The 249,582-nt window shown below is 41.8% G+C and overlaps 3 protein-coding genes across 3 annotated transcripts; all 3 read right to left on the reverse strand.

The window, feature by feature from the left end:
* Positions 1-1,436: 1,436 nt before the first annotated feature.
* On the reverse strand, positions 1,437-6,342 carry cplx4a (complexin 4a). The gene is made up of 3 exons (XM_060934962.1): positions 6,165-6,342; positions 4,117-4,204; positions 1,437-2,017 (listed from the first exon to the last, which is right to left on the reverse strand). The coding sequence occupies exons 1-3, from the start codon at positions 6,326-6,328 to the stop codon at positions 1,790-1,792; spliced, it is 480 nt and encodes a 159-aa protein (XP_060790945.1). The 5' UTR covers positions 6,329-6,342; the 3' UTR covers positions 1,437-1,789.
* Positions 6,343-8,232: 1,890 nt separating this feature from the next.
* Positions 8,233-23,668, reverse strand: lman1 (lectin, mannose-binding, 1). Its single transcript, XM_060935341.1, has 13 exons — positions 23,431-23,668; positions 17,274-17,428; positions 17,065-17,172; positions 16,773-16,834; positions 16,559-16,658; positions 16,179-16,302; positions 15,678-15,736; positions 15,319-15,451; positions 13,097-13,284; positions 12,949-13,019; positions 10,577-10,733; positions 9,860-9,981; positions 8,233-8,660 (listed from the first exon to the last, which is right to left on the reverse strand). The coding sequence occupies exons 1-13, from the start codon at positions 23,624-23,626 to the stop codon at positions 8,624-8,626; spliced, it is 1,512 nt and encodes a 503-aa protein (XP_060791324.1). The 5' UTR covers positions 23,627-23,668; the 3' UTR covers positions 8,233-8,623.
* An 18,149-nt stretch (positions 23,669-41,817) lies between these two features.
* On the reverse strand, positions 41,818-213,162 carry ccbe1 (collagen and calcium binding EGF domains 1). The gene is made up of 11 exons (XM_060935342.1): positions 212,974-213,162; positions 212,782-212,862; positions 95,514-95,566; positions 74,286-74,420; positions 73,120-73,257; positions 60,578-60,684; positions 57,835-57,943; positions 56,443-56,582; positions 47,907-47,942; positions 46,462-46,497; positions 41,818-42,222 (listed from the first exon to the last, which is right to left on the reverse strand). Exons 1-11 carry the CDS (start codon positions 213,078-213,080, stop codon positions 41,995-41,997), a joined length of 1,170 nt encoding a protein of 389 aa, XP_060791325.1. The 5' UTR covers positions 213,081-213,162; the 3' UTR covers positions 41,818-41,994.
* Between the last annotated feature and the right edge of the window lie 36,420 nt (positions 213,163-249,582).

Raw genomic sequence — 249,582 nt, forward strand, 5'->3', positions numbered from 1 at the left:
GTGATTCTGGTGCAGTTCACCGGAAGAGCTGAAACTTCCTCCTGAGGAGCGGAAACGCGGAATTATGGCGGAACGGAAGCGCAGAGCCGCAGCGCGCGGATTAAAGCGGATTAACGCTGTTCTCAGGACAAAACCGCTTTATTCTGATGGTGTGGGTTTCTTTATTCCAGCTCAGAATGGTCCATTAGACTCCTTCAGCTTAATTCCCAGTGTTTACTCTCAGTGAAAAGGAAACACACACACAGTGATGGAAGGAAAAGTGGAGGATTTGAGACAGTGACTTTTTTTTTTTTGACACTGATCCTCCTGAGACTCCCAGTCCTTCCTGAGGGACATCATCATCATCATCATCATCTACTTCTTCTTCTCCAACCCAGTCTGTCTTCACCAACATCTCTGAGTTTACTTGTTCCTATAGTTATGAGGTTATAGGGAGCAAATGCACTTTTAGCCTAAAGAACTCCTAATAAATGGTCTAGAGTTGGAACATTCCTCCAGACGATTTATTAGAACTTCTGTAGAGTAACTTTTTTTTCTGTCCTGCCATACATAAATTTTAAAAGAATACATCTCATCTCATCATCTCTAGCCGCTTTATGCACGGAATTAAAAAAAAATGCATGAGTATAAACTCAACTAAAAAAAAGTGGTTTCAAGATATAATTATTTTTAAAAATATCAATAACCTTACATCAGGCTACACCTCTGTAAAGACTCTCTTCTCTCCTCTTCCAGATTGGTTCGAGCTTCTTCTTTTTTTCCCCCAGGAAGGATATAGTAACTCATATAATCACTCTTTACAACCGTGGTGAGCAGAAAAGCATCTCGGCATGCAACAGCAGACAGAAGAACACACTGGGTTCCACTCCTGCAGCCAAGAACAGGGAGCTTAGAACCAACAACACGTTCCTCTTAAAGTGGCCTGTGAGTGTATGGTGTTATTTAATCACATATTATTCACATGAACTCACGTTTGTGTGTGTGTTTGAGTTGATGTGTACCGTTTCAGGCAATAACACTTTTTTTTTAATGTGGTCATATATAACTCCATAATAGTGTCTCTTCTCTGAACATACACATTTTATGTCTTTCTTTTTATTTATTACAAGATGTTTTCATTATGATGAATAAATCAAATTCATATTTTATTTGTCACGTACACAATCAGAGTACGACATGCAGTGAAATGCAATAATTCTTATTCATATATCATAATGCAGTATAACATACATCATATAAGCTTCAGAGAAACAGAGCACACTAATCCTCTTTTATAACGCAGATCGATATAAACAGAAACAGAAACACAACCAAACTCTTCTTTTTATACAGTGAATATAGAACAGTAGCTTCCAGTTTATTTCGTGTGTAATTACAATAAAAAAGAAACCAAAACACTGATATAACTTTGATTATTTTCAAGAAAACAGACCTCATGATACATTATAAGTGTTCATACTCTCTCATAAACACACAGAGGCAGGTACACTAACACACACACACACAGCCACGGTGAATCTAATGAATAAAGGAGTGAACTGACTCTGTAATAAATAACATTAATAATACAGTGGTTTCAAGTATAATAGATCAAGTATAAATGAATGAATTTAAGAAAAAAATCTTACTCTTTAAAAAAACCCACCTGAATCAACTCAAGTTCACTGATTCAACCAGGTGCTTTTACATCAAATAATTCCTCATGTTATTTAATAATCATGTCATGAATGTCATCTCTCTCTCTCTCTCTCTCTCTCTCTCTCTCACATGTTGAGCCTTGTCAGGACGGTTACATGACGCAGCACTTCTCCTCGGCCTTGCTCTTCATCTCGTTAAACGTGGCCGAGGCTTTCTCTTTGATCTGCTCCATGTCCATGTTCTGCAGGTTCTGCATTTGGCCCAGGATGGAGTCCTTCTCCTCCTCCTCCGTCGCGTCCTCGTCCACCATCTTCAGCAGCTCCTCGGGGACGTCTACATCGTCTCCGGCCATCTGGATCATGTTCTCGTCCTGCTCACTCTGACAACATGGAGGAGGTAAAGGGTCATTTAAGGTAAGATAAGACAAGGTCAGATAAGAAAGTTCCAGAATGTGACACAGCTATACGACGGAGTTATGGCAGAGATACGGCTCAGCTATTCATCGAGGTACAAAACGACGACCATGGTAGCGCTGATGTCGATATTAGCATGACAAGTTGAAGCTTTAGAAGCTGATCTGTTTGAGCAGAAAGTACAGATGAGGAGGTGAGAAAGCTGAACAGACTGAAACACTAAGGCCAAGTTTACATTAGACCGTATCTGTCTCGTTTTCTTCGTGGATGCACTGTCCATTTACATTAAACCGCCTGGAAACGCCGGGAAATGGGAATCCGCCAGGGTCCACGTATTCAATCCAGATCGTGTCTGATCCGGTGCTGTGTAAACATTGAGATACGCAGATACGCTGTGCTGAGCTCTAGCTGGCGTCGTCATTGGACAACGTCACTGTGACATCCACCTTCCTGATTCGCTGGCGTTGGTCATGTGACGCGACTGCTGAAAAACGGCGCGGACTTCCGCCTTGTATCACCTTTCATTAAAGAGTATAAAAGTATGAAAATACTGCAAATACTGATGCAAATACTGCCCATTGTGTAGTTATGATGGTCTTTAGGCTTGCCATCCTTCCACTTGCAAGTGGTAAGTGACGCGCATGCCCGACATGCACTGAGATCACACACACAGCGGCTCAGTCCCAAATCACAGCTGGTGCACTTCACTCGCGCGCTGTGTGAGCTGCGCAGGGCCGGAGTGCGCACCCTCCAGAGGGCACTCGCTGTTCAGGGCGGAGTGATTTGGAGCGCAGGATGCCTGCGGAGCCGAGCGTATCCGTGTATTGGTGTTGCTGTGTGCACGCAAATCGTGTATTGGTGTTGCTGTGTGCACGCTAATCGTTTTAAAAACGTTAATCTGATGATCCGCTGATACGGTCTAATGTAAACATGGGCTAAAGCGCCGCTGCAGCACTCTCTTGAGGTCGGGATCAAGCAAGAGCTTATGTTGTAATTGTCATTTCCAACCTCTGAGTAGGAAAAAAAAAAAAAAGAAGCTTCTTCTTCAACTTGGAATTTCTAAGTGGGACCTTGGGATGGTCTCCTGAACCCTGAGTTCAACAAATGACGTCAAATCAACATGAGAAATATACATCACTCATCACTGTTAGCTGGCTCGCTTTTGCTAACAAAAACACAACCATGGAGGCGTCCATGTTCGTCTCGCTAACTTACAGAACTCGAAATTTATTCTTGTTTTGTGGAACTGATGCCATAGTTTTGATCATTTGTTCATGTGCTGTTTCATAAAGTGTGTGAGAATCGTGTGTGTGTGGACTCGTATGTTGTATCTTTAAATCAGATCCCTGTATTTCCTGTAACAAGGCATTAGCTTTAAAGCAGCTAACCGCCAGTGAGGTGACGTTTACAGTAAATCTGTAATTAAAAATGAAGTTCGTACAGAGATGCCCTTTTTATTCAGATCGTGTGTAGTGTAATTCCTCCCCACATTGACCTCGGGAAAGGATTAGCGCTTTAAATACACGCTAAATCCGTATACAGGAAACAGCAAACAGGCCACGACGCACACCGTGGTCTTCTTTAACATGGATGATGTGATACGATCAGTGAAGGACGAGTAAAATATTTCAATTCAGTGCAATGTTTCGATTTTATAGAGTTCTCGATTTTGTTGAAACTGGACTGTGGAATGATTTTTCATAAAAACACAAAACAGCAAATGAAGAAACCACAAAAAACAACTTGGACAAAGAACAAAACAGGAAGAAAAGCGTCACAATTTTATGGTTGAATTTTTGCTTCTTACTATACACACACAGCTTTACTGTTACAGATAAAATAAAATTAAAAAACATTTTAATTGTTAGATAGAAACTATGGGGTGTCCCCCCCCCCAAAAAAAAGATATTCATCAGCTTTACAAGATGTTAATCAGTGTTTTGAATGGTTATGTAAATAACAATGACAGTGAATGAGTGGGCGTGGTAAGGTAGAGCTACAGGAACCAGGAAGTAGAGAGAAGATCATTGAAATCAAACCCAACAGCGTTCATGATGGTTCCTACCTTCGGCAGTCTGTATTTGTCACGAAGACAAACTCTGAGAGTTGCCCTCTCTGCCTTCCTGTGCAGGAAATCAGCATCTCTCTCCATCCTGAAGGTCACAAGAAGGTCACGACAGATCTGGAATCAGCATTAAGGCTGATTTACAGTGTGTGATAACTTTTACTAAAATGTCGTCTATGTTTATTGCGAGGGAATGAGATCAATACAGCGATAAAATCTATTTCCGTGTTGTGTGTGCTGTGTGACAGATTTTTGATAGATTCTTTTGAAATAGTTGGATGATGATCGAGACATCTCATCTCATCTCATCTCATCTCATTATCTGTAGCCGCTTTATCCTGTTCTACAGGGTCGCAGGCAAGCTGGAGCCTATCCCAGCTGACTACGGGCGAAAGGCGGGGTTCAGCCTGGACAAGTCGCCAGGTCATCACAGGGCTGACACATAGACACAGACAACCATTCACACTCACATTCACACCTACGCTCAATTTAGAGTCACCAGTTAACCTAACCTGCATGTCTTTGGACTGTGGGGGAAACCGGAGCACCCGGAGGAAACCCACGTGGACACGGGGAGAACATGCAAACTCCGCACAGAAAGGCCCTCGCCAGCCACGGGGCTTGAACCTAGCCTGGCTAACGCGACTTCAAAGCTCTCCGAGCATTGGTCTGGCCAAGATATTAAGCCCAACCGTTTCCCAGAGCCCGTGGTTGACCCGCCTCCCTGAAATGCCTCAGTTTGCTACTGGTTGAAGCCAGAAAAGGCTGTGACAAAGCTTAAACCAATCACATCACTCTTTCCTCTGATGTATGCAACGCGACGGGGCTAACTGGTAGATTAAACTCTTACCGAAGCCGGTCGGGAGCAAGGCGAAAAGGTCCTTCCTTTCAATAAATCCCTCCAGGGCTGCTTTTTGCTCCGTATTCAATGAGAACTTCCCGTTGAATGCTTTCAATACAGCATCTATGCGTAATACATGCGGAAGCGTGAATGAAGCGCTTCCGGCATAGATTCTGTAAACAATCTATGGCTTCCGGTCGCAGTTCTACTACGTCAGTGCCTTGAACACGCCTCTACCCAGGGCTGTTGGAGATGCTCAAAGTTGATTGGTTCCCGATATTTCGGGAGCTTGGAAGAGCTGTAGATAGCTTGCCTGGCCAGACAAGCTCGCAACAGGCCCTCGTGTTGCGTCACGCTTAGGATGGGCGGGCCCAGGCTAGCTCGAACCCGGACCTTCTTGCTGTGAGGCAACAGCGCTAACCACTACACCATCGTGCCACCATGATCGAGACATTTTAGACACAAATCATAGCAGCGATAAGAAAAAAAACAGAACTTTGTTTGTTGGCCATCTTTAGTCTCAAAGTGATAAAGGAGCGAAAATAGAGAACTGGTGTGGGAACGGCCGTTTACAGCTGCTATAATGTAACTGAGAACGGGAAGTTGTTTCATGGATGTTCCACAACATTAACTGTAACTATAAATGGATAAGTGTAATGTCATTTTTAAATAAATAAGCATTGTAGTTGTTAGTAAATCGCCGTTATACTTTATAAGAGACATTATAGCAGAATATTCAACTTTGGGCTGGAAACAGTGACTGCTTCATCACACCAGTGTGTCGTTATTTATTTTCCTGTAAGAGCATGGCACACGGTGTTTTATCGCTTACTAAACATCTGAACGGATGAAACCCGATGTCTGACTGATGGCCTCGGCTCAGGGGAGGATTAGAGAGGACAGGATTATGTCACAGTGTTTACAGGGTTTATTATATAATCGAACCGACAGCAAAAACATTCAGATCTGCGCTCAGAAAATAAAGTTTCACATCAAATGTTTTGTTTCATTTTATTCCATAGTGTAGCAAAACATGGGAGACGAGATTAACGAGGATTCGTTTGGCTGTAAATGATTTTGTGTGTGTTTCTCAGAGGCAGAGATGGAGGATAAAAGCTGAAAATGATCACAGTACCATTGGAGTTACAATCACAGATTATTGATGATGTATTGATATCTGTGGAACTAGTGCTGGATATTGACTTACTTCTCCTCCACCAGTTGTTTCTGATACTCCTCATATTCCTCCCGGGTCATCCCAGCTGCCGCCGCAGGGTCCTTTGGAGTTTCTGCATCGGATTTCTCCTCTCCTCCTCCGAGCCCCATCCCTTTCAGCGGGTTCCCCACCATGCTCTTAATGAGAAACGCCATTTTATTCTTTTGGTAGAAGATACTTCAAGCAGAGTTAGGAGCTTTGTTTAACACACCAGCTTCTGTCAAGGACAGTGGTGAGGAACGAGAGAGAGAGAGAGAGAGAGAGAGAGCAAGAGAGAGACTGTAATCTGGATTAAACTACTCGACTTTGGCAGATGGTTATGGGTTTTTTTCTCTTCCACAGTAATAAAGTACACAGATGTATCTGAACCCAACTATTAACCCTAAAATAAAAAACTCTAAATTTTGAGGTTTGGACTTTGTTTTTTGGAGCTTTTCTCTCAGGTTCATCACTTTGGATCTCACAAATAAAACTGCCTTCTAATCAGAGAACATCAAGAGGGCACATGATGGACAGTAGATCAGCTCCAGAACTCAAAGATCTTTCACCTGGATCCTAAAACATCTTTCTTCATCTTCCTTTTTTTCTTCCTTTCCTCTTTTATTTTTCCATTTTTCTTCTTCCTGTCCTCTTTGTCCTCTTATTTTTCTTCTATTCTTCTTCCTTTTTTCCATTTTCTTCCTTTCCTCTTTTTCTCCTATTCTTCATCCATTTTTCTTTTCATCTTCCTTTCTTCTTCTTTCGGCTGTTCCCGTTAGGTTTCTCCACAGCGGATAATGCCCCTCCATCTCCTCTGTATCTTCTTCCGTCCTACCAACCGTCCTCATGTCCTCCTTCACCACATCCATAAATCTTATCTTTGCTCTTCCTCTTTTCCTTCTACTTGCAACTCCATTGTTCTTTTCCCCAAGGAAGGAATGCAGTTTGAAACATTCTTTTCACCCGGATCCTCTCACACATACACCTCCAAGTTGCTGCCAATGCAATGATCACTTTATTTTCAGGACTGTAAATACACTTATTACAGTCTGTGCGAGATCTGCCTACACTGCAATTCCCCCACCTACTTTATCTTGTATTTTATTCATATTTTGATTGCTGCTGTTTTCCCTGAGAGCTACCAAATTAAGTTTTGTTGTATAACTACAATGACACTAAAGTCTTATCTAAAACATGGCAGAGAAATCAGGAGAACGCACATGTAACAGGAAACTGCACAATTTATATTCACACAAATCCTTGTAACACCACAGAGGGAGTCGTGCTACAGCGGGTTAGAACTCATCACCTCAACGCAAGCAGTTATATACTGAATCTCAGATATAAATATTGGCCATGGCACTGATCTGATTCTCAGTAAAAGTAAATAAATAATAGTGGATCAGATATCAGAAATCTAATTTTGTAATTGAAATGATTTGCATACAAAGTTTTTTTTTCTTGTTTTAGGATTGACTTTATTACATTTCCCCATTATATTTTATTATTTATATTTACAGCGCAAGTGTGAGTTTAACTGTGAATTGCTTCAGTTGGAAAAACATTTTAAAGCCAAGTATTTTCTAAAAGAACAGGTACCGATATGGACGGATACTCAAACTTCCAGTATTCCTATAAAATATAAAACCAGAAACACTTTGCTTGCACTTTTCTCTGAAACATCCTGGGAATGTCATGAGCTACAGGACTTTATCAAGTTAAATCCAACAAGTGGCAGGTTCCCCCCTGTAAAACTCTATATACGCACACACACACACTCATAGCTAGTATGATCTATAAGATCTAGTAATGTGCAGCTGCACTACTATCAGAGCTGCTGTTACAGAAAATTAATCAACACCTCCTGACCAATCAGAGTCCAGAATTCATCAGCGCTGTGATGTAATAGTATTGTTAGTGGGTTTAAATGGACAAGGACTGAAATTTGGGGAGGGGAAAAAAAAAGCTCATCAGTAAATTGCAAAAAATATTTTTGGTAAAAGATAAAGTGTAAGAAATGTATACGCTGTGCCGAGGTCACAGAGGACAGTGATAAATAAAAATAATGAGACCAGTCATGTGGGTTTGTGTTCAGTTTATGTAAATTACTCAGAAGAAAAAAGAAAAAAAAAATCTAGGCAGTTTGGCTACAAGGCTTCAGGAATAGACAGCATTTTCCCCTCTAAACAACTTCTCATATAAAAGAGCGTGTTTCTACAGTAGAACGATGTCTCAGAGGGACAGTGGTTGGTTTCCTGAAGTGATACAGACTGAAGTAGAAATTCATCACATTAACCAAATATATTAATACATGAAATTTAAGGGACGGACTTTAAACCAAAACAGGAACAAAAATCACTCTGTACAATTCAGATCAAATTAAAAAAAATACTTCAGGCTTTCAAGTAGAATAACTTAACGTCGTTTTCCAACAAAACTGGACGACTGTTCTGCATTCGGCAAAAAGTTCATCAAAAGAATTTCTTTGCCGCTGCTTCCTTTTGGTTTCTGTGCGAGAGAGAGAGAGAGAGAGAGAATGAATTCAGGCATTAAATTCAGACAAAGTGTATATTTACAAAAAACAATCAAACTGATCAGTTTGAACATTAAATATTTCATCTTTGTATTGTATTCAGCTGTTTGAGTGAAAAGGATTTGCACAAATAAGATTTTTAAATAAATAGATAAAAAAATAAATAGATAAATGCAACCCCACCTCAGAGTTGGAGCCAAGAAGGGGGTAATATTCCAAGTAAAAAAAAAAACCCCACCCTCCAAATTTCACAGATTACAGTTATACATTTACGAGAAAAACTCTGATCGTCTCAGATTATCAATTTATAAATTCACGGGGGGGGACCCTCAGAAAAACAGTTGGTTTTTTTTGTCCAGGGAAATGATGTGGTACTGTGACAAAAAAAAATAAACAAATAAAATAACCAACCCAATATCCCCCCTGAGTATTTTCTCATAAATTTGCATTTTTTTTTTAAATCTCAGAATTCCAAGTTTTATTCCCCCCTCGCAAGTTTATAATGACAAACCCTAGGCTTTTTTTCACCTTTATTGGATAGGACAGTGTAGAGACAGGAAATAAGCGGGAGAGAGAGACGGGGAGGGATCGGGAAATGACCTCGGGTCGGAATTGAACCCGGGTCCCCGGATTTATGGTATGGCGCCTTAGCCACCTGAGCTATGACGCCCCCCAAGCTCAGAAATTCTGATATTTTTCCTCGTTGAGCATTACTCCCTCTCTCAGGTCTATATATTTTTTTCTTAATCCAATCTAAAATGACTGAATCTGAACCAAAAACTTAAATAAATAAATCACAATGACGTCCCCTGGCGACTTGTCCAGGGTGAACCCCGCCTTTCGCCCGTAGTCAGCTGGGATAGGCTCCAGCTCGCCTGCGACCCTGTAGAACAGGATAAAGCAGCTACAGATAATGAGATGAGATGAGACAATGACGTCCATGAGGATGGAGAGTAAACAGTATGGATAACTACAACAGGCTGAAACGTCTTTAATACATTGATATGTTAAGGAAATAAATACATTTGGAGTTTAAGCTGTCTATCTTCAAAGAAAACATGGAACCTGAAATCAGTAAACGTGTACACTCCAGACTTGGGTCTGCGCTGTGGGGACAGATTTTACCACATTGCATCCATTTCTTTGTAAACGTCGTTTTGCTGATGAAACTCACTTGTACATGACGTATCCGAAAAACAGCAGCGTCTGAACAACGATGAAGATCACAAAGTGCACCGTGGAGAGACAGGGCGGGGGAGGGGGCGGCTCGGGACATTTCTGCTTCTCTGCTGGAGCCTGTAGAGGAAATGCAACTAAAATAAGTGACATCACATGGCATCTCTCTCTCTCTCTCTCACACACACTTTCTCTAGTGTAGGAGAGATTTATGATTCAGTAATGCAATAAACACACAAATGTTTGGCAAGTTACTGAAATCATCAGGGATGAAATTTCCATTAATGAGGTTCATGTTCAATAGAATTTGGAGTTTCAATCTCTAGTTTACATTTATAGTGCATCAAAATGCTTATTTTTTTAAAATTAATATTCAAACGTTTTGCATTTTCCCCTTTCCAATTAATATTACCATGTGTAAAAATAGAAAGTAAGCAATAACAAGGTTTTTTTTTTAATTATGATTAAAACTATAATAATGCTGCAGTTTTCCCTTAATGATCAGCTTGTGCGCATGTAAAATATGTACCCAAATATTATACATTATTTCTGTTTATATATTTTATTATACATTTTTGAACCCAAATCTCAGCACCACAGCTCTTTAAAACATTTTTCTCAAATCTAATACGAGCTTATGTTTATTATTCTACACTGATGTTTGTTATTGATCATTTTCACTGTGTGTATAAAACACTGTGCCCTGTGAGCTCACCCCGTTCCTCTGGATGATGTGCTCGATGCTCCTCTTGACGACGTGCAGATGCTCTTTGATGTCGTTAAAGTGTTGGACCGTCTCGTACATTCCCAAAGCGCCGGCGTTTCCCTGCTGCGCTGCACTTAGCTGCTGCAGCGACGCTGAAAAACTGTTTCTATTAAAAACACATGACAGAATATTAAAAATTTGTTTTTACTTTGTGCAGAAAGGACACACTCGCTTTCTCAGTGACGTCAGTGTCACAAAATACGGACAAACACCAAAACAACTCAAAATAAATATGTAGGCTCCTAAACCACTTTTTAATCATTTAACCTTTACATTTTTCATGATTTTAGTCCAAGCACTTCATTTCCTTGGGAGGGGGATTATGCTTTATACAGTTGATAAATCAAGACAAAAGGTATTACAGCACCTCTAGTGGCCAAATACTGCCACTGCAACAAAACACCCTTAAAACGCTGTGGAATGAAAATCTTCAAACGTAAATCAAATGCAAATATTACAGCATGTTTTCTCTGATCTGAGCCCCTAATCCTTCATTCCCTAAATCCACCTTTAAATTAATCCCCCCAAACCCATGTTCTCCTTCTTAAACATATTGCACACAATTACAGCAAAGAGAATTCGATATAGAGAGATGACGTGCTCTCATTTAGCATCGATTAGTTTCACTGAAAACATCATTCAAAACAGGAGAGAGAGAGAGCGGTGTATTTCAGATCAAGGCCTTCAGCGAGGTGCGAAGCGTAAAAAGTTTTCCTTAAGGAAAAAGTCGTCACTGATGAACTTCAGGAAATCACTGATTCTTATATTATCATCTGGCTGAATTCTGGATTCTGATTGGTCAGAACCCGTTGAATAATTTTTAAACAGGTTTATATCAATGCTTTCTACTTTTCTGTAGCAACAGCTTGTCCACAGGAACTTGCCCAGCAGACGCACATCATAAAAGACTTTATGTAGCATTTCTGGAAGGAGTCTCCAGTGTCAGCGCTCTGGAACAGTCAATGTAAAGCTGTAACTTTACGTTTACTATAAATCATCAGGACAGAAGTTTATGCTCCTTTGCAGTTTCTGTGCAAACCAAAACTAGCTGAGAACAGGAAATTACCATTTCATAGATTTATTTATTTTTTGGTGGGTGGGTGACGGCGGCTAATGTTAGACTCGATCCCCAAACTTCATCTAATCTACATTTGTTCTAATGACCCACATATGAAGCAAAATCCTTTTTGTTTCCATGGAGCGATTTTATTAGACGTAGACTCGAGTCAATAGATTCATTTGCTACTAGAAGCTTATCTTTATCTTTACAGATTATTTTGCTAATCTATACAACCCAAACAATGTGAAGTGGATTAACCCAAAAGAGCAAACCTCCACATTAGGTGCTTTCGGACCAGAGGAACTTCTTCAGAGTTCAATGCACTAATTCTTTGATTTATATTCTAGTCTTAGTATTAGCCGTGTTCTCAGATTAGATTAACAAAATCATGCTAACTATACTAGCTGCATACACTTGCCTTCCTTCCAGGCTTTATTTTTATTTGCAATTTTTCCATTATAACGTCAAGTTTTCCCTCTGTTTTGTGCGTCAAACCATAAACAGGAACTAAAGTTGCAAGTGGGGAAGTGAAGAAATGTTGGATCTCACTGAAATCCATTGAACCGTTTGGATTCGTCGTTTTGCGGCATCGTGGCTAACTTGCCTAGAAATGAGAATCTCAAATGTTAATGTCGCTGGAGCCATGGCTCCGTGTCATAGAGCCTAACGTGAACAAATCCTGCTCTTGCCGTATGAACTCATAACATACCGGCTATGGAAGAGAACAGTTCCTCCTCCTCATCATCATACGAGTGAAAGACAGTAGGTCAGAGTGTGAGGAGGAGACGAGCGCCGATACTGCAGCCGCCCAGCAGGGGGTCACTGGGGTTTATTATAGAGGGCAGGTGGGGGAGAGAGCAGTGTGTGTAGGAGGATTTCACTTGAAGTGATTAACGCCGGATCAGCTGTTGGGTTTAACGCAGCTTTACAGCGGCGGCGATGTCCTGGATTTCACTTCAAGATTGTTTTTATTTTCCTTCAGATGTTCATGTGATTATTTCATGTTTATTATAAACACTATTGCGTGTTGAGCAGCTTCACCTCTGACTGTTACACAGCGCCAACACTGGAGACTCCTTCCATAATCGTTCAACGTCTCCGTATTACACCCTCCACGTGTGATGTTCCGATTGTTTCTATGAAACTGTGTTCATGTCTTACACCAACTACGGCACTATTTATACTCCATGTGTGTCATGTTTAACCGTCCTGTTGTGTGTTGAATTGTGATGCTGGAGACAGGATGTGTCGTTAAACTCACCTGAACTCGTTAACAACGCGCAGGACTTCCTGCTGATTCGTGATTATCGTGTCCAACTCCTGACTCGGACCCTGAACAAACAGTAACACACGTGTGTGTGTGTGACACTACCACCACCACCACCATCTCCTCCATGTTATTCTCCTACCTGTCCCGACTGGGTGTGTCCCGAGCGTTTGGAGATCTCCTCAGTGATGACTGAGACATAGCGGCGCTGCTCGTCCAGGATCATGGCCAGCTGCCGGTTCAGTTGTTTAATTTCCAGGTGGATTCGGTTCTGACCCTCGAACACCTGACGGATCTCGCGGTCGCTCACGCTCTCGTACAGATCCTCCACTGAGGAAGAGAAGTCGTCAAATCATCACACAGAGGCAACGTTTAACACACAGTTAACAAACTGACAGCATTGCAAACATGATCTGATGAAGACTAACTAGTTAACCAGCATTAGTTAGCACTTCACTGCAGGAGTTAAGTCCATTAAAATCTACCCATAGGTGTTCTAACAAAAAGTGGAATGAAATCCGAAGCAGTGTTTTGTCGTCTCTTTGACTTTATTATGCTGTTGATCTTTAGTTTTGAATAAAAGCCTGGTTTGTTTGTGTTCTATTGGGACTTTAGATTAATTTACAGCTTTAATCTATGAATAAACCCAAAACCTAACATTCATTTATGACATACTGATGTTTTATATATATAAAAAAAAAACCTCATCCATTTCAAAAACTAACAATATGAATACAGATGAACCACAAGCTGAGATTTATTTTAAAATCTTTTTACTTCATAAAACGCAACACCAAGTTATGACCTTGTATGATCCGAAAATTAATTTTAAAAATCAAGAGAAGCTAGATTTGTGTCAACTAACTGTGTCTCCATCGATGTTTCACAAATTTCAAATGGATTTCTGAAAAATTAGCCAAAGAAAAGCAAACTAGGTAGATACTGTGACTAAAGTCACAGTAATTTGCGCTAGCTGTTCCAAACCGGGACATCTGGTCACCGTACCCTATAGATCCAGAACGGTAAGAGATAGAGAATGACGCTTAGTGAGGCAATTGCACCCTGCTACCCTAAACAAAATTTAAAAATAAAAAGATTTTTAAAGGGAGGGGGAGGGGATTGACAGAGTTAAAGTGACTTAAAAAATAAATAAATAAAATTAATAAAAAAAATTCCGGTTTTTCACGGATCATTCCAGTTCGGGGATCCAGATCAGCACCAAAAGTCATAGCAACATAATTCAGCCCAGAGGTATTCATGTGAAATTTCATGATGATTGGTTGAAAATTGAGGGAGAAATAGCATCATAACATAATAATAAGAAGTAGAAAGATCCTGAGTGAGAGTAACAATTTACGCCAGCACTGCTAGCACAAATTAATAAATCTGCGTTTTCTATCAACTACAGTTGTGTGCAAATCCTGAATAAAAACAAAACAGCAGCATAATAACAGAAAGATTAAACATTAATGATTTATCCTGGTCACAGTTTGATGACACTTTTGTTAACTAAGCTGGGAACAAAAAAGGTCTCATCTTCATCCAAACTGTGCACGAGTTCCTCTGAGGAAATGTTTTAGAGTTTAGATTATTGAGCTACAGCGCTGAAACACGCGACTCACATCTCTCACGTTATCATTTAACAGAGAGAGAGAGAGAGAGAGAGAGAGAAAGAAGTTTCCATCATTCTTTTTCACATCTTGTGGCTCATGTTTGTAAAAATCCCATGCGGCGTATTTTAGAGTGATTTCGAGGTCTGACGTTTTGTCAAGTCATACGGCATAACATTCAGAACATTTCCAGTTTCACTTTTCAAATTAAGGAAGACAGAAAAGACAGAACGGTGGACAGCTCCAACTGTCTTTACAGCATCGACAGAAATAAAATAAACATTTTGTTTTCTTCCTGTCAGCGTCATGGAAAAATAATTATAACGTTACGTTTATGAAATATCCTTATCATTTAGCAAAGTTAAAAATGAAGTTTTTGTAACGTCACTTTGCCCTCGTCATGGTGGACGTTTGTGTGTCTTGTCCTTACTGTAAAATTTAAACACTTTTGTAAAAACGGACGTTTATTCAGAAATACGGCAGATACAGAGGAGGGTTTAGGGTTAACTCGGATTTGTTGTTACTGTTAAATTAATTAAAGGGCAGCAGCTTTTAAAGACGTATTAAAAAAGAGAAAACAAAGCAAACGTACTGTGTGTGTGTTGACCTGATCTTTAAGAGTTGGTGCCACTATTGAAACTTATGTTCCTAATGTTTCTCTAATGTGTCCATCACGTCCTCAATGAGAAGCTTCTGTTGCAAAAGCAGGACATGTTGGAGTTGGGGTGTGTGTGTGTTGGTGTGTGTCCCTCACTGGGCTGCCCATGGACGTCAGGGTGCTCCTTCTGAAACTCTTCTTTCTTTTTGTCCAGCTCTTGTTGGAAATTCTGAAATTCCTCCTGGTACTTGTCCTGCTCCTCTTTGGGAATCTCTTGTTCAGGTGGAGGCTTCGCAAAAAAAGAAGAAACAAAACACACATTCAGAGTTCATGGGAGGCCTAGTGCACCACACACACATACACTCACACTCCTACTCCAATTACGGCCCACAAAAGAATGGAGTAATTGGTGAACACTTATGAAATAAGGACCGAGGGTTTTTTCTAACGTTGTTTAAGTGTGTGGACGAACACGGAGGAGTGTGTGGTGAAGAGAGAAAAAATTGAAAGCGTACCAGGTTTTGTCCGGGTTCAGTTAATCTGAACAGCAGGAATGACAAGACATCATGGTCATCTGGAACAAACACACACACACAAATGTCTAAACAAAATAATCAACGAATCAAATACAGCTGCAGCAGTGAAAAAACACACACAAGTAATATATATATAAAAAAAAAAAAGCTATGGAGTGAAAAAGATAGTAATAAAATAACTAAATATTTATACACAAAGTGCAAAAGGTCATTCATAAAACAGTAAATAAAAAAGGTGAATAGGAAGCAAAAATAAATGAACCGTAAAAAAAATTATGGTATTTTAATATGAAGCACAAAGAAAAACTTAACTTTAAAATAAAAAAAAAGAAGTACATAAGGGTAAAAATAAACCTACAAAGAAGATAACTACAGTCTGCAGTATGCTTTTAAAAATAAATTATAAAAATAGCGTGTGTGTATCTCTACAGAAACATTTAAATAAAAGTAGAGTGCAATTTCTGCTTTTCGTTCTCAGACCTGCGAGTCCTCCCGTAGCAGCAGAAATGCCAAAATATCCCATGGATGGAATGATCATATTTTCTACTTTGGTACAGAATTCGTAATCGTCCTTCTCCGGCGTGAATCCGTTATTGATCAAAACCTGGAAAAAAAAAAAAAAAAAACATTCCATGAGAACAGATAAATGTTTTCTGGTCAAAATACATGCTCAAATATTGTGTTTTCTCACTACAACCATTTATCAGCACTTATTTTAATATATATATATATATATATATAAAAAAGCCCTGAATAGACCACGCCCACAGGAAACATTTCAGCGTTCCTCGTGTAAGTACAGGATTAAATTTGACACCTGTAACCTGAGGTCATTTTAAACTGAAAATTTAACTCGTTACCGTTAACGTCTTCTTGTAGTAGACGATTTTGGCTCGGACAGGATACGGTTTATTCCTGAAATCTCGGAGGCAGGAGCCCAGGGCTTGGGTCGAACCATCGCTGTGTGAGAGAGAGAGAAATAAATAAGATTAATAAACAAACCCAGAAATTAAGAGCCAGAGATCTGTGCGAGTTTGTCTTTCTTTAGTCAAACGGTTTCTGGCGTTTACTTACTTCTGATGATCATAAACGAGTTTGCCGTTGTTTCCCACGACGAGGATGGTGGGATTATTTTTCTAAAATGGCAAAACAAAAAGGAAGGAATAAAATACCGTGTGTGTGGTACTGTTAAAGGAAAATAAATCAACAGGGATATGATTATGTTTAATATCACCACGGAACGTCGTATGAATGAATCAAAGTATCACTGATTCGTGTTAATGAATAGAGAGATGTTAAATTCATTAATAATATAATATTAATTTCTTCCATTTTACAAAAAACTAAAAATGGAGTCCAAACTGACCTTCCCATCGTTGTCAAAGGAGTCAAAGAAAATTCCCACGCCGTTCCACTGATCCGCAGCACCGTACACCGGACCCTCCAGACCCTGATCCTGTGTGTACCATATGGCCTATGCAACACACACAGACAGCTTTAGAACACACAACTCGAATCAAATCTGAATATTCCTGCCCTCAATGTATCTTTTTTTTTTATTTTTTATAAATGTACCAATCCATCAGCTCCAGTTCGCCCTCGTCCAGATATACGGAACGCCACCTCAGCCTCCCAGTGCTCGAAGTTCACCGGCGTTTTGGTCCAAACGGAGCCCCTCTGACTGCGCAGAGACGGCGTGATCCGGATCTGATCAGCACTTGGAATCGCATCTGGGGATAAGGAAGAAGTCAGGCCGAAATAAGTACAGAACACAGGTTCAGGAAAACCACCAGGATTCTGAGCTGCAAGGCCGTGCCATATCGTATCATCTGTGATATACCTCCCCATGTGACATGTTCATGTATGCACCACAACACAAGCACCTCACCCTCTCACACGCAGAACAAGAACAAACATGGCAGAAAGCGGAGTTCTTCCAAAACCGATATTATTCTATCCACACTCACTGGATATGAGCAATCATGCTCTGATTGGCTACTCTACTACTAGGATATCAGCTCATATACCGGGAGTAGAGAAAAACAAAATGGCGGAGCGTGTTGCTGAACCAATCGAGGATGAAATAAAAACCTGACTCAAAAACAAAACCCCCAAAAATACAAAGCAACAAAATATGGAATAAAAGTATTTGATGGTAAGAACGCATCATTTTTAAATTTTTCAAGAATTATCATCGCGGCGGCACGGCAGTGTAGTGGTTAGCGCTGTTGCCTCACAGCAAGAAGGTCCGGGTTCGAGCCCCGTGGCCGTGAGGGCCTTTGTGTGGAGTTTGCATGTTCTCCCCGTGTCTGCGTGGGTTTCCTCCGGGTGCTCCGGTTTCCCCCACAGTCCAAAGACATGCAGGTTACCGTAGGTTAACTGGTGACTCTAAATTGACCGTAGGTGTGAGTGTGAATGGTTGTCTGTGTCTATGGCTACGTTTACATTAGACCGTATCTGTCTCGTTTTCTTCGCGGATGCACTGTCCGTTTACATTAAACCGCCTGGAAACGCCGGGAAACGGGAATCCGCCAGCGTCCACGTATTCAACCCAGATCGTGTCAGCTCCGGTGCTGTGTAAACATTCAGAATACACGGATACGCAGTGCTGAGCTCTAGCTGGCGTCTCATTGGACAACGTCACTGTGACATCCACCTTCCTGATTCGCTGGCGTTGGTCATGTGACGCGACTGCTGAAAAACGGCGGGGACTTCCGTCTTGTATCACCTTTCATTAAAGAGTATAAAAGTATGAAAATACTGCAAATACTGATGCAAATACTGCCCATTGTGTAGTTATGATTGTCTTTAGGCTTGCCATCCTTCCACTTGCAAGTGGTAAGTGATATGCGCTGGGATCACACACACAGCGGCTCAGTCCCGAATCACTGCTTGTTCACTTCACTCGCGCGCTCTGTGAGCTGCGCAGGGCCGGAGTGCGCACCCTCCAGAGGGCACTCGCTGTTCAGGGCGGAGTGATTTGGAGCGCAGGATGCCTGCGGAGCCGAGCGTATCCGTGTATTGGTATTGCTGTGTGCACGCAAATCATGTATTGGCGTTGCTGTGTGCACACTAATCGTTTTAAAAACGTTAATCTGATGATCCGCTGATACGGTCTAATGTAAACATGGGCTATGTGTCAGCCCTGTGATGACCTGGCGACTTGTCCAGGGTGAACCCCGCCTTTCGCCCGTAGTCAGCTGGGATAGGCTCCAGCTCGCCTGCGACCCTGTAGAACAGGATAAAGCGGCTACAGATAATGAGATGATCATCGCATTTTTCAAATATTGCGCATGTCATTTTGCCGGTTTGTTTACATCCTAAGTGGAAATGATTTTGTTGGATGTTTTGTATAAAATTCTTATTTATCGAATTTGCAAAAAAAAACAACCAAACAAACAAAAAAAGCTCAGTTTCTCAAAATCAAGTGAATGTGAGTAGAAAAACAGTTATTCCACTCAGTCTCGTCATACATGGATTATAGATAACTCGGTGCTGCTATGTGCCCCGTCGGCTATCAGCTCATGTACGACTCGATTTTGTGGAATGACTTCAATATTTGGTCAGGATGAAGTTTACTTCTTTGGATGTTTGTTTTTGCACGGCTCACAAACATTATTCTGAATGGTACCATTTCACATCATTTATATCATTACTGCTAAACACACCATGAAATACTGTGATATAATCTCAAGTCTGTATTGCTCGTCCATAATCAGCTGTAAATTTAGACCTTGAGAAAATTCAGTAATTAAGTTGATTTACATTCTACTAATCACGTTCTTAGACAAAAAAAAATGCATAGTTTAATGCTTTCTGCCTCATGGGCTTCAGTACATCGACATACACGTGTGCGACATGGAACATAGTTTATCATCACTAACTTTGTTGGAGAACCAGGAAAATAAAATGCAAACACAATAATACTGGTATGTAAATTTAGACCTTGAGAAAATTCAGTAATTAAGTTGATTTACATTCTACTAATCACGTTCTTAGACAAAAAAAAATGTATTTTTTTTTGTCTAAGAACGTGATTAGTAGAATGTAAATCAACTTAATTACTGAATTTTCTCAAGGTCTAAATTTACACTCTCGATGAGAAGATTCCTTCTGGCCTCCGAATAATCCTCCCTCCATGTTTTTTCCTTTTTGCTTGTCTCCATATAAAATGAGTGAGTCACAGGACAGACAGCTGTCGTGTTTATTTTCAGGGCAGGATTTTGGGGATCAGTCGTGTTCAGTCGCAATCAATAATCATGTAGAGTGCGAGTGTGTGCACGCTTCATCTGTAAATGATTAGGCAGTGCTCACACACTACAGCACCAAACAAAGTCATGTAGTGCGAGTTGAGGCGAGTCGAGTCAGTGACTGAGATTTACACTCAGCTCTAGTGAGAATATGGGACATGTTGCAACAAAGACCTTTACCCCACAGGAGCACCGGCCCTCATTTTAACTCTTTACTCATCACAGCTCATTTGATACCATTGATCATTCCATTCTTCTGGATAGACTAGAAAATGTTGTGGGAGTTAAGGGAACGGCCCTCTCCTGGCTCAGCTCTTATTTAACTGATCGTTATCAGTATGTTGATGTAAATGGTGATTTTTCTAGACATACTGAGGTAAAGTTTGGTGTTCCACAAGGTTCTGTCTTGGGTCCACTGCTTTTTTTCTTTATATATGTTCCCTCTGGGTGATATTATTCGTAAACATTGTATTAGTTTCCACTGTTATGCTGATGACACACAGTTGTATGTTTCTGCAAAACCTGATGAGAGACACCAGCTTAATAGAATTGAGGAATGTGTGAAGGACATTAGACACTGGATGCTTATTAACTTCCTTCTGCTTAACTCTGACAAGACTGAAGTACTTGTACTCGGACCACATGCAGCTAGAAGTAAGTTTTCTGATTCCACAGTGACTCTGGATGGCCTTTCTGTTTCTTCACGTGCAGCAGTAAAAGACCTCGGAGTGATTATTGACCCCAGTCTTTCATTCGAAACTCACATTGATAACATCACCCGGATAGCTTTCTTTCATCTCAGAAATATTGCTAAGAAATTTAATGTCACTACATGATGCGGAAAAACTAGTTAATGCTTTCGTTCCCTCCAGGTTGGATTATTGTAATGCCTTACTGTCTGGATGTTCCAATAAGTGCATAAACAAGCTGCAGTTAGTTCAAAATGCAGTAGCAAGAGTCCTTACTAGAACTAGAAAATATGACCCCATCACCCGTCTTATCCACACTGCATTGGCTCCCAATCAGATTTCGTATTGATTATAAAATACTACTATTGACCTTTAAAGCACTGAATGGTCTCACACCGCAGTACCTGAGTGAACTTCTGCTCCACTATGACCCGCCACGCCTACTTAGATCAAAAGGTGCAGGCTATCTGCTGGTACCTCGTATAGTGAAGGCTACATCAGTGGGCGGAGCCTTTTCTTACAAAGCCCCACAGTTATGGAACAGCCTTCCAAGTAATGTTCGGGAATCAGACACAGTCTCAGTGTTTAAGTCTCAGCTGAAAACATATCTGTTTAGTCAAGCCTTGTGTTAATGGTGTTTATGAGGTAAAGGTGTAGATCTGGAGGGTCCTCAGACAGTGTTTTGGTAAACTGGGATGTATGGATGCTGTCAGTCCCCACTCGCTTGCTCACTCGAGTTTGTTGACGGTGTAGTGGCTGCTGCTTTATGTCCCGGGGCCCCTCATGCCTGTGTTACCTTCTGGCTCTCCCCTTTTAGTTATGCTGTCATAGTTAGTTGCCGGAGTCCCTGCTTGTACTCCGTGCAATATGTATACTGTTCCTACTTATTCAGGTGACATTGGGCATACCTAACAACCTGTCCCCCCCCCAAATCTGTCCCTCTGAGTTACATGTTGGTCCTGGGATCGAGATGCTGAGCCTCTTCTGCTCCTCGGACCTGCCTGATCCATCCTGGTGCCCTGTGTCTGGTTGGAGTCTCATCACATCGCTCCTGTGGAGGACGGCCCCATGTGGACAGTTGAAAGTCACACCTGGAGGACGCTCTGGACTCTTACAGTAATGCTTTTATGGCTGAGGACTACAGTTGACTCGCTAACTTTAGGACTGCAGTTGTCATGAACAGTTTTGCACTCAAGTTTCCATCAATGAAGAGTTTATAACATCAACAAAACTGACTTTATGTTAGGACTGTTAATGCTATAGTCATGTTGTCTGTTGTTGCCCAAATGAGGATGGGTTCCCTTTTGAGTCTGGTTCCTCTCAAGGTTTCTTCCTCATGTCGTCTGAGGGAGTTTTTCCTTGCCACCGTCGCCACAGGCTTGCTCAGTGGGGATAGATTAGAGATAAAATTAGCTCATGTTTTAAGTCATTCAAATTCTGTAAAGCTGCTTTGTGACAATGTTTATTGTTAAAAGTGCTATACAAATAAACTTGACAGCTTGGGGGTGAGGGGGGGGGGGGCACCATGAGGAAACATTTTTAACGAATGCTGCTTTGATATTGACCCTGAGCTGTGTACAAAGCTCTGATAAGCAAAGCGTGTGTTATGTATACACAGGAACAATCTGGTTGAACTCACTGTACTACATTGTTTATAAACCTTCAGGGCTGCGAAGCTGAAATGTTTAACTGAAGGCATGTTTGCTAGCACGTTCCAGTTGTAAATGCATCCAAAAGCATGTGTTGTCGAATATCAAAAATTTCAGCATGTGATCAGAAGTTTGTCCAGGTCCATGTTTAACTTTGTTGCAACTTAAAAAAAAAAAGTTGCGTCATTTATCTATCACGAATTTGCAAAACTGAGATAATCAAAAGTCATCAGGACTTTTCCAGAAAATACTAAACTCTTACATCATGGCACTGATGAATTCTGGCTTGGTTTAAAAAAAAAAAAAAAGCATTGATTAATTTTCCGTATCAGCTGTTTGTTGATATAGTGACGTTTTCTGTACGGAATCATTTATTTAACGTTTATGGAAGGAGCCTCCAGTGTCAGAGCTCTGTAACAGCCATGCAATACACCGCCAGGTGACATCGACAGACCTCAGTCAGGTCATAAAACATATAGTATCTCAATTCTCAGTATGCGTTCTCATTAATAACCCAAAAATCTGCAAAAGGTCACACAGTGTATTTATTTCAACATGCACTTTTTTTGAGAGATTTTGGTTGAATCACTCATTAGAAATCCTTCACTGGGATTATATTTGCTCAGCGTGTGAGCACACATGCGTGCTGTGATTGCTCTTTTAGTGACTGGAAATGATCAGATGTTAAATTTCGGTAGTTTGTGACGCTGAACAGGAAAAAGCAGCTCATTATTGTTATTTATTCCATTCATGACCATCTCAAGCTTGCACCTTTATTTATTTATTTATTTATTTATTTAAAACTGAAGCTGATGTTATAGTGTTGATTTTGCAAACAGAAGGCATTCAAACTAAAGCTATTCATGGGTGGGATGAGTGATGATTATTAAATATCCGATTAAAATAAAGTGTAAAAGCAGAAAAAGTAGTCAGGCTGAAGTTAACCCAAGTTTTGTTAAAGTTCCTGCGCATGCGCAGTCGAAGTTAAGTGCCCAGCATCTCCCTCAGCGACTCTCGGCTCGGTTCTGAAAGTTGTGGTTAGTTTTTTAAAGCGATATTTTGAAGAAACCTGCAGAGTTTAGTGAGAGATCCTCCTCAGGAGCAGCCATGATCAACTTAAAGCCAAGAGAAGAGCTGAACTTACTGCCAGTGTGAACCCAAAACGGGATCATTCCGTCGCTCTGAGTTAAGTGAGGACCTTTAAAGCTGTGTTTATACTCGAAGCGGCGGTGCGGCGGCTCCTCGGCTGCGGTTTCGGGCCGAACCGAGCAGTGAAAGAGCGCTGAGAGGAGCAGGAGGCATCGCTGTACAGTGGAGAGCTTCGCCATGGACACCGCCATCTTTTCGGACCTGTTTTGGCTGCTGACGAATCACCGCCGCGCGCACGGCATGACGGGAAACACACGGAGGGCCAACAGGGCGCTCTCTGATTGGTCGGAGGCGAGCGCGCGCATTGAATAACAGTCAGCGGTTACGTGTACATAGCTGATCAAAATAACAATATAATAATAATAATTATTATTATTATTATTATTATTATTTAAATAAAACCGTGTTTTGTATTGGTATTTTTAATCCAAGCGCCATCTGGGACATGAGAACCAAAACCGGGACATAAATCAATATCTGTCACTTGTGAGGAAATTGATGATCAAATTTGTTTTGATGAATTTGGGGACTTTTTGTTTGTGAATGTGTCCCATCCATCCATCCATCCATCCATCCATCTGCTTATCCTGTTCTACAGGGTCGCAGGCGAGCTGGATCCTATCCCAGCTGACTACGGGCGAAAGGCGGGGTACACCCTGGACAAGTCGCCAGGTCATCACAGGGCTGACACAGAGACACAGACAACCATTCACACTCCCATTCACACCTACGCTCAATTTAGAGTCACCAGTTAACCTAACCTGCATGTCTTTGGACTGTGGGGGAAACCGGAGCACCCGGAGGAAACCCACGCGGACACGGGGAGAACATGCAAACTCCGCACAGAAAGGCCCACGCGGCCACGGGGCTCGAACCCGGACCTTCTTGCTGTGAGGCGACAGCGCTAAACACTACACCACCGTGCCGCCCATAATAATAATAATAGTTATTATTTAAATAAAACCGTGTTTTGTATTGGTATTTTTAATCCAAGCGCCATCTGGGACATGAGAACCAAAACCGGGATATAAATCAATATCTGTCACTTGTGAGGAAATTGATGATCAATTTTGTTTTGATGAATTTGGGGACTTTTTGTTTGTGAATGTGTCCCATCCATCCATCTGCTTATCCTGTTCTACAGGGTCGCAGGATCCTATCCCAGCTGACTCTGGGTGAGAGGCGGGGTACACCCTGGACAAGTCGCCAAGTCATCACAGGGCAACACACAACCATTCACACTCACGGTCAATTTAGAGCCACCAATTATCCTAACCTGCATGTCTTTGGACTTTGACACGGGGAGAACATGCAAACTCCGCACAGAAAGGCCCTTGCCGGCCACTGGGCTCGAACCCAGGACCTTCTTGCTGTGAGGCGACAGTGCTCACCACTACACCACCGTGCTGCCCTTGTGAATGTGTCGATATAATAAAAGAAAATCACATGTTGGGTTGAAGATATGAAGTTTCTTCTCGTGTTGAAAAACTCACATTTTTCATATATGAAATCCATCACCGATCTGAGTGACATATTTAATAATAATAATAAGTTCAATTTATATAGCACCTTTCACAAACCCAAGGACGCTTTACACAGGAGTTAAACAAAAAACAAAAAAGGCCACACTAGGAAGAGTACTGTGAGGTAAAGAGTAAAGTTTTCAAGTTAGCTTTGAAGGAAGTGAGAGTGGAACAGTCACAAAGCGATTGTGGTAATGAGTTCCAAAGTTTAAGAGCAGCAACACTGAATCATGCCACCCATAGATGCCAGTTTAAAACGTAGGACAGTCAGAAGTCCGCAGACAGAAGATCTGAGGGAGCGGGAGTGACAGTACAAATGAATTAGTTCACAGAGGTAGGAAGGGGCGAAACCATGAAGAGCTTTATAGGTTAAAAGCAAGATTTTGTATTTAATCCGAGAGATAACTGGCAACCAATGCAGTTGCTGTAAAAAAGGAGTAATATTTAAATAATATTGTCTGGCTTTTTTTCGTGGTCTATCAGATATATTCCATTCAGCTAGCATGATAGTGAACGAGTCAAAGACGAGTTGCTGAATGGAATATATCTGATAGACCACGAAAAAAAGCCAGACAGTATTATTATTATTACTGGATACTGGAGATCCCCATCAAGGTTGATGTTGGGGACCTTGTAGCTACTCTCCTCTGGTGCTGTCGTTCTCATCAGGCCTGGGGACACTCAGTCAGGGTTGCAGTTGCCACCTTCTCTGTGTAGGAGGTGTCACCACTGCTGTCTGTCCTGTGTTGATGTGTGCCAGTTGTCACCAGTCTCAAATAGTTTGATGTCCTCCTTAGCACAATCTTTCCACCTATTGTGCGGCCTGCCCCTTTTCCTGTGTCCTTCGGTCAGCTCACCAAATAGGACTTGTTTTGGGAGTCTGTGATCCGGCATACGACACACATGCCCAAGACATCTGAGCATGTTCTTCCTGATGGCTATTTCTGTAGGGGCAACCTTTGCTGTTTTCTGAACCTCAATGTTGGTCACTTTATCCTGCTAGTTGATTTTGAGCTGTTGGTGCAGGCATCGTTGTTGAAAATGCTCGATCTTGCACAGATGATGGCAATGAGTTGTCCATGTCTCTGAGCCATAAAGGAAAGTTGGCATGATTATGGCCCTGTATACCAGCAACTTGGTTCTTAGGGAGATTCCATGTCTGTCCCACACCTTAGCCTTTAGGGAATGGAATGTACGGCTGGCTTTTGAGATTATTATTATACATATACATTCCTTTTGGGTGTTCAACGTGCCTTTCTCTTTCAAAATTCTCTCAAAATCTTCCATATTTAATGAAGCAAACCTGGCAGCCATGTTTGTTTACAAATTGTCACAGGCAGTCGCTCGCTAGCGCGGAAGTTTTACATCTCCGATGTGTGATGTCATGTCGTCTTGACAACCATGCAATATCGTAAACCATATTCAACGCTTATTCTCCATTGGGTAGAGTAACGTAATACATGTAAGATAAGCGATATGATAATTTTTTTTTCTTCTTTTCTTTACACGCTGTTTGTACTGTTATTGGAGTTGTTTTTAATCTCATTGTACATGGGTATAGTGACAATAAAGGCATTCTATTCTATAATATTGCATGCTATCAAACCAAAAGAATGAAACCTGCTAGAAGGGAATAGAACACGTTTTTATTCCATGGAAAAAGTGTCCTGTATGGATAATAATTCCTGATATTTCACTCCAATGATATCACTCCCAGTGTTTTCCTGCTGGCTAGATGTGTGTTGTCAAAATGGCGAACCGGTTCAAAATTAAAATTATTTTGATTAACTTGCATTTTTTGTGGATGTGTCTATATAATATGAAGAACATTACACAGTTGTGTGAACATGTGAAGTTTATCTTCTTGTGTTGAAAAATATATCACTCATTCACTTCGCTCACTCGTGATATATATATTCACCACTCGAAGATAAACTTCATATCTTCATGCAACCGTGTAATATCCTCTATATATAATATAATACACTCACCGGCCACTTTAATAGGAACTTGTTGTTGATTCTAAGATCCCTGTTCTTGGCTGCAGGAGTGGAACCCAATGTGTTCCTCTGCTGTTGCATGCTGAGATGCTTTTCTGCTCACCGCGGTTGTAAAGAGTGATATTTCAGCAGTTTCTGAAATGCTCAAACCAGTTCATCTGGCGCTAACACCCATGCCAGATTGAAAGTCACAGAGATCAGAATTTTTCCCATTCTGATGTTTGAAGTTATTAGTGGAAGGATCCCTGTACGAGTCCCTGTGAACGAGCTGTTACTATAAAAACGATGACGTCTCATCTCATTATCTCTAGCCGCTTTATCCTTCTACAGGGTCGCAGGCAAGCTGGAGCCTATCCCAGCCGACTATGGGCGAAAGGCGGGGTACACCCTGGACAAGTCGCCAGGTCATCACAGGGCTGACACATAGACAACCATTCACACTCACACCTACGCTCAATTTAGAGTCACCAGTTAACCTAACCTGCATGTCTTTGGACTGTGGGGGAAACTGGAGCACACCCACGGGGAGAACATGCAAACTCCGCACAGAAAGGCCCTCGCCGGCCCCGGGGCTCGAACCCAGGACCTTCTTGCTGTGAGGCGACAGCGCTAACCACTACACCACCATGCCGCCCAAAACGATGACGTATTAGACGTTAATATGAACCCATAATTTGGAGCTGCACCACTGTCAGAGCTGCTGTTATAGAAAATTAATCAACCAATCAGAATTGGTGTCGGTTACATAGAGGGAGAACATGTTTTGCGACATTCCATTTAATTTTTGACCTCTTGAAGCAACATTAATAAATGAATACAGACAACAACAGTGCTGTTTACATGTTGTCCATTTAAACGTCGCCACTCTGGAGGCTGAGACTGACCCAGGTGGTGTCATAATTAACGTTCGATAACAAAAACAACAGACAAAAAAAATGAAGCCTGTCTTTAATACAGGAAGAGATTGTGAAGTGTGTGTGTGTGTGTGTGTGTGCACTGTTTGGCAAGAAAATTTCTACTAAATCCCATCTGGAAGTAATTAATGGACAAGTGATTGGTGTACAAGGGCCAGCTTTAAAAGAGCTCAAATATTTGTTGAAGTGGCCCTCGTTCCTAATTCTGTCTCCCAGGCTGTGGCCCTCATTATTTAGACCTGCCCACTACATAGGGAACAAAACAAGTGAAAGCAGACGCCCCCCTTCCCTCCTCTCCACTCAGACTAGCGCTCAGTGAGTTACTGTGAACAAATAAAGACATTAATGAGGTAATTTTATTAGTGAGGCTCATCTAGCCCCGCCCCTCCACAGGAAATTAGGGTTTCACTCGGCGTTAATTAATGCTTTTAAAGGGATTAAGAACAAGTGGCGAATTAACCGCTCCCAAAAAACTTCTCACTGAGAGGAAAAACAAATTATAGCTCCTTACATGTAATGACAGGACAGCGAGAATTATACTGAGAGAGAGAGAAACAGACAGACAGAGAATTCAAACTTAATGAGGAGAAAAAACACTTGATTATACAGACAGACAGATAGTGAGAGAGACACAAACTGTAAGAGAGACAGAGAGACCAATAGTTTCAGACAGACAGACAGTGGGAGAGTTTGAGAGAGAGGGAGAGAGGGACAGTGAGTGAAAGAAAGACAGACACACAGTGACAAAGAAATTGACTGATAAAGACAGTCAAAAAGACAGAGACAGATGGGTGACAGACAGGGAGCCAGTGAGAGAGACAGGCATTGTGATAGACAGTGAAACAGAAGGACAGAGAGACAGTGAGAAAGACAGACAGATCGTGAGAGAGACAGACACAGACAGTGAGAGACATGCATTGTGACAGAGAGTGAAACACGAGGACAGACAGAGAGACACTGAGAAATACTGAAACAGAGTAAAAGATAGACAGTGAGAGAGACAGATAGGGAAAATTTTCAACCTTACTAAAGAGTGAAGTCACATATTTACACTGACAGATAGAAAGACAGACAGTGAGAGAGATAGACAGAGTTAGAGACAGAAAGACACAAGCAGTGAGAGAGACAGATAGACATACAGAAAGTGAGACAGATAGGTGTACAGTGAGACAGAGGGCCAGAGAGATTGACAGTGACAGAGAGAAATAGCGATACAGAAAGACAGACAGTAGGAGGAACAGAGAGACAGAAACATTAACAGAGGGAGAGAAAATGAAAGCTTGCCCTGGTTTTAATTAATGCATGACTTTGCACGACAGTAGGTACACACACACACACACACACACTTCAAAGTTTCCTTGAGCGTGACTTGTTGTTAGAATAACAGGACACTAGCATCTGTTCGCATTTCCAGTTAGTTGGTGTTGTTTTTACAACCCTGATTCCAAAGAAGTTGGGACAAAGTACAAATTGTAAATAAAAACGGAATGCAATGATGTGATCGTTTCAAAATTCCATATTTTATTCAAAATAGAACATAGATGACATATCAAATGTTTAAACTGAGAAAATGTATCATTTAAAGAGAAAAATTAGGTGATTTTAAATTTCATGACAACAACACATCTCAAAAAAGTTGGGACAAGGCCATGTTTCCCACTGTGAGACATCCCCTTTTCTCTTTACAACAGTCTGTAAACGTCTGGGGACTGAGGAGACAAGTTGCTCAAGTTTAGGGATAGGAATGTTAACCCATTCTTGTCTAATGTAGGATTCTAGTTGCTCAACTGTCTTAGGTCTTTTTTGTCGTATCTTCCGTTTTATGATGCGCCAAATGTTTTCTATGGGTGAAAGATCTGGACTGCAGGCTGGCCAGTTCAGTACCCGGACCCTTCTTCTACGCAGCCATGATGCTGTAATTGATGCAGTATGTGGTTTGGCATTGTCATGTTGGAAAATGCAAGGTCTTCCCTGAAAGAGACGTCGTCTGGATGGGAGCATATGTTGCTCTAGAACCTGGATATACCTTTCAGCATTGATGGTGTCTTTCCAGATGTGTAAGCTGCCCATGCCACACGCACTAATGCAACCCCATACCATCAGAGATGCAGGCTTCTGAACTGAGCGCTGATAACAACTCGGGTCGTCCTTCTCCTCTTTAGTCCGAATGACACGGCGTCCCTGATTTCCATAAAGAACTTCAAATTTTGATTCGTCTGACCACAGAACAGTTTTCCACTTTGCCACGGTCCATTTTAAATGAGCCTTGGCCCAGAGAAGACGTCTGCGCTTCTGGATCATGTTTAGATACGGCTTCTTCTTTGAACTATAGAGTTTTAGCTGGCAACGGCGGATGGCACGGTGAATTGTGTTCACAGATAATGTTCTCTGGAAATATTCCTGAGCCCATTTTGTGATTTCCAATACAGAAGCATGCCTGTATGTGATGCAGTGCCGTCTAAGGGCCCGAAGATCACGGGCACCCAGTATGGTTTTCCGGCCTTGACCCTTACGCACAGAGATTCTTCCAGATTCTCTGAATCTTTTGATGATATTATGCACTGTAGATGATGATATGTTCAAACTATTTGCAATTTTACACTGTCGAACTCCTTTCTGATATTGCTCCACTATTTGTCGGCGCAGAATTAGGGGGATTGGTGATCCTCTTCCCATCTTTACTTCTGAGAGCCGCTGCCACTCCAAGATGCTCTTTTTATACCCAGTCATGTTAATGACCTATTGCCAATTGACCTAATGAGTTGCAATTTGGTCCTCCAGCTGTTCCTTTTTTGTACCTTTAACTTTTCCAGCCTCTTATTGCCCCTGTCCCAACTTTTTTGAGATGTGTTGCTGTCATGAAATTTCAAATGAGCCAATATTTGGCATGAAATTTCAAAATGTCTCACTTTCGGCATTTGATATGTTGTCTATGTTCTATTGTGAATACAATATCAGTTTTTGAGATTTGTAAATTATTGCATTCCGTTTTTATTTACAATTTGTACTTTGTCCCAACTTTTTTGGAATCGGGGTTGTATGCAGTAGCTCACTGCGGCTATAAAACTGAACACACTGAGGCCCTGTCCACACGGCAACGGATTCAGGTGAATCTGATAAAATTGTTTATCGTTTCGGCCTGGCGTCCACACGGCACCGGTGTTTTGGGTGCCCCAAAACGAAATCTTTTGAGAACGGGTTCCAGAGTGGAAAAATCTGGCAACGGAACCGTTGCGAAGTCGTCTGGATGAGTAGAACGGATTTGTTTACGATGATGTCACAACCACATGACTGTCAGTGCTTCACGCCGGGTAGAAGTGTAACGAACTCGATGCGAGTTGTCAACAAATCCTATAACTTGGTTCATGAAACGAGCTTACAAAATATTTTCACTGTGACTATTTATTGTGTAATGGTGCAAAGTGAGAGAGAGAGAGAGAGAGAGAGAGAGAAAGAATAGCCCTTAGGGCAGAGTCAATCCCGCCAGCAAAAATAGGGGGAAAAAAGGAGCGATCTCACCTCTTCAGATGTTGGTCTAAGTCCAACAATACATTCTTCAAAAAGGGCGTCGAAGAATAAAGTAATCCATCAACATGTAGCATTCAATTTATTCCGGACCATTAAAGAATTCTGGAGGATATCAGAATGTTGGCGTACCGGCTTCCATCTACCCCCGTTCATTCCTCTTTCCGCATCTCCATTCAAAAACCGAGCACGTGATTTAAAGGGACTATATCCATAGGATAGGGAGTGAGAAAGTGTGTGCGTATGACAGTGACAGGGATAGTCACTGTGCGCATGCGCAGTTATGCTCATGCGTCTACTTCTATTGTTCTGGTGTCTCCGATGGGACCATCTTACAGCGCACCTAGAGGTGTGGCATGTGTATTGCATCATTTTCAGCAAGCGTTGCGTTGCCATATGGACCTGAAATTTAATTGATCCGTTGCCCATGTGGACGCGATATTTAAAAAAAAAAATCTCGTTGCCGTTGTCGTGTGGATGTAGCCTCAGTTGAAGGCAAACAAAGGAAAGGAATCACTTCACAAAAGTAGTTTAAATAACAAAAATAACAGCTAGTCAATAGAAGTGACAGAAAAATTAGCACCCTCTTTTAATCTGATGCCCCGTTAGCATCAGCTCGCTAACGTTAAGGAGTAAAATGTCCATAAACTCGATATGATAAAATCACAAGCCGCTTAAGTGAAAATAATATCAATGCTTCATAGATGTTATTGTCAGCTTTCATTTTGGAAAAGTTTTACACATCGAGAAGAGAACGTTTCATCGTCTTTTCAAGGTTTCTGCAATAAACTGTTTTGGGGAAAGAAGAGAATTCATCCAGAGTCTTTCAGCTTTTTCGGGGGCTGAGGTTTTCTTTCCCCCTTGCTTTTGTTTTCACTAATTGGAGCTGATGAGCGACTAATTGGTGGCTTTTTTTCTCTATAGAGCAAGACAGCATGAGCAAAGTTAATGAGAGGCTTTGGATGAATAAAAGAGTGCTCTTCCAGCAGGACGAGGGGGATGGAGGAAAGTTGAGGATATCCCTTTGTTTCTGGCTTTCTCTCCACTTTCCCCTTTCTCCTGCGTGCAGGTATCTGAAAGGCGAGTTAGAGCACAGAGGTGAGCACTCGTCCAGATAAAGGAATCCTTTTTGTATTGTTTGTTTCGGGTCCTTCGTTTTTTGGCATGGTTTTAAATAAAAAGGGGTGAATGAGAGAGAGAGAGAGAGAGAGAGAGAGAGAGAGAGAGAGAGAAGCACACTCGCCTGAATGCACTTTAGTGAGGATGAATAGTGAGAAAAGGCTTCACACAGGACCGTGTTGGACCACTTCAGCGTAATGTTTCAATACATGTGCCCTCTCTACAAGTTTCTCTCTCTCTCACACACACACACACACAGTGGAGGTCCCTCATGTCTAGAAGATTGTTAGGTCAAAACACAAAGAGGAACATATTGAAATAAAATAAAACAAGGTGTATAAGAAACACCGCTTGCAGGTTCTGAACTTCTGACACCCTAAAGGTCCAAATGACATAAAATTCCTCTCTTACGAAGGTCCAGATTAGCGACTAGCAGGATGGAACGGTGACAAAAGTTACCTTTTAATACCGACGCACCAGCAAAACGTACGTCGTATCATCCAGAGATCGTGAGTTTGAATTCTGACCCGGAAGTCAAAAGTGCAATATTGGCTGTGCTGTCTGGGTGGGCGGGGCATCCTCGCTCTTCCCTGTCAATCACACTGACATTAGGGATCTGTATGCGTCTGTAAGACCATGTATGTAGAAGAGGGCAGATAGCGCTTTTCTCCGAGCGGGTTTTCCTGCCCTGTAATGCAGAAGGAGCAGCAGTTCATAAAGATGCAGTTTCCCGGTTTGATGTGTCTCACGTGAGGAAGCACGTACTGTACTAGCCTTTATCCAAATTGGGAAGAAAAATGGAAGAAAATAAAAACAACCCAACCAGCCAAATACAGAATATAATCTTTATAACACGACAGTTTGTTTTGCGTGATTTGTTTGAGTGTTGTTCTCTGTTTTATTTCGTAATGGCGCTTCACGTTACCACTTCTGACTCACGCTACGAACTCTGAACAGATCAGGCGTCTGTTTTTTATTTTGATGCACAAAGAATAAATGTGCATTTCTCCATCCATTCTGTCCAACATTCTGTTTTCATCATCAACTTTTTTTTTAAACAGAAAGCATGTTGCTATTCAATTCGCTAATCAGACCAGAGAGGATAAATGAAATGAAAAGTTGTGCGCGAATGTTTCTAGCTCTTTCTGCTCGCGCTACTCTGTGGTCCAACGAGCTTCCTTTAACTAAATAATTTACATAAATGAATATGATTGGGGGCGGCATGGTGGTGTAGTGGTTAGCGCTGTCGCCTCACAGCAAGAAGGTCCTGGGTTTGAGCCCCGGGGCCGGCGAGGGCCTTTCTGTGTGGAGTTTGCATGTTCTCCCCGTGTCCGCGTGGGTTTCCTCCAGGTGCTCCGGTTTCCCCCACAGTCCAAAGACATGCAGGTTAGGTTAACTGGTGACTCTAAATTGAGCGTAGGTGTGAATGTGAGTGTGAATGGTTGTCTGTGTCTATGTGTCAGCCCTGTGATGACCTGGCGACTTGTCCAGGGTGAACCCCGCCTTTCGCCCGTAGTCAGCTGGGATAGGCTCCAGCTCGCCTGCAACCCTGTAGAAGGATAAAGCGGCTACAGATAATGAATGAATGAATGAATATGATTGGATAAACGACAACAGAGGACCTGTGACAGAAGTCAAGAGTTTATCGGCTCTGATACAGACATTTTTGTAAAAACATCCCTTTTCACGAGAGTATGATAGTTTTGAACTTTTCATTAGTTTTTCTTTTTATTTAATCTTTCAGTTTGTTTGTTTTTTAAATTTTAGTTTACTTTTATTTAGTTTTTCCAAGTGTGTAAAAAGTTTTAGTTTTGAGGAATTGACTAGTTTTAGTTTTTCAGCTGGTGCACAGTGAGCAGCTTCTTTGGAGTTTTACTGCAGCCTGTGTTACATTACTGCCCCCTTCTGGAACCAGTGTGTTACTGTTTCGAAAAGGAAAACAAAACAAAAACGAAGCTGATTTTACCTGCAGTTCTATTTTGTTTTAGTCTGTCTTGCACTGTTCATTGTTTACTGTTCATTTTGAAAACTGTCATTTGTATTTTTATTTAACAAAATAATTTTTTCAGGGCGGCACGGTGGTGTAGTGGTTAGCGCTGTCGCCTCACAGCAAGAAGGTCCTGGGTTCGAGCCCCGGGGCCGGCGAGGGCCTTTCTGTGTGGAGTTTGCATGTTCTCCCCGTGTCCGCGTGGGTTTCCTCCGGGTGCTCCGGTTTCCCCCACAGTCCAAAGACATGCAGGTTAGGTTAACTGGTGACTCTAAATTGACCGTAGGTGTGAATGTGAGTGTGAATGGTTGTCTGTGTCTATGTGTCAGCCCTGTGATGACCTGGCGACTTGTCCAGGGTGTACCCCGCCTTTCGCCCATAGTCAGTTGGGATAGGCTCCAGCTTGCCTGCGACCCTGTAGAAGGATAAAGCGGCTAGAGATAATGAGATGAGATGAGATAATTTTTTCACTGCTAGTTTTAATTTTAATCTTAGTTTTTGTTAGTTATATTAACCCTGTTTTCCACACACTGTTTCATTTTATAGTGTAAATAAAATTGAGTTGAAGAGGAGCCCATGACACACTGGGTACATCAGGTATTCTTATTGGCACCCACTGAAAACATCAAAAGAAAAAAATCCTACTTCACATTTACCGCGCAATTATTTACAGTATAAATTTGTTTTCAACAATTATCAGACAATGCTAATTTTTTTTCATTAATAGACGAATTGTTTTTGATTGACTTAATTTTATTCACTTAACAAAAATAAATATAACAAGTGTTGCCAGGCAAAACAAACCTCGCCTGGTAGCACTTACGATGAATATGAAGGAAGAGATCATGAAAAAAACGATTTTGACCTTTTTGATGACCTTGACCTTGATTTGACCTTGTGTGTGAACATACTTGGCCAATAAACATGGTTCTGATTCTGATTCTCTGCTGCTGTCAGCCAATCAGAACACACCGTACTGCTCTCACACCGTAATGCGTGATCGTTACATTCTTACAGCACGATGATGTAGTGGCTCCCGCCTCTATGAAGCAGTAGCCACAAAAACCTTGATCTTGACTGGATGACCCCCAAAATGTTGGAGGTTCTATTTGAGATCAATGCCCATCTATCCTGAAAGTTTCATGAAGATTGGTCCCGCCATTTTCCTGTAATATTGTTAACAAACAAACAAACAAACCTCACCAAACAATACCTCGCCCCCTCGTGGACTCTGTCCCAGGTGAGGTAATAACATGATTCCTGTGAAGGTGATTACAACAGAGATGAACATAAATTAGAATTGAATTTCTTCCAGTTGAAGTACTCAGGGTTTCATTTGACTCTTCCTCATAATAAAGTAATATTTTATTTTACCGACATGATCAAAACATGCAGTGAAATCTTCTAATTAAAGTAACATAACTAAATCATGACAGATTTCCTGAATCAAAAATATGATTCTGTATCACCAACATGACATAAATACATAGCGGGAAAAAATAATGTGAAAATCAAATCATTAAATCGGATCATGTCGACTTGGCTTCATCAAACCATTTCCCAATTTCCTGATTAGATTCCACTGAATTTATGTAAATTTAAAAAATATTTTTAAACATTATTGAATCAATGCAAAGTTATACATCTCTGTTAAAGTGAATTGAATGAAATGAAATGTTTCTCTGTTGGTTTGTTGTTATTATAAGCTTCTTTAATTTCATGTCTGGTCTCTGATGTGACCTTTTCTGTTGTCATGTTGTCATGATTTGGTGCCATAAACGTGTAACATTTGTTGCTTTGTATGTTTGTGAACAGGAAGAACATCCTCATGGGATTTAGCTTCCGCAAACCCACTGTGACGTCAGAAAAAAAGAGGGGAAAAAAGCAAAGAAAACTTTTTTAAGCATCTAGAAAACACTGAAGGAGGAACGTTACGCTCGTATACTTGCCTGTTTTCCTGAAAATCTACCACTTTCTTTATCACTTCCTCTCAGTCTGGGGTTGTATAATTGGCTGCCCAAATATTTGCCTTGGCTAATTTGTAGTGTTATTCTCACACTGAGTAATCCATTAGCTCTCAGCAGAGTGCATTGTGTCCAAACAGAAAGGGAGCATTTGCATCAGCTTTGTCATTTAAATGTCACATTTCCTCCTTGCTGTGAGACTTAACTTCTTAATGAATACCTGAAGGAAACAAAAGGAAAGAAAAAACAAAGTAGTGCATCGAGGCAAAGCTAATGATGCAAACAGGAGAATTATAGATTTATATCGTTTATGTTCATTAACCTGGTGTCAAAATGGACACGAACATGAACACAGACACGGTCTTGGGTATGTGGACTGGAACCCAGCGTAGTCTTCTGCTGTTGTAGCCCATTCACTTTTCAGATTTCCTGTGCTGTGCATTCTGAGATGCTTTTCTGCTCACCACGTTTGTAAAGAGTGGCTAACATTAGCGTTCCTGACCACAACAATAATTCCTTACTGAGTGTCGGGTTTCAGGTGTCAGGAATTTTATCAAATTACATGTCCTTGTTCTTTTGAAGTGTGCAAAAAGTTTTGGATTTCACACCACATTTTATCTTCGTCTCCTACCTGATTGACGAGGCGCATCTGGTCGATCCTGAGTGACCTTAGCTCAGGGGTCAGAGGTCACATGCTGTCTCTGGAGTGTCCTTCATTATCTATTATCCCCGATCAGCAGGGCAGTTGAAAGTGAGTGTGTGTGTGTGTGTGTGTGTTTTCTCAGCCCCTGATCCTGCCCCCTTCTCTGCCCACCCCACTGAGTGAGACGCCCCCAAGGGCCACCCTAAAGCCAAAGTCCTTCATTCAGGAAACTGTCACTCTGTAGCTGAACAGTGGGGATCGGGATAAAACCAGCCTGCGTTGTTTCTATTACAACACCATGTGTTTGTGTTCGAACAGTGAAAGCAGGAATTGAGCTAAAAGATGCTAATCCTGCGCCCCTTCTCCACACCACATTAACCTCATCTCATTTCTATACAGCGCGAATTACAGGCTCGGACAAGTCACGCTAATTACAGGCTCGAAACACCAGATGTTCAGTCCTGGATAAAGTGTTTGCGTAAGACATTCTACCCATTTTATCTTTATCAAGCTTTATTACTACATGTATAATTCTTGAATATGTTTTTATTTTCAAAACTAAGATAATATCAGTGCTCTTGTTCTAATACTTTATCATTTCTGTAGTAACAGGGACTTCGGACTACATCGTACTACATTTGGTCTCAGTGCTTTGTAACACTCAGAGATAAAGCTGTAACTTTATGTTTTTCAGCTTCTTCAGACACAGAAGCTCTTTATGGTTTTTCAGTAACACGATAAGTTGCATTTCTTTGTCTTATTAACTTCAAAATTGAGGAAAAAAGAGGCTGATGACGGAACGACTGTTTGTAGCTGCTATAATGTAAGTGACAACAGGAATGAACTTGACGTTCCACCACATTAAATATAATTATACTTGGATAAAAAAAATTGTCATTTTTAATGAATAAAAATAAAATTGCAATTGTTGACAAATTGCAGTGGTGTAAGAAGAATTATTATTTGAGGATGTGATGTTATTCATAGCAATGTTTTTCTTTTATGCTTTTTATCCTTAAAAATATTCTTCAACCTACTTTTTTAACCATTGTATTTGTTTTATATATATATATATATATATATATATATATATATATATATATATATATATATATATATATATAAACAAAAAATAAAGAATTAAAATATGTATGTATAATTTTTTAATTCTTTATTTTTCATGTTATTTATTAAAGCATCTAGAATTACATTGTGTCTGGATTAAAGGTGCTGTTTAAATGATTTAAATTTACTTTGCCTTCCATTATAGAAAATACAAACAACCAACAAATTAATGTCAATGTGTTCTAACCTGCATATTTATTCAATTTATCATGTAACATTTTGAAAAGTATTACAAGTACAAAAGCCCCAAAAAGTCCCCCCCAAAAAAGTGATTAATTTAATTGTAATGCAGCATCGGCTCCATGTATATTTATATAATGTATTTTTGCTTTATACGATTTTTAAAATAAATATATATAATTTAAAAATATATAGAAAAACAGTTGTTAAGTTTGGTTTTTGCTGCCACCTTGTGGTCAAAATTCAAACTTCTCCCTGTTTCAGTGTAATGGGGAAATCATGTGTAAGTGCTGCCACCTAGCCGTTAAAGTATTTTAGTTCATTCAACTGAAGACTGGAGACAATATAATAAAAGATTAAAGGTTATGAAAATTAATAATATGACTAATAAAAGTTTTAAAAGCTTCCTTACGACCTAAAAATTATTTGACCAAACTGCGTACAGATAGATAGATAGATAGATAGATAGATAGATAGATAGATAGATAGATAGATAGATAGATAGATAGATAGATAGATAGATAGATAGATAATTTTATTTAAAGTCGATATGTACAGTGAGCCAAAGGCTCGTAATGAATACATTCGAACCTTTATATAAAATCTAATTAACAATCAATTAAGAATTTGTAAAATAGAAACCTAAAACTATTATACTGCATAATAATAATGAAATATATATACTGCATAAATAAATAAGTTGTTAATAGTAAACAAACATTTAATAAAGTAACCTAAATACATACGCACATAAAAATGCAGTTTAAAATATTTGCTTTAACTCTTGAATGTTTGGTGTTTAAATGACTTCTACACTATCAGTAACTTTACTCACAGTAGCCACTGTCTCTTTGTACTTTCTCCATCCTTGAAAAATGTAATAAAATTTCTCAAAGCAATTCTTAGCATCTCTTCCCTTCTTCATTATCACCTTAATTTTTTTATGTAAAAAGGCAACAAAGGGTAAAAAAAACAGGGAAAAAAGAAATATTAAGCCTTGGGTCATGTGGAGAAACTTCTTTTTCAAAGAATCACTGAAGAGGAATGATATGCAGTGATGATATGTAACAGTCAGCTGAAATTCTGTTTTAAAGCTAGAAACTTTCTTTTAAAAATATGCAGGAACTGTTTAGTTTTGTTTAACATAGTGTTTAAAAACACACACAAAAGGTAACTTTAAGAAGTGCTTTATTTCTTTAAAAATTACCCCCATGTGTCCTATTTTTGGAAAACTAATAATTTTAGAGTATTTTTCTAATTTTTATTTTGTTCTTTCTTAAATTTGTAATCTTAGTTAATAGTGTGTATTTATTTATTTGTTTGTTTATGGGTTTCTATACTCATTCTCATATTTTTTTTTCATGTTGAAAATGCTTTGATTTTCTTCACAGTGATGAATTTTTTAAGGTTGGGTTTTTACCCAGAAATGATCATTTGTTTGTGTTTATTTTAATTTAAATGTTCTTGAGGTGATGAGAATGGTTTTGTCCCATGTATCTGAGACAGACACAAAAAACTTTTTTTTGAAAGTTTTAATGATGACTTTAAGTAATTTATATATTAGTTTTTCATGTTATAAAGGGTGCCAATAATTCTTAAGTTAACTACAGGACATTATAAGTGCTGAAGCTTTAACACCAAACTCAGTATTTCGTGTTAAACACTCACAGCTCTGTCTCCTCCTCACTGATGTTAATGACACTTTTCCCTTCACTGTGTTCTTTTTCTTCCTCATCACCCTGATGTTTGTGGGACAGAAATGAAAATGTTGCCTTTTCCCCTCATGCAGAAATCACAGCCGGTGTTGTTCATGTCCCGGTGGAAAATAAGCTTTTAGATGAATTCTGTGTCTGAAAAAGACTCACGGCTCATTACAGTGGGATGGAGATCAGCTGAGCGTGAAATGATGTGGAAGAAAATGGACGAGGGCTTTTACACTCTTTAAAGCTGCATGTTGAAAAGAACTTGTGATGATTTCAGGGTGGGAAAGCAGCTGAGTTTGTGCTGAAAGGATCTGATTTATGACCTTTGTGTGAATACTGTCAGAGGGTTAATGAATACTACTACTACTACTAATAATAATAATAATCTTCAGTTGCATGTTATTTTTGTAAATATACGACATACAGTCATGTGCAAAAGTCTGATGGACATCAAAAGATGTGATTTCTGGAGAGGACATTTCTGATGGACAGAGGATACCATCAGAGGTGCTTAGTTTACAAAAAAACCCAACAACCCTAACTTCTACTTAAAGATCTTTCTATTGTGAATGAAAGTACTGAATAAGTCCCAAAGTAAAATCTACAGTAGTTAGTGCTAAAAAAGTATCATTCATGAATCATTTAGATGAATCATGAACCGGAACATCACCACTGATGTTATTTGGAGCCTCACAAATGATTCATTCAGACTATTAGCCATTTGTAATGATGAACAAAGTGATGTGTACGATGTACGTTTTAGAAATAAGTCCAGTAGGTGTATAAATCAGTGAATGATTTACGATGAATCATGAATCAAATCCCAAGTGTTCACCCTCCAGAATCATTTACGATGAATCAAATCCCAAGTGTTCACCCTCCAGAATCATTTATGATGAATCATGAATCAAATCCTAATTGTTCACCCTCCAGAATCATTTACATAGACTCATGAATCAAATCCTAATTGTTCACCCTCCAGAATCATTTACGATGAATCATGAATCAAATCCCAAGTGTTCACCCTCCAGAATCATTTACAATGAATCATGAATCAAATCCTAATTGTTCACCCTCCAGAATCATTTACGATGAATCATGAATCAAATCCCAAGTGTTCACCCTCCAGAATCATTTATGATGAATCATGAATCAAATCCCAAGTGTTCACCTTCCAGAATCATTTATGATGAATCATGAATCAAATCCTAATTGTTCACCCTCCAGAATCATTTATGATGAATCAAATCCCAAGTGTTCACTCCAGAATCATTTATGATGAATCATGAATCAAATCCCAAGTGTTCACCCTCCAGAATCATTTATGATGAATCATGAATCAAATCCTAATTGTTCACCCTCCAGAATCATTTGAGATGAATCATAAATCAAATCCCAAGTGTTCACCCTCCAGAATCATTTACGATGAATCATGAATCAAATCCCAAGTGTTCACCCTCCAGAATCATTTATGATGAATCATGAATCAAATCCCAAGTGTTCACCCTCCAGAATCATTTACGATGAATCATGAATCAAATCCCAAGTGTTCACCCCAGAGTCATTTACGATGAATCATGAATCAAATCCCAAGTGTTCACCCTCCAGAATCATTTACGATGAATCATGAATCAAATCCCAAGTGTTCACCCTCCATGATGTTATCTGTATTCCAAAGGATTCATTCAGACAATGAGAGTGATAAATATGTACATCTTTTATGTTAAAAAAATAGAATTTCATACAAAGAAATACATTCAGGGCTTCATTTAAAAGAGTATATAGTTAAATAAAACATCATTTACATTGTTCTCTCTTCTTACCAATCAGTTTTTGACTTTTTTTTTTTTTTTGAAATAAAACCTTCTCATCTGGCTCAGATCTTCCAGTCAGGATCAGCAGAATTGCCGAGTGATTTCCGCTTCCTTCTTAAAGGTCCGTTGGATTTGAAGTCTTCTCCGGAGCCCAAGTCGATGCCATCCTTCCAGAATTCCTCGGCGGGGGATGGGATCTGCTTTCCAAACACTTTCTGCTGCAGCTCTGCGATGTCGTTACGGATGTCAGCCATGAGCAGTAAGAGGAAGTCGAACGATCCTGGAGGTCCCTGAACAACAAACACACCTGATATGACATGATGCTACTGCAGTGCACCATGGGATTTAATCAGAGCAGTGGATATTCTCCAGTTAGGAAAATCATGGAAGTTAGCTAACATTAACACTAGTTGGCTAACTAGCTAACATTAACACTAGCTAATGTTAGCTAATATTAACCAAAATGTTCAACTGTTAAGTTTGTTTTTTTTTAATGTAAACACATATGCAAAATGTTTACAAATCTGACTCGCTGTTACCACTTTTAACATCTTTTTGCCAAAATCTAGCGAAGTGAATTCTTGTTTTCGTTTAGGATTTAACAAGCCAGCTAGCAAAGTTAGCTAATGTTAGTGATATTAAGAAATTAGAGATTCGTGATGTTAAAATAATAAAATGAAAACATGTCTAAATATTACAAATGTACTCTAAAGAACATAAAAACAACTAAGTTTAATAAAAGTAACTGCGAAGCACAGTGGTCTTTTAACTACTTAAGCCCTGATTTACTAATATCCCAAATACCAAGCGCTAACTTGCATGAAAACCTGGGAAAAAAAAGATAATTGCTTGGATCGCATCATAGGCAAAGTAGAAGAGGTTATTTGCGTTTACAGTTTGTTCTTGAAATTTTGTTCAGATCTCAAAGAGACTGAGAAGAGAAAAATTGAAGATAAAATTAAACCAATCAATCAATTAACAAATGAATATATTAATTAATATAATTTAAGTAATTATTATTAATTGCTATAATTCATTATTATATTCATCAAAAAATTGAAGCTAAAATTAAGCTATAATTATGCATCTATTATAACATCAGTAAGAAATAAAAGGTGTACAACATAAAATATGAATATAAAATAAATGTTTTGTTTTAAAGGTAAATGAGAATGAATATCTCATCTCATCATCTCTAGCCACTTTATCCTGTTCTACAGGGTCGCAGGCAAGCTGGATCCTATCCCAGCTGACTACGGGTGAAAGGCGGGGTACACCCTGGACAAGTCGCCAGGTCATCACAGGGCTGACACATAGACACAGACAACCATTCACACTCACACCTACGCTCAATTTAGAGTCACCAGTTAACCTAACCTGCATGTCTTTGGACTGTGGGGGAAACCGGAGCACCCGGAGGAAACCCACGCGGACACGGGGAGAACATGCAAACTCCGCACAGAAAGGCCCTCGCCGGCCACGGGGCTCGAACCCGGACCTTCTTGCTGTGAGGCGACAGCGCTAACCACTACACCACCATGCCGCCCCAGAATGAATATTTTTTTTCTCAAATGCTATTTAAATACTGAATGTGCGCCAAATATCTAACAGGAAACCAACGTTACTAACAGCTGTCATTTTGTCAAGTCATCATTTTAAGAAATTTTGGACTTCTGTAAATTTAATATCTGCCCTCCGGAAGTATTAACTTATGCACAGAACTTTCGTCCCCGCAGCGATTTTCAGGTTTCGTAAACCACACTGTAGGAGATCATTTGATCTATTTGCATTAACTCCGCCCTCTTTTTCCTGCTTTAATGGATAAACACCCAATTTACCCAATAAACCGCCAAATACTGAGTATTCATTAAACCAAAAAAAAAAAAAAAAAAACCTTTAAGTGAATTAGTGTGCATGTTTTTTGGGTGCTATCAGGTTTATACATGTTAATATTTATTCAATCCTGTCTCTCTGTAATTAAAGTTAATTTAATGCCCTTTTAACTTGCTCAGACTATAAAACATAAAGACTGCGCATTATTAAACAGCCTCCAAAATCCAATCTGTTCTCAGTTTATCAACAGAATTATAATTAAATATGTTTCATGCAACATAAGTTACACTTTAAAGTCAGTGTAAAAGCTGGTGTAGTTGTATAAATCTTCCCGAAGCCACATTTCTTTCTTCACTATAAATAATAAAATGTTGTGTAGTAGTCAGGGAAATGTCCATTGACCTTTGACCTCTTGAATAAACCCTGTTACAAATCACTTCTGCTTCTTACTTCTGCACTGGTCGCATGTGACTCCATTCCGGGGGATATAATGAGAAAAAATGCCTGTCTAGGATGTTTAGGACACTCTGATTGGTCAGAAGGTGCTGATTAATTTTCTATAACAGCAGCTCTGACAGTAGTGCACGTCATTTGAATTTGAATTTATATATTTGTATATTATATATTTTTTTCACACAAACATTTTTATAGATTTCTATTTTATAACTTCTACATTATCAAGTCAAAACATTACAAAACATTTTAGAGTTCCAAACGTTTTTTTTTTCCAGCATAAAAGTTTTATGTTTAAGGTTTTTTTTTTGTTTGTTTGTTTGTTTGTTTTTTAAATTATGTGTTTAACTGTACTTCTCTCCATGCCTTTAAATTGCCCGTAGGGGACAAATAAAGTGTTTTGAATTTGAATTTATATAATGCACTTGTTCTAATTTTAATTCGTTATCATTTCTACAGTATAGTAACAGCAGCTCATGCACAGGAACTCGTACACTTAAAAATGTGTTTTCTGGAAGGAGATTATTTATTGTTTGTGTAACATTGATGGAAGGAGTCTCCAGTGTCAGCGCTTTGTAACAGTCAGAGGTAAAGCTGCTACTAAGTTTTCCGGGAACAAACAACACCAAGCTAATTTTTTTTTGTGTGTGTGTCATATTAATTTACTTTGACAGAGAGAAAAAAGATGCCGGTGAAGGAAAGACCATTTATACAGTACTGTGCAAAAGTCTTAGTCCCCCTATTTTTTTTCACACAAACTTTATCGATTTCTATTTTATGACTTCTACATCATCAAGTCAAAACATTACAAAAATATTTTAGAGTTCCAAACGTTTGGGGGGTTTTTCAGCACAAAATTAAACGCTACAGAAAAATATTTTTTTGTAAATGTCTGAGCAGTATATTCCATAAGAGAGCACTTTTCAGATTAAAAAAGAAAACATCATGAAGGCGACTGGAAATTTTTGGTGTAAAATGAAGAAGCGAGTGTGACAGTTAAAGTGTCCAGAAGAACTGTGTCTGGTTCTGTAAGATGCTCAGGAAAACCTACAGATCATTTCCGCAGAAAACTGCTCTCACTGGATCTCAGACTACTATATATTTTTTTTTTAAGCAAAGGGTCGTCTCACACCAAATACTGACTTTGCATTTATTCATTTATTATGGCTTATTGATTACTGTTTATAGTATTTTTTAATGTTGAAACATTTCATGTCATTATTTTTAAGCCGTTTTTGGTCGACAGCATTTCTTTACGTGTCTAAGACTTGCACAGGACTGTATAAATTATAAAATGAGTGAAAACAGGCACTAACTTGTTCTGTGGATTAAATGTAGCTATAAATGGATAAAAAGTACGATGTGTATCTGTTTAATAAAGTAAAAGTGTAATTGTTGGCACACTGCTGTGGTAAAAGAATATGACAGAATAAAACATTTAGAGATGTACTGTTTGTTATAGGGAAGCAATCGGCTCTGCTTCACCTCATCTCATCACCCTGTCATTGATTAATTTCCTTTTACAGCATGACACTGAGCATCCATTTTCATGTGTGAAGACATTAATGTATTAACTGTTGACCATGTCAGCCATCTTTGTTACACGGATTATGCGAACACAGTAAATTCTACGCTACGTAACAGAGTGGTGTGTGATCTCGACAGCCCATGGCCGTGTTCGTCTGACGCTCCTTTGATGACATCATCATGTCATAATAATGCAACAGTAGCCATTATTCAGCATTTCCTTTTGGCCATTGTTGAGAAATTCATTTTATAAAAATGTTGTGATGTTTGGCAGCGTAGCGAATGACTACTCGAGGAGTTCATCTAGAACTTTCCCCAGTGCTCAGTACAGCAGCAGCTTGCACTCTAACGACTCGCTGAGAGAAGGTTTGATGGTGCCGACTCCCAGCAGAGCCTTTTCCCCTCATCCTGTCAGGGTCACACTGAGTTCTAACCTGCTCTGTGTGGGTGCCAAAATAAATTCCCACAATCCTCTTCAGCTCAACGGCAATCCATGTACAGTCCTACAGTCAACACGTGGAAAAAGTACCAGATACGAAAACATGACCTGAAGAGCTTGAATACTAAAAGCAGGAAGTAGGGCTCTGGCATGGTGTGTGTTCAAGAGGTCAAAGGTCAATGGTCAACAGTACTAGAGACAGATATATATCCATAACAAGACAAGGTGACCACAGAGAGACGCGGTGAGAAGAAGTGGCATGATGGGAGGTTCTTACCGGAGGTCCGGAAGGTCCAGGAGCCCCTTTCTCCCCCTGGAGGATCCAAAACAATATTTACATTAGCAGGATTACAGTGAAGAAGTTGTACAGCAGGGATTACTGTTACACCATCATGCAGGAAATAAAAACAAGCTTTAAACATGACACCTTAAATTCCCTCGGATTTGATTTAATTTTTTTGTCTCGATCACCAAACACTGAGGACGAAACCAACAAAGTGTGTGTAAGTGTGAGTAAATGTGAGTGAATGTTATCCCAGTGCTGGTTACTCGCTCCATTTAGAGTCGGGCTCTAGCTCATTTGGGGAGAGGTATGACGACGTGAATGGTAGGAACAGTCGACCTCGGTGAAGGGATTAGCGAAGGTCGTGAGGTCACGCAGGGGCAGTAAGCACAGCCAGATGTTCTTGATTCGACTCTGGGGAGCTGAAAAACAGAACAGCAACCTTCTGCCTACAAACAAGGTCTGAAAGGTGAGCGTGTGTGCACCTACACTAACACACACTCACACGAAGTTCGCCGTTCGTCTGTTGGTGTTCTTGGGAAAAGTCTAATTAGTGGTTCATTAGCTTACATCATGCTGAAAATATGAGAAAAAGTAAACCTTTAATTAAAGTCAGTTCATTCAAAAAGTCCTTAGGAAAAGTTTCAAACAAAACCAGGGTGCCAACAGTTTCAGAGCTGACTCTGCATTATATACATGACCATAATTCAGGTTCCTTTCAGTAAAATAAAACCCCACAATACAATTCATTCACAAAAAAACTGGTTACGGATCAGTTATTAACACTTATTAATCGTGAATAAAGCTGCAAGCAGCGATCTGTGGGGCCCAAGCATCCTTCTCAAACAGCGCTCCCCCGTGGCAGGAAATGGCAATTAACATAAAACTACAAAGAGACTATGAGAGACATGATGCTGTGAAATCCCTGCTGAAAGCTGATTGGCTGTTGGCGGTCAGGTGTTCAGTAACCCATAAGTCATTAGAAACACAATTACAGAGTCGAACAACAGCGTAGGTGAACGTCAGCTTGATAGGGTTTACAGATCCTGAGAAACAGTGATACGACTTTAACTCCGCCCCCACGGATGGGTGACCACACCCCAAACTTCACAGACATTTTGTCCTGCAATCACGAGAAAATGACATAAAACCAGGCATCGTGTCTTAGCATGAGTGTGAAAAAAATTTTTATTGTTTGAAAGTGAATCAATGCTGTGTTTTCAGAATTTAACAGCGGATTGATGTGAAACTCGTGACTTGAGGGAATAAAACCTGCGCTACATTAGCACTGTTTGTGTTTGTGACTCTTTCAAATAAAACTCAACAAATATTTGGCTTGCAAATGAAACAACATTCTGCTTCAGCTGCTGGAATCTTACAGTATAATTTTACACACACACACACACACACACACACACACACACACACACACACTGTACCTTCATGCCATCTCTGCCTGGGGCACCGGGAGGACCCTGCACACACACACAATTAATAATGCTAAATATATCCTTCACATAAAAACACACCTCTATGAAACATACAGCACTAAAATATTATTTAAAAAATTATTAATGAGTAATAACATTAATGAGAATACTAATAATACTAATGAGAAATAAAATTAACATTATTCAAATTATTATTATTATCTCATCTCATCTCATTATCTGTAGCCGCTTTATCCTGTCCTACAGGGTCGCAGGAGAGCTGGATCCTATCCCAGCTGACTACGGGCGAAAGGCGGGGTTCACCCTGGACAAGTCGCCAGGTCATCACAGGGCTGACACATAGACACAGACAACCATTCACACTCACATTCACACCTACGCTCAATTTAGAGTCACCAGTTAACCTAACCTGCATGTCTTTGGACTGTGGGGGAAACCGGAGCACCCGGAGGAAACCCACGCGGACACGGGGAGAACATGCAAACTCCGCACAGAAAGGCCCTCGCCGGCCACGGGGCTCGAACCCGGACCTTCTTGCTGTGAGGCGACAGCGCTAACCACTACACCACCGTGCCGCCCTATTATTATTATTATTATTATAATTACTACTACAATAATTATAGTATATTTATTAAAATAATTAAGAATAACAACAACTACAATACAATATTCAATGTAATCTAAAATAAAAATTATTATCATTATTACTATTATTACTATAGTACTTATAACACATTTATTAACTATAATTTAAAATAATTACTGAGTAATAACGTTAGTAATAATAATAATTATTATTATTATTATTATTATTATTATTATTATTAACAATAACTAATTTAGTAAAACATTATTAGAAATATTATAATGACTGAGTAATAACAGTAATGACATTAATAATGACGTCAGGATTTTGACGTCATCATGTACACACACATTCATGAGCATCTTTTTTCAGACAAAGAAACCCAGCTGTATGTTACACATCAAGGACACGGGACTGACTCTGGATCAGTAAAATTTCCCATAACAATTTTCCAATCAGGGCGGCACGGTGGTGTAGTGGTTAGCGCTGTCGCCTCACAGCAAGAAGGTCCGGGTTCGAGCCCCGTGGCCGGCGAGGGCCTTTCTGTGCGGAGTTTGCATGTTCTCCCCGTGTCCGCGTGGGTTTCCTCCGGGTGCTCCGGTTTCCCCCACAGTCCAAAGACATGCAGGTTAGGTTAACTGGTGACTCTAAATTGAGCGTAGGTGTGAATGTGAGTGTGAATGGTTGTCTGTGTCTATGTGTCAGCCCTGTGATGACCTGGCGACTTGTCCAGGGTGTACCCCGCCTTTCGCCCGTAGTCAGCTGGGATAGGCTCCAGCTCGCCTGCGACCCTGTAGAACAGGATAAAGCGGCTACAGATAATGAGATGAGATGAGTTTCCTCTGACATGGTTCCTCTGTGTGTAAAGCCAAAAATAAAGAAATAAACCATCAGTGTTGAGGCACTTGGAGGTCGTGTGATGTTCTGAACTGCGGGGTGTTGAGAGTGTAATGTTTCAGTGCTTGTTATTCATAAATAAGCTTTTTTTTCCCTCCAACGCTGCTGTGAGTTAAAGGTCACTAGGACACTATAAAACATTAGCGATAAACACTTATCCCATTTCCTTTACAGTTAGCTAGCTTGATATGGTGCTAACCATGAGCACACGAGTTTCTCCTGCTGCTGTTCTCTTTGTTCCTGTTCTACGCAAGTGCTGTTGTTTTGTTACAGTGATTTCCTGTGAGATTGTTTTCTGAAATGTTGTCACGTTGTTTGTTAATTCCATGGTGATTTGTCAGCTCAGAGCCAAGGCTGGAGTATAAACACCGTTTCTCCACTCTGATGGTTTTATTACACCATTTCACATTCCTGGTAAAGTTCGGATCAGTGTGAGGACTGAGGAGGGAAAGCGGAGGGTTGTGCTCCAGTTTTGCCTCTGCAGCTGCAGCAGTTTCTCTCCGAAGGGTCAGTGAAGGTCAGAGATCTAAACTCGACCTGATCATGAGCCAGACACCTGCAGCTCTCACAAACCCGGCTCTGATTTCAGAACTCACAAAGCGGACGCTTCACTGGGGGACTGCTGAGACGTGTGTCTGTAGTGTTTACTGTGACGTAGCCAAAAAAAGAGAGATGAAACATTTATACCACAGCGCTGTAGAATTTTTGATTCTGACTGGTCGATCGGTCTTGTACAGCAGACACTCACGGCCTCGAACATTAATAATAAACAGATCAACAAACGACTGCTGTCTAATAAAGAAGAACATGTTTGTTGATATGGAAAGGTTTTCTGTCAGGAGAAGGAGTCTCCAGTGTCAGCACTTTATCAGAATATAAGTGAAGTTAAAGTATAAAGCTGAAGTTTAATAGTATTAAAATGATAATAAATGTCAGTGTATTGTATCATGTATAATAAATATAATTATGGTTGTCATCAGAGTCTCTACTTTTCAGACACAGTCGCAATTCGACTCAGACTTTAAAGCTTATGACTCAAAATCTGATGCGGACTTTGAGGCTTATGACTCATATCTTATCTGAGACTTCAAAGTTTACAACTCACTACTAAAACTGAACTTTAAATTTGTACAGTGCTTTAGATTCAAAGCTTATGACTCACATTTTGACTCATAATTCAAAGCTTTTTATTCAAAGCTTATGATTCGCATTTTGACTCGTACTTCAGAACTTATGACTAGCATTTTGACTCATAATTCAAATCTTATGCATTTGACTCATACTTCAAAGCTTATGACTTACATTTTGACTCAGACTTTAAAGCTTTCAATTCAAAGCTTATGACTTGCATTTTGACTCATAATTCAAAGTTTATGACTCACAACTCATCTTTGACTTCAAAACATATGACTCACACTTTCACTTTAAAGCTTTTGACTCACAACTCATATCAAAACTTTAAAGTTTGCAGGCTGTAATTCCAATCAAACTTCAACGGTTCAATGGTTATGATTCAGTAATCCAACTTGAACTTTTAAGCTTGACTCCAAAACCAACTTCGAAGCTTCGGAATCACATTTTGACTTGGACTGCAAAGCTTACAGTATGTCTTGCAACTTCAACTCTGAACTTTAAGCCAAAATGCCTGTTATACACATCGAAGTGTTGGAGTTCTGAAGAGTTCGGAAAACTGAGTCAAGTTGCAGGCCAAACATTTTTAAGTTCGGTTTGAGCTGTGAGTCAAAATGTGAGTCATAACCTTTGGGGTCTTAAGTTATAATTCTGCTTGTACTTTAAAGCTTTTGATTTGAAGCTTATGACTCTGAACCGAACTCAAACTTCAAAGCTTACTGTGTGAATTTTCACTTTATTGAATCATTTAACATGAAATATCTGTATATTATCACTTCGAAATGCTCTAATGATAATTCTGGCTTTCTTAAAATGATCATGTGGCAGCGGAGCCGTGGTCAAGCGTCGGTCTGTGAATGGAGGGCGGAGTCAGGGAAGGTAAGTGGCAGAATCACTGCACCTGACGTGAATTAACCTGTGTTTGTGTGTCTCCCCCAGTGACCGTGCCCTTTAAAAGGAGAGAGAGAGCAGAGAAAGGGAGCTCTCTCCCCAACCAGAACACTTGTGTGTGTGCATGTGTGTGGCTGGGAGAGTGTGGAAAGCTGAAAAGCTATTAATAAAAAGAGTTTTTGTAACACTCAGTTCTGGCCTGCCGTGCTTCTGTGCTCCACCCACCTTCAACAATCCATACAGTGGTGCTGAAACCCAGGACCGGAGTACAGAAGAGAACAGCCCCATGGAGTCCTCCCCCTTCAAGGACCTGGTCCATGCCCTCGCCATGGCCCACCAGAGCCAGTACCAGGCACTGGTCGCCCTCCGGAAGGAGCAGGAACAACGGTTCGAAGCCCTGGTGCTGGCGCAGCAGAAAGATTGCCAGGCGTTCCGGCACCTCCTCGCGTCGGCTGGGTCCACCACCACCACCGCGGACCCTCTCTGCCTCACCCTAACGAAGATGGGTCCACAGGACAACCCCGAAGCCTTCCTCGCTCTTTTTGAGCAAGCAGCAGAGGCGTGGGGTTGGCCGGTGTAACAGCACGCGACGCGCCTCCTCCCCCTGCTAACGGGTGAGGCACAGCTGGCTGTGCTACAGCTCCCAGCCGACAGCCAGCTGGTCTACGCCGACCTCCGCAGAGCCGTCCTCCAACGCGTGGGGCGCACCCCGGAGCAGCAACGGCAGCGCTTCCGCGCGCTCGCCTGGAGGTGGTCAGCCGGCCGTTCACATTTGGCCAGCAACTCCGGGACGCCTGCTGGCGGTGGCTTAGGGCCGATAACCACGACGCCGAGGGCATCGTCGACCCGATGGCACTGGAGCAATTCATCGCCCGACTTCCGGAAGGAACAGCGGAGTAGGTCCAGTGCCATTGCCCGGAGTCGCTGGATCAGGCCATCGTGCTGGCGGAGGACCATATGGCGTGTCTCCTCTTCTCTCCTCTTTTCTCTTTCTCTCTCCCCTTCTGTTCCTCGTCCTAGCCCCATTCCCCCACCGTGGAGGCGGGGGCTGGCTCCACCCCAGCCAGCCCGCCGCACCCGCGGTGCCCTACCGTTTCTTACTTCCGTGTCTGTGTCTTCCCCCCCTCAGGTGAGTGAGCTCCGGAACACCAGTGCAGAGAGAGAGCCTGGGCCAGTTTGCTGGCGCTGCGGGGAGCCGGGGCATCTCCAGCATCAGTGCTCGGTGATGGAGGTGGGCGCGGTGGTCTGGATCCCCGACACGCTGGGGACCGCCCTCGATCGGGCCGGAGCGTATCGCATACTGGTGAGTATCCAAGGGTATACGTATCAGGCTTTGGTGGACTCCGGCTGTAATCAGACCTCAATCCACCAAAGCCTGGTGCAAGATGAGGCATTGGGGAGAGCACAATTGGTGAAGGTGTTGTGTGTGCACAGGGATGTTCACAACTACCCTTTAGTGTCAGTCCACATTCTATTTCGAGGGAGAAATTTAGAGTAAAGGCGGCAGTTAATCCTCGCCTTACCCACTCGATAATTTTGGGGACTGATTGGCCGGGATTTCGGGAATTAATGACACACTTAGTGAAGAGTGGGGCCTGCCATAGTTTAGCGGGGGGAGGTCCCGGTGTGGCATTGGCAGGAGCAGCTGTCACAGAGCTGTCTACGTCATCACCGCGTCAGAGTGAGGAGCAGCATTCTCCTCCTCTCTCTCTCGGGGATTCACTCGTGGATTTCCCATTAGAGCAGTCGCAAGACGAGACTCTGTGGCATGCATTTGATCAAGTGAGAGTAATCGATGGTCAAACGCTCCAGCCAAACGGCACCCTGTCCTTCCCCTATTTTTCCATTATTAAGGATAGATTATACCGAGTGACGCAGGACACTCAGACTAAGGAACCGATAACACAGCTTTTAATCCCAAAGAGCCGCCAGGAATTTATATTCCAGGCAGCTCACTTTAATCCCATGGCCGGACACTTGGGGCAGGATAAGACACTAGCCCGAATAATGGCCCAGTTCTATTGGCCAGGGATTCGCGGCGATGTCTGTAGATGGTGTATGGCATGCCGCGAATGCCAGTTGGTAAATCCAGCGGCCATTCCAAAAGTGCCTTTGCGCCCTCTGCCATTAATTGAGACCCCGGTCGAAAGAATTGGGATGGATCTCGTTGGGCCATTAGATCGGTCAACACGAGGATATCGCTTTATTTTAGTTCTGGTAGACTATGCAACGCGATATCCGGAAGCAGTGCCTCTTCGCAATATCTCAACACGCAGTATTGCAGAAGCGCTCTTCCGCGTCATCTCCCGAGTCGGAATCCCCAAAGAGATTCTGACTGATCAAGGCACTACGTTTACGTCATGCACACTGCGCGAACTGTATAGGTTACTGGGAATTAAGCCTATCTGCACCAGCGTTTATCATCCACAAACAGATGGCTTAGTCGAACGGTTCAACCGCACTCTCAAGAACATAATTCAGAAATTTGTAAACGAAGATGCACGCAACTGGGATAAATGGCTCGAGCCCCTGTTATTCGCAGTGCGAGAGGTCCCACAAGCCTCCACGGGGTTCTCCCCGTTCGAATTATTATACGGGCTTAAGCCGCGTGGCATTCTGGATGTACTGCGTGAAAATTGGGAGGAGGGACCTTCAACAAGTAAGAATGAAATTCAATGCGTTATTGACCTGCGCGCCAAACTCCACACACTCATGCACCTAACCCAGGAGAATTTGTGGCAGGCCCAAGAACGTCAAGTCCGTCTGTATGACAGGGCACGTGCCTTAGGGAATTCACACCAGGAGATAAAGTACTCGTGTTGTTGCCCACGTTGAGCTCCAAATTGATCGCCAGGTGGCAAGGACCCTTTGAGGTCACACGGCGAGTCGGGGACGTCGACTATGAGGTGAGGCGAATGGACAGGGGCGGGGCGTTACAGATTTACCACCGCAATCTGTTAAAACTTTGGAACGAGGAGGTCCCCATGGCGTTGATGTTGGTGGTTCCAGAGAAGGCAGAGCTGGGGCCGGAGGTTCAAAAGGGAAAACCACCTCTCTCCGACCCAACTCACGGAGGTCGCCAAGTTGCAGACAGAATTTTCTGACGTCTTCTCGCCCCTGCCCAGCCGCACCCACCTCATAGAACACCACATTGAGACACCCCCAGGGGTAGTAGTGTGCAGCCGCCCTTACAGACTGCCTGAACACAAAAAAAAAGTGGTTCGGGAAGAACTTGAGGCCATGCTCGAAATGGGCATCGTCGAGGAGTCCCACAGTGACTGGAGCAGCCCGGTGGTCTTGGTTCCCAAGGCCGACGGGTCGGTCCGGTTCTGTGTGGACTATAGAAAAGTCAACGTGGTGTCTAAATTCGACGCATACCCAATGCCTCGTATTGACGAGTTGCTTGATCGACTAGGCACGGCTTGTTTTTATTTGACACTGGATTTGACAAAGGGATATTGCAGATCCCCTTGACTCCACTATCCCGAGAGAAAACGGCCTTTTCCACACCGTTTGGCTTACACCAGTTCATCACACTTCCTTTCGGGCTGTTTGGGGCACCTGCTACATTCCAGCGGCTTATGGATAGGGTCCTCCGCCCACACGCCACCTACGCGGCCACATACTTGGACGATATAATTATTTATAGTAATGACTGGCCGCGGCACTTATACCACCTAAGGGCCGTCCTTAGGTCGCTGAGGCGAGCGGGTCTCACAACCAACCTGGAGAAGTGTGTGATTGGGCGGGTGGAAGTACGGTATCTGGGCTTTCACTTGGGCAATGGGCAGGTGCGTCCCCAAATCAATAAGACAGCAGCGATTGCAGCCTGCCCAAGGCCCAAGACCAAAAAGGGGGTGAGACAGTTCCTGCAGCTGGCTGGCTACTATCGTAGGTTTATACCTAATTATTTGGATGTCACCAGCCCGCTGACTGATCTCACTAAAAAGGGGGCACCAGATCTGGTCCAGTGGACGGAGCAATGCCAGCGGGCTTTCTCTGAGGTAAAGGCTGCACTGTGTGGGGGGCCACTGTTACACTCCCCTGACATTTTTCTCCCCTTTGTTTTGCAGACAGACGCATCGGACAGAGGGCTGGGGGCTGTTCTGTCCCAGGAGGTGGAGGGGGAGGACCGTCCAGTGCTGTACATTAGCCGGAAGCTGTCGGTGCGTGACGGCAGGTATAGCACAATAGAAAAGGAATGCCTCGCCATCAAGTGGGCGGTCCTCGCCCTCCGCTACTACCTGCTGGGGTGCCCTTTCACCCTCTGTTCGGACCACGCGCCCCTGCAGTGGCTCCACCGCATGAAGGATGCCAATGCGTGGATCACCCAGTACTCCAGCCGTTTAAGTTCAAGGTGGTCCACAGGCTGGGGTCGCAGATGGTTATGGCGGATTTCCTCTCCCGTCGGGGGGGGGGGGGGGGGGGGGGGGTCAGCTGCAGGCCGGACGGCTCCCGGCCTGAGTCAGGCGGTGGGGGTATGTGGCAGCGGGGGCATGGTCAAGCGTCGGTCTGTGAATGGAGGGCGGAGTCAGGGAAGGTAAGTGGCAGAATCACTGCACCTGACGTGAATTAACCTGTGTTTGTGTGTCTCCCCCAGTGACCGTGTCCTTTAAAAGGAGAGAGAGAGCAGAGAACGGGAGCTCTCTCCCCAACCAGAACACTTGTGTGTGTGCGTGTGTGGCTGGGAGAGTGTGGAAAGCTGATAAGCTATTAATAAAAAGAGTTTTTGTAACACTCAGTTCTGGCCTGCCGTGCCTCTGTGCTCCACCCACCTTCAACAATCCTTACAGATCATACTTTACTTCATTCTTCTTTAATCCAATTAATTACCTAATGATTATATTGCTCGTTCTTATTAATCAGTGTTTCCCTGTTCAATGCTGTTTAATGACGTTTTAAAGTCCTGCCTATATCTCAAATCTGAGATTTATTCTAAAATTAAAACACATGAGCAGATGCTATGACGAGGTCATGTGACAGTGTGTCGTGCAATCGGTTCCGTGTGTCGAGCCTCACCACTGGTCCGCGTCGGCCCTGTTTGATATGCGTGAGGTCTGGTGAGGGCCCCATGGGTCCCATCGGGCCCCGAGGACCAGGCAGACCTGGAGCACCAGCTCTCCCTGGGGGTCCAGGAGAACCTTTAGGACCAGGAACCCCTGAGAGAGAGAGAGAGAGAGAGAGAGAGAGAGAGAGAGAGAGAGAACAAGCTAAGACATAACGGACATGACAAGTGAAACAAGTCCTCAACATATCGTGCTGTAATATTATATGACTATAGCATAAACGTAGCATTTACGCAAACTGAGCTGGAAAAATTGCAACGACGTTCACGCACAACATCGTTCAACAGAATCTCAATGTCAAATCACAACGGACATTTAACACTGCCATAAATGCTAATAAAATCATTTCCAGAAGTTGGCAAGGCTGAGTTTGACTGAAATTGCAGGTCAAGAACTCTGCCTGTAATCGTTATGCCCTGAATTGTAATTCCTGCTTCTATGAAATTATAAACTGGTTCAAGGTCTGCACACAGGATGCAGTCAGATTTCCCAGATTTCCCTTCTTATAAAAGAAAACAGGAGAAAACCTTGCTAAGGAGAAAGTCTCGAAGCATCAGGTAACTAGAGAAGTACAGTTTGCTACAGCACTGATTAATGGTGCGCTAACATGAAATTTGTGAATTTGAGCTTTCGACATGCGTGGAGAGCACACAGTCTGCTTGATGGTCACGTGGTAGAGGTCAGGAGAACATTAATTCAGCAAACATGGAAGCTCAAAAACTTTGTTCTTATTGGAAATTTAGCTAGCAATGTATCTAGCTAGGGCGGCACGGTGGTGTCGTGGTTAGCACTGTCACCTCACAGCAAGAAGGTCCTGGGTTCGAGCCCAGCGGCCGGCGAGGGCCTTTCTGTGTGGAGTTTGCATGTTCTCCCCGTGTCTGTGTGGGTTTCCTCCGGGTGCTCCGGTTTCCCCCACAGTCCAAAGACATGCAGGTTAGGTTAACTGGTGACTCTAAATTGACCGTAGGTGTGAATGTGAGTGCGAATGGTTGTTTGTCTCTGTCTCAGCCCTGTGATGATCTGGTGACTTGTCCAGGGTGTACCCCGCCTTTCACCCGTAGTCAGCTGGGATAGGCTCCTGCAACCCTGTAGAACAGGATAAGCGGCTACAGATAATGGATGGATGGATGTATCCAGCTAGCAACGTGACTGGAAAAGAGACAGAACTCTCTGGAATATCAACACTTCTGATTTCTTAGACGTGTTGGTAAAACCAACGTCCATGTGTTCCACCATATTTATTGTACATTCAAACAAATTCTCATTATCTCATAACCAATGTTTCACGTTAGGCTAAATGTAAAGATGCGTATGGTGTGGAGTGTTTCAGAGGGCTAAAGCTCACCAGGAGGTCCAGGTTGTCCTGGAGGTCCAGGCAGGAAGGAATGTGGTGTCAACATCTTCTCACTGGTCATCTGCTTGTTAACCTCAGTGTTGCTCACCAGCATGGACATCTACGTCGAGGACAGAGGAGCACCGTAATTCATTTTAGATCCGAGTCGCTAATGTGTCAAGGTACAAACATTTGTGAGAATATACCATTGTTCTTGAAAATATGTGCTTTTCCTGATCTTATGGTAATTTGCTGCTCCTTGTGGTGAATCAGCAGTGCCATTAGCCTCGCCTCGGCCTCAAATGTTCTACCTGCAATGCACACAATGTCTGATATGCGGTGTCGGGAACTAGCTAGCTACAAGTACCAATGCTACTAGCTTAACGACAATTTAGGAAGATCACAGGAGCAGTTTTTAAATTGTAGCTTTTCCTGTAACGAGATACTTTGTTCGTATGACGAGTCATTTTGGTACTAGCTGGAATTAGCATTATTGTTGTTACGATTGGACAAACGAAACTGAATTATGTACAAAGTGAGCACATTTTAAAAGATGTTTCACATAAACGTAAATGTTTTATACGTTTTCAAACATCCCACTGAAACAAAGTCATCGAAGCTGAAAAGAGATGTCAAGACTAAAGAAAAATGGGCGAGGATCCAAAGTTAAAGTGCTGCAATCGTCTCATATGGCACAGTCCTGACAGGACGGCATGACTAATACAGTATAGTGAGCGTCACAGAGGGAAAGAAAGCAAGTCTGCACTAACCTTTAGCATGTAATAAGATCCATAAGCTGTAACATGTGCGAGTGCCGAGCCCTGAGTAATGCACGTCCATGTCTACACATCAGTGCTCTCATTTTACGAGCGGCATGTTGCACTGAGCTGCACTTCAAAGCCTCGATCTCAGCATGTGAGGGAAGAATCCATTACCTGCTGAAGCCCTGAGCCTCAGACAGCGCAACATGCACACACACACACGACCTTGAGAGCACACTGGCGAGCAAACACACGGCACGTGTAGCCTCGGGCTCCGTACATAAATCTGCGAGTGTCTGGATTTGTGAGCAATTTAAAAGCCATTTGGAATTTTTTTTTTTACAGGTTTGTAGAAACGAAGTCTGGTGAACGTATTTCAGTTCCTGTATTTCCCACGATCTGTGTGTCAAACGCGCAACATGTTCTCTGAGCAAAATCACTCACGATTAATGAAAAACACAAGACGAGGCGTTCTGGACAAGCTGGAGTAATCGCACAACATGTCCACTTCACAGCAAATGCAGACGATCAACCAGGACACGGTTTCAGTGTAAACTTTACGTCTTTAGCGACAAGACTAATATAGCTAACATGTCAGGAAGGGGTGTGGCCTCCAGTTTCACCTCAAGCTACCTGCCTGCTTCATAAGACAAGTTTTTTTGGTGTAAATGTGGAAAAAAAATCCCCACAATTTTTTTCTGTCTCTCGGACTGTTTTTACACCTCGTCAGTTGTGTAAAAGTCACACCACAGTTTGATCTTTCACAATTTTATCTTCTGTTAGTTCAGCAGGGTTTATAGCCTAATGATTTTCAAACTCTCCATCTGTCTCTCTGTCACCATCTGTCCCTCTGTCTGTTTCTCTGTCCAATTACCTGTCTCCTCTCTCTGTCTCATTGTCTCTCTGTTTCTCTCTTAGTCTGCACATCAAGTCTCTCAATCTCTCTGTCTCTGTCTGTCTGCCTCTCAATCTCTCTGTCTTCCTGTTTGTCTGTCTCTCTGTCTCTCAATCTGTTTCTCTGTCTGTCTCTCTGTCTATCTGCCTGTCTCTGTCTTTCAATCTCTCTGTCTGTCTCTCTCTCAATCTGTTTCTCTGTCTGTCTACCTGTCTCTCATTCCCTCTGTCTGTCTTTCACACTCTCTGTCTGTGTCTCAGTATCTTGACAAATACTCATCTCTGCCTATCTATTTCTCTGTTCATTTTTCTGTCTGTCTCTTATTCTGTTTCTCTTTCTTTCTGTCTCTGATATCATCTATCATTCTGTTTATTTGTTTGTCTCTCTATCTGTCTCTCAATCTGTTTCACTGTCTTTTGGTCTGTCTGTCTCTCTCTGTCTTACAATGTCTCTGCTTCTTGGTCCTTCAGGTTCTCTGTTTCAGTTGCTCACATTTTTTAGTCTTTCAGTCGTTTTGCCTCTCTGTCTTAGTCTTGCTGTTTTTCTGTCTCTCTTCATCTTACACTTCCTGACTCCCAGTCTCCATCTTTCTCTCCTTAGATTTCTTTCTCTGTCCCCCCTTCTCTCTCTCTCAGCAGAATCATATTAATAATCCATCCATCACGCTGCTGCAGGCTGAGAGCTGAATGATGATCGAGTTGGCTGCTGCTGCTGCTGCTGCCTGAAGAAAGGGCACGTAGAGGGCACGTGAAGGTCATGTGGAGGGCAGGGTATGCGTCTACAGGTCACTTCAATCACGTTTTATTCACCTATAAACTCTCCATTCCTCCCTGAGGTCCTGTATAGGGTCTATAACGTACCTGTTCCTGAAACCCTATAACACGTTTACTGAGCTTTAAACAGCCACGTATTAATAACGTAAAACAAACTGCAGCGTTTCATTTCACTGTATAGAATTTAACACACAACAAAACTTGATCTCAAAGTTTAAACCATTCGTGCTCGGATTTCTCTAAATAAAGACGCAACGCACAGTGACATTTAAAAAGTCTCAACGTCTGCTTGAGAACAGTACAGACGTGTGTGACGTATTAAATACCTTCTGTTTGAGCTGAAAGACGTTTAGTTTGATCTGATGGAAGTCTTCACATGTGGCTGAGCAGGTTCCTGCCTTCATCACGTTATCAGACTTCTCAAAGAGAGGATCTGCAAAAACACACACACAAAATACAGGAGAAAAAATTAAATAAAATCATATAAAAGGAAAAAAAAAACCTCACAACATGCTCATGAACACAATCACAGGGAAATTCTGGGACAAAGTTCCTGGTACTCAGTCGGGTTACGCACACACCTAAATCCATTCTCTGGGCTCGTCATTCAGATTATTAAAATCACCCGCGTGTTGTTCATATCTCCGAGACTGGCAGATTTTCCTGCATCTGAGACGAGGTTCTTCAACAGCGTCTAGATCTTCACCTTTAAACACAAACATTATCCTCTAAATCCGGAGGGGAAAAGAATCCGGGATAGAAAATGAGGACTAAAGAATGAAACATCTTTTTTTTTTCTTGCTTTCAAACATACCGGTATGATGTAACATCAAAGCAAAAGACAATTAAACATTGCTAATATACATTATGATGAGAAATATTCTAAGAATTGACCAAAATGGCTTCCATACTCATTATTCAGCAGTGCAGAGAATAGCACTTGATCCAGCACACCCTGTTATCCATCCATTATCTATATCGCTTATCCATCAGGGTCGCAGGTGAGCTGGAGCCAATCCCAGCTGAATTTGGTCAAGACGCGGGGTTCACCCTGAACAGGTCACCAATCTATTGCAAGGCCACATCCTGTTATTTTGTATTTTGTTTATTTTGATGTATATCTTACGTCCTCTGTTAATTTCACGCGCAGTTTAACGAAGGCACAAGATAAGATCCTAAATCGAGGTCATGAAATTTCAACGTGTACAGGACGAGTAATGCTGCATTTGATTAAAGGTTGCAACTCGTAAGAATTACCCCTCAGCTCGGAATTCCTACTTGGGAGCTCAGGCCCTTAAAGACTGATTTATATTTCTGTGTCGAATCAACACCGTGATGTTCGTCCTTTGGGGTCGAAGATGACCATGACTTCAGTTTGGTGGGTGGTGGTTGTGGGTCTGGAGGTGACTGTAGAGGCCAATCAGGGCTTTGAAGGTACGCCCCCATGTCGGGCACGCGTGGGTAGGAGCTGTAGTGGGGGTGGCAATCGTTCGAGCCTTTCACGCAGCTTTTTCTTCTGGGCCTCGGTGATGCGTTTCATCTCTGCTGCACGTGTGCCACTGGTGAGCTTTGTTCGCCATGCTGGACGATCCTGATCAAGTGACTCCCAGGAGTTGAGATCGATTTCTAGGGTTTTGAGAGACACTTTGAGATTGTCCTTGAGCGTTTCTTCTGCCCCCCAGATGAACGCTTGCCTTGGCACAGCTGTTCATACAACAACTGTTTGGGCAGTTGACTGTCTGGCATCCTGACAACATGGCCAGTCCATCTGGCTTGGGCTTTCTGCAGAAGACTGTTAATGCTAGGAAGTCCAGTCCCCAGTAGAGTGTGCACGTTCCACGTGCCAAGGTTGAGTACCTTCACTATCATTTTGTTGTATTTCAACTGCTGAGTGGGATCCCGCCAGCCACAGTGTGCTGGCCAGGGTGAGGTAAAGCAGGCTATGTTTGGGGCACCTTTTCTAGCCCTTTCCTCCATGGAGGTGTGCAGAGCGAATCCTAAACAGGGCTGCTCAGACACCCAGGGGGCTGCCAGCAGAGAGCGACCCTATGCCCTGGGCCGCCTGCATGCAGGTTCGTGACTACAGTTTCCTGTGTTTCCGCACCTGCTCCTTCACCACTTGCCCATTGCCACAGGACTTGAATTTGAAGTCATGATTTGCGCGTAACTTGGATCAGAGTGAGGGAGAGTTGCCTCTCTCCAGCCATCAGCCTCGCTCTCTCATCCTGACCTAAGTGGGTCCAGGAGCAAGACAGAATGAAGACGGCTGGAGCTCGGTCAGAATGCAGTGGATGGCCAGCAGTGTTCTATGTGCTGCACTGTGTCCTGATTGCGCTCCACAAATGCTTTTCTTGGTCCGCCTTCCTGGGAAAGGGAATCGACACTGTAGGTCCAACATCGCTGCTTGTGCAGGGTAAAGTTGTTTTTTGTCGAGCAGTTGTTTTTGCGAGTATGCCATCTTATTTATGAGAGTCAATTGAACTCATCCAGAAGCGCGCACTATTGATTATGTTTCCGGGCGTAAAAAGTACAGTGCAATCTCACTACTTTAGAAACACAGAGATCTTTAGCTTGTTAAAAAAATAATTTATATCCAGTATCAAAGAGGGATAAGTAGAAGTATTTCTTCAGATCATGGTTATGGATTAAGGTCAGGACATTCAAGTTACAAAATGTTATGTAAAACTAATCATTCTTCTGATTTAGTGTCAGTTAAGTATTAAGTATTCGGAATATTTGTGTTAACTACTTTGTAATTGTTATTGTTAAGAATTGAGTTACATCAGGCGTCAGCTAGCTGGCGAGCTTGTTGCTAACAAAAGACAAACGTGGAGATTTTTGTCACTTTTTCCTCAAAGAGGTTGAAAATGAAATAATTCCAAGCTCTAACTTCATAGTTTTCATGGTAGGACGAACACAGCATAAACAAAATTCTTAATTATTTTCCAGAACATAATTAAATAATATTGGCTGGCGTTGAGTGGTATATCAGATATATTCCATTCAGCTACCGGTAGCATGATATTGTACAAGTTGAAGATGAGTAGCTGTGAATGGAATATATCTGATATACCATGAAAGAAAGCCATTATTATTATTATTATAATACATACTCTCTTCATATCAGCATTCTTGAAGGCCAACGCTAGCTTACCTGCTTTTACCACCTTCCAGCTGGTATAGTGTTAGCGAAGGCCAATGCTAGCGAAGTCAAGTCAAATATTATTTTCCCTGTGTAATTTACTGATTTACTTTTAAAATCAACATATACAGCTACACACAACGGAGCGACCTGGCAGCCAAAATTCTCTCAAAATCTTCCGTTTTTAACAAAGCAAACCTGGCAGCCATGTTTGTTTACAAATTGTCACAGTCGCTCGCTAGCGCAGAAGTTTTACATCTCCAACGTGTGACATCATGTTGTCTTGACAACCATGCAATATTATAAACCATATTCAACGCTCATTCTCCATTGGGTAGAGCGACATAATACACATAGGATAAGCGATATGCTAACAATATTGCATGCTATCAAACCATATGAATGAAACCCACGAGAAGGGAATAGAACACGTTTTTATTCCATTGAAAAAGTGTCCTGAATGGGTAATAATTCACATTATTCTGTCTACATTCACTGGATATGAGCAATCGCATGCTCTGATTGACTACTACTAGGATATCAGCTGATATACCATGAGTAGAGAAAAACAAAATGGCGGAGTGTGTTGCTGAACCAACCGAGGACAAAATAAAAACTCGAAAACAAAACATAAAAAAAAGCAACAAAAAGTATTTGATGGTAAGAACATCTTTTATTTTTCAAGAATTATTATTGCACTTGTCACAAATTGCTCCTGTCATTTTGTCGGTTTGTTTACATTCTAAGCAGAAATGATTTTGTCAGATGTTTTGTATAAAAAAGTTTTCATTTATCGACTTTGCAAAAAATAAAAATGCTCTGTTTCTTAAAATCCACAGAATGTGGATAGAATAAAACAGTTATTCCACTCAATCTCGCCGTACATGGGTTATTGAGGTATTTCACCCACGTGACCAAGTCATGTGATGCAGCCATTTTGGACGGCACGCTTAAGTCCTTCAGTGCAAGGCGGTATGAGATGGTGGAGACCTTTGCACATTTTAACAAGAAAGTAAGCTGTGATTCGTGTTAAATTGGATCTGTCTTTTATCACAAACACTGTACCCAGCCTTGGTATGGAGCCAAGGTTGTCGACAGAAGTCAACAGTTTGATGAAGGATGACCCCAGCAGTTTGAAATGGTACAAGGTAGGCTATGTTCACAACACTGTCTTGTTACTCGGGGGATCCGAGATCCCCTGAAACAGACATGAGATCCCTTGAAAACATGATTTGGGAAATGTTGGGGGGTCTCTAAAATATTGGCAAAATGATGTTTATTGACATAGCAATCGTGTGTAACGGGAAGCATTTGCATATCCGAAGTGTTGTGTTTACATGACAACGACTGCTGCTGCCAGGTTGGTTGTTGAGTAGCCTGACTGTTTTTTTTTTCTTGCGTGTGGTATCATTGTTGACGCGAGGTTGTTTTTTGAACATGCCAATGCGGACACGATTTCCCCTGATGAGTTATGACTTCAGACGCGATGCGTGTGTGGAGGTGTGGAGTCCGCGTGATATGTGCGTAAGATAGGCTTCTCATGTGCTTGGAGATCCGCGCTCCGAGACAAGCGCAAGCAGCCCCCCAAGGGAAAAAAAGGGACCCCCCGAAAATATCGGCATAGTTCGAACAGGGTAAACAGAGAAAACAGGAAAAATTAAAGGATTTATTTTCCTGTCTCTTCACAGCTGCAATCCATTTGGCCCTCTTGTCTGGGTCAGTAGGAAACCGGTAAAAGGAGCGTCCTGCACGCTGTCCCTGTCTGTTGTGGCAGCCCACAGCACAACAAGCAAACACCATGGTTATTTATAGAGTGCTTACTGACAAATTAATCTATTCTAGGTGTCTGTAACACGTTTTTTTTTCCAAGCTGGTTCTCCCTCTCTGTCTGCAGCGTTAGTATGTAGCTTGACGTCCAAAATGGCGGACACCGGGGCGTCACGTGACCCTGTGACGTCAGGTGAAAAACCTCAATAGACAACCCGGTGCTACGCGCCTCATCGGCTATCAGCTCATGTACAACTCCATTTCATGGAATAACTGTTAGGGGTGGTGGAGGTGTGGTGAGACAGGATCCAAAAGCAGAACACAACTCAGACAGTAATCCAATAAATGAGGTGGTTTTAATCCAGGAAAAAAGTAGCAAAAATAGTCCATGTAAAAAAGGAGACAAAAACTTGACAAAACAAAAGAGGCAGAAAAGGACAAGAAAAACACGAGTGCAAAAAACCATGAACAAGAAAAAAACACTAGTGCAAAAAAGATAAATGAGAAAAAGCTAGTGCAAAAAACCATGAACAAGGGAAAAACATTGGAGAGAAAAAACATGAAAAAGCATTAAGGCACAGAACCAGCTGAGGAAAACAAACGAGACATTCTGGCAAAAACAGAGTCTGAGAACAGCTTATTTATACACAGCAGTGGGTGAGCGGGAATTCCTGTCCTGGATCCGGATCGGCACTGGCGTGAGAGATCCATAATATCCGGAGTGGATGTCCGGGACGGAGCATGACAATAACTGTTAATTTTAATATTAGAAACTGAATTCTACTCGTCAGTGACTTGTCCTTGTACATCCTTCATCCTCTTATCCATTCAGAGGAAACATGACCAACCTGATAACCTCCTCCACACACACACACACCGATAAACTCAGTGGTCTGGAATGTCATGTCGTTACGCACATCCGGAACCTGAAAGCTCACTGATGATGGCACATGCATATCATCATCATCATCCTCATCGTGTGTGTCCCTAACTGACCCAGAAAAGAGGAAGCAGCCGGATGGCTGTAACACGAGAAGCTGTTTAGCGTTCATGCTAATGCAGTGCTGCTCTGACTCATTAGCTGAGTAATGGATCAGTGAGCGTGTCGAAAGAAAACAGGAAGTTCCTCTGAGTTCTAAAAGACCACAAGATTGTTTCATCAGTTAAAATTAAAAAAAAAAATTTGCAGAACTTTTTAGGCACCATCACTCTCAAATTCATATCAATTTTTATCTGAGATCAGTTGGTATCAAATAAAATGAAACCAGGTGTACTGTTATAGGAAAACTATTTGTTAACACGAACACTTTCCTTTTTTTAACCCATTTATAGTTACATTAAAGTTGTGGAACATCTGTGAAACAGCTCCAGCCATTCCGTTACTTTTTTTCTCTCTTGTAGAAACACAGCTAGTTGTTTTACCACAAAACCACAAAGAAGCGTAAACTCTTCCGTCCTGGAGGCGACAGAAACCGGCTTCATTACAGTTACAGCGGATGCCGGAGATTCCTTCCATAAATGTTAAATAAACATCGACGATGATTATAGATCATCCGCCGTATGAGTCCCTGTGAATGAGCTGTTGCTATAGAAACGATAAACCTGCATGACTGTCAGAGCTGCTGTCAGACGTCACTTGCTTGGTCTTTACGGGAAAACAGTATGGGCTCAGCCCATACAAAAAGATCTCGGGCTGATATTTTCCTGTAAAGACAGAGCAAGCGAGGTTAATAAGGAGTTTATTATCCGTTTTTTTTTATTTCTAAGATTAAAACAGATGCTCGTTATAATGAGGCGTGACGCTGCTTTCAGTCATGTCATATCTGTAACATAGTTGAGTCGCGCGTGCAGAATAAATGGGTAGTGGTTTCAAAACTGAATGCTCTTCGTAGCTCATTTCATGAATAACCTGCCGACTCTTGTTTGTCTTTTGGCTGTTTTTGATTCCATTTTGATTTCCAACTCATCTTTTTTTGTCGTTTTGTTTTTGTTTGGTTTTTGCAACATTGAAAGCTGGTGCCTTGGAAAGAAAGTCCATAATCGCCCACGGGCATTATGGGAAAATACTGCCCTCCAAGGAACCAATCAGAGTGCACGATTTTACCGGCAGTAGCTTAGGCCATATAATAATAAAAATAATAATAAAAATAATCTCATCTCATTATCTCTAGCCGCTTTATCCTTCTACAGGGTCGCAGGCAAGCTGGAGCCTATCCCAGCTGACTACGGGCGAAAGGCGGGGTACACCCTGGACAAGTCGCCAGGTCATCACAGGGCTGACACATAGACACAGACAACCATTCACACTCACATTCACACCTACGCTCAATTTAGAGTCGCCAGTTAACCTAACCTGCATGTCTTTGGACTGTGGGGGAAACCGGAGCACCCGGAGGAAACCCACGCGGACACGGGGAGAACATGCAAACTCCACACAGAAAGGCCCTCACCGGCCACGGGGCTCGAACCCGGACCTTCTTGCTGTGAGGCGACAGCGCTAACCACTACACCACCGTGCCGCCCAATAAAAATAATAATAAAAATAATAATTAAGATGGGCGGCACGGTGGTGTAATGATTAGCGCTGTCGCCTCACAGCAAGAAGGTCCGGGTTCGAGCCCCGTGGCCGGCGAGGGCCTTTCTGTGCGGAGTTTGCATGTTCTCCCCGTGTCCGCGTGGGTTTCCTCCGGGTGCTCCGGTTTCCCCCACAGTCCAAAGACATGCAGGTTAGGTTAACTGGTGACTCTAAATTGAGCGTAGGTGTGAATGTGAGTGTGAATGGTTGTCTGTGTCTATGTGTCAGCCCTGTGATGACCTGGCGACTTGTCCAGGGTGAACCCCGCCTTTCGCCCGTAGTCAGCTGGGATAGGCTCCAGCTCGCCTGCGACCCTGTAGAACAGGATAAAGCGGCTACAGATAATGAGATGAGATGAGATGAGATAACATGAAAGGACATTAATGTAGGGAAAAAAAATCCTGAAATAACTGATATCTCTGTGCATAACATAAAAAAGAAATGAAACTGAAATGAATGGTTCAGTTACACTTCATCTTGTGTGAAAGTATCTCATTCTTTCATCATCTTCATCTTTTTCTTCTCATTATTGTATCGAAGATTTAGCACAATAAGATGGTACAGTACTGTAAGAAAGTCTTAGCCCCCCTATTTTTTTCATACAAACTTTGTTATAAATTTCTATTTTATGACTTCCACATTATTGAGTCAAAACATCACAAAAACATTTTAGGGTTCCAAACGTTAATTTTTTTTCCAGCACAAAATTAAATGTTACAGGGAAAAAAAATGTTTGTAAATGTCTGAGCAGTACATTCCATAAGAGAGCATTTTTCAGATTAAAAAAGAAAACATCATGAAGGCTGCTGGGTTTTGGTGTAAAATTAAAGCGAGACGGCCTTTCGGTTTCATAAAATCGGTGAAATTTAGTTCCGTCTGAAATGTGGTGATTGTGATATTTGTTTATTTCTGTAATATTTCACAAAATATCAGGCCATTCTGTGGCGGGGAAGTTATTTAATTTGAGGGGATTCAAGCAAATAATGTGCATGAAATCGCTCACTTGGCGCAGTCAAGCAGACAGAGGAAGTCCGTGTGCGCATGCGCAGGTTTACCTTCTTCTTCTTCTTTTGGGTTTTACAGCAGCTGGCATCCACAGTGTCGCATTACTGCCATCTACAGGTTTCCCTTTGAGCGTGCACTGACAGTTCCATCATTCTGTCGCTAAATGAACAGCTGATCACACCGAGGTGCTCGCTGAGCGCCCATATTTATTAGTTTGGTCCTGCGTTTCCTTTCCTTCGTATAGAACATAACGTCTTTTCTTCTCGCTTTCTTTCCGTTACTGTAGTCGCTCTTTCACGTTTCATTCGCACACTCACGTCCTCCATTCTTCTCTCCTGTTTCAAATTTGTATCCCACAATGCCTTGCGTGAACAGGGAAAGCCCACCACGTGATGCATGATGTAGTATCTTGAATTGGGTCATGGTGAAGCAGGAAAAAATAGCAGAGAATTTAGAGCCACATGGAGATAAATTCATTAATTGTTCTATTTTAAAAAAAAACTAATAAAACTGGAAGTCTGTGATTCGAATTCAGTAGCTTTCGGTCACTAAACAAAAATACTTGGGTGTCAAGAAAATTCTTTTTATGACCTAGACTTGAAAAATCTGAAAGGCAGTCTACCTTCAAGAAGCGAGTGTGACAGTCCCTTTTCCACTAAAGCAGTTCCAGGGCTGGTTCGGGGCCAGTGCTTAGTTTGGGACCGGGTTTTCTGTTTCCACTGACAAAGAACTGGCTCTGGGCCAGAAAAACCGGTTCCAGGGTAGCACCAGCTCTTTGCTGGGCTAGAGGAAAGAATCACTTATGTCAGCGGGGGGCGGAGTTGTTAAGACCAACAACAATAGCAAGACCGCAAGAGGGCGCCGTTTTTAAATAAGCGACGAGATATCATGGATGCAGTAAAGCAGCAGTCATCCATTATTGTTGTTGTTGTTGTTGCTATTGTTGTTGCTTCGATGTTCGCGCCAAGGTTTATGCAAACGCAGTGACGTAACTGACGTATACAGCGACGTAATGACGTGGCTCCCCTTAGCACCCCGAGCTATGGAAAAGCAAACTGGTTCTCAGCTGGTTCGCAAGTTGAACGAGTTGTGAACCAGCACGGGCACTGGCCCCGAACCAGCCCTGGAACTGATTTGGTGGAAAAGGGGTAGTGTCCAGAAGAACTGGGGCTGGTTCTGTAAGATGCTCAGTAAAACCTACAGCTCATTTCCGCATAAAACTGCACTCACTGGACCTCAGACTGCTATTTATTTTTTAAAACAAAGCGTTGTCTCACACCAAATATAGACTTTGTTTCATTTATTATGGCTCACTGATTACAGTTTATAGTATTTTTTTTAATGTTGAAACATTTCATTTCATTATTTTTAAGCCTATTTGGTCGACAGCATTTCTTTACATGTGCCTCAGACTGTTGCACAGAACTGTACATCTCGATTAAATTCCACTAAACCAACTTCTGGCTTACTGTAAGTACGAACCACTAAAGAGTGTATGGAATAAACATGACAATACTGAAAAAGAAGTAAAGAATAAGAACTTAACACAACTTAAATACATTAATTTTGAGTTAAATAATGAATAATTCACGTTAAATGATGTAAAGTGTTTCATTAGTTTTTGATTTTTGATAGCTGATGAAAGAGAAGCAGTTTTTGAGACGGGACACGTGACATCCTTAGAGACACATTAAAGGGCCGTTATGGAGATTCCGAAAGGATTACTTTAAAAAAGAATGATGTGTAAAACTATTTCCTTTAAAAAAAAAAGTGATTTATCATCTTCAGTCCCATATCAGAGTGTGAGTGTTTCATCACTCCCAGAGACGCAGACGAGAGACAAGAACAGACGATAAACTCCAGAGAGTGTTTCAGCAACTCACTGCTTCATTAAAAAGCCCAAACCTGTGCGTCTCATGTGTGTGTGTGTGTGTGTGTGTGTGTGTGGGAACCAGAGCAGTGCAGTAGAGGAAGGGGGGGGGGGGGGGGGGGGGGGGGTATTTAAACAGGCAGTGAAAGGAGAGGGTTAATGAATACCAGGTGATGCGACGCCACAGTTGATGCTATTAATGTGATGGTTTACACAGTGACGGCCGTGTTTGTGCACCAGCGGAAATGTAGCAGAAAACTGAGAGACAGAGAGAGAGAGAGAGAAAACGAGCGAGCGTATGGGAAAAAGAGATGGAGAGACTGTGGTGGGGTTTCGCTTCACCTGTTTTCATTTTTTTTTTAAATGTGCATGTGACAAATTCAGCAGGAAAAGGAGAGTGAAAAGAAATGTTCTGTTAAATTATTATAAATAATAAACAAAAATAAAAATCATGTTTTAATCATCACCATTATAATTATAAGTATTATAATAATAATTATTTTTTATTAAACTGTTGATTCTACAGGCTTCAAATAAGAGTCAAGTCCTTTAATGAACAGGTCTATAGATAGATAGACAGACAGATGACAGAGACAGACAGACAGACAGATAGACAGACAGAGAGATAGATAGACAGACAGACAGACATAGATGAGACAGATGAGAGAGACAGACAGACAGACAGACAGACAACAACCTGATGCCTTCACCCTCAGTGAAAATACCTATGTATTTTCAATATATAAAATATAATAATTTTCACTATATCCAAGATGGCGGCGTGCACTGACACTGCGGCTCCCGGCTCTTTATTTTGTTTTTATGTTTTATTTATGTTATTGTTCTTATGTGTTTTTAATACACCTTCAGTTGTGGCACGTCAATTTCAGTGTATGGGTGACTGTGCAATGACAATAAAGGCTATCTTATCTTATCAATATCTCTGAATATGCATAAATATGCCAATTTTACCACACCCCCAACAATCCGCCTGTTATCATAGACAGCCTTATAGTATTAGCATTAGCTACCTCAGCTAATCAGCTCATATTTATCAAAAAAGTAAAAAGAGAAGTCTGGAGATTTTTTTTTATCTGTAATATTAGTGAAGATAGCATGCCGGTTAGCTAGCCACTAAAACTAGCTTGCATTTGTCGCAAGTTGACACGAACTGTATTTCAGTAACAACGTCTGAGATAGCGCACGTTACCATGACAACCATGATTTTGTCCAGTAAGTTAGCATACGGGCGGCACGGTGGTGTAGTGGTTAGCGCTGTTGCCTCACAGCAAGAAGGTCCAGGTTCGAGCCCCGGGGCCGGCAAGGGCCTTTCTGTGCGGAGTTTGCATGTTCTCCCCGTGTCCGCGTGGGTTTCCTCCGGGTGCTCCGGTTTCCCCCACAGTCCAAAGACATGCAGGTTAGGTTAACTGGTGACTCTAAATTGAGCGTAGGTGTGAATGTGAGTGTGAATGGTTGTCTGTGTCTATGTGTCAGCCCTGTGATGACCTGGCGACTTGTCCAGGGTGAACCCTGCCTTTCGCCCGTAGTCAGCTGGGATAGGCTCCAGCTTGCCTGCTACCCTGTAGAAGGATAAAGCAGCTAGAGATAATGAGATGAGATGAGATGAAGTTAGCATACGCTACATGTCCTGTGGATAAACATTTCCACTACCGCAGGATTTGCATATCGTATGTGATTGGTTGAAAGCAATTTAGTGATATCACAAACCGAACTCAGAGATAGTTTTTTTTTAAATAGCAGCAGGTGACTTTTGCCTTTAATTCAGAATAAGTTAGCTATTTAAATGTCACCACTGATCAGCGTGTCACAGCGCTGGGCCACTTGCTGTAGGTATGAAAAGTCAAGTCAAGCTGGTGTTTGACTCGGACACTTGATGTAGTACAGCAGTATGTAGTTTGGGATGCAGCCCACGATCGCATGTTTGGCTGCAGCATTTTGGACGATGTCATCCTGTTGCTCCTTTTAAAAATATTCAGCAGAAGAGCAGCTGATGAAAACATGCAGACGCTTTCACAGTTGAGGAATTTGTATAAAAACAGTGAGATCTGATCGGGAATGTACCAACAGATTGAGACCTGGGGGGAGAGTGTGTGTGTGTGTGTGTGTGTGTGTGTGTGTGTGTGTGTGTGTGTGTGTGTGTGTTATCATGGATTAATTTCATGAGTTTACAGATAAATATTAGCTCACAGAAACCTGTCGAATCAAATTTATATAATTTATCAGCTGTTGGAGGAAAATTTCAGAATTCGGACTGTTTTCAAATGGGAACTGGAGAGCGATGTGTCGCATAGTGAGTGGAAAATCCTTAACTCCGCCCCTAAACAAAACATTAAAAAAATATGGAGGACCTGCTAGCTGTAAGTCACAGAAACCCAACTGTTCCAGATAGAAAGAGATCAGGAGGTGGGGAAAGTGTGTTTAGAGTGTGTGTATAACGTGTGTGTGTGTGTGTAATGTGTGTGTGTAAGGTTTGTGTGTAAAAGCCTACTTCTTTGGCCTTTGCTGCATGTCTTGCCGTCCTCCTCCAGGTAGAAACCCGTCTCACAGTCGCACCTGTAGCTGCCCGGAGTGTTGATGCAGATCTGAGAGCAAACCGTCTCATTATTACTGCTGCACTCATCGATGTCTGGAGGATAGAAGAGAAGAAACAGAAGAACACAAGGAGGAATAATTTCTCATTTAAAATGTGATTTGTTTGAGTCATTATTTAAAGTGCATATAAATGTAACTAAAACCTAAACGTCTTCTCATAATGCCACTGTAATTCTGAGAGTAGCACGTCTACCGTAAATAACCTAACAAACAAACACAACTCAAAAATGATGTGTATCTGGTAGGCATGTAAGGATATATCATGTAATGATAAATTGTGATACAAATTTATGACGATTCGAATCGATGAAATAAAAATGAATGGTTATCACACTACGTAATCTCTTAGCTTTTTCGAGCTGTAATTGTGTTGTTTAGACAGCAGAGGGTGCTCTATATAATGTACAATAACGGGAATGCTCATGACTTCACTGTAGGCAGAAGTAACACAGCTCTAATGCTGCAAAAACAAAAAAATAAACAGATCTAAAAAGTGAAAGAACTGCTGCGTGATTGTGTACAAATAGATTTAATGAGAAATCAGAGCTCTCTCTCTCTTTACAGACTGCTGAAAGATAAAGAAAAGAGAAGCAAATGGAGGCAGAGCAAATGTTCATAAAAGTTTATGAAGAAAAATAATATATGTAATTAAAGTTTTCATTTTAAATAAAAGGAATATTTTTGTTAATAGGCGATTACATTTCACTCCAACCTTTACAAATGTGGGGCAATAATTATTGATGGTTCTTAAGAAAATGAAACAATTTTTTTTTATTTAACAAAATGAATATTTATGTTGACAAAGAATAAGAAAATAAATGTTGCTTTTTTTGTTCATAAACCTTTCTTTCTTTATTTATTTTTTTTTAAATATCATGGGAAAATCGAATTGTAAACCCATTACTATGAATCGAATCATGAATTAGATGAATCGTTAAATGCCTAGTATTTGGTGATACTTTGCTGTAGAAGTCACAGCACCTGCACCTGCATGACGGCAAAAAATGAACCTATTCTCCAGAAAATATGCCAATTTACACAACTTGTGTTTCCGTGACTCACCTAAGCAGTAGGGTTTCTGCCGGTTTCTATGGCGATCTCGATCGTAGCGGTAACCGGGGTAACACGTGCAGACGATGCGGCCGAAATGATCCGTGCACTGCTGCTCACAGGGGGCGTCGGCGCAAACATCGTAATCTACACACACAAATAAACACATTAATACAACATGCATGATAAAATAACACTGCAAATTTCTAAATTAGTTTCATTCAAAAATCATTCCACAGTATAATTTTGCAAGAACAACTTTAGGTGTGGAAATATGCTACGAGTTGCACCTGTCCATCCATCCATTATCTGTAGCCGCTTATCCTGTCCTACAGGGTCGCAGGCAAGCTGGAGCCTATCCCAGCTGACTATGGGCGAGAGGCGGGGTTCACCCTGGACAAGTCGCCAGCACCTGTTAGATTTTTAATTACAATTTATTCCCTTTCATCTGCAAATTAGCTCTCATTATTTCAGATCTTGAAGATTTTAAGATTATTTCTTGTCATGTTTTATGAGGTCAATAAAATCTATGTTGAATTCAGTAATCGACAGAGTGATAATGTGTGTTAAATTCATTTCAGGATATACGATAAAGATCCTCTTACGATAGATCTATAATTAAAGAAAATCACCACGTTTTGTTTAAGTCATCAATCAGCATGATCGTGCAGAAAACGTGACTCATATTAACATAAACAGTTTTGAGTTAATAAGGAGATTTGTTTTCTATCCATTAGGATGTTTTGCCAAGGTACGACCTTGACTATCTGTAGCGGTCCTGTGAGCTCGCTGTCGAGGATCAGAGCAGCGCTCATACCAGCGAGAAACTTCTCACACTGACACACCTTTGTTGTCAGTCATCTTCGCTTTCTTTTCTTTGGTTGTGACGGCACTAAATTGAGGGTCACGTTATATGTTCAAAGACAGCTGACCTCAACTCAAAGAATTCTTTTAAGATGTACAATTTTTTCTACATCATCAAACAAATGGCTTCAGCCTGTTTATCTACATGTTTGTTTCACTGCTTTCACTTTTAATCTTGTAATTTTTATTTTTTACAATAAAGACATATCTTCAAACTGGGCAGCACGGTGGTGTAGTGGTTAGCGCTGTCGCCTCACAGCAAGAAGGTCCGGGTTCGAGCCCCGGGGCCGGCGAGGGCCTTTCTGTGTGGAGTTTGCATGTTCTCCCCGTGTCCGCGTGGGTTTCCTCCGGGTGCTCCGGTTTCCCCCACAGTCCAAAGACATGCAGGTTAGGTTAACTGGTGACTCTAAATTGAGCGTAGGTGTGAATGTGAGTGTGAATGGTTGTCTGTGTCTATGTGTCAGCCCTGTGATGACCTGGTGACTTGTCCAGGGTGTACCCCGCCTTTCGCCCGTAGTAAGCTGGGATAGGCTCCAGCTTGCCTGCGACCCTGTAGGACAGGATAAAGCGGCTAGAGATAATGAGATGAGATGAGATGAGATGAGACCTTCAAACTGTACTGCCTTTCAGATTTTTCAAGTGTAGGTCATAAAAAGAATTTTCCTGACACCCAATTATTTGTGTTTAATGGACCGAAAGCTACTGAATTTGAATCACAGACTTCCAATTTTATTAGTTTTTTTAAAATAGAACAATTAATGAATTTAAGGCCACGTGGCTCCAAATTCTCCGCTATTTTTTCCTGCTTCACCATGACCCAATTCAAGATACTACGTCATGCATCACGTGGTGGACTTTCCCCATTCACACAAGGCACTGTGGGATACAAATTTGAAACAGGAGAGAAAAATGGACGATGTGAGTGTGCGAATGAAACGTGAAAGAGCGACTACAGTAACGGAAAGAAAGTGAGAAGAAAAGACGTTATGTTATATACGAAGGAAAGGAAACGCAGGACCAAACTAATAAATATGGGCGCTCAGCAAGCACCTCGGTGTGATCAGCTGTTTGTTTAGCGACAGAATGATGGAACTCCCCTCCTAGAACTGCCACCTTGTTGTGGTGGAGGGGTTTGTGTGCTTGAATGATCCTAGGAGCTATGTTGTCGGGGGCATTATGTCCCTGTCAGGGTTTCCCAAGGCAGACAGTTCCTAGGTGACAGGCCAGACCAAGAGCAGTTCACCAAAAACCCCTATGGAGAAAAAAATCAAGGACCGTGACGTCGCCTGGTATGACGCAGCCGGGGCCCCACCCTAGAGCCAGGCCCGGGGTTGGGGCTCGTATGCGAGCGCTTGGTGGCCAGGCCTTTGCCCATGGGGCCCGGCCGGGCTCAGCCCGAAGAGGTGACATGGGCCCGACCTCCTGTGGGTTCACCACCCACAAAGGTAGCAGTAGGGGATTGGTGCAGTGTGGATTGGGTGGCAGTCAAAGGCAGGGGCCTCGATGACCTGATCCCTGGACACAGCGGCTGGCTGTTGGGACATGGAATGTCACTTCGCTGGGGGGGAAAGAGCCTGAGCTTGTGCGGGAGGTTGAGAGGTACCGGCTAGAGATAGTCGGGCTCACCTCCACGCACAGCTTGGGCTCTGGAACCCAGCTCCTCGAGAGGGGCTGGACTTTCCACTTCTCTGGAGTCGCCCGTGGTGAGCGGCGGTGGGCTGGTGTGGGCTTGCTTATAGCTCCCCAGCTCAGCCGCCATGTGTTGGCGTTTACCCCAGTGAATGAGAGGGTCGCCTCTCTGCACCTTCGGATTGGGGAGAGGGCTCTTGCTGTTGTTTGTGCCTACGGGCCAAATAGCAGTATAGAGTATCCGGCCTTCTTGGAGTCCCTGGGAGAGGTACTGAGGGGTGCTCAGACTGGGGACTCCATTGTGCTACTGGGGGACTTCAATGCTCACGTGGGCGATGACAGTGACACCTGGAGGGGCGTGGTTGGGAGGAACGGCCTCCCCGATCTGAACCCGAGTGGTGTTTTGTTATTGGACTTCTGTGCTAGTCACGGTTTGTCCATAACGAACACCATGTTCGAGCATAGGGGTGTCCATAAGTGCACGTGGCACCAGGACACCTTAGGTCGGAGGTCGATGATCGACTTTGTAGTCGTTTCATCTGATCTCCGGCCCTATGTCTTGGACACTCGGGTGAAGAGAGGGGCTGAGCTGTCAACTGATCACCACCTGGTGGTGAGTTGGATCCGCTGGCGGAGGAGGAAGCTGGACAGGCCTGGCAGGCCCAAACGTATGGTGAGGGTCTGCTGGGAACGTCTGGCCGAGCACTCTGTTGGGGAGGTCTTTAACTCCCACCTCTGGGAGAGCTTTTCCCAGATTCCGAGGGAGGCGGGGGACATTGAGTCTGAGTGGACCATGTTCTCTACCTCCATTGTGGATGCAGCTGTTCGGAGCTGTGGCCGCAAGGTCTCCGGTGCCTGTCGTGGCAGCAATCCCTGAACCCGGTGGTGGACACCGGAAGTAAGGGATGCCGTCAAACTGAAGAAGGAGTCCTATCGGGCCATGTTGACCTCCGGGACTCCTGAGGCAGCTGACAGGTATCAGCAGGCCAGGCGTGCTGCACCTCGGGCAGTTGCGGAGGCAAAAACTCGGAACTGGGAGGAGTTCGGGGAGGCCATGGAGAAGGACCATCAGTCGGCCTCGAAGAAATTCTGGCAAACCGTCCGGCGCCTCAGGAGGGGGAAGCAGTACTCTGCCAACACTGTTTACAGTGCGGGTGGGGAGCTGTTGACCTCGACTGGGGACATTGTCGGGCGGTGGAAGGAATACTTTGAGGATCTCCTCAATCCCACCGTCATGTCTTCCACTGAGGAGACTGAGGCTGATGACTCAGAGGTGGACTCGTCCATTACCCAAGCCGAAGTCACTGAGGTGGTTTGCAAGCTCCTCGGTGGCAAGGCACCGGGGGTGGATGAGATCCGCCCTGAGTATCTCAAATCTCTGGATGTTGTGGGGATGTCTTGGTTGACACACCTCTGCAACATCGCGTGGCGGTCGGGGACAGTGCCTATGGAGTGGCAGACTGGGGTGGTGGTCCCTCTTTTTAAGAAAGGGGACCGGAGAGTGTGCTCCAATTATAGGGGAATCACACTTCTCAGCCTCCCAGGGAAGGTTTACTCCAGGGTACTGGAGAGGAGAATTCAACCAATAGTCGAACCTCGGATCCAGGAGGAACAATGCGGTTTTCGTCCTGGTCGCGGAACACTGGACCAGCTCTATACCCTTCATAGGGTGCTCAAGGGTTCATGGGAGTTTGCCCAACCAGTCCACATGTGCTTTGTGGATCTGGAGAAGGCATTCGACCGTGTCCCCCATGGTATTCTGTGGGGGGTGCTTCGGGAGTATGGGGTTCGGGGCTCTTTGCTAAGGGCTGTCCGGTCCCTGTACGAACGGAGCAAGAGTCTGGTTCGCATTGCCGGCAGTAAGTCAGACCTGTTCCCAGTGCATGTTGGACTCCGGCAGGGCTGCCCTTTGTCACCGGTTCTGTTCATAATTTTTATGGACAGAATTTCTAGGTGCAGCCAGGGGCCGGAAGGAATCCTGTTTGGGAACCACAGGATTTCATCTCTGCTTTTTGCGGATGATGTTGTCCTGTTGGCTTCTTCAAACCAGGACCTTCAGCATGCACTGGGGCGGTTTGCAGTCGAGTGTGAAGCGGCTGGGATGAGAATCAGCACCTCCAAGTCCGAGGCCATGGTTCTCAACTGGAAAAGGGTGGCTTGCCCTCTCCAGGTTGGTGGAGAAGTCCTGCCTCAAGTGGAGGAGTTTAAGTATCTTGGGATCTTGTTCACGAGTGAGGGAAGGATGGAGCGTGAGATCGACAGGGGGATCGGTGCAGCCTCCGCAGTGATGCGGTCGCTTTACCGGTCCATCGTGGTGAAGAAGGAGCCAAAAGGCGAAGCTCTCAATTTACCGGTCGATCTACGTTCCGACTCTCACCTATGGTCATGAGCTTTGGGTAATGACCGAAAGAACAAGCTCACGGATACAAGCGGCGGAAATGAGTTTCCTTCGCAGGGTGGCTGGGCGCTCCCTTAGAGATAGGGTGAGAAGCACAGTCACTCGGGAGGAGCTCGGAGTAGAGCCGCTGCTCCTCCACATCGAGAGGAATCAGCTGAGGTGGCTCGGGCATCTTTTTCGGATGCCTCCTGGACGCCTCCCTGGGGAGGTGTTTCAGGCATGTCCCCCCGGGAAGAGGCCCCGGGGAAGACCCAGGACACGCTGGAGGGACTATGTCTCTCGGCTGGCCTGGGAATGCCTCGGTGTTCTTCCCGAGGAGCTGGCCGAGGTGTCTGGGGAAAGGGAAGTTTGGGCTTCCATGCTTAGACTGCTGCCTCCGCGACCCGGTCCCAGATAAGCGGAAGAAGACGAGACAAGACGAGATGATGGAACTGTCAGTGCATGCTCAAAGGTAAACCTGTAGATGGCAGTAATGCAACACTGTGGATGCCAGCTGCCGTAAAACCCAAAAGAAGAAGAAGAAGGTAAACCTGCGCATGCGCACATGGACTTCCTCTGTCTGCTTGACTGCGCCAAGCGAGCGATTTCATGCACATTATTTGCTTTAATCCCCTCAAATTAAATAACTTCCCAGCCACAGAATGGCCTGATATTTTGTGAGATATTACAGAAATAAACAGATATCACAATGACCACATTTCAGACGGAACTAAATTTCACCAATTTTATGAAATTGAAAGGCCGTCTCGCTTTAAGTTACAAACATTAAACTAAAAACATGAAAATATAGACAACACACACAAAAAAAACCCCAGAAATTCTAAAAATACCTTGTTCATGACTTGTGTTTAAAAATTAGTCTATTGACATAATAATTCTTAAATCTATTGGAATTTATTTGAGGATGATGGCTACGGCTTTTTCCTTCGGTTATATGAGGTTTCTTTCCTTTTTGGTAAAATTGTGTATAATAGTTGGGACGGGGGCGGCACAGTGGTGTAGTGTAGACCCCGAAGCCGCCGCCAGGCGCCGCTAAAACCGCCATTTAGAATTTGAGCCACCGCCAGCCAATAATTTTGTAAGCCAATTTGAGCCGCTATCTAATAAAATTTGGCTGAGCCACTAAGAATTGTGTACATCAAATAATGGGTTTATCCACATCATGAGCTACAAGAAAAGTGACACAAACATGATCAACTGTACACACTAGTAGTAACACAATAGAGACGTATAGGCATACACTGTAGAGATTTAGAACTGATATCACAGCACAGAGAGCCACCACAAGCTTGCCGTTGTGACTACCTGTCTGGCTTCCCGCCCCTCACACCGTTACCACGATACACTGGGGAACCCGGGAACCCACCCAAAGCATCAATCGACTCCGATATTAACGAGATGGCTGCATTCTTTGCCGCTGCTGAGGGAAAGTGTAAAGGTATTTTTTTTTGTTTGTTTGTTTGTTTCACATACTTCGAGATTGATAAAAAAAAAAGTACTCCACCACTCTACTTTCATCATAGTAAGATAGCTGCCAGTCCTTCACTGGTCATTGCTAGTGAGAGTAGATAGCTAGATGCCTTCCTCGAACAATCCAGATTAGCTTATTAATAGCATTGAACTACAATCTTGCTAGATTTATATTTACAATGAAGTAAGAGACCAGGGGACCTGTGGTAATTTGCTATTTATTCCCCCCATTTGTTTGATCCGTTCGCCCGGATATATGCCACACAGTGACGTCCAGTATCAGCCATTTGTAGCCATAAACATTTTGGTGGCTGCAGCAGCCATTAAGGTTTTGGCTGAGTCAGCTAGCCAGCCAATAATTTCATCAGCCAGCCATTATCCTGAAAACAAACGGCTTCGGGGTCTAGTGTAGTGGTTAGCGCTGTTGCCTCACAGCAAGAAGGTCCTGGGTTCGAGCCCCAGGGCCGGCGAGGGCCTTTCTGTGTGGAGTTTGCATGTTCTCCCCGTGTCCGTGTGGGTTTCCTCCGGGTGCTCCGGTTTCCCCCACAGTCCAAAGACATGCAGGTTAGGTTAACTGGTGACTCTAAATTGAGCGTAGGTGTGAGTGTGAATGGTTGTCTGTGTCTATGTGTCAGCCCTGTGATGACCTGGCGACTTGTCCAGGGTGTACCCCGCCTTTCGCCCGTAGTCAGCTGGGATAGGATCCAGCTTGCCTGCGACCCTGTAGAAGGATAAAGCGGCTAGAGATAATGAGATGAGATGAGATAGTTGGGACGGGTCTAAATTACATTTCTTTTTTTTGCGAACAAATTTTTATTAAAGTTTGAGAAAAAGTCAAAAAGAAGCATGCCAAGACTTTTAGGGATTCAACATCACAAGACAATCTCAATTTACACATTAGGCATACAGTGGGCCCGAGACAAAGGAGCGTGTCATGGGACACCACAGAACACGGAAGAAGTAACATTATTAATCGCAAGCAAAAAATAAAAAAAATAAATAAAAATATAAAAATACACACACACATATACAGACACAGACATAGGACACAAAGACATACACTACCGTTCAAAAGTTTGGGGTCACCCAGACAATTTTGTGTTTTCCATGAAAAGTCACACTTTTATTTCCCACCATAAGTTGTAAAATGAATAGAAAATATAGTCGAGACATTTTTCTGGCCATTTTGAGCATTTAATCGACCCCACAAATGTGATGCTCCAGAAACTCAATCTGCTCAAAGGAAGGTCAGTTTTATAGCTTCTCTAAAGAGCTCAACTGTTTTCAGCTGTGCTAACATGATTGTACAAGGGTTTTCTAATCATCCATTAGCCTTCTGAGGCAATGAGCAAACACATTGTACCATTAGAATACTGGAGTGAGAGTTGCTGGAAATGGGCCTCTATACACCTATGGAGATATTGCACCAAAAACCAGACATTTGCAGCTAGAATAGTCATTTAGCACATTAGCAATGTATAGAGTGGATTTCTGATTAGTTTAAAGTGATCTTCATTGAAAAGAACAGTGCTTTTCTTTCAAAAATAAGGACATTTCAAAGTGACCCCAAACTTTTGAACGGTAGTGTACAAAACAAAACAGAGAGGAACTTGACATGCAGGGACACAGGAATGAATGCGAGTCAGGGGTGAAAAACAAAAAACAAGCTCACAGCATATCTTTCAAAGAGTCAGCAGTACTACGCCAGGCATTTAGTGTGCTCTCATTAGCACCATTAATTCGGGCTGTTGAAAGTTCCAAATATACGACATCCAGAAAAGAAAAAGAGTCCAAGACTTGATCGAGAGAGAATGAGGTGGCTTCCAGCGAGTGGCAACCATTCTCTTGGCCGCTGTCAGTCCGGTAAAAATTATACACTTCATGAGTTTGGAAATATTAAGAGTAGACAGGTCATTCAAAAGCAATACACACATATTAACAGGTACCGTTTCTTGTATCAAATCAGATAACTTAGATGCAACATTGCACCACAGTTGTCCAACAGGAGGGCATTCCCTAAACATGTGACTAAACATGACCTGAGCTTTGAGAGAGCACAGATTGCAAAAAGGATCATTAATAATTTTCATATGATGAAGTTTGACGGGGGTAAGGTATATTCTGTATAAAAAATTGAAATGGATTTGCTGGTGGTCTGGATTACGCGGCACATCACGAATGCTAGACCACACATCATCCCAATCAAAATCTTGAGTCAGACCTGGGCAATCTCTTCTCCAGACCCTCTCTATTGGAAGTGTGGGGGTCTCCGACCGTTACCAGTAAAAAATTATATAATTTGGATACCATACCTGTCGTTTTAGCATGTTTAGTAAATATATCTCGGAGTGGATGAATAGGTAAAGAACACTGCCACGGGATGCCATATGCTTTAAGGGCTGACCTCAGCTGCAAATAAAAGAAAAAGGAGGAGCCAGGCAGATTGAATGCGTCCTTAAGATCAGTAAAAGAGAGCAGTCCAAAGTTGTCATAAATGTCTTTCAAATAGTGGACACCTCTCTCCTCCCACTGAGGAGCTGAGATAGGTCTACCACCAATCAGAAGGGCTTTGTTATTGAAAACTGGAGAAAGCGTGTGCCACTTGCAGGAAGGATGACAATGTGTTTCAGCTGATCTCCATGTTAATACAAGATGGGAAATAATGGGACCAAAACGCAGATGACATTGTCTTTTAGACATGTTGACAAAAAGGACATCTTTGAGCATCCATGGGTTTACTAAGTTGTTTTCTAGTGTGAGCCAAGAGACAGTGGAGTGTGGACCAAACCAGGAGAGCAGGGGTCTGAGCACAAACGACCAAGAATAAAGTTCAAAATTAGGAACGGCCAGTCCGCCATTCTCCCTCCTCCTCTGCAGAGTAGACATTTTCAAACGCGGCCGCTTTCGGTTCCAGATGAATTTGGAAGTTGCAGATTGGAGTTTGCTCCAGTAGCCAGGTGGAGGGGGGAGGGGGACCATAGCGCTGACAAAATTAATCCTGGGCAAGATATTCATTTTTATAATAGAGACGCAGGCCCGAATAGAGATGGGTAGAACAATCCGCTGGTCCATGTCCTTTAGGACCTTGTTCAGAGCAAGAGAATAATTATATTTAACAATCTGATTTAGAGAAGAAAAAATTTCAATTCCCAGATACGTAAACTGCTGCACTATGGGGTTATTTACAGGAAGGACCGATGTCTTGGCAGAATCATTCAGATGTAGGAGAGCAGACTTAGACCAGTTAATTTTAAAACCCGACACACTTCCAAACTCCTCACAGATGGACAAGAGGTGTGATATAGACTGAGCAGGGTTTTCTAGATATATTAATACGTCGTCCACATACAAAGATAGTTGGTGTTGTGTGTTACGGACAGTAATAGGTGAGACCAGACTGGACTGACGAATCGATTGCGCTAACGGCTCCAAGGAGAGCACAAACAGTGCAGGACTCAATGGGCAGCCCTGGCGCGAGGACCTGGAAACCGGGAAGAGAGCAGAGAGAGTTCAACTAGTTAGCACCTGTGCTGAGGGGTTCGAATACAATGTTTGAATTAACCCAATAAAAGTGCTACCAAAGCCCATCACCTCCAAAACAGACCACAAATACGACCATTCTAACCGGTCGAAGGCTTTCATGGCATCAAGTGAAAGCACAGACATGGGTGTACTGTTGTCTATTGCAGCGTCAATGACATGAAGAAGGTGTCTAATATTGTCCGCTGCCAGTCGTGCTTTTATAAAGCCTGTCTGGTCGGGACTGACTAATGATGGCATGTAACATTCAAGGCGGCGAGCGAGAAGTTTTGCAAAAATTTTCAGATCAGAATTAAGGAGGCTAAGAGGGCGGTAGCTAGAGCAGTCAGTTGGGTCCTTATCTCTTTTCAGCAGCAGTGAAATGAGAGCTATGTTAACATCCCTAGAGAAACTGCCTTTTTCAATCGAAAAATTAATCATATCCAGAAGAAATGGGCCCAACTGCTCCCAAAACAGGTATAAAATTCAGGAGGGATCCCATCAATACCCAGCGATTTGCCTCTCTGCATGACCTGCGCTGCATCTCTCACCTCGTCAAGCGAGATTGGTTTATCTAAATCGGCAGAATCTGTGCTTGAAAGTCGGGGCAATTGTAATTGACTTAAAAATCCGTCACACCGGCTTTTATCTGGGGGTACCTCTGACATATACAGTGGGGCAAAAAAGTATTTAGTCAGTCACCAATTGTGCAAGTTCTCCCACTTTAAAAGACGAGAGAAGCCTGTAATTTTCATCATAGGTATACTTCAACTATGAGAGACAAAATGAGAAAAAAAATCGAGAAAATCACATTGTCTGATTTTTAAAGAATTTATTTGCAAATTATGGTGGAAAATAAGTATTTGGTCAATAACAAAAGTTCAACCCAATACTTTGTTATATACCCTTTGTTGGCAATGACAGAGGTCAAACGTTTTCTGTAAGTCTTCACGAGGTTTTCACACACTGTTGCTGGTATTTTGGCCCATTCCTCCATGCAGATCTCCTCTAGAGCAGTGATGTTTTGGGGCTGTCGCTGGGCAACACAGACTTTCAACTCCCTCCAAAGATTTTCTATGAGGTTGAGATCTGGAGACTGGCTAGGCCACTCCAGGACCTTGAAATGCTTCTTACGAAGCCACTCCTTCATTGCCCAGGCGGTGTGTTTGGGATCATTGTCATGCTGAAAGACCCAGCCACGTTTCATCTTCAGTGCCCTTGCTGATGGAAGGAGGTTTTCACTCAAAATCTCACGATACATGGCCCCATTCATTCTTTCCTTTACACGGATCAGTCGTCCTGGTCCCTTTGCAGAAAAACAGCCCCAAAGCATGATGTTTCCACCCCCATGCTTCACAGTAGGTATGGTGTTCTTTGGATGCAACTCAGCATTCTTTCTCCTCCAAATACGACAAGTTGAGTTTTTACCACAAAGTTCTATTTTGGTTTCATCTGACCATATGACATTCTCCCAATCCTCTTCTGGATCATCCAAATGCTCTCTAGCAAACTTCAGACGGGCCTGGACATGTACTGGCTTAAGCAGGGGGACACATCTGGCACTGCAGGATTTGAGTCCCTGGCGGCATAGTGTGTTACTGATGGTAGCCTTTGTTACTTTGGTCCCAGCTCTCTGCAGGTCATTCACTAGGTCCCCCCGTGTGGTTCTGGGATTTTTGCTCACCGTTCTTGTGATCATTTTGAGCCCACGGGGTGAGATCTTGCGTGGAGCCCCAGATCGAGGGAGATTATCAGTGGTCTTGTATGTCTCCCATTTTCTAATAATTGCTCCCACAGTTGATTTCTTCACACCAAGCTGCTTACCTATTGCAGATTCAGTCTTCCCAGCCTGGTGCAGGTCTACAATTTTGTTTCTGGTGTCCTTTGACAGCTCTTTGGTCTTGGCCATAGTGGAGTTTGGAGTGTGGCTGTTTGAGGTTGTGGACAGGTGTCTTTTATACTGATAACAAGTTCAAACAGGTGCCATTAATACAGGTAACGAGTGGAGGACAGAGGAGCCTCTTAAAGAAGTTGTTACAGGTCTGTGAGAGCCAGAAATCTTGCTTGTTTGTAGGTGACCAAATACTTATTTTACCGAGGAATTTACCAATTAATTCATTAAAAATCCTACAATGTGATTTCCTGGATTCTTTCCCCCCATTCTGTCTCTCATAGTTGAAGTGTACCTATGATGAAAATTACAGGCCTCTCTCATCTTTTTAAGTGGGAGTACTTGCACAATTGGTGGCTGACTAAATACTTTTTTGCCCCACTGTAAATTACCATAAAACGTTTGGAATATTACATTTATCTGTTTGGGGTCAGTACTGATATTGCCATTTGCAGATTTAATAGCTGGGATGTCTGAAAAATTCTCACTGCTCCTAATCCTCATAGCCAAGAGATGGATCAGTCTGGCACCGTGAAAATAGTACCGTTGTCGGGTCCTATGAATTTGAAATTCGGACTGCTGCTTCATAATATTGTTGATTTCCTTCTTGACTAGTGTACGCTGTAATGCCACATGTTCTGTAAAATCACGTTGTAAAATAGAATCCAACCTAGTAAACTCTGCTTCAAGATTTTGCAACTGAAGGGATCTGGTTTTACGTAAATTAGAACTAAACAATATTGTATTGCTCCTAATGAAGCCCTTTATTGCATCCCAAAGGACCCTAAGGTCCTCCACAGAACCAGCATTAAAATTGACAAATTCCTCAAATCCTACAATGAATTGACGAATAAATGCTTCATTTTTTAACAGCGAAGTATTGAAGCGCCACCTGGCCGCACGCTTAGTTAGTCGGCCCAGAGTTGCAGAGCAGAAAACCCCTTTATGGTCTGATAGAGCTATCGGAAGCAACTCTGCTGTGTTAATAAATTGAAAAAGTTGAGGGGAAGCAAAAAGAAAATCTATTCTCGAGAAAGACTTATGTCTACCGGAGAAAAAAGTGAAATCTTTAATAGAAGGGTTGATCAATCGCCATATATCTATAAGTCCCAAATTGTCGGCCCAGGATTTCAGAGCATCTGTGGCCAGACCCTGCTCCCCCGAGGATGTTGCATTCGATCTGTCAAAAGCTGGGTCCCACACCGCATTGAAATCGGCACCCACAATAAAGGAATAGTCTGTTAGATCTAACATTTTAGTTGTAAGCAAATTGTAAAAACTGCTGTCAAAAACATTAGGAGCATATGCTGCAATGAGCGCTATTTTCCTGCCATTAAATTCCACATTAGCAATCACAATTCTACCCATGTCATCTGCCACGGGCGATTGCTCTAAGACAACGAGGGAGGCTCAGCCTCCTCTAAAAATGACGAACATCGTGTAGGATAAATTGCGCTAGGCTTATGTTATAGCTGACCTTATAACATTGATATTTCAGATCCAGAATCATAGAAATATATGTGCTCAACCCACTACAGTGCGAAATCATTCCGTTATAACTTTAATGTGCGCGTGAGTTTCTCCCCCTCGTGACAGCGCGATGCAGCCCAGCCTCAGTGGACTTCAATGGCATTTGGGAGCTATGTGCTTTTCAATCTCAAAATGCAAGACGGTTATTGGACAAATACTGCGAAAATGCCCGCCCACGGAGTCCCACGGACTCCCAGCCTCAGTGGACTTCAATGGCATTTGGGAGCTCTGCACTTTTCAATCTCAAAATGCAAGACGGTTATTGGACAAACACTGCGAAAACGCCCGCCTACGGACTCCCAGCCTCACATGGGAGGGACATGGCAGTTTCCGCGAGGAGACTGGTGATTGGTGAAAGCGGCCGGATATTTTCTTTGATTGACAGCTCGTTTCAAATATAGACAGGCAGCGGTGAATCTCAGTTCAGTCCCATGCGGATTCGCAAGTGCTGTGGTGTATTGTAAGAGATCAGCTTACATTTCGATTTCATTCATTACATACGGTTTCTACCAGCTTTTTTAGTTTGTATATATTTTCATCAGGGCTTTGAACCGGTTCAAGGAACGAAAACGAAAACCGGGAACTTTTTCTATTTCACATGGAACAGAAACAAAACCAGAAACTTTATTATTTTTTATGTTCCGGAACAGAAACGCTTATTAAAAATAATGGTAACCGGTTAATACCGGTTTTTATTTCGTTCCTCAAAGTTTCCGTAGCCTACAAATAAAAAAGTCATTCTTCTCCTGCGCAACTTTCTATGACCCGCTGGGGTTCACTTCCTGTGTGACGTTCGCTGACTGAATGGAGAGAGCGGGAGGGTGGACTACTATCACGTCTCCACATCTTAAATAAGAGGTAAATATTGCAGTCTATCATTATTCGAAAACGTCAATTTCAAACACGATATCAATATATTTGTCCACGTTAATGAGAGGCTCGCGAACATTAAATGACGTTAACCTCTGTTAGCCTATCAATGCATACAGGGCTTTCCACTAAGGCTCATACTAGCCAGCCATGACAAATAAGTAGCCAGCCGGGGGGGTGTTAAACACAAAATAAACTCCGCCGAGTGCGCGCACGCGCACACTGCATGTCGGGGCCGCGGATCAACAAAGTCGGCGGGGAATTTGTGGTTATTATCGGTACAAACAGCGCGAATCACAACTTAAATGAGTGCGGTTCAGTTTGACATTGTCAGTCCGTTAGATAAACATTTAATTTTATTAAAATCGAAAATTAATATTTAGAACCTGTGGGCTAGGGTCATTAAATAATAAATAATAATAGTCATTAAAGTAGCCGGCTGGACTTAATTGTGTGCCGGCTGTATGGCCGGCAGCCGGCGCTTGTGGAAAGCCCTGTATAGGGCCTGACTAGCCTTTGGTAACACACTAAATGAATTATCTTTCTTTTTTGGCACTTTTTCTGTTTGTGTAGATGGGAAGACATACTGAGAATCCAAATCGCCAACATTTGAAATAATAATTGTTTTGAATTATTTCTTGTCTTATTTAATGAAGGTTGTAATAGAATTAGCCTACATTTGGCTTAAGCTGGATGAGACAGAGACAATTTTATAGCCATTTGTTAAACAGCTGACAGGGAACGTAATTAACCGTTCCGGGAACGAAATGTTTTTGTTCTAACCGGTTTGGGAACGTCTATTTAATGGTGGAACCCAAAACCGGAAACGTTAAAATTCCGTTTCTGTTCGGAACGAACCAATAGGAAAAAAATTCTGGTTCAAAGCCCTGATTTTCATTGTAAATAAAGTGTAAATATAGTGTTGTCAAGTTTGCTATCTTAGTTCCAGAAATTTCGTTTATTTGAGTGACTGAACTTGAACTTGAGGGGGCTAGTCAGCTAGCAAGAAAGCTGCGCACGGATGCCAAGCATTGCTGATTTAATTTTGGCGAAGCCATTTGCCAGTCTTCCTTTCGAGGAAAAAATTAAAATTAAAGAGCAGGGTAGACCAACGCCTCAAACTGACTTGGTGAAAAAGGTAGGGAATAATACTCGTTCCTTTCAGCTCTCCTGGTACGAGAAAGTGAATTGGCTAACAGCAAGTGACCCACATCAACAACAGTAAATAGGCTACTTTAGTAATATGTCATGGATGGACCAAAAATATAGAATCTATTTAAAATGTTTATGCTGAGTATATTATATTGGAATATATATTTTTCTGGATATGAATTAAACACAGCTACAATTTGGAAAACATTTTTAAACAAAAACACAGCCGAGAACATTTCACACTACAGACCTGGATTAAAAGTGAAGGGTTATCAAAATTGTCAGTAAAACATTTCTCAGTCAAAATAAGTAAAATATAGGGAAAGTGTCATTGAATGAAATGTGTGGCACCCAGCTCTATGTTTGGCTCCCCAAGGTCAGTGCTTGTGCCTATTCCAGAACACTCTGCTGTTACTGCTGAGGTTCCTGACAAAGAGCTGCTTTCAATAATGATCAATTTTTAAACAACATGCCACAATTTTAAAATATAAAATGTTAAAATATACCCCTCCCCCCAACACCACCATCATGTATATTGGACAGTAGGCTAATGGGCCAAAAGAACCTGTTATTTCACAGTTTGTGACCCTGCCAACAATCAGCCAGATCAGAGGCAAGAGTATGGGCAAAATTGATGTGCTTTCTTTTAAAATCTGGAAATATCGTAACCGACCAGCCTCCCCTGTTTGAAAGACTACCAGCCGCCACTGGCATCTGCCCAAGATGTCAGTGCTTTAATTGGTAAACTGCGTCTCACTACAATGGCCACACCTTTAGTTTTTGTATCTGCAGAGGAGAAGGCTATAGTATGGAAAAATTTATTAGCAAGACGTCCAGCGTCTGCTTTTAGCAAATGAGTCTCCTGCAGCAGCGCGATGTCAACATTTTTTCTTTTTAACAAACCTAAAGTACTAGTACGTTTGTGAGGAGCATTCAATCCACCACAGTTCCAAACTAATATTTTAAGTTCACCCATAATCTAACAAAATTGTCCCAGGTACAGCTGCATAAAAAATGCCACCATAACTCTCTGTCTGGATAAACTCTGGTACAAGTGCATCCCAAGTAAAGTCCCTCATTACACAACAGACACAAAACGTAGACGCAACATACAAAACAGGTGAAAAGAAAAAAAACATATAAACAAATCGTAAATAGTAAATTAGGTCTGTGACCATGATGGATATGGGGCAGCCATGGGAAAAGGGCCAGCTCATCACTGTAACAGTAACATTAATTTTAGATGGAGTAATTTAGTTCAATATTAACTGGATTAATAACAAACATATATGTCCAACTGTACGATTTTTCACAACCCGGCGGATGAACACCACAGTGCCCATAAAACATAACTGGTTTAGGGATAGTTATACTTAAAACATAGTGATAATAATTAACCAAGTATATTTGTCGAAAACGGGCGGCACGGTGGTGTAGTGGTTAGCGCTGTCGCCTCACAGAAAGAAGGTCCGGGTTCGAGCCCCGGGGCCGGCGAGAGCCTTTCTGTGCGGAGTTTGCATGTTCTCCCCGTGTCCGCGTGGGTTTCCTCCGGGTGCTCCGGTTTCCCCCACAGTCCAAAGACATGCAGGTTAGGTTAACTGGTGACTCTAAATTGAGCGTAGGTGTGAATGTGAGTGTGAATGGTTGTCTGTGTCTATGTGTCAGGCCTGTGATGACCTGGCGACTTGTCCAGGGTGAACCCCGCCTTTCGCCCGTAGTCAGCTGGGATAGGCTCCAGCTCGCCTGCGACCCTGTAGAACAGGATAAAGCGGCTGGAGATAATGAGATGAGATTTGTCGAAAACAGGCTATTCCACAGCTTACCGACTGAAAAGTCTCAATTTCAAGGTTAGTCCTTCATGTCGAATAACAGCAAGATAAACAATATGAGTCCTACCAACAGTCTCTCCAGCTCAAAGAACACGTAACTGAATAAGTGCCATACCAACGCCGACTCCAGCAGCAGCAGTGTCCGAAATGGATTAACAGTCAAGGCGGGGGGGGTGTGTGTGTTATCATCACCTCCCGCGGCGGACTCCGGGCCTGGGGTCGGAACAGACCTCAGGAAATCCTCCGCTTCTTTGGGGGAGGTGAAGGCTTTGTATTGAGCGTCGTCCTTGATTTTCAAAGTGGTGGGATACAGTAAGAAAAAGTCCAGACCTTTAGCTCGAGCTGAATCCATGACCTGACAAAAGGCTTGGCGGCGTTTGACCCTGAAACCGCTGTAATCCGGGGAAAAACAGATCCTCCAACCCTTAATAGTAAGAGGATCCTCAGACCACCAAGAGCAGGGAACCATTTGGGCAGAGAATGCGCAAGAAACTGAGCAGCACTGGAGCCTTCAAGCCCCTCTTCTAGACCAGTGACGCGAACACTGCAACTGCACCTTCTGTTCCTATCCTCCAAGTCGGCTAACTTCTGCTCCATAGCATGTAGCACTTGACCGTGGCTGTCCAGTGTACTGGTGTTGCTTCCGACCGTGGTTTTCAGTGCATTTACGTCGGATTTGATGGCACCGAGACCCGCCGTCAGTGTTGCAAGTTCCGCCTGGATAGCACTTAGCTTCTCATCATTGTCTTTCCCCACCTGTTAAATCTGGGCGAGGTGCGGCTCAAAGTAGGCCCACTGGGGGCGTCGTGGCTCAGGTGGTTAAGGTGCCATACCATAAATCCGGGGACCCGGGTTTGATTCCGACCCGAGGTCATTTCCCGATCCCTCCCTGTCTCTCTCTCCTGCTCATTTCCTGTCTCTACACTGTCCTATCCAATAAAGGTGAAAAAGCCCCCCCCCCAAAAAAATCTTTAAAAAAGTAGGCCTGCTGCTTCTCCAGCACGGAGTCAGCAATGGTATCAATATCCTGCCGGTTGCTTTTGGTTTTCGTAGTCATTGTTATCCGCTAACTCTAAGCAACCGAAAAAACGCCAGTGTAAAAAAACGGTAATCCCACAAAAAAACAACAATTTGGCGAGGCTGGGCTGGGAGCTGAGAGCCTAGGCTGCCATCTTGTCCAGCTGGTCACGTGACTCCCAAAATTACATTTCTTAAAAATATTAACATCTGCTTTCTCTAACAGATGATGAATATTTACTTTATTTGAGCTCTATTTCTTTTTATAACATCTATCTAAAAAATTCTGAATTTGTGTCAGATCTGAATCAGAAGCACCATAAGTAGAATCCAGAAAAATTTTTTGTTTAAACTCAAGTATTTAAAAGTCGATCTACCTCTACCTGAGAAAAACCTTCCTTTCTGAGTGACCTGATTACATACAAACATTTATTTGCCTTAGTTAACTTAGCCTGTACCTGCTTAATGTATTTACAATTCTCTTGAAATGTTATCCCAAGAACAGGCAGCTCTACACACTGAGTGCGTTTACATGCACATAGAGAAAATCAAATTTCTGCCGTTGCTCGACTGAAATTGAAGTTCTAAATGCCATGGAAACACCTTAGCTAGGCTGAAATTGAACCGAACTTGATTTCTCGTAATCGAGCTACACGACCTAGATTATGCGATTTTTGCCGAGCTACTTAGTGCATGTAAACCCTATCGAGCTACGTAGTCGAGCTACTTACTTCAGCACTGCCCCTTCCGGAAGTGACGAGTGATGAGACCACAAGCGGGAAACACGACAGCCTCGGTTGGCATGACAACAGTAGTAGCGAGCAGCAGAAGAGGTCAGGAGGAACAAACGAAGAAGAGAAAATGGCGAGCAGAAACGTCCACTTCTGGAGCAATGAGGAGACAGAGTTCATGCTCATTCAGCTTAAAGAGTTGAATATATTAAAATTCATGGACGGGAGAAAAACGCGCAATGGAGGACACGGAACTGATAACCTTGTTTACACTCTTGAATAGCTCTTCTTCATGACGACAACCGAAAGTGTACCAACACGATGGGGCGTGTAGCACCACCTGTGGCTCGGGTGCACAATGTACCTCACACAATAGCTCGATTTCCTTGTGTGCATGTAGGATTGGATTTCTCTGGCACCCCTGCTGGGACCCTTAGCTCGATTACCGACAGCAGCTCGATTTGGATGTGCATGTAAACGCTCTGACTGTGGAATGTTATGAACAGGAGACAGATCTCAGCCGTAGCCTTTCTTATGGAAAATAAGCTCTTTACACTTTGATGGATTGCAATTCATATTATTATCCTTCGACCAAACAAGAAACTGGTCAACCAAGTCCAAGCAGCATTGTCCATAATCCCAGACCGGAACAATGATAGCTGAATCATCGGCGTATGTAAAAAGGGCGGGGTTGTTATCCAAACTAAATTCTAGGTCAGTGATAAATATATTAAATAGATAAGGACCACTAACACGTCCTTGTGTTGTTCCCTTATAAACAGCTTTCCATTTTCCCACAAAGCTATTATGAATAACACATTGTTGCCTGTTTTCAAGAAAACTGAAGTACCAGTTAAAGATAATTGTTTGAGCTTAACAGACAACAGTTCATGATTAATGGTCTCAAACGGTTTACTGCACCTGACTTTAATAATCGTTACGCAGACTCCCAAATGTCGTTGGTGGAAAACTTCTTTAATCTTATTCCTTATTTAACTGCCATTCGGTATGTTTTTGTTTCACATGTGGTTCTAAAAGCGACCGCAGAGCCACGTGTGAAACCGTAAATGAAACTGTATACGTATGGAACCGTAACACACACACACACACACACACACACCTGTCAGTGTCTGAGACTAAAATCAAATATGAAGGCAAATCTTCATTTAAAAAAAAGTATTTTGCACTATTTATTGCAAACGTGTCATAAACATTTAGCTTCATTTTTCCTCATAATCTCCGTTTCATTCCGTGTTCCAGCACTGAACGAGTGTCCAGATTTCTCGAGAGAAAAAAAATTCAAGTCAGATGTTGCACTGATAAGGTGCCTTCATCAGACAGCCGTTTGTAGAAAACCACAATGACTTAATGTTACAAACGGAAATCCAGATCTATTTTCCTTCCTGAAAGTTTTAATAAGGCGTGTTTTTGATCATTGTCAAGTTCTTTATTGATTTATTCCACAAAGAGAAAAAGGAAAGGGGGAAATGGAGATGTTTCGATTTGATCAGACGTTCCGGAGGTTCTGTGTTTCTCATCAGAAAGGGCAGATGAGGAAACATCAGTTCAGCTCAATCACATGGAAAATAACCACTAAACTACCTCATAGTGACACATAACACACTCCACACAAACACGCATACGGTAAACTGTTCATCGTGCGACTCGGTGAGCCAGAAGACGAGGTTTTCCTCTGACATTTATGACTAAAATCCTGTTAGTGGTTTCAAAATCTCAAAAACTTCCAAACAGAATCTGAAGAGATTCACACAGCTCCTCTGTGTGTCTGATTGTTTAGAGAGCTTTAATTACTGAACAAAACCTGACGTTAATTACACAGAAAGAAAGAAAGAAAGAAAGAAAGAAAGAAAGAAAGAAAGAAAGAAAGAAAGAAAGAAAGAAAGAAAGAAAGAAAGAAAGAAACCAGAGTTAAAGGGATGAGAGGAAAAAAGGCTGAGCAACAGATGGAGAAAGAGGGGAAGAAAGAAATAAACCTGAAGTAAAGCACAAAAGAAGGAGAGAGAGAGAGAGAGAGAGAGAGAGAGAGAGAGGAAGAGTGAGAGAGGGACAGAGAGACAGAGGGAGAGACAGAGAGAAAGGAAGAGTGTGTGTGTGAGAGAGAGAGAAAGGAAGAGAGAGAGACAGACAGAGAAAGGAAGAGCGAGAGAGAGTGACAGAGAGAGAAAAGAAGAATCAGCAAGACAGAGACAGACAGAAAGGAAGAGAGAGAGAGAAAGGAAGAGTCAACGAGACAGAGAGACAGAGACAGAAAGGAAGAGAGAGTCAACAAGACAGAGAGAGAGAGAGAGAGAGACAGGTGAAGTGAGACAGAGTTCATACCTTCAGGAATACACTGTCCCAGGACAAACTTAAAGCCTCCACAGCATTTCTTCCTAAAACGCATGGGAAAAAAAAGAAAAAAAAAGTGAAAATAAGGGAGGATTAAAAAAAACAAAACACTCCGTGTCCTGCTGTTATAGGAAAATAATCAACAGTGATGTGATGTGATGTTATGTTATGAGGCAGAGTTTAAGATGAAATGTTTTTCCTCTTTTTCCACAGCAATTCATCAAATATTACAATTTCTTTCCCTTTTCTCGAGTCGCGCAGCCGCAAATCACAGGTTTATACGTCATTAATCCTCTCATTCTAATCACAACAGCTCATTCCACACAAACGGATTAAAGGAGCGCGTGCAATCACTGATTCTGTACGGAGATGTTTATTTCACATTTATGGGAGGAGTCTCTGAAGTCAGAGAGGTGTAAAGCTGTAACTTTAGGTTTTCTGACATCTTCAGGATGGAGGAGTTGGATTCAGTAAGGTGACAGGGTGCTTTTATTAACATCGAGAGAGAGAGAGAGAGAGAATAAAGAGCAGCTGGTGAGAGAACGAGCGTTTATAGCTGCTATAATGTCGGTGAGAACAGGAACTAACAGGAACGTTTACGTAACTATAAACGGATAAACATTACGACATGCGGTTCTTTAATAAATATAGCATTATAAATGTTGATAAACTGGTGTTGTATAAACTAAAAGGAAGAAAAAAATTACTTCAGGACATGCTCTAATAGGAAAATAATCAACTTCAGGGTGACTCCGCTTAATCACACCACTGCACCAGTGATTATTTTCCTATCCCAGCATGACACGGAGTGTTTTATTCCTGATTTATAACACTTCTTACTCTCAGAGCACTGAGCTGAACATCATTTGTGTAACACAAAGATCAGTTTTAAACTCGAGTGCTGACATTTTGACCTGAAATTAGCAGAAATATTCTTACGTTTCTTTCTCTCTCTGTGTGTGTGTGTGTGTGTGTGTGTGTGTGTGTGTGTGTGTGTGTGTGTGTGTGTGTTGGCCAGATCCTGTTCTGACTCACTTTTATACAATGCAACACTGATCCAATAATTTTACAACACTCCATTGGGTTTTATGAGAACAGATTTTCTCATAGCAAAATTATCTCTGAAATTCCGTCTGCTTAGAAAAAAACCCCAATCAGATACATGCAGAGTGTATTTGTTGTAGAATTATTATAGAAGTTATTAATAAAACGCTCATGTTCATGCTGATGTGATAAAAAATAAATCAACAGGTTGATGTGATGAAGCAAAAATTCTCTTATCATCCTGAGGTTGATTATTTTCCAATAACAGCATGTCCTGAAGTGGTTTATTTCTCTTATAAACCACAGCAATGTGCTACTGAATAGCATTAAAATTTTTTTTTTGAAAGAACAATTAATTGTACTTTATCTGTTTATGATTACACTGAATATTGTAGAATGTTCATGAAACACTTTCCTGTTCTCACTTATACAACCCCAGTTCCAAAAAAGTTGGAACGCTGCGTAAATTGTAAATAAAAACAGAATGTGATGATTTGCAAATCATGGAAACCCGATATTTCATTGAAAACAGTACAAAGACAACATATCAAATGTTGAAACTGAGAAATTTGATTGTTTGTTTTTGAAAAATATATGCTCATTTTGAATTTTGCTGTCAGCAACATGTTTCAAAAAAGTTGGGACAGGGGCGTGTTTACGACCGTGTTGCATCACCTCTACTTTTAACAACACTCTGTAAATGTTTGGGAACTGAGGAGACCAGCTGCTGTAGTTTTGAAAGAGGAATGTTGTCCTGTTCTTGCCTGATATACAATTTCAGTTGCTCAACATGAAATATTCGGGGTCTCCTTTGTCATATTTTGCGCTTCATAATGCACCAAATGTTTTAAATAGGAGACAGGTCTGGACTGCAGCAGGCCAGTTTAGCACCTGGACTCTTTTACTATGGAGCCATGCAGTTTTAATATGTGCAGAAAGCTGTTTTGTCTTGCTGAAAGAAGGAAGGCCTTCCCTGAAAAATATTTTGTCTGGATGGCAGCATATTGCTCTGAAACATGTTTATATCATTCAGCATTAATGATGCCTTCCCAGATGTACAAGCTACCCATATTATGTGCACTAATGCACCCTCATACCATCACAGATGCTGGCTTTGGGGCTGTGCACTGATAACAAGCCGGATGGTCCCTCTCCTTTTTAGCCTGGAGGACGTGGGGTCCATGATTTCTAAAAAGAATTTCTACTTTTGATTCGTCAGACCTTGGGACGGTTTTCCACTTCGCCTCAGTCCATCGTAAAAGAGCTTGCGCCCAGAGAAGGGGGCGGGGTTTCTGGATATTGCTTATATGGTTTTAACTTGCGTTTGTGGATGCAGTAATGAAGTGTTTTCACAGACGATGGTTTTCTGAAGTGTTCCTGAGCCCATACAGTGATTTCCACTACAGACACGTGTCTGCTTTTAATGCAGTGTCTCCTGAGGGTCTGAAGATCACAGGCATCCAGTGTCAGTTTTCAGCCTTGTCTCTTGCATACAGAGATTTCTCCAGATTCTCTGAATCTTTTAATGATATTATGGACCATAGATGATGTGATCCCCAAATTCTTTGCAGTTTTACATTAAAAATGTTACGTTATTCTTAAATTGTTGCACTGTTTGCCCACGCAGTCTTTCACAGAGCGGTGAGCCCCGCCCCATTTTTAATTCTGAGAGACTCCGCCTTTCTGGGATGGTCTTTTTATACCCAGTCATGTTACTGACCTGTTGCCAATTAACCAAATAATTTTTTTTTGTAGCATTAAACAACTTTTTCAGTCTTTTGTTGCCCCTGTACCAACTTTTCTGAAACTTGTTGCTGACATCAAATTCAAAATGAACAAATATTTTTCAAAAAACAATAAAATTTCTCAGTTTCAACGTTTGATGTGTTGTCTTTGGACTATTTTCAATGAAATATAGGGTTTCCATGATTTGCAAATCTTCACATTCTGTTTTTATTTATGTTTTACACGGTGTCCCAACTTTTTTGGAATTGAGGTTATACAGTGCATTGTAATATACATTTCTGCTGCTTATTTATTTTGTACACATTTTCCATTTACATTTATTTTGTCCCCTGATCTATGACTATGTATTCTTATTTGAAATCACTGTGTTATTATCAATGATCTGTAACATAAGAATTTCACTCACCTCAGCAACATGTGACTATTTTCTCTACGTATGTACGTGACATGGTGGCGCAACTTCAACGACAGTGTGATAAGCAGCGTTTGAGATTTTATGCAAGTTAGTTTTATGCACAAGTTTGAATTTATTTGTGGTTTTCTGAAGGTTTCACTGAAAGCCCAGAATTGCCTTGACATTCATGATTGGGTTTGTAAACTTCAGACTCCAACTGTAATATTCTTATCCCTGTGTAAACTGCAATGTGAACATCTATGTAAATGTAATATTATCTTTTACACTGAACTTCTCAGTTAAACCAATAAGATTTCTGACAAATTACTGACAGATTTCTGTAATGTGAACGCAGTGTATAGTTGAGAGGAATCTCACGCTACAGTCTGAGGAATTCCCCCAAACTGTAATGATTATAACAGACGAGAATACACAGTTCCGCCAATCTGGCCTGCCGTTTTACAATAAATCATCCTGGATAAATCTCCACTGTACCGAAATCTGGACTTCACACGCAACCAGGAGGACAGCATTAGAACAAACTGATAAAAAAAATACGAGTTGCTCATGAACGATTCATTCATTTTGAACTAAATCTTTGTTTGACTCGTCTCAGTGAGTGATTCGTTCATTTTCACTCAAATTCAGCTTCGTTAATGAACTGGTATGAGACTCTCGTAAACTTGTCACATGACTACTGCATGTTCTCAGAGTAGGGACAGCAGATTCATTCATGAATCATCATTCAGTCTTTCAGGTCTGAGTTTCTCGTTCATTATTCACTGCTTACATCAGTCACATGACCAGTGCTATTACTATATATGAGACGAGAGCTTGCTAACGTTAGCTGGTCAAACAGAACATTTCCATAGCTAGCTAGCTGTGTGTAATGTAGCTACTGAAGGGATGTTTAATGCCTTTCCATTGGAACGAGTTCATACACTACGGGTCTTCAGTGAGCAGGTGGGCTAAAGCGAATAGTGATCACACAATCAATGGAATGATGTTTTTATTGATATTAGCAGCGCTCTCGTACAAGCAACTGAGCTTGTAGTAAGCAGTCAACTGAAGTTTCAACTGAAAAACTCAACATGCTTTGGTCCAAAAGGTTGCTTAAGAACTTAACAAGGTGAACTTGTGTATTATTCTTAAACCAAGTAAAGCAAAACATGTAGCTCTTTGTGTCTGAGAACCATAAAGGGTGGCTAGAGCGATAAACTAGTTCCAATTAATATATAAAAGGAACGAATCATTCGAAAAAAGATTCGTTCATTTTACTCAACAAGATTCAAAGATCCGAGTCAGTAAGAAGATCCAGACTTTCCATTGTTATTATATTTTATCATTTGCATTTAGCAACATTTTTTTTTCTTCCCAGCAGTCCATGACACAATCCTAAAGAGCTCGCGACCCACCAGTTGAGAAAAACTGCTCCAGTACATTCAGATCATCTCAACAAGCTCTCATAAACACAAACAGAGCGGAGTTAAGGACACACTGAGGATTTATTACAGACCTCAAACTTAAACACTCTTCAGAAGTTATGCAACTGTTATGCACGTGGGGTGGGCGGAGCCTGAGTAAAACGCCAGTTGCGTTAGTTATTCCGACATTTTTATTCAAGGACAATGTTAAATGCATGAATATGACACATAAATAAGACAGAACTTTTATGGATAAAATTCTAAATTAATTTAAAGTGATCTAGCAGACCAGTGCTCAAACGCTGCACTGTTTTCTTTAGCATCAAATTAACAAAAACATCTGCATTATTTTATGGATTAAATTATTAATTTATTTATTAATTAATTCCACGAATCAGAAAAGACCAGGTTTCTGCCATGTGTGTTTTGAGCTGCAGTCACATTTGTTGAAGAGAAATCCTGTGAGAATTTGTGATTATTGGTCAGGATTTGTGAGCGTAATCTAAAAGTGTGCAAATGTTAAAGTGTCTGTGATTATGTGTGTTGTGTTTTTGTCCTTGGTTACGATTGAAAAAGATCGCTCAGGGTGTGGATTTATCATGAGACGATATAAACTGTAACTGCTTTGGTGGTCTGATATTTAGGGGGAAGTTATGGGACTGTTTTATGAGTCCTGACGTTCCTGCAAGTCAAAAATCATAAATCACACACACACACACACACACAAAGGGTGTGTCACATAACGTTATAAATCTGTGTTCCACCTGATCCTCCTGTTCAGAAGCCTGTCAGACTCACATCCTGCTCAGTGCAAGAAATTAAAGTGTGTGACATGCTGTTTTAACTTTTCAAACCTTTAACTTTTCAAACCTTCAACACATCCACTGAGTCTCATGGTGAAATAAATCAGTCCTGGCCATGTAACCAGTCGCAGGCTACCACACAGGTGTGTTGTGGCTGGATGTAAAACCTGACTACAACCGTAAACTCACTGAACAGATAAGCATTACCATAATACCCTGACTATAAACACAGAGTTCTTTCTTATGATTCTGCTCTGGTCATGGAAGCATCATCGACACATCCTGGTGCTGTGAGGGTGCCAATACTTTAATCAGAGTGAAAACTGACATGATTCGGAGTGCAAACATTTTCAGATGATGCAAAACTATGACAAATTTTCTCAAATGAAAGTTCTGTGATCTGCGTAGGATCTATAACAACATAATGAATAGGAAGCCATTTTGGATTCGGCCTCAGTTAAAGATAACGGACATTTTGAGTACTATATTAAACGCAGAATTCTGCTTTCACACAAGGGTGCCAATACTTTAACCGTACTGAAAAAAGAGACACTGAGGAGTGCAAACTTTTTCATGTGATGCTAAAATACAACAACAATGAAAAGGAAGTTGCACATTTTTGGCCAGCCAGATCTACTGGATATAATATTACACCCGATGTAGTGAGCAACTGCACTGAAGAGGAAGCCAGGAAGCCATTTTGGTTTCGGCCTCAGAGGAAGACGGCGGACATGTTTTTTTGTTTGTTTGTTTTTAAATCAAAGTAAGTACAAATAATAGTTAATAACACATTATGCTTTCGAGCAAGAGTGCTAATACTTTAATCACAGACATATTTTGCAGCTGCACTATTGCCGTACTGTCCGATTTGCACCAAAGACATCAATCAGGACGATTGCGTAAAAACTGACCAATCAATGGCCTGCGGTATTCTTAGCCCCGCCCACAATCCATTGTTCAATATTCACAGTACAGTTCATGGCATCAGGAACAACAAGTGAAAACGTGCTAAGAGATTAAGAGATATACTGGGAGTCATCATCTCACACACACACACACACACACACACACACACACACACACACACACACACACACACACACCTGTGAGGTCTCACGTTAAAGTCAGCAACGATCTCATAAACTAATGCTAATCATTATTCTACAAATGTTTTCTGTTTGATTTTGGAAGGAAAGCTTGTAGTAAAAAAAAAAACTGAAAAATAATTAGAAACTATAAATAATTCTATAAAATAAACACACGTAAACACACGAGGACACAGTAAACATGACCACACAGTGTGGTTTTATTACTTTTCTACTCATTATTTTGCTACGACTTTTTAGGTTTACAAGTAGTGCAATAATAATAATACATCATATAGGCTAGGTCACAGACTTTCTCTCTCTCTCTCTCTTTCTCTCTCTCTCTCTCTCACACACACACACACACACACACACACACACACACACACACAAAGGAGAAACAGACTCAGGTTTAATAATCCAGAACAGAGCAGCTGGAGGAAATGAAAGCACACTGATCATTGGTTAATGATGTTGTTTTACAGTCAGGCTTTTAATCGGAATCCATAAAATAAATCAGTGAGCAGGTGGCTCTCGAGTATAATTACACACATTTCACCTCTTTCACACTGGAGTGTCTGTAAATGTTAATGAAGAACATTTCAGAAGTGTGTGTGTAAAAGGTTTTGTTAAACTCCGCCATCAGTGGAGCCCAGGACTGACCCACCACTCGTTCACCTTCTTCATTAAACACAGCATCCTGAAAGTGTATTGTGTTATAGTACAGACATATGGATGCATGACATCATAATGATGGTGTTATGAAACGCATCAGAAGATAAATGATCATCATTGTTCTCCCTGAATTGTATCGTTTCCTCATGACTTTCCTCTGAAGTGTTTGTAATTATCAACAGGAATGAAGAATGATCTCTGAAACAATTTCTTTGTTTCCTTCAACACTTTAACTGATTGTTAAATGTGATGTCATTAGCCATTTATGAGCCTAAACTCCCTTCATTGTTGCCAACGTAGAGACTTTGTTGCTAGATTTGGTGTATTTTTATCAACTTTAATTAAAAAAAAAATCCTACAGACAAATCTAGTGACTTTTCAGCACACGTTAGTTACTGTCCTGAATTCGATATTATATAACTCACTGCTGTACGAGTTTAGAAATCAGCTTCATTCAATTCACAGTGAAACACCTGACTTGCATTTGTGACCAAACACTAATAACCAGGGTCCCACCCTCCAACCAATCACTGATCACCATTGTTTGTCCCGCCCTCTTGCCTCTTTGTTCTTCATTTTAAAATTCCTTTTAGAGATACAACATTTTCTAAGTGCTAAAAGTGACTAAACATTTTCCTTCATTTCCATCAACTGCATAGTTTCTTTAAAGATCTATTCAAACAACGACAGACACATTACTGCAGTATATTGATAAGATGCAGCTTAGCCCTGGAAATACACTTATTACGTCACGGCTTAACAAGCGGACGGAGTTGTAATAATAATAATAATAATAATAAGTTAAATTTATATAGCGCCTTTCAAAAAACCCAAGGACGCTTTACAATTATAGACAAGGAAAGAAAAAAAAGATAATAAAAAAATAAATAAATAAAAAGTAAAAAGTCCACCAAGTAGGGGTCAGGATGTAATTCCCGTGGTGTAGCAGCCACAGTCCCACCAAAAGGCGCAGGAAAACAAGTCCCACATCTCCAGCACCGCCGCCGTGACGCCGTCAGCAACATCACTCGAACACCACGCCGTGGATCCACAAAGCGAGCAGAGAAGCTCCGCCACGCAGAGCGCTGGTGTGTCCCAAACCGCCTGCACAGCCGCCGCGACACCACCGAACAACATCGCTCAGAACATCACGCCAAGCGTTAAAGCGCAGAGCGCTGGACAACCACGATGTAAAATGAGCAACGAGCTCACTGCAGTCCACAGCTGGGAGCGCAGGCATTGCCCATGGCGAACCAAGGCCTGGAGGGAACCGACGCCCAAAACTGGGTCCGGAGCTACACCATAACCGAAGGACAAAACACTCAAACAAACATCAAACTACACAAACACACAGAAAAAAAAATAGAAAAAGAAATAAAATAAAATAAAAAAGCTCTGGTGAGAAGCGGCAGCCAGAACGCGCACGACGTACTCTCAACCGGAAACGGAAACGAAAAAAAAAAACGCCTAGCAGGCTAACTAGTTCCCGTACCAACTACCTAGCGGAGTAAATTTACACTGTTGTCAGTCATTGACATAAATACTAGGTAACTGTTTGCTAAAGTTAGCAAGACTATGTTATCATGCTCTTAAATAAGCTAGCAAGCCAGACAACTAGTACGGATCAGCACCAAATGTAGAACTGCATCTGAGAGCCATAAAACACAAACAGTCGGTCCCTCAGCAGTCTCTCTTTTTTCTCTTAAGGTTAATAAGACAAAAATGCAACTTTTAATGTTATAGCGAAATTGTGTAAGAAGTTTAAACTCTTTTGTCCTGACTGTAACACGGCGCTGACACTGGAGACTCCTTCCATGAAGGTTCAATAAACAAACATTAGTAACACCTTTTTGTAGTCTGTTTACGTGGAGTGTCCGCCGTACACATCCCTGTGAAATAGCTGTTGCTATAGAAACAATAACTAATTAAAACACTGCTGACAATGGCGAATAATATTATTGTTTTTTTTGTTTTTTTATAGATTATACTCAGCTTGTGCTAACTTTCTCCATTGCTTCCAAAGAATCTGGGATTGATTAAAGAATGTACGATGTATGGAAAGTATAAAAAATTAACAACAGCAGCAGCACAGAGCTCTAACACACTGCTACAGTGGGGAAAGTGCAAGGAACATGAAGAGCCCAGGAGAGACACAAATCTTTCAAAGTGTGAGGAGATGATGGATGTGTGTGTCACACAGTGGCTTGGGATGACTGAAGGTCACAAACCGTCCATCAAAAACACATAAATATGGAAGGTATCGGAGATCTAATACACATGTGGTGATGTGAGCTAGCTGTAAATCTGTGCAAGAGAAAAACAAGACACACACACACACACTGTTCAGAAGTATACACTCTACTAATAGTGCATTTAATTGTGGTTGTGTATTCATCTGTGTGTTTTAGAACGTTCTAAATTTTCTGACAATGCTGATTGAGCTGAGGTGTTACTAGTGTTGGAGTCAAGACCACCTAAACCGAGATCAAACCAAGACTAGAATGTATCGAGACCAAGACAAGACCAATACTTTGAAGTATTGAGACCAAGTCAAGACCAAGATCAAGGCAGGGCAAGACTGAGTCAAGGCCAGAACCAGACCAGTGGGTGTGAATTGGGGTGGGGGAGGGGTGGTGGCCGCAAACAGGAAGAGACATTTTTGAATTAGCAATGAGTCACGTTATTGGTTGCATTTGAAGCAGGAAGTTTTACATCCAAGCTCAGTAATGATGTTAACAAATAAATCAGACAATATACAGGCAATTTAGTGAAATCCCCACAGCTGTGATCTTGACTGGTCTTGAAATAAAATCCTGAGTCTCTATGTCTGAGACCTACACTCTCAGAAAATAAAGTACATTATTGTACCTTTGGGGTACAACAGCTTGTCACTGGTGCAGTACTCTCTAAGGTACTTATCTGTACCCTTTAAATAATGCGAAGGAACATATATGTACCTTTTTGGCCCTAAAAAGGTACACATAATTACCTTGAGGTCCAATAATGAGCCCCAGCGGGTACATTAGTGTAGATTGTACCTTGGGGGACAGAAATGGACTCCTACTGTACCCCAGTTTCTGACAGTGTAGACAAGACCGAATAAAAATGCAGTCGATTCCGAGACGAGACCGAGACCTTCAAAAAGTGGTCTTGAGACCGGTCTTGAGTCCTACAACACAAGGAGTTACACAACATTCTGCAGAGCTCAATGAAATTCAGTTTTACTGTTACTGCTAAGTATAATCATGGTGTTTTTTACTCAAACTGAATATTTTCTTCTTGATTAATCAACATATCTGAGGGAAAAGTTTATATTCCTGATAGTTTTGTGCTATTCCTGCAGTCATTCTGGGTTTTTTGGTACATATCCTGTAAAAAATAAAAATAAAAAAAATACCTGCATGCTATCTAGCTAGTAAGATGAAGCATTAGCCTCCATCATAAACTCAGCATCGATAATTGACAAGGAACAAGTGCAACAAGTCACTTTTAAACTGAGATTTTCTTAATTCCATGCAAAGTAAAGCAATATCTTAGACAAATGATTCCGCGACCCAATCCTATGGCATTTATTTAGTTCCTGTCTGCAGTTAGTTCACATTTATTATAACTGCAGTTGCACCTTATCCTGCATGTGTATAGAGACATTACGGTGAAAAGTAGAGCTTAGAAGGAAGTACAGTGAATGTACAGTATGTAGCTAGGACAGTTAGCTTGCTTTGTTGCGCTAATCTGAAAATAAAGCTAGTACAAAGCCGAAAATGTAACGTAACATTATTTAATGTGTTTGACTAGCTAGGCTTAGAAGCTAAATGCTATATAGTTGCTATCAACAGAACTCAACAAAACTAAAAACAGGCCACGCCCTCAACCGGAGATAGTAGCGCTTGCTCTACACCCACCAGAGAAAAACTACAAGCGACAGTAACACTGTTTAACACCGACATGTTCAGAAAGCATCTTTATTTGCGCATAATTGTAGCTTGGGGAGGAAAAAAACACGAGGGATAAACATTTATCCGAGGTAAAGTTATAAAAAAAGTTAAAACAAGGAAACAAAAAACAAGAAGACTTGATTTCTCAAGTTCCATTAAAAAACCCCACACTTTTATTGTCAACGTGTTTTGGTTAAAAAGCAGTGGTTGTCATTATCATGTAATTATTGTTGTTCAGATCTTCTGTGTCTGCTGAGACGTTCACCCAGCCGTTTGTTTATTTCTTTCTTCCTGTCACCTGCTTTGCTGTCCAAGTAACGGCGAGCAGAATCAACCCCAGCCTAAGAAATGTGCTCTGGATAAAATGGAAACTGCACCTTGATTTCCCGTAACTGGTTATATGCTTTAGCGTGACATTATTAAATGCTAACATACACAGAGCTGGATTTATACACTGCACTGATATATCTGTTGTGTCCATCTTGTCTCTTTGTTATGGTGTGTATCTGCATTACAGAGCAACTGCTCGAGTGTTTTTGATAAATAAACACGTCACCAAGGAGCTGATTCATGTCTCTACACACACACACACACACACACACACACACACACACACGCTACACACTCATGCTGATCCAAAGCATCTCTGGAAATTGATCAAATGCTGTTAATCACAATCATATTGCATACAGCGTTCATGCCACGTGTTTCTGTTTGTTTTAGCTACGGCATATGAATGTATGGTTATTGAGGCATTTACAAATGCCATCACAAAGACACAACAAATTAAGAAAAACTATATATATCACTTCTTGATCAAACACTATATTTGTTTATTTGTTGTGTTTTTATCATTATCTCCTCAGATAAAATTAGCTAGCTCTAAACTCCTAAGGTAACTTCAGCTACATTTACTGACTTATCTCGCTAGCATGAACTACCAACACCACTGGCTAGTGTTATCCTTGCTGCTATTCATTCATCGGCTTATTTACAGCTTTTAAAAACAGATAAGAAACTATACATACAAAGTTATCCACAGATTTTTTTTTTAAATATGTGACATTTGCTTGAAAAGAGCACCATAAAGCTTGCAGTAATCTCGACATAATATTAGCGAGGTAGCAGTAAACTACTGAGGTGATTTTAGCTACATTTACTGACTTTTAGCTTTCTAACAATAACTAGCAACAAACACTGGCTAGTGTTAACCTTGCAAACAACATTTCATCTTTCTGCCTGTTCTACTAAACACTCATTGATTAATTTAAATGTCTTAAAAACAGATAAAGAAATGTGTAATTGCTTTCAGAGTAGCAAACCTAAGCACAGATTTTGTGTAACATTAGCTATAAAAATAACCAAAAAGCTAACAGTAAACAACTGTGTTAACTTTAGCTATTTAGCAGTACCTTTCTTTGGGAACATTAGCTAGCAGTAATATCCTGAGGAAACTTTAGCTATTTAGCAGTAGCCAACTGTGGTAACATTAGCTATTTAGCAATAACCTTCTGAGGTAACTGGAGCTATTTACCAGTAACCTCCTGTGGTAGGGTGACCATTTCTATAACACCAAAAAGGAGGACATTATTTGGACGGGGGGTCTGGGGGCCCTCCCCCAGAAAATTTTATATTTCTTAGATGCAATTTCCTGCATTCTAATCAATTTTAGGGTGAATAATGGCAAATCCCATCTGATTCATAGCCCTCAAATTTTTATGTAAACCACAGTGGCAAGATTGAGAATGGATTATTTTTATCCAAGTCACTCAAGTTTGGTGAAATCAACATCGCAATTTTGTAGGGTTAAAGATTATGATTGTGGGGGAAAAAAGAGTAAGGTCAAAGCATTCATAGTATTTATTATAATTCATGTATTAGCTCTTAATTGGCTAGAACACACAGTATTTATATTTATTAAAAACATTGTGGAGTTAACAAACCACTGAAATTAAACTTAAGGTGCTGAGTACCAAAAAGCACAACATTTGTAGATTCTCAAAGAACAAATAGGCAACATAACCAGCAACATTATAAAACGTTTTAAAGCATTCATAGTATTTATTATAATTCATGTATTAGCTCTTAATTGGCTAGAACACCATATTTGTATTTATTAAAAACATTGTGGAGTAACAAACCACTGAAATTAAACTTAAGGTAGATATAGTAGATGTGCATTTGCACTGTCATCCATATCCTAACAAGTTCAGTTGTGAGCAGCTGGTCTACCGGACAGACTCATGTTTCCAAGTCCCAGCCAGGGCCAGGGGGGCAGGGCACTAGGCACGTGCCAGGAAGATCATCAAAGGATAGAGCGCAACGCGTTCTAGAACGCAACGCCTCGCGGTGCGGAGTTCGCATTGCATGCCAAAAAACATTGAGCCATAGACTCTTTATTGTAGATTACTAGTGTGCAGCACAGATCTGCAGTTTCCCTACAAAAGGTTATTCTAGAACTCTGCTCTTCCAGTCTGGCAAGTCGATATTATATAATTCCGCTCATCGTCTCTAAAAGGAGGACAAATGTGCGTCCGGCTAGATGCTGCGCCGGACGCCGGACAAGACATTGAAAAGACGGACGGTCCGGCCTAAAGCCGGACGTCTGGCCACCCTATCCTGTGGTAACATTAGCTATTGAGCAGTAACCTCCTGTGGTAACATTAGCTATTTAGCAATAACCTTCTGAGGTAACATTAGCTATTTAGCAATAACCTTCTGAGGTAACATTAGCTATTTAGCAGTAACCTCCTGAGGTAACATTAGCTATTGAGCAGTAACCTCCTGAGGTAACATTAGCTATTGAGCAGTAACCACCTGTGGTAACATTAGCTATTTAGCAGTAACCTCCTGAGGTAACATTAGCTATTTAGCAATAACCTCCTGAGGTAACATTAGCTATTTAGCAATAACCTTCTGAGGTAACATTAGCTATTTAGCAGTAACCTCCTGTGGTAACATTAGCTATTGAGCAGTAACCGCCTGTGGTAACATTAGCTATTTAGCAGTAACCGCCTGTGGTAACATTAGCTATTGAGCAGTAACCTCCTGAGGTAACATTAGCTATTGAGCAGTAACCTCCTGAGGTAACATTAGCTATTTAGCAGTAACCGCCTGTGGTAACATTAGCTATTTAGCTGTAACCTCCTGAGGTAACATTAGCTATTGAGCAGTAACCTCCTGAGGTAACATTAGCTATTTAGCAGTAACCTCCTGTGGTAACATTAGCTATTTAGCAGTAACCGCCTGTGGTAACATTAGCTATTTAGCAGTAACCGCCTGTGGTAACATTAGCTATTTAGCAGTAACCGCCTGTGGTAACATTAGCTATTGAGCAGTAACCTCCTGAGGTAACATTAGCTATTTAGCAGTAACCGCCTGTGGTAACATTAGCTATTTAGCTGTAACCTCCTGAGGTAACATTAGCTATTGAGCAGTAACCTCCTGAGGTAACATTAGCTATTTAGCAGTAACCTCCTGTGGTAACATTAGCTATTTAGCAGTAACCGCCTGTGGTAACATTAGCTATTTAGCAGTAACCGCCTGTGGTAACATTAGCTATTTAGCAGTAACCGCCTGTGGTAACATTAGCTATTGAGCAGTAACCTCCTGAGGTAACATTAGCTATTTAGCAGTAACCTCCTGTGGTAACATTAACTATTGAGCAGTAACCACCTGTGGTAACATTAGCTATTGAGCAGTAACCTCCTGAGGTAACATTAGCTATTTAGCAGTAACCACCTGTGGTAACATTAGCTATTGAGCAGTAACCTCCTGAGGTAACATTAGCTATTTAGCAATAACCGCCTGTGGTAACATTAGCTATTGAGCAGTAACCGCCTGTGGTAACATTAGCTATTTAGCAATAACCTCCTGAGGTAACATTAGCTATTGAGCAGTAACCTCCTGTGGTAACATTAACTATTGAGCAGTAACCACCTGTGGTAACATTAGCTATTGAGCAGTAACCACCTGTGGTAACATTAGCTATTGAGCAGTAACCGCCTGTGGTAACATTAGCTATTTAGCAGTAACCGCCTGTGGTAACATTAGCTATTGAGCAGTAACCTCCTGAGGTAACATTAGCTATTTAGCAGTAACCTCCTGTGGTAACATTAGCTATTGAGCAGTAACCTCCTGAGGTAACATTAGCTATTGAGCAGTAACCTCCTGAGGTAACATTAGCTATTGAGCAGTAACCTCCTGAGGTAACATTAGCTATTTAGCAGTAACCTCCTGTGGTAACATTTACTATTGAGCAGTAACCACCTGTGGTAACATTAGCTATTGAGCAGTAACCTCCTGAGGTAACATTAGCTATTTAGCAATAACCGCCTGTGGTAACATTAGCTATTGAGCAGTAACCACCTGTGGTAACATTAACTATTTAGCAATAACCTCCTGAGGTAACATTAGCTATTTAGCAATAACCTCCTGAGGTAACATTAGCTATTGAGCAGTAACCTCCTGAGGTAACATTAGCTATTGAGCAGTAACCTCCTGAGGTAACATTAGCTATTTAGCAGTAACCTCCTGTGGTAACATTAACTATTGAGCAGTAACCTCCTGAGGTAACATTAGCTATTTAGCAATAACCGCCTGTGGTAACATTAGCTATTGAGCAGTAACCTCCTGTGGTAACATTAGCTATTTAGCAATAACCTCCTGAGGTAACATTAGCTATTTAGCAATAACCTCCTGAGGTAACATTAGCTATTTAGCAGTAACCTCCTGATGTAACATTAGCTATTGAGCAGTAACCGCCTGTAGTAACATTAGCTATTTAGCAATAACCTCCTGAGGTAACATTAGCTATTTACAGTGGTGCTTGAAAGTTTGTGAACCCTTTAGAATTTTCTATATTTCTACATAAATATGACCTAAAACATCATCAGATTTTCACACAAGTCCTAAAAGTAGATAAAGAGAACTCATTTAAACAAATAAGACAAAAATATTATACTTGGTCATTTATTTAGTGAGGAAAATGATCCAATATTACATATCTGTGAGTGGCAAAAGTATGTGAACCTCTAGGATTAGCAGGTAATTTGAAGGTGAAATTAGAGTCCGGTCAGGGCTCGAAATTAACTTTTTTTCTTTGTGTCCCCCAGTGGTCCCGAATTCTGTGTTGTATTGTCCCGAATGGAAGCAATAGTGTCCCCATTTTTTTCCTCTCTGAAATAACCAGTGGTTAATATTATCATATGAAGTCTCATCTCATCTCATTATCTCTAGCCGCTTTATCCTGCCCTACAGGGTCGCAGGCAAGCCGGAGCCCATCCCAGCTGACCACGGGCGAAAGGCGGGGTACACCCTGGACAAGTCGCCAGGTCATCACAGGGCTGACACATAGACACAGACAACCATTCACACTCACATTCACACCTACGCTCAATTTAGAGTCACCAGTTAACCTAACCTGCATGTCTTTGGACTGTGGGGGAAACCGGAGCACCTGGAGGAAACCCACGCGGACACGGGGAGAACATGCAAACTCCACACAGAAGGGCCCTCGCCGGCCCCGGGGCTCGAACCCAGGACCTTCTTGCTGTGAGGCGACAGCGCTAACCACTACACCACCGTGCCGCCCATCATATGAAGTTACTATTATATTTGTAACTATGCGATTTTGAACCCTTTATATCATTTTTACAATAAGTCACAAGACACAAGTGACACATGTCCTATACATCATCTATTTCAAAATTACAGTTATTGCATTTTCAGTTTATTAAACTTTGGCGATCTCACTGTATGAATAGATACCTGTTTATTTAAAGAGGCCAACTAGCTCATTCAGAAAATGTTTCAACTCCCTACATCTGCAGTACACTTTAGTTGAAAATAAGACCCCTTTTATGTTCATTTCATCTACTTATACCTTGAATATCTGTTGGCACTTATAAGGCCAACTTATCATTTTCACCATTACCGTTATCCATTTTTATGAACTTTCCGTTAGCCATTACCGTTATCCATTTTTATGAACTTTCCGTTATCCATTTTTATGAACTTTCCGTTATCCATTTTATGAACTTTCCGTTATCCATTTTTATGAACTTTCCGTTATCCATTTTATGAACTTTCGCTGCCGGGTGCAAATGTTAGCAACATCAGCACAGTGCCAGGTCCGAGCCTAGTTGTGCTGCTGACTGACTAAACTTTCTGAACTAGAAAGACACCAAGAAAACTCACTTATTCTGTTGAACGGTATCTTCCGTCAATATCATCCACATCATTCCTGTTGTATTTTATAACGTGTCTAACAGTGTTCATTAAGTTCATTCAGTTGCTAGCGTTGCCTGCAGACCAGGCGATGACACTTTGGATCCTGAAGGTCCCGGAGACGTTATGTCTGGGCTTTCAGTTTCTTCCCCGCGGTTGGTCCGCTTCAACCACTAAAGCATTTTTGTTCTGGCAAGAGTCGGCGCAGCGTGTGCGGTAGCAATTCCATTCCAAGTCCATATAATGCGGACTCCGGCCGAAGATTCTAGAACAGAATGCGCTGCTCTGTAGCCTACGGATGCAGGTGCATCGAAAGTGTAGCTACTATGTATTTTTCGCTGTTAACGTTTTAAAATTAAAATTGACAAATTAGGTGAATGTCTACGTATGTGTTACGGCTTTGTAAATAATATTAATGTAGAACTTTTTTCTAGATCTATTTTTTTCCATTGTCCCGGGATTGTCCCAGATATGATAATTTTGTGTCCCGATGACATTTTTTATGGTCCCCGGGACATCGGGACACCGTTAGTTTCGAGCGCTGAGTCCGGTGTTGTCAATCAATGGGATGACAATCAGGTGTGAGTGGGCACCCTGTTTTATTTAAAGAACAGGGATCTATCAAAGTCTGATCTTCACAACACATGTTTGTGGAAGTGTGTCATGGCACGAACAAAGGAGATTTCTGAGGACCTCAGAAAAAGCATTGCTGATGTTCATCAGGCTGGAAAAGGTTACAAAAGCATCTCTAAAGAGTTTGGACTCCACCAATCCACAGTCAGACAGATTGTGTACAAATGGAGGAAATTCAAGACCATTGTTACCCTCCTCAGGAGTGGTCGACCAACAAAGATCACTCCAAGAGCAAGGCGTGTGATAGTCGGCAAGGTCACAAAGGACCCCAGGGTAACTTCTAAGCAACTGAAGGCCTCTCTCACATTGGCTAATGTTAATGTTCATGAGTCCACCATCAGGAGAACACTGAACAACAAATGGTGTGCATGGCAGGGTTGCAAGGAGAAAGCCACTGCTCTCCAAAAAGAACATTGCTGCTCGCCTTCAGTTTGCTAAAGATCATGTGGACAAGCCAGAAGGTTATTGGAAAGTGTTTTGTGGATGGATGAGACCAAAATAGAACTTTTTGGTTTAAATGAGAAATGTTATGTTTGGAGAAAGGAAAACACTGCATTCCAGCATAAGAACCTTATCCCATCTGTGAAACATGGTGGTGGTAGTATCATGGTTTGGGCCTGTTTTGCTGCATCTGGGCCAGGACGGCTTGCCATCATTGATGAAACAATGAATTCTGAATTATACCAGCGAATTCTAAAGGAAAATGTCAGGACATCTGTCCATGAACTGAATCTCAAGAGAAGGTGGGTCATGCAGCAAGACAACGACCCTAAGCACACAAGTCATTCTACCAAAGAATGGTTAAAGAAGAATAAAGTGAATGTTTTGGAATGGCCAAGTCAAAGTCCTGACCTTAATCCAATGGAAATGTTGTGGAAGGACCTGAAGCGAGCAGTTCATGTGAGGAAACCCACCAACATCCCAGAGTTGAAGCTGTTCTGTACGGAGGAACGGGCTAAAATTCCTCCAAGCCGGTGTGCAGGGCTGATCAACAGGGATCAGGTTACTCAGCCTAGATTTTTTTTTTTAAGGTATTTTTTGGGGCTTTTTGTCACCTTTATTGGATAGGACAGTGTAGAGACAGGAAATGAGCGGGAGAGAGAGACGGGGAGGGATCGGGAAATGACCTCGGGTCGGAATCGAACCCGGGTCCCCGGATTTATGGTATGGCACTTTAGCCACCTGAGCCACGACACCCCCATTACTCAGCCTAGATTTAGCATGACCTTAGCGTGACCCCCCCCAACACACACACACACTAACACGATTATGAAAAGTAAGCACACTTCAGTAAGAATAAGTCTAAACACTTATAAGTTGTATTCAGCACTATCAGGAGGACCATCCACCAGACCTTACGTTGGACTGAACACGTCCAGACCATATCCAACAAGGCCAGGAGAACTCTGGGATTCCTGTGGAAACTTTGAGGCAAGCTATCCTGGGAGGCACTAGAGATGGCATACAACATAATGATTCAACCAAAATTGGAATACGCTTCTGTACTGCAAGGGGACTTGGCTTCTTCATCCAGTAAGATGTTGGAGCGTGTCCACTACCAAGCTGCCTGCCTTGTCACCGGAGCCGCGAAACGTACACCCTCAAGCGTCGTTATGCAGGAGCTCAGATGGGACAGCCTATCAACCAGAAGACACTTCCACTCCATGGTTCTCATGTATAAACTGGTAAATGGCTTAGTTCCCCTTCACCTCCAACCACTGATACCCATCACACGAGGAGAGCAAAGAGTCACACGTTTAGAGCTTCGCAACTCTACGCACCTCCACTTACCTCGCTGTAGGACCCAGACATACAAGTCCAGCTTCATTCCTTACGCATGCCGACTTTGGAACGAACTGCCCCAGTCAGTAAAACAAGCCTGCAGCATAAGTGTGTTCAAGCAGAGACTGTCGAACTGGACTGCCTGATAGATATTTTAGATTATTGTAGATATTTTAGATTGTATTTAATGTTTATCTAGCGTTTTCGGAGAATCCTGTGTATTAATGTTATGTCTATGACTTTGTGTGTGGGTCACAACACCAGCATTAGCTGCCTGTGCCTCACGAGTATTGTATTGTCTTGCAATCTTAATAAAAGAAAAGAAAGAAAGAAAGAAAGAAAGAAAGAAAGGATAAAAATATCCAAAAATACTGTTAAATCTCACTAAACTCTATCTACCACAGGTTACTGCTATCAAACTTAGCCAACAGCAGCCCCCTCCAAACACACATCAGAACTAGTTACCATTTTAGAGCTTTCATTTCTAAATTTACCACAATAGAGTGTGTTAAAACTACTCAGAAGTTAGCTATCACAGGAAGTGATTCATTGCAGAAAGACACCAGCATGCTAGCAAGTGGAATGCTAGCCTGTTTCTGCATCTATTTAACATTTGCAAGATTGAAGTTAGTAAATGTAGCCACAACATTACCACAGGAAGTTACTACTAACAAGCTAGCTGAAGTTACCACAGGATAATACTGCTTGCTAGCTCGCTCACTGACATTAGCACAATAGGTCACTGCTAGCTTTTTTTATTGTGATTTTTTTCCCTAGTAAAACCGATTTTTAAAACAAATTCATAAATTAGCCAATGATTATCCAGTGATTATTATTTTGAAGCTTGTTAGCAAGGTTAATATTAGCTTGTTTTTGCATCTATTAGCAAGATGAAAGTGAGTAAGCGCTAAAGTTAGCAAAGAAGAATATTGCTAGCTAGATCAGGATACCACAGGAGATTACTGCGAGCTAAATTCAATTTAGCACATGAAGCTACTCCAAGAATTGTTTATGTTTATTTCAACATAAATTTGTCCTAACGGAAAAAAACGAGTGTTTCATTTCTTACATGTTTAATATTTATATTTTTAATCAAAAGCTTTATAATTACTACCTGCTTGGGTCAGAGGAAATACTTTTAGTTGTTAGCTAGTCATGCTAGTTACTGTAGTGACAGGTTATAAATCATCATAATTGATTGACAAGTCATCATTTCTATTTCATGACTTCTACATTATAGAGTCATTATAAAAACATTTTAGAGTTTCAAACGTTCGTTTTCTTTCCAGCACAAAATTAAATGTTACAGGGGAAAAAAGTTTGTATCTGAGCAGCATATTCCATAAGAGAGCACTTTTCAGATGAAAAAAGAAAGCATAATGAAGGCTGCTGGGTTTTGGTGTAAAATGAAGAAGTGAGTGTGACAGTCAAAGTGTCCAGAAGAACTGCGGCTGGTTCTGTAAGATGCTCAGGAAAACCTACAGATCATTTCCACATAAAACTGCACTCACTGGACCTGAGACGGATATTTTTTTATTCTTCTTCTTATTTTTTTTTTAAGCAAAGGGTCATCTCACACCAAATATTGACTTCGCATTTATTCATTTATTATGGCTCACTGATTACTGTTTATAGTATTTTTTAATGTTGAAACATTTCATTTCAGGGGCGGCACGGTGGTGTAGTGGTTAGCGCTGTCGCCTCACAGCAAGAAGGTCCTGGGTTCGAGCCCTGGGGCCGGCGAGGGCCTTTCTGTGTGGAGTTTGCATGTTCTCCGCGTGGGTTTCCTCCGGGTGCTCCGGTTTCCCCCAAAGACATGCAGGTTAGGTTAACTGGTGACTCTAAATTGACCGTAGGTGTGAATGGTTGTCTATGTGTCAACCCTGTGATAACCTGGCGACTTGCCCAGGGTGTACCCTGCCTTTTACCCGTGGTCAGCTGGGATAGGCTCCAGCTTGCCTGCGACCCTGTAGAAGGATAAAGCAGCTACAGATAATGAGATTTCAGTATTTTTTAAGCCGTTTTTTGATCTACAACATTTCTTTACAAGTGCCTAAGACTTTTGTGCAGTACTGTACTTAGTTTATCGTGTACATGCGATACAAGTGTGCTAGTTTGCTATTTTGAATGCAGCCTGTGAAAAAAATAAGCTCGGTTAGCCAGTCAGTTATTTCTCTTTGAGCCGTGTGACCTCGGCTAATCAGTTCCAAATCCAGTGTCAAATCCCCAGAGAGCACAGCGTTCACATCTGGACTTCCTCCCTGGCTCTCAACACCACACACACACACACACTCCATTATATATTACACTTTACATACACTAGCACGTCAGCTACTCCTGCTCATGTGCATCAATCTGTTTCTTTATATGTTCCATATTGCAAGATTAATATTATCTACACTCTGGGAACACTAAACCGTCCCACCAGGAAATTCGCTTTCAGTGGAAGTCTGTCGTTTTCCAGAGAAGTACACATGTATATCATGTAATGATGTCACAGCTCGTAGAAATCAGCTGTGTGTGTGTGTGTGTGTGTGTGTGTGTGTGTGTGTGTGTTTGTATAAAGTGTCGAGGTATCAGGAGTGTGTTTGTGTAAGGCTTTTCGAGCTCATGTGCAAGTGTGTGTGTGTGTGTGTGTGTGTGTGTGTGTGTGTTAGATCACTTTTAACCGCTCTGATAAGCAATGACTACACACATCACATCTTCAAACACTAAGACTCCTCTCTGTTCTGGATTCTGGTTGGTCAGAAGGTGTTGATTCTCACTCGCTCTCATATGTTGTATCATGTTTCTATAGTAACTGCTCATTCACAGAAGACGCTCCATGCAATCATTGATATGGTGACATTTCCTGTAAGAAGTTTATTTATTTAACATTTATGGATGGAAGGAGTCTCCAGTGGCAGCGTTTTGTATCAGTCAGAGGTGAAGCTGTAACTTTTCACGGATTTATTACTCTAAATTATTATCGAGATAAAATAGTTCGTAAGACACGTCAGGAAAACAAGTCTATTTTGTATCATTAATTATTAATTTGTCTGTTAGTGTCCCGTGATGCTAAACCAACACATCGTGCACTGCTGCTAAAAATCAGTTCAGGATACAAATTAATTTATTTGGAAATCTTTTTTTTCCCTTTTGTTTCGTCATTTGTAGCTCCAATATAAACCTTTATAACATTTACGACATCTAGGGTAAAGAGGATATTGTGTACATTTTATATTTTGTAGATTTGACAGGCAGTTTATGTTTATAGCCATCATTACCTAGCTAGCTAAAGCATGTAACTAGCTAGCTAAGGAAAAATAGCTAATCTTAATCTTAGACTTGATTTATTTTAGACTTTACAGTGCAACTTGTCAGAACCTCATGTTCTAAAGTAGTTTTTTTCTTGAACTTTACTAAATAAATTTTTTTTGTTATTTTAATTTTTAATGAAATGTTACATACTGCTTGCTACTTTAATGAGGACTGTATAATGTTCGGAGTTGGAGTTTTTGTTGTTTCTGGATGTTTTTAAGGAATATTTAGTGACACATAATGAACACACAGACAGATTAGATTAGATTAGATTAGATTAGATTAGATTAGATTAGATTAGATAAAACTTTATTGATCCCTTTGGGCGGGTTCCCTCAGGGAAATTAAGAGAATAAATATATATAAATATACAAAAGTGTGTGTGTGTGTGTGTGTGTGTGTGTGTGTTGTTTTTAATTGAGGCAGCTTTAATAAAAGGATGGATGAGGGGCTGAAAATTCCTGCCCCCCCTCAGGGCGGTTTTTAATAAAACTCATTAGAGACACGTCTGTTCTTTCTGTGCTTCTGAGGGAGGTTCTTTATTATGGATTTCAGATCAGAACAAACACACACACACACACACACACACTCTTTACATTCCTGCACACTGAGCGCAGATGTATTCTCCCCTGCACCTACTACACACACATTCTCGTTCACTCTCTTGTTCACTCTCTCTGTATCATAACACCCCTAAGCAATCTTTTATGAGCGCCGTACATGTGTGTGTGTGTGTGTGTGTGTGTGTGAGAGAGAGAGAGAGAGAGAGAGATATCCTCTGCCAAGCTAAAGACACACCTGTCAACACCTCCATATGCAGGTTATATTAAACACAGAATTGGCTTCAAATGAATGTTTAATGTAGCGTGGAGCCCACTGGCTCCCACTGACACTGTCATAATACTACTTTCAGAGAATTAAGACAAAAATTAAATCCATACAACAACCTCCTCCGACCATCTGACCATCTTCTCCACCGAGGATGCTCTTGTGCTCATTTGGTCTGATGTTATCTCCATGTGACAGTACTCCAGCTCCTTCCTGGCAGGTCTTCCCCTGCGTGCCTTCAGACTCCCCACATCTGCCCCACTTGTTTTTAATCTTCCCATCACTGCGTTCCCACCACTCGCTTCCTGTAACTGCTGCATCGTTTTTAAAACACTGATGTTCACCTATAAAGCCAAGAATGCTTATCAAACACTTGATAATCTTCACTCGATTTCATGTTCTACCTTTCAGCCTCGAGCATGATCCACCGTTTCTCAAAACACAAGCAGGTAAACAGATCGCTGATATTGTGAAGGAGATGTTTCTTTACGGATATCAGACACAGGTATGGAAGGAGTCTCCAGTGTCAGTGCTTTCTAACAGTCAGAGAGAAAGCTGGAACTTTATGATTTCTGACATCTTCAGGTTCTTGGTAAGAGGACAAGTTGTCTTTAAGTTAAAGAGAGAGAGAGAGAGAAAAAAAAGAGCCTGGAGAAGGAATGACTGTTTACAACAGCTTTAATATTAATTTCCTGGATGTTCCACATCAATAAATGTAACTATAAATGGATAAAAAGTACAGCCTGGTGTTCTTTAATAAATTTAAAAAAATACGTAAAGCTGTTTTATAACTTTAATTTTAATACTTGTCTATCAGTCGTAGTAATTTATGCATACAACTGCAGAAATGACTTTCAGGCTGCAGTAAATCACAAGTTCTAAACGAATGCATTTGTATAAGCCCCACCTCTTTAATTTGCATATTCATTTTCTGTGCAGAATCCTCTGAAGAACCGGCAAATCAGCATGTGTGTTTGTTTGCAGGTGGTTCATTTTATTTTAAGTAAATCAGCTCCTCGATGTGGATGGATGTGTGTTTAAACGTCACTTTGTTTGAAAATCTACAGAACACGAGGTTGCAGGTCAGAGCTGCGGGGTCACCTGAGGTAAACTCATTAACTCTCTTCGCTTGGTTCTGATTCGTCGAGTTCCTCCCAGCTTTCACTCCCTAAACATGAGCTTCTGCAGCTGGAGAATGGAACACTCTCTCTCTCTCTCTCTAAATCACATACTATCCTCCAAAACAGTAAACCAGGACGGTGTAATCCGTAAGCGTGACCTCGGGGTCGAAGGTCTGCGTGGACTCATGACTCGTCAGAGACTCAGAAAGCCTAACTGCTTTTATTTCAGATATTTATTTTCTGTGTTGTTTTGCTCTCTCTGTGTTTTCTGTTCCTGTTTCCTGTAAACAATTAAAGATCCAAAAGCAATAAAAACAGCAGCAGCAGCAGACGGGCTGCGATCCTCAGTTCCACGTGGTAATCCGTCCCATCTGGAGCGTTTCTCTACAATGCGACGTTACAATGAGTTGTGCAGAATCCTTGTTTTTATTGGCTTAAAGATATAAACACACGGAATGAAGAGCTCAAACTGTATTCAATGGTTAAAAATGTGTATCTTCAACCTGAAGGTTGTGAGTTTACAGTAAATCCCTGAACAAACTGTCACGAACAAACCATCATTTCCTTTTCACCTCAAATCAGCTGAGAAATATTCGGTGTCTGACACATTCATGCAGGGAATATTATAAAAATATTAAAATCAATTTTACTTATTAGTAGTGCTTATAATTAGACTGAAGATTTATGTTGTGCTTTTTAATATTAACTACTTATTAACTGAGCGCGAGGTCATTACAGGAAAATATCAGACCGAGGTCTTGACAGTATGGGCTCGGTCCGTACAAAAATTGTTAATTATTATGATTTTCTTAAGACAAACCTCCTCATTGCAGGAGTTACACCAAACTTTAATTCATCAGAATAACAAATCCAATTTTGAGAGGCTAGGTACCCTTACAAAAAAAGTTTATTCAAGTGTGCTTCTAGTATACTTCTTTTAAACTAAAAATAAGAGAGTATGCTTTCAGTTTACTTTTTATTTACTTATCTGAGATATAAAGTTATACATAAGTATACTTGGCTTATACTGAAAAGTATATAGAAAAGTCTAAGTATATTAAGCTTATACTTAAACTTTTGATCAAGATATACTGAACAAAAGTGTAATAAAGTATTAAAATATTTGTGCCTTATGTTGAAGTGGACTTGCCCTGTAGTTGTGCTTATCCTTTTGATAGTAGCCTATACAATACTTCTTTTTCACACATATCGGCTTCTTTGTGATATACGGCAGCATGTTTTAAATCCAGTCTTTTAAACCTGCATGTACCATAAGTTTGTGGTCAGCTCAAAACACGCAAGTTGTCTACTGGTAGTGTGCATGAGGTAAGGGTTAGGGCTAGAAAACTAATAGTATACCTAGAAGGGTAATTGCAGTAAACTTCAAAACTAAAAAGTGGACTAGATGTATATAACCAGTAACTAATAGTATATTTCCGATATGCTTTAAAGTATACTTTTATAAACTAAAAAGTGGACTAGAAGCATAAAACAAGTAAACTCATAGTATATTTCCAATATCCTATGAAGTACGCTTTTGTAAACTAAAGAGTGGACTACAAGTATAGAACTAGTAAACTATTAGTATATAAGTTTACTTGTAGTATACTTGCAGTACAAAATAAAAAATACTAGTTGTATACTCAAAGTTTACTTCTCTTAGACTTAAAGTATACTTTTTATAAACTAAAAGTGGGCCAATTTAGTCCCAAGAAGTATTAGACTAGTTTATTTACAAATATACTGTAAGTACATTGATATCAGTATACTTGGTACACAAAAGTATACTTAAGGAAATATACTTTAACTTTACTTAAGTATACTTAATAAAATGAACTTGAAGTATACTTCTTTTTGATAAGGGTAGCTAACCAAAATTAACTAGTACTGGTAAGGTATGCAATGTGAGATGCAGCTATTCTCTAAACATTCTTTTTTTCTTCATTTTTTTCCGCTTAGCATCTCAGCAGAGATATATTTAGCCATGACAGAGAATCTGTCCAAAAACAAGCATTAAAAAAAAAGATCAGGAATTTAAAAAAAAAATGACGTAAAGGTATCCAATCTTTTCTATTGAGAAAACTCTCCACTCATGATTGATGTCTTCCTGCAACATTATTCCCAGAATGCTTTGTGTTGTGGAGACAGAGTGTTTCCACTGCTGGCTTCGGGCCTGTACTCTCTGCTTCCTGATCATCTTCTCTCTCTCACACACACACACACACACACACATTTATATATAGACATACAGCTATCACAGTTTGGCTATAAATCCTCTCAGCGAGAGGTTTGTTTAGATAAAACAGGATTTACATGAACGCAGCAGCTCATACATCAGTCATCTTATCATCTTATCTCGTCTGTTAAATGGAGTGTGTGAACAGTGTAAAGTGCACACATGTTAAAATGCCTCGCAGAAATGGATTACGTCCGAAAATGTTCAGAGAAACGAACGCAATTCTGAATGAACCAAATTTCTGATTTAGTTTTGATGTTTGAATGAGTGGAGTCGGAGTCTGAGTTGGAAACAGATCACGCGTGCATGATTAAAGCTGCGGTCTGGAGCTGAGGGAAGAAAAAAAAAAACACAGAAAACATTTTGCCAGAATTATGTTGAGTTCTGGTATCAATTTTTGTGTAAAATGTTTTTGTTGTTGCATCTGTTGCGCATGAGGCTGATTGAGAAACCACTGCAACCAGAATTAAAAGTTTTTACGCAGCTCCACATCGTCATTCATTTGGTTGTGTTAAATATTTTGGTTTACAGCAGCCTCGGTGAACTGCTGCTTTCTCAACAACATTATGTGATCATGTACAGTTATGGCGGCACGGTGGTGTAGTGGTTAGCGTTGTCGCCTCACAGCAAGAAGGTCCGGGTTCGAGCCCCGTGGCCGGCGAGGGCCTTTCTGTGCGGAGTTTGCATGTTCTCCCCGTGTCCACGTGGGTTTCCTCCGGGTGCTCCGGTTTCCCCCACAGTCCAAAGACATGCAGATTAGGTTAACTGGTGACTCTAAATTGAGCGTAGGTGTGAATGTGAGTGTGAATGGTTGTCTGTGTCTATGTGTCAGCCCTGTGATGACCTGGCGACTTGTCCAGGGTGAACCCCGCCTTTCACCCGTAGTCAGCTGGGATAGGATCCAGCTCGCCTGCGACCCTGTAGAACAGGATAAAGCGGCTAGAGATAATGAGATGAGATGTACAGTTATCAGTACAGTAGTTAATCATGCACTTTAGCATAAATATGCAGGTGATTATAAGAAATCGAGCGCTCGGATTAGTCGAGAGATTCGGACTATTTCTCAGTAATCACCTCGAGCGACTCGGCAAAACGGCGGTCAGTTGCTTTGTGAGAAAGTATAAGTGAGGAAGAATTACAGATGATGGAAGAAAATGCTGTTCCTAAAAGCACTAAAGATGCAACGAAGTTTGGTCTAAAACTATTCAAAGGGAAGGTGGAGGTGTGATTTATTTTACTGATTTCAAAACAAAGTATTTTTTGTGACTCGGCGTAGATCAGTGACACAAGTCTGCACCGCAAAGTTATTACACTGAAATGCTTCTTTTGAAGTTTGAAATAAATTTTTAAATAAAATTTTATATTTTTAATAATTTTTAAAAATAAAATAAACAGAGACCAAGTCATGACTGAGACCACAGTATATTGAGACCGAGTCAAGATCAAGACCAAGGCAGGGTGAGACCGAGTCAAGACCAGAACCGGACCAGTGTGTGTGAAGGAGTTGGGGTGGGGGAGGGGTGATGTCTGTTAACAGGAAGAAAAATTTCAAATTAGCAATGTGTCATGTTACTGGTCGCATTCGAAGCAGGAAATTTTACATCCAATCACAGTAATGATGTTAACAAATAAATCGGACAGTGCACAGGCGGTTTAGTGAAATCTCCACAGCTGTGATCTTGACCGGTCTTGAAATAAAATCCCGAGTCCTCTCTGTCTGAGACCGAGACAAGACCAAGTAAAAATGCAGTCGATTCTGAGACGAGACCGAGACCTTCAGAAAGTGGTCTTGAGACTGGACTCGAGTTCTACAACACTATCCTTCAGTGATGTGGTCTTCATCCACATCCACAAGAATGAATTGACTCCAGTGAGAAAGTGATTCATCTCTGAATCAACATAAGAACAGGAAGTGACTCAAACATGCCGTGTGTTTTAGGTTTTAGTGTTTTTTTTCTAGTTGCAAATTCCATTCCATTTAAAATTTAGGCCAAATTTCTATCGCTGTTTGAAGGCGTCAGGCCTGAATATGAACATCACAAACAGGAACAGGAACAGGCCTTGTAGTATGACGTAATCAAAGAACAGTGATGTGGGTCTGGGACGCCCAGTGATTCTAACGAAAAGTCTGGCATGTCAAAATTTTTTGTATTTTCTCATCTAGTTTATCAACTCCTACAACGTGTTCCTTGACGCTCCTTCTGTAGCCATGATGGACAGTTTCTAGACCCTCCTCCCCGAAAGGACGTGAAAGATGATTGGTCGGGGTCGAACTTGTAGTGTTTCCAGTCTCCTGATCAAGACAAGGCAATAATTTATGGCACTCTGATCATCTAATCTGATATAGTGAGCATCAGAAGTCTCAAAAATATCGTGAAGTCTGATGATGGGATTCGCCAAATGACAGAGCTGTAGTGTTGTAGAACTGCCATGTGCTCGTGAGATTGATTGATCGCTGTCTCCGTATTCTCCGAGTCGTCATCGTCATTGTTAGCGTAGCTTGAGGTCGAGTGTCCTTTCCAAGATCGAGGCACAGCGTCCATGACCTTGGAACCTTTCGCGAAGGATTTGTTTTCGAGTGGTGATCAGTTCGCGACGCTGATCCACACTGTTTGGTCCGGAAGGATCTTATTCCATGGCAACACAAGAGAGTGAATAGAATAGAATGCCTTTATTGTCACTATACACATGCACAATGAGATTAAAAGCAACTCCAATCACAGTGCAAACAGCATAAAAATATGCAATATAAAGTCCACGTATTGCACATTATAAGTATTGCACAGGGAAAGTCTGGGGGCTGGGGGGGGGGGGGGGGGGGGGTGTTAGACTATAAAGTCAGTGCATATTCGAGTTCAGGGCGGTTATGGCTTTTGGAAAGAAGCTGTTTTTGAATCTATTTGTTTTTGTCCTGATGCACCTGTAGCGCCTCCCTGAGGGCAACAGGTCGAACAGATCAAAGCCAGAGTGGGAGCTGTCCTTGATAATGTTCTTAGCTCTGCTAAGGCAGCAGGAGGTGTAAATGTCCATCAGGGAGGGGAGAGGGCAGCCGATGATCTTCTGTGCTGCCTTTACTACCCTCTGGAGCCTCTCCCTGTCCGCAGCAGTGCAGCTGCCGTACCATACTGTGATACAGTACGTCAGCAGGCTCTCAATGAATGAGCGGTAGAAGGTCAGCAGCAGGTTGGAGTCTAGGTTGTACTTTCTGAGGACTCTCAGGAAGTGTAGCCGCTGCTGAGCCTTCTTGATGACTGCCGTGATGTTCTCTGTCCAGGAGATGTCGGCGGAGATGAGAATGCCGAGAAACCAGAAGGTGTGGACCCTCTCCACACACTCGCCATTGATATGAAGGGGGGCTAGGTCAGTGCTGTGCTTCCTGAAGTCAACGATGATCTCTTTGGTTTTCTTGGTGTTCAGAGCAAGGTTATTCTCCGAACACCAGGCTGCCAACTTCAGGACCTCCTCTCTGTAGGCTGCCTCGTCTCCCTTTGAGATAAGTCCGACCACAGTGGTGTCGTCAGCAAACTTGACGATGAGGTTGTTGTTGTGGGTCGAACTGCAGTTGTGGGTGTAGAGGCAGTACAGGAGGGGGCTCAGCACGCAGCCCTGTGGAGAGCTCAACGTGCGGGTGGAGGAGAAGTGGGGGCCAAGTCTCACAGTTTGGGGCCGGTTGGTGAGAAAGTCCTTTATCCAGGCACATGTGAGACGGGGGAGGCCGAGAGTGTCCAGTTTTCTGATGAGAATGTCCAGGATTATTGTGTTAAAGGCTGAACTGTAATCCACAAAGAGCATCCGGATGTACACTACCGTTCAAAAGTTTGGGGTCACCCAGACAATTTTGTGTTTTCCATGAAAAGTCACACTTTTATTTCCCACCATAAGTTGTAAAATGAATAGAAAATATAGTCAAGACATTTTTCTGGCCATTTTGAGCATTTAATCGACCCCACAAATGTGATGCTCCAGAAACTCAATCTGCTCAAAGGAAGGTCAGTTTTATAGCTTCTCTAAAGAGCTCAACTGTTTTCAGCTGTGCTAACATGATTGTACAAGGGTTTTCTAATCATCCATTAGCCTTCTGAGGCAATGAGCAAACACATTGTACCATTAGAACACTGGAGTGAGAGTTGCTGGAAATGGGCCTCTATACACCTATGGAGATATTGCACCAAAAACCAGACATTTGCAGCTAGAATAGTCATTTACCACATTAGCAATGTATAGAGTGGATTTCTGAGTAGTTTAAAGTCATCTTCATTGAAAAGAACAGTGCTTTTCTTTCAAAAATAAGGACATTTCAAAGTGACCCCAAACTTTTGAACGGTAGTGTAGCTCTGGCACTGCTCCAAGTGGTTCAGCGCAGAGTGGAGAGCTACAGTGTTAGGGTTTTGCTGGGATTCGAACCTGGTTCGTTGGTGTGATGATCCAGCAAACCCCCACTAGGCCACCAGGGGAATGACTCAAATGCAGAGGCGTGAGGTGGAAGTAGAAAAAGTAACAAAAGGTTTATTTATACTATGTACACTATATACAATCCAGGGCAAAACAAAAAAAACAAAAACAAAGAGTATAATTCAAAAAGAAAAAGGCAAAAATGCAAAAGCTCAGAAGATCCACAAAACACAGTACAAAGGAAACTGGAGATAAACATAACAGCACAAAGACTCCGTGACAAGAGGACTGAACTCAGGGGTATAAATACACAAACTAATTAAGGACACAGGTGAAGATAATTAGGACTAACAGGCAATTAACAAAAACACAAAACACAGGAACAGTGGCGGCCTCTAGAGGCCAAAATAAACAAGACACGAAAAGGAAATAACAGCGGCCTCTAGAGGCCAAAACAGTCCAAGTCCTAACAGGACCCCCCCCTCTAGGAGCGTCTCCTGACGTTCCCAGGGCGATCCGGATGGGCCGAATGGAAGTCCCGACACAGTTCTTTATCTAGGACATCCCGAGCAGGAACCCAGCAGCGCTCCTCAGGACCATAGCCCTCCCAGTCCACCAGATATTGCAACCCGCCGCGGACCCGGCAGGAGTCAAGCAGGCGATGCACAGTGAACACAGTCTGCCCCTGGAAGATGCGGGGGGGTGGGGGGTTCCTAGGGGCAGGGGCATACGTAGACATCAGTACGGGCCGCAACAGGGAAACATGGAAAGTGGGGTTGATCCTCAGAGTCCGGGGCAACTGGAGCCGGTAGGAGACAGGGTTCACCCTGCGCACCACCTTGAAGGGGCCAATGTAGCGAGGAGCAAGCTTGCGGTTCTCCACCCGCAGCGGAAGGTCCTTAGTGGACAGCCAAACCCGCTGCCCAGGGCGGAAAGTGTGTGCAGGTCTTCTGTGGTGGTTGGCCTGAGTCTGGTTGGTTCTGGAGGTCTGTATGAGGGTCTTCCTGACCTTGCTCCAGGTCTTGCGACACCGTCTCACATATTGGTTGACCGAGGGCACCCAATCTGAGGGTCCTCCTCCTGGTCCGGGAACAGAGGTGGCTGGAACCCGAATTGGCACTGGAATGGCGACAGCTTGGTGGCCGATGACTGCAGGGTGTTGTGGGCGTACTCTGCCCATGGCAGCCAGGTGCTCCATGATGTCGGGTTATCCATAGCCAGGCCTCGCAGGGTGGTTTCCAGGTCCTGGTTGAGCCTCTCCGTCTGACCATTGGACTGTGGGTGAAACCCAGAGGAGAGGCTGGCAGTGGCTCCGATGACCTTGCAGAACCCGTGCCACACTCGGGAGGAGAACTGGGGCCCTCGGTCTGAGACGATGTCCTGTGGAAGACCAAAGACTCGGAAGACATGATTAAATATAAGTTTCGCTGTTTCAAGAGCAGAGGGGAGTTTGCACAGAGGTATGAAGCGGCAGGCCTTGGAGAATCTGTCAACAATAACCAAAATGACCATGTTACCTTGTGACTCAGGGAGACCCGTGATGAAGTCGACTGCCACGTGGGACCAGGGACGCCGGGGAATGGTCAGAGGATGCAGGAGACCCTGGGGACGCTGTCGTGGGTTCTTGGTTCTGGTGCAAACCTCACAGGACAGGACAAATGACCTTACTTCCTGCTCCATGTTAGGCCACCAGAAGCGTCTTTTCAGGAAGTCCAGGGTCCTCCGAGCTCCCGGGTGGGCGGTGAGAGGGGAAGAGTGACCCCACTGGAGAACCTTGGCCCGGGCTTGATGTGGGACATACAAGAGGCCCGGTGGCCCCGTCCCAGGACCGGGGTCCTGGCGTTGGGCTCGTCGAACAGCCTCCTCAATACCCCAGCGGACAGGGGCCACAATCCGGGACACCGGGATAATAGGCCCGACTTCATTCTCCCTGTTAGTGGCAGAGAACAGCCTGGACAGTGCGTCAGGTTTGGAGTTCTTGGAGCCGGGACGGTACGAGAGGGTGAAGTCAAACCGACTGAAAAACAGGGCCCACCTAGCCTGTCGAGGGTTCAGTCTCTTGGCTTGCTGGAGGTACTCCAGGTTCTTGTGGTCAGTCCAAACCAGGAATGGATGTTGCGCTCCCTCCAGCCAGTGCCTCCACTCCTCAAGGGCCAGTTTGACCGCTAACAGTTCTCGATCCCCCACATCGTACCGGGACTCCGCAGGACTCAGGCGGTGGGAGAAGTAAGCGCAGGGGTGCAGCTTTCCTTCCGAACGTTGAGAGAGTACCGCGCCGACACCACTGTCCGAGGCGTCCACCTCCACGATGAATGGTTGGGAGGTGTCCGGGAGGACCAGAATGGGTGCCGTGCAGAAGCGGGCCTTGAGGTCTTTGAACGCCTTTTCTGCCTGAGGAGACCAGCCATAAGATCCACCTGTCCCTTTGGTGAGGTCTGACATGGGTGCTGCCACAGAACTGAAGTTCCTGATGAACTTGCGGTAGAAGTTAGCGAATCCTAAGAACCGCTGAACCTCCTTAACGGACTTGGGAGTAGGCCAGTCCCGGACGGCCAGGGTCTTGGCAGGGTCCATTTGGAGTTGGCCTGTCCGTACAATAAATCCCAGAAAGGAGACCTCGGGAACATGAAATTCGCATTTCTGGGCCTTGGCGAACAGATTGTTCTGTAGCAGCCTCTGGAGAACCTGGCGGACATGGTGGCGGTGCTCCTGCATGGTCTTGGAAAAGATAAGGATGTCATCGAGGTAGACAAAGACGTACAGGTTAATCATGTCCCTTAAGACGTTGTTGATTAGGGCCTGAAAAACAGCTGGTGCGTTGGTGAGTCCGAAGGGCATCACCTGGTATTCGTAGTGCCCAGACGGGGTGTTAAAGGCAGTCTTCCACTCGTCTCCCTGTCGGATACGGATGAGGTGGTATGCGTTCCGTAGGTCCAACTTGGTGAAGACGGTGGCGCCTTGGAGCAGGTCGAAAGCAGTGGACATCAGCGGAAGGGGATATCGGTTGCGCACAGTGATCTTGTTCAGGCCCCTGTAGTCAATACATGGTCGAAGCCCCCCATCCTTCTTGCCGACAAAGAAGAAGCCGGCACCAGCAGATGAGGTGGAGGGTCGAATGAACCCAGAGACCAGGGCGTCTTTGAGGTATTCCTCCATAGCCTTGCGTTCTGGCTGAGAGAGGGAAAACAGTCTGCCACGAGGAGGGGTAGTCCCAGGGAGCAAGTCGATGGCACAGTCGTAGGCCCGGTGCGGAGGAAGAACGGCGGCCCTGCTCTTGCTGAATACTTCCTTGAGATCCCAGTACTCTGTGGGAACTTGAGATAACTCGGTGAGATCAGGGGGCTCGGCAGGAGACACAGGAGAGCTAGAGAGCAGACAAGAGGCATGGCATGCAGGGCCCCATTCCACAACCTGGCTTGTTACCCAGTCTATGCGAGGGTTGTGGCGAGTAAGCCAAGGAAGGCTGAGAATAACTGGGAACTCAGGTGAAGGAATCAGGTGCAGGGATATTTCTTCCTTGTGACCTTGAGACTGGAGGAAGACTGGAGAAGTAACTTGAGTGACTCTTCCATCACCTAACGCTTGGCCATCGAGGGCAGACACAGACAGAGGGACTTCAAGAGGTGCAGTAGGTATATTGATGCTTTGGGCGAAGTGAATATCCATAAAGTTCCCAGCCGCCCCTGAGTCTATCAAAGCTTGACAAGAGTGGACAGACTCACCCCAGGAGATGGAGACCGGGATGTAGATTCCTTGACCAGGGAGTCCGGGAGAGAGGGTAGGCCCCGTCACAACCCTCCCTCGGCTGGACGGGGCGGTCCTTTTCCCAAGAGTTCGGGACATGATGCTCGGAAGTGACCAGGCTTGCCACAGTAGATGCAGCACTTGTCCCTCCTTCTGCGCTCCCTCTCAGATGCGGAGAGGCGAGTACGACCCACTTGCATGGGTTCTGGACAGTCACTGAAGGAGGTAGATGGTCTCCAGGTAGAGGTAGGGAGGCTGGGGGGGCTCAAGGCTTGGTGGCGTTCTCTCATCCTGTTGTCCAGACGAATAGCATGTGAGATGAGGGTTTCGAGGTCACTTGGGCATCCAATAGAGGCCAGACCGTCCTTGATGGGGTCAGACAGACCATGGTGGAAGGCTGACACCAGGGCAGTCTCGTTCCATCCACTTACTGCTGCGAGTGTTCAGAACGAGATGGCGTAATCTGCGACGCTTCCTCCTTGCCGGATGGACATGAGCTTTCGGGCTGCGTCGGTACTGATGTCTGCCTGATCGGAGACCCGAAGCATCTCTTCAGAAAACAGCTGGAAATCAAAGCACTCAGGTCCCTGTCTTTGCCAGATAGCAGTAGCCCAGGCTCGCGCCTTACCAGCTAATAAGGTGATCACAAAGGCAATCTTGCGGCGATCCGTAGTGTAGGTGGTAGGCTGAAGCTCAAAGGTGAGTTGACACTGGGTAAGGAACTCTCGGCACTCACTGTGCTTGCCGTCATACCTCTGTGGTGCAGGAAGGCTGGGTTCGCGAGGTGAAGAAGGCAGCATGGCAGGAGGCACTGGAGCAGGAGTGGGAGCTGGATCAGGAGCAGGAACTGGATCAGGAGATGCAGGCAGAGATGTCAGCTGTGCCAGGGTTTTCCCAATTTGCTGAAGCAGTTCCTCGTGGCGAGCAAGGGCCTCACGTTGGCTGGTGAGCGTACGTCCATGAGCGTCCATGGTCGCTCCGAAGCGTGTCAAAGCTGCCATAATTCCCTGAAGGTTGGCCGGGTAGACAGTTGAAGCAGCCTCTGCTGAGTCGGTCATGACGGAGTCTTTCTGTTAGGGTTTTGCTGGGATTCGAACCTGGTTCGTTGGTGTGATGATCCAGCAAACCCCCACTAGGCCACCAGGGGAATGACTCAAATGCAGAGGCGTGAGGCGGAAGTAGAAAAAGTAACAAAAGGTTTATTTATACTATGTACACTATATACAATCCAGGGCAAAACAAAAAAAACAAAAACAAAGAGTATAATTCAAAAAGAAAAAGGCAAAAATGCAAAAGCTCAGAAGATCCACAAAACACAGTACAAAGGAAACTGGAGATAAACATAACAGCACAAAGACTCCGTGACAAGAGGACTGAACTCAGGGGTATAAATACACAAACTAATTAAGGACACAGGTGAAGATAATTAGGACTAACAGGCAATTAACAAAAACACAAAACACAGGAACAGTGGCGGCCTCTAGAGGCCAAAATAAACAAGACACGAAAAGGAAATAACAGCGGCCTCTAGAGGCCAAAACAGTCCAAGTCCTAACATACGGCAATGGCGTCCTCTGTGGATCTGTTCGCACGATATGCGAACTGGTGGGGGTTGAAGTCTGGGGGGAGGTAGTCCTTAATGTGCTGAAGAGCTAGTCTCTCGAACCACTTCATGATCACTGGGGTGAGGGCTACAGGACGGTAATCATTCAGGCTGGTGACGGGAGACTTCTTCGGCACCGGGATTATTGTTGCAGATTTTAGGCAGGGCGGGATGACTGCCTGGGCCAGGGAGAGGTTGAAGATCCTGGTGAAGGTAGGGGTGAGCTGGTGGGCGCATGCTCTGAGCACCTTACCAGGTACTCCATCTGGGCCGGCAGCTTTCTTGGGGTTCACTGCCCGGAGCATCCGTCTGACATCGTGCTCCTGTACAGTGAATGGAGTGGTGCAGGAACCGGGTGGGGGGGGGGGCAGGGCTGGAGCAGATGAGTGCTGCTGGGATGTTTCAAAGCGAGCAAAGAAGCAATTTAGCTCCTCTGCCAGCGGCGCACTCAGGTCTCCTGTTGACGCATCACAGCCTCTAAAGTTTGTTATGTCTTGTACCGCCACACCTCCCGTGTGTTGTTGCTGGACAGGTGGGACTCTATACTCATCCTATGATCCGCCTTGGCTTTTTTAATTCCTCTTTTCAGGTCAGCTCGAGCAGCTCTGTACAGAGCTCTGTCACCTGACCTGAAGGCTGTGTCGCGGGCCTCGAGGAGTGAGCGGACCTGGCTGGTCATCCAGGGTTCCTGGTTTGGGAAAACCCGGATGTTTTTGTCAACTGTCACATTCCCGATGCAGAACCTGATATAGTCCAGTACCGTTCCTGTGAATATCTCGAGCTCCTGGTGTTCAAATAAGTCCCAGTCTGTCTGATTGAAAAAAAAGAAAAGAAAGAAAGAAAGAAACCTTTATTCGTCACATGCACACTTCAAGCACAGTGAAATTCATCCTCTGCATTTAACCCATCTGAAGCAGTGAACACACGCACACACTCAGAGCAGTGGGCAGCCACACCAGAGCACCCGGGGAGCAGTCAGGGGTTCGGTACCTCGCTCAAGGGCACCTCAGCCTAAGGCCGCCCCACGTCAACCTAACTGCATGTCTTTGAATTGTGGGGGAAACCGGAGCACCCGGAGGAAACCCATGCAGACACGGGGAGAACATGCAAACTCCACACAGAAAGGCCCTCGCCGGCCGCTGGGTTCAAACCCGGAACCTTCTTGCTGTGAGGCGACCGTGCTAACCTGCGGCCGAAGCAGTCTTGTAGTTTGGAGAGTGCATTGTCAGGCCAGGTTGTAACATTCCTAATGGTGGGCCTGGCTCTGCATCTGAGGGGGGTGTAGGCTGGGAAGAGCAGGAGGGAAAGATGGTCTGATTGGCCGAGGTGGGGGAGGGGTATGGCTCTGTACGCATGCCTGATATTGGAGTAAACATGATCCAAAGTGTTCTCCCCTCTAGTAGAACACTTGACATGTTGATAGAACTTCGGCAGTACAGTCTTCAAGTTGGCCTTATTAAAGTCTCCCGCAATTATGTGAACATCGTCAGGGTAGGCTCGCTGCTGTTCGTTTACGGTGTTCAGCAGGAGAGAAAGTGCTGCGTTTACACTGGCGTCGGGTGGAATATACACAGCCGTGACAATCACTACAGTTAGCTCTCTCGGTAGAAAAAAAGGCCGGCATCTTACAGACAGACATGTACTCGAGGTCTGGGGAACAGTGTTTGTCTATAATTGTTCCGTTGTTACACCAGTTATCATGCACGTAAATACAGAGCCCTCCCCCTCTGCTCTTACCGGAGTCCTCAGTCCTGTCCCAGCGCAGCAGTGTGCAACCTGCTAGCTGCAAGCTAGCATCGGGAATTCCCGGGTGAAGCCAGGTTTCGGTGATAATCAAAATACAGCAGTCACGAACATAGCAATTTCCAGCGAGTTGTAATTCCAAGTCGTTCGTTTTATGCACCAGGGATCTGGCATTGGAGAGATACAGGCTCGGTAGAGGTGGCTTGTGTGGTTGTTTTCTTAGCCTTAGCATAATACCGGACCTGTGGTCCTGCTTCTGCTTCCTTTCCCTCCTCCGTCTGCGCCACCTCCTAGACTCAATAACAATCCACGGAGAGCCTGGCGGTCTCACTATGTCGTCTGGGATGTTATGCGAGTAGTGAAAATCGCTCGAAACAGATATTCAGTATTAGCCACCAATGTCCAAAAGTGTCTGGCGGGTGTACTGGATGTTCGCAGAACCGATGGTGCACAAACAAGCAAGAAAGAAATACAGTAACAACAAAAAAGAGCACTGAAAAGGAGAGCCGTGAGCCGCTGCAACCCTGCGCGCCGCCATCTTGCAAAAGTGGAGTGGAGACGATGGGAGGAAATTCTCTGAGTAATTTTATGAAATTCCTACACACACACACACACACACACACACACACACACACACACACCTTGTTTGTGTCACTATCCTTGTGAGGACATTTCATTGACATAATTATTATTGTAGTTAATTAATGCTGTGCCTGCACCTCAACCTAACCCTAACCTTAACCTCAGTGATGAAAAGGAAACTTTTTGGCTCTTTTTTTCTTTCAATTTTTGTTTAAAAAAAAGAACAAAACAGCATTTTCCTTGTGGGGACCATCTGAATGTCCCCACAAGATCGAAATTGTCAGATTTTACTATCCTTGTGGGGACATTTGGTCCTCAGTAGTATTTAAAAACGTACACACACACACACACACACACAGTCACTGTACAGCTAAACAACAAATGAAAGAGTGTTAACAGGATGTTTTCAGGCCTACATGGCTCTCAGAATATTTTTGGTCTTTATTTTTCTTTCTGGTTCATTCAGTTACTTATATTGTGGAGAAAAAAAAAACAAAAAACCCTCAAACCAAACAGCAAACAAACCTAAAGGATCTAATTTTCTCTGATTCAGAGGCAAAGAATGGACTAATAGGTGTGAAATCGAATTTGAATACTTTTACAAAAACTTTGGGGTTTTTTTTTCATTTTGGAGCAATTTTTGCCGTTTAATGAAAACAAAAAGATTTGAATCCTTGATAGAGTGAGGCTGTAGTGTAAAGAAAAAAAACATGTCAAGATCTAATGCACGTGTCAATCACTTCTCCTTTAGGTTACGCGACTTAATCCCTTTTTTGTCGAAGCCCTTACGCAGTCAGATCTCAAGTTTCCTCAGTAAAATCAGCCTTGGTCTATTTTTCTTGCCAATTATAATCTCATTCCACTTGAATGGTTTTTGGGTCGAACCCAGAACCCATTTATCTTGAAAGAGGAGATCACAGTAAAGCCTCGCTGTCCACGCTGTGATGCATTTTTATACATGCTGATTATTACATGTGAAAATGTGTAACTCAGCCAAATGATTATAAATCACGGAGGTGTAAATGGAATCACACGTAACGGCGTGACTCTGGAAAGAGAGGTCACATTCCTGAGTCCTGCACGTCACCTCAAAGAGCGCTCACTGTCCATTCGGAGTAATTTACAGCCGTGTAAATCGAGCCGGGTGTCACTGTAAAATAAATACGTTTGCAGGGATTTAAAGTAATGAGGTTTGACTTTGAGTTTTGTTAACACGTGAAGACGTGAGCGTGTGCGTTATTAAGGTTTTCTCCAGCGTGATCCGGTTTCCGTGGCGACCACGTTAATGATGTATTTCCTGCAGAACACAACGTGGGAAAACCAGCATCTGTGCTGAACTGTGAGCTTTAACTCTTTACTGTGTGAATATTAAACATAGTATAAGTCGAATCCTGGACTCTGATTGGTCAGAAGGTGTTGATTAATTTCCCATAAGAGCGGCTCTGACAGTAGTGCAGCTGCACATCACCGAGTCAGAGGGAGAGACGTGACAGAAAGATTACGGACATCTTCAGGACCGAGGAGCAGCACGGCGGATTCCTGCTGTGGGTTACTGCCTTATTAACGTCAACAGGGAGAAGGACAGTCTTTCTTTCTTTCTTTCTTTCTTTCTTTCTTTCTTTCTTTCATTGGTGCTTTTTGCCACACAGACACACACAGAGACACAGAAATGTGTTTACAGGTGAATAAATCTGTAAAAGCAGCTTTAACATCAGTTCATTCCTCACCTTCTGGATTTTTCCACAAAATTTATGTTAAAAAAATCAAAATAAAAAATTGTTAATCAGCTCAAGACTGGCATAACACTGCGTTAACCTGTAAACACAGACACACACACACGTACAAGAACACCCAGAGATATCAAAAGACCACCCTGTGTTTGATGACTGAGTCACACACACACACACACACACACACACACACACACACACACACACACACACAGCAAATCAAAATATTATTACAACCAGACAAGTGTGTGTTTCTGTGCTATAACTAATGACTGTTATTTTTACATGGAAATAAAAATCTCACATGATTATTTATGTTCAGATTTGATCCAAATGCAGTGTTCTGGAGTCTGACACGACATCACGCTGGACACACAACATCACGTTGGACATATGACATCACGCTGGACACACAACATCAAGCTGGACACACGACATCACATTGGACACATGACATCACGCTGGACACACGACATCACGCTGGACACACGACATCAAGCTGGACACACGACATCACGCTGGACACACGACATCACGCTGGACACACGACATCAAGCTGGACACACGACATCACACTGGACACACGACATCACGCTGAACAAACATAATTTCACCGTACAGCTCGCTTTCAGCAAAACCACTTCGAATAAATTAGACCACTTGGGTTCCAGGATATGAGCGATTTGGAAAGCTCTCTCTCTCCCTCTCTCTCTCTCTCATTTGTTTTTATGATTTCAAAAAATTGCAAGTGATGTTGAGCTTTTGCTCTGTGACCAGTTCACCCCGACACCTCTGCATTCTGACGGCCAAATTGTTTCCCCCCGGTCCACAGAGAGGCTCGGTCCCGTCCAAAGCAAACACACGGCTCAATCGACGCACAGAAACACCACCCGAGCGCTGGACCTCGTTTTAACCGAGGGTGTCCCGATGTGTTCACATCCAACACCTTTTATTGGATCGGAATTCTTCTTGGCCCAAATGTCAAAAAACATTAACAAACAATGCGACCTTGATCATCGCACGTTTCTCCCAGAATATCTCTGAAAAGTTTACAGCTTTTTGGCTCAGGGATCTTTGCGCTTTGAGCATGTTTTTGCGTTTCCTCGCCATTTCCAGATGTTTATTCCTGGATTCGTGATTTGTGATGGTGTTTGATTGATGCGTATTGATGGTCACGGCTCTTACGGCACTGACGAGCTGGATGATTTTATTCCAGAGATGTTAAACGCTCAGGCCATGTCAGACCACAAACCCACAAACCTTCCCCTTTTGATTTGGTAATGAATGTAGGAATAACAATGAAATTCCCAATTGTGGTTAATTTTTTATAAAACTTTACTCAGAGCCAGGTCCTCCCTGTGAACTGAATTTCCCCTATATATATATATATATATATATATATATATATATATATATATATATATATATATATATATATTAATATATTAGGGTGCATCAGTTGCCCTCACTTTCATAAAATCTGATGCATTTTTGTTTGGGTGTTCCTTTTCATCCTGTAAAATTTTTTGACCATATTCAAAAGTCTAATGGTGGCACCATGAGGTTCATTTTTTGCCAAAAAACGCTTATTTTATGTTTTCGCGTAAGGTTTGAATCACAATGTTGGACTCCATTTATTGATTTCTTGTGAGCCAGAGATCATGTTAAGAACCTTTGCAAGGGATTGAGAAACATTAATGTGATTCATAATACATCTGTATTGTTTAAAAGTAGTTGAACAATGATTCAATGAACAGCTAAAACTCAAACTGTGCTTGATAATATATTTAGAATATGTACTATAAATGTGTATCTAAGATATTTGGTATACTCTATAAGGTGCCATAATGTTTCATGAAAAGTGATTGAAATTTTGTCAAAAAAGTCATAAAATAGCAGCTTTTTCCATAACTTTGAGCTCCTGGTGCCACCATTAAACTTTTGAATTTTGTCAAAATATTTCACCCAGTGTGTTTTCTTACCAAAAGGAACATAAAAACAAAAATGCATCATGATCGGAGGAACTTTTCATTTTTAGGGGGCAACTGATGCACCCTAATATATATATATATATATATATATATATATATATATATATATATATATTAGGGTGCATATATAAAATATATATTTTGTTGATATAAAAAGACAAGAAAATCCTACAGACTGGTTAGCTAACGAGCTAAACTACTACTGTGACACTTTAATGCAGGGATCACCAAACTTTTTTTCTCTGGGGGCCACATTGTCATTCCTGACTGTGATGGGGGGCCAGGGTCGGGTCAGCTATTTAACATAGAATTGTATGACCCAGACAAATATGACCACCAGCAGGCCTCATTGTGTATTAGAGATTACTAGCCTGGCACAGCCATCCCCACTACTATATCCCCACTACTATATCCCCACTACTATATCCCCACTACTACATCCCCACTACTATATCCCCACTACTATATCCCCACCACTATATCCCCACTACTATATCCACACTACTATAAACCCGCTACTGTATCCACGCTACTGTATCCCCGCTACTATATCCCCGCTACTATATCCACACTACTATATCTCCACTACTATATCCCCGCTACTATATCCACTATCCACACTACTATATCCCCACTACTATATCCCCACTACCATATCCCCACTACCATATCCCCACTACCATATCCCCACTACTATATCCCCACTACTATATCCCCACTACTATATCCCCCACTACTATATCCCCCACTACTATATCCCCACTACCATATCCCCACTACCATATCCACACTACTATATCCCCACTACTATATCCACACTACTATATCCCCCACTACTATATCCCCCACTACTATATCCCCCACTACTATATCCCCACTACCATATCCCCACTACCATATCCACACTACTATATCCCCACTACTATATCCCCCACTACTATATCCCCACTACTATATCCCCCACTACTATATCCACGCTACTATATCCCCACTACTATATCCCCCACTACTATATCCACACTACTATATCCCCACTACTATATCCACACTACTATATCCCCCACTACTATATCCACGCTACTATATCCCCGCTACTATATCCCCGCTACTATATCCCCGCTACTATATCCACACTACTATATCCACACTACTATATCCACACTACTATATCCCCACTACTATATCCCCCACTACTATATCCCCCACTACTATATCCACACTACTATATCCCCACTACTATATCCCCCACTACTATATCCCCCACTACTATATCCACGCTACTATATCCCCACTACTATATCCCCCACTACTATATCCCCCACTACTATATCCCCGCTACTATATCCCCGCTACTATATCCACGCTACTATATTCCCGCTACTATATCCACGCTACTATATCCCCACTACTATATCCCCACTACTATATCCCCCACTACTATATCCCCGCTACTATATCCCCACTACTATATCCACGCTACTATATTCCCGCTACTATATCCACACTACTATATCCCCACTACTATATCCACGCTACTATATTCCCGCTACTATATCCACACTACTATAATCCACACTACTATATCCACACTACTATATCCACGCTACTATATCCCCGCTACTATATCCCCGCTACTATATCAACACTACTATATCCACACTACTATATCCACGCTACTATATCCCCGCTACTATATCCCCGCTACTATATCCCCGCTACTATATCCCCGCTACTATATCCCCACTACTATATCCCCACTACTATATCCCCACTACTATATCCCCCACTACTATATCCCCACTACTATATCCCCCACTACTATATCCCCGCTACTATATCCCCGCTACTATATCCCCGCTACTATATCCACGCTACTATATCCCCACTACTATATCCCCCGCTACTATATCCCCGCTACTATATCCCCGCTACTATATCCCCGCTACTATATCCACACTACTATATCCCCACTACTATATCCACGCTACTATATTCCCGCTACTATATCCACACTACTATATCCCCACTACTATATCCACACTACTATATCCCCCACTACTATATCCACGCTACTATATCCCCGCTACTATATCCCCGCTACTATATCCACACTACTATATCCCCACTACTATATCCACACTACTATATCCACGCTACTATATCCCCGCTACTATATCCCCACTACTATATCCCCACTACTATATCCCCGCTACTATATCCCCGCTACTATATCCCCGCTACTATATCCCCGCTACTATATCCCCGCTACTATATCAACGCTACTATATCCCCGCTACTATATCCCCACTACTATATACCCACTACTATATCCACACTACTATATCCACACTACTATATCCCCACTACTATATCCACACTACCATATCCACACTACTATATCCCCGCTACTATATCCCCACTACTATATACCCACTACTATATCCACACTACTATATCCATGCTACTATATCCCCGCTACTATATCCCCACTACTATATCCACACTACTATATCCCCGCTACTATATCCCCGCTACTATATCCCCGCTACTATATCCCCGCTACTATATCCCCGCTACTATATCCCCGCTACTATATCAACGCTACTATATCCCCGCTACTATATCCCCACTACTATATCCACACTACTATATCCACACTACTATATCCCCACTACTATATCCACACTACCATATCCACACTACCATATCCCCGCTACTATATCCACACTACTATATCCCCACTACTATATCCACGCTACTATATTCCCGCTACTATATCCACACTACTATATCCCCACTACTATATCCACACTACTATATCCCCCACTACTATATCCACGCTACTATATCCCCGCTACTATATCCCCGCTACTATATCCACACTACTATATCCCCACTACTATATCCCCACTACTATATCCATGCTACTATATCCCCGCTACTATATCCCCACTACTATATCCACACTACTATATCCCCGCTACTATATCCCCGCTACTATATCCCCGCTACTATATCCCCGCTACTATATCCCCGCTACTATATCCCCGCTACTATATCAACGCTACTATATCCCCGCTACTATATCCCCACTACTATATACCCACTACTATATCCACACTACTATATCCACACTACTATATCCCCACTACTATATCCACACTACCATATCCACACTACTATATCCCCGCTACTATATCCCCACTACTGTATCAACACTTGATTCCTGGCACATATTTGTTTATCTTTACTAGTGGTTTGCAAAAGTAGTACTCGAGTCTTCACACTTTGTTTTAATTTGAAATACCACAGATATTCCATTTATTTATTTTCTAATAAAAATAACATCAAAGCTGTCAAGGTAAGAAACATCTGCCTAGTTGAGGTGATTGACACTGGCAAAGGTGAGTGGAAAATTATAAATTGTAGGTAGGCCTGTTGATATTATTAATAATAATTGTGTGCAGCACTTAATAAAGGTCAAATAAATAGGCCTATAAAATAAATACACTTAAAAAAACAGTGAAATTATAATATGAGCAGTAGATCAATAGATCACAGCAGTTGTGCTGTGTCCTGCACGTCATTGCTCTCATCCATGGCCAAAGCAAAAAACTCGAATTCTGACGCTTTCTCATTCAGCTGGTCATACACGTTGTCCCCCAAATCTTCGGTTCGCCTGGTCATAGTAGGTGCGGAGAGACTCACCGCGTTGAGCGCATCCTTCTTGTCGGGACACACCTCCTCGGCCACAGCAAGTGTGCATACTTTAACAAAGTCCCCATCAGTAAACGGCTTTCCATGGGTAGCTAGTAGGTGAGCTACCTTATAGCGAGCTCGGACAGCAGCCTGGTTGATCTGGGTTTGGCGGAGGAATACATTCTGTTGTGCAGCCAGTCTGCATTTCATCCTCCGAATCCTGTCTTCTCTTGTTTGCTCTCGCAAACTAGCATACTCTTTGTGGCGGGTTTCGTAGTGACGACGCAGATTATATTCTTTGAAAACCGACACACTTTCTTTACATACAAGACAAACTGCACGGTCCTTACACTGAATGAAAAAATAATCAGTGGTCCACTGTTCTTTAAAAACTCTGCACTCTCTGTCAGCTTTTCGCTGACCGCTCGCCATTTTGCTGTCCTGAACACAGTTCTCTGCGCGTGCGCTGCCTGTCACTGCTTGATCGCGAGCATATGACGAAAATTCAGAAAATATGAATAGCTCATTTTATAACTAAATATCAATTTTAATTGATAAAATCAACAAAATACAAGATGCAAGCAATTTTAAAAAAATAGGCCATGACCACTTTTGGGGATTGCCTCATAGGGCTGGTTCAAGTGGTGGGGGGCTGGGGGGCCGGTCAAAGGGGGGTGGCGGGCCGGAGTTGGCCCGCGGGCCGTAGTTTGGTGACCCCTGCTTTAATGAATGTAAAACAGTGTAAATTAGAGGGTTTTTCTCATTATAATGTCTTTTTAAGTTCTTTTGATATTCTTATTTTGCTCTAAGTAATGACTTGTTGACTAAGTTTTAAGCTGGTTAAGAGTTCTTTCTTTCTATCTTCTTTTTTTTTTTTCTTTGTTAGTCATCTTTCTCTCATTTGTAAGTCTTCTTTCTTTCCCTTGTAAAGGCCTGGTCCCAATACTGATAACTACAGCTATAATGATAACTATATATAAATCAGTCCCCTGCAGTTTATGGGGTCGGTGCTCACACCAGACCGATAACGATCCCTATAGCCCAGGCCTGGGTTTATCCGTATCGGTGAGAGTGTTTTTGGACTGATGTTTCCAGGCCTGGACCTGATCCGATAAAACATCTGACCAATCAGGTCATTTTTTACACGTGATGTTGTCTGAGCATGTGATATTTTCCCCGGGCATCTTTGTACATCTTTGTTGTATCATGAAGTCACAGAATACAGATTCATGGAAAATAAAAAATATATAACACAAAGCACAGATCCTTTATTCATGAATATGTGATTTTCCGTGAAATATCAATCATCCTGACTTCAGGATGTACGTGTGATTTAAAATACAGATGATACTGGTTTTATATAGTATAAAATCACACCTATTGCACAACAGCTATGAAGAAAGACGGGGATGGAGCTTTAAGAGAGTCCACGTGACCAGGACCTGTCATGGAACCTGTTTAAAACCGATCTGAATGATCTGAATGTAAGATCCTCAAAAAAAAAAGTATGATTGCAGCAAGGCTTCAGCGCCAGCCGAGTCAGAGTCCTGAAAGCTGAGATCCTGTGAACTAATCCAAGACACATCATCACTTTAGGCCTGGAACAAAACCCCAAATTCACATCCATACTCCATACTTGATCAGTCACCTGAACTCACAACCCTAACAAGAACATGGTGCTCCCACGGTTTTCCCTCAAAGCTCCAACCTCAGACCTGTGGGACGAACCATCATCTCTGACCTTCAACAAAAACCCTGAACGCACATCTCCTCATCAGGAGAACACGCCAAAAAGCTTTTATACCACTCACATTTGACAGCAGAAGAAGCATGTGCTGAGTCTGGTCTTTTTTTCACATCAAATTTCTTCAAAAGTCCCAAATCCCAACCAGGGACACATTCAGAAATCTTCCTGCCATTATAATGTATTGAACTTTGGAGTCGCTCGAATGTTTAGAAGTTTCCATATCAATCCTGGACCAGCATCTGGTTGTGGTTAGGAGCAGAAAAAAAAAAGAATCCAATATCACTCTTTGTGTTTATCAGAGCATCTGAATCGAGAGCACTATCTCGTTCGAGGCTACACGTTAATTAGCCCAAGCTGTGCATGAAAAAATACAAGACCGTGAAAGAGACGGAGACACAAACTGATAAGCCATACGATGCTCTGGTGACGTCTGGGTCCAATAAACAAGCGTGAGGAGGAAGTTCAGGTCGTCTTCAGATCATAACACGGATCACACAAAGCCTGTCATGCTGACAAATCCCGGAAATGACACGCAACATGCCCGTCTATAAGTTGTTATATAGAAGCCGGGTGTTATTCGCCTCTCCGAGCCTAACTCGAACCACATTCCCATTCAGCCTCAGGCCAAATCCATGGCAGAATTACTCCAAGCAGCCCTGACAAGCAGGAAACACATTTGTTGATGTGGAATATTTTCTGAAAGGCACAAAGCAAGCGACCTGCCAGCCATTTACAAACTGATCATGCTTGAACATATTGTGCATTAAATTACATCAGTGGTGTTTTTTTCTCAGGATCTGGATGAATGATGATTATCTAAACCAGCATGGGTCTTGGAGATCCCCTCTGTACTGATAAAAAACGTCTTCGATTAAAGTCTCTGGTTCCGGTATGTAAGATGTAAAGATATATGAAAAGTAACATTTGGGTATTTTGGCATCTTGGGTTGAAACGCAGAAATGAAAAAAAAAGAAAAAGGATCACGAAATCATAATGTGTCTCATAATTCACTTCATTCATGCTTTCAAGTTTTGCATTTCAAATTCTCAATTTAATAATGTTTTGGTTTTTAAAATTTGTTTTTTCCTCTGAAGATGGACACAGAACGGAAGGTTACTGGGAGCTCTGTGCTTTAACAGTGCAATTATCTCATCTCATCTCATCTCATTATCTCTAGCCGCTTTATCCTTCTACAGGGTCACAGGCAAGCTGGAGCCTATCCCAGCTGACTACGGGCGAAAGGCGGGGTACACCCTGGACAAGTCGCCAGGTCATCACAGGGCTGACACATAGACACAGACAACCATTCACACTCACATTCACACCTACGCTCAATTTAGAGTCACCAGTTAACCTAACCTGCATGTCTTTGGACTGTGGGGGAAACCGGAGCACCCGGAGGAAACCCACGCGGACACGGGGAGAACATGCAAACTCCACACAGAAAGGCCCTCGCCGGCCCCGGGGCTCGAACCCAGGACCTTCTTGCTGTGAGGCGACAGCGCTAACCACTACACCACCGTGCCGCCCACAGTGCAATTAATTTCATTATATATTGTACACTGTATAAAAAAAAGTCAAAGTCCTTCTTCAGGGTTCTAACTCGACCAAAATATCAGCGTAGTGGCACCAGTCATAACGACCGGGGGTTTGGGGGCCACCTTAGGCCCCTGAAAGCTCACGGGTTCGACATGCTCAGAGATGCATTCTAGTGCGTTTCCTGGAACTTGCAGGTCTCCCTGAAAGTCACTCATTTTTGGTAATATTAATGAGATATTTTTTTGACCAAAAGTTGCTGTGATTGTTTTTGATTGAATACGTATTATAATTAATATTTGACTATATTAGTGACATATTTATGGAATAAGAATAAAACAACCAGTTGATGTTCACCAAGCATCAGCTTTATTTTCAGCTTCAGCCACTCAATTACAATACATAACGACAGGGCCGTCGACAGGGGGGGACAACCGGGTATTTTGTCCCGGGCCCAGGCATGAGGGGGGGCCCAGAACTGGTCCCTCATGAAGATGCCATTAATCATTCTGTTTCATTTCAAAATGTGTTGATTTGGGGGAGAAAAATGTGCTATATTTGCATTCAATGAATGATTTCTGGTTCTTTTGCCTTTACTGTCTTCGAAAATAGATTCAAGAACCCACCTACCACCCTTAATGCAGAAATGGTTTGGTCTTTGATTAAGGCGCCAAATAACATGGCACTATTCCATCATAACGCTTCGACAATAAGCGTGCGAGCCCGTTTGCCAACATGCACAAGTCAGGAGCAAAGAAAAGAAAAGGGAAAAAGAGATGAAGAAGCCAAGAGCCTCAGGGGCTCACTGCATAGATATTTTAGAAAAGATTCAGATGATGCAGCAGGTGGTGAAGGCAGTGGGGCAGCTGAGCCAGGTAAGACACAGATAACTTTTTTCCAGCCCCGTAATGTAACCCCAGCACGCGCGACGCGCCATTCATAATTATAAAGTAGGGGATAGCAGGGTACACTGAGTGAACACTGAAATGCACAGGGCATTGAATTATTTCATAAACATATCGGTTTAATAACACTGTGTTGCATATATCTCAATGAAGCAAAGAATAGCACATTGGCCCGCAATCATATCCAAATGTTTTAGGCACGCTTGCTGAGCTGCGCTGAGCTGGACTCTGGTTAGCTGAAAGCCCGTGGAACGCTGCCTCTTGTTAATTAAACCTTATTTTGTTGGAAATCATCCCGTGTAGATATGACGGCATGTGAAATTGCCAGCTAGATAGAGTTTAATGTAACGAATGGGCTATAAACGGGGTGTTTTGAGGTTAGTCTGTTGCAAAACATTAAACTTTCGCTTAGACTGGATACTCTTCAAACAATTCCCTTGCTCAAGTGAAAAATGATAGGCCTGTATGAAAAGCGCAATTAATGAAAGTAGCCTAATAAGCCCTAAATGAATAAAACAACCTCTGTTTTATTGTTGTTGCTTACACGTTAAGATTTTGAAATCTTCTCGGTCCAGTTCTATATCCAGGGAACGTTGTAATCCTTTTGGTTTATCCGTAATAAACGTGTCAGCCCCCAGGTCAGATAGGCTAATGTTACGTGGTTGGGAGGGTGTCAATTTTTTTTGTAACATTCTAAATCGAGTACGGAAAGGACGTTTATGAAAAACGACAAAAAAATACACTGAAAAACTCACTGTACACATCACTAGTGGTGATGCTTCTATGTTCAGATTTTGGGAAAGCCATAACTCCGTTCTCATTGAGGCCCAGTTCCATCCCGTAAACAATCATTTTGGTTTATCAACTACCTGCGCTCAAACATGTCACAGGAGAGGCTCAATGGGCTGGCTATGCTCTCTATAGAGCGCGAACTTGCAAAGAAGCTGGACTTCAATGACCTTATTGACGACTTTGCCACAGCAAAAGTCCGGCGCATTGTATTTCGCACCTGAATAGTTGCAGACTAAGGAAATGTTCAAACTGTAAATATGTTGAAATGTTGAAATAAAATGGTTGACTGTTATAATGGGCTTGGAATACCTGTTATTTAAGGGTTGGAGTGAATGGAGACTGTGAAAAGAGGGGTTGGGTGTGGGTGGTTGCTGTGTGGCGATGTGCGTGCGCGCGTATGTGTGTGTGTGTGTGGGGGGGCACTCAGATTATTTGGGGGGGTGGGCCCACTCATTATTTTGTCCCGGGCCCAGCCAAAGCTGTCAACGGCCCTGCATAACGATCCAGATCTAACTCGGCGACCAGCGTGTATCATGTGCATGGCGTGTAAGCGTCTCTTAACACAGATGGCAGATTACTGCGAACACAGCAAAAGGAAGGAGATAAACTGGACTAGCATGATCGCTGACAATCTCCACACGGAACGACTCGGGTAGCTCTGCACTGGGCGCTGACGTAGACGGGGAGTGGAGTGTGTCCGAGTGTAGAACATTCACATGGCGGCACGGCGTCGCCACCGCATTGGGATAACAAGAGAAAATTAAACAACATTTTCAAGATTGACAAGTGTTTTTATTAGCGTAGAGGCAACTTTTACAGGCGTGTTGGCAATATTGTAGGCGTAGCGGTAAGGAAACATTGCGTATCGGCCCAAAATGCTGAAAAGGCCTAGATAGAACCCTACTTCTTGTGCCAGGACCTGGTCTTCCCAGGCGGTCTCCCATCCAAGCACTAACCAGGCCCTTAAAGCTGTACTGCCTTTCAGATTTTTCAAGTGTCATAAAAAGAATTTTTCCGACACCCAATTATTTTTGTTTAGTGACCAAAAGCTACTGAATTCGAATCACAGACTTCCAGTTTTATTAGTTTTTAAAAAATAGAATGATTAATGAATTTAAGGCCATGTGGCTCTAAATTCTCCGCTATTTTTTCCTGCTTCACCATGACCCAATTCAGGATACTACATCATGCATCACGTGGTGGACTTTCCCCGTTCGCACAAGGCATTGTGGGATACAAGTTTGAAACAGGAGAGAAAAATGGAGGATGTGAGTGTGTGAATGAAACGTGAAAGAGCGACTACAGTAACGGAAAGAAAGCGAGAAGAAAAGACGTTATGTTGTATATGAAGGAAAGGAAACGCAGGACCAAACTAATAAATATGGGCGCTCAGCGAGCACCTCGGTGTGATCAGCTGTTCGTTTAGCGACAGAATGATGGAACTGTCAGTGCACGATCAAAGATAAACCTGTAGATGGCAGTAATGCAACACTGTGGATGCCAGCTGCCGTAAAACCCAAAAGAAGAAGAAAAAGGTAAACCTGCGCATGCGCACATGGACTTCCTCTGTCTGCTTGACTGCGCCAAGCGAGCGATTTCATGCACATTATTTGCTTTAATCCCCTCAAATTAAATAACTTCCCAGCCACAGAATGGCCTGATATTTTGTGAGATATTACAGAAATAAACAGATATCACAATCACCACATTTCAGACGGAACTAAATTTCACCGATTTTATGAACTCGAAAGGCCGTCTCGCTTTAAGGCACATGAGGCGGCGCTGATCTCCGGAGGTCTTTCACTGATGTCACAGATTTTTGCTTATCATGCAGCGTCTGCCATATTGCCAGGCAAACAACAAAACAGCCATGACAGTAAATGAAAGTTGAGATGACTACAGTCAGTACAATCTCTCTGAAACGATTAAAAATTTATTTTATACGAGCAGATCATGTTATATCCAAAAGCTGAAACATGCAGGCATCACAGATCCATATAATTTACCCACAAATGTATTTATTTATTCTGCCCACTGCTCTCTCTCACGCTCTCTTTCTCTCTCTCTGTGTTCTTGCAGCTTCAGATGGGTTAAATGCAGAGAAGGAATTTTGCTGTGCTTGAGTGTAAATGTGACAAAAATAAAGTCTTCTTCTTCTTAATTTACCCACAAATGTATTTATTCCACTTGAAAAGTGTTCGGCAAATGAGATACCGGATTTGGGACACTATGACATCCTGAACTATTTATTATTTGGACTTCTAAATATACTGGAGATGCTAAAGGCAGACAAAAGTACAGATACCTACCGATATTTCGAGGCAGGTTTTGTGCCAGAATGTTATGGGAAATTCCTGATAAAAGAAATACCTTATTATGACAAAGGTAAGCTCAAACGTGGACTTTTAATAGTAATAAACAAACCAGGGCCTAGAGCTAGCATATTTTATAGTGTTTAGCCGAGTCTACATTATCAGTACATAACAAACATGCTGCTAGTTGAGCCAAGCATTAGGTCTAATAAAATATATCGCGTCCAAACCCCACATCCAGATCTACATTTTAACACTGCACAGAGCTTTCACACTAACCTGATATAAAATGTTCTCCACACACACAGGAATGTTTTCCTTCCTGTTTAACTGCTCACCATTTTTCTCATCTTTCTGGATTCACCAGGAAGCGATGAAAAGTTAAACCAGGCTTATCTCCAAAAGCACTACAGGTCTCTGGTGTTGTTCTTTTAGATGGAACGTCTACAAGTTTATCTGTAGATGTTTACTGAATTGGACTTACAATCACTCACATACAGTTGTGCCAGTCACTGTTAAACATAAAGCTCATCCGGCAACATGGCCACGTAAACAAATCCACAGTTATGCTGACATCACGTGAAAGTCCTCCATAGCCCTCGGCCTCTCGCGTATTACATAGCTAGGGTTATGGTGGGGGCTGGTCCTTTGGTGACCACAAGGGTTTGACTTCCTTCTCACATCTGTATTGCGGCACCTTGCCAGATGGCAGTAGATACTGTTTTTACGATGGTCTTTAGTATGGCTCAACCACAAGTAGAACTCACGATCTCCAGGTCAAGAGGTGGACACGCTAACCACTATGCCAAATTGTGGTGTACATTATATTCTATAAATGGTGTCCCAAAAGTCTGTATCCATTGGCAAGTTCTTTATAAGAAATCTCATATTTTTCTTTTTATTTCAGATCCAAGACGACTTTGAAACTAACAACAGAAGATTGAATTGAACTCATTCTCATGTACATGAGACAAGATTCTTCACATAGAGGAGCTGTCTCCATATTCAATAGAAAGCATCCTGGTATATCAGCTGATCTCCACCTGTTGTCCCATCTGGGGCACAGGCCACCAACAAGAGCCCTCCAGGTATCACGATCCTGGCCCAGTCGTTCCAGCTGCCCCCAGGTACAGCCAGTCTTCCTGGTGTCCACCTCCAGGTCAAATGGCCTCCTGCATCTTCAGACCTAACACCATCTTCAGACTTTTTTCTTTGGCGTCGTCTGAAGTCAGTAGTCTATTGGAATCGGCCCAGTTGCACTAAAGGAGGAAATCATCTCTGCATGTAACAACATCAGTTCTGATATATTACGAAATGTTTGATGTTCTTGTACCCGGCATATACACAAATATTGCGAAGTCCAAGACCATCAATTTGAGTAATATCTGCATTTAGATAGATAGATAGATAGATAGATAGATAGATAGATAGATAGATAGATAGATAGATAGATAGATAGATAGATAGATAGATAGATAGATAGATAGATAGATAGATAACTGTCTGTGGATGTATACTTTTCGTCCACCCTATATATTATAGTCCAATACAATACAATATCATAAAATTTCGTCCACCTCGAGTGACATCTACAACAAATCAAAGCATTATTTATCCGTTCTTATGATGTAAATGTACAGAATTCTGACAGTAACTTTTTGCACATGACATATGGTAATGATAAGCTCATATGAACCAACTGAGGCATGTTGGCTGTCCAGCATGTTGTCTCTTTATATAACTTTACCCACCATGATAGAGATATTTTTCCCAAAAAAATTCCTCAAGCCACGTCCAGGTAGTTGTGGATCAGCGGTGAAGAAATCTGAAGAACTGCCACAGTTTCAAAAGGTCAGGACTCCAACTGGTTCAGTCAAGGACATCCATTTTCCATTTCCCCTGCAGGGCTGCTTTAACTGTGTTCTGAGAATAATTGTTCTGTTGAAAGACAAACCTCTTTCCCAGTCTGAGCCTTTTGGCAAAAGCTCGCAGGGTTTTTTTTTTTTAATTTTTATTTCTCTGTAATGTGTAGTGTTCATTTTTCCCGTCATTCCTAATCAGCTTGCCAGTCCCTGGTGTTGAAAAGCATCCTTATAACCGGATACCTCCGCTGACATACCTAATCCAGTCCAGTTAAGGAGGTTTAATCGAGAACCCAACAGAGGTTCTCCATCAGTTCTGGGTCTCCAGCACAGAAGCTTGATGCCAAAGCTATGGATGTTCTCATGAAACATCCAAATTATTAGCAGATTTTTTAAAATAAACATGTAGTGATTTATACACACACACACCCACACCCACACAAGGTTCTTGTTTTATCCTCAAGAAAAATTCCAAACTTTTTCCCAAGACTTCTCTGGAAACATTCCATTTCTGCTAATTCTGCTAGTAAAAGTCATGAACCATGAAATGAAAAGGGAAAAAAGCAATTATGGAATACATGTTAGTACTGAAAATGGATTCGGAATGTTAGAAAGCAGATGATCCATATTTTTCCAAAATGTTTCCTAAATTTCCATACCTTTGAAGTCCATACTTTTCCAAACCTGCATAAGAACCTGGAAGTAATATAATTGCTGGTTTAGCAGATGGCAGGATCAGCTGTCGTCCAGGATGTCTGTAGAATTTGAGGGTAATGATCTTGGAAAATGGGCCAACATAGTGGCATTCCAAAAAATATGGGATTTAAACTCACTACTTTCCAGTCACTGGTGCACATTATAAAATAAAGACCCTGGAAAAGGTCACTTGATGTTTTATCACTCTGACTTGTTGCAAATGTTATTTGTTATTCTTTTTGGTCTGGGGTTGTTGTTTTTTTGGAAAGTTTTCACCCATCTGTTGCACCACAGCTTGAAACAAGCATTTACTGTATTTAAATAAAAGAAACAATGAGTCACCTGTTGAGTCTTTATATGCTTCATGTGGTTATAAGTGGTTCAGTGTCGCATGAAAGAAGTCAGAAAGTAAGAAAATATAGAAAGTAGAAGTAAAAGCTGAATCCATAAATGTGCTACTCTGGACATTTTAACATCAATTCCATTGGTTTATGTTTGTTATAATACCAATATCAGAACTGTGAGGATATAACTGATACCTTTAAAATAAAAAATCCCAATTTAGTCATTTAGCCAATTCCCAACAAGTTACCTTTGTCAAGGAGGTTGTTTTTGGTGCAGTTTATCTGTCGTAAGCAGGATTGCGCAAAACCTACCAACCTGAATTCTATTAAAGGTAGACTGCCTGTCAGATTTTTCAAGTGTAGATCATAAAAAGAATTTTCCTGACACCCAATTATTTTTGTTCAGTGGACCAAAAGCTACTAAATTTGAATCACAGACTTCCAATTTTATTAGTTTTTTTTTTTTTTTAATACAACAATTAATGAGGGAGGCACGGTGGTGTAGTGGTTAGCGCTGTCGTCTCACAGCAAGAAGGTCCGGGTTCGAGCCCCGTGGCCGGCGAGGGCCTTTCTGTGTGGAGTTTACATGTTCTCCCCGTGTCTGCGTGGGTTTCCTCCGGGTGCTCCGGTTTCCCCCACAGTCCAAAGACATGCAGGTTAGGTTAACTGGTGACTCTAAATTGAGCGTAGGTGTGAATGTGAGTGTGAATGGTTGTCTGTGTCTATGTGTCAGCCCTGTGATGACCTGGCGACTTGTCCAGGGTGAACCCCGCCTTTCGCCCGTAGTCAGCTGGGATAGGCTCCAGCTTGCCTGCGACCCTGTAGAACAGGATAAAGCGGCTAGAGATAATGAGATGAGAACAATTAATGAATTTAAGGCCATGTGGCTCTAAATTCTCCGCTATTTTTTCCTGCTTCACCATGACCCAATTCAAGATACTACGTCATGCATCACGTCGTGAACTTTCCCTGTTTGCGTAAGGCATTGTGGAATACAAATTTGAAACAGGAGAGAAAAATGGAGGACGCGAGTGTGCGAATCAAATGTGAAAGAGTGACTACAGTAACAGAAAGCGATAAGAAAAGACGTTATGTTCTATATGAAGGAAAGGAAACGCAGGACCAAACTAAAAAATATGGGCGCTCAGCGAGCACCTCGGTGTGATCAGCTGTTCGTTTAGCGACAGAATGATGGAACTGTCAGTGCACGCTCAAAGGGAAACCTGTAGATGGCAGTAATGCAACACTGTGGATGCCAGCTGCTGTAAAACCCAAAAGAAGAAGGTGGTAAACCTGCGCATGCGCACACGGACTTCCTCTGTCTGCTTGACTGCGCCAAGTGAGCGATTTCATGCACATTATTTGCTTTAATCCCCTCAAATTAAATAACTTCCCAGCCACAGAATGGCCTGATATTTTGTGAGATATTTCAGAAATAAACAGATATCACAATCACCACATTTCAGACAGAACTAAATTTCACCGATTTTATGAAATCAAAAGGCCGTCTAGCTTTAAACTTGGTGGAAGGGTGGAGCATGGACCAAGGAAGAACCCATTAAATTTAGCTTTCATGAATTTAGTTTCTCTTTTGCTAACTTTGCAAAAGACAGCATTTGGCCTCGGCGGAAGTTTGCACCCAACATCTTAAAAATCAGTAGATAGCAGTAGCGTTCAGTAATGACAAAACAAAACCAGTGTAGAAATACGACAACTCTATATCACATTCAGCATTCACAGGTAGCAGTAATCCTCTGGGATTCGCATGTAAGCACATAATTCTAATAGTTTTGTAAATATATCCAGACATACAAAGTGGTTGCGGCTGCAGATTTGCATCTCATAAAAGAGTCGACTCTTGTCCTTGGAGGAAATCTGTGCTCTCCAAGTGCCGTCTAGTTTCAAGCGAGTTTTTCTGAATCTACAACAGCTAGCAGACTTCAAATGAGAAAACGCTCACTCTAAAGAGAAACAGAAGCATTATGGAAGATGTTTCAATCCCAAAACAGTGCAGTTGTAGCTAAGGACTGCTCCTGTAATCAGAAAGCTTGTCCTGTTGCTCATCCCAGGATTCTTCTTCACACTCTGCTCAGACTGAACATCCTGTAAACACACCCAGGACTGTTTGTTTTCACTCTTCGACTCCTGTGTACTGTAATCCTTTATAATCGCATTATCCGTCACCCAGAAGAACACGGGTGCCATTTTGAATCTGTTTCTCTGAGAGGTTTAAGTTTTTCTTGAGCTACATCTGGATTTCTGGGAACCTGAAATCTGAGGTCGTCTCTGGGAACCAGGAACCAGCCAGTGAGTCAGAGAAGAGCCGAGAGAGTTAAATCATCACTAAAAACTTAGATGCAGTGACTCAGTGATTAAGTTATTAATTGGTAGGTTGTGAGGTCTCATCCCAGCACCACTAAGTTGCCATGGCTGGGTTCTTAACCCTGAATTATACCACAATAAAAACAATAAAGTGAGCCAGGTATCGGGGTAAAAATAAAAAACTGTAAGCTGAAATCCCAGGCAACCCGAGTTACTCCAACAACATCTCTAATTTCACCCAACAGACTGAGACTTTCACACCACAAAACCACAGGTGTGATGTCACACCATCAGCAAGCAATCCAGCTCTGAAGGTGATGCGTCCCGCAGGATCTGACCTTCTGACCTCCAGAAACATGATACTACCTGAACACGAGAGTTTGTTTTTAATTATACATATAGCAGAGAGGAAAAGTTTTGACATGTAACGGCATATTTTCCCTGCGATTCCCGTCGATGTGTTTCAACGGTTACAGTTCAGACTAACCGAGTTCAACAGGAGCTCATACTGTATTTTCAACTATTATTTCCATAGCGTGTCAGGCGACCATCTTTTTTCCTGGCGATTTCTAGTAAAAGCAAAATAAAACAATATGTGAGGGTCACGGCGAGATCAGGCCTTCGGGAAAGATCAGTGCAACGAGCCCCGATTTTGCCAAACCGACTTTAACAAGCAAAAATAAAAAAAAAAGAAAGAAAGAAAGAAAGAAAGAAAAGCAACCGCAGGATTGCAGCACTGGCTTCATGTCAAGCGAGGTACAAAAACACAGAACTCAAATCCAGAAGATCGGAACGTAGCCGAAGGCATTGTGGTGGTGTCGAACTTTTTCATGGTGAGGCAGAACATTTCCTCTGGCTGGAGTTTAGGGCCCTCAGGACTGATGAATTACGGAGCGTTTTCCTAACGGAGGAATAAATTAACACTTAAAATGAGTATGAACTCACACGTGTAACACGGCAAGGTGCAAACAGATCTAGACTCGAGGGGTATATTTTAAGTAATAAATCACACTTTCGGGTACTTTAAAAGTTTTGGGGTGCAATATGAGAAAAAAGAAGCTCAACGTGGTGATAGGAAATATAGATCGTGATACAGTATTTAGGTTTTGCTCAGCGAATCAGTCGTCGTTAAAGCCTGCGCTTTCGAAACATGAAAAAATGGTGCAACTGGTAGAAAAATATTTTCACCTCCAGTTGTTTAACTGTTTAATTCTGTGTGGTCTTGGAGAAGAAGGTTCTCTTGATGAAAGTATCACCAAATAAAAATATACAGCATGTAGATTAGAGATAACACATAAACAAATGTTGACTTTTTGGCTTAAAGGGTTAAAACACGTCTGTAGTCCTGCAGCGGGAGGTAAAAACCCTGATCCACTGTTCTGACATTTTACACCAAATTACACATGACTTCATAATCCTATAAACGTCAGTCAGTCAGAATTCTGCATCAAAAACCAACATTAAATTTAATGAGAGAGAAATAACGGCCAAAATAAGAAATAAATCGTAATAAGGAGAAAGAAATAAAAAATAATAATAATCTGGCAAATCTTTATTGCATCTTTGGACCAAATGGCAAATGTTCTCAGTAATAAGGCAAGCTGCGTTTTTGTTTCATTAGAGGCTGGAAATGAAGTTTACATGCATCAGATCACGCAGATACAAATCAAGAGCTTCAGTTAATGTTCACAATGTTCATACAGTGCCTTGCAAAAGTATTCATCCCCCTTGGTGTTTGTCCTGTTTTGTCGCATTACAAGCTGGAATTAAAATGGAGTTTTGGAGGGTTAGCACCATGCGATTTACACAACACGCCGACCACTTTAAAGGTCCACATTGTTGTTTTATTGTGACACAAACAATAATTAAGATGAAAAAACAGAAATCTGGAGTGTGCATAAGTATTCATCCCCAAGTCAATACTTTATAGAGCCACCTTTGTGTTGGTGTTCAGCAATCTTCAAGTTATGCCACAGATTCTCAATTGGATTGCGGCCTGGGCTTTGATTAGGCCATTCCAAGACATTTAAATGTTTCCCTTTAAACCACTCCAGTGTAGCTTTAGCAGTATGTTTAGGGTCATTGTGCTGCTGGAACGTGAACCTTCATCCCAGTCTCAAACCTCTGGCCAACAAAAACAGGTTTTCCTCCAGAATTGCTCTGTATTTAGTGCCATCCATCTTTCCTTCAGTCCTGACCAGCTTTCCTGTCCCTGCAGATGAAAAATATCCCCACAGCATGATGCTGCCACCACCATGCTTCACTGTAGGAATGGTGTTCTCAGGGTGTTGGGTTTGTGCCACACATGGCGTTTCCCATGATGGCCAAAAAGTTCAATTTTTGTCTCATTTGACCAGAGAATCTTCTTCCATGTGTTTGGGGAGTCTGCCACATGCTGTTGGGCAAACTCCAAACGTGATTTTTTTTTTTAAGCAATTACTTTTTTCTGGCCACTCTTCCATAAAGCCCCACTCTGTGGAGTGTACGGCTTAAAGTGGTCCTATGGACAGATACTCCCATCTCCGCTGTGGATCTTTGCAGTTCCTTCAGTGTTATCTTTGGTGTCTTTGTTGCATCTCTGATTAATGCCCTCCTTGCCCGGTCTGTGAGTTTTGGTGGGCCGCCTTCTCTTGTCAGGTTTGTAGTGGTGCCATATTCTTTCCATTTTGCTATAATGGATTTAATGGAGCTCCGTGGGATATTCAAAGTTTGGGATATTTTTTATAACCCAACCCTGATCTATACTTCTCCACAACTTTGTCTCTGACCTGTTTGGAGGCTCCTTGGTTTTCATGTTGCTTGCTCAGTAGTGTAGCAGAGTCAGGGTCCTTCCAGAACAGGTTGATTTATACAGACATCACGTGACACTTTGATTGCACACAAGTGGATCTTAATCAACTAATTATGTGACTTATGAAGTGAATTGGTTGGACCAGCTCTTATTTAGGGGTTTCATACGAAAGGGGGTGAATAGTTATGCACACTCCAGATTTCTGTTTTTTCATCTTAATTATTGTTTGTGTCACAATAAAACAACAATGTGCACCTTTAAAGTGGTCGGCGTGTTGTGTACATCGCATGGTGCTAACCCTCCAAAACTCCATTTTAATTCCAGCTTGTAATGCGACAAAACAGGACAAACACCAAGGGGGATGAATACTTTTGCAAGGCACTGTATGAACATTGTGAACATTAACTGAAGCTCTTGATTTGTATCTGCGTGATCTGATGCATGTAGGTTCACATTGGGACACATTGGGTTCCACTCCTGCAGCCAAGAATAAATTGTAATCATTGACACATTGCTGTGATATAAGAGAATAAAACACGTGGGGACGTGCGGTTATAGGAAATTAACCAACGTTGTTGTGTTAACAGTAATTCCGGTTCATCGCATCACTCTGTTGTTGACTATTTTCCTTTAAGAACATGACACACAGTATTTTATTCCTCTTACACTTCAGCAATCTGTGAAAGATTACAACCTTTTATTAATTACAGAATTGTACAACGTTTATAGTGACATTTAATGTCGTGCAACGTTCATCTAAGACGCTTTTCACCTTCAGTGTCTATCAGGAATCCAGCAATAGATGGATTAAAAACAACACCACAGCGCAAGGGCTCGAAATCCGAACATGCTTTGTGCGCTGAACGCAGTCCAACTGGAAGGAAATGAAAAAAAGTGTTTAGTAATACATTCTCTGACTCGATGCCATTCTTCAGAATGCCAAAGAGGTGAAAAAAAAAACAATCGACATGGAAACAGTGGAATGGCAAAACGACAACAGAGAACCATGAAAGGCATTTGATTTTTGTCACACTTTACTCAGAGAAGCATGAAACTCCAGAATTTTCAGGTCAGTTTGAAACCCTTCGCGCAAACCTTACAAACTTTTTTTCCCTTTGACCCCATTGTTCATCGCTCACCCTTCTGTTACAGCTGCGTTATGGCACCCGGGATGTAGTGGACATGGAGACACAGAGACACGGTGCATGTGGTTACGCTTCAAAACCGTCTGCAACCTGCGTCTAGATTGAGACTCGGCCAAGCCAGAGACATCTGCTTCTCTTCAGTGAGGCCCGGATTCCTCGGACTGCCACTGGCAGCGACTCAGCGCGAGAAGCTTCGCCAAAAACACGCTCCGGGCGCGAGTTAGAAATCATGCAATTTACCCAAAGTTAAAAATAGGAGCATATGGCGAGCGGGCGACAAGTGTGTTTTTCAGGCAAAAGAAAGAAAATAACTGGAGTTTGTACTCACTGTAATGACAGGAGTGTGTTATTATACAACTTAATTGCATGAGTTCTTTATTGGAGTCATTATTTTTAATCAGACTTCTATTTATTTGAGACCCAGACTGCTGATTTGTTGTTTTTGGCTGTCGTGGACGTTTCAGGTTGATTACACACCGCATGCTAACCCTGCGTTCACACTAACAAGGCGACATGTCACTCATCTCACTTGGAGGTTGTCTCCTGTGGGTGTGGCACGTCTGTCCAGCGTTTTTACTTCCGCTGAGAGACGATAGGAGCCAAAATGTACAGCTAACAGCACACCAGGACATGATTTACTACAGTATATGATTTATTTGTCATCAAAAACATCCTTAAAATGAATTATTGTAGTTGTAATTTGTTTTTGGTATACATGGCATGCCAGGCTTCATTTTTGCTTTGTTCGCAGATTAGCAACGTGAGCTAACTGCACTAGCGATGTACGCCACCCACCATATTCCATGTACACCTATAAATCTTCTTCTAAGTCATAATAGTTAAGCACTATTTCATTAAATAAAACTCGAATCAGTGTGAAAATCGGCTGTTTTGGTTTACATTCTTTGAGCCAGGCTTCGCATGAGCTATCAGCAGATTAGCAGAAGAAGCGAACTGTACTGTTTGCAAACACTTGCCAGGGATACCAATGTCCGATCTCTGCTACTTCCTTCCGAGCTTTATTTTTCATCATAAATTCGTCTCTATACACATTTAAGGAGAGGTCGTGTATATAACAGGAAAAGATTAAACCACCGTTATTAAGATTTTATTCTGTTTTATTGAGTCAAGCAGTAAATGGGAACTAATTTCCAGTAGGAACTAACTGATTGGTCCAAGTAATCATTTGAGCCAGGGGTTTGGATTTGTGGCTTTATCATGTCGTACCTAATTTGCATAAAGTTGATCAAACGCGTGTTGCTTCTGTTGCATTGCTGCAGAAATCATACAGACATAGAAAGCAAATAGTAAATCGCCTGTTGCTTTGTTACTCACTAGTTTGAACACACCTTAAAGGATATGGGACATGAAACATAAATGCACGCTATATCAGTTTCTTTCCATTAAAAATATGAAATAATTGCATCAACAAATACAAAATTATCTATTAAATTCAGCAAAATCGTTATATTCGTGATGATTATATGGCATTTCTGCTCGAGCTCCGATATGCATATTTTACAACCGGAAGAGCCGCTGTCACGTGATCATACGTCACAAAAACTTTCGGGTACAGCACAAGCGGGTAGATGAATATGGAGAAGTGTGAATCGTGATGATGACGAATGCGACAAAATAGTTTTTGTGTCTTGGATGACAAGAAAATTGTTTCGTTTTTAGAGTGTTTAACGTACATTGAACATCATGGTGTATTGCGACCTCCCAGTCAGTCAGACGCGCTGTCACTCCTGTTAGCAATGTAGCTAGGCTCAGCATGGCCAATGGTATTTTTTGGGGCTGTAATTAGATGCAACCAAACTCTTCTACGTTTTTCCTGTTTACATAGGTTTATATGACCAGTGACATGAAACAAGTTCAGTTACACAAATTGAAACGTAGCGATTTTCTATGCTATGGAAAGTCCGCACTATAATGACAGGCGTACTAACACCTTCTGCGCGCTTCGGCAGCGCATTGATACCTTCACTCGGAGTTGTACCATTATTTTTTAGACAGGGCGGACGGACCTGGGCATTCGCCCGCCTGGCCGTGCCCAACGAGGAGCGCTCTCGGCCGGCTTGGGAGGCAGACGGCAGCCCCTCCTGGAAGTGTGGTTTTACCATGGGCCTCATGCGGTAAGGATTAGTATTATAATTTTGGGTGTATCAATTATTGATTATCATAATTCTGACTCGTTTCGCCATTTTGAATGTTTTCATCTCGGACTCTGGAAGCATTGTATCTCAATCAATCTCGAAAAATATAGCTTGCAACGGACTTTAGCTAGATCTATGATGAACTTTCAATGTATGATACAAAAATAATACTTCTTTCAACAGATCATTAGCCTTTGAGCAGAATTGTTTTTAACTTACCAGGAAGTGTTATGGAGCCGACCGCTTTCAGTTTCATGAGGGCTGAATGAACTCTCACTCTCAGAATCATCTGACCCGTCAGAGTAAAGACAAGATCCATGTTCATGTGAATTTCCAGCTATCGGTTCGAATTGATAGGGTCTAACTTCACATCTCTGTGAAACATCGGGAATGTCACTGTCGATGGTGTCCATTTCGGTAACCTGTTTACGTTAGATTCCCAAGCGCTGGCTCCTTGGAAAGTTTTTGTGACGTCACGGGTCACGTGACCACCTAGCTTATTAACGAATCATTGTTTTACACTGATGTATAAAAAAGTTGAATAATGTGATGATTTTCACATTTTTGATGCCCTGCAGTGATTTAGATGGCATTTCTTATGTCCTTTATACATAATTATGCCCAGAAAAAAATCCATGTCCCATATCCTTTAAGATGAACAATTCAGCGTACCAGTTCAGTGCTCTCTCTCTCTCTCTCTCTCTCTCTCTCTCTCTCTCATAGTTCTCACTTACATTAAAGCTAGGCATGCAATGATATATTGTAGTACAAATTTATGACAATTTGAATCAAATAAATAAAAATGAATCGTGATTATTATCAGGTTGTGTAATCTCTTAGTTTTTTCCTTGCTGTAATTGTGCTGTTTATACAGCAGAGGGCACTCTATATAACGTACAATCCTTGACTTGCAAATGACGTCGAAGCAAAATGGAAACCCGGATGTCGGCCATGTTGGTAGATATACAAATCCGGGGTCAAGCGACATTCCATACAAAACACAGTCACGCGTGCACAACTCTCTTTGTTTTTCCACTGCTTTAAGCATTCTTTTAGCTCTGCCATATCTCTGTGCTGTATATGGTTGTGGTCACAACAGTACTTGTGACCGTGGCATGTTCCAATTTTTTAGAATTCCGTTCGTGATTTGGAAAGAGGGCGAAGAAACTCTGAGGTCTAGTACGGAGAGGAGACGAGCATGGCTGAACAACATCGGCAGGGCTGATCGAACAGAGACTAAAACCAAAACAGCTCATGTTTGCAGTAATCATTTTATCTCAGGTGAGATTCAAAAGCTTTCTCAATAATATCATGGAAGAATTTTGCTATAAAATGAGCGTTCGGGGGCGGAGCCAAGGTGGCTATGGTGTAGACGTGTTTTAGAGAGCTCTGGTAACTTCTATCTCAAACCTCTGTTTAAAATCTATTTTTTCCATTAAATCCACTTTCCTGGGACCTGCACAAAGTAGACAATATGTCGAAAGGCAGAGGGAGAAAGAACAATGACAAAGGCACCACTTGTTCTGAGGACACAGAGGATGGCGGAGCTAGCCCTGGCTATATTGCTAATGATGCAGCAACAATTGAAGACGTGCTTGTGGCCATTGGAAAATTGAACAACACTGTCGACAAACGCTTTTCTGAACTCAAATCTACAGTTAGCAGTCTGGAAACGGCTATGACGGATATCAGTGCCAGAGTTTCCACAACAGAAGAAGCTTCTGTCGCTAATTAGAAACGTATTGAGGTCCTGGAGAGGCTGTGTGCTAGCCTTACTTCTGAATCCAAACAGCAACAGGCTAAGCTAAGTTCCATTGAAGAACACGCTCGACGACAGAACATTCGCATACTTGGCATTAAGGAGAAAGCTGTAAATGGCAGACTGTCTGACTTTATTTGTACACTACTCCCAAGTCTATTCGGGGAAGAGGATTTCAGCAGGCCTATTCAGGTTGACAGTGCTTACTGGAACTCAAAGTCTGGGAAGGACCGTAAGCTAAGAGCGATCACAGTGAGATTCCACCACCTTGCTGTTAAGGAACTTGTCCTACGGCTGGCTAGAGAGACCTCCAGGCTACAATACGACAACGCTCCAGTGTTCATCTACCCAGGCCTGCCGGCCGATATCCTTCGAAAGCGTCAGCAATTTACCGCCATCAAAGAAAAGTGCAAGGCCAGAAATATTAGGTACGGATTCCGCTACCCTGCAAAGTTTATCGTCACGGCCGGAGGTTGCACTGAAACGTTTGAATCTCCCGAGGAGGCAAACAAGTTCCTATGCGAAAGAGCTGCAAGCTGGGAGCAAGAGATGGACGTCGAACAGCAGCAAAACTCAAGAGGATCATTGAGTCAGGATGGTAACTAATGAACATTGTATGCGGGCTCTGGAAAACATGCTCATGCCTTTTTTGTGTTGGACATGTAAACGCTGAGTCATTTCGAGGTCTCATCTCATCTCATTATCTGTAGCCGCTTTATCCTGTTCTACAGGGTCGCAGGCAAGCTGGAGCCTATCCCAGCTGACTACGGGCGAAAGGCGGGGTACACCCTGGACAAGTCGCCAGGTCATCACAGGGCTGACACATAGACACAGACAACCATTCACACTCACATTCACACCTACGCTCAATTTAGAGTCACCAGTTAACCTAACCTGCATGTCTTTGGACTGTGGGGGAAACCGGAGCACCCGGAGGAAACCCACGCGGACACGGGGAGAACATGCAAACTCCGCACAGAAAGGCCCTCGCCGGCCACGGGGCTCGAACCCGGACCTTCTTGCTGTGAGACGACAGCGCTAACCACTACACCACCATGCCGCCTCATTTCGAGGTTTGATTCCAATTTATACAAAATTCTTTTTAGTATAGAAGTTTACTGGGACTGTTAGGTGATGGAACGCAAGTTCGCGATTTTTTTCGCTGCTAACGTAGACCACAAGGTGGCGGTATTCCATAAGGGAAGAAGGTGTTATGGGGGTGGGCGAGAATGTTCCTTTCTCTGGGAAGTTTCTGTGTTCTTCTTTCTTGTTGTTTTTATTTATTTATTTATTTATTTTAAGCACATACATTTTGACTATCACGGTTTTTGAACATACACTATATACACCAGTTTGCGATGTTAAGTAGCACGAGGAGCTGCAGCATGGGGGCAGTTAGATTAGTCAGTTGGAATGTGATGGGCATGAATAGCCCTGTTAAACGTGGCAAAGTTGATGCGCACTTAAAGTCACTCAAAGCTGATATATGTTTCCTCCAGGAAACCCACATCAAAAAGACTGCAGCAAAGATGCTTCGTCCACCTTGGGCCTCACAGATTTTTCAGTCCAATTACACAGTCAAAGCTAGGGGAGTGGCTATCCTTACAAACAAAAAAGTTTCATTTATACATGAGCAAACAATCTCTGACCACAATGGTAGATACTTAATTGTTAAAGGATTGCTAAATGAAATGCCAGTGTTATTGGTTAATGCATATGGGCCAAATTATGATGATCCAGGATTCTTCCAAGCCTTGTTTAGGGTCTTACCAAATCTTTCTGGGGCTAGGATGATCTTTGGTGGGGATTTCAACTGTGTAATGGATCCTCTGACTGACAGGCAATACCCACAGACCTTAAAATCTAAAAGTTGCTCCATGCTTAATAGCCTCTTGCAGAGCTACAAGCTTGTGGATGTCTGGAGATTACTGAATCCCTCCAAAAAAGAATGTTCATTTTTCTCCCCAGTCCACAAATCATATTCTAGAATAGATTACTTTCTTCTTGATTCTCGTTTGCTTTCTTCAGTTTCAGGCTCTAATTATTACAACATATTAATTTCTGATCACTCCCCGTGTCCCTTGATCTGAAACTCAGTGCAGTCTGAGGGGACTATAAATGGCGCTTGGACACCTCTCTACTGAAAGACTCTGTCTTTTGTGATTATATATCGGACAAAATTTCACAGTTCATTGACACTAATGACAAGGGGGATGTTCAGGACTCCACACTATGGGAAGCCCTGAAAGCAGTTATCAGGGGACATATCATATCATATGAGACTGCAGAGAGGAAGAGGGCAAGGAGTAAACTAGAGGAGATAGAACAATACCTAACAATTCTAGAAAGTAAACATAAGTTGTCTCCTAACACAGAACTGCTTAATAAAATTGTGGCTCTGTGATATGACTACAATGTGCTGGCTTCCAAAGACATAATTAAATTATTAACACATATGAAACAAAAACACTTCGAACTTGGGGAAAAACCACACAGTTTACTCTCCAGGCAGCTAAGACAAATACAGTCTTCAAGGGCCATATACCGAATTAAGTCTAACTCAGGAAGCACCCTGACAGACCCTCACAAAATTAATGAACGTTTCAGGGAGTTTTATGCTGAGGTGTACAAATCACAAGGTAACATAGACAAAGGAATTTTAGAGGGGTTCTTCACTGACTTGCAGATGCCTAAACTTTCTGATGAAGCCGTGATAGCTCTAGAAGCTGACTTTGACTTCAAGGAACTCAGTACAGCCATATCCTCATTTCCACCCAATAAGGCCCCAGGGCCAGATGGCTTTAGTGTTGACTTCTTAAAAAAAATTTAGAGAGAAACTATCTCCTCTATTACTCCATATGTTTAACCATTCTAAAGAGGACATGATGTCACCACCCTCACTATACAATGCTTACATCTCCCTTATTCCAAAACCGGGCCGTGACCGCCTATTATGCCCCTTTTCCACCAAAGCAGTTCCAGGGCTGGTTCGGGGCCAGTGCTTAGTTTGGAACCGGGTTTTCTGTTTCCACTGACAAAGAACTGGCTCTGGGGCCAGAAAAACCGGTTCCAGGCTAGCACCAACTCTCTGCTGGGCCAGAGGAAAGAACCGCTTATGTCAGCGGGGGGGCAGAGTTGTTAAGACCAACAACAATAACAAGACCGCGAAAGATCGCCATTTTTAAGCAACGAGAAGCCGCAGCTGTACAAACGCGAAGTCATCCATTATTATTGTTGTTGTTGGTGCCGCTGCTGCTTCTTCCGTGTTGTTTTTGCTTTGATATTCGCGCCAAGGTTTATGTAAACGTAGCGTCGTAACTGACGTATACAGCGACGTAATGAAGTATGCAGTAACGTAATGACGTGGCTCCGCTTAGCACTGCGAGCTATGGAAAAGCAAACTGGTTCTCAGCTGGCTCACAAGTTGAACGAGTTGTAAACCAGCACCAGCCCCGAACCAGCCCTGGAACTGATTTGGTGGAAAAGGGGTATTAGTCTCATCATATCGCCCTATTTCACTGTTACCAGTAGAAACTAAGATTATTGGGAAGATACTGTACTTGCAAATAGGTTAAAATAGTTTATCTGCAGCATTGTACACCCTGATCAGACCGGTTTTATTCCAGGAAGACAATTATTGATTGATTGATTGATTGATTGATTGATTGATTGATTGATTGATTGATTCTGAACAGTAAAGAAGATATAAAAACAAACAAAAAAATTAAAAATGCAATCATCAAACATCATCATAAACAAACAGAATAGCGTAGCCACAAGGCAATAACATAATGATGTTCGGAAAGGATTAGGAAGCAGTAAATAACTTATCAAATCCTAACCCTCTATACCACCGTTAATCAAACGTCACTTTGCACCATAATAAACTATATATACACAAAAGAAAGCAAAATCAACAAAAAAAAAAAATACCAACATACCAAGACATACCAACATGGTATAATATCAACCAAATCAAATCATATATACAAATACTTATGTTATGCATATATACACACATACAATACATATATACAGTACATACATATACACATACCTATAATTATACACATCCATACGATTATATTTTAATCTACGCCGTCTCTTTAAAATCTTGTATACCAAACACTCAACAGTTTGGATTTGGGCCCTTTTTTAGGAAGTGGATTGAAGTTATATACTCACAACCCAATGCTTCTGTTATTACCAACCAAAATGTGTCTCCGCCCTTCAGTATCTATAGAGGAACCCGTCAGGGTCGCCCCCTCTCCCCATTCCTCTTTGCTATTCTCATAGAGCCACTTGCCTTGAAAATCAGGCAGAATACTGATCTAGCCCCTACTGAAGTCAATGGAACCACACATCATGTGTCTATGTATGCAGATGACATGCTTTTGTTTATCTCCCGTCCACAGACATCAATCCCATCCCTTTTGAAGTTGATTGAAAGGTTTGGGTATCTTTCTGGATTCACTATAAATTTGGAGAAAAGTGAAGTTATGCCAATCTCAAAAACTTATAACAAACAGTTCTTTCAAAGCATACCCTTCAAGAAGGCTTATGACTCCTTTACATATCTTGGAATAACTGTGAACAAAAATCCCGATGATCTGTTAAAACTAAACTGTCAGAAACTGATTGATAAACTCAAGAAGAATATAGATTTTTGGAAAACCCTCCCAATCTCTTTGGTTGGGAGGATCAATGCAATCAAAATGGTGGTACTGCCACAATTTCTCTTTGTTTTTCAAGGTATTCCATTTTTCATTCCTCAGTCGTTTTTCAAACAGTTAGACAAAATAATTATTCCTTTCCTTTGGTACTACAAAACCGTGCGCATAGCCAAAAAGCATTTATGTAAACCAAAGATGAATGGAGGTTTTATGGCCCTTTTCCACTACCCTTTTTCAGCTCACTTCAGCCAGACACGGCTCGCGTTTCGACTACCTCAGAGTGGCGCGACTCAGCTCGCTTCAGCCCTGCTTAGCACCCAAAACTCACACGGTTTTGGAGTGGGGCTGAAGCGAGCCAAACCGAGCCGAGTGGGGCTAGGGGCGTGAGCAGACACTCCCCTGTGCACTGATTGGTGAGGAGGAGTGTCCTCACATGCCCACACACGCCCCGCGAACACGCTGGGATCTGTAAACACAGGGTCTCTGCACATTTCTGACCAGCAAAAATAATACTTTTTAAGACCATTTTAAGACCACTGAGTATAAAAAATAAGACCACTACCGCGGAACAAATACGTACAGTAAAAAAAAAAAGCACACTCTAGGTTAAGTTCAAAGCATTTTTTTTTAATAAATAAGTGCATCTTCTGCAGAACCCACAGTATTTCTGCCTTCAGCGTAGCGGTTGGGGCGAATGCCGCGAAAGCACTTGTGCTGGGACCCGGAGACGCTAAAGCTGGCGCTGCACTTTTTGTGACCGTAGAGGCGAACATTGGCATGGGGACTGTTGTTGCCCGACTAGCAGCATAGCGCATATGCTTTTCCCCTTTCGAGTGAGCGTCAAGGGCTTTACAGCCCATTGTTGTTAACTTGATGTCTTTCCGACATACCTTACATCTCGCTTCATATTCTGAAGTTGCTGTTGTTAGCCAACTTTTGTATTTTGGCTCCTCAAGCCACTTGTTACTAAACTTACACTTCCCCATCTCCGTTCATGTTCAAGTTCAACCACTTCTTCCTCGTCTGCTCTACTCTCAGTGGTTCTACTACATGGATAAAAGAACACACTGCCCCCTGTGGCGTGGTTCCTGCGCTATTAGAACTAGTGCTAGACACACAACGGCTCTTGTGCTACTTGTTCAGCATCTTGATAACAAACGACGCTAGTTGAATAAATAACGTTAGCGCAGAAAAAAAATCCAGACATATGTTTTTTTTTTCATTTACCGTAGGCTACCCGGATGAAATTTAATACCTCCCATGTGAAATTTAATACCATAGCTCAAAAAATAGCGAAATATAATGCTTTTTAAGACCTTAAAAACACATATTAAAAATAAGACTTTTTAAGACTTTTTAAGGATCCGCGGAGACCCTGAAACACCGTAAACCCGGAAGAAGAAGAATGACGAGAATTTCTGAAGCCTTATGTGCCTCGCCTCATCTATACGCTCTTGCCAGTATCTGTTGGCGTTGTCGGTGACAACAAGCCACAGCACCAAGACCAGCAACACTAACGACTCCATGTTTATTGTTTACTATCCGGGTCGTGAGACTACCACTTAAAAGGCCACTGATGTCACTGTTTGCGCCGCCTAACGACATCACATGACGTCCACCCACTTTCGCTAACTCCACCCAATGTGTCCACCCACTTCCAGCCAGCACGGTTCAGCGCAGTTGTAGTCGAAATGCAACTCCAACAGCCCCACTCAGCTCGACTCAGCCCAACTCAGCACGGCATGGCTCAGCCCAACTCAGCTGCGTTGGTAGTGGAAAAGCGGCAATAGTCTCCCATTCTTTAAACTTTACCACTGGGCTGCACAGTTAACCATCATTTCCTGGTGGAAGAAAGGGCCTGTAGCTGACTCTTGTGCTTGCCCAGCTTGGTTAGCAATGGAGCAGGCTCTGTGCAAAAATACTTCACTCTCAGCCCTGCTAAATGGTCCCACTAAAGCTAGTAAGGGATCATACTGTACAGTGGTAGCGCTGTCATAGGTAATACTCTGAAAATATGGCCCCACATTAAGCTGGGCAGACACTGTGCGATTTTTTCAATCGCGGTATTCAGCTGCTGCTCACACTGTACGAGTGAATCGCAGGGGTAAACAGCACGCAGTTTACGATTCCTGTTCTCACACTATACGATCCGATGCTCGGATCTGATAATCAGGATTTCAAACAGGTTTGATTTTCATCCGATCGATCGGAAGGAGGTCGTGAGCTTGTCGTTACCCCATGTATACTACACGATCCGAGATGCACGATTGAGCCAAAACTCGGCCCGATCTCCAAAATAGTTGCACGAGTGAAAATCGTGTCAAAATCGGGCCAAAAATCGCACAGTGTATGCCCAGCATTAGGCGATACATAAAAGCACGTTGCACTTATTTGGATAGCCCAATATGCAAAAATCATGCCTTTTCCCCTGGTCTAAGTGACTCTGTGTTTTTAACAGAGGGGTATTAATGATTTGAACGCCCTATATGTTGATGGTACATTTGCCTCTTTTGCCAACTTCAGAGTTTATACAGTATTCCTATGTCAAATCTCTTCAGATATTTTCAAATACGTGAATTCACAAGAAAGCACACACCCAACTATCAGAATATCCCCCGCCATGAAACCCTTGGCATCATCAACAAATTTAACCCTCTCAGTCGAGGGTCTGTATCTTACTTTTATAAAGCCTTGCCTGCACGATCACATACAGATACCTCTGCCCATAGACAGGCCTGGGCCCGGGAATTGAACGAAGAAATAAGTGAGGTGTTCCGGGACCAGTGTCTGGCTAATGTAAATGATTGTTCAGTTAACGCTAGACATAACCTCATACAGTTTAATACCATACACCGTCTATATTATTGTAAGACAAAGATTCACAGGTTTGCCCCAACAACATCACCTGTTTGTAACAGGTGTAAGATTGCTGAGGGGACACTTGCCCACACCTTCTGGTCTTGCACCAAGTTGTCCTCTTACTGGACTGATGTTTTTCATTGCTACTCTAGGGTCTATAGGAAGACTTGATCCCCAAGTCCTCTTTGTCTTATGTGGGATGGGTGCTTTACCTTTGTCTAACGCTTATAAGGCTCAAGCTGTATCTGTGGGAATGGTTGTGGCAAGAAAACTCATACTGCGCATGTGGACAAGTGACTCTGCACCAACTTATGAGACGTGGCTGAGGGAAATGGGGAATGTTTTGCATCTTGAAAAAATTAGATACAATGATAGACTAAGACTTTTCAATAAGATCTGGGATCCTTTACTGATGTTTATTAATGGTGAAGACTGACTCAGTCCTGCTGCTGTACACGTCTCTGTGTGTCAATTTTCATTTTCATTTTCGCTTTGTCTGTAAACTGTGATATTGGTTTTTTTTAATTATTATAATTTTTTAAATTATAATTTTTTTTAATTTATGGTTTTTTTGTCATGTGAATGTGCTTTGTTCATACTATAGTTAAATAATAAAAATATACATACAAAAGTAAATAATTTAATCTCATCTCATCTCATTATCTCTAGCCGCTTTATCCTTCTACAGGGTCGCAGGCAAGCTGGAGCCTATCCCAGCTGACTACGGGTGAAAGGCGGGGTTCACCCTGGACAAGTCGCCAGGTCATCACAGGGCTGACACATAGACACAGACAACCATTCACACTCACATTCACACCTACGCTCAATTTAGAGTCACCAGTTAACCTAACCTGCATGTCTTTGGACTGTGGGGGAAACCGGAGCACCCGGAGGAAACCCACGCGGACACGGGGAGAACATGCAAACTCCGCACAGAAAGGCCCTCGCCGGCCCCGGGGCTCGAACCCAGGACCTTCTTGCTGTGAGGCGACAGCGCTAACCACTACACCACCGTGCCGCTTGACCATTCAAAACTGAGAAAATTCAGCGTTGTTTACAGACACGCTTTCAGCGGCTGCTATCCTAGTTGCTTTGTATATCCACCATCATGACGTAGCACATTTCGATCACGTGGTTGCTAGTCATCTATAGCAGGAATACACGTGACTTCACCGTAGGTGGAAGTAACACAGCTCTAATGCTGCAAACACACAAAAACAGATGTAATAGAGTGAAAGAGCTGCTGTGTGATTGTGTACAAATAGATTTAATAAGAAATCTGTGCTCTCTCTCTTTCTACAGACTGCTGAAAGATAAAGAAAAGAGATGCAAATGGAGGGAGAACAAATGTTCATAAAAGTTTATTAAGAAAATAAATATTTGTGATTTAACTTTTTATTTTTAAGAAAATAAATATTTTAGTGAATAGGTGATTATATTTTACTCCAACCTTTACAAATGTGGGGAAATAATTATTGTTGGTTATTAAGAAAATGAAACAAAAGTGTCTTATTTATTTCACAAAAGGAATATTGAAGTTGATAAAGAATAGGAACATAAATGTTGCATTGTTTTGGTGATAATTTTTTTTCATTTCTTTTCATTTTTTTCAGAAATATTGTGGGAAAATCGAATCATGAGTCTGATATCATGAACTGAGTGAGTTGTTCCCTGCCTACTTATAGCAGCTATAAACAGTCGTCCCGTCACAAGCCTGTTTTTTCTGTCTTGAAGATAATCATAAACATCAGCTCTTCTGTCCTGAAGATGTTGTAAACTTTTATGTTTTACATTTTTCTGTTTGTAAAGTCATGAGTTTCTGTTATGATTTCAGTCTTGTCTCCGCCCCGTCTTGTCATTGGTTTACCTCCATATTGTGTCATGATTGTACTCACATGTTTCCTGTTCCACCATTAATGAGCTCCTGATTAGTTTGTGTTTTGGACTCGGAACTCGGAAAAACTCGAAGGTCCGAGACGGAAAAGTGAAATGAAATGGTTATTCGAGTTGGAATTTCGAGTCAGGAACAAGGGCAACATCCGATGTCACAGCAATACAGCGGCGCACACACACACACACACACACACACACACAGTCAACATTAATCAGATTTCCCTTTGCATTAAATTCCACTTGATAAAACTTAATTTTACTTGCAGATTTGTAGTGTTCTGCTGATTTTAAGAGCAAAAGACAGTTTAAAGACCTTATACATCATTATATTACACAGACATGAGTGTTTTAGTGTGAAATACACCACTCGTATTTTCCATCCGAGTTCCATCCGGGACATGGAGAACCAAAACCGGGACATAAATCTCTTAAAACAACTTCGATTTCGTGAGGAAATCGATGAGTGAGTTGTTTGGATAAATTTGGGGACTTTTTGTTTGTGAATGTGTCGATATAATAAAAAGAAAATCACATGCTGGATTGAAGATATAAAGTTTATCTTCTCGTGTTGAAAAACTCACATTTTTCATACGAAACACATCACGGAACTGAGTGACAGATTTAAATAATATTGTCTGGGTTTGTTTCGTGGTCTATCAGATATATTCCATTCAGCGAGCATGATACTGAACGAGTCGAAGACGAGTAGCTGACTGGAAAATATCTGATAGACCATGAAAAAAGCCAGACATTTTTTTAATTATTATTATTATTATTATACATTCCTTTCGGGTGTTCAATGCGTCTTTCTCTTTCAAAATTCTCTCAAAATCTTCTGCATTTAACGAAGCAAACCTGGCGGCCATGTTTGTTTACAAATTGTCCCAGTCGCTCACTAGTGCAGAAGTTTTATGTCTCCGACATGTGATGTCATGTTGTCTTGACAACCGTGCAATATCGTAAACCATATTCAACGCTCATTCTCCATTGGGTAGAGTGATGTAATACACGCAGGATAAGCGATATGCTAACAATATTGCATGCTGTCAAACCAAATGAATGAAACATGCTAGAAGGGAATAGAACACGTTTTCATTCCATTGAAAAAGTGTCCTGGATGTGTAATAATTCCCGATACTTCACCCTGATGACGTCACTCCCAGTATTTTCCTGCTGACTGGATGCACCCTGTCAAAATGGCGAACCGGTTCAGAATTAAAATTCTCTTGATTAACTTGTGTATATTTTGTGGATGTGTCCAAATAATATAAAGAACATTACAGAGTGGGATGAAAATATGAAGTTTATCTTCTCATGTTGAAAAATATTTTCACGTGGCTGTGTAATATGCTCTATATAATGTATAAGACTTATTAATATGTTTCTCAAATTCAGAGACAAATATGACCCTGCTTTGGGCATCTGTATTTTTCAGAGGCAGCATGCCGGAATATTTTTAGATCGGAACTCAGGAAAATCTGCTTGGAACATTCCAAATTCCAAGTACAATGGATCGCCTGTCTCTGTCTCGTTCGTTGTTTGTGTGCGTTTCCTAACCCGTGTGATGATTTCGGGTTTTTCGATTGTTTCCTTGTTTTGTTGTGATTATGGATGATGCCCTTTTTATGCCACCTCACTGTGCTTCGGTCCGATGATGATGATGATGATGATGATGATGATGATGATTTATGGTTTGTCCACATTACAATAGCAGAAACTAGCTGTAAACATTTAGTTCAACAGTACAACATTAAATTACGTCTTTAATGAATATAAATTGTTGTGGTCGAAAAGGAATAGCGCATTTTTTTTCTCTCCAGGTGCTCATTGTACTGAGCGAGCGGAGTATCCAACTGTCCAATTTAAAGCTCGTGATCGTTTTCCATCTCATGTCTGGAAATGTCGTTGCTTTGACGTCTTTATTGGTCTCATTATTTCGAATCAGAATTTGAGACTCAGAATTTTTGGCTGTTGTATTTTTTTAAGGTAAAACGCTCGATTACATGCCAAAGCACACACTACGTCAAACAGCTCGTTCCTCCTGAGTCAGAATCTATTGGCTGTTATCTAAACAGTGCACGAAAGGTCACGGCAAGCATGAAACAGCACACAAACAGCTTCTAATATCCTGCATCGATGCCAAAGTGCAGAAGCAGACAGTCCCTGAGTGCTAGAGTTCGCGCTTATGATTAGCAAGGAGCATGAACTTGTGTAGTTGAGGCTCAGATTTAAAACAGAACGAGGCGGATTACGCTGCTTATTATCTGCAGCTACAGATGTGTTCGTTCGGATCCTGACCTGCTACTTGAACACTCGGGTTAAAATCACAGCTTCATTGGCCAAGCTAATAGGCCGAAACAGCTCGCGTTCACTCTGGCATGAAACAAAGCAAAGTGCTGCTGAAAAGTAATTCCTTAACTGAGCTACTGGAAGCTTAATTCATGCAAAAAAAAAACAACCTTTAATGTTTTGCTTGTTGGCAGTATATATATATATATATATATATATATATATATATATATATATATATATATATTATTAACAATAATTAGCATGTTTTGTGGACTAATCTATTAATATGCACGTTAGAGCTGTAAAGAGCGCAGACGTAAATATAATATAATTATTTATTTTGTTTTTTTTAATTTATTAATTTATCTAATAAATGTATACACTCACTGGCTACTTTATTAGGAACACCCACCTGCTGTTTTATTTTCTGCAGTTCTCTAATCAGCCGATCCCTCGATGCATCAAATCACGCAGATACAAATCAAGAGCTTCAGTTGATGTTCACAATGTTCAAACATCAGGACGGGAAACATCGTGATCTCACAGTGAAGTGTGACTTCCTGTCACTGCGGTATGGGTGTTGGTTTGAGCCAGATGAGTACTTTTGGTTCGAGTATTTCAGAAACTGCTGATCTCCTCCTGGGGTTTTCACACACAACAGTCTCGAGAGTTTATACAGAATGGTGCCAAAAACAAAAAACATCATCAAGTGAGTGAGTGACAGTTCTGTGGGTGGAAATGGGAAACACCTTGTTGATAAAAGAGGTCAGAGGAAATTGGACAGATTCAAGGTGGTTTGAGGAAGGATATAATGACTCATATAATCACTCTTTTCAACTGTGGTGAGCAGAAAAGCATCTCAGCATGCAACAGGAGAAAGAACACATTGAGTTCCACTCCTGCAGCCAAGAACAGGGCGCTTAGAGTCAAGAACAAGTTCCTATTAAAGTGGCCGCTTTGTGCCATCACCCCACGTCACAGAGTGTGAATTTAGATGTGAAGGAATACAGCGGGACTAACAAGAATTTGCTTCACTTCCTGCCACGGTTTTCCAAAAGTACTTTCCTGAAGCACATTGATTAATTCTTGATTCTTTAAAAAAATAAAGAGTTTAAGTATAAGTTTCTGAATACGAGTATATTATTATTAGTTAGTTTACATTTTACATTTTATTTAATTACTAACTACAGACAACTATAAAACAAATAGAAAGTATTACTTTTGTTTGTTTGGTTCAAATATTGACACATCTACCATTTGTATGTAAAGATATTTTATATTTATTTTATTTACTCATTCAGAATTTTTTTTTGACAGTTTTCTCCATAGTTCTCAGAATTTCTTTCTTTTTAAAATTTATTTTACTCTTTTTTTGTTTACAAATGTTGCTGTTCAACAGAAAATACAGTACGGTAATATGTAGTTATGAATCTTTTCTATGATAATTTTTTAATTTTTTAAATAAAAATACACTGAGTAATGTCACTTTGACACCTAGTACGTCTTTCCAGGACATAAACGGTTTATTATTTGACTTTTTAATCATTTTTCTTGTAAGATTAGTTTCACTTCTCCAGTTTTTATCTTTCCTTCCTTGCATTTAAGTTTCTGAATGATCACGTAACTGTTTTTCATTAAATATATCTCAGCTTTCTCTGAGCAATCATAAACCACTGTATCGAATAATCATATTCAAGTCCCTTCAGTGACCAAGCAGTAATAGAGGTTGCCAGGTATTCCAATGTAATTAAATATAAAAGGTATTTATAAACGCTTCAGGAATATAAATGAACCTGTTTAAAACGGGTCGCTGAGTTTGCGTATGAAATGTGGGTGCAATTCGAGCAGGTTTAAATAAATAAATAATAAATAGAGGCTACAAAACACCTCCACTTCCTATACACACGTTTATCATGTTTCTTGTAGTCTGCCAACTTTTCCCTGGCAGTAAGACTGAAAGACCTGCAGATGAACTCTGTAATAACATATGAACTGTGGAAAGTAAAATGAAGCTTTAACACTAGCAACAGTTACCAAAAAACAGAACGCTGTGCGTGCCGCTACGTTATTGCGCAATACGTCAATATAACGCGAGCCGTCAGCTTGACGTCTTTCCCACGCTGATACAACATAGAGACTGTCACGAATCCCGTCCACCCATAAATACCAGTAAACCACAGAGTTATAAAAAATATATAAAAATGACGAAACACCAAACACTTTTTAAAACAGCGGGGTCGAGGAATTGTAAAGAAACCACACGCTGTAAAGCTGCTTTAAACCGATGTCATTTCTCTGTCATGTTCATGTCGAATTGCTTTACTTGGGCAGCAGATATTTACAAAAAAATAAAAGTACGGAACGTGGAGTTGTTTTCACTTCGTGGCATCGTCAGACTCTCGGGAGGATTTACAGTAAAACCCCAGAGTGATCTCCGAGACGACGCAGAAGCGTATGCACATTTGTTATGTTCGTTCTCCAGAGCTGTGGTGTACCACGAGGTCTCCCGCTGTGTCATTACTAAACCAGCACTTTTCATTAAATACAGTAGGATCACAATCACACACACACACACACTCTCTTATAATCCTTAAAACGATAATTAATCTGCTTAGTTATTGCCATTTATCTTTATAAAGCTTCTTTTACAGCTTTGGGAATAAAACACACAATGTTGTACTGTTCTAGAAAAATAACCAGAGCGTCAGTAGCTCACACTGCTGTACCATGAGAAACCAGACTCGTTTATAATTAGCTAAGTCGTTCTTCATGAGAACAATTAGAACAATTTGATCTACCAAACAAATCAATCAGAATCAAAATCCACTGAAAAGTCAGGGACAAGGAGCGAGTTTTGTGAATTGTGGATGGATGGACGGACGACAGATGCCGCGTGATGGCAATAACTCACCGTCTACAGCCAGTGAGCTAACTAGGACTTACTGTTTCTGCACTGATGTCTCTGACCCACATCCTGAAATGTTTTATTCCTCTTATACCTCAGCAATTTGGCAGGAATTACTACAGTATTTAGTTTCTGTTCTCACTTACGTTTTAGCAGCTGCAAACAGTCATTCCCTTTATTCCCCTCTCTTGAAATTAACACAGTTAAAGCTCAACTGCCTTTCAGACTTTTCAAGTGTAGGTCATAAAAATAATTTTCCCGACACCCAATTATTTTTGTTTAGTGGATCGAAAGCTACTGAATTCGAATCGCAGACTTCCAATTTTATTAGCTTTTTTTTAAATAGAACAATTAATGAATTTAAGGCCATGTGGCTCTAAATTCTCCGCTATTTTTTCCTGCTTCACCATGACCCAGTACAAGATACTACATCATGCATTACGTGGTGGGCTTTCCCCGTTCACGCAAGGCACTGTGGGATACAAATTTGAAACAGGAGAGAAAAATGGAGGACGTGAGTGTGTGAATGAAACGTGAAAGAGCGACTACAGTAACGGAAAGAAAGCGAGAAGAAAAGACGTTATGTTATATACGAAGGAAAGGAAACGCAGGACCAAACTAATAAATATGGGTGCTCAGCGAGCACCTCGGTGTGATCAGCTGTTCGTTTAGCGACAGAATGATGGAACTGTCAGTGCACGCTCAAAGGGAAACCTGTAGATGGCAGTAATGCAACACTGTGGATGCCAGCTGCCGTAAAACCCAAAAGAAGAAGAAGAAGGTAAACCTGCGCATGCGCACACGGACTTCCTCTGTCTGCTTGACTGCGCCAAGCGAGCGATTTCATGCACATTATTTGCTTTAATCCCCTCAAATTAAATAACTTCCCAGCCACAGAATGGCCTGATATTTTGTGAGATATTACAGAAATAAACAGATATCACAATCACCACATTTCAGACGGAACTAAATTTCACCGATTTTATGAAATCGAAACATCGACTCGCTTTAACTGAAGCTCTTGATTTGTATCTGTATGATCTGACATATTGTGCTGCTGTCGAGGGATCAGCTGATGAGAGAACTGCATCAAACCACTGCAGGTGGATGTAGGGGTGTTCCTAATAAAGTGGCCTGCGAGTGTATACTTAACACACAAAAGCAAGAAGTTCATTATTACTCATTTATCTTAATTGCTTATTTATTTAATGGTTACTTGTGTTTATTTTTCGAATTATTTCTTTTCAGAATTTATATTCCATTTTTATTTCCTCTATTTATACAACATTACATTAAAATGCAAAAGAAAAAAGAAGGAAGCAGCAAAAAATTTAAATATTTTTAAAATCCTTATTATTTGTTTATTTGAATTATTTATTACTTATTATTATTTTTAGAACAATTTCTTTGTAGATTTTAGTATTTTCTCTATTTTTTGTTTGTCGTTGTCTTCCTTGATGATGTTGAATATTATTTTATTGTTTTTTTAAATTCTTAAAACACTTTGAGATGCATTTTAAGTCATAAAAGATGTGTTATAAATAAAGTTTATCATTTATTATGCGCTTTCTTTGTTGTGCACTCGACGAACACGCCACATGACCGAGCCTCTGATTGGTCGTTACAAATGCGGCGGGAACTAAACTCATCACCCTTGTTCTTTGATTTATTTTATAGTCTCAGGTTCCACAATCAGGCTCAAAATATAATCAGCATCTCTTCATTTTCCTCATGTTCTTCCATCTTATGGCGATGTATTTCCGATAACTTATTCTACTTCTGTAAATCTTCCTTTTGTAGTCGTGGATTTTGTGCAGCGCCCCCTGCAGCACTGGAGGACTCGAACATGACAGCCTCGGCGAAATCATGGCGCGTGTGTGAGCTTGTAAGCTTCGTATGCTGTGTGGAGATAAAGCCCTTTCCTAAACAAACCCCAGCCTCCGAGAACAGATTCTTCGTGTCTCTGTATATTGTCACTTCGTTCCTTGATAAACTTGACAGGTCAGATCCTCCTTTAGCGTTGTGTTTCCTCATCATCGTTAGCTGGTGTTGATAAGCAGTGAACTGCTCTCTGTTCCACAAAGCGAACCCTTTAAAGCTTGACTCATCAACTTCTGACATTGAGAAAGTCACTGAACTGAAGGAAAGGTCAAGCACTTTGGTTATCACTGCTGTTGTTGTTGTTGTTGTTGTTGTTTTTGTTGAAGCAGTCGTAGTAGGCTGAAGATGAATTTCTTCCACTTCCTGACTGAGAGTTTGTGTCACAGGAGATCTGCCATGTTTGTATGTGTGGAGGGGAGGAAGAGGATGTGTTGGATGTATTTTGTTTTTCTCGAGCTGAATTCCTCAGTGATAGATGCGTACCATGATCTACCCTGGAGCTTGGAGGAACTCTGCAGCGTTTCATAGTCATTAAATCTCACCTGATTTTAAAACAAGCTAATCACGTGTTAACTTGTGAATATGTTAGCTAGTTGTGTGGATCATGGAAAATTAGCTGCTGGTTATGGACCCTTTTCACGTGACGTCACGACAAACGCGGCCGCCATTTTGGACGTGTACTACCAGTAGTTTACCACAGCCAACATTGAGGAACGGCAGCAAAGAAAGTGTTTATTTTCAGCAAGACTTCCATCATGCCACTATATTGTTGTGCACCTGGATGTAACCATCAACAAACAAGGCAAGGGTTATCATTTTATCGGATCCCGACGGAGAAGATGGATAGCGGCCATTAACAGATTGGCAGCCCTCGGCATACCAACGCTTGTGTAGTGACCACTTTGTTGGAGGTAAGACGAATAAAATTAGCCAGAAAAGGCATTACATTGCTGTTAACATTCTGTGGCGGCGAGTGTGTAACCAAATAGGTTAAAATAACCCATTGTAACCTCTTTGTTCTTCTGTAGTAGCTATTGTTGACTAGCTAATGTCAACAAGTAGCTGGTATGTTACTGTAGCAATGTTTACGTTCAGTCATTTGGATGACTGTTAAAACCTTTCAGTCTCAAGTTTTTCCTTTACTGTATTTACTAGTTTACTGTAATTATGATCCGGCAGCTATTTACACCGGATCCAGTGTAAATAGCTGCCGGAGCAAACGTCCGAGGTTCCGGAGCGCGCGCCGGCTTGCTCTCCCTCAAATTAAGCAGCGCGCGCCGGCTTGCTCCCGGAGTGCTCCGGCCGAGGTTCCCCTCAAATTAAGCAGCGCGCGCCGGCTTGCTCCGGAGCAAGCCGGAGCGCGCTCCGTAACCTCGGCCGGAGCACTCCTGGAGCAAGCCGGAGCGCGCTCCGTAACCTCGGCCGGAGCACTCCTGGAGCAAGCCGGAGCGCGCTCCGGAACCTCGGACGTTGGCGTGTATGGCGATGGGTTTTTAACGACATAGGTATACAGATCATGTGGGCCGAAGTCAGGTAAAGACGAGGGCTTCGTGTACTTCCGTACGTCAGTGAACAATCCTGGTGGAAGCAGGTAAACGTCGTTCTCTAAGCCTGCTAACCTCAATTTTTGCAAATACCTCTCCCTCTGCTCGCCCTGTAAATGCCCTACGTCGCTGGATAGTGAAGGTGTTTTCTGCATCTCGCTCCTTTTTCTTTTATGTTTTTCGTTTGTCGCCTTCCTCACATTCAAACTGATTCGAGCCGAAGTCCACTACATGTCCAAAATGGCGGTCGCGTTTACGAAGGTCACGTGACTGAAAAGGGTCCATAAACCTGTTGTTAGGACTGGGACTGTTTTGGCCTCTAGAGGCCGCTGTTATGTTTATCTTGTCATGTTTGTTTTGGCCTCTAGAGGCCGCCACTGTGTTTTGTGTTTGTCTTGATTGCCTGTTTCCTGCCCCGCCCTGTTCCTTAATTAGTTTGTGTATAAATACCCCTCTGTCCGTTCCCTTGTCACGGAGTCTTTATGCTATGCTGTCTAGTGCTAGTTTCCTCTGTCCCACGTATCTTGCCTGTGCCCTTGTGTTTTTGATATTTTTGCTTTCTTTGGACTTTGTACCTTTTTGATCTTCTGAGTGTTCAGCATTTTGCCTTTCCTTTTGTTTTTGGACATTTTACCTTTGGATATTTTTATTTTGGTTTATCTTCTGAGCTTTTGGATTTTCTTTTTGTTTTTTCCATTGGACTGTAAATAGTGTAAATAAACTTTTTTTTTGATACTCTACTTTCGCCTCACGCCTCTGCACTTGAGTCATCCCCCTGGTGGCCTAGTGGGGGTTTGCTGGATTATCACACCAATGACCCCGGGTTCGAATCCCAGCAAAACCCTAACACCTGTGCAGCTGAGTCCATCATCAGCACCATTATCTGAGATGAGAACAAAAACCAACGCCATCTTCAACACCAAGCCCTTCTTTGATGAGTTAAACAAGCACCATCTTGAACTCTATCCTCTTCATCTGAAGAGTTCAACAAACGCTATCACAGAAACCAACAGCATCTTCCAACATCCTCTGCTTAAATTAAAGTTAAACCAACACCATCTTCAACATCTTAACACCTCAATGTCTGGATGGATACAGCCAACACCATCACACAAACCATCATCATTATCAACACCATTAACACCATCAACAACAACAGCTGAGTTAAACCAACACCATCACCACCATCAAATGAAATAAACTATCACCATCATCAACACCATCAAACGAGTTAAACCAACACCATCACCACCATCAGATGAATAAAACCAACACCATCTTCAGCAACTTAACACCTCAATGCTTGGAGGGTTAAAGCCAACACCACCACACAAACCATCACCATTATCAATGCCATTAACACCATCAACAACAACAGCTGAGTTAAACCAATAACATCACTATCATCAGATGAAATAAACCATCACCATCATTAACACTATCCTCCTCTCAGATGAGTAAAACCAACATCATCAGCACCATCAGATGAGTTAAATTAACACCATCATGCAAACCAACACAATCAGACAAGTTAAACCAAAACCATCAACAACACCAACAGAAGAGTTGAACCAACACCACCATTAACACCATCGAATTAAACCATCATCATTATCACTATCCTCTTCTCAGATGAGTAAAACCAACACTATCACACAAACCAACACCATCATCAGCACCATCAGACAAGTTAAACCAACGCCATTATCAACACCATCAACACCATCCTCTTCAACAGATGAGTAAAACCAGCACCATCATCACCAACACCATCAACACTGTCCTCTATTTAGCTGAAATAAACCAACACCATCATCAACAGAGTCATCTTCTCAGACCAGTTAAGCCAACAACATCATCAACACCAACCTCTTTTCACACGAGTAAACCCAACACCGCCCTGCTCTGAAAGGAGAACACAAACCCACACCATCTTTTTTTGGAGACGAAACCACATTTTTCCCCTAACCACATTATCGCCCTGCTGTAATTTCTCACTGTCTGTTGGTGTGATGTGGGGTTTTATGTGTTGGATCTGGACCTCGTGCGCTTCATCACAGCCAGGACTCCACTGTAAAACACATTAACATCTCTAGGGGGTTGGGCTGGTAAATAAAGGTCTACCATTTAACATCCATCATCGTAGGTTCAACCTCCCCAAAGGACTAGCGCCGAATAATCAGCGAGAAATATCGAAAAGGCTCCAGATATGCAGAGAATTTCTTAATGGAAAAAAAATATTGTAGATAAGACTATTTAATATAAAAAAAAAACATGAAATTATGTTTCCATGGGTGAAGTCAGAGTTTATTTTTTATCCTTTCCATGATTTCATTTTGCAATGTGCAGCAGACACGGGTCAAAGAGAAATGATGAAGAGTTTGATGTAATGAGGAACAGAAATGAAGTAGATTTTTTTTTTCAGAACAAAATACGTCCTGAACGCCATCCAATAAAGCACTGAGCAAGATTTCAGGATTATTTACGACCCTTACTGAAATAAAAAATGGGGATATTTATTATCCAGAAACACAAATGACTTACAGATTATAAAACAAGAATGCATTTCTCAAATACAGACTGCTCAACATTTTTTTAACCACGATAAAGAAAAAATTGCCCAAATGTACTTTAGTTTCGTGTCACGCTGTAATTTAGGGTCGTGTTAGATAGAGATAACCAGGAGTAAAGTCTTAAGGCTGAATGTGCAATTTATAATCTCTGCTTCTTTTTGTTTGGGTTCCGCATTCAGTTCTGAGAGAAGAATGTTGCATGAGGTTTGCGTCTTGCTCTAAAATACACTAAATGTCCAAAAGTATGTGCACCCCGATGATCACTCCTGATTTTCTGTTATAATGAGCTCCACTCTTCTGGGAAGGCTTTCCATTAGATTTTAGGGCGTGGCTGTGGGGAACTGTATTCATCCAGAGCATTAGTGAGATCAGGCACTGATGTTGGGATGTTGAGGAGGTCTGGGATGCAATCGGTGTTCCAGTTCATCCCAGTGGGGTTGAGTTCAGTCAGGGCTCTGTGCAGGACACTCGAGTTCTTCACGCCAACCTTAACACTTTCACACACCATGTCTTCAAGGAGCTCCCGTGCTTTGTGCACACAGGCATCGTCATGCTGGAACAGGTTTGGGTCTCTTAGTTCCACTGAAGTGAAATTGTGCAGTTCTGTAATCAGCCGATCCCTCGACAGCAGCACGATACGTCAAATCACACAGAAACAAATCAAGAGCTTCAGTTGATGTTCACGATGTTCAAACATCAGAACGGGAAACATTGTGATCTCACAGTGAAGTGTGACTTTCTTTCTGTCACTGTGGTATGGGTGTTGGTTTGAGCCAGATGGGTATTTTTGGTTTGAGTATTTCAGAAACTGCTGATCTCCTCCTGGGGTTTTCACAAACAACAGTCTCGAGAGTTTACACAGAATGGTGCCAAAAACAAACAAAAAAAACATCGAGTGAGTGAACGACAGTTCTGTGGCTGGAAACAAACGCCTTGTTGATAAGAGAGGGTCAGAGATCAGAAAATGGTCAGATTTAAGGTGGTTCGAGCTTTTTTTTTTTGCCAGGAAGGATATAGTAACTTGTATAATCACTCTTTACAACTGTGATGAGCAGAAAAGCATCTCAGCATGCAAGAGGAGAAAGAAGAACACATTGGGTTCCACTCCTGCAGCCAAGAACAGGGATCTTAGAATCAAGAACATGTTCCTATTAAAGTGGCCGATGAGTGTGTATTAAATATGGTAAATATTTTTCCTATTATTTTACTGTTACATGTAAACTTTTCACGGTTTTATTTATTTATTTATTTATTTATTACTGTTGCTGCTGTTTTACTGGCAGTTTGTGAAGAAACCTGTATATTGCGATACATATCATGTATCACAGAAACGTCCTCAACTATCATGAGATGATCTCATCTCATCTCATTATCTGTAGCCGCTTTATCCTTCTACAGGGTCGCAGGCAAGCTGAAGCCTATCCCAGCTGACTACGGGCGAAAGGCGGGGTTCACCCTGGACAAGTCACCAGGTCATCACAGGGCTGACACATAGACACAGACAACCATTCACACTCACATTCACACCTACGCTCAATTTAGAGTCACCAGTTAACCTAACCTGCATGTCTTTGGACTGTGGGGGAAACCGGAGCACCCGGAGGAAACCCACGCGGACACGGGGAGAACATGCAAACTCCGCACAGAAAGGCCCTCGCCGGCCCCGGGGCTCGAACCCAGGACCTTCTTGCTGTGAGGCGACAGCGCTAACCACTACACCACCGTGCCGCCCCATCATGAGATGATATTTTGGTCATATTGTCCACACGCAACAGGAGATTTACAACACACACACACACAGAGGATAATGTCCACTTATTGACCTTTTCTACTGGTCTTGCTTCACATTAGTGTTTCAAAACAGTCAAAAATGTCCTATAAGATTAAATCCAGTCTTCAAACCCTGCTGCTTTCCCTGTTGTACACCGTAACTGTAACAGCGCTGCTATTTTAGAACAAATTAAATAAATTAAAAACACCAACAGGAGTTTATTAAATGTAATTTTGCATAATATGTTGCAATGCTCTGCTATGAATTAAAGTTGGGCTTGATTGATTCATTCCTGAACTTTCTGCTTTTTTTTTTTTTTAGGCTTCGTACTTTTGTTTCCTAATAACTTACTCCACAAAACATTGCGGTTTCTGACTCTCTCTTCTGTCCTTAGGGTAACGATTAACAAAAAAAAAACCAACATATTTTATGTATTTAGCATCCTATTTATGTGTCTTGAAGCCAGGCTCTGTGTGTGTGTGTGTGTGTGTGTGTGTGTGTGTGTGTGTGTGTGTGTGTGTGTGTGTGTGATAGATATCTGTTTGTCTCTGTGTCTTATAGCTGTCTGTCTCTCTGTATGACAGCTGTCTCTGTATCTGTCTGTCCTCACACTTAACCCTCTGTCCTGGTGCACACCAGTCGTAACTGCCCATTTGTGTTCTATACCATTCTGTCTGTCTACCTGTCTGTTGGCTGACACGCCAGTCCTTCCCCACTATAACCTTTGACCCCTGTGCCCCAGAATTTCTCAGTTTCTTTACTGCAGCTCTGTACAGAAGAGGGTTAAAAAGTTTTTGCAGCTTTCCGTGCCCCCACCAAGGCCCTGCATTCACTCCTCCACAGAAAGAAAAAAACAAGAACCCTCCTCCAGGCAGCAGCTCGGCGCTCGACCGTATTTCTCCACGAACGTTCTGACAGGAATGTGCTGAAACACAGGGTGTGTTTTATCACTGGCACCGTTTTCATCGCTTCTTATCAGCCGAGTCATCTGCACTCTCACTACGCACCATTTCATCTCCTCCAGAGGTTGTGAAATGTTTTCGGCTTTCACTCCGTGCTTCTGATCCCTCTGAGATGATTTCTCGCTCACTTGGTCATTCACTTCTCTCTCTCTCTCTCTCTCTCTCTCTCTCTCTCCAACCCTGAGTAGAGGAGTGCAGGGTTTTCTGTGGATATCTATTAACTTTGTGATAAACGAGATGAAAAAGGGAGGCAGTCGATTACGCAACACCGTAATAAATTCCAGCGGGATGAGAAGACTCATCACTCACACTCGGAGGTGCTGATTCAGACGCAGCGAGTGCACTGGTGTTAGCCTTAGCATGAAATTCAGGAACATATTTGTACTTTTTTGTCAAGCAGGAAGTACAAACCTAGGAAAAAACATCACCATACTTTTCAAAAATGCTGATGCTTGCATGCTAGCAAACCAGATCAGGGTGATAATCTCTTCCTGAAGCTGTGAGAACACTGTTGCTAGGCAACTTGGAAATGTGGATGCTAGCTCAATACTGACTCTAACAACTAAGCTACATTTTTTTTTCTGTTATACACACAATGTACAGACACAGTAACCACGGAAACAAGACAAAATGATCAGAAACACCAATATTTCACTCAGATGTGTTGGGTAATTACAAAAAAAAAAAAGACACCATTACTGTTATAATTACACTGTAATTACTGTTAGCATTAAAGTTAAGTGGCTGTGAATTCAGACAGATATGAGAACTGGTGAGTTTTTAGAAAACAATAAACAGACAGACAGACAGTTATCAGACAAAAATATACAGACAGACAGTTATGAGAGAGACAGAGTCAGACAGGTATCAGGGAGAGACACACAGACAGACAGTTATCAGACAGAGAGACAGACAGTTATCAAGCAAATAGACAGATATCAGACAGTTATCAGAGAGATAGAGACCGTTATCAGAAACAGACAGACAGACAGACAGACAGTCTTATACAGATAGTTTTCATGAATAAAAATAGACAGTTAAGTGACAAAGAGAAGCACAGACAAAGAGAAGGGCAGACAGACAGCTATCAGACAGAGGGAGACACACAAACAGTTATTAGAGAGACAGAAAGAGCGTTATCAGAAATACAAACAGAAAGACAAAGTTTTCAGACAGAGATGCAGGCAGACAGACAGACAGTTATGAGAGAGACAGAGATATCAGACAGATAGATAGTTATGAGAGAGACAGAGATATCAGACAGTTTTGAGAGAGACAGAGAGATCAGACAGACAGGCAGTTTTTAGAGAGTAGACAGATAGAGATATCAGACAGGCAGACAGACAGACAATTATAAGAGAGACAGAGATACCAGACAAACAAACAGATATGAGACAAAGATATCAGACAGACAGACAGACAGACAGACAGTTATGAGAGTGACAGACAGAGATATCAGGCAGAAAAACAGTTATGAGAGAGAGACAGACAGATATCAGACAGACAGATAGACAGTTATGAGAGACAGACAGAGATGTCAGACAGACAGACAGTTATGAGAGAGGCAGACAGACAGACAGACAGTTATGAGAGACACAGACAGAGATATCAGACAGACAGACAGAGAGTTATGAGAGACAGACAGAGATATCAGACAGACAGACAGACAGACAGACAGACAGACAGACAGTTATGCGAGAGACAGACAGAGATATCAGACAGACAGAGAGTTATGAGAGAGACAGACAGAGATATCAGACAGACAGTTATGAGAGAGGGAGAGAGAGAGAGAGACAGTGAGTACAGATGTGAGGTGCTGTCAGGAGTCTGTAGTGTAACAGTGACCATGTCAGTGACCGTGTACAGTAACACACACACACACACACACACAGTGTGATCGTATAACAGATCGTAGAATCAGTCGTATGTAATTTATCGTGCTCGTGATCTCGTATCTTTCACTTCTGATTCAAACTGAAAACTAAATCATTCAGCGTGATTCGTTTCTCTGCGGCGAGGACTCGATAATCCCGGACTGCAGGCTGAGCTGCGGCTGAAGGACGCCTGTTTCTTTCCACATCAGTGTATCCCACACGCTGCGGCAGTCACGCGACGCTCCCCATTAGCATAATGACACAAATCTCAAAGGGAATTCTGATAAACAAACCAAACCCACAGCAACAACTGCACAGATGAAGAGCAGATGCATCATGCGAATCTTCAAAAGCTCATGCTGCATCATCCGATCAGCGAGCATTTCCTGTTGCGCACCATGACGCAGCCGCGCAGACGACAGCTCCGTTGCAGCTCCACGCTCAACTCTGAGTTCTGGAGAATTCCACCGCAGTCTAACGAAACCATTCGGTTAACCAAGAACATCTGGAAGAGCTGACTTATGACTTAAGAATGTTAATCATTATTAAATTGCCTAATACTTCAGTGCGGTTCTTGAAGCATAATAAACAGAGTTCCTTCAGGACTGATGTGCAGTAAATATCACAACTCCTTAACCAAGTGATATGCAACGCTCACTCCGATTCCGACGTTCTGCGTGTGGTTTGAGGGAAGTAAACACTTCGCTGGTTTAGCAGGTTTCCTGCTGGGTTCCTGTGTCGTGTTTTTTCTAACACGCTGTTACAAATCGGAATTTATTCCACCATTGCCTCTGAGATGCACACTCACCGGCCACTTTATTAGGAACACCCACCTGCAGTGGTTTGTTGCAGTTCTCTGATCAGCCGATCCCTCGATGCATCAGATCATGCAGATACAAATCAAGAGCTTCAGTTGATGTTCACGATGTTCAAACATCAGAACGGGAAACATTGTGATCTCACAGTGAAGTGTGACTTCCTTCCTGTCACTGTGGTATGGGTGCTGGTTTGAGCCAGATGAGTATTTTTGGTGTGAGTATTTCAGAAACTGCTGATCTCCTCCTGGGGTTTTCACACACAACAGTCTCGAGAGTTTACACAGAATGGTGCGGAAAACAAAAAACATCATCAAGTCAGTGAGTGAGTGACAGTTCTGTGGGTGGAAACAAACGCTTTGTTGATAAGAGAGGGTCAGAGGGAAATGGGCAGATTCAAGGTGGTTCGAGATTTTTTGCCAGGAAGGATATAGTAACTCATATAATCACTCTTTGTCATAAACGGTTTTGTGCTCGGGTTTCCGTCGGTGGGGGGTTTATAGCATCAACGAAGCTGACTTCATGTTAAAACTGTTAATGTTATAGTCATGTTGTCTGTTGTTGCCCAAATGAGGATGGGTTCCCTTTTGAGTCTGGTTCCTCTCGAGGTTTCTTCCTCATGTCGTCTGAGGGAGTTTTTCCTTGCCACCGTCGCCACAGGCTTCATCATTGGGGATAGATTAGAGATAAAATTAGCTCATGTTTTAAGTCGTTCAAATTGTGTAAAGTTGCTTTGTGACAATGTTTATTGTTAAAAGCGCTGTACAAATAAACTTGACTTGACTCTTTACAACTGTGGTGAGCAGAAAAGCATCTCAGCATGCAACAGGAGAAAGAACACCACACTGGGTTCCACTCCTGCAGCCAAGAACAGGGATCTTAAGAACATGTTCCTATTAAAGTGGCCGGGCAGTGTTCACTGAGGGTTGCTTGTACTCCACGTGTCTGTATTTAAACGTGCATCATGTCAAGTCTGTGCTGAAAACGGCGAACTTCTGAAACTTCAGTTCCCATCAGCCACTGCTCCAGTCACACGCCTCTGATCACGAGCCCCTGCACCTTATTAATCGTTACTGACTTCATTTCATTTAAGTTGCAGGTTTTGTTGGTACTGTATTATTGTACGAGTAAAACTTCTGTTGCGTTTCTCTTGTGCTTCTGCTTCCTGTTACAGCATGAACTATAAATTCCATCAGTTAAAAAAACAAACAAAAAACGAATAAGACGTGACACGTTGCTTTAGGATCTGTATAAAGACATTGAAAAAATGCTCCTGTTTTGCCTCTGAGACTGGAGACTCCTTCCATCAGTGTGAAATAAAATCTCACAGAATCAGTGATTACACGCATTTTTAATCCGTTTATGTGGCGCATTTGTCATACGAGTCCCTGTGTAGTAGCTGTTGCTATAGAAACGGTAACATAACAAGCGTGTTAATATAAACGTGTGCTTTACATGACTGCATGAAAGAACCGTCTTTTTTTTTTGGACAGACAAAAATAAAAAAAAAATTCAAAAATTAAAAATACGATCTGTGTAAGAGCACTGGTGCATGACACAGCTGAGCAATGATGAAGCAAAGCAGTGCGGTGCGGGACAAATTTTGAAAGCACATTGCGGGCGCGGGCGGGACCGGAAGTGCACACATGCGCGCGCGGGCGGGAGTGCACATATGCAGCGCGGGCGGGAGCGGTGATAAGCCGCAGTCCCGCTAACTAAAAACGTGTTTGAAATAAAATTTATAAATTATTAATTTATGTCTATCATATATAATTTGTGCTGGATATTTTATTTGGCATTAATAAAAACATTTTAAGATGCCTAAATTTGCAGAGAGAGTCAGATTGCCAGATTGAGTGAGGAATAGCATCTTAAATTTGCCATTGATCACCCTAATGGGAAATCCTTTGATCACTCTAATGACTCGCAATTCACACCCAGCTAGCAAGAGAACCATGAGTGAAGTGATTTACTGCTTGCATTAGTCTACAACTCTAATCAGAGAGACAGGTTACACAGTGACGGTAGGCTTGACTCAATGCTATCCCAGAAATCCTTCCTGTAATATGCAAATTTGGCTGTCCAATCAGAGGCGGCTAAATTTGCATATTACAGGAAGGATTTCTGGGATAGCATTGAGTCAAGCCTACCGTCACTGTGTAACCTGTCTCTCTGATTAGAGTTGTAGACTAACTCAAGCAGTAAATCAATTCACTTCTCTTACTAGCTCTGCTTTGCAATAATAAAAAAACACACACACACACACACCATTGGTACAAAGCAGGGCTTTGAACCGGAATTTTTTTCCTATTGGTTCGTTCCGAACAGAAACGGAATTTTAACGTTTCCGGTTTTGGGTTCCACCATTAAATGGACGTTCCCGAACCGGTTAGAACAAAAAAATTTCGTTCCCGGAACGGTTAATTACGTTCCCTGTCAGCTGTTTAACAATTGGCTATAAAATTATGTCTCTGTCTCATCCAGCTTAAGCCAAATGTAGGCTAATTCTATTACAACCTTCATTAAATAAGACAAGAAATAATTCAAAACAATTATTATTTCAAATGTTGGCGATTTGGATTCTCAGTATGTCTTCCCATCTACACAAACAGAAAAAGTGCCAAAAATGAAAGATAATTCATTTAGTGTGTTACCAAAGGCGAGTCAGGCCCTATAGAGGGCTACCGCATGACGTCACCGCGCCGCGAGATTTTGTTAGGCGCCATATTGGAAGACCAAGTACACATCTATGCAAGTACATACATACATAAAACAAACTACACCTGAAATGTAGCCAGGGCCGGTTCTGCCCTAATCTGGACCCGGGTGCAACATCGCGCAACCCCCCCCCCCCAAAAAAAAACCCACCAGTCTAAATCAGGACAACCATCACATAACTATAACTATAAACATTTTATATCAACTATTTTAACTAAATGGACTATAATAAATAAGCCTGCAGGCAGCCACGGCGGGCTGCCTTAAAAAGTAACCATTTGTCCTACCTTAAAACTTGTTTTGCATTTTCTGCCTCCTTTTTTGTATTTTCGACCCTCCGTTTATTTTCTTTCCTTTTCTGAAAACCCGATTTGTGTCCAGACATTTTGTTCTGCTACCAACGAACTAACTCGTCAGGTCTCGTCTCTCGAGTCCGCGATGATTCCCGTGGGAAGGGCAACAATTGATACATTTTTACAAACAGCCAATAGGGAGGTTGCATCGTTCAGGCTCTTCTTTGCTCAGACACTCAGTAATGGAGACGTGATAGCAGTCCACCTTCCCGCGCTCTCCATTCAATCAGCGAACGTCACACAGGAAGTGAACCCCAGCGGGTCATAGAAACTTGCGCAGGAGAAGAATGGCTATTTGTAGGCTACAGAAACTTTGAGGAACGAAATAAAAACCGGTATTAACCGGTTACCATTATTTTTAATAAGCGTTTCTGTTCCGGAACATAAAAAATAATAAAGTTTCTGGTTTCGTTTCTGTTCCATGTGAAATAGAAAAAGTTCCCGGTTTTCGTTTTCGTTCCTTGAACCGGTTCAAAGCCCTGGTACAAAGCAAGCCCATTCACTTTTTTATGCTGATCAGAGAATTACAATGGTTTCTCATGTGATAAAAATGTGCGATTCGTGATTAAATATTTTAATCGCTTGACAGCACTAATTATTATTATTATTATTATTATTAGAGACACTACATGCTGAATTCAGAAATAAGGTAAATAATAACAAAAGTGAACGTAAGCTGTAGATATTTATGCTCAAATCCACTCAAAGTAGGGGGCGGGGCACCATCACGCTGTGTCAAAACAAGAACTTTCCTGAGAAATAATGTGAACGTCTGCATCATGCGGGATTTGCGGGGGGAGCGGGACAAAATATGGCAGGCGCGGGCGGGAGCGGGACTGAAAATCATAATTTTTTTGTGGGCGGGAGCGGGACTGCACAATGCGGGCGCGGGCGGGATCGGGACTGAAAAATCCGACCCGCGCAGACCTCTAGATGAAGCTTCTAGACGTCTGACACCACAGGACAGAGGAAAACTTGGATAAATGTACAGTAAGCAGCAGGCTGCTGTTTGTTTAAAGTCTGAGTGGAGAACCAAACCTCTTCTGTGGGAGATAAATAAGCAGTCAGATGAAGTGCACATGCAGGTTCTTCTCTCCCTGGGGAGGATCCTAGGCAGAAATGTTGAAGATCCATGAAGCTGCTGTTGCTGATGCTCTGGTGGAATACTTCAGCTTGTACAGCTCAATGTGTGTGTGTGTGTGTGTGTGTGTGTGTGTGTGTGTGTGTGTGTGTGTGTCCTCCAGAAATATTTGGAAACACAACAAAGCAACAATTGCACACGCTGCAAATCAGTTACGACAGATTGTTCCAGAACATTGTGGACGGTCGGCTCCTGCAAGATTTTGATGTGCATTAGAGAATGTGATCGTGGCTCAGCTTCAAAACGAAGAGCTCAGGAAAAAGTTCTATAAAGTACACAATGTTCTAAATCATCATACCCTCAACTCGCCTCTCGAAAACATCTTCCATTAAGGCAACACCAGAAAACAAGCATTTTTTATTTCCTAACGAACATGAAAATAGACCATTCCTTAACTATTTATACTGGTGACATAAACTTAAAAAAAAATTCTTCCATGTGATCTAAACCTTTATGTTAGAAACAGAACAACAACAACGTCAGTGTCGTGCGGTTAAAGGAAAATAATAAACTTTTGGATGATAAAACTAACTCTGCTTCATCACACCATACCATGACATGATTGATTATTTTCCTAAAACAGCACATCTGTGAGTGTTTTATTCCTCTAACACAGGGTGACCAGATTTCCCGAGTCTGAAACTGGGACACTTTTGCGCGCGACCATGCTCGTGCACGCACACCTTTTTTTTTTGTGTAGACGTGACACTCAGAGAGTTGCTCTTATCATTGTGTTGAAGCTCACATTTATCAAGATCTCACATGAAATAAAGCAAACAGGCATTTTGTTATCTCGTAGCATAGTGGTATACAGATCAGTTAAATTATGGTCAGACAACAGATGTTGTAATGGCTGAGAATAGGCCAGGCTATGTCCATAGGCCAAATTTACACTGATTTATTTCACCTGTTTGTGAAAACACCAAGAAGAATGCATATGCACATGTAGGCTATATCTCTACAATTGTATGCACTATAGCATGAACTTAAAAAGTAGATATGTGACCTCAACATAGCCTCGGTCAGAATCAACCTTACTAACCATTCCCCACAACTGAATGAATAAAGCAAGAAGATGTGGACAAAAGTGAACACTTTAATGGAAGGTGCAACAAGCTGTTCAACACAGCAATATGGCCAAACTGTCAGAATGGTATGTTAAACAGAAACAAAAAAGAGACAAGTGATTTGAGAATATACACTCAAACAAAACAGCAATAAAGGAGGAGAGGGGCGACAGCCCGAGGAAAGCCCCCACAGGAGCGCACAGCATTTGCAACATAGGCTACCCAACTCAGTACAAGAACAAAGCACAGGAACAAAGCTAAGGCGACTGTCAATCCACCCACCCTAAACAAAATGCATTAGCCTACGTATATTTACAAGAAGAGTTTTAATGTGATCCTGTATATCGGTGTTACCACCGTGGGCTACGGAGAAGGAACACTTACAGTGTGTGCAGTCGGCTTCGTGTGCATTGTTCTGCACCTCTCGGAGGAAGGGGTAAGTGCCCTGTAAATCTTTGGAAAAGGTACATTTTCTTTTCGGCATAATTGCTGCGGCATTACTGCTGCTAGCTGCTAGACAAAGAACATTCGCGCCAGTTAATGTTTATTTTATTGTTGCATGGCAACACGTTCTGTTGTCTGGAATAATGTGGCTAAATAAACCCCCATGCCACAGGGCCAGGGGGCAGTAACCAGGGAAGTTTGCGATTCCTGTCAATTCATCAAAATAGTAAATGCAGACATTTCTCCGCTAATGATTCCCACACTCACGGGCGCCGCTAGAAATCTTGAGCCCTATGAAAGATTACAATTTAGGGCCCCCCTGGTAAAATTTTCAAGCTCAAGCAACTGAATTTGAAGTCTGTTTTTGGCTGGCACTTCTACTTTACTATGCATGTGATCAGCTACCTATCAAGTTTAGGTGATACAATTATTTGGTATATGAACATTTTAAATGCAGAACTGTCAGAATTAGACTGAATAGACTGTTGCCTTAAAATGAAAATTCCATGGTATAGGGGTTTTTCATCTGACGTCACAGGGTCACGTGACGCCCCGGTGTCCACCATTTTGAAGGTCAAGCTAGCTAATGTCAACAACATAGTAGCTGGTATGTTACTGTAGCAATGTTTACGTTCAGTCATTTGGATGACTGTTAAAACCTTTCAGTCTCAACTTTTTCCTTTACTGTATTTACTAGTTTACTGAGCTAGCGCGCTCGGGCAGGCTGGGAGCTAGCGCGCTCGCTCCCAGCCTGCCCAAGCGCGCTAGCTCAGTAAACTAGTAAATACAGTAAAGGAAAAACTTGAGACTGAAAGGTTTTAACAGTCATTCAAATGACTGAACGTAAACATTTCTACAGTAACATACTAGCTACTATGTTGTTGACATTAGCTAGTGCTAACAGCTAGCTGCTAGTACACTGCTACAACTACACCGACCCTAATAATACAGTTCTTGGTCATTGCCTGGTAACAGCAAATTTATAACGGGCCATGTCTCAACAGACTAAGAAGTTATTTCAATGACATTTAATAACATTCTGTTTATCCTGAGGACCGAAAGTAAATGAAAATGTGAACAAACCTTAGCTGTAATAAGATGGCGACCACCGGCTACAGGGACGACCCGCTGATGTAGGCATGTTACCCAGCCTGACAAAATATTTGTAGGCATCCAAACTCGTATACGCTTTCAGATCAATACCTGTGTATGGCGATGGTTTTTAACGACATAGGTATACAGATCATGTGGGCCGAAGTCAGGTAAAGACGAGGGCTTCGTGTACTTCCGTACGTCAGTGAACAATCCTGGTGGAAGCAGGTAAACGTCGTTCTCTAAGCCTGCTAACCTCAATTTTTGCAAATACCTCTCCCTCTGCTCGCCCTGTAAATGCCCTACGTCGCTGGATAGTGAAGGTGTTTTCTGCATCTCGCTCCTTTTTCTTTTATGTTTTTCGTTTGTCGCCTTCCTCGCATTCAAACTGATTCGAGCCGTGACCTCCAGAATGGCAGCCTCACATGACTTGGTCACGTGGGTGAAAAACCTCTATATATGGAAGATATATATATATTTTTTTTTTTCTTTTATGAGCAACTATTATTAGGCCACTCAGTAGCCTATGGAGTTCATTCAATCCAAATGTTTGTGTTGAGAGAAATTGCATGCATCACTGTATCAGTATGGATTTATAACATTCTGTATGCACATTATGGAGACTCCAGAGCCCTCCAGCAAACATCATCAATAATCAGGATTACAAAATGTATTCCTTTGTTTCCTCCATTTATTGACTTATTGTATGTGATCAAATGTATGCCTTGACGAATAACTACACTAGTTTTTTGATACAGTTACAGAGTGCACTGCAAGAAATCCACTAAGTGTTTTTGGTTTCTTTTAGGCATCACACATTTATTAGAAAACACAGCAAACAGACCGTGGGCCGAAGCTGTATTTGTGCCTAAATTTTTCAATGGCCTCATTTTTTTGATGACTACAATATCTATATATCAATTTAATCAGCAGACTTTCCTCTTTCTAAAAATAAAATGTTCTCCTCACCACTGCCTTCCACTATGCAATAAAATAGATTTAAAAATGAATACCGTCTGTGTAAAAATGAAATTTATGAGAAAAGGTACTCCATCAGTATGGAAAGAAATTGTCTCATATTTACAAAACATACAGTGATAATGAACAACTACAACTGTTTTTCTTGAAACAGTTAATTATGTTTTACATTTTAAATTACACTGCAGGGCGGCACGGTGGTGTAGTGGTTAGCGCTGTTGCCTCACAGCAAGAAGGTCCTGGGTTCGAGCCCCGTGGCCGGCGAGGGCCTTTCTGTGTGGAGTTTGCATGTTCTCCCCGTGTCCGCGTGGGTTTCCTCCGGGTGCTCCGGTTTCCCCCACAGTCCAAAGACATGCAGGTTAGGTTAACTGGTGACTCTAAATTGAGCGTAGGTGTGAATGTGAGTGTGAATGGTTGTCTGTGTCTATGTGTCAGCCCTGTGATGACCTGGCGACTTGTCCAGGGTGAACCCCGCCTTTCGCCCGTAGTCAGCTGGGATAGGATCCAGCTTGCCTGCGACCCTGTAGAACAGGATAAAGCGGCTACAGATAATGAGATGAGATGAATTACACTGCGATATAAAACATTATTAACACTTACAAATTTTGAACCAGTTTAAATGAAACCATGCTCAAAGTTCAATGATGTACAAAACACTGATCCCTAACACAGGGATTTGCATTATTAAATCCTTTGTACATTCATAAATGAGTCTACATAACTTTCTGCACAATGTTTCTCATTTGGTTTATGACTCCTCCTCACTATCATCACTGTCACACTGAGTAACATGACGATCGCTGCCAGGGCCGGTTCTGCCCTAATCTGGACCCGGGTGCAACATCGCGCAACCCCCCCCTCCCAAAAACACACACACACACACACACACACCAGTCTAAATCAGGACAACCATCACATAACTATAAACATTTTACATCAACTATTTTAACTAAATGGGCTATAATAAATGAGCCTGCAGCCACGGCGGGCTGCCTTAAAAAGTAACCATTTGTCCTACCTTAAAACTCGTTTTGCATTTTCTGCCTCCTTTTTTGTATTTTCGACCCTGCGTTTTTCTTTCCTTTTCTGAAAACCCGATTTGTGTCCAGACATTTTGTTCTGCTACCAACGAACTAACTCGTCAGGTCTCGTCTCTCGAGCCCGCGATGATTCCCGTGGGAGGGGCAACAATTGATACATTTTTACAAACAGCCAATAAACAGCCAATAGGGAGGCTGCAACGTTCAGGCTCTCCTTTGCTCAGAGACACTCAGTAATGCACTCATTCAGGAACAGAGAGAACTCTTTATTTTGTCTTATTTTTTGGGGCCCCTCTCCACACCAGTCCCGGGTGCAAATGCTACCGTTGCTACCCCTCCAGAACCGGCCCTGATCGCTGCAACTTTCACAGTGACACAGATCGGAACATTCAATTTCAGCCTTCCTGCAATAACTAACACTTATAAATACGACAAAGTCAGTTCTTAACTCACTTCCTCACATTTACCAATATTAAAACTGATATTTGAACTCATTATAGGCATGGAATGACTCGATGATAACAAAAAATATTTACCTGTATTAATATTCTTTTGTCTTTCTTCAGTTTGGCTGCCTGCAAAAGTTTTGCAGCGTCGGTCTCACACGTTACCAACTTTTCTTTCTTCCATTTTCGACTTGTTTTGTCCAGAGTAGTTTTGTTTTTACAACAGATTATGCATTCGTGTGGTAGAACGTGTTTTGAGCGTCTCTCGGCTGATGATTTTAATACCGATCTTAATAGTTTCGGAGGAGAAGGCATGGGAGCTTCATGATCTTGTATTGTTGTCCGCGAGCAGCCTTTTTCTCGTCTTCTTATTGCTTGTTCAAGTCGTCTCTTGTCGGTAAACTTTTGGTAACAGCGGCGATGATAGCCAGCACTGGTACGTGAAAGGCTGTCGAAATTGACTGCTAACAATTTTTCAGGGCCATCTAGAGCTGCCCAAGTATCCATACATGCGGATAATTTTTTCCATGAGGTATCCGAAAAGGATATGATGGGCTCGTTGTCCAAGCTGATAACATGGCACGCACACCCAGAGTTGGGCGCTGCCATCTTGGATGTACCGAGCTGATGGCTTAGGCGCAATTTGATTGGCTAAAGCGTGTTCATCGCTATGGCAACCGTAAACGAAATCGACCACTTTCAAGTTCAATTTACTAACTAGCAAAAGTGTATTTTTAGTAGAACATTTTCATTTTATAGCAAAAAAACATTGATCTTTTTTATCATGTAGAGACATACTCTTCACGTTATTTATGAGGCACTTTACCACAATAATCTACGTCGGCCCACGGCCTAAAATGTTCAAATATTCAAGTTAAATACTTAGCAACAGTATCAATAAATCCACACATGAACAATAGCAATGATATCTATGACCACAGCTAATGTGCAAAATATTAAAGTTAAATACTTAACAATATCAACAAATCCACACATGAACAATGGCAAAACATCTAGACTTAATTATACAATAAAGATACCTATGAAAAAAGGTGATTTTTTTTCACACACAGTGTGATATCCAGACTTCATAATTCATCACACCTGCTCCTGCTTAGCAACTTCTAGAATGTTCACCTCTGTTGCGCACATAGAAAAACTGCCAGCTGATCTAAGCTGCGCTAATAGCGGCGCTGCGCACACACGGAGATACACATTTCACTGTCCCCGCCCAGAATCACACTGTACCATTAGTAAAAAGGGTGGGGGGTGAAATGACAATATCATAAATAATTCAAGAAAAATGTTATAGCAAATCATAACCATGTATAATTTGCATATTTTAACAGATTAAATGAAATATTTAATTTCAAAAACTTACACAAGGCAATACTATTAAAATAATATTAATATCCCTCACAGACCCCCCTGTCAGTGCCAGGCCCTTAGAATCATCCTAACTTCCCCCCCTAGCGGTGCCCCTGCCCACGCTGCTCAGTCGCAAACATTGCGAGTGGCGAAAACCGGGACATATCCGTGTCCCGACAGACTTTTGTCGGGACTCGGGACACACAACCCAAAATCGGGACTGTCCCGGTAAAACCGGGACGTCTGGTCACCCTACTCTAACACCACAACAATTTACCAACAATTGCAATTCTTTATTTATTAAAAAATTACAAAATTTAAGTTTTATTCATTTAAAAAAAAAAATCCAGCCAAGAAACTGCAAAGCAGCGTAAACTCCTCCATTAGAAGACGTAAATTTCCAGCTTCACCTCTGACTGTTACAAAGCACTGACACTGGCGACTCCTTCCAGAAATCTGATATTTTAAAATCCGTGTATGTTCCATCAAATCCCTGTGAAACAGCTGTTACTATAGAAACAATCACGTATTCGAATGAGTGCATTAATATAAGCCGAAAGAGCACCGCAACTGTGAAATCAACCTCATTATTTTATCCACATTCACTGGATATGAGCAATCGTGCGCTCTGATTGGCTACTCTACTACGAGGCTATCAGCTCATATACCGTGAGTAGAGAAAAACAAAATGGCGGCGCGTGTTGCTGAATCAATCGAGGATGAAATAAAAACTCTACTCGAAAACAAAACCACAGAAAATACAAAGCAACAAAATTTGGAATAAAAGTATTTGATGGTAACAATATATCTTTGTTTTTCAAGAATTATTATTATCATCGCATTTTTCACAAATTGCTCCTGTCATTTCGCCAGTTTGTTTACATTCTAAGCAGAAATTATTTTGTTGGATGTTTTGAATAAAGTTTTTATTTATTGAATTTGCAAAAAAACATAAAAATAAAAATGCTCTCTTTCTCAAAATCCAGTTAATGCGGAGAGAATAAAACAGTTATTCCACTCAATCTCGTCGTACATGGGTTATAGACAACTCGGTGCTACGCGTCTCATCGACTATCAGCTCATGTACGACTTGATTTTGTGGAATAACTCTTAATTATTTCATAAATATCTGATTACAGAGAAATGTAGTAATGCTTAAAAAATGGAGGTAGAAGTAGAAAGTATTAAATGAAAGCAAAACTCGAAAGTGAAGTACTGATACTTAAACCACGTCACGTCACTTCAACGTCAACGTCACGCGTCGGACGTTTTGTGTCGCAGTGACACAGTGAGGACGTCAGTATGATGTCAGGATCGGACTGGTATCGGGTTCTGACTGATACTCAGAGATCTAAACAGTTTCTTTAAGGCTGCTTTTAATCTCTTTGAAACGAACAATCGCACTTTTGGCTGCGAACCAAAACAACTGATCCAAGAGCATCTGAGTGAGGTGTTCCGTTCTCGGTACTGTTCCACTTGGACTCTAGTGAGGTTCATTTGCAACGAGAAACAGGTTCAGATGTGAATCGACTTGACTGCAGGAAATTAACAAAAGAACTAAAGCATTTTTCTAGCTAAACTGAACCAAAGCACAGAGCTGCAGCACTGCAAAATGAGCAAAAAGAAAATAAATACTGGATGTGACGTAAAACTTTGAACTCGCCCTATACTCGACATATTTCTAATCATTATCTAATCTATTATCAATCCATCATCATAAATCTAATCATTTATTTCGAGCTGCCGACTCTGTGCTCATATGATTTTAATTATTTCTACATGCACTTGGGTTGAAGATTCGTTTTCTTTGTTTCATCACCGTATTTCTGATTGTATTTTGATGAGGACAGATTCAGACGACGCTACATAACCATCAATCAACCTTTCTTACTTTTTCATCTCATCTCATTATCTGTAGCCGCTTTATCCTGTTCTACAGGGTCGCAGGCGAGCTGGATCCTATCCCAGCTGATTACGGGCAAAAGGCGGGGTTCACCCTGGACAAGTCGCCAGGTCATCACAGGGCTGACACATAGACACAGACAACCATTCACACTCACATTCACACCTACGCTCAATTTAGAGTCACCAGTTAACCTAACCTGCATGTCTTTGGACTGTGGGGGAAACCGGAGCACCCGGAGGAAACCCACGCGGACACGGGGAGAGCATGCAAACTCCGCACAGAAAGGCCCTCACCGGCCACGGGGCTCGAACCTGGACCTTCTTGCTGTGAGGTGACAGCGCTAACCACTACACCACCGTGCCGCCTTTCTTACTTTTTGGGTCATTTAATTACATGCAGTCAGAAAACAAAACAAACCAAAAGCATTACAGATTGCGCTCAGATTTGGACTCGACTCAGAGGAGTGAAAGCCTCTTCAGAGAATAAATAAAATTCCTTCTTGCATCACAACAACTGAGTCTCAGCGTTCATTCAGAAACACAGATCTCCTCAGTGAAACTTCATCCTCCAAAGAAACAAAAAAAACTCCAGTGCATATGGTAATCTTTAGGTCTTACTACACTACACTGATCGTAAAATGTTCTGAGTGCATAAGAAACCAAAATAGAGCCTCATAAATAATATACTTCAAGGAGGGAAGCCAGAAAAAGCGTTTCTGCACACACACACACACACACACACACACACACACACGCCTGAGGCTTTCCTGAGGCAGACAGTCAGGGTCAGAGTCAGGCCGCTTTCCACCGTGCTTCATTACGGCTTTTAGCGAGAGTTATAAACCGCACGTCTCAGAAAAGCGGCTGTTTAAAAACTGCAACAGGACCGAGTCCATCTGAAGACGCTATTATTCTCGAATTCACTGCAGCTCATCCTGTAGTGTCCGTCGGTTTCCGTGGTGTCTGTCTCTCGTCCAAATAATGATGAGATATGGTTATGTGATAACATCAGGAGTCCTGTTGCTTAACTCTCCTGGAGTGTTCACCACTTAGCAATGTAGCAGGCCGCCCACCTCGTTTCACTTTTACACTCCAAACACACTCCAGGGAAAAAAGGGGGCTAAGCAGAAAACAAACTAACAACTAAAGACTGAAGCAATGTGCAACATAAGCAAAGAACTCACTTGTTTCATGAACGCTCAACAACGTTGATTATTCTCTCCACATTCACTGGATGTGAGCAATCGTGCACTCTGATTGGCTACTCTACTATAGGATATCAGCTCATATACTGTGAGTAGAGAAAAACAAAATGGTGGAGCGTGTTGCTGAACTAACTGAGGACGACATAAAAACTCTTCTTGAAAACAAAACCACAAAAATTACAAAAAAAAAAGCTACAAAATATGGAATGAAATTATTTGATGGTAAGAATGTATCGTTTTTTTATTTTTAATAATAATAATTATTAATTAATTTATATTAATCAATTAATCTGATCAAATAAAATATAATATACATTACTTATATATATTCAATTATTTTAATTTAATTTAATAGATATAATTAATATATATTTATACAATATTATATTATTGATTCATTTATTATTATTATTAAGTAGGAATGATTTTATTGATGTTTTGCATAAAGCTTTTATTCAACAAATTTGCAAAAAATTAAAAAAATTAAAATGCTCCGTTTCTCAAAATCCAGTGAATGTGGAGAGAATAAAACAGTTATTCCACTCAATCTCGTCATACATGGATTATAGACAACTTGGTGCTACGCGCCTCGTCGGCTATCAGCTCATGTACGACTCGATTTTGTGGAATAACCGTTAAATGTAACTACAAATGGATAAAAAGTACGATGTCTCATTCTTTAATTAATAACAAAAATTCAGTCATAGGAATTAAACTTTCTGTGTTAAGCTGTTATAGGACAACCAGTGCAGGTGTTTTATTCCTCTTATACCCCAGTAATCTGCTGAAAATGACAGGAAGTATGTCATTATTTTTATCCATTTAATGTTGTGCAAGTTAGTTCCTGAAACAAGTCAGTTCCTATTTTCAGAGCCGCTGTAACATTCATCCCCTCAGCAGCCTTGCATTCTTTTTTCGGAAAATTTAAAGTTCCAGTTTTATCCCTGACTGGGACAAAGCGCTGGCACTGGAGACTCCTTCCAGAAATCTTCTTACCCTGAGAAAACCTTACAATATCTGCATTTATCATCCATCTGATTACACACGTCTTTAATCTCTTCATTATTATAATGTGTCTGCTGTACACATCCCCGTGAACGAGCTGTTGCTATAGAAACGATAACGTACGAGAACGAGTGCATTAATAATGAATAAACCTGTGATGTGCTCAGCTGTTATAGAAAATGAATCAACACTTTCTGACCAATTAGAATTGAGAATTCAACAACGATGTGATGTAATTATCTGATCAAGCGTTTGTGTATTTTTACAGAATAAAAGATAAACAGTCGATGTTCAGTGTTGATAAATGGCCGGAAAGGATAAAGACAGTGAAGGACAATAAAAGTTTATAATCGTGTCCGGGTTACGGTTACTTCGCACAAAAGTCTTTTCGCACAAGTTCTAAGAATGCTTTTTTGTTCACATCTCGCAACTTTAAGTTACTAAAAAGAACATAATTCTCATTTTCTCATAGAAATGTGTCTTTTTCGGTCAAAGACTTTGTCGTTTGATTCATTAAATACGTACAAAAACAGCCTCAAAGAGAGAGCCTTAAAATCTGATCAATCCTGTGGGAGGAGTAGCGATTTTCATGAAATTGCACATGACCCTGTGTAGCTGCATCCATGGCAGGTGGCGCCACCTGGTGAACAACTCTTGTTGGAATATGTCTTTAGAGTCTTCTGAGCGAGTTTCAGTGAAAACGTCCCAGCAGTTTACAAAGAGTAGTGTTTAATGTGACGAGTCACCCAAACATTTCAGACGCCCATAAAATCGTAAATATGACAGGTGGCGCCACCATTTTGACAACTTTTATGCACAGACGCCTGGGGAACATTGTATGTGAGTTTGATCGAAATCCGATCACTCCTGTAGGAGGAATAGTGATTTTTATAAATTGTGGATGGACGACGGACGGACGATGTGTGATCGCAGAAGCTCATTCGGGCCTGGCCTACGGCTGGATGAGCTAAAAACAGTTCCATGTGATATCAAATGGACTTTTAATCATTTTGAGTAAGTTTTCAGGATTGGATTTGGCTCTTATTCTATGAAGGTGCCAACAATTCAAGGTTTCTTATGAATTAACTAACTACAAATATGTAAACACACCAAAGAATCGGATTTTCAGTCCATGTTTCAGGAATAACTCATCAAAAACTGATCCAGAACACACAAAGCTGCAGAAAATGGAAATTTAAGGAGAACTGAAGGCAAATTTTTTATTATCAAAATTCTATTTCTCTATTTTATTAAATATCGGAATGCATTTTTGATCGCTATTTTGTCACTGCTATAGCAAGTTATGTGTTTGAAATATGCTCTGTAGTATATCAGTCCATATGTCGAAGCAATAGCTGTAAACGAGATGCGTTGAGACCTGTGCGAGACATCGTAGGACGGAAGTAAAACGTACTGCAGAAATCAAAGCGACCGACATCTGCCAACGTTCCCTGTGTCTGAAATCACTCACTCATTCACTACTCCCTATATAGGGAATTACTATATAGAGGACTATATAATGAGCTCATTGGTAAAATGAAAAAAAAAAACCTTTCGGACACTAGTCCCTCGCGCTGGTATTTACGTCATTTAAAACATGCCAGATCAGTCGGCTGGTGGGTTTCAGAATAATAAATACATGCGTGTGTTTTTGTAATAACTCCATATTATACTGAGCGCATTTCCCACATTAATCAATACACAGTACCTGCAGCTTTCAGTTCTTTTAAATCAAGGCTGAATACTTTCTTCTTCGCCACTGCCTTTTATTCAATCACATTTGGGACTTTTAATTTGATTTCTTTCAGCGCGACCGCAATGCATGATGGGATATATTGCTTTGGTTAGTGACCATCGTTGTACACTACTTTTTGTGATGCATTGTGGGATACTTTGAGTGCACTATATAGGGTGTAAATAATCCTCACTAAGGTTTCGGACAGCACTGCAAAATGGCGTCCTCACTATATGGAGCGATTTCGGACACAGGGGTCATCAAAAGACGCGCACGCCCTCTTTCGAATGCTGATGTAATCAAGCCGGAAGTTTTGTTTGTTTTGATAGCAATCAGGAAAGTTTGAAAAAAGTAGGCAGTAATCGTCATTTAAACTCGTTTTTGTGCGATATTTCATTTGGAAAACAGTTTTCAAAACTATTTTCACGTTTCGAAGTCTCGCACAAGTCTCGTGAAGATCGCGTGGATAAGCGACGCCTGCCGTGGACCAAACGAACTAAATTCAACACGGCTAAAAACCGAATAGGCCGATGAGTATAATATTTAATTGCAATTAGTTGCCAATACGAGTCACGATATAAGGTTACTAAAACCGAAAACGTAATTGAATAACACTGTAATTAAGAAATAAAGCAAGTTTAAAAATGACTTTAGTTCCCCTTTAATATTTGATAGTAATTCCAGTTTCTTGTCCCTAAACAATCATAATAAACCCCGTACTATAGCAAGAAAAGTATTTTATTTCTATTATTGTCACAATTCCACATTGAAATCAGAGTTGTGCAAAAAGACTTTTGTGCTAAATGACTGGATCCCAACAGGCCACGCCCTGCTCTCACCTTAACCTTTGTCATTTTTTTATAACGTTGTGTGCGTCACAGTCTTTCAAATGTTCGGTGTGCAGGGATCTGTAACTATGGTGAGATACCGAAGGACAAACGTTGACGAGAGCGTCACCATCAGAGAGAGCTTATAAACAAGCGTGTGTGTGCACGCAGGAGAGAGCATTCAGCCCACGCACATGACCCGGGTTTATTATCACATGCTTTGTTGAGATTATCTTAACTTCCTCTCCTCTCTTGGCATCCCAGAGACTCCACTGCTTCATACAGAACACTCCCGCTAACACTATTCCTGTTACTACTACTACAGTACATGGAATACAATTTCAAACTGTTTTTTTTTTATCATTTTAATTTCATTGAATAACATTTTCCCCAAAACTCATTCGATTCTGAAAGGACTGAAGATGCAACCCTCAGTTTTTGCCACGAATCCCACCTGGAAATGATGACAAAACACGACAACGACACCACATCATGAAATATTTCAGCGTTTCCATCTTTCACATGTTTCCCAGAAGGAAATTTCTGTTCCATAAACAGAAATACATCCATGATAGGAATTATATTTATGTTTGGAGTCTTACTTCAGAGGAACGCTGTTGAAAAAGGCAATAAAACAAAATCAAATGGATTCTAAATCATCAGAAAGCATGTCTTCAACTCAAAACCTTGTGTATAATAAGCTATAAATTATTAGAAATTAGAAAATCCATTGAAGGTAAAGCTGATAAAACAGTGTTACGTTCGTTGGTAGAACTCAACAAACATACTATGGAAGCCGAAAGGTGTCATTTACTATTCAAAATTTTTTTTAACTCATGATCTTGCAATTATGATGTATTGATGCTTTTCTTTCTTGTGTTTTGATCCATAAGATTAAAACTAGCTATTTTAGTGAGATAATAAAATGAATTAGGGGTGTACTTTTAAGGTGGTTAGAAGTGGAAATCTGATGGCATTTAGCAGATGCTCTTATCCAGAACGACGTATAACGTACCCAGAGCAGCCTGGGGAGCATTTGGAGGTTCGGTGCCTTGCTCAAGGTCATTTCAAACATTCCTGCTGGGCTAGGGAACCGAACCAACAACCTTTTGGTCCCAAAGTGGCACGGTGGTGTAGTGGTTAGCACTGTCACCTCACAGCAAGGAGGTTCTGGGTTCGAGCCCAGCCATGTTCTCCCTGTGTCTGTGTGGGTTTCCTCCAGGTGCTCCGGTTTCCCCCACAGTCCAAAGACATGCAGTTAGGTTATCATGGGACAGCATTGGGCTGAGGTGCCCTTGAGCGAGGTACCGAACCCCTGACTGCTCCCCGGGCGCTATAGTGTGGCTGCCCACTGCTCTGAGTGTGTGTGTGTGTGTGTGTTCACTGCTTCAGATGGGTTAAATGCAGAGGATGAATTTCACTGTGCTTGAAGTGTGCATGTGACAAATAAAGGTTTCTTTTTCTTCTTCTTCTTCTTCTTCTAACCATTGAGCCGTGGCTTTCCCGTGTCCAAAAGTGGACATCCACAGACTATAGTTGTAATGAACGCTGAGAAGATTCTGGACTAAGACATAATATCAAAAAAGGAGACAATTTTCTGTTTTTCCCTCAATTTTAAATACTTGCCCAATAAAACTGATACTAAAGAAGCCTTGTTTCGCCCAAAGACAATTATTTGCCACCGATCCAGAAACTGTGCTGGTTAATTGATGCTAGCTAGACATCGTTAAATAAATTACAAGAAGTTGTGATCTTGAGATTAGGAGACAGAATAAAAAAAAAAAACCCTCAATAATCCACGTCTGTCTGGATTTTTGTATCATTCAGACTTTGCTCTCTTTCAAAAGTCCAGGTTTGTTCCGGGGAACTACAGACCGGCGCTGGTCATTGAGCCGTGTGTGTAACAAAAACATCCAACTGTCAGGGGTGGCTTAACTTCCTGCGGCGTCTGGATCCTCTTTGTCCTCTAGATGACACTTCCAGGCCCTTAATCCTTAACCTTCAACAAGTCGCATTTCTCCACCAATTTGTGGGGTTTAGTCACTTTCAGAGCTACAGCTGGGGTCAATAAAACCTGCTGTGAGATTGTTTTGACTGACACTCGCTCATGGGTGATGTCTCAGTGCTAGTTTAAAAATATATATATATTTCTGTGATAGATTATTCAGCAGGTTGTTCGACGCCTCAAATGTTGAATATAGTAAATAATTTTTCTTCACAATTGTGTTGTTTTTTTTTCCAGACTCTGGGACGTCTGCTCTGAGATTTTGTTGAAGTATGAAAGCTATTTTAAATCCCCGAAGAAAGCAATCCAGAGAACTGATCCCTGGTCCTTTTAAAACCTGGAACATGGTGGTCTAGGGCTCGCTTACACCGAACCCTGGTGCAGTCCGCATTGTATGTGGAAGCTAAACTATCCCGGTACTGCCGGCTAAGTAACATGATTGATCCATCTTGTCATGTTGCTTCCTGTTTCAGGTTTGGTGATGGTGTGGAAAGGGTTGTTACAATCCGCAGAGAAGACAGAATGCCATATTGATATATACAACCAGGCTTTCACAGAACTATAGTGAAAAATGCATGTCTCCTGCCAGCTTGCATGGTTAAGTGTCATCCAGAATAACTCCATGTTTGCAGCATGACATGCTGTGCATCCAAAAAGCGCTGTTCTGTTCTTCACTGCGCGAGTGTTGGGAGGAAATTAAAACCATTTAACCACATGCACAGACGTGAAGGATGAAATTCAAGCCACGGCTCAGAAGGAATTCACAAAGCAGTGGTTATAAGCCTCGCCCACAAACAAGCCCAGAATCAGTCCTGAGTGCAGATTCAGGTATTCAGGCCAAACATGAAAAGCCTTGAATTGCTCAAAGTCACTCAGATCCTTACCTTTACCCATTTTTCCTGCTTCCAACACATTGACTTCGAGAACTGACTGTTCTCTTACTGCCTAATAAATCCCACCCCGTGACCGCTTGACAGGTGCCAGCCATTATAATGAGATAATCATTTCACCTGTCGATGTTTTTAATTTTATGGCTGATCGGTGTATAATCTACCTCCATCCATCCATCCATCCATTATCTCTAGCGGCTTTATCCTGTCCTACAGGGTCGCAGGCGAGCTGGAGCCTATCCCAGCTGACTACGGGTGAAAGGCGGGGTACACCCTGGACAAGTCGCCAGGTCATCACAGGGCTGACACATAGACACAGACAACCATTCACACTCACATTCACACCTACGCTCAATTTAGAGTCACCAGTTAACCTAACCTGCATGTCTTTGGACTGTGGGGGAAACCGGAGCACCCGGAGGAAACCCACGCGGACACGGGGAGAACATGCAAACTCCACACAGAAAGGCCCTCGCCGGCCACGGGGCTCGAACCCAGGACCTTCTTGCTGTGAGGCGACAGCGCTAACCACTACACCACCGTGCCGCCTGTATACTCTACCTGTAAGTAGGAAATTACGCTAATAATTGCTCGTTACGGAGTCCAACGTGAGTTACGATGGGTTTTGATGGATGTCATGTTGATGCAGGCTGCCATGCTCTGCTTGTGACCGGTTAATCATTTGATCCCCTGTGTGTCTCAAGACATTACAGCACAGAAACCATAAGAACCTTCTTTAACCCCCCTCAAACATGCTGTTCAGTCATGCATGAGCTGCGTTTCAGCTAAAGGCTAATTACGAATTAATTCTACTGCATCATGCGTGTATGTATCAATTGAAGAGTTTGGTTCCAAAACGCTATATATCCAATCCCATTGTTTCGAGAAAAATCACTTTTTGTGATTACGGGAAGTGATAAAAGGAAAACCACTGTATCCTGTTTTAAAATTTACTGACTAACTCTTTAATGATAATAAACTTAAAAAATGAAATCCAAAACTAATTAACAACTTTTAACTGAACCAAGCAATTTTTTTTTTGTCAAGTCGCTACATATCCACGCCACGGCAGTTTTCCCTAAAATGCTACATATCCCTTTCTATTTAAAGTGCATTTAACCGTGTTCTTTCATGACAGATTATTTTATTTTACAGATTTTTTTTAGATTATTTTATCAAAATTATTCATAATAATTCAGCACGAAATTGTCCAATAAATGCGAGAAGTGACGAAGCAATTTCCTACTTCATGGGCGCAGCCATCTTAGAAGACTTCACGCCAATGGCAGCCTCTGATTGGCCAAATGGATATGTCTAGTACTGAGAAAAATCGGTGATGGCGCTTTTTGCATTTTGGAACGAAAGGCCATAATGCAGTGTGTAAATCAATGGCAGATATCGCGTTTTGGCAAAAACTGAATATGGTACAAGTAAGATATGATAATTGCTGATGGTTTGGTGGCGGGAGTTTCAATTTTTCAAATTTGCCGTTTATCGCGTTTTAGAACCAAACTCTTCAATTTAACCTCATTTTAGTTTTAGTAGTGTGATAAAACGTGTTCTACGAGATGATGAAGATCCTCTAACGATAGACCTGTGATTAAAGGAAATTACTGCGTACAATCCAAAAATCAGCTTGCAAATAAATACCGACACTCTTCAAAGTGAGTTTGCAGTAAAAAGGAGAGTTTTTCTGTCCATTAACATGCACAGGTGTCTCGTTAGGCGTCTCAGTTTGGTGTTATCTTATTCTATTGGTGGATTTTAGATGAATGTTGTTTTGTAGCACTCGTACAACTCTGAAATTTTAATCAGAAATTATGCGTCTTTGGTCGTAGTGAAACTAAAAGGGTCTAAGACCTCTGATCTCAACTCACAATCACTACTAAGGCTACTAAGGATGTTTATTTTTATTCTTTTTTCCTCTAGAACCATTAGACTTTGGAATCGTCTGCTGAGAAATACAGCTGAAAGTAGTTCTTTAGAGATATTTCAAGTTAAGGCTCTTGAATACTGAATTGATTAATTTGTTATGATAGTTCTGGGGCTGTTTTTAATTTTTAGTGGTGTTTATTTATAGCATGCATTTTTACAATTTGTACATAGTGGTTCTGATAGTGGATTTTACTTGATTTTATATAGTAGTTTTTGTTTAATAGTTGGTGGGATGCTGAACGACTTTTACTGACTTAATAAAGATGTAGATTAGATTAGATTAGATTAGATTCAACTTTATTGCCATTGCACATGTCACAGGTACAAGGCAACGAAATGCAGATGTAGAACCAAAGAGCAAAACTGGGACTGAAATTATAGAGCATGAAGCTGTCTTTAGTTGCATGTGAGCGTTCCCGCTATGTCCAAAATAACATTTAGATCATATAAAATGCATTAAATAAATGTCAGAAAATTTCACATCCTTGTATCTCAAAAAAAAAATAATAATAATTTCAGATTTTCATTACGGGTGGCACGGTGGTGTAGTGGTTCGCACTGTCGCCTCACAACAAGAAGGTCCTGGGTTCGAGCCCAGCGGCCGGTGAGGGCCTTTCTGTGCGGAGTTTGCATGTTCTCCCCGTGTCCATGTGGGTTTCCTCCGGGTGCTCCGGTTTCCCCCACAGTCCAAAGACATGCACAGGATAAAGCCAGTATCTCACTGGGCTGCGACAGCTTGCGACAAATTGTGAACATCATTCGCGAGAGAGTTACAAAAGTGTCTTGAAACATTCACGGGGCTTCTCAATTTCCTCGCATGAGTCGCAAAGTGTCGCTCCTTTGTCGCTGAAGTTTTGAACATGTTCAAAAAATTCGTGTGACAAAATTTCTCTCAAAATAGCCGCAAATGCGTCGCTGGTGTCGCAAAGCCGTCACGAACCCTTCTCAAGTCAGTTCCGTGAGACAGGAAGTGCGAGCCAGTATCTCACTGGGCTGCGACAGCCTGTGACTAGTTGGAATCACAGCAATTGCGATAAAATCTCATCTCATCTCATTATCTGTAGCCGCTTTATCCTGTTCTACAGGGTCGCGGGCGAGCTGGAGCCTATCCCAGCTGACTACGGGCGAAAGGCGGGGTTCACCCTGGACAAGTCGCCAGGTCATCACAGGGCTGACACATAGACACAGACAACCATTCACACTCACATTCACACCTACGCTCAATTTAGAGTCACCAGTTAACCTAACCTGCATGTCTTTGGACTGTGGGGGAAACCGGAGCACCCGGAGGAAACCCACACGGACACGGGGAGAACATGCAAACTCCGCACAGAAAGGCCCTCGCCAGCCACGGGGCTCGAACCCAGGACCTTCTTACTGTGAGGCGACAGCGCTAACCACTACACCACCTGTGATAAAATATGCGAATATCAATTCAGCGTGATTCCAAGTGAAAATTGTCGCTAATTCACATATTTTATCACAATTGTTGTGTCTCCAACTAGTTGCAGGCTGTCGCAGCCCAGTGAGATACTGGCTTAAGCGGCTACAGAGAATGGATAGATAGATGGATTTTCATCGCGCTTTAGTTACATCTGTGAACATCATACAGCACAAACCCAGATTGCGAGACTGGGATGGGTTTCGTTTTGTATTTTTGACAACAAATATCTCCACAATGTTGCAAAAATAAATAAAAGGTACAGTCAAAGAACATATTTGTTTCTTTAATGTATGGACCATCAGAGTGGTACCATCAATTCTACACCCGAAATGAGTTTTGAATGCAGTTCTCTTGTAGTTCCTCTAACTAAAAGTGTAACATAGAATGTATTAATGAATAAAAAATAAACATAAAAAACCATGAACGTTTGTTTAGACACGCGTGGGGATGATGAGATGCTCAGACAGATGTGATGTATCTGACAGTGTGCGTAAAGGCTCCTGCGCTTTTGCGCACCTGGTGTGTGGCCCTCACCTGTAGCACGTGGTCACCTCCCCTGTGGACTTCACACACGGATACTTGGTGGTAGCGATGTTGTTCTCTGAACACACTTCTCTGCCATGAATAAAAAATAACACAGGCTAGAGAAAAGCCCAAGCTTGATTCGCACGCTGGTTTTGCGCAATTTCCAAACAAGTCTCGATGGCTCTTTAAAGGTCACTTTACCTGCTTGCATCTTCTTGTTCTTGGCGAAAAGTCCACTGAGATCCGTGTGAGACGAAGGCAGACACCATCAGGAGCGTGACAGCACCGAATCTGCTCGGGGGCATCATTGCGTTCAGCCCTGACGCTGCTTTAATTCGCGGTAATAACGGGAGCAGCTCCGCTCGCGACCTCCCGCAAAGCGCCTCTCTGCTGATGCGCGACTCGGCTCACGAATGACTCCTTTAAACGACTCCTCTGTGTGAACCGAACAGCCGAATCGATTCGTGAGCAGCGGATCTGAACAAAACTAAAACACACAAAATCCTCTATAAACGCCAAAACCTGCGATGATTTATGTCTTGTTTGACCTGTAAGGGCTTAAAAACAAATCAAAACGAAGCCTTATTTTGTTTTATTATTATTATTATTATTATTAACTCATGTTTGCTGGTTATTTTGCTAAAAGTGATTCATTAGCATTCATTAGCGATTCATTAGCATCAATCGCTAATACAGAATTATTTATCCCTTGTCTTGGATTAAAATGTTTTGGCCATTATTAAGAAATAATATTAAACAATAACTTGTTTCTGTCATGCTTGACAGAAATCCTTGCTTTATGAGAGATTTCTGTGTAAATCAAACGTGTGAACACAAATAAATCTGTAAAAGCAGACTGTTCCTCAGTATTTCAGGATGTTATGCTATCTGAAATAGCACAGCCCAGGCTGCTTAGCCGTTACCAAATGGATTTTATTTCATTTTTCTGAGGTGTTTTAGTCACTGGAAATGCTTCCAGGATCAATAAAATACTTCCAACATCAAAAATGTCTTTCTCTATAATAGGCTATAATAAGGCTTCTATAGGCGAATTCACACATACAACAGTCAGGATGCTAACCATCAGGATGCTAACCATGCTAATCTTTCTCTCTGAGCGAACAGAGGAACCAAAGTCATGCTAATCGGCTAAAACAAGCACTATCCAACAACAACACGTGTAAAGGCTAATAATTACAGCACTTAAAAAACACACACATGGCAGATATGTAGCTGAAAAATACACTTATTTAAATGATGAGCACTTTTGAAACATTAAATCTGCTTTTTTTTAATGGGCGGCACGGTGGTGTAGTGGTTAGCGCTGTCGCCTCACAGCAAGAAGGTTCCGGGTTCGAACCCAGCGGCCGGCGAGGGCCTTTCTGTGTGGTGTGGAGTTTGCATGTTCTCCCCGTGTCTGTGTGGGTTTCCTCCGGGTGCTCCGGTTTCCCCCAAAGACATGCAGGTTAGGTTAACATGGGGTGACCTTGGGCTGAGGTGCCCTTGAGCGAGGCACCGAACCCCTGACTGCTCCCCGGGCGCTCTGGTGTGGCTGCCCACTGCTCTGAGTGTGTGCATGTGTTCACTGCTTCAGATGGGTTAAATGCAGAGGATGAATTTCACTGTGCTTGAAGTGTGCATGTGACGAATAAAGGTTTCTTCTTCTTCTTTTTTGGTTAATGACACTCTTGTTACAACTTTTTTTTTTTACATGGTTTTAAAAAGGGTCAGGCGATCGGGTCGCAGGTGAACAGCGCTAACTATGAGCGCAACTCAGATAGCAAACGATCACTGACATTTTTCTGTCAGTGTTAATTTCATTGAAATGTCAGTTATATTGAAACAACATTGAAATCGTAACTAAAGATCAACCGGACTTCAATGGTATTGTAATTGATGTTAAACCACAGCAAATTACTATTAATACAGCAAAATGTTGTGGAAAATTATGTCCTGCTTTATGTACAGCGAGGATAAATGTTGTGAAGTATATCTATAGCCTGAGATTAGCTATTAAACATTAGGTTTTATCTAATATATAAATAACAATGGACAACTTTACTTCAGTGAAAAAAAGGTTTGTTTAGTTTAATTTCATTCTTTGCGAATTCAGTCCTGTACTGTATGGTGCTCAGCCCCACCCACTTGGTCCAGCCACACCCACTCAGTCTGGAGTTTAGCGAAGCCATTTCCAAACTACCTGCATGAGTAAAGGCAAATTCCGAGACTGTCCTTGTCCCCATTTGCTGACTCAGGGAATCTAAAGCACAAAACATAAAAGAAAACTAGAAGGACACTCAGTAGAGTAGAGTCCATACCGCCACCAAACCACATATTATCAACATCACTTGAACCTAGGCTAATACTAAAGCTGTCCACCAAACTTTATCCAAATCCGTTCACTACTTTTTGAGTTATGTTGGGAAAGGCAAAAAAAAAAAAAATCCTGGATCCGCATAGATATCTGGATCCTGTGTCCACATAAATATGACAATTTGCATCAAAATCTACAAAATTGTTCCTTGGCCCATGGCTCACCTTTCCTCCAAATTTCATCCAAATCCATTCACTACTTTTTGAGATATGTTGGGAAAGGCAAAAAAAAAAAATACTGCATCCGCATAGATATCTGGATCCTGTGTCCACATAAATATGACAATTTCCATCAAAATCTACAAAATTGTTCCTTGGCCCATGGCTCATCTTTCCTCCAAATTTCATCCAAATCCATTCACTACTTTTTGAGATACGTTGGGAACAAACAAACAGAGGCGAAAAACTTAACCTCCTCCAACAAATTTGGCAGAGGTAAAAATAAGCCTACATGTTAGTATCATGAACATGAACATGATTGTGGCTATTGGAGGAAAAGACGTGTTAGGTAAGAAGCTGAGGCAACTTACACAACGCCGCACCGAGCAAATACTGTACAAAGTGTGTATTTACCAAAATTATAGTACCTGACCCCTGACTGCTCCCCGGGCGCTTTGGTGTGGCTGCCCACTGCTCTGAGTGTGTGTGTGTGTGTTCACTGCTTCAGATGGGTTAAATGCAGAGGATGAATTTCACTGTGCTTGAAGTGTGCATGTGACGAATAAAGGTTTCTTTCTTTCTTCTTTCTTATAGCCAACAATAATGTTGATAATACGGGCGAGTGTTTGATAACACTTTATACTGACTTTATAGCACAATATCCAAGCTCCATCAGTAATAGGATTATTTTGCTAACATAAAAGCAAAATGCTAATTTTATCATCAGAGCGTGTTTCAAGAAAATAATGTGTATTTTATTATTGCAAAAGGCACAGGACTGCATAATGTGCAGCACAGTCAACTTGTCCTGCACTCTTTCAGTTGTAATTGCCTGTACATGGATATTAGTTCTTGAAACATTTTTGTTTTCTTAGCTAGCCTGTGCTAAACAAATCTAGTGCTTGTCTGGCAACTGTGTACGCAGCCATCTGACCTTCTAGCAGAAGTGACGTAGCCAGGAATGAAATCTGAACACAAGTGGTGAGCTGGACACTTTGGAGACGCATGATGGACACAGGTGTAAACATGTCCACTTGTGATCAGAGATACATCCCAAGACACATTTTAAAACCAAGTGTAAACAAGGCCTTGGAGTTTCTAAACAAACACAGAGTTTATTTCTCAGTGGTTTAGTGTTTAACAGCTTTCACTGGGAATGAAAATTCTGGCCAGGTTTACGTTCTTACACGTTAACATTGTTATGGTTTTCCAAGTACGCAAATAGCCTTGTGTCATGCTTAACACTAAAACACACACTTGAAACACACTTAGCAATGGCAGCCATGATTCTACAAGTAATCAAAACACTCTGGTTTGCTTTGAAATGGAGCAGAAGCACCTGATCCAACTTCTCCGTCATTTAAACCCTGAGCCTAATCGAGTATACAAGTGAAACTCAGCTGTGTTTTTCTGCATTTTTGGGGTGAAAAGCAGTGAGATTGGACCTTCTTGAATTAATGCATCAGCAGAATCTCAACTTGGATTTGATTAATTTAAATCTGTTTTGTTTTAAAGAATCAAGTCAGTGAGGTGAGTCATCTCAGACTGAGAGGAATTTGAGGGTTGTTTGCCTGGTGACCTGAGGGATTCTTCAAGAGCTTTATTTTTCTAAAAGTAGAATAAATTTGCGAGACTAGACTTTGCAGTCCTGACAAATCATACTGCAGAAAGGACAAATCATAACCATACACATCTATATTTCTCTTTATAGAAAGTAAACAGGTGAGTGCATGTAGACATCCTCTTCTTCTTCTTCTTGATGAAAACAGATCCAACAGGCTTATATTCCTCTACTGACACACACTTTGATTTTTATTACGTTATAAAAATCTTATAGTTCACATAGTTTATATATGAGTTTTCTATAACTGTTATTTTGTAATTAGTTTGCAAATGAGCTATACATCGAGTTCAGTTCCATTTTTTATCTCACTCTTTCCTTTCTCAAAATAAATAAGAGAAGCAATAAACCACCAGGATAACGTTCCCTCAGGACACTTGTCCCTGACCCCAGACCTTGACCTCTGACTGTCATTTAAGTAGTTAAGCTTTTCCATTTGAACTCTGACCTTAAAGGACAGAGGTGCAATCAAACTGACAGGTTTACTTAGCATCCAATCTGTTCACCTCTGATTTATTTTCTCTTTATGTGTTTTTGGGAGCACATCACATTCCGCTACGGATTGATGGAGATCCCTGAGCCATTTACAATCCCATCATCTCCACTTTAATGCCATCAGGTGGCCAGAAAAGAAACGGCAGAGTCTTTTTTATCACTGGTTCATGCAGTCATGTAACATGTATTAAGACATTAATAATAAACTCATCTCATTATCTCATTATCTCTAGCTGCTTTAGCTCTGACATGTCTGATTTGTATCTGTCTCTGTCCTCACATGTTTTTAGGCAAAACTTTTAAAGGTCCTGTGTCTAATTCTTAGTCTTCTTTTGTATTCGTGTTAAACTTCTTTGGACTTTTAAACATCTTCCTGTTGCGTTTGGAAAAATAGCCAAGGCTATCATCAAGCTTTTTTATGTTGTACAGATGTTGAATAAATTCTGCTCAATCTGTTTCCTAGCTCTTTATTTATTTATTTATTTATTTATTTGGCAAAGCTCAAGAAATAATGATTAGTCCAAATATCTTTCTATATATCTGTTCAAATTGTACAATATCAAAGCTTACATTTCAGACGAATGATTTCCTCATGTCGTTATACGTGCATAATGTCAGTTTGAGAAAGACTTCTGGAATCCATCATTTTCTTTTTTGCAGAAGATGTCAAGGACTTGAGGAGAAAGTGTTTCTTTTTTTCCAGACAGAAAATGCATGATTCAAGGAAAAGTTTGACTGAAAGTCAAATTGATTCCACATCCCATTTATCCCAAATGTAGACATTTAGCTAAGACGTGTTTGATGTTAGTTTTGAGTTAAAGCTTAAATCTTAACGTAGCTAACAAGTAATGGGAATCAGTCTCATCCAAAATCATTCAAAGTGCATCACACCTTTCAGTTTTCTTGTGCTTGCTTTAAATCACATTCCATGTTAAGTGATTTTACAACCCCGATTCCAAAAAAGTTGGGACAAAGTACAAATTGTAAATAAAAACGGAATGCAATGATGTGGAAGTTTCAAAATTCCATATTTTATTCAGAATAGAACATAGATGACATATCAAATGTTTAAACTGAGAAAATGTATCATTTAAAGAGAAAAATTAGGTGATTTTAAATTTCATGACAACAACACATCTCAAAAAAGTTGGAACAAGGCCATGTTTCCCACTGTGAGACATCCCCTTTTCTCTTTACAACAGTCTGTAAACGTCTGGGGACTGAGGAGACAAGTTGCTCAAGTTTAGGGATAGGAATGTTAACCCATTCTTGTCTAATGTAGGATTCTAGTTGCTCGACTGTCTTAGGTCTTTTTTGTCGTATCTTCCGTTTTATGATGCGCCAAATGTTTTCTATGGGTGAAAGATCTGGACTGCAGGCTGGCCAGTTCAGTACCCGGACCCTTCTTCTACGCAGCCATGATGTTGTAATTGATGCAGTATGTGGTTTGGCGTTGTCATGTTGGAAAATGCAAGGTCTTCCCTGAAAGAGACGTCGTCTGGATGGGAGCATATGTTGCTCTAGAACCTGGATATACCTTTCAGCATTGATGGTGTCTTTCCAGATGTGTAAGCTGCCCATGCCACACGCACTAATGCAACCCCATACCATCAGAGATGCAGGCTTCTGAACTGAGCGCCGATAACAACTCGGGTCGTCCTTCTCCTCTTTAGTCCGAATGACACGGCGTCCCTGATTTCCATAAAGAACTTCAAATTTTGATTCGTCTGACCACAGAACAGTTTTCCACTTTGCCACAGTCCATTTTAAATGAGCCTTGGCCCAGAGAAGACGTCTGCGCTTCTGGATCGTGTTTAGATACGGCTTCTTCTTTGAACTATAGAGTTTTAGCTGGCAACGGCGGATGGCACGGTGAATTGTGTTCACAGATAATGTTCTCTGGAAATATTCCTGAGCCCATTTTGTGATTTCCAATACAGAAGCATGCCTGTATGTGATGCAGTGCCGTCTAAGGGCCCGAAGATCACGGGCACCCAGTATGGTTTTCCGGCCTTGACCCTTACGCACAGAGATTCTTCCAGATTCTCTGAATCTTTTGATGATATTATGCACTGTAGATGATGATATGTTCAAACTCTTTGCAATTTTACACTGTCGAACTCCTTTCTGATATTGCTCCACTATTTGTCGGCGCAGAATTAGGGGGATTGGTGATCCTCTTCCCATCTTTACTTCTGAGAGACGCTGCCACTCCAAGATGCTCTTTTTATACCCAGTCATGTTAATGACCTATTGCCAATTGACCTAATGAGTTGCAATTTGGTCCTCCAGCTGTTCCTTTTTTGTACCTTTAACTTTTCCAGCCTCTTATTGCCCCTGTCCCAACTTTTTTGAGATGTGTTGCTGTCATGAAATTTCAAATGAGCCAATATTTGGCATGAAATTTCAAAATGTCTCACTTTCGGCATTTGATATGTTGTCTATGTTCTATTGTGAATACAATATCAGTTTTTGAGATTTGTAAATTATTGCATTCCGTTTTTATTTACAATTTGTACTTTGTCCCAACTTTTTTGGAATCGGGGTTGTAAATAAATGATTTGAAAAACAACAGGAATTTTAAGTTTCAAGTGAAACCACAGTACGATTCTGCTTTCTTCAGGTGTGCTAACTAACAGCCCCAACCTCAGGTATACAGATATTGGGCATATGGAACCGATATCCCTTTTCAACCAACAGGGAACGGGTTCTGGAACTGGTTCCTTTCAGGATTCTTTGAACCTTGGTGCTAACAAACCAGCCCACGTTTTCACCAATTTTGTGCGGAACCGTTGTAATCAAGGATGCATCATGAACGGAGGGCGTTGCCCAATTCACAATTGGAGTAAACAGTCAGAGCAAGATGGCGGAGTGCATTGATCACCACTGAATTTTTGTTCTGTTACTGCAGATATTTGTTTTAGGTCCAGTCTTTCTGAAGATGTTTCCTTTTCCGTTGCATTCTCCATTGCTGCGCTCCACTTCCTCTTCAGCCTAATGACATGCCCACTGATGTCATCATGGTTCACGCTGGAAGAACCAGCTACCTGGATATTTTGGTTCCAGGTGGGACTCATCTTTTCAGGTTCCATACCAATTTATTTTTGGTCAAAATGCTCTGAACAGTTCAAAATTTGGTACGCAAACCAGAACAGAACCCATTCCCTGTTGGTCTAAAAAGGGGTATGAGATTTAGTTTCCATCTGGAAAAAATTCACTTTCTCTACCACTTTATGCACAGTGTCATTCTTGAGGGTTTTGGTGTAACACTATGACGTACTGTCACCATTGACTGGGCTGAGGTGCTCATGTGAGCGTTTTCAATTGTTTTTGTGTTATTGTGTTTTTGAAAGCTACTAACCCTCCAGGGGTCATAGTAGGGATTTTTTTATAAGCTACTTTTCCATTTCCTTTGCACTAAGGGTCAGGGTTAGGGTCAGCGTTAAATATTGTGAGGGAATCCAAAGGTAGCTAAAAAAAATCCCCACCATGACCATTAGGGGGCTTCGAAGAAAACAGAACAAGGTTTTAGCTAGACTGCGTTAGCTGCATTAGTTTAATTAAATTTTATTTGTATATTGTTTTTAACGCTATTTTGTCACAAAGCAGCTCTACAGAAACACAGATGCAGATCGAGATTGCTGAGCTGACGGTGGTGACGGAAAAACTCACTGAAACAACACGAGGAAGAAATCTTTAGCATGGACATGCGGTAAAAAGCAGGTGTGTGTGTGTTTAGATGTAAATGTGTGACCATTTGAGCCAGGACAAACATTTACTCCCAACTCAAATGGACCACAAGGCCATGGTTTGATGACTGGAACTCCATCGTTAAGGTGTTGACCTTATATACAACACATCGTTGACCCGAGGCTGACTTCAGGGACTCGTGATCAGTCGAGTGTATCAGCTTCACGTACCAGGATTCCTCATACAGGATTCATTTTATTGAAGCTTCATGAACACAAATAATTATTTTCCGTGTATATCTTTGTAGATTTCAGTCTACAGCTACAACACCTCCTTGAATAAATATGTTCTACATTTTCAACATTGTTTTCTCGAGAGCTCGTTTACTAAATGACTCCTGAGACTCGAGCACTAAGTAAAAGGCAGATTTGATTAATTTATTCTGTGTAAATCCCTGCAAGTCGGGATATAAACCATTCTGCTGGCTTGGCTCAGGAAATCCAAACTGTTGCACTGGAAATGCAATGAGAACGCATCATGGTTTGGAACGCTTCACACTGCTTAATCAAATGGTTTTTCTGTGAGAAATCTGTGTTCACACAGAGACGCTGGAGCTGAAGATCTGACCTCTGACCTCTCCTGAACGAGAACTGCACAGTTCCTGAATGAGATCCTGTTGTGTGTTTCCATCGCACTGCAGGAACCGGGAGCTTCCCTCCTTCAGGGTCCAATCAAACGATCAAACAGTCCACAGAAACACAGTCACTCAGGTAAAGGAACCAAAAACATGTATGCAGCAAGTGACCAGGAACTAAACCGGCCCCGGTCCCTCCACTTACATTCCTCTGTCTGTCTGTCTGTATCTGTCTGTATGCATGTCTGTCTCTCTGTATCAGTCTGTCAAGCTGTGTTGTCTACATATCGGTTTCTGTCTATTCATCTGTTTATCTATCTGACTCTCTGTATCTGACTATTTGTATGCCTGCCTGCCTGCCTGCCTGCCTGCCTGTCTGTCTGTCTGCCTGTCTGTCTGTCTGTATCACATGGAACATGAATTGTAACATGAACTGTTTGTAAGCAGCTGTAGCGCTGACTTTAAGGCCAAAATCAATAAAAAATGAATCAACTCTATCTGTGTGTGTGTGTGTGTGTGTGTGCCAGTCACGTATCCGTTAATGCCTGATGGCGTGTCACGTTTCCTTAAATGTCACATCTTAATGTTACGGAGAAAGTGATTAGCCTCGAGGGGCTACAAGCTGTGGATCTGTGTGTGTGTGTGTGTGTGTGTGTGTGTAAAAGTTCACCAATCCAAATTAAAATGTCAGTCTCAGAGGCTGTTTGGTGATGATGGATTCCCTGTGATGACTGAGAGAAAAGGCTGATGTGAAATTGTAAAGATTCTACAAAACTAATTTGTTTTAATGTGCTGAGAAATTAAAATGTAAAACTTGTGTCTGCTTAGAGAAATACTTCATATTCACATTATTTTGTTGTGTAAGTTGCATGAAAGGAGCACACTTCATGTTGCCTGACTTGTAACGTGTCTAAACCCTCAGTGCACTTCAGCGCCCTCTGCTGGTCCGGTGCAGTTTAATCAGAAAAGTATATTTCATGCTTTATTCTTCTTTACTGTATGGAATATTTTCCCCAGAATATACATTAATTTCAACAAAAACAGTACATTTTTCTGTAAATAAGCTATACTGTACAAAATAATGAACACATATAGTAATGAGATAAAATAGATGCTTTATTAAAGGTAAGCTCTCACCTCTGTTATTCTTTAATATGACATCAATTCAGTGGCAGTTGCAAGGAAAAATAAAGAAATGTTCTTTAAGGTTGAATAAGTAAACAAAACAAATGGTTTGTTCGAGAAAATGGCTGCTTATACTGTATGTACCTTTAATATTAGGTCAAATTTACTAGTGTGTCCACCAGAGGGCGCCCTCAGCCAGATCGAGCTGAAGCTCTCTCTCTCTCTCTCTCTCTCTCTCTCTCTCACACCTGCAGCTCAGCTTACCTGCTCTATTTAACATCTCACTGAATCATCATCAGCACAATAATACACACTGGCTGCTTACACTGCATCTGAGAAAGCAAATACTGTGGTTTTATATTTATTTAAATGTATTTCAGACAGGAGTGTTTTAGTGTGAAATACACCACTTGTATTTTCCATCTGGGACATGGAGAACCAACACCAGGACATAAATCTCTATATGTGACTTGTGAGGAAATCGATGAGTGAGTTGTTTTGATCAAAAGAAAATCACACGGGGGCGGCACGGTGGCGTAGTGGTTAGTGCTGTCGCCTCACAGCAAGAAGGTCCTGGGTTCGAGCCCCGGGGCCGGCGAGGGCCTTTCTGTGTGGAGTTTGCATGTTCTCCCCGTGTCCGCGTGGGTTTCCTCCGGGTGCTCCGGTTTCCCCCACAGTCCAAAGACATGCAGGTTAGGTTAACTGGTGACTCTAAATTGAGCGTAGGTGTGAATGTGAGTGTGAATGGTTGTCTGTGTCTATGTGTCAGCCCTGTGATGACCTGGCGACTTGTCCAGGGTGTACCCCGCCTTTCGCCCGTAGTCAGCTGGGATAGGCTCCAGCTTGCCTGCGACCCTGTAGAAGGATAAAGCGGCTAGAGATAATGAGATGAGATGAGAAAATCACACGTTGGCTTGAAGATATGAAGTTTATCTTCTCGTGTTGAAAAACTCGCATTTTTCATACGAAATCCATCGCGGATCTGAGGGACATATTTAAATAATATTGTCTGGCTTTTTTTCGGGGTCTCTCCAATATATTCCATTCAGCGAGCATGATACTGAACCAGTTGAAGACGAGTAGCTGAATGGAATATATTGGATAGACCACGAAAAAAAGCCAGACAATATTATTATCATCCATACACATTCCTTTCGGGTGTTCAGCGCATCTTTCTCTTTCAAGATTCTCTCAAAATCTTCCATATTTAACAAAGCAAACCTGGCGGCCATGTTTGCTTACAAATTGTCACAGTCAGTCGCTTGCTAGCGCGGAAGTTTTACGTCTCCAACATGTGACGTCATGTTGTCTTGACAACCATGCAATAAGTGTGCATCCTCCACACTTATTGATGTCAACTGTCACTAATTACCAGTCACACTACTTAAGATCCTCACTCGCACACCTTCACTGCGAAGTATTGTTCTGTGTTTCACTAGTTCATACCGAGCCTTTCATTTCTGCCTGACTCTTGTATTTCTGGTCCTCACTGTGTCTCTTCATTTACGTTTCCTGTCTTGCCTGTATTGCTCTATTTACTGATCGACCGACCCTTGCCTGCGTTCTGACTACGCTACCTGTCTCTCGATTTGGCTTGGTCACCAGTTTGCGCCCCGCTCTCCCCTGCACATACATCTGTAAGTGCCTGCACTCTGACACCACCACGTGATGCATGATGTAGTATCTTGAAAAAATAGCAGAGAATTTAGGGCCATGTGGCTCTAAAATCTTTAATTGCTCTATTTAAAAAAAATAATAAATTTGGAAGTCTGTGATTTGAATTCAGTAGCTTTCGGTCACTAAACAAAAATAATTGGTTGTCGGGGAAAATTCTTTTTATGACCTACACTTGAAAAATCTGAAAGGCAGGATAGCTTTAACCAACTGTTGATTGATTGAAAGTAAATATGAGTATAAATGTAGTATTTATGTCGGATAAAGGAGTGAAGGGGACTTGACATTTTATGCTGTAATTAGATTGGAGGAGAATTTCCTGATGTTCCGAATTTTGAACCTTATTTCTCGTTTTTGTAGTCGGAGGTCAGACATTCAGAATTACGAGTTTTATTCACACTGCGTGCTGCTATGATGTATGTAAAGTGCTCTGATGTCATTTTTCATCATCTTTTGAGGTAGTTTGTAGCTGGATACTCGGATTTACCGATCTGTCAGGAATGCAGCGTAAGTTTTCACACCCCTTTCTGTCAGTGTGTTATTCTCTTGGGGTTAAAAGTCCATTAAGAGACAGACATTTTCTTTGCAGTGCCTGGGAAATGAGAGTGATTTCCTTTCGCTCTTCATTCAAGCGGTTTGACATGTCACTGACCCATAAAACTCCAGAACACCCACACATCTGAATTATTAACCATGCCATGACAGCTGAACATGTCTTATTGATCCAAAGCCTGGTCTGGTTTACAGCATTATTACTGTAATTAATAATTGACATCATGCAACATCTACATCTGATTGATTATCTCTGTACCATAACCCCCACCCCAAAGGAATAAACATTTTCATTCATTAACTCTCCAAAACACAATAAACATTCCACCATGATATAATCCAAACATCGCGCACCATCCATCTTTATAACCATTACTACACACACACGGGAAATAGCCATATTCATGCGCTGAGCATTGAACACACTCTACACTTTCTCCATATTAACCATATAATATGGCTAAGTGTTTCTTGTTCACGCTCATGTCATTGTTAGCATGAACTGCTAATTAATTTCACACTATTTTAATTACACAATATGAGCTAAGCGGCGGCACGGTGGTGTAGTGGTTAGCGCTGTCGCCTCACAGCAAGAAGGTCCTGGGTTCGAGCCCCGGGGCTGGCGAGGGCCTTTCTGTGTGGAGTTTGCATGTTCTCCCCGTGTCCGCGTGGGTTTCCTCCGGGTGCTCCGGTTTCCCCCACAGTCCAAAGACATGCAGGTTAGGTTAACTGGTGACTCTAAATTGAGCGTAGGTGTGAATGTGAGTGTGAATGGTTGTCTGTGTCTATGTGTCAGCCCTGTGATGACCTGGCGACTTGTCCAGGGTGAACCCCGCCTTTCGCCCGTAGTCAGCTGGGATAGGCTCCAGCTCGCCTGCGACCCTGTAGAAGGATAAAGCGGCTAGAGATAATGAGATGAGATGAGATGAATATGAGCTAAGCTAGCCAGCTACATACCGTAAATGCAACATTATGCTAACATTAGCCGGTTAAGTATTTAGCTTTGTTAGCGTTAATATTATCTCTGCAGTAGTTAAGTTCCTAGTTACTGTTAGCAAATGGAATCCTTCAGAAATCTGATGGACACTGTTACAGATTTTCCTTTGGTTGGATTTTTTTTTTAAGCCGGGTTGATAAACTCCAGATGTTCAAAACTCCTCCATCCAATCATCTGCGATTAAATGAAAATGGCCAAAACTGACCGGATTTAATGTCGGATTTACTGCGTCCACGGCAAAGAGATTTTTTTTAAGTATCTCTTTTAAACTAATGATCCTGAAATCCGGATTTATTTTTGTATTCTTTGTAATAACGAACATCTGTTCACTTCCAGCTGCCCTCTGGTGTGTGTTTGACCTGCAGATTATACATTTCATCCCATTTATACTGTATTATATTTAAGGTAGCATCATGCTTGTAGTGTCATTTAAGGTGAGAAGGTCATAGATACGTAAACACGTACACGTTTGTTTTAAGATCCTTGTGAGGACCTCCCATTGACATTATTATTAACGCAGCTAATTAATGCTATGCTACACCTAAGTCTTTTTCTAACTTTAACCAAACTAACCCAGGACACTGAGTTAAATTAAATTAAAGCATCTGTAATGTTTCTCCTAGACGACTCATTAGACATAAACCTTCACACATTTTGCGTAGCAGCTCCGCATTTTAACATCGGCGTTTGCTGCTCCGAGTTTCACTCCAAAATATGTCAAAAGAGCAGGCTTCGTTTTTCTCATCTCATCTCATTATCGCTAGCCGCTTTATCCTTCTACAGGGTCGCAGGCAAGCTGGAGCCTATCCCAGCTGACTACGGGCGAAAGGCGGGGTACACCCTGGACAAGTCGCCAGGTCATCACAGGGCTGACACATAGACACAGACAACCATTCACACTCACATTCACACCTACGCTCAATTTAGAGTCACCAGTTAACCTAACCTGCATGTCTTTGGACTGTGGGGGAAACCGGAGCACCCGGAGGAAACCCACGCGGACATGGGGAGAACATGCAAACTCCGCACAGAAAGGCCCTCGCCGGCCATGGGGCTCGAACCCAGGACCTTCTTGCTGTGAGGCGACAGCGCTAACCACTACACCACCGTGCCACCCCGCTTCGTTTTTCTATAAAAATAAAAATGGATCTAGAATAACTGACAGTTTTGTAAGTGTTTTGAACTCTCCGATCCGATATACATACAGTAAATGGACACCCTCAAAGCCCCGTCCCCTTCCTCCATTTTACATTAGCAGTATCTCATCAGATGCAGCGTTCTTGATTTTTGGAGAACATTTTGGGTTCGTTAATGTGAAGTAAAATCTATTAAGGAATGTCTGACTTAGCAAATATTATATAAGCATATAATTAATGTCAGTTAAATATATTTAATAGTGATGCCAAGAAAAAAAAAATCCTTTGGCAGGTTGTCCAAGATGCAGGAAAAGTTAATTACAGGCTTTTTTCAGCTTTAGTACATTCATTTAATTTAGTTTAAAGGTCCCATGGCATGGTGGTTTGTTGATGCTTTAAACGGGCTCGTGGAGGTTTCCGGATGTTATATCCGCAGTAGGGTTGGGCGGTATTACGATAAGAAGGTATCCCGAGGTATCCAAAAGTACCAACGGTATCGGTCTCATTACCGTCATTTAAAAAAATATATAATATCTAAATAAATATGGAGTACATGAGGTCATAATATAAAATAATAAATTGAAGATCATCCCGAATAACTGTGTGATCGTATTTTCACTAATTCTATCAATTTCCTAAAGAAGTTCTCATCGCGTGCAGGGTTGTTTATGTCGTTACCATGGCAACCCTGCGTGACATTTGGAGTCTGACAGAAAGCTTTGCAAGAGACTGAGACCGGGGGTGTCATGGCTCAGATGGCTAAGGCACCGTACCATAAATCCGGGGACCCGGGTTCGATTCCGACCCGAGGTTATTTCCCGATCCCGTCTCTCTCTCCCCCGCTCATTTCCTGTCTCTCTAGATTGTCCTATCTTAAAAAAAAAAAGAGAGACTGAGACTGCGGTTGAAAGATGGCAAGTCAAGATAACAAGTTAGTGGCAAAAAAAAATACATCATCGGCAGTGTGGCAGTATTTTGGTTTCAAACCAAACAAAAAATCTAATATGTCCCCTAAGGCACACCATAGCCTGGGGTACTCCACTTCCACGAGATCTCTCCAATGAGTTGTGTTTTGAGTAGGTTACATGAGTAACAACAAGGTAAAATAATATAACGTATGACATTTGGGATGTGGGTAATAAACGTTTGAAATGTCATCTACTGAAGAAACGGAAGAAAACATCGTAGCGTAAACTGTTAGGCTTCTGGTGGGAATTAGCAATGCGCTTGCTATCTTTGTTGGGTGTGTTAAACCGTATGGATTTAAGTGGAATAATTGTAAGGAGTTATGTGATCAAGACAACGTTTTAAGCAAGGTAAGGCCATTTGATTATTAATTTCCCTGCCATGGCATGACGTGGGCCCATATGATTTTGCCTTGTGCAGCTATCACGCATTTGAATTAGGTTCGCCTCATTTGCGCTGAAGAATATGGTTTATCGCGCAGTCTAAACGGACTTGGGTGTTGGTTGATTCTTTTTCTTTTTTTTATTTCCCATGCTTGAAAGGGTATGATCCTGCTCATCGTGTACTTTTTTTGATGGAGTAGGTGAAATAGTGCTGCAAATGGCGTTTCAACGCAGACATGTGTAAACGACAGTTGAATGCTATTTTCAAGATGAAGGAAGAGTTGCGTGATGCTTTGAAATATCTCTTAATCCATTCATCAATGCACAAAATTCGCTTTGCTGCTTAATCCATACCACAATGCACACAATTCGCTATGCTGCTTTTAAATAGTACATTTGAGGCATAGGCGCATGTTACACAGTAGGCCGAAACAAAATATTATTTTTTTCTCGGTAATACCGTATACCCCGGGAAAACACAGAGACGGTTTAAAGGTATCAAAATTTGGATACCGCCCAACCCTAATCCGCAGCCTTTCTTGAAATGAACCCTCGGCACGTAGATATAGCCTCCTGGGAGAAAGCCCCATTTCAGCGCTTTTCCCAGTGCGTCGTTTTGCTGATGAGAAGCAGGAGGCGGGGAAGGGTAGAGGGTGGGGGCGGGTCTTATCATTAATATTCATGACATGTAAACGTGTTACCTCTGATTGGCTAACAGCACTGTGACGCTACCTCCAGTGGGTCAGAACAAGCGGATGTGGGTGTCTTACTATAGCGAGAGAGAAGGAACAAACCGCGAAGGGAAAAATACCGCGCGCTGACGTCATTAAGGTGCGACGCGAGGAAATAAAATAAATTCAACAAATGTTTGGGTTTTTACTGAACAAACAAACAAATAAAATGAACGAGTGACTTAAAAAAAAGAATGTGGGTGTCTTTGTAAAAACTGTTTTGATTGGCTATTATAACAGAGCATGCTGCATGCTTTTTGGTTTTGTAGCGCAGAGTACCTGGCTAACTGCAGGAAGCGGTTAGCTGCACAGCTAATGTAGCCATTGCAAGGCTAACGTGGCACCGATTTTAAAACACGGCAAAACGACTTAACAGTTATACACTTACTTGTTCGGTGTTTGTGGCTGATGCGGCAGGGATGCTTGGTACGGACCCAGGCTTCAGTGACAGTTGATGTGCAAAACCTGCCCTGTACTGTCCCAAGTTGTGGAAACATTCCTCAGGAAAATGCTTCCGACAAACATACACCGTCTTAGGTAGACTCGACGGCGTATTATTGGAGTAAATAAAATTAAGCCACTGCGTCTTCAGGGGCTCTCCCGTCGGCAGTAAAAACAGACTCCTTTCTGTGTTGTCACATCCATGTACAGCGCAATTTCCATGTTTCGCTCACTTAGGTGATGCCATGTTGTTGTGTCCTCTATGGTCTCCTCACTACAACTGGGCGGGCAATCCATACAGTGGGTGGGAATCCAGAGGGGGGGCGTGGGGATCATCTCCCTTGCTGACGTAGTAAAGGGAAGAGCTTATCAACGCGCCGTTTTGACGCGCCATTCTCAAATGTTGGGCATAGTTTGGTTTACACATTATGAAATTTCTAGCCACTGGGGTGACTTAAGAAGGTCAGAGGAACTCATTTTAACGTTAAAAAACCTCAGAAAGTGAAAATTTCATGCCATGGGACCTTTAAGTATTGGAAGCATTGTATCATCATCATCATAGTTTCCCACCCGGCACATTTCCAGCCTTGGGGCGCTTCTGAATGGATGGAGGTGGAAATCTGACATCCATCAGTCGCAGAAGGGCTGCCTTTTCCATCATGGCTTTTCTTGCCTGTTGGGCGTCAACTCCCAGTAGCTTTTCAACATTCGTCCATACTCTCCTAGACGTTCTTACGTCAAAGAGTGCCTGTTTTTGCAGGGCATCATTGTCAAGTCGGCAGATATGGCCAAAATACTTCAAATGTTGGCGGTAGCAGAACTCGCGGATAGGTAGTGTGTTGGTGATCTCCCGCAGGCGTTGGTTTGAGATTGTAAATCTCCAATCTATCTCTCCTTCAAGCTGGACATCACTCTGTTCTTTTCTGCTTGGGGTGTTTTTACGCTGGTATCCACCTTTCACCATTTTCCTTAAGAAACCATGCCACAAAGTCTCAATCTTATCCAGTTCCTTCTCCGTTAGAGGCCATGCTTGGATGCTATATAGCAGGCGAGACCACACACGTGGTCAGAAATGCCACTCTTGTAGATAACTGTATTCTATGGTCTGTCAACATGTGTTTAAGCTCATTCCATTTCTGGAAGGCAGCTCCAATCCTGGCATACAGGAAATGAGAGGCATCTATTTCATCGTTTGTAATGGTGTAGCCAAGGTATTTGAAACGTCGCACATTCTTTATTTTATTGTTACCGACAGTTATCACGCATTCCTGGTTCTTGAATTGTATACCTATTACTGTTTATCTTTTTTTAGGATCTGTTTATTATCAGTTTATTTAAAGCTGCAATACATAACTTTTGGTTTGTTTTGTTGCTTTCGATGATGTCCTTCTTCAGAAAAGTTCTCTGAACTGATTAAACTTTCACTCTCACAAACACTTGTCTGAAAAGAATACAATTTTTTTCATGAAATAGAATTTTTAATGAAGAAATAAATAAATGTTTTAAATAGATGTTAAATGTCATCAAGGTTTTATCAGCATCCATGTGAACCTGATTTCATGGTGAGAAATTCTCAGAAGGTTCTGCTCAGCGACTTCTGCTGGGGTTCGAACAGAAAATATTTCTAGCTGGCAAATTTCACTGGACGTTCTGAGGTTATTGAAAGGTTTACATTTTGGAATATTTTACTCTGTATTTCCTGGAATGAAACCGAAACCTGAAGCCTTATGAGCTACGTTGTCCTCCATCGCTGTGCTTTCATGAGCTATTATAGAGCTGCTGATTCGCTCTTGTTGGCAAGTTTCCATCCAAAGTGTCCTGGATATTTAAAAGAAGATGACAAGAACAAATAAGAGGACATGGTAAGAGAGAAACACACAGAAACCTCATCCACACCACAGATGTCATAGTTCTACAAGTTTCTCCCACATATTTGGTATCATTTGTATCTGACAACCTATATATTTTTTCTGTTTCATTAATAATGTATCTCCGCTCTGGGGGCCACACTGCAGTGATGTATCTGCCTCTGCTTCGCTAACGGCACCATTAATCAGGTGATGTCATTGTCTCGCATGTGCGTAATCGCTAAATCTGCACACTCAACAAAACAAACTTAGCACCACACACACACACACACACACACACACACACACACACACACACACACACACACACACACACACACAGTGTCCTAATTCCATTCACAGAGTCTTTCCTGGCAACACACACACAGTCTCTGTCTCTCTCTCTCTCACTCTCACTCTCTGTAACTGTCTCTGTCCCCTCCTTCATCAGACACCAAGGATTTCATCCCTGTCTCCATGGTAACAGTGTGTGTCATGATTATGGTAGATGATTTGTTTGATTTCGAGTGTGTGATTGTTAATTGGTGAGAGCGGCTCATGTAATCAAACCTTATTACTGGTCATTGAGTGTTATTCTCACACACACACACACACACACACACACACACACACACACACACACAAAGAGAGTCATATTTATCCTCTTTGATTGCTGCATGTATCATTTAACAAAATTTGATTTTGAAGAATGGCGTCGGTTAAAGAAGTAAATTCCCAGGTGTGAAAATATGTAGATGAGCTGCATGGCTGCAGGATGTTGATTTTTACCCTGGAAATTCATTCAGAAAATATTATTTACATACATAAATATATTTTAAACATGATGCTGAAGAGTTATACATCATAATGTTATATATTAATATATTATAGTGGTATAATTATTCATATTATCATTACTTTTCATTTTTGTGGTGCCTTATCTTAAAACACAATAAATTGTTACAAATATTATTAAATACAGTGCCACATACACTATTTACACTCACTGAGCACTTTATTAGGAACACTATACCAATACTGGGTAGAGCCTCCCTTTGCTCCGAACACAGCCTCAATTCCTTATGGCATGGATTCCACAAGATGTTGGAAACATTTCTTTGAGATTCTGGTCTATGTTGACATGATTACTTCATGCAGTTCCTGTAGATTTTTCAGGTGCATGTTCATACTGTGACTCTCCCATTCTAGCACATTGCAAAGGTGATCTACTGGATTCAGATCTGATGACTGAAGGCCACTGAACTCATTGTCATGTTCATGAAACAGATTCAGACGACTTTTGCTTTGAGACATGGTGCATTATCATGCTGGATGTAGCCATTAGAAGATGGTAAATTGTGGCCATGAAGGGATGCACATGGTCAGCAACAACACTCAAATAGGCTGTGGCATTCCAGCCATGATTGACTGGTATTGGTATTCACAGCTCCAAGTTGGCCAAGAAAACATTCCCTACATCATTATACCACCTCCACCAGGTTGGACTGCTGACACAAGGCAGGTTGTTTGGTCCATGGATTCATGATGTTGGTGCCAAATTCTGACCCTACCATCTGTGTCCCTCAGCAGAAATCAAGATTCATCAGACCAGGCTACATTTTTCCAGTCTTCATCTGTCCAGTTTTGTTGAGCCTGTGCCCACTGCAGACTCAGCTTTCTTTTCCTGGCTGGCAGAAGAAGAACCTGATGTGGCCTTCTGCAATTGTAGCTCATCAGCCTCAAGTTTTGACATGTTGTGCATTCTGAGATGTTTTTCTGCTCACCGCATTTGTACAGAGTGGTTATTTGAGGTACTGTAGCCTTTCTCTGAGCTCAAACCAGTCTGTCCTTTCTCTTCTGACCTCTCTCATCAACAAGGCATTTACAGCTGCAGAATTTCTGCTCACTCTATGTTTTTCTTCATTGCACCATTCTGAATAAACTCTATGGACTGTTGTGTGAGGTCAGTATAATTCAGATTTTCAAACAACTTATTAAAGCCATTCTGATTTTTTTTTTAGAAATAATTGACATGGAAAAGAATTTCATAAACGATTCAAAGTTCCTGCAGCTCAAGTGTGTGTGTGTGCGTGCTGTACAATATGAACACCTCCACATGTGTGTTTCTGAAAGACGTGCAGGTGGTGTGTGTTGTTTTTCAGCGGCGTGTCAGGTGCCAAGCCAAGTGTAACTTGACCGACATGCAAAGCTTACTTACACTCCACTCCAAACACACACACATTATTAAAATGTGCTTATTTATAGTTCAAAAAGGAATGTTCATATTTTAATTCGGTCATAATTTGTAAACCAGCATACATGTATGTGTTGAACTTTATTCACAGAACAAACACCTTGCTCGAGCTACACAGTAACTGGGTGTTTATTTCTATACATGTGATGTGAAATTTAATGTGTAATCAATGCCTTCAACACACACAAAGGAACTAATTATCGCTCCAAATTCCAGACAACTCACTACGGTTTCCCAGACCTGATTCCCTTAAAGCCACGGAGATTTGTGTGTGTGTGTGTGAGACGTCTCTGATCACTAGATTATTCCAGAAAACATGAAGGGAAGCCGGATCTTTTAAGCTGTATAATGCGGGGGGTATAATAGAGGTGTAATTATACACAGGTTCTGTAATCAGGAGTAAATTTCTAACTATAATACAAACACCCAGGCTGGGGTCAAAATCCGAAAATAAAAACCAGCAACAAGGAAACAAAATAAAAGCAAGGATTCATGTTGAGGAATGTGGTTTGAGTGATCAGATCTGATGTGATCCGATCTCCCAGGATCTCATCTCATCTCATCTCATTATCTGTAGCCGCTTTATCCTGTTCTACAGGGTTGCGGGCGAGCTGGAGCCTATCCCAGCTGACTACGGGCGAAAGGCGGGGTTCACCCTGGACAAGTCGCCAGGTCATCACAGGGCTGACACATAGACACAGACAACCATTCACACTCACATTCACACCTACGCTCAATTTAGAGTCACCAGTTAACCTAACCTGCATGTCTTTGGACTGTGGGGGAAACCGGAGCACCCGGAGGAAACCCACGCGGACACGGGGAGAACATGCAAACTCCGCACAGAAAGGCCCTCGCTGGCCACGGGGCTTGAACCCGGATCTTCTTGCTGTGAGGCGACAGCGCTAACCACTACACCACCGTGCCGCCATCTCCCAGGATGCAGATCATTAATGCTAGGTGTGAATGAGGCCTAAGCAGTGAACAGAAGTGGAAGCAGAGGCTATCAGAAGTCATCTTTCAATCTTCTAATACCGCAGAAGACCAACATTCTGTGACAAGGATATAGGGGTGAATGTCATCCATCTGTCCATCCAGCCATCCATTATCCATCCATGTATCCATCCAGCCTTCCTTTCCAGCCTCTGTCCCGCAATGCAGAGAGAGAGAAAGAGAGAGAAAGAGAGTCTTGTATCTGTCAGACCTCCCAGAGAGAGCGAGAGCAATGTGGCAAGAGGGGACAGCTGAAAAGAAGCTTGTCAGAGTTATATAATGAGAAAGATTTCAGACCTGCAGTTCCCTCAGGAAATAAGAAACACCAGGTAAAAAGAGAGGAAGTAAGAAGGGGGTGGAAAAGTCCAAGAAGGAACACAAAGAACTTCACATGTTTGTTGGGGGGGGATACTGTAGGAGGTGCAACTTGAGCTCGAATGGTGGACATTCTGGCTGTTTCTCAACATCATCACCTTGTATACCTTGCAGGAACATTGTCTTCTAGGAACAAACCCACAAATAGAAAGTATAGACAAACAGTAAATTATACGCTGTAAAGCCAGCTTTAGAGAAAATCTGATTAATCCCTGGCTGGCACTGGGGTATCTTCTTTGACGACGTCTAATTTTCTATGTCAATAATAAACTGGTGACTGTGGAAGACCTGACTTTATTGTTTATCTTGCAAAGATGGTAGAAACAGTGGCAGATCACCAACAGTCATTGTGTTAGACCATTAAATCCATCTTGTCGTGAAAATGGAGAGAATTTCTCTCAATGTAACAATGCAATTTCACTGTAACTGTCTCTCGCAAGTTTATCTCTGTGAAGTTGCAAAGGGACTTTGTGCCGATTATGGACAGCCATGGACAAGCTCCACAAGCCTCTTTTCAAAACTTTCCACCTTTCTTATGAAAGCGATGCTCTAAAAACCTCAGGATATGTGTAGCAGCCATCTTGCATACGTGTACACGTAGATAGAAGCAAGTATTTTCCTAGCATTAGCATAGAATTGTCTTCAAGACAGTCATTATCAAGTCTAAGACCAGGACTAGTTGAGATCGAGTCTAGACTGGACCTTAATGGGGGTGGGGACAAAGTTAAGATGGAGTCCAAATGAAAACAAGACCAAGAGTCAAAATCAAGACTGAAAATGATCAAATCATTTGCTAATCTTTACTTCAGTGAGTTGGACTCATTTGTGCAATGTGCCAGCTTCTTCTTCCGGCTGCTCCCATTAGGGGTCACCACAGTGGATCTTTTTTCCCCTGCATATTTGATTTGGCATCTTTGAACTGTGGGGGAAACCAGAGCACCCGGAGGAAACCCATTCAGGCATGGGGAGAGCATGCAAACTCCACACAGAAAGGCCCCTGTCAGCCATGAGGTTCAAACCCAGAACCTTCTTGCTGTGAGGCAACAGTGCTAACCAATGGGCCAACGATTAGTCAAAAGAATACAAAAGACAAAATGGAATCCAAGGACTCAAGTCCAACATCCCATTGTCAGCCATGAAATTTCCAGGGAATGTAATTACAACTGAGAGATTGAAGAAAATGAAACAAAAGCCCAAAGGTACGTTTGCAGTCATGGGCGTAGCGGACGTGGGGTACACGGGGGACATGTCCCCTGCACTTCCTGTATTTGTGCCCTCTGTCCCCTGCACTTTTTACAGCCATTACAACCACTCAATTCATTTTTAACATGTGGAAACGCGTTTTTCCGAGCTGCCTCTAAACGCATCATGAGCAGGCGGAGCTAAGGCGGCAAATAAACACTGCTGTCGTGTGTGATCAGAGACGCTTTAGAAAATATTGTATGAATATCTTTGGTGTGATTCAGATCTGGGCAGCGCTTCTGTATGTTCAGCAAACCAGCCAAACAAACCGTGTAAGTTGAGTAATGCTGTTGAATGTAGATAATGTTGAGCTAAAAGATGGCAAATAGATGTCAGTTTAGTTAGTTAAGCTAGCTAGCTAACTTAGAGGCGGTAGTAACTAGTTACATTTACTCCGTTACATTTACTTGAGTAACTTTTTGGATAAATTGTACTCTTAAGAGTTGTTTTGTTGCAAAATACGTTTTACTTTTACTTGAGTAATATTATTCTAAAGTAACAATACTCTTCCTTGAGTAACGTTACTATTTTGGCTCCTCTAAGATTACTCACTTCTGGGTAAAAAATAAGAATATAAATGTATTCGTGTTCCTTTGACTGTTATTTTTGTAAAGATTTAATTTATTTTTGTAGTAGTTAAAGTTTAAAGTGCATGAATTTGCTGATTATTATTACTGTATTCCTAATTCTATTTCAAAATGTTGCTTTCCACATGTTTTTTAATCTTTATTGCCACAATAGAAAGAGCAGGGTGAGAGAGGAGACAGTGGACCAGAGGCCAACAGGGAGGATTATGCAGGGTCACAGGTGAGAAGAGAATATAACTAGCTACAGTATGTCATTACTACTATTCTTAATTCTATTTATAAATTTTACTGCATAGATTTATAGATTTTAACTTTAGATTTTGATAGTATGTCATTTTAAAGAACTAAAGTCGGTTCCCTGGTGCTGTGCTGTTTGTGGTTATGTGGTTCTTTAGCTGTTAAGGAGAGGTGCAATTGAATGCGAGAGGATGATAAATCACTCAATAGACCTCTGAACAATTTGTCCCCCTCACTTCTAAAATGATGGCTACGCCCCTGTTTGCAGTGTTCCGAGTCACCAGTGTGAAGGTGAATCCCAGCGAGGAGATGTATTCCAGTTCTCCCAAACAATTACTGATAGATAATTACAGACAGTTACAGTCATGCATGATAAATACAGTGAGGTTCACGACACTCCAGAGTCTCTGACACCATCAAACCCTGTCTACACAAAAAGAAATGGGCTTCCGACTAGAATTGCCCTGCACTAATGAATTACATACGGATGAACTCCCATTATTGAAAGTGCTATCAGTGTGTGTGTGTGAAGAGACAGACCTAGAGGGACTACCATTTTGCCATTCTCTGAGTTTGTCCTTTCACATCAGTACATTACCATGTGAGAATTAGCATTACCTGTGAGGCGGGATTCTCTGGAGTTGGCCAGGATAGTCGCCTTGACAAAGATTCATGGGTATCATTACTGTCTCATGTTTACAATACCCAATATCACTGAGGACGGCGGGAAAACGCGCCTGCAGGAGAGCCGAATTAAGAAAAATGCCCTGCATTACATTTTTCCCATGGAGATAACGACATATCCATCTCTCATGCTGGGATTGTGGCTGGTGTTTATCAAAATATTGCGGTTTAACTGGGACATTAGCAAAGGTTTTGAGTCTATGTGGAAGTAAAAAAAAGGACTAAACTACTCTATGCTTAACCAAAACATTGGTGATGGTGGTGGTGATGATGATGACGGTGGTGGTGATGGTGATGATGGTAATCGGCAAGTCAGTTGTCACTGTGGGGCGACTTCCATAACTATCGGGTCTGTGGCACTTTTGTGCACCACTCAGCATCAGGTCTGGAGGTCCAGAGAGACAAGACGATGGGAGCACAACATCATTTGTCTCACCTTACTGTGCAAGGCGCTTCGCTAGGAGAGGAGAATGGTGTAAGAGAATTCACGAGGCCAGACATTCCATGGCAGCTCAGCCGGGCCATTAGTGCCACAGCTGTGGACGGCTCTGTTGCTCTGTTGCGGGTCTCACGGCCCATCTGTGTTTCTGAGCATCCTAACGAAGCAGTCATCATCACTAGTGATGGACAGCTGAAGATCGTGATGGAGGTGATGATGATGGTGGTGGTGGTGGTGATGATGCTGATGATGATGGTGATGATGGTGGTGGTGATGATACTGATTATGATGATGATGGTGTGATGGTGGTGATGATGATGGTGGTGAAGATGGTGGTGGTGGTGATGATGATGATGATGATGATAATGGTGGTGATGATAGTGTGGTGATAATGGTGGTGGTGGTGATGATGATGATGATGATGGTGGTGGTGGTGATGATGATGGTGGTGGTGATGATGATGATGATGATGGTGATGATGCTGGTGGTGGTGATGATGATGATGGTGGTGGTGATGATGGTGATGATGATGATGATGGTAGTGGTGATGATGGTGATGATGATGATGATGATGGTAGTGGTGATGATGATGGTGATGATGGTGGTGGTGATGATGATGGTAGTGGTGATGATGGTAGTGGTGATGATGGTGATGATGATGATGATAGTGGTGATGATGATGGTGATGATTGTGGTGGTGATGGTGGTGATGATGATGATGATGATGATGATGGTGGTGGTGGTGATGATGGTGATGATTATGGTGGTGGTGATGATAATGGTGATAATGGTGATGATGATGGTGGTGGTGGTGGTGATGATGATGATGATGATTCTACAATTTACTGAGCAATGATAATTCTAGAAATTTGATAAACCCATAATGGTAATTCCAAAGTGTTATCAGCAGCCACTGAGCCTGTGTCGAACAGGAATAGCTAACAGCAATGGGCAGCGATTAAAGCTTTATCCTGCTCAGGGTTCTGTTTGATCTCAGGAACGTTCAGGGTAAGGCAGGAAAACACCTGTGATGGAATGCTAGGCTATTTCAGGGCATCACACATGCTTATTTACAGCTAGTGGCAATTTAGAGTTCACCTGATCTCTTCGGATTGAACCTCATCATGACGTAAATGTAACTCCACCAAAAGGTCAGTGTGTAATCATGTATCCGAGTTTCTCCCCACTTCAGTTTACAAGGACATGACGATGACGCCTCTGTCCATCTCACTGCACTTAAACCGGAGATAAGCAGCATAACGTTACACATGTGATGAATGAGTAATAGGATTGAGGTTTCATCGCTGTCACTTCATGTTCTGCTTACAAATTTGATTCTGACACATCAGGTGTTCTGTGTTTTAAAAAACTGCATAAGGGTTAAGGATGAAAAATAATATTAAATACCAGAATATGTCGATATCAGGTGCCAGAACTGACTGGAAATAAGAGCACAGTTCCTGGTGTGTCTTTGGTCTTTCATGTATTCAAAGCTGCATCTCAAATGTTTTTGGATGGAATGATTAACGGAAACAAAAGCAGAATCATCACAAGTCTTAACACTTGCTTCAAGAAATGATGACTAGAAATTATTCCCGTGTTGTAAAGATCTATTAGCGTTTTATTTGAACGTTTCTCCGTGCTTTATACAGTGCCAGGTGAAACCAAACAGCCACTGATCACCTTCTGTACTTGTGTTTCACTGCTAACACATTTCATTACTCCGACTCTTTGCTATCAAGACCTTCGCATCCTCAGGCGACTATATACTATAGTGAGAATAAATAAGTCTTCAGACTCCTTTGCTTTGTTTTTTTTAAATAACATCTTCTGACTTTATCCTTCAAAAAAGTCTGTATTCCTGAGCGTAAACAAAGATGTGTGGTGTTGTTTGTTTAACTGATAGGGGAAATTGCTAAATATACTGTAAATGCTGCAAAGAAAAACTTATTGTGCAAATTGCACCTTGTGTCATTATAAACGACATTGTAATTGGTTGGAAAGATTTCACACAACACGTAGCAATCATGGTGAAGATTCCCAGCATGAATGGAAAAGCTACAGAGCCATAACAAAGACCTTAAACATTCCTGTCAGGACAATTAGTTTGATAACATGGAGGTGGACAGTTCACAGAGCCTCAACTAATCATCCCTGGACATGGCCACCATACAAATTTTCACAACATGCTCTCAGACTAATGATAAGGAAAGTAAGAGAGAAGGCAGTCGTCACTTGAAAAGAGTTGCAGGACGACCTGAAAGCAGCAGGAACAGCAGGTACACAGAGAACAATCAGCAGTAAACACGAAACTCCTCTGCTGAAAAACGAAGCTCAAAGATGCACACTGAAAACCATTTAGACAAATTAGAAGTATTTTGTAACATCATACTCTGATCAGATGAAACAAAAAGAACTCATTCAGCTCAATATGTTTGGAGAAAAAAGAGCTCTGTGTGTGTATGATCTGAAGAACACCAAGCACAGAGTGAAGCACGGTGGTGGGAGCATCATGATATGTGGCTGCTTCTCTGCAAACTTTACACATCATCAAAGGAAACACGAATAGAGTGACGTACCAGGGATGCATTCGAGGAGAATTTAATCTCATCAGCCAGGAAAGTGAATCTGGAGAGAAGATAGAAATTTTAATAAGACCATGACTGCAAACATGTAGCAACAACAACAACAACACAAGAGGCCCTTGCATGGCTGAGTCGACCTCCTGACTTGAATCCCAGGGAAAATTGAGGATTTTGAAATTCTTCCGATGGAGCCTTGTAACCTCAGGGAATTGAATAGTTTGCTGAGCAGAGTGAGTCACGACTGAAACACAAAACATTTACTGCAAAAAGTTCATTAATTCCAACAACAGTTTAACAGTGTTGGTCATTTGTGCTTTTCTTCCTCATCCTAGCAAATTTTGGAAATGTGTCTGTTATTAAACAAAAACAACATTCACAATCCGTATTTCAGTTTATTGTACACTAATTTGCAGATGTATAATTACTGATTACTGAACAGCGTACAAACTGAATGGAGAAGATGTTTTCCCCTGGGAATTACACATGCTTCTCCTTTGGCCTTATTTTCCAAAATAAAATCTGCCTTTTTGAGATTTGAGGGAAAACCTCAAATCTTTGTGTTTAAAGGAAAATGTTAGCTGAAGAAAATTCAAAACAGAGAAAAAACATCTGGAAAAAAATGCAAATATATTAAATACACCACAAACAAAGTATTTAATGTGACGTGTTTATAAGTCAAATACACAAAATGTCCGTTTCCAAGCAGTCAGTGCTACATTACTTAAGAATTGTCCTGAATAAGACTCCAAACCACATGGATTATTCATCAGGTGTCAGAGAGAGAGAGAGAGAGAGAGAGATTAGAATCTCCAGGTCAGCTACTGAATATTTCAGTGACTTGTTGGAATCCTGTTTTTGGATTGAAACTTATCTCAGTGATGGACGGATGACGGTTTTCCTGTGAAAGAGAAAATAAAAATTTAATTGAAATTCAATGAATCATTAAAATGCATGACTGTTTCTTATTTATAGACTTTCAATCCAAAACATTAACACTAAAGGAAAAGGAATAGTGACTTGCAAGGAAAAACAACAATTGAAAAAATTAGTTCAATGTTATTTTTTCTACAAATTAAAAAAATAAAAAAGAATCATTTATAAATGGTTACAACATTTAAAAAATGAAATGCTAAAGTGAAAGGAAAAATTTATTTCTTTTTTAAAAACGAATTCCTTTCAAAACATTAATGAGATCAAAAAGTTACGATTCTCTTTTCCTTCTTAAGTATGAATATGAATTAAATTTAAAAATAAAACTGATCCTAAATAAATTACTTGCTGAGAGTAAATAAACACTGTGTGGTGCTGTTGTAGGAAGGTTCCTCTTCTTCTTATACCATAACAATTACATTATACACAATGATTACAAATTGTAAGCATACCTTTTATCCATTTATAGTTGCATTTAATGTTGTGGAACGTATATGAAACAAGTTGTTGCTCATATGTGTGTGTGTGTACCGTATATATATATATATATATATATATATTTCATCTCATCTCATTATCTGTAGCCGCTTTATCCTTCTACAGGGTCGCAGGCAAGCTGGATCCTATCCCAGCTGACTACGGGCGAAAGGCGGGGTACACCCTGGACAAGTCGCCAGGTCATCACAGGGCTGACACATAGACACAGACAACCATTCACACTCACATTCACACCTACGCTCAATTTAGAGTCACCAGTTAACCTAACCTGCATGTCTTTGGACTGTGGGGGAAACCGGAGCACCCGGAGGAAACCCACGCGGACACGGGGAGAACATGCAAACTCCGCACAGAAAGGCCCTCGCCGGCCCCGGGGCTCGAACCCGGACCTTCTTGCTGTGAGGCGACAGCGCTAACCACTACACCACCGTATATATATATATATATATATAATAGCAGCTGTAAACAGTCGTTCCCTCATCAGCTTCTCTGTTCTCTTTTTCTTGAAATTTATAAGAAAAAAAAACCCCAAAAAACACACAGCTTGCCAAAGAAGCGTAAACTCCTCTGTCCTGTCAGAAAACTTACAGTTCCAGCTTTACTGAAGCGCTGATACTGGAGACTCCTTCCATAAATACATTCATTAATTAAACCTGTCCTTAGAGAAAATGTCATCATGTTAACATTTCCGCATGTTTTCAAAATAAATAAATAATTAAATAAATAAATAAGTTTAAAAAAACAGTTGCTGTACCTGTATCAAGTACCTGGGAACGAGCTGTTACCATGGAAACGATAACATATTAAAGATAGACTGCCTTTCAGATATTTCAAGTGTAGGTCATAAAAATAATTTTCCCGACACCCAATTATTTTTGTTTAGTGACCGAAAGCTACTGAATTCAAATCACAGACTTCCGATTTTATTAGTTTAAAAAAAAAAGAACAATTAATGAATTTATCTCCACATGGCCCTAAATTCTCTGCTGTTTTTTCCTGCTTCACCATGACCCAATTCAAGATACTGCGTCATGCATCACGTGGTGGGCTTTCCCCGCTCACGCAAGGCGTTGTGGGATACAAATTTGAAACAGGAGAGAAAAATGGAGGACGTGAGTGTGTGAATGAAATGCGAAAGAGTGACTACAGTAACAGAAAGAAAGCAAGAAGAAAAGACGTTATGTTCTATACGAAGGAAAGGAAACGCAGGACCAAACTAATAAATATGGGCGCTCAGCGAGCACCTCGGTGTGATCAGCTGTTCGTTTAGCGACAGAATGATGGAACTGTCAGTGCACGCTCAAAGGTAAACCTGTAGATGGCAGTAATGCGACACTGTGGATGCCAGCTGCTGTAAAACCCAAAAGAAGAAGAAGAAGGTAAACCTGCGCATGCGCACACACACGGACTTCCTCTGTCTGCTTGACTGTGCCAAGCGAGCGATTTCATGCACATTATTTGCTTTAATCCCCTCAAATTAAATAACTTCCCAGCCACAGAATGGCCTGATATTTTGTGAGATATTACAGAAATAAACAGATATCACAATCACCACATTTCAGACGGAACTAAATTTCACCGATTTTATGAAATCGAAAGGCCAACTAGCTTTAATACAAACTGAGTGCACTGCGATTTGCAGCTGCACCAGTCAGACTGGAGAATGATATGATTGAGAAATTTGATTATACACCTACAGAGATAAATTAACTTGCAAATGAAAGTTCAAGATTTCAAGATTTGTCATTTTTCCCCGCGTTTCCGTACAGTCAAGAATGGAATACCGTTCCACCGAGCCTAAACAATGTACATAAACATTTATGGAAATAGTTAGATACAAATCAGTACTAAAGACACACACACACACACACACACACACACACACACACACACACACACACAAATCCACATTCGCTCACACATTTACATTTAGCAGCAATTTTCGTTGAGCTAGTTCTTTTTATACAAAAGGTGCATGGGGGAAGCCATGGTTAGAGAAGCAGTTTTGGGACAAAACTGAGTAGGTATGTTGAACGTCACTCTGGATAAAAACGTCTGCTAAATGCCTGTAGTGTAATGTAATGTGTAGTGTGTACAAATTGCACTGGTAAAGTGTAAAGAACAGAATTGCACTAGTGGAGTGTAAAGTGCACAGTGCAGTGTGTACCGATAAAGGTTTGGATTGCACTAGTGGAGAGGTGGAGTGGTTGGGGGGGACCAAGAGTGTTCAGGACCCCCACAGCCTGGGGATAAAGCTGTTGAGGAACCTGGAGGTCCTGGTGCAGATACTCCAGTACCTTTCTGATGTCAGGAGTGAAAACAGTCTGTGGGAAGGAAGGGAGGAGTCCCTGATGATGCTGGAAGCTCTGCAGATGCAACACTGGTTGAAGATCTCCAGCAGGGAAGGGAGAGGGCCACCACTGATCTTCCCTGCTGTTCTCACAAGCCTGTCCAGCTGTTTTAGTTCAGATCCGAACCAGGCAGTGATGTAGTGAGTCAGAACCTTTTCTCTGGTGCCCTGTAGAAGGTGGAGAGGGCTGGGATGGTAGACCAGCCTGCTTCAGCCTCCGGAGGGGGTGCAGCTGGTGTTGCACCTTCTTCACGATGGCCATGGTGTTGGTTGAAGAGGTCAGGGTGTCCACCAGGTGTCCACCCAGGAACTTGAAGGTGTTTCAGGAATCAGCTGATCCCTGTGTCCTACCGACTAAAAACAAACATACAGTGAGATGAATAATTCCTCAGCTATTAAAATTAATGACTGATATTGTCTTACGGAGGTCAGGAGGCAGAGCTGAAAAATTTAGCATGTTTGAGGGCTGGATTTAGAAGGTAAGTGTCTGAGTCAGTCACAGATCGGATCAGATTTAGATAACAAGCAGGAAAAAAGTCTGATGTATCAAATGACCTTTATTATTCATAAGTAAATCCTGTAGCTAACACTGGTTTGTTTGTTTATTACTGGTAATTTAGAATTAGTGATATTTAATCATTTCGCCTCTGAGTTCTTGCATTTGTCTGTTTGTTTTTTGATGACCAGCTTTAAAGGTTCTCTGTAGAACCCTACATGACGGGATTTCCCGCTCAGAAAGCAGGTCCAAGTTCTTTTCCAAGTTCTCCGACATGTTTCCTGGTTCTAAATTGTTGTTGTTTTTTAAGTTTCCTCAATTGCTAGATCACACAGCGGAGTTTTAGGGCCACTGTAGGGTAAAGAAAATATGGAGCTGAGTATTCCGAGAAAAAAAAAGCTAGATTAAAGATTAGAGAAATTCAGAGATTAAAATATCACAAATGTACAAGAAAAAACATGTAAAAATACAGGTTGGGGTTTGTTTTTCCAAGGAACCAGATTGAGGGCTGGGATATTTTTTAAATATATTATTTATTTATTTATTTATTTTGCCAAGGTACAAGATTGAGGGCAGGGATTTATTTATTATTATTAGGGCGGCACGGTGGTGTAGTGGTTAGCGCTGTCGCCTCACAGCAAGAAGGTTCTGGGTTCGAGCCCCGTGGCCGGCGAGGGCCTTTCTGTGTGGAGTTTGCATGTTCTCCCCGTGTCCGCGTGGGTTTCCTCCGGGTGCTCCGGTTTCCCCCACAGTCCAAAGACATGCAGGTTAGGTTAACTGGTGACTCTAAATTGAGCGTAGGTGTGAATGTGAGTGTGAATGGTTGTCTGTGTCTATGTGTCAGCCCTGTGATGACCTGGCGACTTGTCCAGGGTGAACCCCGCCTTTCGCCCGTAGTCAGCTGGGATAGGCTCCAGCTCGCCTGCGACCCTGTAGAACAGGATAAAGCGGCTAGAGATAATGAGATTATTATTATTATTATTTTTATTTTATTTTATTTTTTGGCAAGGAATCAGATTGAGGGCTGGGATTTTTTTTTCTTTTTCTTTTGCAAGATCAGATCAATATCACACCAAATGAATTTTAATGAATAAATGAATTTTAGGGTGGCACGGTGGTGTAGTGGTTAGCGTTATCACCTCACAGCAAGAAGGTCCAGGTTCGAGCCCCGGGGCCGGCGAGGGCCTTTCTGTGCAGAGTTTGCATGTTCTCCCCGTGTCTGCGTGGGTTTCCTCCGGGTGCTCCGGTTTCCCCCACAGTCCAAAGACATGCAGGTTAGGTTAACTGGTGACTCTAAATTGAGCGTAGGTGTGAATGTGAGTGTGAATGGTTGTCTGTGTCTATGTGTCAGCCCTGTGATGATCTGGCGACTTGTCCAGGGTGAACCCCGCCTTTCACCCGTAGTCAGCTGGGATAGGCTCCAGCTCGCCTGCGACCCTGTAGAAGGATAAAGCGGCTACAGATAATGAGATGAGAATGAAACGAATTTTAACAAATAAACTAATTTTAATGAATAAAGCACTAAGAGATTTTCAACTACATTTCTCAGAATGCACTGCAGCTGGGAATCTGGGAAGCATGAGAACATTTCCAAGGGTTTTGTTTCTTTGTTTAGTGAATTTGTGACTTTTTAATCTCAGGATTTCTAAGTTTTTTTCTTTATGTTTATGACTTTAATGTTAGGGTTTTTTTGGGGGGGGTTTCAGAATATAACCCCTCCCCTCTGTTTTTTTAAACTACATTGGCTCTAATATGCCATAAGGATCATAAACACACTCAGAAAAAGAGAAAGAAAGGTTAAATCTAGAACCCTAAAAGAGTATTTGGTGTGTTCTTCTGGAAAAGATTCTGAAGAGCTTCCAGAATTAGATCCAAACAGGTTGAAGAACAGGAGCTGTATTTACTCAGTTATCATTTCAACATGAACACAGAAGGACGTTGAGCACGACGTCATCCCAGTTCGAGCAACAGTTCTTCATGTGATCTCGATTTTGAGATGTGATTTGCAGATTGTTCTTTTATACCACACAGAGTTCTCGTGTCTTTCAGGGTTCTGAAACGGTTCAATGAAAGATGTGTGATGATTTTTGTGGACTGGGGAAAACCCCCCAGGAACAAGTAAAAGAGAAACGAGGTGCTGAGAGAACTTGAGAAAGCACTTGGAACCTTTTCTGATAGGAAACTGGTCTGTTCTAGGTTCCTTGAAGACTTTTTAAGAGTTCTCCAGAGGAACACAGATTATTCTCCATCTGGGTTCTAGATTTAACCAGTTGTTTTTTTTTCCTGAGAATGTATGATCTGGTGAACAAGTAAACTTAAACCATTGGAACCAGGAACTAAGACACTATTGAAGAACTGTGAAAAGTGCTTGGAACCATTTCTAAATGGAACTCCCCTGTTGGGTTCTACAGAGAACCTTTAATGGTTATCCCTGAAGGACAAATGAACAAAGACAAACCAAAGAAATCTTTGCATTATTATTGATCAATTGCCAGTAATAAACTAATAAATAGTCTTTAATGTTGTACTTATTATTAATAACGATTATTTTATTTTATTTTTAACTGTGTACAGCTTCTATTACACTTCAGAAAAAACTTAGAGTAACTGTGGCATGCTGCCTGAGACACGTAATCAACCCCTAAGCAAGTTATGATCGTGTGTGTGTGTGTGTGTGTGTGTGTGTGTGTGTGTGTGTGTGTGTGTGTGTGTGTGTGAGTGTGAAAGTAAAAGGGCAACTCGTGTGATAGCGAGCACTACAGCAGCAAGTGTCCTCATTTATTCTCATATTCAACCTTCCAGTTGTGCTGAGGCAGCACTCCATCGCCCTGGGAGAGAGAGAGAGAGAGAGAGAGAGAGAGAGCAAGATGGAAGGAGAGAGAGGGAGAAAGAGAGAGATGGATGGAGAGATTTGAGAGAGAGAAACAGGGAAGGAGAGAGAGAGAAACAGGGAAGGAGAGAGAAACAAAGAGAGCTGGAAGGAAAGAGAGATTTGAGAGCGAGATAGATGGAAAGAGAGAGAGAGAAAGAGGGAAGGAGAGAGAGAGAAAGAGGGAAGGAGAGAGAGAGAAAGAGGGAAGGAGAGAGAGCTGGAAGGAGAGAGAGAGAAAGAGGGAAGGAGAGAGAGACAGAGAGAGCTGGAAGGAAAGAGAAATTTGAGAGCGAGATAGATGGAAAGAGAGAAAGATGGAAGGAGAGAGAGAGCTGGAAGGAGAGAGAAAAAGAGGGAAGGAGAGAGAGACAGAGAGAGCTGGAAGGAAAGAGAGATTTGAGAGCGAGATAGATGGAAAGAGAGAGAGAAAGAGGGAAGGAGAGAGAGAGAAAGAGGGAAGGAGAGAGAGAGAGAGCTGGAAGGAGAGAGAGAGAAAGAGGGAAGGAGAGAGAGACAGAGAGCGCTGGAAGGAAAGAGAAATTTGAGAGCGAGATAGATGGAAAGAGAGAGAGAAAGAGGGAAGGAGAGAAAGAGAGAGATTTGAGAGAGAGGGGACAAAAATAGACAGGAAAATTAGTAGAAGGTAAAAGTGAGGACGAGAGAGACATGAGTTTATAATTTTATGACATTATGCATAAACTGCTTGAAATCACACACACACACACACACACACACACACACACACACACACACACACACACACACACACACACACACTTTTTGTCATTTCCCATCCCATGTCACCTTTTGAGCAGAAAAAATTCTTCACATCAGCATCTGGCTGGATGATCTGTGTAATCAGCACCAGAGCTAACAGCTGGCAGAGGGAGGATTACGCTGTGCCTCAGTTTCACTGTAATACACCACTGAGCGCTCAGAAGGCGTTGATTAATTCTCTAGAACAGCAGCTCTGACAGCAGTGCAGCTGCACATCGCAGGTTTATTTGCTATTAATGAGCTCATTCTAATACATTATCGTTTCTATAGCAACAGCTCATTCACAGGGACGCGTCTCACACACACACACAGATTAAAGACGTTTTCTGTCAGGAGATGTTTATTTATTTAACACTGATGGAAGGAGTCTCCAGTGTCAGAGATAAAGTTGACGCTTCTTTGCGGTTTCTCTGTAACATCATGAGCTGCCTGTTTGTTTTATCTCGTTAACTTCAGGGTGCGACTGATTACAGCTGCTGTAATGCTAATGAGAACAGGAACTAACTCACAGGAAATGCAGCTGGAAATGGATAAAAAGTATCACAAGACATTTTAAGGCTATAATTATTGACAAAAGAATAAAACACTTCAGCTCATGCTGTTACAGACAAATCAATGTCTTCAGACAGGGTGAGAACAGATCCCCTGCTTCATCACACCGTCCCGT

The sequence above is a fragment of the Neoarius graeffei genome, chromosome 12 (genome assembly GCF_027579695.1).
Source record: "Neoarius graeffei isolate fNeoGra1 chromosome 12, fNeoGra1.pri, whole genome shotgun sequence".
Taxonomy (NCBI): Eukaryota; Metazoa; Chordata; class Actinopteri; order Siluriformes; family Ariidae; genus Neoarius; species Neoarius graeffei.

What these genes read in the sequence shown, in the direction of transcription:
- ccbe1 (XM_060935342.1), bottom strand. Translation starts at nt 213,080, where the DNA reads ATGATGCCCCCGAGCAGATTCGGTGCTGTCACGCTCCTGATGGTGTCT. An exon ending in GCAGAAACCCTACTGCTTAG is followed by an intron (nt 73,258 to 74,285) that starts GTGAGTCACGGA and finishes TCTATCCTCCAG; the next exon opens with ACATCGATGAGTGCAGCAGT. An exon ending in TCTTTCAGCTCAAACAGAAG is followed by an intron (nt 57,944 to 60,577) that starts GTATTTAATACG and finishes TCCTCGACGTAG; the next exon opens with ATGTCCATGCTGGTGAGCAA.
- lman1 (XM_060935341.1), bottom strand. Translation starts at nt 23,626, where the DNA reads ATGGCGGTGTCCATGGCGAAGCTCTCCACTGTACAGCGATGCCTCCTG. An exon ending in GAACTGGAGCTGATGGATTG is followed by an intron (nt 17,173 to 17,273) that starts GTACATTTATAA and finishes TGTGTTGCATAG; the next exon opens with GCCATATGGTACACACAGGA. An exon ending in CGCGTTGTTAACGAGTTCAG is followed by an intron (nt 10,734 to 12,948) that starts GTGAGTTTAACG and finishes TGTTTTTAATAG; the next exon opens with AAACAGTTTTTCAGCGTCGC.
- cplx4a (XM_060934962.1), bottom strand. Translation starts at nt 6,328, where the DNA reads ATGGCGTTTCTCATTAAGAGCATGGTGGGGAACCCGCTGAAAGGGATG. An exon ending in AAACAACTGGTGGAGGAGAA is followed by an intron (nt 4,205 to 6,164) that starts GTAAGTCAATAT and finishes TGTGACCTTCAG; the next exon opens with GATGGAGAGAGATGCTGATT. An exon ending in ACAAATACAGACTGCCGAAG is followed by an intron (nt 2,018 to 4,116) that starts GTAGGAACCATC and finishes CCATGTTGTCAG; the next exon opens with AGTGAGCAGGACGAGAACAT.